This window comes from Schistocerca cancellata, chromosome 6, assembly GCF_023864275.1.
Source record: "Schistocerca cancellata isolate TAMUIC-IGC-003103 chromosome 6, iqSchCanc2.1, whole genome shotgun sequence".
In the NCBI taxonomy this organism is placed as follows: Eukaryota; Metazoa; Arthropoda; class Insecta; order Orthoptera; family Acrididae; genus Schistocerca; species Schistocerca cancellata.
The window spans coordinates 141,854,864-142,114,776 of NC_064631.1; the positions used below are offsets into that span (position 1 = coordinate 141,854,864).

At 42.3% G+C, this 259,913-nt stretch overlaps 1 protein-coding gene and 1 non-coding gene across 2 annotated transcripts; both read left to right on the forward strand.

Moving 5' to 3' along the window:
- The first annotated feature begins 3,213 nt into the window (after nucleotides 1–3,213).
- Nucleotides 3,214–142,831, forward strand: LOC126190973 (sodium- and chloride-dependent glycine transporter 1-like). The gene is made up of 15 exons (XM_049931642.1): nucleotides 3,214–3,313; nucleotides 24,106–24,156; nucleotides 51,332–51,458; nucleotides 72,533–72,664; nucleotides 84,715–84,869; nucleotides 88,197–88,282; nucleotides 92,821–93,088; nucleotides 94,588–94,691; nucleotides 98,033–98,157; nucleotides 126,395–126,507; nucleotides 126,611–126,739; nucleotides 126,835–126,934; nucleotides 133,102–133,202; nucleotides 133,283–133,453; nucleotides 142,522–142,831. The coding sequence occupies exons 1-15, from the start codon at nucleotides 3,287–3,289 to the stop codon at nucleotides 142,621–142,623; spliced, it is 1,791 nt and encodes a 596-aa protein (XP_049787599.1). The 5' UTR covers nucleotides 3,214–3,286; the 3' UTR covers nucleotides 142,624–142,831.
- On the forward strand, nucleotides 121,794–121,866 carry Trnar-ccu (transfer RNA arginine (anticodon CCU)). Its single transcript has one exon. It is a non-coding gene; the product is annotated as a tRNA-Arg (tRNA).
- Nucleotides 142,832–259,913: the final 117,082 nt, after the last annotated feature.

The window sequence follows — 259,913 nt, forward strand, 5'->3', positions numbered from 1 at the left end:
ATTGTCAATTCGTTTGGTTGTAATTATGGCGTTTCATATACGAACAACCGAGTAACAAAAATAGAGATCAAATACACTGTAATTATAATGTTTGAAACCTATAACAACTGCCTTCTGTCAGCTTGAAATGCTATTTACTAACATAACAACACCTAATTATCTCGTATATATTGTAATTCATAACACGAAATCAGATTAACAATGTAAACGAAGTGTTTACATGGGATCCTGTATTATGTACGGAAATTCTGCTCACACTAAAAATTTATGTACTCATATCCGATCTGATCATGTAACTGCAGAAAAGTTGTGGAATGTTTACAAAGCGATAGTATCGACAGCAATTGAGAGATATATACCACATAAATTAATAAGTGATGATACTGATCCCCCATGGTACACAAAGCGGATCAGATCGTTGTTGCAGAAGCAACGAAAAAAGCATGCCAAATTTAAAAGAACGCAAAATCCCCAAGATTGGCAAAGTTTTTCTGTAGTTCGAAATATAGCGCGTACTTCAATGCGAGATGCTTTTAATAATTTCCACAATGAAATTCTGTCTTGAAATCTGGCAGAAAGCCCAAAGAGATTCTGGTCATACATAAAGCACACCAGTGGCAAGACGCAATCAATATCTTCACTGCGCGATAACAACGGTGAAGTCACTGATGACAGTGCCACTAAAGCAGAGTTATTGGTTTTCCGAAACTCCTTCACCAAAGAAGACGAAGTAAATATTCCTGAATTCCAATCCAGAACAACTGCCAAGATGAGAAGCATAGAAGTAGATATCCTCGGTGGAACAGAGCAGCTTAAATCAGTTAATAAAGGCAAAGCCTAAGTCCAGGTTGTATATCAGTTACGTTCCTCTCAGAGTATGCTGATAAAATAGCTCCATATTTAGCAATTATATACAACCACTCGCTTACAGAAAGATCCCTACCTAAAGACTGGAAAATTGCTCAAGTCACACCAATATCCAAAAAGGGAAGTAGGAGTAATCCGCTTAATTACAGGCCTATATCACTAACGTCGATTTGCAGTAGGGTTTTGGAACACAAACTGTATTCGAACATTATGAAGTACCTCGAAGAAAACGATTTATTGACACGTAGTCAGCACGGATTCAGAAAATATCGTTCTTGTGAAACACAACAAGGTCTTTATGCTCATGAAGTAATAAGTGCTATCGACAGGGGATGTCAAATTGATTCCATATTTTTAGATTTCCAGAAGGCTTTCGACAACGTTCCTCACAAGCGTCTTCTAACCAAACTGCGTGCCTACGGAGTATCGCCTCAGTTGTGCGACTGTATTCGTGATTTCCTGTCAGAAAGGTCACAGTTCGTAGTAATAGACGGAAAGTCATCGAGTAAAACAGAAGTAATATCCGGCGTTCACCAAGGAAGTGTTATAGGCCCTCTGTTGTTCCTGATACATATTAACGACATAGGAGACAATCTGAATAGCCGTCATAGATTGTTTGCAGATAATGCTGTCATTTACTGTCTTGTAAAGTCATCGGACGACCTAAACTAATTGCCAAATGATTTAGATAAGATATCTGTATGGTGCTAAAAGTGGCAATTGACCCTGAATAAAGAAAAGTGTGAAGTTATTCACATGAGTACTAAAAGAAATCAGCTAAATTTCGATTACGCGCTAAGTCACACAAAGCTGAAGGCTATAAATTCATCTAATTACTTAGGGCTTACAATTACAAGTAACCTAAATTGGAACGATCATATAGATAATATTGTGGGTAGAGCAAACCAAAGACTGCGATTCATTGGCAGAACGCTTAGAAGGTGCAACAGGTCTGCTAAAGAGACTGCTTACACCACGCTTGTCCGCCCTATTCTGGAGTATTGATGTGCGGTGTGGGATCCGCATCAGGTGGGACTGACGGATGACATCGAAAAAGTACAAAGAAGGGCAGGTCGTTTTGTATTATCGCGAAATAGGGGAGATAGTGTCACAGACATGATACGTGAATTGGAGTGGCAATCATTAAAACAAAGGCGTTTTCCGTTGGGACGGGATCTTCTCATGAAATTTCAATCACCAGTTTTCTCCTCCGATTGTGAAAACAATCTGTTGCCACCCACCTACATAGGGAGAAATGATCATCATCATAAAATAAGACAAATCAGGGCTCGCACAGAAAAATTTAAGTGCTCGTTTTTCCCGCGTGCCGTTCGAGAGTGGAACGGTAGAGCGACAGCTTGAAGGTGGTTCATTGAACCCTCTGCCAGCCACTTTATTGTGAATAGCAATCACGTAGATGTAGATATAGATGTATTTGAAACAGGAAACATGGTAGGAATATTTAGGATAATGTAGTTTCAGTCTAATTATCTGTATCATTTCTGTTTTTTTCTATGAAAGCAAGATAACTGTAACTGTCTTTGTATCTTACGCCGAACATTTCGATTGTAAGCACTAACATTTGTTGTAAGTATCAACTTCTATCCTCATCGAACTTCTGTAATTGTAATTAGCAGTGTGGAAAGGCCAGTACGACGAAGATCTTGTGCAGCACTGTGTGACGTAATTAACTGTACACCTGAAACACTAACTTTTTACGTCTTTGGAGAACCGTGGTGTTCTCTGGCCCGTTTTCACTTAAGAAACCTACAGGGGAGTCATCTGCAGTGAAGGACTGAAACGAAGATGAGTTCTGGACAACGTTTATTACTTTGAACAAACTGAGTTACAACCACCCAAGTTTACGAACATTCCTTTCAACTACTGTTGATAAAATGTTTCGTAAAGAGGTTTACTTTGAATTATTTTCTGTCGACATCATTTATCCCCAGCAAGGTGGTTACACCGCAAGATACGTGCGAAAATTTTGTTGTATCTAACACTGAAGCTTGTACGCAGTTTCTCCCTGTTACTACAGACGAGTATGGTAATGCTGCCTCTCGAAAAGTGCCTTCATTGCCTGCCGAGTCCACCTATCTTCATCCGAGTTTCAGAAAATTAAGCGCTACCCCGACCTGCAAGTCACCGTACGAGAGCAGCAGACTATCGCCATTACAATGGTAGCGATTTCTTAACGATTCACCAGGCATCAGGGACGTTAGCTGGTAATGGCCACAGAAACAGCTACTGGAGTCCTGCGATTTCTGCCCATCCTGACAGCGACGACATGTGGGCGCCGGCTGACCTCGGACAAGCAGCCAACAGTCGGCCAGCAGGGGGCCGCGTGTGGGGGGCTGGGGACGGCTAGTGGCCCGCACTCCCATCAGTGCATACTGCGACGCCCACGAGCCCGCACCAGATGGACCGCACCGAGCGCCTGCCCGAGGTACGTCCACTTGCATGCAATGACGACGGTCTCACGCCTTCGCACCGTCACTTTTCCAGCACTCACTCGCGCACCTGTTGGCGGCGCACTGCCAAACGTACTTACATAACTTTACACAGTACGTGTCAAGCCGGAATAAGCAACTCCTCACACTGTAACTTGCGAGCACCGGTTTCAAGGTTCATTTTACATCCACTGAAATCTAGAATTATTTGTTTCTGATTGGAAGTAGTTGTTCTCAACAATAACAACAATGAATCTGTCTGGCAAATTGAAAATGTGTTCCTGATCGGGACTCGAACCCAGCACCTTGCCCTTGGCGGGCAATGTCCTGGCTACTGGCAGAAATAGGGCTGTGACGGCACACCGTGCCTCGTGCATGGATATCTCACCTTGCTCGCAAAAGGCAAGCTTCCGAGATACAGTTTTAATCTAAAAATGGTTCAAATGGCTCTGAGCACTATGGGACTCAACTGCTGTGGTCATAAGTCCCCTAGAACTTAGAACTACTTAAACCTAACTAACCTAAGGACAGCACACAACACCCAGCCATCACGAGGCAGAGAAAATCCCTGACCCCGCCGGGAATCGAACCCGGGAACCCGGGCGTGGGAAGCGAGAACGCTACCGCACGACCACGAGATGCGGGCAGTTTTAATCTACCAGGAGGTTTCGTAACAGTGCATACTCCGTTGCAGAATGGAAGGTTCATTGTGGATGTAACAAAATACCTCCTGTTTCGTCTTTAGACCTCTGAATGCCAGCGTTCTTTACTAAAAGCAAACTGAAAAATGAGACTTTTTTAACGACAACACTTTTACTATTGAATATATCTAAACCCCACTACTGCGTTTTCAAGTGGTCAGCTGCAAGTACAGGACGGTAAAAGTACACTTGTCCAAGCTAGAGCAAAATCCGTGCAACGGAGAACTGCAGTAATATCACAGTTCATAAACTGACTGCTCATGTTCCTTTATCCTTTTTATACAGGCACTTTCCGTAAGTAATGTCGACAAGAGCTACCTAACGTCATATGTCCATTGGTTTTAGTCGCGTCTTACGACAGCAAACCTGACAGTTTTATTAAGGCTCTTTATCTGTGAGAAATGATCTGAAGATCGGTGGAATTGTCCAAAACGGCTCATGAAATAAGAAAAAATACAACGATTGACAGACAAAAAATAAGTCTATTTTGTATAAATAAACATCGCGGATAACACCCTCTAACAAGTATATCAAGTTTCGATTAACTGAAAACTTTGTCCATTACAAGTTATTTATAGTAAAATGTCATACGAAAACATGCAAAATAAATTGTACGCTATGTCGATGTCCTAAATGTGCTGATCTATATTCCATTTTTCAAGTATTCTTTACATTTTCAACAATAGCAACAGTTAGCTGCAAGTTTCAAACTGTAAATCTGTTATTGCTTCGGAGTTTATCACATTGCATCTGCAATTCCTAATTTACCAGAATAAAATACTGTTTGTATTGAGTATGCCTTTTTATTTGCAAGTGCGTCGAGAAGACAAGGTATTTCAAAGCATATGAATTTGTGACAATGATATAACTTTATTGTTCATCCTCCTATCAGAGTAGCACTGCTAGTAGCAAGGACTTTATGAATAAATTAGAGATTTATTTTTGATTCGCTTAGCGTGTACGCATGCATCAGACTAAAGTTCATATACATTTGGCACATGAGAATAACTGTCGCAACACAGCTATACAGAGTGTCACAGGAGGAATGGTCAGTCCTCAAAGATGACATAGAAGCGATCGTTCGAAGCAAAAAAATCTAGTAAATATGGGCTCTAAAATTCTATGAGCAGTTGTTCATCTGTGCTACTGAAAAATTCATTTCTTCTACTGAACAAGTGCTCATAGCTCTTAAGGTATGTATTTTAGAAATCGTGTTTACTAGATGTTTTTGCTTCAAATGACCGTTCCTGTCATATCACTTAATACTAACCATTTCTCCTAGACACACTGTGTACTGAGTGATGAATTTTAATGCTAATTACACGCGTGTAGCTGTTAAATCATCACAGTTATGTAAGTAAGATGCACCTCGCTTCCTGTAAGCAGATTTGGAGTAAAATCAAGAATAAAGAACTCAGCACAAACACAGCACAGGCCAGCTTATTGCTTATATCACTGAGAAACAGTCTTTTACAAGGTGATTCAGCTGCCCCTACCGACTCATTTCATGCAACCCAAACTATGTATCAGGAACGGAATGCAGACAGGCAACAGCTACGTAATCGATATATGTTCCCTCTCAGAGCTTTGGGCGAACGTTAGTTAACGAAATCATAATGGATTGGACGCGGAGGAGATGTGTCGTGGCCGACTCGTTCGCCAGCCTTGACGCCTCTGAATTTTTTCTTGTGGGGATTCGTAAAAAAACTTTGTTTATTAAGACGTTCCAACTACACCTGAAGATATGCGAGAGAGAATTGTCAGAGCATGTGCTTCGATAAGTGCCATGTGATAAGGAATACTACTCAGCCCTTGATAAGAAGATTGCAGCACTGCATTGATACCAATTTGTAAATGGACGTTCATGCCGCCTTTGTGATCTTCGTTGACCTTCAAAGACCTTACTGTTACACATCACTGGATTCGTCTCGATAGCCGCTGTCAGAAAATAAGTACCAAACTGTAGCATCCCATTTAAGAAAACAGATTTGACCTTCATATCTCCGACGTGACCCCACCTAGCAACAAAAAACCAACATCATATTATGGCCCCCGTTGTACCATGCAACATTTGTCCCACAAACTTTTCAGCTACTATCATACTTTATTCTATGGTGACAATAGTTAGTGACTCACCCTGTATAGCGGGAAGTTGTTACATCCACGTTTCCTGTTCTGATATCTCCTGTTAATTTCGTTGTTTCCAGTAGTGTAACGCAGTGTATAAGGCATCGTTTCCGAACCATTTACGAAAGATTAAGTACAATAAACGTAATAAACTTACAAAGACATCCAAAACGTGTGTGACTACACCCCTAATTACAGAAAGAAAGACTTGAGACACTTGGATAAGAATGGATGAAGTACGGTGTAACTTGATCCAAAAAACCATGTAACTTATGGCCAATCCATACTTGTATTTTTTACAGAATGATTCCGTTTGCTAACAATGCCCCAAAGTTCTGAGAGGGAATTTATATCGATCACGTGGCTGTCGCCCGTCTGGATACCGTTCCTGATACAGACGTAGTGCGGGTTGCGTAAAACTAATCGGTAGGGGCAGCCGGATCATCCTGGATGTGAATTTGGCAAATCAGCATTACTCCGTTGCAACATAGCAAGGGAAGTTAACAGACTATGAAAAGAGGGTGGTATTGTAGAAAATGAAAGATTAAAGGAGTTTACGTTACGTTCAGATACGCATTTAGTTAAAGACTTCGAAGCTTTTGCTTGGAGAAAGTAGAGTTTTTTGTTTTACTTTCGCCTGTGCGTTAAGCTCCTGCTCGCGACGTGACAGAAATCAGATACTGGGCAACAGTTTCGAGAGGACCTCAACTGAAGCCGGGGCCTCCACGCAACAGTCAGTAACCGTGACGCACAACAGCAGATTGTTATCATAGGAATAAAAACACCTACTACCTGGCCATACAGCACTGTTGCGAAGTGGTAACAACGACTACTCCTTCGCTGTGCCTGTGGTTTCTGATAGAAATTAAAGAATAATGTCTTCAGCACCAGTACTTTTGGCGGTGTGTTCACGTTGCGGTGGGTGGCAGCTTAGCGAAATCGGGACACTTGTCTGGCCTCCAGTGACGGTAAATTTACTGGAGCCCAGATAGTTGCGTGTGTTCGTGAGTAGTCATATTTCCACACTGCCAAAAGATGCTGATAAAATAATTCTTTATTTACAACCGGCTCCGATCATCGAATCATCTTCAGATATCATAAAACCATTTACAGTAACCTATATGGCAACACTGTTACTGCGGCGTGAAACTTAATTAAAGCCATCCTGCGTCGCTGCTGGCAATAGCATAATACGCTATCTGACCAAAATAATCCGGACACCCCTTATTGCGTAAATGACTATTAGACGACACGAGAGGCGGGTGTAATGGTGAGTATAGTTGCCTTCCAAGCAGTTGATCCAGGTTCGATTCCCGGCCACCGCAGCCGGCCGTTATCTTTGCGTACGAATATGTCTGCCGCGCGCTGTTCAATTAATGTTTCTTTCCCCTCCTGCTCCCCGCAGACCAGCCTGTAGTGTGTCCCTACGTCTCGACTTGTCTCGACTATAAAAGGAGGCGGCGAGTAGTGTGTCATCAGTAAAGGAGTCGTAACAGTCGGTGTGGAGAACTCTTTATTTCGAACATACGCTAATCTTTGTACATCATCTGAATAACAAATCCATCAGGAACATGTCAACCCTTCTAAGTCTGTCCACGTCGACTGGTGGTAATGTGATTGTGAAAAGGAAACGTGAAGGAACAACCGCATCTAAACGAAGACCGTGTAGACATTATGTACTAACGGACAGGGACTGTCGAGTATTGCAAAGGGTGGCTGTAAAAAATCACATCAAATCAGCGGAAGGAATCCTAGCAGCAATCCAACTACACTCATGCTCGTAAATTAAGGATAATTGCAAAATGTGGTGCCACACAACGTGGCTCTGCACAAAACTGAAGCTAATAGCATAGGCACATAGGGAACACACACAAACCCACAGTATTGGTGATAAGGTGAGAAAACGGTCCCGAAACATATGTGCTACAAAATGCCACTGTTTCCTGCGCATGTGCCACATCAGTATGGGATATGATCACCATGCACACGCACACAGGCCGCACAACGGGTTGGCATACTCTGGATCAGGTGGTCGAGCAGCTGCTGGGGTATAGCCTCCCATTCTTGCACCAGTGCCTGTCGGAGCTCCTGAAGTGTCCTAGGGGTTTGAAGGAGTGCAGCGATACGTCGACGGAGAGTATCTCAGATGTGCTCGATGGGGCATAGGTCTGGAGAACAGGCAGGCCACTCCATTCGCCTGATATCTTTTGTTTCAAGGTACTCCTCCACGATGGCAGCTCGGTGGGGCCTTGCCTTATCATCCATCAGGAGGGTGGTGGGACCCACTGCACTCCTGAAAAGGCGGGTATACTGGTGCAAAATGAAGTCCCGATACACCTGACCTGTTACAGGTCCTCTGTCAAAGACGTGTACCAATCATAATACCACCCCACACCATCAAACCACGACCTCCATACAGGTCCCTTTCAAGGACATTAAGGGGTTGGTATCTGGTTCCTGGTTCACGCCACATGAAAACCCGGCGAGAATCACTGTTCGCACTATACCTGGACTCATCCGTGAACATAACCTGGGACCACTGTTCCAATGACTATGTACTGTGTTCTTGACACCGGGCTTTACGGGCTCTCCTGTGACCAAGTGTCAGTGGAATGCACCTTGCAGGTCTCCTAGTTAATAAACCATGTCTGTTCAGCCGTCTGTAGACTGTATGTCTGGAGACAACTGTTCCAGTGGCGGCGGTAAGGTCCCGAGCAAGGCTAAACGCAGTACTCCACGGCCGTCTGCGGGCACTGATGGTGAGATATTGGTCTCCTTGTGGTGTTGTACACTGTGGACGTCCCGTACTGTAGCGCCTGGAGGCGTTTCCTGTCTGCTGGAATCGTTGCCATAATCTTGAGATCACACTTTGTGGCACACGGAGGGCCCGTGCTACTACCTGCTGTGTTTGACCAGCCTCCAGTTGCTCTAGTATTCTACCCCTCGTAACGTCATCAGTATGTGTTCTTTGAGCCATTTTGAACACACAGTCACCATTATCACGTCTGAAAACGTCTGCACACTTACTCGCTGCACCGTACTCTGACATGCACCAACACACCTCTGCGTATGTGGACTGCTGCAAGCGCCACCGTGCGACGGCCGCAGATCAAATGCACCGCATCGTCATACCCTGAGGTGATTTAAACCCGCAAACCGCCCACCAGAGCGTTGTTTCACCATTTATCAGCATTATCCTTAATTTACGAGCATGAGTGTAGAACAATGACTGCGCGTAGTGAATTAAAAAGAGTGTGGTACAACGATCGATCGTCTCCTCGTAAGCCACAAACTTTGTAGTCAGTGCTAAGTGATGTTTGAGGTACTGTAAGGAGCGACACCTCTATACGGTGGATGACTGAATTTTGGAGTGGTGAATCACGCTATACCTCGTGGCAATCCGACGGAAGAGCTTGAATCTGGCGAGTGCCTGGAGAACTTTACCTGACATCATGTCTAGTGCCATCAGTGAAGTGCGGAGGAGGTGGTGTTACGGTATGGGGGAGTAGTCCTCTTATTGCGTTTAAGAAAACGCTGAATACAGAAGGATATGAACACATTTTATAGCATTGTGTATTGTGTACAATAGAGGAACAGTTCGGAGACATCAGCGTGACAGTGCAGCCTCTCATAAAGCAGCATCTGCGAGGCAGTGGTTTGTGGAAAACAACATTCCTGAAATTGAGTAGACTGCCCAGAGGCCTGACCTGAACCCTATGAAACGCCTTTGGGATGAGCTGGAACGTCAACTTCGCTCCAGACCTCAGCGTCCAACTTTCTCTGGTTTTGGCTCTTGAAGAAGAATTGACTGCCATTCCCCCACGGACGTTAAGACACTTCACTGAAAGTCTCCCCAGCAGAGATCAGGTCGTCATAAGGGTGCAGGGTGGACACACCCCGTATTAATGTCCACTGATAGGTATCCGGTTCAAAAAATGGTTCAAATGGCTCTGAGCACTACGGGACTTAACTTCTGAGGTCATCAGTCCCCTAGAACTTAGAACTACTTAAACCTAACTAACCTAAGGACATCACACAGCATGCCCGAGGCAGGATTCGAACCTGCGACCGTAGCGGTGGCGCGAGATATCCGGATACTTTTTCCCAAACAGCGCATATTATACAGCCAACAGTAAAATGTACCGACATAGTTGAGCAACGATCGGATGCTGACGAAATCAGGTTCTACCTTTTACTGTCGACTGCGCTCAGCATAAAATATATTGAAGCGAGTATATTTTTCACTGTCTGCTATCAGCATAATAAAACCACCAAGGTAAGTGTCCCTACAACGACAGTGTCCAAATCGATGGTGCGTCCACGGAAGATGAGCAAAATGGACGGAAATCAGTCTTCACTAAGAGGAGTAAGGGTTACAATCTAGAATTCATTTGGAAAAGAACATACGCTCCCGATGGACAAGGTTGTGGGAGGAAACAGTCGGCACCAGTGTTTAAGAAAATGTCACGACTTCTCTCTTTCTTGTTTAGAGAAGCCGCAGGAAAACGATAAGTAAAGTGTAAACAAGCCTTGACAGCATTGCGGTTTTGATATTATTTTATTTGTTAAAATGCTCAAATGTGTGTGAATTCCTAAGAGACCAAACTGCTGAGGTCATCGTCTCTAGACTTACACACTGCTTAAACCAACTTAAACTAACTTATGCTAAGAACAACACACACACCCTTACCCGAAGGAGGATTCAAACCGCCGGCGGGAAAGTTCTATTTGTTATGTGGATACTTGCGTTTCGTGTTCTGAGAGACTTTTCCCGGCTGCGCAAAACCTCGCAGTACAAGTATAGCGATAGCGTTCAGCATTTACGTTTTCCATTAATACAAGAATCTATGTTTAAAAGCTTTAAAAATCCATTTCACACAGTACTAGTAAGTTATTTGTAGCTGTTAAGGTAACACCACGAAGTTCCTTTCGTTACAGTGTTTACGTTTCACGTAGCTACGATCGTGCTCTGCAGACGGCGTTCACGGTAAACAAATGCCCTTCAAGTAGTCAGCAGATAACACTTTCAGAAGCAGGACACCACTTAAACAGAAGGCTACTGTGCTACTGATCAAAATAAATTTTTGCAGTAGTTGTAACAGATTATCTTATGTGAAATCAGAGCCGGAATTCAGTTATTTTTTGCGTTTACTGCAGTACTTGATTTGTAAAACAGCACCTTCCAGGTGCTGTTTTCGAAATTCAGACGTTTTAAAACGTTATTTTAAAATTTTTGTGGGCATTTTAAAGGTGTCAATACGAATTTCTTTTAAGTTACTTCAACGGCATCATAAGTATCACTTCTTAAAGTCTGCAGTTCTAATTTTTTTTCGTCTTAGGTACCGTCAAAAATCAAGCACTGATTTATTGCAATACCTCATCTGTACAAAAGCAACAGATTTATGGTTAACTGTATGTTTTCGCTGCTTGTATCAATGTATGTTCGTTGTGTGACCGTCTGCATTTGAGCATTTGGTGACAGAACACTGTGTGTCAGTTTACAGCTTTGTATGTGAAGAGTCCGATTATATTTTAGATACTTGTTACAATGAAATGAAAAAACACATAGGTCAACATATGATAGTCATTATTATATTACATACTACAGAATGACTTAGAGAAAAAAGGATTTAGACGAAAGTAGGGCACAAATCGTTGTCAACCTTAAAAATTCTGTTATAGGGAACGAACAAAAAACTAGCCGCAAAAGAGAAAAAAATATACACAGTTCGCATAATGTAAAAAATGCAGAATAAATTGACAGGCCTTGATGGTTAAGAAAATGAAAGCAGGTCTTGCGTCACAATATGATTTCAGTTCGTACGGCAACGAAAGAAACATATGCAACAAAACCGAAAACCCTTCCGTAGAAGGCATGCTGATCGTTATCAATATTTCTTGAAATAGAGAAAACATGCTCACTAATTCACCCTACAATGTTGCCAGTGTTTCGTATGTGAATTTTGTGGTGTACAGATATTTTATACACTCATTTCTCTGTGGTCCTAGACATGAGCTACTGTATTAAATTAATGAACTGGGAACAAGTATCCAGAAGCTTAAAGTTGCGAAGGAGCTAAAAACATACAGTACAGATGTTTTTGTTTTAGAGTTATCCACGATTCCTGGGTTTTTTAATTTTATGCTTAAGTTATCACTGTGAATGTTCACACACTTCAACAGACACTTTGCTTCCAGTGTCCTTTACCGACATAAAACTCCAAACCGTATCGCTGTGATTCACGCAGTACGTTCCAAACCTGTACTGTCAACATTGTACAGAAGATCGTAAAGTGAGTATTTTGAAATAAGGCACTAAAGTTCGGAAATGAATATTTAGTCTTACATTGACATAAGCATCTAACACTACATAGCAATAGCTTAAATTCATGTCAACAGTTCAAACAGATGAGGACCAGTCGCAGTGTTTGCTTTACTACACGATCCATTGACAGAACTGAACTCTGAGGTCAAAAACATTTAACCCCATTGCTTCTATACGGTTTGTATGGCACGGCTACAACTTCTCCTCCTACAATGAATTCGAACTGTGCATTTTACAGGCAACTTGGTGTATGCTAATTGATGGCTCTTTTCCCGCACGATTCAACATCATCTCCTCAGATTGTATTGTGTAAAATTCTGTGGAGAGCCTATCTGTGGTTTGAACGAACGAGTCTAGTCATTGTCAAGTAGTAAATGACTTCTCTAAGGTCGCTGTAATTAAACTGTCGCTAGTTGAGAGAGCCCCCATGAAAAACGAGTGACCGTGGGACAACGAAACTTTGTGGAATCATTTGTAAGGACATTCGGAAGAGAAATAATAAGTAAACCATTGAAAGAAACATTTTAATTTCCATATAAGAGGGTAACATGTGTTAACCGCGCGCTGTGTTTACTTTCCAGATTACAAACGCTGCTCATTGTGACGACCATCTGCATCCACGTCAGCCTGGAACCGCACCGGATACACCATTTCACAATTTGTTCGCAGTTATTTTCGAGCGGTGCACTACGGAATGTTGAGTAGTCGTGACACAGCTCGTTCACCGCTTGAAGGTGGCACGTTGCGTCCGACAGTCTCAGCCATGGCAATAATAACTACTTCCACAATTCATGGTACAATTGGCTGTCAGCTTCTCCCAGGAGTATTTCCCAAATATCCAGTTAATTCGAACTTCAGAAACATGTATTTCAACGCCGGTGCAGAAAGAGGACCTTTCCATATTCCTTTAATGCTTCATTGTGCAACAAATAAAGAATCTCGATTTTGCGGAATTATGACAGCTTTGAAACTCTTTATTTCTTTCTGGATAAGACTGATCGAAGGTACAATCAAGGGCATCCAAAGCGATTATCACATCCTGATGAAAGATTTGTTACGTCCTCCCAAACAAATCTTCCATCTGCATGACGTTTGAAAGAGTTGCTTCGAGTACACACACAGCACACTTCAACTTGTACATGCTCATCCACAGCTCGACCATTACGGTTATGCGACCATTAAGATTGCTGTTCAAACGTACAATGTATCCTTCTTTGTAAGAAAAATTTTGAACATAGTATGGTAATAATAATTTCGGTGGCTCAACAGTCTGGTGAAAGTCTGTCCATTGGGGACGCTACTTCGGCGACTTGCGTGTCCCTAACCTATCCCAGTTACATATCTGGGGAATGGTTAAAGGAGTTTTTCAGGAAGTTAATTGGCTGATAATTCCGATTTAGACAGTTTCAGTATAGTCAGTATCCTCGTAGCGATCATTCAGGGCCTTTCGTCGACTTAAAATTTGACTCAGATCAACAATTACACAGACGAGACCCACCCAGTAACTTCTCCTCCATGTTCACCAATGCGAAAATTAATCTTAGGGATGCCATCGAGAAATTTGTTTCGCAAACTGTGGAAAGGAAAGCTACGTTTCGAAATCGTATGTAAATTTTTTAGAGTCTAAAGAGAAACAAAACAAATGCCTTCTTTTTCAAAGAAATTATGATTTTCTTTTTTCATTAAGATGCGATGCAGAGCGTTTTTAAAATGTAATAATAATAAGAGGATTATCAATTGGCGATTTTTATAGCGGTCTGGAGTGTTTCTGAACTTATGTTCGTAAGTGGTCTCACAAAAAATGAGAATAAATGTCTTCCCAGCTATGTGCTGTGTTGTTTAAAAATTAAAGGAGGAAGTTGTTTCCAGGCAGATTTGTGACCGGATTCGGGATAGAACTCAATGATGGACATCCGCAAAAATTTATCGAAAAAGGGAAAAATTCCAAAAGTTCTGGTTTTTATACAGTTGATTACTTGAGTTTGAGAATGTGTCGTGCCCTATGAAATAAATCTGACAGGAAACACAAAGGTTATTGCATCTTAAAGTTTTGAGCTATGCAGTGAACACTGTTTGAAGGTAGATTCTTGCTATACTTTAAAAGTAAGCGTATTTCATTAGTATATCCAAAGTACATCTTTTCACATTATCAATATGAATACGGATGTAAGAACCTTTCACAAACAACAATCAAATTCATCAGTAGGGCCAACTCTTAACATCCTCAGATTCAACAATAGTAATGGACTTCATCTCCCTGGTCCGGCACGTTCTTGTGTACCCCTAAAAATGGCAACTGGTCTACGTAACTCGCAACTACGGCTGGATTTCGCGCAGAGTTGTACCCCATATAGCTTGTGTGTTTATTTTTGTATCATTATTTTGTAAAGAAACTATTTATTTTTATAATACTTTCCTTAAATTGTTGTTTGTTTGTTTATGTTTACTTTTAGTACTAACTAAAACTTTTCTGTTCAATTCTCGTACTTCCAGTACCACTACGGTGCGTTATTTCACTATTATTTTCCTAGTCTCACAGAGCTCTGATTCAGACAGTTAATTTACCGTCTTACTTCCATTTTTATCTATCTCTTATCATATTACTGTTGTTACTCATCATTAGAACCATTGCATGTGCGCTGATGATCTCTAGTGGTATCTAAGTGCAAAACCAATAAACCTGAAGACAGCTATCGAGAACCTAGGTACCGAGCTGTGTGCACCATCAAAATGGGCGCAGGATATACGGTTAAAGGTCAACCCATCCAAAACCCAAGCGATACTGCTTAGTCATTCTAGGGTCACTGGCCCGAAATATCGGGAATCCATACCATCTTTAACCCTAAATGGAACAAATATCAACTTCTCTCCTTCAGCAAAGAGTATGGGAGTAAGATGAAACTCTGAACTGGGCTGATCACATAACTCCAATGTGCAAGAAGGCATTAGCATCTCTCCACACCCTACAAAAATATGAAAACCTCTTCCCTCTTGACCTGAAAAAGAAACATATACAAACACTTACACTCACAATTATTGATTATGGCGATGTAATTTTGCAAGGCCTTTCTCATGAAAGCTGACGGCACCTGGAACTGGTTATGAATGCCTGTGTTCGTTGTACCTGTAATGTTCGACTCTTTGATCATATTTCACCATCATACACCCCTGGAAATTGAAATAAGAACACCGTAAATTCATTGTCCCAGGAAGGGGAAACTTTATTGACACATTCCTGGGATCAGATACATCACATGATCACACTGACAGAACCACAGGCACATAGACACAGGCAACAGAGCATGCACAATGTCGGCACTAGTACAGTGTATATCCACCTTTCGCAGCAATGCAGGCTGCTATTCTCCCATGGAGACGATCGTAGAGATGCTGGATGTAGTCCTGTGGAACGGCTTGCCATGCCATTTCCACCTGGCGCCTCAGTTGGACCAGCGTTCGTGCTGGACGTGCAGACCGCGTGAGACGACGCTTCATCCAGTCCCAAACATGCTCAATGGGGGACAGATCCGGAGATCTTGCTGGCCAGGGTAGTTGACTTACACCTTCTAGAGTACGTTGGGTGGCACGGGATACATGCGGACGTGCATTGTCCTGTTGGAACAGCAAGTTCCCTTGCCGGTCTAGGAATGGTAGAACGATGGGTTCGATGACGGTTTGGATGTACCGTGCACTATTCAGTGTCCCCTCGACGATCACCAGTGTGTGTACGGCCAGTGTAGGAGATCGCTCCCCACACCATGATGCCGGGTGTTGGCCCTGTGTGCCTCGGTCGTATGCAGTCCTGATTGTGGCGCTCACCTGCACGGCGCCAAACACGCATACGACCATCATTGGCACCAAGGCAAAAGCGACTCTCATCGCTGAAGACGACACGTCCCTCCATTCACGCCTGTCGCGACACCACTGGAGGCGGGCTGCACGATGTTGGGGCGTGAGCGGAAGACGGCCTAACGGTGTGCGGGACCGTAGCCCAGCTTCATGGAGACGGTTGCGAATGGTCCTCGCCGATACCCCAGGAGCAACAGTGTCCCTAATTTGCTGGGAAGTGGCGGTGCGGTCCCCTACGGCACTGCGTAGGATCCTACGGTCTTGGCGTGCATCCGTGCGTCGCTGCGGTCCGGTCCCAGGTCGACGGGCACGTGCACCTTCCGCCGACCACTGGCGACAACATCGATGTACTGTGGAGACCTCACGCCCCACGTGTTGAGCAATTCGGCGGTACGTCCACCCGGCCTCCCGCATGCCCACTATACGCCCTCGCTCAAAGTCCGTCAACTGCACATACGGTTCACGTCCACGCTGTCGCGGCATGCTACCAGTGTTAAAGACTGCGATGGAGCTCCGTATGCCACGGCAAACTGGCTGACACTGACGGCGGCGGTGCACAAATGCTGCGCAGCTAGCGCCATTCGACGGCCAACACCGCGGTTCCTGGTGTGTCCGCTGTGCCGTGCGTGTGATCATTGCTTGTACAGCCCTCTCGCAGTGTCCGGAGCAAGTATGGTGGGTCTGACACACCGGTGTCAATGTGTTCTTTTTTCCATTTCCAGGAGTGTATGCACTGCTACCCTGGATGCGCGCAGACAAGTGCAGAGACTTCCATGCCCTCTGCCTTCTATACCATCTTATCAACGAACACTGCCCCTCATATCTCTCCTCGACTTTAACGGTCTTGTCTGAACAACATGGCAGAAACACCCACTCCCATCAGAGCTAAATCCTGTGTGTCTCATTCCATGGTTAAGCCGCTTTCTTGAAGTTCTCATCAGCAGCAATCCGACTCTGGAATAGCCTCTCACGTCGTATTAGAGAACAGAATAACATCTCCAGCTTCAGAATGCAGTTAATGAAATATCTACTAAAGCAACAATTACCATTGTTCCTGTATGCACTCGTTATCCTGTACATCCCTCCTTCCAACCTACTCTTCCTCATTTCCCAGTATTCGTAGCCGATGCAGCCTCATTAAATTTCGTTTCCCCTGAACTCGCTATATCAGAAAACATCTATTTCCTACGCCTATAAAGTCTTCTTACACCTGCCACTAAAACTATTGTTATTACCATCATCATCATCTATCATTATTATTGTTATTACTATTATCGCTATTGGCAGCAGCTGCAGCAGTAAATGTACCGCCAGTACTAACTTCATTAGTTCATTGTCAATATAATTTACTCACACTGACACATCGGTCAATTATTTTAATACTATCTGTCATATTAAAATTGTTATATCTTAGGGAACTATGAGATTAAAAAAGACACTGTATTTGTGAAACACTGGTCTGATGTAAAAGAGGTGAAACGTCCCCTTAGAACAATTATACATGACTGTGCTTAAACTGACACACAATATTTTTAGCGCATCGCAATCTGACTTTCAATAATCCCTACAGAAGAATGGCCCTGACTAACATTAACCTATACGTTTCACAAATCACTTACCTCACAAAAATCTTGGTTACTCGAACTACTGCAATACAGCGAGCGCCACTACTGCCAGCTAAATAAAAGATTCAAACTACGGAAGGCACTAACTACTGATAGGCATAGTTAGCAAATGAAAGATTTTAATAGAGAACAAACAATGTATTTACCTTAATAGTCATCAAAAGTCATAATATATATAGCAGTTCATGACATTCAGTCTTACAAATTTCAAAACTCCGCCATTTCTCTCCCCACATCCACCACTGCTGGCGGCTCACCTCCAACTGCGCAACGCTACGCGCTGTTAACATCCAGCTGCCCAACACTACAATGGCAGACAACAATGAAAACTAGCCACAGACTGCACACAGCGCAGCCAGTGACTTTCATACAGAGCGCTACGTGGCGTTACCAATAAGAAAACATAAACAGTCTACTTACAGAGGGCCTGGTGACCCTAATCAGATCGGGTTAAAAAAATACATAAATAAAAATCATATAGTTTAAGAAGGTCCGTACACCTTTTGGACCATCATATTTCATTATATTTTTCCTTTCATAGGTTTATTTTTTCTGCATTTGGGTCCGTAAATGAAGTATAGGACGACCGTGCTCTTCATACTCTACCGTGTAAAGCTACATGAAGTCTCAGGAAGCGTTGACTGGTCAAATACAGACTCACTGTTTAGATTAAGTTGTGCGCGGAATGGGCTGTTCTTGTGGAAATTGGACACTGTATCCGCTAAGCACAATCCAGCCAAGTTGACGCTGTGCTAGGTGTCTGAACTACACCGTTCAGTAATTCATTAAGGACTGAACAAACTCAAGTTTGCAAAATAACGCGGAAGCTCCCACCGTGATAAGAAAATGGTGAAATTTCCAGTGAACAGTCTGACAACCAAACAACATAGTATTTATTAAAACCACTGCATTGCCCCTTGCCTGTGTAGAATTAGACACTATCATTTCTAGAGAATTTTGAACCTAGCACAGATTCCAGAAGGGCGCAAGTGTCTCTCTTGCCCCTGCCCCTCCTTCCCTCTTGAGGATGCCAAACCTAACGAAATCTACAGATGTAAAGGTAATTTCTGGAGTGCCACAAAAGAGTGTTATAGAGCCTCTTTGTTTTACAATGTGTGTAAATGATATAGTGGATAATATCAGAAGCTCCGTGAGGCTTTTGACACACGATGCCATTGTTTACACGACCATTGCAACGCAATGCAGGAAAGTGCAGGAAGACCTGCGCACGGTCGTTGTCTGTTACAGGAACGGCAGCTGATCCTGAACACATGTTCACTGATTATCCAGAGCCTTATGACCACCCGCCTAATAGCCGGTATGTTCACGTTTGGCACGGATAACGGCGGCGACGCATCGTGGCATGGAAGCAATGAGGCCTTCGTATGTCGCTGGAGCGAATTGGCACCACATCTGCACACACACACACACACTTCAATTCCTGTAAATGCCGAGGAGTGGGGCGATGAGCTTTGACGCCATGTACAATCACATCCAAGATGTGCTCGATGGGGTTCAGATCTTGCGAGTTGGGGGGCCAGTACATCAACTGAAACGCGTCACTGTATTCCCCGAACCACTCCATCACACTCCTGGGCTTCGACATGACGCTTTATCTTATCTGGCGTCGGGAAACATAATCGTCATAAAGCGATGTACGTGGTCTGCAACCAGTATGCGATATTCATTGGCCATCATGGTGCCTTGCACGATCTCCACTGGACACATGGATGCTCACGAGAATGTTTCCCAGACCATAATGGAGCCGCCGCTGCCAGCTTGTAAAAATTAGACATCTGTGGTAAGGTCTTATGGGACCAAAGAATTTAGGTCATCGGTCCCTAAAGCCTACACGCTACTTAATCTAACTTAAACTAACTTACGCTATGGACAACACAGACACCCATTCCCGGGGGAAGAACTCGAACCTCCGCCGGGGGAGCCGCACGGGCCTGACAAGGCGCCTTAGACAGCGCGGCTACCCCGTGCGACCGCCAGCTTGTCTCCGTCCCGCCGTACAAGTGTCAAGGATGTGTTCCCCCGAAAGACGACGGATTCGCGCCCTCCCATCGGCACGATGAAGAAAGTATCGAGCTTCATCAGACTATGTAACGCTCTGCCACTGTGTTAACGTCCAGTGCCGATGGTCACATGCCCATTTCAGTCGTAGTCGTCAGTGATGTAATGTTCACATGGGCACATGCATGTGTCGTCAGCTGCGTCACAATTGTACTCTGCCCAGTATTTAAGTCTGATGTTAGTGTTATGTATGAGGCGGAACTATGGGCCTCATGGAAAAAGGGTGACCCGGCTGCGTCACGCAATTTGACTCTTAGTCTGATCACGAGGTGTGGCTATTAATTGCACCCGTTGATGACGTAGGCTGACGTGAGGATCAATGAACTATACTTGACGGGATGTATCCGGAATATCTTAGGTGATTAGAAAGTTAGTAGACAGGAATACAATTAAATACAGTACTTAGCTTTAATTCAGCATCAGCTCTGAACGTCGATCTTGACTTTGTACAATAATATTTACAAGTGCAGTTATAGACTGAACTGTGAATACTTCTTTACAATTCTGATTGCTTCACACGTATAGATCAATTGGCGATGCATAAACTGTATGTGGCGCCTGGCTAGGTAGTAGCTACTGACTTAGCTGAAAGCTATGCTAACTAGCGTCTGTGCAAATGAGATCTCTGGATCTATAACAAGTGAACCATTCCTATTAAAGTCGGCTGTAGAACTGGCCAGTGCGCTAGCTTGTCTCGTATGACCAGCCGAGTGGCGGCGCTCGGTCTGCTAGCGTCGACAGTGGCGACACCCGGGTCCGATGCGTACCGACGGACCGCGGCCGATTTGAAGCCTACAACCTAGCCAGTGTGGTGCCTTGCGGTGACACCACAGTTAGTTCCGCCACAGTTCACCGTCTGTCCTGTTTTACCAGTCTGCCCGGCCTACGACGTCCGTCATCTGTAATTGAGGGGTGGCCACCCAACGCCAAGACGCCTGGACGTCGTTTCACCTTGGTTTCGTCACGTGTTGAAGACAGTCACCACAGCAATCTTCGAACACCCGACAAGTCGTGCAGTTTCCGAAATGCTCGTGCTGAGGCTTCGGGCCAACACAGTCTGCACTCAGTCGAACTCAGATAGATTGCGCGCCTTCCCCATTATACACACGAACAGCAAGCTCACTGATACTCTGATACCACGTGCACTGAACGTGTATCTGACTAGCAGTCATTCCTTGCCTAGTGACGCTGCTCTCGCCTGGATGGGGCGATCGATAAAAGGTCGGTGGTCATAACGTTCTGGATCATCAGCGTAAATACACTCCTGGAAATGGAAAAAAGAACACATTGACACCGGTGTGTCAGACCCACCACACTTGCTCCGGACACTGCGAGAGGGCTGTACAAGCAATGATCACACGCACGGCACAGCGGACACACCAGGAACCGCGGTGTTGGCCGTCGAATGGCGCTAGCTGCGCAGCATTTGTGCACCGCCGCCGTCAGTGTCAGCCAGTTTGCCGTGGCATACGGAGCTCCATCGCAGTCTTTAACACTGGTAGCATGCCGCGACAGCGTGGACGTGAACCGTATGTGCAGTTGACGGACTTTGAGCGAGGGCGTATAGTGGGCATGCGGGAGGCCGGGTGGACGTACCGCCGAATTGCTCAACACGTGGGGCGTGAGGTCTCCACAGTACATCGATGTTGTCGCCAGTGGTCGGCGGAAGGTGCACGTGCCCGTCGACCTGGGACCGGACCGCAGCGACGCACGGATGCACGCCAAGACCGTAGGATCCTACGCAGTGCCGTAGGGGACCGCACCGCCACTTCCCAGCAAATTAGGGACACTGTTGCTCCTGGGGTATCGGCGAGGACCATTCGCAACCGTCTCCATGAAGCTGGGCTACGGTCCCGCACACCGTTAGGCCGTCTTCCGCTCACGCCCCAACATCGTGCAGCCCGCCTCCAGTGGTGTCGCGACAGGCGTGAATGGAGGGACGAATGGAGACGTGTCGTCTTCAGCGATGAGAGTCGTTCTGCCTTGGTGCCAATGATGGTCGTATGCGTGTTTGGCGCCGTGCAGGTGAGCGCCACAATCAGGACTGCATACGACCGAGGCACACAGGGCCAACACCCGGCATCATGGTGTGGGTAGCGATCTCCTACACTGGCCGTACACCACTGGTGATCGTCGAGGGGACACTGAATAGTGCACGGTACATCCAAACCGTCATCGAACCCATCGTTCTACCATTCCTAGACCGGCAAGGGAACTTGCTGTTCCAACAGGACAATGCACGTCCGCATGTATCCCGTGCCACCCAACGTGCTCTAGAAGGTGTAAGTCAACTACTCTGGCCAGCAAGATCTCCGGATCTGTCCCCCATTGAGCATGTTTGGGACTGGATGAAGCGTCGTCTCACGCGGTCTGCACGTCCAGCACGAACGCTGGTCCAACTGAGGCGCCAGGTGGAAATGGCATGGCAAGCCGTTCCACAGGACTACATCCAGCATCTCTACGATCGTCTCCATGGGAGAATAGCAGCCTGCATTGCTGCGAAAGGTGGATATACACTGTACTAGTGCCGACATTGTGCATGCTCTGTTGCCTGTGTCTATGTGCCTGTGGTTCTGTCAGTGTGATCATGTGATGTATCTGACCCCAGGAATGTGTCAATAAAGTTTCCCCTTCCTGGGACAATGAATTCACGGTGTTCTTATTTCAATTTCCAGGAGTGTATAACGTGTCGTGCGTAAGTAATCGGGCATATCAACTACTGTTCAGCTCAATTTTGCAATGTCTGCATTTTTAGAGTGCCTACATAGTACCGTGCAATGTCCTTCAGACATGCACCCGTGCTTGAAGATGCAGACGCTGCTGACGATCTACATCCAATGAAACAGGAGCGATGTATTTGCAACTGGCAAATACAATTACACATCAGCTCTACAATTTGTTAGTGACCCATGGAAATTAGTGCCGGATCCGCAGACCGGCCCGGGAACCCAGATTTCTCGCTTCAAACGAGCGAACAGCGAACCAACAGACGTGGCTTCGGTAAAAAAAAAAAAATCACCACTCAACTTTCATGTCCTGGGTCGGTGAGCCACGAACCTCGTAGCCCTCAGAACAGCCCCCACACGATCCAACACTGCATAGAGACCGCCAGCGGGCCTGGCCGGCTGCGCCGTGCGGAGACTTGCTCGCTACTCCGCTCCAACCGACCGACTGGCTGCACACCGACAAGCCGTAACTATAAGCACCAGACCAAAGATGGCATATGGTGCAAATATCTATACACACCGCTGCTGCCACACGTAGAAAGAGGAGGAACCGCAGTATCCACGGGAAACCAAACGCAGAGTAACAGGCAAGTTTTAAAGCAACACATAAGCCGGGGTCAGCACGGCTCGGCCGCCTTATGTGTGCGTTCGCGTTCCCACCTCTTGCTATACGGGGGAACGTCCAGCGTTCTCGAATACGATCGTTTTGCTGGCCCACGTGTTATAGCGTGGGGAGGCATAATGCTGCATGGGCGTACTGACCTTCAAATCGTTGAACACGATATACTCACCTGTCAACGTTATTATGACACTGTACTCTTTTTCCGTTAGCATATTTTCAGGGCTGCATTGGGCTCTGACTTCAGCCAGCTGAAATTTGAACCAAGACAGAGAGGTACGCAATCGAAAAGTTCACATTTCAGCTACAGTTAATCTAACCAAGACATATCAAATGGCTCCTGCCGCTGGAGGTTCGAGTCCTCCCTCGGGCTTGGCTGTGTGTGTTGTTCTTAGTATAAGTTAGATTAAGTTAGTTTAAGTAGTGTGTAGGTCTAGGGACCGACGACCTCAGCAGTTGGGTCCCTTAGGAAATCGCAAACGCGCACACATTTCAAATACTTTTCACCTAGCCAAGAAACAATTTCATACTGAAGTCAGCGGCGGTTCGTAAGCACGCATTCGAAATCAACTGACAATCGGCTAATTTTCGGATCCATGTGTAGTGGAACATGTTTCCTTTTATTACTACACTTTTTCATTCACGCAAGTTTTTGCTATTAGTCGTGATAAAGCCTGTATATCTCTGTAATTTCATACGTCATACAACACCAGTTAATTTGTTTCGTTTTGTTGCAGGAGCTTCCCCTCAGTGGTAAAATTACCGCAGTTGATGCAGACAAGACGAAGGTAAGTACTCGGAACAGAAACTCATGTTACGAACATCTATGAACAAACCTTTTTACAAATACTTAGGAAACGTTGTTGGGTGCGTCAGTTACTGCTTAATCGTCAGCAAAAAAATCGGTAAATCTGCAGTGAATAACTCTTAACCTAGTGTATTTTGCGCGGGTGGAGTGACGATATTACACGAACATGAAAGCTGCTCTAATGGACTCCATTGATTAGTACGTACTAAGTGGTGCAGTAGTTAGCACACTGGCCTCGCATTCGGGAGGAACGAGGTTCAAAACACCGTCCGACCAGCCTGGTTTAAATTTCTAGCTGCCCGCCTTAATCGACTAGTGCAAATTCCAGGAGGCTCCCTTCGAAAGGGACACTGCCTGCCAACTGCCTTCCCCGCCCCCACACTACCCGAGCCTGTGCTCCGTTTCTAATGATCTCGTCGTTGACGGAACGTTAAATTTTACTCTTCCTTCTTTTCTTCTGTCTGAACTATGTCCGGTCCTCGCAATGGAATCCAACTGTTTCGCTATCCTGTCTACTCTCGTATTCTCATTATCGTCGTCCGGTTAGTTTATTTCGCTAACAATATAAACTTCAGGGGCTATGTCCCAACTAGAGTTAAGATTATTAATAACAAATGAATTTTGCGAATCACGTATTTATAAAATATAACCTTGGAAAAGTAAGAGCGAAAAAGCAGTCAAGACAAAATGAAAGACAATCAGAGAATCAAACATGGAAGTAAAGAGAGAATAAAGTAACGAGCATGACAAAAAAATATTATGTATAGGAAGTGTTCGGATACTTCATACAATATGTTATATACTATACATACACAAATAATAATAATAAGGATATCAGTCAGTATTGCTTCCCCAAAACTCCTTGCAGTTCATTGAGTTTATATCCCTAATTCGGCAACAGATTTCTTTAAAACTAAAAACATTTAAATGGCTATTCGACGTAAAAAAGTACGCAAGTTGTTCAATAGTGATTTCGATCCAATTACCAGTTATTGTAGCAAACTGATGAATAATACGGTGACACTTCACGACTTGCCACTCTGACGTCTTAACCTTTCATGCAGTCGATAAGGTGAATTTAGATGTCGTAACGAATTTAGTGAGGTCATTATGTTCCCGTGTTAGGAAGGTTGAACAAAACCGGAGACAATCAACGAGATGATATACACTTATTGGTAGGTTGTAGCATCTCATAAGATACTCACAAGGTGGAACGTCTACTTCAGATGTGACCAGAATTTCGTGCAAAAAGATCACACTCTAAGGCAACTACTGTTGTGCAATGTTTGGTATACCGTTTCACAATTAAATATAGCCGTTTAGAGGACTGTTAAATGGTAGTTGGACAACTAGATCGATACGTCAATATCTATTGCTCAGAGATCGCAAACAATGTCACAAAGCAAAAGACGTATTATTAAAAGTGGCCATGTACAGCAGTGAAGGATTGTATCTCACAGCATACGTGGTGGCGTTAAAGAATCCTTCATTACATTGTTCTTTCTGATAAATGATATAGCTCACTGCAAAGTTGATGAAACGCCACAATAATTTAAACAGAAATGACGGCTACAAATCGCGAACAGCCTGGTTACAGTACTCAAGGAAGCTCGATGCGCCACGATTACTTGTAAGGCCATAGTATTAACAAAATGTAAACTTTATCAGGCATATTCTTGACGAAGGCCGTGTACAGTACGGCTAAGCGTTGTATGTTCATGTAGTGGACCTTGGTGTATTTCGGGGCGATTTGAAGTGTATTATGCCCAGCTTTTGACAATGTTGACTGGAATACTCTCTTTCAAATTCTGAAGGTGGCAGGGGTAAAATACAGGGAGCGAAAGGCTATTTACAATTTGTACAGAAACCAGATGGCAGTTATAAGAGTCGAGGGACATGAAAGGGAAGCAGTGGTTGGGAAGGGAGTAAGACAGGGTTGTAGCCTCTCCCCGATGTTATTCAATCTGTATATTGAGCAAGCAGTAAAGGAAACAAAAGAAAAATTCGGAGTAGGTATTAAAATCCATGGAGAAGAAATAAAAACGTTGAGGTTCGCCGATGACATTGTAATTCTGTCAGAGACAGCAAAGGACTTGGAAGAGCAGTTGAACGGAATGGATGGTGTCTTGAAGGGAGGATATAAGATGAACATCAACAAAAGCAAAACGAGGATAATGGAATGTACTCGAATTAAGTCGGGTGATGTTGAGGGTATTAGATTAGGAAATGAGACACTTAAAGTAGTAAAGGAGTTTTGCTATCTGGGGAGCAAAATAACTGATGATGGTCGAAGTAGAGAGGATATCAAATGTAGACTGGCAATGGCAAGGAAATCGTTTCTGAAGAAGAGAAATTTGTTAACATCGAGTATAGATTTAAGCGTCAGGAAGTCATTTCTGAAAGTATTTGTATGGAGTGTAGCCATGTATGGAAGTAAAACATGGACGGTAAATAGTTTGGACAAGAAGAGAATAGAAGCTTTCGAAATGTGGTGCTACAGAAGAATGCTGAAGATTAGATGGGTAGATCACATAACTAATGAGGAAGTATTGAATCGGATTGGGGAGAAGAGAAGTTGGTGGCACAACTTGACCAGAAGAAGGGATCGGTTGGTAGGACATGTTCTGAGGCATCAAGGGATCACCAATTTAGTATTGGAGGGCAGCGTGGAGGGTAAAAATCGTAGGGGGAGACCAAGAGATGAATACACTAAGCAGATTCAGAAGGATGTAGGTTGCAGTAGGTACTGGGAGATGAAGAAGCTTGCACAGGATAGAGTAGCATGGAGAGCTGCATCAAACCAGTCTCAGGACTGAAGACCACAACAACAACAACAACATGCCCAGGGTGTATTCCTTCTACAGGGAAGAGAATCATGTGGACTGTGAAAGGAGATTATTACTGTTCCATTATTTTATTTTCCCAGAGTATTTTAACAACTTCGCATGTCTGCCTTCGAGGTAATAGACAGTGGGACAGCGCTGTCCTCCTCGTCAGTCCAATACTTATCCATTCTAACCGGAGCTTTCTCCGCCACATCTACCTACTCGCACCTAAGAACAGACAGATCACATGCAATCTACAGCTCCATCTACATTTATACTCCGCTAGCCACCAAGCGGTGTGTGGCGGAGGGCACAATTCGCACCTAAGTCAAATTCCGCAGCCCCCCCCCCCCCCCCGCCCTGTTCGACTCGCGGTCCGCGCGGGGGAAAAACGACTGTCTGAACGCCTCAGTACGAGCTCTAATTTCCCTTATCTTTGAATGGTGATCATTCGGCGATTTGAAAGTTGGTGGTAATAATACATGCTCTACATCCTCGGTGAAGATCGGATTTCGGAATTTAGTGAGCAGCCCCTTCCGTTTAGCGCGTCGCCTGTCTGCAAGTGTGTCCCACTTCAATATTTCTATGAGATTTGTAACGCTCTCGCGATGGCTAAATGTACCAGTCACTAATCTTTCCGCTCTTCTTTGGACCTTCTCAATTTCTTGAATCAGACCCAACTGGTAAGGGTCCCATACAGACGAACAATACTCTTAAGACTGGACGAACTAACGTATTGTAAGCCATTTCCTTTGTTGAAGGACTGCATCGCTTCAGGATTCTACCAATAAACCGCAATCTAGAGTTCGCCTTGCACGCTACTTGTGTAATCTGATCATTCCATCTGAGATCATTTCGAATAGTCACACCCAGATAGTTGACGGATGTTACCACTTCCAAAGACTGGGCATTTATTTTGTACTCGTACATTAATGGGGATTTTCGCCTTGTTATACGCAGTAGGTTACACTTACTAATATTGAGAGATAACTGCCAGTCATTACACCACGCATTTATTTTCTGCGAATCCTCATTGATTTGTTCACATCTTTCGTGTGATACTACTTTCCTGTAGACTACAGCATCATCAGCAAATAATCTAATGCCGCTGTCAATACCATCAACCAGATCGTTTATGTAAATCGTAAAAAGCAGCGGACCTATTACGCTGCCCTGGGGTACACCTGAAGTAACGCTTGTTTCTGTTGAAGTAATTCCATTCAGCACGCTATACTGCTCTCTGTCTGTTAGAAAACTTTCTATCCAACCGCATATGTCATCGGATAGACCGTAAGCGCGCACTTTTTGGAGCAAGCGACAGTGCGGAACTAAGTCGAACGCCTTTCGAAAGTCGAGAAATATGGCAGTCAAATAAAACAGGGGGAGCAGATTACACTCCTGTGGAAATTAAGTAATGGTGAAGCGTAGGTCGAAGTTTAAGAGAACCATGAGAAAGAATCATTGTGAAACGAAGTGGAATATTAAACTATTGAGGCATAAAGATGTGTACTTAAAGTTCTCTTAGGTTGTAGATACTACAACGGTAAATACTATCTGAGTACAAATAAACCGCCCAGGAGCAACCACAGCAGTGAGATAGACCAATGTAGGTATAAGAAAGGAAATGCGACGAAATTTTTGGCAACATATAAAATCAATAGAAAGCACACAGAAGCTAAAGCGAAATGACTGCTGGATTCGGAAGAAATCGAAAAGGGAATTGCGATCGGAGGAACAGATTCAGCATACAGAAAAAACTACTTTCGGGTAAATTAAATATAAAATGTCTCGATCGGGAAGACAAAGGAGAGAGTCAGATTTTGAAAGACTTTCGGACGACTAGCAGTCAAACAAAACAGGGGGGAGCAGATAACACTCCTGTGGAATTTCTAAAACCATTGGAGAAAGTACCAACAAAAACGATTATTGAAGTTAACTTGCAGAGACGGGGAATATCATCAGACTTTCTGAAAAATATCATCAACACAATTCCGAAAATAAGAATAGTGTGAATTGCCGTGTAATAAACTTAAAAACTCATGCATCCAAGTTGCAGACAAAAGTAATAATAAACAAAAGAATGGAAAAGAAAATTGAGGATCTGTTAGACTACGATTAGTTTGGCTTTAGATGCGGTAAAGGCACCAGAGAGCCAATTTCATATGCTCTGTCGACCTATGAAAAGCGTTCAACAATATATACAGTATATGGAAGATACTTAATGTACAAAACGCACAAGGACCCAAAGGGGGAATAAGAATGCAAGATCAAGAGAGATGTGCTACGATTGAAAAGAGCGCAAAGCACGGACGCAACCTTTCTACTCTGCTATTCAAGATGTGCATTGAAAATCCAACGGAAGAAATAAAAGAACGTTTCAGAAGTGAGATTAAAATCCATGGTGGAAAAATGTCAACGACAAACTTCGATCATTACAAGGCAATCCTCTGTGAACGTGAGGAAGAATTACGCGACTTGATGAATGGAATGAACAGCCTACTGAACACAGTACATAGATTGAGAGTAACTAAAAGAAACACAAAAAGTGTTAAGGAACAACGAAAATGAGATTAGCGACAAACTTAGCATTAAAATTAGGGCCCAGTTGTTAGACAAACTGAAGGAATTCTGCTACCTTAGAAGCAAAATAATGCGTGACGGACGAACCAAATAGGACATAAGAAGCAGATATAACACAGGCAACGAAAAGAATTCTACTTGTGTCAAAAGAAAGAGAACAGATTGGAATATATCGAAATAAAAATCAGTTAAGCGATGGGTGCTACTTTGAGATCAAGCGATTGACAATGAAAACAAAAACAGAACCAAGAGGGTGAACGAAAAAAACAAATTGTTAACCATCCTCAATAGAAAAAATAGCACCTCGGCATTCTTCCCTTATTATGGCTCGCTCATTAAATCGCCACAACGCCAACTTTCTGCAATACTGGATTACAAATTTCCTCTTAGTATCGAATATTGCGTTAGTCTTTTTTGTGTCTTCCGTAAATACATGTAGCTTGAAAGACATGCGTTCTTTTGCAGTGCTCAGCACTTTAGCTGACTCTCTGAGTTTGCATATCTCTTCACACATCTTGTATCATGTCCACAGTTTATTATCCACGAGTAATGACTAACGGCATAAATGAATAATACAAAAAGTATCAACCGTGTCCATGAAAAATAGAACAAGAAACAAACCAATAACACATTTCCTGACAAAAATGCGAAGCACACAGAAGGGTAGAGGGAAATGAAATGAAACTTCGAATTGGGAGGACACGTGGTATTACAGAAATTACAGAATCGAGTTGAATTTACAAAGGACTAGCAGTATTACCCCATTCAGTACGACATTGCACCTCCCCTGGTCTAGACGCAAGCACTGCTTCGGTTGGGAAGCGCCTCATAAACCCTTTGTTTTTTCTCCTGAGGCATGCTAACCCACAACTGTAGTAATTGGTCCTTGATATCCTGGATATTGGCAGAGGGACGGAGTTGATGTCCGAGCTGGTCCCGCACATGTTCTGTCGGGAGCAGACCTGGGATTCTTGCTGGACACAGGAATACCTCACCATCAAACAGTTGGAAACTTCTTTATTTAAATGAGTGTGTCTGTACTTAAATTGCAGAATGACTAAGAAGATGAAACTCTTACATTATTTGATTCGAAAACAGCTGAGTAAAACTGAACGCACTGAGCCTACTTTCTCTTTTCTTTTTCATATCATGTCAACACTGACCCACAATATTGTAGCGCAACATAGTCTGACTGCTCAAATAATTACAACCTGACTTCAAATAATTAATTCAAAAGAATGGCCCTGACTATAAAGAAATCTTAACAATAACCTATACATTTCATTAAGCACTTACCTTACAAAAATCATCATCACGCGAACTACTGCAATACAGCGAGCGTAAATACCGCCAGCCAAATAAAAGATGCTAACTACTAAAGCCACTAACTACTAATAGGAACGTGGTTAGCAAAGGAAAGATTTTGTTGCAACCCAAATAATGTATTTTTTACGTTAATAATGTGACATCCAGTTCAAACACGATTATAAATCGTCATTGACATCTAGTACAAAGCTATGTAACCATGAGTAGTATTCAGTCTCCAAGTCGAACATGTACAGATCGTTGCCTACGCTAACACTTCAGACCTCTACCCCCAGCAATGCTAACTTCTCACATCTAACATCCATCACTGCTGGCGGCTAACTTCCAGCTGCCCAACACTACTGGCAACGAGCCCAACCAGCCACAGAGTCACTTACAAAGAAAGAGTAGTCAGAGATCCAATGTAAAGCGTTACACAGCGCTGCCAACACAGAAGCAGGCCCCTCACATAGCCCCCCTGCTCCCCACAAAAAAATTTTACTATTTATTTTGGGCAGTGGCCAGGATAAATTTGTTAAAAAATTTTATATTAACAATATCAAATAGATCAAATGCACACAATTATTAATGCATTGTTGGTCAAGAGCAAATGTTGTCCTCACAGTCCCTAAAGACAGTCCTAATCATATACCAGAGAAGTAGTCTATGACAGTTTCATGCACGAAGTCTGAGAAGTAAAAGTAAATGCACACGCAAGTAGTGGACCTCCATGCAGTCTTGAAGAAGTGTTGTCCTCCCAAGTGAAACACAGTGCTGACTCTTGACATGAATATTGGTAATGGGCCACAACAGAGCAAACCCACAGCAGAGTCAGTCGAAGTCTTGAAGAATATTGGTAGAATTAGTAGGTCACTACAGAGCAGACCCACAGTATTTCTTGTAGAGCTTATGGTAGAAGTGGGCCACCAAGGGTGCAGACCCACTGTAGTCCTTGTAGAGATGGCCAGCAGCCGTCCATTGCGACTGTGCGTGTGCACAATCACAGTTGAAGAATCTTGCGGATAAGAAAACAAGTCCATAAACCACCACTTGTGCACTCACCAATTTTTTTTTTGCATTGTCCTTAGAACCAGAAATGTTGTTAACCAGTCCCTTACGGAATGGTCAACACACGTCCAAACACTAACACAGTCATTTAGCCTAAGATTTTACACATACAATACGACCGACAGAAATATGTGCAGTAAAATGAATCCCTACTATTTACTTAATTTTAAGAACTGGTGCCTATACAATTTACAATTTTACAGCATAAGAATACAATTACAAAGGTACAAAAAACATCATTAAAAACATGATAATATAGATAACATTTATAGTAATACAGGCTTTACAAAGGAACAGAAATAAGCATATACATGAGTATTCCAGGAATTGTGAGATAAGTAAATAAATGATAAATGAGAAAGTCCATTGAAATATTTACTTGACTCATTAGCATTAAAAGAAGACAGAACAGAATAAATAATGTCTAAACATTTTTCTAAAGTAAAGAATATTTTATATTTGAGGATAACTGTATTCCCCATCATAGTAAATGCAGCTTAGTACTAGAAGAGAAAAATTTAGTTAATCTTATCAGGTAAATACACAGAGACAGGAAAAACACAGATACACAGGGGTACACATAAACACATAGCGGAACAACACAAAAGGAAAGGAGAGGGTTTGTTTTCAGTGTAACATTTGGTACTGCAGTGCTTGTGATACTTCATTTCCAATCAAAACTTCGTTTTCCCACAGATCTTTTCTTCTTATTTCAACAATTGTTCCTACAGAGAAAAATCCTATCTAAGCATGTTTTCTGTATTTACTTTCATATTTCTTACCTCATCATTTATTTTCATTATCTTACCTCATCATTTGTTTCCAAGAAGATCCTACCTAAACCTGTTGTCCCCAAACCCTACTTATCATTTCATTTCCTCCTTCAAAATAACTATTCCTCAAAATACAATACTGTTTGGCCAAACCTTTTTTTTAGGCTCTCAGTACATTTCTTCCCAACTCATCAAACTCATTCTCTTATATAGCCTACCGCTCTTAAGCTAACTTAAATCTACTGAGCTCACATACATAAACTAGAGAACGAGGCAATGCAGCAGCACAAAACAAGTAACACAGACAGCAATGACAAAAATTGCAAATTGGCTAAGCAAGCAGCAGTAATCTAAATCAGCAAAGCAAATGCAACATTACAACTAATGTAAGGCAATATGCAGCAAGCAAGAAAAATAAATCAGTGGCAAAACTGGCTTATAAGAGTAGGACAATGTCAGGCAAATGGCAGCAGCAAATGCTGCAAATACCTAAAGATCACAAACCACAAGCAGGAAAAATATTACAGCAAAGATAGCAATGCAGATAAGGGAATGTCTATTTACATCTTAATGCCTACGTCACATCTTAACACTAAAGTGATGCACCACAACAAGCTATGCTACCAAAAAATTACCAATTCCTTGAAAAGGAAATTATGTATACAATTCCTGTTATCAATCACTTCTCCTTCTTATGCTTCTTTCGTTTCGTAGTGCTCCCTTTTTTAAGAATGTAGATCATAAAATTATTATTTAATAGATCTGTAGATAGAAAGTGTGTACATTAGTATATGTATTAAATTTTATTTTACAAACCAATGCTACAGCGCAACTAGAAACTAGAAATAAAGTAAAATAAACAAATATGTAGAAGGCAAAGCATAAAAACACCATTCAATAGCCATATAGCATTTCATAAGCCAGTAAAAGTTCTCTCAACTCTCGTAGAAAGACACTTGTCATAATCAGGTATGTAGAAGTCAAAATATTCCTCATCACTGCATAAGCATTTCAGTAAATAGCGCAAAGTGCGAGCTGCACAGTGTAATCATATGTTTCCAAGCAATAGCGTGTCATGCTTGTGATGCATTCTGCAAAGAAATGTCAATAACGAGATCAACAGCCACTCTTTTCTACAACGATGCGAGCGCTTGCAGAAGTGTGGGTAGCTTCAAAGCGGCTAAAGCAGCACAAGGAAAGTTAAAAGTCCACACAACAATAAATATATTTCAAAGCACGCAGCGCACAGCCTAGCGCAGTGTTACGTCGAGGTCACACACACACTTTAGCGAAATATTTACGACAGCAGTCTCTACTGCAATGACAGCTTGATACCAGTAAAAAATTTCACAGGTTGAAAATTTACATTAGAAGTGTATAGAAACGAAATCTCATGACTAATAGTCTCCAAAAATGTCCGTCGGCATTGTGATACTCGCATTCACATACACTCCTGGAAATTGAAATAAGAACACCGTGAATTCATTGTTCCAGGAAGGGGAAACTTTATTGACACATTCCTGGGGTCAGATACATCACATGATCACACTGACAGAACCACAGGCACATAGACACAGGCAACAGAGCATGCACAATGTCGGCACTAGTACAGTGTATATCCACCTTTCGCAGCAATGCAGGCTGCTATTCTCCCATGGAGACGATCGTAGAGATGCTGGATGTTGTCCTGTGGAACGGCTTGCCATGCCATTTCCACCTGGCGCCTCAGTTGGACCAGCGTTCGTGCTGGACGTGCAGACCGCGTGAGACGACGTTTCATCCAGTCCCAAACATGCTCAATGGGGGACAGATCCGGAGATCTTGCTGGCCAGGGTAGTTGACTTACACCTTCTAGAGCACGTTGGGTGGCACGGGATACATGCGGACGTCCATTGTCCTGTTGGAACAGCAAGTTCCCTTGCCGGTCTAGGAATGGTAGAACGATGGGTTCGATGACGGTTTGGATGTACCGTGCACTATTCAGTGTCCCCTCGACGATCACCAGTGGTGTACGGCCAGTGTAGGAGATCGCTCCCCACACCATGATGCCGGGTGTTGGCCCTGTGTGCCTCGGTCGTATGCAGTCCTGATTGTGGCGCTCACCTGCACGGCGCCAAACACGCATACGACCATCATTGGCACCAAGGCAGAAGCGACTCTCATCGCTGAAGACGACACGTCTCCATTCGTCCCTCCATTCACGCCTGTCGCGACACCACTGGAGGCGGGCTGCACGATGTTGGGGCGTGAGCGGAAGACGGCCTAACGGTGTGCGGGACCGTAGCCCAGCTTCATGGAGACGGTTGCGAATGGTCCTCGCCGATACCCCAGGAGCAACAGTGTCCCTAATTTGCTGGGAAGTGGCGGTGCGGTCCCCTACGGCACTGCGTAGGATCCTACGGTCTTGGCGTGCATCCGTGCGTCGCTGCGGTCCGGTCCCAGGTCGACGGACACGTGCACCTTCCGCCGACCACTGGCGACAGCATCGATGTACTGTGGAGACCTCACGCCCCACGTGTTGAGCAATTCGGCGGTACGTCCACTCGGCCTCCCGCATGCCCACTATACGCCCTCGCTCAAAGTCCGTCAACTGCACATACGGTTCACGTCCACGCTGTCGTGGCATGCTACCAGTGTTAAAGACTGCGATGGAGCTCCGTATGCCACGGCAAACTGGCTGACACTGACGGCGGCGGTGCACAAATGCTGCGCAGCTAGCGCCATTCGACGGCCAACACCGCGGTTCCTGGTGTGTCCGCTGTGCCGTGCGTGTGATCATTGCTTGTACAGCCCTCTCGCAGTGTCCGGAGCAAGTATGGTGGGTCTGACACACCGGTGTCAATGTGTTCTTTTTTCCATTTCCAGGAGTGTATATTCACATCTCATAACTTTTCACGTACGATTCTATAATAACATCTCATAACAGATCAGTCACATCTCTAAATCGTCGTAGCTTCCTTAAATGATCTCAAAACCTCTAAAAACAGATCTCTGCTCGCTTCAATAGAGTCATCTACCTCAAACGTACTTCAAAAATCATCATCCCACACAAAATGCGTCACTCAAATCTCTTGTAGTATCACAGTCGCTCCTAAAGTAAATGCAAAAAGTTCCCAAAATGCAGACAAAGTACAATTTTCGAAATGTGAAGTAATCTAACTGTGTAATTACATAAATATGAGTCACTGATGTAGTAAAAAAAAGTTTATCTCTCTCAGTTAAATGATCAGATAGCTGTGTAATTGTGTGTTAGAGAAATATGGTGCCGATTTATGAAGTTGTATAAGCAAATATCATATTAGCTAAGGCTCCTTGCGTCTGCCACACGCACGGTACACAACATAAGCATGTACCCCCCTGAGGGTTAATGTCATTATACCCTCTGATGTTACAGATAACGACAACAGAATGAAATGTATCGCCAAAAATATTCTCTGTATCATAGTAGTTCTAAAATATTTCTAAAAATATTCCAAGTACGGAAGATAATCACTCAAATACTTGTCATGTAGCGCTAAACTATGCATCTTGCTGTAAGATAATTACTGTCATTGGCTAACAGTAAAAATGTGCCAAGTGTCGTAGTTATCGTCGTTCACAAGCATTATCATGACCAAGAAAGTATTGTACTGTAACGTGTTGTTGTGTTAGATGCAATTTCTTTATTCAAATGAGTGTGTCTGTACTTAAATTGCAGAATGACTGCTAAGATGAAACTTCTACGTTATTTGATTCTGAAACAGCTGAGTAAAACTGAATGTACTAAGCCTACTTTCTCTTTACTCTTTTTTACCATGTCATCACTGACCCACAATATTCTAGCGCAGCACAATCTGACCTCAGCTGGAGGTGAACAGCCAGCAGTGATGGATGTTAAATGTGAGAAGTTAGCATTGATGGAGGGTAGAGGTCTGAAGTGTTAGCGTAGGCTAACGATTTGTACATGTTCGACTTGGAGATTGAATATTATCCGCGATTATATACCTTTGTACTAGATGTCAATGACGATTTATATTCGTGTTTGAATTGTATGTCACATTATTAACGTAAAAAATACATTATTTGAGTTGCAACAAAATCTTTCCTTTGCTAACCACGTGCCTATTAGTAGTTAGTGGCTTTAGTAGTTAGCATCTTTTATTTGGCTGGCGGTATTTACGCTCGCTGTATTGCAGTAGTTCGCGTGATGAAGATTTTTGTGAGGTAAGCGCTTAATGAAATGTATAGGTTATTGTTAAGATTTCTTTTTAGTAAGGACCATTCTTTTGAATTAATTATTTGAAGTTTTTTTTTTTTAGCAGTCAGATTGTGTTGCGCTAGAATATTGTGGGTCAGTGTTGACATGGTACGAAAAAGTAAAGAGAAAGAGTTAAGTTTTACTCAGCTGTTTCAGAGTCAAATAACGTAGAAGTTTCATCTTCTCAGTCATTCTGCAACTTAGGTACCGACACACTCATTTAAATAAAGAAGTTTCAAGTTCTTAGAGACAAGTGCCATGTATGGACAAGCACTGTCCTGTTGAATGGCACCACGGTATTACCACATAAGACATGACACATGAGTGCGCAGGATGTTTGTGAGGCGCCGCTGTACCATTAGAGTTTCCTCAATCCTTACCTGCCGTGTCCTGAAGTCATTCTCAATGGCTCTCGGCACCATGATGCCAAGAGTAACGGCTCTGTGCCTCTACAAACATTGGAAGAATGGGACCACTCCTCAGGTCATTGACATGCTCCCAACAGCGGTTATTCGAGGTAGTGCAGAACTGCGATACCTCGCGGAACGCAGTCCAGCGCTATTCATCAGCAGTCCACGCTGCTCGATCACGGCACCAATCCTCATGTGCTGTTAACGGCAGCTTACCCATGGGCCGGTAATCCCCTAGTCCCGCTGGTGCTCGCCTTCGACCAATGGTGAGTAGTGACATGGCAAAATGTCCCAGCGAGTCCACTACTTGTTCTCGGGTGGCACAGATATGAAGGGGTTACAACGTACTTTGTGCAAAATGTGGCGATTCTCCATTATGGTGGTCAGACGTGGTCGACCAGAACTTTGAAGATGAGTATGCCTCCTCTCACGTTCGCATGCAGTCCAACATTGCGTCAGTAGAACCTTCGAAAACCCCACAAATCTTAATATTGGAAGATTCGACAAGCCCGTCCAATGGAATCCACAATCTGGCCGCTTTCAAAATCTGTCATTTGCTGATCACGCTGGCTCACAAGAGTTCGCAGCATCTCCGTGTCCTTCACAGAGATCACTCAACCTCTGATGCTATTCACGATCCTTACATACATTAATACGCCGGGTAACAACACTAAACACGCATGTTTTTGCTTGATTAACTCTTTCTTTCACATTTGGCATAGTATCAATCAGTTTCTCAACAGTTGTATACGACTTTTTCAGATCCATAGAAAACTAAGAGGGGAATGGAACACGCCTGAACCACGCTTGTTTTGCTGATGACCATGTATTTTTTTCCTCTATTCTATATAACCTTTTACGACTAAGGGAAGAACCTAAACGAGCGAGTTTATAACAGGTCTCAAAATTAATTACAGTAACAGTAAAACAACGTATAAGTAACGTAAGAGAGCAGACTTGCGCGTCAGGAATTCATTTCAATAAAATCCTCCTGACTGCAAACATAATAAACTACCAAAGTTATTGCTGATCCTGTAGGCAACAGTCACCCTGAAGAAGAGAGCCTGCAGTAACAGCTGAAACTCTGGTTGTTTTATCACGTATGAAGTGGTCACATAGCCAGAAGGGTTTTATTGAAATATAAGCAACACCTCAAAACGAAAACTGTACACATTAACAATGCAGTCGTTGAACTAGTACAGTATTTTTTTTTAATTTAGGGTAGCGGAAGAAAATGACTGGATGAATTGCAAAAGATATAAACAGAAGAATTTTTCTGTAGAGAAATGGAGATGTTTATATTGGGAACTACAACGATAGGTGGGCAGTCAAACAAAAGGATCAGGGGACAAACTGGAGTGAAGTACGTTATGATGCCTGTAATGGTAGTGCAATGATGGGTCTGACATGTAGCCATACGAATGGACAGAGGAACATCTCCACTGGATTCTAAGTGATAAGAAAAGAAAGAACAACGGTCTAATGGAAAGTGTGTACTTGCCACTGGTAAACACACAGGTGTAACACGAACGTTTATAGCAGATCTTCATGCAGATGATGATGTGAAAATGTTGAAGAAGCCTTTATCCAACAGAGTATGTAAATGGCTGACGATGAAAACCAAGTACAGGCTGCGTAAGTTAAGAGCATGTGTATCAAGATATCCAAATGGGAATGATCCACTCGCAACATCTCCACGACAGTGTCTGTGAAACAGAAATGGAATCAAAACACAGTTCGATTTCGTCATCGGCTTCATGAATATTCTTGCTTTGCGGAGGAACGAAGTTAAAGGAACGCCATAAGGTAAGCACAGAGTAGCACTGAAAACTGGAAAAATTTGATACAATTAGAAAAAAGAAAGTAACGATACAAAATGTTATCTAATGTTCAAAATATGTTGCGCAGGCTACATAAACATCATTTACTGATATACTTTTTAACTGATCAATTGTAAAATTGAAAGGAGAAGAAATGTTTCTGTCTTGATGCATTGCTGCATCGGAAATACTAGCCGTACAAGTTGTAGTTTGCGAAAGGTTGCGTGTACAGGGGGTATGTGGGCCTAACCCCAAAGGAGAGTCAAAGCAGTTTTCACCTGGTTCCTCCCTAGAACGTCAGGAGAAGTATTGCTTACCTCGTCTCTTCTATCGCTGTCTCGTTTTCCCCATTTGATTTCTTCTCCATTGGTCGTGACTCCTAAGGTGCAATCAGTAGGTTGTGAATTTCCGAACAGTGTTTGGGAATACTAGTAGATTCTACAATACAGTCCCCACATATGGTTTTCACGTCATTTTTTAATTCAAACTAAAACGAGGAAAATACATATTCACAATGAACCCTAACTGAGAGCCAGTTTGAAAGCATTCACTTCAGTAACGATCTGGGGATCTGATTATAACTTTTCGACCACAATGATATTCACAAATTAATATACAATATCTGTTTCTAGGTGTCGTCAGCGGTAATTGTTGCACTAGTCAGCATAAAATTTCAAATTACTTTCTTAAATGAGAATTAACACTCACGATTCATACATGTTCACAATCTCGATAGCAGTACTAGACTGCAGATAAACGTTTCTCCGGGCAAAGTTAAACATTAACTCACATTTAATTTTTGAAAATTGAAATTCTCCCAGTGAGAGTAAACAGGGAGAGGAGGGGGGGGGGGGGAGGAGAGCTGGGTGATACTTAACCTTGGAGCTGATTTGCTTGGACACAATGCTCCCAGAGTCGAAAGCCACTTACATCAGTACTCGAGCAATACAGGAAAAGACATACAGTATTGGAATATTTCTTTCGGTAAAACAATACCTCAGGATAGTTAATTCCAGAACAGTACAATTAAAACTCGTCCGTTAGGAAAAACATTTAATTTAAATGGTTTGTATTAAATTTCCCAACTCCAACAAGTTCGAGCCAATTACTCTTTTTCAAAGAACTGAAGTCCTCTAATTCCGAAGATCTGACTCAACTTTAACGCCATGTAACCTTGCAAATTATTTTGTTATAATTCTGTATCCCAAAAGGTCATTTACGGCCAGTTGAAGAGTAATTAATCATTGATAGAAAACCTCATGATATTAAGTAAGCAGCCGTGACTCTCCAATTAAACAGTCAAATTAAAAATTTAAAGCAAATAACACAGCCTTAAGCAAGCGGCCGTTACTAATTACCAGCTAATAAGCAAAAATTCTTTAACCAACGGTGGCTGTAACCGATCAGTAAAAGAAACAATCAGATCACGTATTTAATAGCAAAATAACAAAACATTACACAAATGACCCGTACTGCTCAGTAGCTAACTTATTTTCAATACAAGGCGAAGTCTCCTGAGAGAACGCCCAAGAACAGCTAGTAGTATGTCCATTAATAAGCAAATATTTCTTGAACACAGACTATCGTAGCTGGCCAGTGCAAGAAACAATTAAATCCAACATTCCCAAGAAATATAACATAGCATTAACCAAGAGGTATTCATACACGGCACGCCATACTTTCAAACAGCTTACACACAGTGAAACGGGCAGCTCTACGTCATATTTTTCAATTGCCCCACACTGTACAAGATAACTTCAGAAGCTGAGCAAATCACAGAAAACACTATAACAGACAGAAAAACGATGCAGTTAGATTCAGCATAATTCACATTGCCGGTCTGCCACACATTCGCCTTCGCGCTTCCCTCCCCTTCGCAGTCCACAGTAGAATTAAGTCTTATACCCAGAGCAAGAGAGCAAGGTTACGCTGAGCTGAGCGAAAGTCAAGGAACCTTTTATAAAGTTCGGGAATGCTCACCGTAGCTGCACAGGCAAGGCGTGCCCAGAGCCACATCACAGCCTTTTTCACAACCTCGGCACCAAACCCGGAGCCACAGCCACAAGCCCTGCGCTAACAGAGCTCCTCGACGTGCCACAAGGGCTTCCGTTGACAGCGGCCACCCGTGTCGCCCCGCGCTGTCCTAGCTGCGGGCGTGTACACAACACCGATCCCCAAAGCTCGTACGTTCGCAGCTTGCCCTCGATCCACTCCAGCATCCCGTCACCGTCCATGAAATCTCACTTCCAACGTTAGACTGGCTTCCGCGGCTCGTGTCCTCTAGCCTGGAGCCATGTGCCAATATTTTTGCCTGTCTCAGTGTCTGTGTCAATAGGAGAGGCGTTGCGGGGCTTGTCAGGCTGTTAGCAAAGGGACTCGAGTCGATTTCTGCTGCCATAGTCCATTAACGCCAAATATCGCCGCACTGTCTAACATACACGTTCCTCGTACGTCCCACATTTGTTTTTGCAGTTATTTCACGCGGTGTTCCTTGTCCGTTAGCACTGGCAACTCGACGCAAACGCCGCGCTGCTCTCGGTCGTTAAGCGAAGGCTATCGGCCGCTGCTTTGTCCGGGGTGAGAAGTAATGCCTGAAATTTGGTATTGTCGACACGCTCTCGACACTGTGAATCTCGGAATATAGAGTCTCCTAACGATTTCCGAAGTGGAACGTCCCATGCGTCTAGCTCCAACTACCAATCCCCGTTCAAAGTCTCTTAATTCCTGTCGTGCCGCCGTAATCACATCTGAAACCGTTTGGCACGAACCGCCTGAGTGCAAACGACAGCTCCGCCGAAGCACCGCTCTTTTATATCTTGCGTATGTGCGTATCGCTGTTCCCTGATTTTTCGCCACCTCAGTGTATAAAAGGATGTGTTATGGAACGTTCGTAAACAGACTGGTAAGCTAGTTGGGAGCTATATGGTGGGACGAATGTGAAAAATACACGGTTTTTAAAGAAGTGTCACATATTCCTACAAGAGATAACGCTGGCCAAAATTGGAAGAAGAGTTCGTACAGGGTGTTTCAAAAATGATCGGTATATTTGAAACGGCAATAAAAACTAAACGAGCAGCGATAGAAATACACCATTTGTTGCAACATGCTTGGGACAACAGTACATTTTCAGGCGGACAAACTTTCGAAATTACAGTAGTTACATTTTTCAACAACAGATGGCGCTGCAAGTGATGTGAAAGATATAGAAGACAACGCAGTCTGTGGGTGCGCCATTCTGTACGTCGTCTTTCTGCTGTAAGCGTGTGCTGTTCACAACGTGCAAGTGTGCTGTAGACAACATGGTTTATTCCTTAGAACAGAGGATTTTTCTGGTGTTGGAATTCCACCGCCTAGAACACAGTGTTGTTGCAACAAGACGAAGTTTTCAACGGAGGTTTAATGTAACCAAAGGACCGAAAAGCGATACAATAAAGGATCTGTTTGAAAAATTTCAACGGACTGGGAACGTGACGGATGAACGTGCTGGAAAGGTAGGGCGACCGCGTACGGCAACCACAGAGGGCAACGCGCAGCTAGTGCAGCAGGTGATCCAACAGCGGCCTCGGGTTTCCGTTCGCCGTGTTGCAGCTGCAGTCCAAATGACGCCAACGTCCACGTATCGTCTCATGCGCCAGAGTTTACACCTCTATCCATACAAAATTCAAATGCGGCAACCCCTCAGCGCTGCACGAGAGACATTCGCTAACGATATAGTGCACAGGATTGATGACGGCGATATGTATGTGGGCAGCATTTGGTTTACTGACGAAGCTTATTTTTACCTAGACGGCTTCGTCAATAAACAGAACTGGCGCATATGGGGAACCGAAAAGCCCCACGTTGCAGTCCCATCGTCCCTGCATCCTCAAAAAGTACTGGTCTGGGCCGCCATTTCTTCCAAAGGAATCATTGGCCCATTTTTCAGATCCGAAACGATTACTGCATCACGCTATCTGGACATTCTTCGTGAATTTGTGGCGGTACAAACTGCCTTAGGCGACACTGCGAACACCTCGTGGTTTATGCAAAATGGTGCCCGGCCACATCGCACGGCCGACGTCTTTAATTTCCTGAATGAATATTTTGATGATCGTGTGATTGCTTTGGGCTATCCGAAACATACAGGAGGCGGCGTGGATTGGCCTCCCTATTCGCCAGACATGAACCCCTGTGACTTCTTTCTGTGGGGACACTTGAAAGACCAGGTGTACCGCCAGAATCCAGAAACAATTGAACAGCTGAAGCAGTACATCTCATCTGCATGTGAAGCCATTCCGCCAGACACGTTGTCAAAGGTTTCGGGTAATTTCATTCAGAGACTACGCCATATTATTGCTACGCATGGTGGATATGTGGAAAATATCGTACTATAGAGTTTCCCAGACCGCAGCGCCATCTGTTGTTGAAAATTGTAACTACTGTAATTTCGAAAGTTTGTCTGCCTGAAAATGTACTGTTGTCCCAAGCATATTGCAACAAACGGTGTATTTCTATCGCTGCTCGTTTAGTTTTTATTGCCGTTTCAAATATACCGGTCATTTTTGAAACACCCTGTATAATGATATGTTCAATAGCTCACCCCCAACTCTTGAGATATGGGCCATACTGTCCTATCATTCCCATCTCTCTGTTACGTAGAAGCAGGCATTAAAGGCAGTGCTACATCTGGTTACCACGCATCCTGACACAATCTTAAGTTCTTCTTCACTGTGAATCACGCTCTCTTTCAAATACATCCGCCTCCATTCTAATTACGTCACATGAATTTTTTTCAAATACAATTTATTAGTGGTAAAACTATAATATTTCAACATAATACAGACGTATTTATATCAAGTAGCACACAAAGATGTCTTTTGTTTTCGGCACATTGTGTCAGGTTTTTTAATCAGAGTAATTAGCATTTTTTTTTCTTTTGTAAGCAAGAGCTACAGCATCACTACCAGCAATTTGAGTATCACCTTTACTATCATATTATTACGAGGGTCGTCCACAAAGTAAGTTCAGTTTCTATTTCTATCCGCGGCAGCGCTACGATCGCAGTTCCGAGCATGCGCGGCAATTACTCTGACTCAAGCAGAAGACATGTACGCCATTTGCAGATCGCTGCTGCTGACGTGTGCTTTGTAGCGCTTCGTTATAACGTCAGCCGTAATCGTGCCGCAGCGTGTAAAATCAGATCTGTGATTCGTTTCCTAAATGCAAAGAAAGTTAAACCAAAGGAAATTCATCGGCAAATCTGCGAGGTTTACGAACAAAATGTTATGAGTGATTCAATGGTTAGAAGATGGGTCAGACTTTTCAATGAAGGACTTGATCAAGTGCATGATGAAGAACGAAGTGGACGCCCGTCTGTGGTTACTGACGGGACGCGCTTGGTCATCCTCCGTACAGTCCGGACCTCGCTCCTTGCGACTTTCATCTCTTCTTACTCCTAAAATCTGTCCTTGGTGGTCAACACTTCAACGATGATGACGAGCTAAATGAACATGTTACCACGTGGTTGAATACACAGGTGGTAACCTTCTATGAAGAAGGCGTACAAAAACTTGTGCCACGCCATGACAAGTGCCTACAAAATTTCGGAAGCTATGTAGAAAAGTAGTTTAACAGATGTAGATTTTTGTACAATAAATATTTTTGGTGTATCTGTACACGTTTGTTTTATTTAACCAAACGGAACTTACTCTGTGGACATACCTCGTATTATTAGCACTAGCAGTAGTAGTATTACCCTGGGCGCCTCACACCCGCCTGCTGTGTTCGTGTCCTCGATTAAGTACGTTAAATTCAAAAGGTTACATAAGAATTTTTCGCCCTTTGGTGCCTGCAAATTAAACACGATGTTTTGTTGCTCAAGGAAAATAAATCTTCTTCAATCATAGAAGGTTAAAATATTACATATCTAAAGAAATACACTCTAAGTGTTAAAAAAAATCGACACACCACGGAGGAATTATCTGAACGGGACGGAAATCGGTAGATGTGATGTACATGTAGAGACAAACAAATGATTACAATTTCAGAAAAAACTTGATGATTTACTCGACAGATAGAGCTTTACAAATTGAGCAAGTCAGCAGCGTATCGGTCCACCTCCGGTCATTACGCAAGCAGTCATTCGGTTTAGCACTGATTGAGAGATGTTGGATGCCCTCCCGAGGGATATCGTGTCAAATTCTGTCCAATTGTCGCTTTAGATCGTCAAAATCCCGAACTGGTTGGAGGCCCTGCCCATAACCTTCTCAATTATGGAGAGATGCTGCGACCTTGCTGGCCAAGGTAATAAGGTTCGGCGGGCACGATGATAAGCAGTACAATATAATCGACGTATAGCTGTACTGTAAGCGGGTGAGAAGCAAACGATTCCTGCTACGAAATGCAACGACACCCAGACCATCAATCATGGTAGCATGGGCGCCACATAAATAGACTCCTTGTCAAAAACAGTGAAGCGCCCAAAAGATACACTCCTGGAAATTGAAATAAGAACACCGTGAATTCATTGTCCCAGGAAGGGGAATCTTTATTGACACATTCCTGGGGTCAGATACATCACATGATCACACTGACAGAACCACAGGCACATAGACACAGGCAACAGAGCACGCACAATGTCGGCACTAGTACAGTGTATATCCACCTTTCGCAGCAATGCAGGCTGCTATTCTCCCATGGAGACGATCGTAGAGATGCTGGATGTAGTCCTGTGGAACGGCTTGCCATGCCATTTCCACCTGGCGCCTCAGTTGGACCAGCGTTCGTGCTGGACGTGCAGACCGCGTGAGACGACGCTTCATCCAGGCCCAAACATGCTCAATGGGGGACAGATCCGGAGATCTTGCTGGCCAGGGTAGTTGACTTACACCTTCTAGAGCACGTTGGGTGGCACGGGATACATGCGGACGTGCATTGTCCTGTTGGAACAGCAAGTTCCCTTGCCGGTCTAGGAATGGTAGAACGATGGGTTCGATGACGGTTTGGAGGTACCGTGCACTATTCAGTGTCCCCTCGACGATCACCAGTGGTGTACGGCCAGTGTAGGAGATCGCTCCCCACACCATGATGCCGGGTGTTGGCCCTGTGTGCCTCGGTCGTATGCAGTCCTGATTGTGGCGCTCACCTGCACGGCGCCAAACACGCATACGACCATCATTGGCACCAAGGCAGAAGCGACTCTCATCGCTGAAGACGACACGTCTCCATTCGTCCCTCCATTCACGCCTGTCGCGACACCACTGGACGCGGGCTGCACGATGTTGGGGCGTGAGCGGAAGACGGCCTAACGGTGTGCGGGACCGTAGCCCAGCTTCATGGAGACGGTTGCGAATGGTCCTCGCCGATACCCCAGGAGCAACAGTGTCCCTAATTTGCTGGGAAGTGGCGGTGCGGTCCCCTACGGCACTGCGTAGGATCCTACGGTCTTGGCGTGCATCCGTGCGTCGCTGCGGTCCGGTCCCAGGTCGACGGGCACGTGCACCTTCCGCCGACCACTGGCGACAACATCGATGTACTGTGGAGACCTCACGCCCCACGTGTTGAGCAATTCGGCGGTACGTCCACCCGGCCTCCCGCATGCCCACTATACGCCCTCGCTCAAAGTCCGTCAACTGCACATACGGTTCACGTCCACGCTGTCGCGGCATGCTACCAGTGTTAAAGACTGCGATGGAGCTCCGTATGCCACGGCAAACTGGCTGACACTGACGGCGGCGGTGCACAAATGCAGCGCAGCTAGCGCCAATCGACGGCCAACACCGCGGTTCCTGGTGTGTCCGCTGTGCCGTGCGTGTGATCATTGCTTGTACAGCCCTCTCGCAGTGTCCGGAGCAAGTATGGTGGGTCTGACACACCGGTGTCAATGTGTTCTTTTTTCCATTTCCAGGAGTGTATATTTGGATGTCTGTGTAATTTTGTTCACACATATGCCATCGGCGGGTATGTAAATGGCAGGCAGAATGACCACCAAAGCACATTACTGTTGTTCGTGTTCAGTGTTTCTACCATGCCTGGTAGGGTGCGTGAACAGAGTCAGGTGTTGAGTGATCACTGCTAGGACACAGGGATGACACATATTCCGTTGAAGCAGCAACAGAGATTTAAAGGCGCTTCAGTGTTGACTCCATTTAGCCTGTTATCGAAGCGTGCAATAACCATATCTGTGAGACATTCGGATGTGTCAGTGGTCCGATTTTCGACAGCATGGGAAAGTAAGGGCAGACATACTCGTAGTCAAGGTTCCGATCGAACACATCTCACCAGCACAAGGGAGGATCTCCGGGTTGAGCACCAATGACATCGGAACCCATTCATACCTGCGCTTGCCATCCGAGAACAGGTAACAGACCCTGCAACACTCTGTGTCATTCCGCACTATCGGAAATGGAAACGCTGTGTGACTAGGGCGTCCCGGCGGGTAGACCGTTCGTCTGGTGCAAGTCTTTCGAGTTGACGCCACTTCGGCGACTTGCTTGTCGATGGGGATGGAATGATGATTAGGAACACCCAGTCTCTGAGCGGAGAAAATCTCCGACCCAGCAGGGAATCGAGGAATCGAACCCGGGCCGTTAGGTACGATATTCCGTCGCGCTGACCACTCAGCTACCAGGGGTGGACATTCCGCACTATTGATCGCAGACTAGCAGCAGTCAGTCAAGTGAATTGCTGTCCCATGCGTAGTCGCCAGTAACACAACACCAGCGGCTGCGCTTGGAGTGTTGCCGCGATTGGGAAGCGTGGACTGTTGACCAATGGCGACGCTTTAAGTTCAGCTATGAATTTCTGTGTTGCACTACCTCGGATCACCATCGTCGGTTAGAATGACGGCGACCTGGAGAGACGCCCCATTCTTCCAATGTTCCGGAGAAGCACACCAGCGTTACTCATTGCATAGTGGTGTCGGCAGCTGTCGGGTATGACCTCAGGTCACGTCTGGCAGAGCTTGACGGCACAACAGTACGTCACGTACGTCCTACGTACTCATGTGTTACCTCTGGTACGACAATATGGCGGTGCCATTTTTCAGCAGAACATTGCTCGTCCACACATGGCACGTTTGTCTATAAGCTGTCTGCCTGTTGTTGAAGTACTCCTGTGGCCAGCAAGCCCCCTAGATCTGGCCCAATAGAACATGTGTGGGACCAGTTCGAATGTCAGCTCCGTCCCAGTACCAGTGTCCAGTATATCAAGGACGAGTTACAACAGTAGTGGGTCAGCATACCACGGAGAAGATTCAACGTCTTTATGACGTCCTTCCAAACCGAATCGGTGCGTGCATCCAGGCCAGAGAGGATGCAATGTCATACTAATAAGATGACTCATACTGCAAAGTTCTCTGTAAATCTGACTCGCTTTTGTAATCGCTTAAACGACATCACATAACTTCTTGACCCTTTTAGTTTCATTTCGTATCCTTATCCCCTTTTGGTCGTTTGACTTTTTAGTCGGGCAGTACAAATCGCCTCCTTCCTCCAAGTCGGACCCCATATCTCGCGAATAGCAGGATATTAGATTACGCACCTGTTTTGAATCATTCTAATTGCCTTGTATGTTACGAAGATTAATGAGATCAATAAACTGTCGTGGTTCATTATCTGGTGGGCATCTTTCTCATTGACACCACTTGGGCATCTTACACGTACACTACTGGCCATTAAAATTGCTACACCACGAAGATGACGTGCTACAGACGCAAAATTTAACCGACAGGAAGAACATGCTGTGATATGCAAATGATCAGCTTTTCAGATCATTCACACAAGGTTGGCGCCGCAGGCGACACCTACAACGTGCTGACATGACGAAAGTTTCCAACCGATTTCTCATACGCAAACAACAGTTGACCGGCGTTGCCTGGTGAAACGTTGTTGTGATGCCTCGTGTAAGGAGGAGAAAAATGGCTCTGAGTACTATGGGACTTAACATCTGACGTCATCAGTCCCCTAGAACGTAGAACTACTTAAACCTAACTAACCTAAGGACATCACACACATCCATGCCCGAGGCAGGATTCGAACCTGCGACCGTTGCAGCAGCGCGGTTCCAGACTGAAGCGCCTAGAACCGCTCGGCCACCACAGCCGGCTATGTAGGAGAAATGCGTACCATCACGTTTCCGACTTTGATAAAGGTCCAATTGTAGCCTATCGCGATTGCGGTTTATCGTATCGCGACATTGCTGCTTGCGTTGGTCTAGATCCAATGACTGTTAGCAGAATATGGAATCGGTGGGTTCAGGAGGGTAATACGGAACGCCGTGCTGGATCCCAAAGGCCTCGTGTCACTAGCAGTCGGGATGACAGGCATCTTATCCGTATGGCTGTAACGGATCGTGCACCCACGTCTCGATCCCTGAGTCAACAGATGGGGACGTTTGCAAGACAACAACCATCTGCACGAACAGTTCCACGACGTTTGCAGCAGCACGGACTATCAGCTCGGAGACCATGGGTACGGTTACCCTTGACGCTGCATCACAGACAGGAGCGCCTGCGATAGTGTACTCACGACGAACCTGGGTACACGAATGGCAAAACGTCATTTTTTCGGATGAATCCAGGTTCTGTTTACAGCATCATGATGGTCGCATCTGTGTTTGGCGACATCGCGGTGAACGCACATTGGAAGCGTGTATTCGTCATCGCCATACTGGCGTATCACCCGGCGTGATGGTATGGGGTGCCGTTGGTTACACGTCTCGGTCACCTCTTGACGGCACTTTGAGCAGTGGACGCTACATTTCAGACGTGTTACGACCCGTGGCTCTACCCTTCATTCGATCCGTGCGAAACCCTACATTTCATCAGGATAATGCACGACCGCATGTTGCAGGTCCTGTACGGGCCTATCTGGATACAGAAAATGTTCGACTGCTGCCCTGGCCAGTAGATTCTCCAGATCTCTCACCAATTGAAAACGTCTCGTCAATGGAGGCCGAGCAACTGGCTCGTCACAATACGCCAGTCACTATTCTTGATGAACTGTGGTATCGTATTGAATCTGTATGGGCAGCTGTATCTGTACGCGCCATCCAAGCTCTGTATGTCTCAATCCCCAGTCGTATGAAGGCCGTTATTACGGCCAGAGGTGGTTTCTCTGGGTACTGATTTCTCAGCATCTATGCACCCGAAATGCGTGAAAATGTAATCACATGTCAGTTCTAGTATAATATATTTGCCCAATGAATGCCCGTTTATCATCTGCATTTCTTGTTGGTGTAGCAGTTTTAATGGCCAGTAGTCCCCGGTAGCTGAGTGGCGCCGGCACGGTAGCTCAGCGTGTTCGGTCAGAGAGCTGGTTGGTCTCTGTAATAAAAAACTGAAAAAACTGAGTGGAAGGAACAAGAAACGAACTTGGCCGGATGTCATGTGACGTCCGGAACGACCAAACAAAAAAAAAAAAAAAAGGTCAGCACGACAGACTGTCAACAGGTCAGCACGACAGACTGTCAACTGTCAATCCTAAGGGCCCAGGTTCGATTCCCAGCTGGGTCGGAGATTTTCTCCGCTCAGAGAGTGGGTGTTGTGTTGTCCTTATCATCATCATTTCATCCCCATCGACGCGCAAGTCGCCGAAGTAGCGTCAAATCGAAAGACTTGCACCAGGCGAACGGTCTACCCGACGGGAGGCCGTCGTCACACGACATTTATTATTTTAATGGCCAGTAGTGTATATGTTTAACTATCAACAGTGTCACATGTCCTCACTCCACGATAAACTGAATGCAGGTTTGAAGTTAAACCCAGGACCTTGACATTTTTTCTGCCTCGGTAAAGGAGGAGGTGTACAAATGTCGTGTAGCTTCTATCTTGCTTCATCCCTTCCGATTTGACTACACTTCGGTGGCTCACGTGTCATTTTGCCGTACAAGGATGAGTGGATCCTATTGCGGATGTTTTCCCCACAAAAACATCTCTGATGATCAATGGAAATCAAAGAGAAATCTCAACGTTAGCAGCTATCAATACTAAAAATTTGTGCACGTAAGTGACCTTTGACTAGTGGCGTATTTCTCATATTCTGGCGACGAATGCATTGTACATTTCACATCATGTGTATGATTAACATTAGTGTGTAATTGCAGGCGGACTGAAAAACCCTCTTTAGTGACGTTGATACAGCATTTATTCCCTGTTTCAGGCTAATGGCGAAGAGGACCGTGGTAACTGGGCTAGCAAGACAGAGTTCCTCCTCTCCTGCTTGGGATACGCCATTGGCATCGGCAACGTCTGGCGATTCCCCTACCTGTGCTACCGCAGCGGCGGAGGTAAGCAATGCCCGACAGATCTATCTTTTACGAACACTTGTTGATCACAAGTCCCATATATTATGTACAGTGCATGACCTAGTGACTTAAAACGAGAAAATTTACATACAATTTACAACTGATTCTGACACGTTTGTATCAACTGCCCCTTCACAACAAAATATCGACCAGTTTGAAAACGTACTTTTTTAATAACAACAGTTAGTGTGTCATTCTCTTGGATTACAACTTCATCTATAAAATAGAATGGCTTATCAAGAAGAAGTATTTTGAGGCTACTTCAAAGTTAATTTTGATGTTTATCAAATACTATCTGAAAAACACACGCTTCTCTTGGTCTTTATTTTCCGAAGCATTCCAGATCACTAGATAAAATTCTAGAACTTCGTAAAAATGAACATTCAAGAAAGTAATAACAATGTGCTCATTGAAGTTATTTTACTTTCGTCTTTACAAATACAACACTAGTCATGATTTTGTCACAAAATGTGTTGCGTTTCATTGAAATCAAACATCATGAGTGGTGGCATTTTACGCCAACTCATATCAGCATGCGCTGTCTGCTTCCACCTTTTCTTGTTATTCCTTCGTTTGGCAATATTGATTCTGATCTAAAGCCATACTACTTTGCCTAAGTACTCGTTTCTTGATGTGAAACACACCACAATATAGCACCACTGATGTTTGTATCTTTCTGGCTGTATATGCCTCGTGTCGTGTTTCAGCGATACGTTGTCACCCTACTCCTCTACGTTTAGTGATTACGACTTTTGTAATCGCTGTCCACAATTACAGCGCCAATTTCATTGACTTGTGCACGGAATAGACGTTCGTGTTCTCCAACTGGTTTTTTGTCGGATAAAATCAAAACTTTATGCTCATTGGATACCGTTTGATCTAGTGCTGTTTTGGACACGTGAACCAATAGATAGTTGTTATATATAATCCTCTGCAGTTCTTCAATGATTTCCCGTCTCATTTCATTTATATTTGCGTTGATCAATTTCCATTCGTTCGCCAGCAGTGAAATACAACTGCAAAAATTTATAAGATTCGTTTGGCTGTGGTAACAATGTTCCTACTCTATGACAGACTTACCCATTAATTGGAAACATAGGACTGAATTGATGATCTCCATTGCACATGGCAGTATCACCAAATGATGCCATTTGAAAGCCAACAATATGCTCTCCCATAATGCGTAGAATATTTTTTTTTCGGTTATGTAATGAAACGAATCTCGAGGAGATATTTCCAAAGCTGATAATCAAATTTTTCCATCCATGAAACAAATTCCTGGTGTTTCTCTTTTGAATTTCTTGGCACCGCAGAACAGGTGCACTTGATCCACTCTGCCTGTGACAACGTATTTGTTGTACTCTTCAGTGGAATCATAATGGAAAGCTACAGCTCTTTTCCTTCTGATTCAGAGTTCTCGTACACTAATGTACTGCTCACGCGTTCGCGATAGTTGTCTCCCACGGACTTCGTTCAACGAAATTCTACTTAGTTGATGTTGTAATCTTGTTTCTCCACAACTTTCTCTATGTCTGCTTGCTGAGTGTCTCTCTTGATATTCTTCTCTAATTCCATTTCATTGTTCATACGTTTCCTCTCAAGTAATTCATTCTCTTCCGTTATGAAGGTAAACGTGATCTCGCCCCTCATCTGTTTTATATCTTAGCTGTTCTTTATAGTTCCCTCTTTTCAATTGACGGATGGCAAGTCCCCTCCTCTTTTACGTTTCGTCGTCCCGTTAAACACGAACCATGAACCATGAACCTTGCCGTTGGTGGGGACGCTTGCGTGCGTGAGCGATACAGATAGTCCTACCGTAGGTGCAACCATAACGATGGGGTATCTGTTAACAGGCCAGACAAACGTGGGGTTCCTGAAGACGGGCAGCAGCCTTTTTAGTAGTTGCAGGGGCAACAGTCTGGATGATTGACTGATTTAGCCTTGTAACATCAACCAAAACAGCGTTGCTGTGCTGGTACTGCGAACGGCTGAAAGCAAGGGGAAACTACAGCCGTAATTTTTCCCGATGGCGTGCCGCTTTACTGTATAGTTAAATGATGATGGTGCCCTCTTGGGTAAAATATTCCGGAGGTAAAATAGTCCCCCATTTGGATCTCCGGGCGGAGACAGGAGGACGTCGTTATCAGGAGAAAGAAAACTGGTGTTCCACGGATCGGAGCGCGAAATGTCAGATCCCTTAATCGGGCAGATAGCTTAGAAAATTTAAAACGGGAAATGGATAGGTAAAAAATTAGATATAGTGGGAATTAGTGAAGTTCGGTGGCAAGAGGAACAAGGCTTCTGGTCAGGAGACTGCAGGGTTGTAGATACAAAATCAAATAGGGGTAATGCAAGAGTTGGTTTAATAATGAATAAAAAATAGGAACGCGGATAAGCTACTATGAACAGCCCAGTGAACGTATTATTCTACCAAAGATAGACACGAAGTCCACGGCTACCACAGTAGTACGAGTTTATATGCCAACTAGCTCCGCAGATGATGAAGAGACTGAAGAAATTTGTGATGCGTTAAAAGAAATGTTTCAGATAGTTAAGGGAGACGAAAATTTAATAGTCATGGGGGACTGGAATTCGACAGTACGAAGAGAAAGTAAAGTAGTAGGTGAATATGTACTGGGGGTAAGAAATGAAAGAGGAAGCTGCCTGGTAAAATTTTGCGCAGAGCATAACCTAATCATAGCTAACACTTGGTTTAAGAACCGTGAAAGAAGGCTGTATATGTGGAAGAGGCCAGGAGACACTGGAAGGTTTCAGATAGATTATATAATGGTAAGACAGAGGTTTAGGAACCAGATTTTAAATTGTAAGACATTTCCAGGGGCAGATGTGGACTCTGACCACAATTTATTGATTATGGTTCAAATGGCTCTGAGCACTATGGGACTTAACATCTGTGGTCATCAGTCCCCTAGAACTTAGAACTACTTAAACCTAACTAACCTAAGGACATCATACACATCCATGCCCGAGGCAGGATTCGAACCTGCGACCGTAGCGGTCACGCGGTTCCAGACTGACGCGCCTAGAACCGCACGGCCACATCGGCCGGCATTGATTATGAACTGTAGATTAAAACTGAATAAACTGCAAAAAGGTAGGAATTTAAGGAGATGGGACATGTATAAACAGAAAGAACCAGAGGTTGTAAAGAGTTTCAGAGAGAGCATTAGGGAACGATTGACAAGAACAGGGGAACGAAATACAGTAGAAGAAGAGTGGGTAGCTTTGAGAGATGTAATAGTGCAGGCAGCAGAGGATCAAGTAGGTAAAAATGCGAGGGCTAGAAGAAATCCTTGGGTAACAGAAGAAATACTGAATTTAATAGATGAAAGGAGTAATGCAGTAAATGAAGCAGGTGAAAAGGAATACAAATGTCTCAAAAATGAGATCAACAGGAAGTGCAAAATGGCTAAGCAGGCATGGCTAGAGGACAAATGCGAGGATGTAGCTACCTACAGGAAAATTAAAGAGAGCTTTGGAGAAAAGAGAACCATCTACATGAATATCAAGAGCTCAGAGGGAAAACCAGTCCTAAGCAAAGAAGAAAAGCAGAAAGGTGGAAGGAGTATATGGACGGTCTATACAAGGGCGATGTACTTGAGCACAAATTATGAAAATTGAAAGATGAAGATGAAATGGGAGATATGTTACTGCGAGAAGAATCTGACAGAGCACTGAAAGAACTAAGTCGAAACAAAGCCTCGGGAGTAGACAACATTCCTTTAGAACTACTGATGGCCTCGGGAGAGCCAGTGTAATATGGGTAGTTTTCGCCTCACAAACTTTAGTATACGCTCAATAGTAAACGCCTGATGCCCTGAAGTTATCAAACAATTGTAATGTAAGAGAAATGAACCGCCGCATAGCTGCGACAGAATCTATTATTTTTTTTCTTTGCCACTCCTGCGCGGCGGCTGTAAATCTCTATGTACACGTATCGATTAATGACATAAAAAGGATTCTGTTGTTTCAAGACAAATGAGGCCTTGAGCGCTTCAACTTTTACTGTTTCTATTCCAAGAAAGGCGGACGCGGTGTTTCTGCGTTGCGTAATCTGTGTTTTATAATTTGTGGAAAATATTCTGTAAATGTGCTAATTGTCTTCTCAATCAGGGAACATATATGTTGATGTAATTAGTTACGAGCAGGCACCATCAAGAGGGCATTAATCTCAAGTACTGCCTGTTATGTGCTAAGCTTTTGTTAATACGCACCAGCTATTGTAATTGTAATATAAGAAGGTACGTAGCATTAAAAAACGTGTGTTATATATGAAGTGTGCTTATTTAGACAAATTATCCGTAAGTATCTCCATCTTCTCATTACTTGAATGTTAATCATTTTGTGTCAGTTTATCTCCAGAAAATACGATCACGCTGATGGACCGAATGCAACATTGAGGCAGGAGTAACATTATCGTTTTCCTATCATTTCTGAATCAATCTTTTTAATTGTGTGGTGTTGATTTTCTTTTAAAGCCAGTAAATCTTTTGGTCCCTTAGTGTCGATCCGGGTATGACTGCACAACGGTCATGAAAACGCGCAGAAATGATAATGTTGCTTCCTGTTGTTGTTGTTGTCGTTGTTGTTGTTGTTGTCTTCAGTCCTGAGACTGGTTTGATGCAGCTCTCCATGCTACTCTATCCTGTGCAAGCTTCTTCATCTCCAAGTACTTACGGCAGCCTACATCCTTCTGAATCTGCTTAGTGTATTCATCTCTTGGTCTCCCTCTTCGATTTTTACCCTCCACGCTGCCCTCCAATACTAAATTGGTGATCTCTCGATGTCTCACAACATGTCCTACCAACCGATCCCTTCTTCTAGTCAAGTTGTGCCACAAGCTCCTCTTCTCCCCAATTCTATTCAATACCTCCTCTTTAGTTATGTGATCTACTCATCTAATCTTCAGCATTCTTCTGTAGCACCACATTTCGAAAGCTTCTATTCTCTTCTTGTCCAAACTATTTATCGTCCATGTTTCACTTCCATACATGGCTACACTCCATACAAATACTTTCAGAAACGACTTCCTAACACTTAAATCTATACTCGATGTTGACAAATTTCTCTTCCTCAGAAACACTTTCCTTTCCATTGCCAGTCTACATTTTATATCCTACTTCGACCATCATCAGTTATTTCGCTCCCCAAATAGCAAAACTCCTTTACTACTTTAAGTGTCTCATTTCCTAATCTAATTCCCTCAGCATCACCCGACTTAATTCGACTACATTCCATTATCCTCGTTTTGCTTTTGTTGATGTTCATCTTATTGCTTCCTACCAATCTCAAATAAATTAATCTACCGCTCTATGTTCAAAGAATGTCAGGTATTTCAAAAATATTTATCAGGTGAAATAATCATTACAGTGACTTGTTACGATAATACAATACAATTAATCTCTGATTCTGTTGCCAAGTTACAACACAAAATTTCATTATATCTTCAACACTCTATTTTTTCTAACACTACACCAGCCGTGACAAAACTCTGCCATCTGTTGAGCAAAATGTATGAGAAAGGTGAAATACCCAGAGACTTCCTGATTAATATAATAATTCCTATCTCAAAGAAAGCAGGTGTTGACAGGTGTGAAAATTATCGAACTATTACTTTAATAAGTCACGACTGCAAAATACTAACACGAATTCTGTACAGACGAATGGAAAAACTGGTAGAAGCCGACCTCGGTGAAGATCAGTTTGGATTCCGTACAGATGCTGGAACACGCGAGGCACTACTGACCCTACGGCTTATCTTAGAAGATGGATTAAAGAAAGGCAAACCTACGTTTCTAGCATTTGTAGACTTAGAGAAAGCTTTTGACAATGCTGACTTTCAAATTCTGAAGGTGGCAGGGGTAAATTACAGGGAGCGAAAGGCTATTTACAGTTTGTCAAACCAGATGGCATTTATAAGAGTCGAGGGGCACGAAAGGAAAGCGGTGGTTGAGAAGGGTGTGAGAGAGTGTTGTAGCCTATCCCCGATGTTATTCAATCTGTATATTGAGCAAGCAGTAAAGGAAACAAAAGAAAAAATGGAGTAGTAATCAAATTCCATGCAGAAGAAATAAAAAGTTTGAGGTTTGTCGATGACATTGTAATTCTGTCAGGGACAGCAAAGGACTTGGAACAGCAGTTGAACGGAATGGACAGGGTCTTGAAAGTAGGGTATAAGATGAACGTCAACAAGAGTAAATCGAGAATAATGGAATGCAGTGGAATAAAATCAGGTGATGCTGAGGGAATTAGATTAAGAAATGAAACACTTAAAGTAGTAGATGAGTTTTACTATTTGGGGAGCAAAATAACTGATGACCGTCAAAGTAGAGAGGATGTAAAATGTAGACTGGCTATAGCAACTAAAGCGTTTCTGAAGAAGAGAAATTTGTTAACATCGAGTATAGATTTAAGTGTCAGGAAGTCGTTTCTGAAACTATTTGTATGGAGTGTGGCCATGTATGGAACTGAAACATGGATGATGAAGAAAATAGAAGCTTTGGAAATGTGGTGTTACAGAAGAAAGCTGAAGATTAGATGGGTAGATCACTTGACTAATGAGGACGTACTAAATAGAATTGGGGAGAGGAGAAATTCGTGGCACAACTTGACTAGAAGAAGGGATTGGTTGGTAGGACATGTTCTGAGGCGTCAAGGGATCACCAATTTAGTACTGAAGGAAAGCATGGAGGGTAAAAACCGTAAAAGTAGACCAAGAGATGAGTGCACTAAGCAGATTCAGAAGGATGTAGGTTGCAGTAGTTACTCGGAGATGAAGAAGCTTGCACAGGATAGAGTAGAATGGAGAGCTGCAGCCAACCAGTCTCTGGAATGAAGACCACAATAACAACAACAACAACATCCTGTTAAATGTTAAAATTATGTAAGAGACTAAAATTCCCTAAAATACTCTGTTCACTACCTAAAGTAATTTACTTTCACTTAAATTTATTTCTTTTTCTAAAACTTTCACTTTCCCTTGATGCGCTCTGACATGTTTCCAAATGTATACTGAAGCATGCGTCTCGCTATTGCCTAACAGTCAAGAACATTCCCGAACATCCTGGAACATTCTAGAAAATTCTGAAAGATTCTAAAATCTTATCGAACTTTCTGGAAAATTCTATGACATTCTGGAACATTCTGAAACAGATTCAATCCTTCTGGAAAAATCTATAACATTCTGGAACCCTCTAAAAAATTTTGCAATATTCTCAAACATTCCAGAAGGTATCTATGGCCAGTCTCAGTGACTTCAGTACTCGATTCCCAGCTGTTTCACTGACTTCCCATAAGAAGCCCACCGGTGCGAGGCCCTTTTTTGACACCCATATATCCCAAGCCAAGCTCTGCAGTTCCAAACGGAAACCTTCTTCATGAAGCAAACTATACCATGTAAGAATCCCACACGGTTGTGGGGTGGGTTACGGATTTATAATGGTACGCACGAACAAAATATTTATATTTTGCTTCTAGGTAACTAGTCAGGTGGTCGAATATTTTTTGTAGTCACAGTAGAGTTAATTGGAAGATTATGAAGATTTTTGCAAAAAAAAATGGAGTGGGGAAAGTGTTACGCATTAAGGAAAAGACTGGTGATTAAGCGAGTTTCCGTCCCATTAACCTATGATTGCGTGAAAAACATATTTAAAACATTCACTATATATTTCACAGAAACATTTCACTACAAACTATAACAAACGTCGTTACTACGTTGTGATTTTTAACATCTCCCGAAAGATCCTTTAAAGAATGTAGAGGTGGCTCCCGACATTCAGTGCACGGAGTATGCGATTTTCAGATTATCATAGTTCGGCGATTTAACAAAATGAAAATTGAAGCCTTTAGCATTCAGTTATAATTACAACGAATATTTCCGTTTATAAAACACCGTCACGCATTTCATTCTGGGACCGCCGACTTGCTGGGCGGTCGCAGAGCACTGATTGTCCAAAAATCACGAAATGGACCACCAACGTACCAGAGTCTTGGCACATACATCCAAATACTGGGACAGCGTCGTTAGAGAGGCTATCGAAATTCGTACCAGGGACGGTCTTATCAACAGAAATTTCGGCTAAAGCTTCAACAAGGCATGGGAACCAGCACTGTGTCTAATTAAAAAGACGCTCAGCAAAGAAAACGAACGGGCGACCAGGGCGGATAAGGCAATTACACCGACGCCACCACAGACGCCGACGCCTGCGTTTCAGCGACCGCGGAAAGAACGCCTCGCAGGGGAGGGGATTTAAGACGGCGCCCGCCCTCAGGAGCTCAGTTCGTCAGCGCAACTTGACGATGGCGACATGTCTGATCGCCGAAATATTGAGCTCGTTAGACACGATGGACCTGCAGTACACCCGTGGACTGTTCGAGCAAGAAATACTCCGGGAGAAACTGAAGAACCACAAGTTATTTTTATTTTCATTTTAGAAATAAAGTGATCAATCGATCTTCACGTGTTATGTACAGATCATTTTGCATTCCTGGCACCAGCCACTGCAACTTCTCTTCTTCCTTGTTTGTGTCAGTGCTGATTCCTACAGTAGCCGACACAACACCTCACGTGTTAGCTCTCATAGGACAGTATCGTCGTATTTCATTCAACAGACAATGCCCATCGATACATGACAGGTGTCTCTATGAACTGTTTGCATGATGTTGAGGTATTCCATGGTACAGCAAAATCTCTAGATGTGTCCCAAATGGAACATGTTTGGGATCTTCTCAAACGTCATCTCCGTACCAGTGTCAATATCCAGAACATCAAGGACCAGTGGCAACATTCGTGGACCAGCTTGCCTCAGAAGAGGATACAACGGCTTTATGACATCGTTTACAACCAAATGAGTGCATACATCTCGGTCAAAGAGGGTGCAACGTCATACTGGCAAGTGGGCTTGTGCAACCAAGTTCTTTGTAGCTTTGACTAGATTTTGTAACCTCTGAAATAACTTCACATACGCTCTCACCACGTGATGTTCCTTTTCGTATCCTCCTCGCCCTCTAAGTGTTTTTTTTTTTTTTTTTTTTTTTCAGGTAGAGCGTAATCGGCTGAAGAATCATAAATATTTGGCTGCAAGAAGTATGTTTAGAATTGGCCACGGAAGTCTCAGTGGGAAATTGACCTTTGTGTTCCGTTGCTCCATAAGTAAATGAGGTTTACAGTTTAGGTGACTTGGCATGTGCATACCTTAAATCGGTACATATAAGGCCTTAAACTTATTGAATTATTTCTGCAACATGATGATAGATGAGGACCGTGTATTATTGATACTGCTCTTTTTTGCGCTATGAATACTTCCATTTTGAACGATAATATACCACTGCGCAACGCTGACTTGCTCGGAATATATGCAATGAACATCAGAATCGATTTTCTCAAAAACCAAGGCCCGTCGCTAAAAAACCGGATAGCCAGGTACTCAGGGTAAGTGCCTCTACAACATATTTGAAGCGCATCAAAATCCGTGATTTACAGATTTACAGAATGGAGGGTGCCCTTGTGCCCTTGTCAAGGGGCGTAATGTCTGGAGAGGGGAGTAATGTCCGGATCGGTGGATTGGAAGGAACGGTCCAACACCCTGGCCCCTGGCCACCCCGCCTTCCAGACATTACGCCCCTTGACTTTTTTTTCTGGGGCTATATCAAGGACAGAGTCTTCGTCACACCAGCTGCTGACGTCGACGAACTGAAGGCTAGGATACAAGCTGCTGTAGGTACTGTGACAGAACACATGTTACGAAACACCTGGCGGGAACTGGAATACCGCCTCGACATTCTCCGAGCTACCAAGGGAGCACACGTTGAGGTTTACTAACGTAAGTGGTCTTAAAAAAAACTAGTAACACTGGCCTATGTAACGGCATTAAATGCAAATTGTTATGTCAAACGACTATTCTGTAATAAAGTGTTATAATCAGGGCAAGACTTTGTGCCCACCCTGTATTTTACGCCATTATTGACAATCTCGTGAAACAGGGATCACTTTAGATGGGTTTCACGGAAATACACGAAGACGACTGACAATCAGGTAGCTGGGGCATGCAAGTTATTTATCACTGAATCCCTTAATGATGTCACAACAGATGTAGAAGCAGAAATTAAATATTTGGAAACAATTCACACCTCAAACTTTGAGTATATTACTTTGGAACCATTAAAACTCTTGAATAAGACGCACGAGCTTATGAATTTAAGCTTGTTTCCAAGTGTATGTATAGCTATCTTTCACACTCTTTCAGTGACTGTAGATGATGCAGAAAAGTCATTCAGCACTCTGGCTTGTGTTAAACAGATGTCTCAGACCATCTGTGAATCAACGATGTATCACAGATTTGGGAGCCTTGGCAACTGAATATAATCAGGCAAGACAGCTAGACTTGATGTTGTGTTTCAAATATTTTCTGAACGAAAGACTCCCAAAGCGCCATCGACATTGTTATAGACATGCTACCCCTTGCGCCACTCATGGTGGTTTACATGCGAGCGCGCTGATGTCTATTTACTGAAGTGTATGGACACACCAGGGAATGAGTAGGGACAGAACCCCATAACGGCGCGTTACTGGCACGAGACATTTCGTCACTGTGTAATTTAGTATAATATTTAGCCTTTTGTTCTAATGTGAAGTGAAAGTAAATTAAATGGAACATAGACGCATTTTGCAATAATTCATTACTGAATAGCATCTGAAGCCGAACTGGTAAGTCTGTCATTCATATCAGTTTTCTCCCTTGCATGTAGGTCATGGTTGAGCTATAATCCAGTTCCCTAGCTGTGATGGTCTTAGGCTCCTTATAACAGTCTTCGTCACTACTTTACAAATCAATTTATTACTATTCTTCAGTCTCCTACTCCATAAAGCATCGTAGCGCTAGTAATCCTTCTCGATATATTTAACCTTTGCATCTGACTGGTGAATTAGTTCTTTCAAAGCCGCAGTCGGAAATTGAAGACATGGTTTACGACAATTTTTTGTTTTCTGCATTCCAAATACTTCTGATCGTAATAGAACATTATGCAAGGTGTATCATAATAGTTACTACTAGTTTCCTGAAATAATAGAGACATAAAGCAATGTCCAGTAACGCGTCGTTTCGAACTTGTTCTGGGATGAAGGAAGCTGTGTATTGCAGTAAAAGTGCCGGAACGACTTCATTGCACAACGAGTGTGAAATTAAGAGCATTATTTTAGGAAGGTCACATCACGCAGGTGTGCTACTAACTGTTTTCTTTCCGTGAAATTATTATAATTAAATACAATGAAAATTAGAAATATGTTTATGTTATCTAAATTTGTAGCTACCGAAACCTGCTTTAATCCTGATTGAAAATTTGTGTGTGGAGATCAGAAATGTGAATGCAGAAAACGTGCTTCGAAAAAAATTACGTACTGGAGGCAGCAAACGTAGCTTTCAGTGTCAGTTCTGTAATTAGGAAACCCCTCTTTCTCCATTTTCGTAGAAGAACAATGTTACGTAGAATAATATACTTAACTAAGTAAACAAATATCATAGAAGATATTCTGTGGCCATTAATAACAAACTAACTTCCGTAGTTTATTGTTTCCGTGGTAAGGATAAGAGCTGAAGCAAAAACATCTAAACGTGGTGTGATGAGCACTGGCTTTTGGATAGAAAATGAAGCATTTGCAGACACAGTACTATCTACAAGTAATGTTTACATTCTTGTTAACGCCATCAGAAAATTAGGAACAGTTATAGGCCTAGATGAACTTCTGCGCTCCGTCAGACCACTTCGCGCTATTTTTTCGGGGTATCCACTTCCTAAACACAATGAAGTGACAGTGTAACAGTCTGTATAATTTCCTCGAATGTTGACATGTATTGTAATATAGGATAACGCTGTATCCAACATGCAACTGAAGTTTGTACTACTGTATTAATATTGGCTCGACTGCACACGTGCGTATACCACCGCACCATGAACAACCGTTAATTCGCTCGAATTCCGCCGCCAGTACCTCATGTAACGTATGATACTGTAGTATAAACCAGCGGAAAAATGCTCCTGTCTTTAGAAGACTCTGACAGAAAAATGGGGAACCAATTGCCTCAAACCTCATTCCGCCTTACACACCAAAAATTATGATGTGCGAACATATTCGCGCTCTTTTAACACAAAACATTCTAAATCCTTTTACCCAATCTCTCCTTTAGGCAGCCTTCATACTCAGCATCTATCTGTCACTGTATATGTCTTTCTCCCACTACCCAATTTTTCTCCCATTTATTTCCATTATATCCCACAGCTACTGTCTCCTCTCTCCCTTACACTGTCTCCTTTTGTCTTGCTTTGTACTGCCACTGTCTCCACCATACCTCAGAGTTCAAAAATTCTGGGAGAAAGGGCCCCACTTGTTTTCTCCCCTACACCCACGTGCTTAAAATTCTGGTCCAAAATGTGCCCACCCCTATACCTAAATGTTAATGTTCGCCAGAGTCCACACCCCTCCAAGCCTATGTATGGTCATCAATCATCTTATTTTTCATTTCAAGGTAGCACGTTCGCCTTTATGTACTCCGACAAGAGCATTTTTCCGCTGGTGCCCTTCTTTTCTCTGCTACAGCAGCGTATGCAGCTCGTAATGATCGAACCCTTTGGAACAGTGAAGTTTCGATACATTCATACAGTTTGACACATATAAACAACAAATAATTACTCATAATATAAGATTAACACAAAATAGTTTCCTTTATGTCTTGTCTCGCTTCCCACTCATCGCGATTCATCTAAAATTCCCGGATTATCACAAAAGAGCAAAAATGTTGTGAGGAAATATTTTAATGAATTTCCAGTCTTTCCAGTTTTACACAATTTTTGGAAGTCATTTTCAGTTCTTTTCACACATGTTGGAAATTAAGGCCCTTTTTAGCCAATATTTTGTTACTGCAGCACCATTTGGGACATATTCGTATAGGCGTTAAGGACTCATTACACAGAGACAGTAAGTCATTAAAATTTATTGATGTAAAATGCTGCCTAAAAGGATAGTTTGGTGACCTCAGAATCATTGGGGTGACTATAGAACCCTCGCCATGTGTTCACTACGTCAGTTAAATCTACATTTACGCCTCAGGCCGGATATTACGTGCATATTTTACGAGCATAAGTACTGTAACTTTGAACCTCTGGATCTCGGTAAAAGATAATGATATCAAAAAAGTCTCGAAGTTCTCTGAGAATATCATCTTAAGAGCATGTGGTAAAACTTCTGACTATCTGCCATCAACAGAAATTATAGAAGTAGCCATTTCCACAACTGGTACTTTTGGTACCCAAATATCACGGTTTTTCGGGTGTATCTTGATAACAGATGCAGATTTTCGAAAACGGGATATTTTCATCTCTAGAATAATCCCTAAAGAATGTACAGTACAAATTTGAGCCATTTGTTGTGGTTAGTTATTTAGATATTAGAGACTCACGGTGCAAAACCTGCTTAAAACCGGTTTTTGCGGTTTTCTGTGTAAGTACAGTAAATTTGAACCTCTGGATATCGGTAACAGATAATAATACCGATAAAAGTTTCAAAACTCTCCGAGAATATCGTCTTAAGACCATATGGTAAAATTTTCGGCGATCTGTCATGAAAATAAATTAAAGAAGTGGTCCTATAAGGTCCACCGTAATCTACACCTAACGCAGAAAAACCAGCCTATTTGCTCAATTTTCCTGGGCTGGAGATAGTGTGTAATGATTAAATTTTCACCCTGCACTGCAGAATAGGTACGGTATTCCAGTTCTTCCGATCGGTATAGAACTGGTCGCTAGACCAAGGACTATCCAAAATAGTTGATCCCTTATCTCTGTGATCAATAGAACCCGATATATAACAAACTTAAAAATCGTAATCTCGAGCGGGGCTCTCATCATCATCATCATCATCATTTAAGACTGATTATGCCTTTCAGCGTTCAGTCTGGAGCATAGCCCCCCTTATACAGTTCCTCCATGATCCCCTATTCTGTGCTAACATTGGTGCCTCTTCTGATGTTAAACCTATTACTTCAAAATCATTCTTAACCGAATCCAGGTACCTTCTCCTCGGTCTGCCCCGACTCCTCCTACCCTCTACTGCTGAATCCATGAGTCTCTTGGGTAACCTTGCTTCTCCCATGCGTGTAACATGACCCCACCATCTAAGCCTGTTCGCCCTGACTGCTACATCTATAGAGTTCATTCCCAGTTTTTCTTTGATTTCCTCATTGTGGACACCCTCCTGCCATTGTTCCCATCTACTAGTACCTGCAATCATCCTAGCTACTATCATATCCGTAACCTCAACCTTGTTGATAAGGTAACCTGAAGCCACCCAGCTTTCGCTCCCATACAACAAAGTTGGTCGAAATATGGAACGGTGCACAGATAACTCAGTCTTGGTACTGACTTCCTTCTTGCAGAAGAGAGTAGATCGTAGCTGAGCGCTCACTGCATTAGCTTTGCTACACCTCGCTTCCAGTTCTTTCACTATGTTGCCATCCTGTGAGAATATGCATCCTAAGTACTTGAAACCGTCCACCTGTTCTAACTTTGTTCCTCCTATTTGGCACTCAATCCGTTTATATTTCTTTCCCACTGACATTACTTTCGTTTTGGAGATGCTAATCTTCATACCATAGTCCTTACATTTCTGATCTAGCTCTGAAATATTACTTTGCAAACTTTCAATCGAATCTGCCATCACAACTAAGTCATCCGCATATGCAAGACTGCTTATTTTGTGTTCACTTATCTTAATCTCACCCAGCCAGTCTATTGTTTTCAACATATGATCCATAAATAATATGAACAACAGTGGAGACAGGTTGCAGCCTTCTCTTACCCCTGAAACTACTCCGAACCATGAACTCAATTTACCGTCAACTCTAACTGCTGCCTGACTATCCATGTAAAGACCTTTAATTGCTTGCAAAAGTTTGCCTCCTATTCCATAATCTTGTAGAACAGACAATAACTTCCTCCTAGGAACCCGGTCATATGCCTTTTCTAGATCTATAAAGCATAGATACAATTCCCTGTTCCACTCATAACACTTCTCCATTATTTGCCGTAAGCTAAAGATCTGGTCCTGACAACCTCTACGAGGCCTAAACCCACACTGATTTTCATCCAATTGGTCCTCAACTAATACTCGCACTTTCGTTTCAGCGGGGCTTTTTAGAACAATATTGGTACCGTGCAATATCCTGCACGGACTGATTGCATTTCTGAAGATATGTTTAGTATTTATCAAGAAATTATATTTCTCCTACATTTCATGCCAATGAGTACTTTTTGTGCGCCTCCAATACTCCCCGAATTACTTTATGTTCCTTAGAACAATTATACACGACTGTGCTTAAACTGACACAGAATATTTATTTTTAGCGCAACGCAATCTGACTTTCAAAAATCCCTACAAAAGAATGGCCCTGACTAACATTAATCTATACCTTGCACAAATCACTTACCTCACCAAAAATCTCCGTTACTCGAACTACTGCAATACAGCGAGCGCCACTACTGCCAGCTAAATAACAGATTCAAACTACGGAAGGCACTAACTACTAGTAGGCATAGTTAGCAAATGAAAGATTTTAATAGAGAACAAACAATATATTTACCTTAATAGTCATAATATATATAGTAGTTCATGACATCCAGTCTTACAAATTTCAAAACTCCGCCATCTCTCTCCCCACATCCACCACTGCTGGCGGCTCACCTCCAACTGCGCAACGCTACGCGCTGTTCACATCCAGCTGCCGCTGCCCAACACTACAATGGCTGACAACAATGCAAACTAGCCACAGACTGCACACAGCACAACCAGAGCGCTACGTAACATTGCCAATGAGAAAACATAAACAGCCTACAAACAGTTTAAATCATCTCAAAGCTCCTTTAAAACAACAGTCAAACAGCCTACTAACAGTTTAAATCATCTCAAAGCTCCTTTAAAACAACAGTTAAGTTTGCATTGTTGTCTGCCATTGTAGTGTTGGGCAGCTGGATGTTAACAGCGCGTAGCGTTGCGCAGTTGGAGGTGAGTCGCCAGCAGCGGTGGATGTGGGGAAATGAGATGGCGGATTTTTGAGTACAGAATGGATGTCATGAACTGCTGTATAGGGAGATGAGACCCGATCATACAACTCGGCCCGGCCACATTCCTGGCTCTCAGAGGCCCTCGCCCACTCTCAGGTGCCTCTCACTGTATCACCTTCGACGCTCCTGCCAGGATACTCTGTCTTCCAGTAAAATTGTTGCTCGATAAATACACCGTGCAAGGCACATATGTTGCGGAGGCCGTTGATCACCTTTAACTGTTGTAGATGACACCGTGAACGCTATGGTTTGACAGTATTGTTACTAACTACTTGCACCCCGTCGTGCCCGTTGTTCTCTCCATTGGACATCGCATAACTACCGCAAGGCAGACTGATGCTACAGTGGTGTCAGAAATATCATGATGAATTCATCTCGATGTCCTAATCTCCAAAGTCGACTAATATCAAGCGTATCAAGATATCTGGGCTAACATCTACGGTCGCCTTATACCATAGCTCGCCAATGACTTTGTAAAGTACAAGATATGCGTTATCCGTACGCCGATACCTACATCTACGTCTACATGATTACTCTGCAATTCACTTTTAATTTCCCGACAGAGGTTTCAACGTCAACTTACTTCTCTACCGTTCCACTCTCGGACGGTGGGCGGGAAAAGCGAGCACTTAAATCTTTCTGTGCGAGCTCTGATTCTTCTTCTTGTATTATGATGATCGTTTCTGACTATATAGGCAGGCGCCAACAAAATATTTTCGCAACAGCAGGAGAAAATTGCTGATTGAAATTTCACGAGAAAATCCTGCCGCAACGAGAAATGCCTTTATTATAATTACTGCCACCCCAATTCATGTATTACGTCCGTGACATTCTCTCCCCTGTTTCTGGATAACACAAAACTGGCTGTCCTACTTGGAAGTTTTTCGATGTCCTCCGTCAGTCCCATCCGATGCGGATCCCACACCGTTCTGCAATACTCCAGAAGAGGGCGGACAAGCTTGGTGTAAGCAGTCTCTTTAGAAGACCTGTTGTTCTTATTGAGTGTTCTGCCAATAATTCGTAGTCGCTGATTAGTTTTCCCCACAACATTATCCATGTGACAGTTCAATTTAAGTTATTCGTGATTGTAAATCCTAGGTACTTAGTTGAATTTACAGCCTTTATATTCGAGTGATTTATCTTCCAACCGAAATTTAGAGGATTTCTTTTAGTACTCACGTGGATTACTTCACACTTTTCATTATTTAGATTAACTGCCACTTTTCATACCATAGAAATATCTTGTCTAAACCATTTGCAATTGGTTTTGGTCATCTGATGACTTCACAAGATGTAAAATGGCAGCATCATCTGCAAACAATCTAAGAGGACTGCTCAGATTGTTTCCTGTCATTTATGTATATCAAGGAAAGGGCTTATAACACTTCCTTGGGAAACGCCAGATATTACTTTCGTTTTACTCGATGACTTTCCGTCAATTACTACGAACTGAGACCTTTCTGACAGGAACTGATGAGGTCCCAGACACAAGTGGGGATTTTCACAGTTTCAGACCCTCCATGGCGGCTCCAGTTCCACTCAGCATGCTATCAAATGTGTACCGGGAATCTTTCCCATCGGTAAAAAACGGCAGGGGCAATGAGGCTGCTACCCTTTCCCTCCTACGGTAATGAGAGGCTATACAGTCAGGCCAATAGCGCGGCCTCGGGCTGTGCACCACGGACTTTACTTTACCTGTAAGCAGAGTTAATTGCCACACACATAGTCCGACAGGCCCGTCATTTACACCCGAACTGTCAGCCGGAAGACCAGCGGTCACATCTGCTGAATGTCCCACGTAGTTTCAGTTGAACGTGGGCCAGAAGGATCGACTGTCATCATGTCCCCGAGCTATGCTGATGTGCTCGCATTTCGTGCCTTAATTATGTTATTAAAGATTAAGAAAAAACGGAAGAAAACACGTAAGGCATGGTATAAAGAGTGGTTACTGATGAGACAAACATATTCACACGCCACTTTGTTCTTGTAACTGAAGCTGGCTCGAAAAGACTGGCACGATTACCGTACAATGGATGAAAGTACGTACTTACAACTGTTGTCATTGTTGGCACCAATGACAGGAAAAATACGGTGATGTGAAATGCGATCACTCCTCATGAACAACTCAGCAGTTGTGTGGTCCCTGGATACGGCGAGTCATTTGGAAGACCTGAAGACTTCTGCCATCTATCGCCATTGGCACGTGGGACAACTATACCTGAAACATGTGAAGCAGTCTACAAAGTCCTACACAGGGATTGTAATGTATGAGGCGGAAGTATCGGCCTCATGGAAAAAGGGTAACCCTGGTGATTCACGCAATTTGGTCTGATCGCGAGGCGTGGCCATTCAAAAATGGTTCAAATGGCTCTGAGCACTATGGGACTTAACTGCTGAGGTCATCAGTCCCCTAGAACTTATAAGTACTTAAACCTAACTAACCTAAGGACATCACACACATCCATGCACGAGGCAGGATTCGAACCTGCGCCGTAGCGGTCGCGCGGTTCCAGACTGTAGTGCGTAGAACCGCTCGGCCACCCCGGTCGGCGATGTGGCCATTAATTGCACGCGTTGATCATGTAGGCTGACGTGAGGATCAATGAACTATACTTGACGGGATGTATCTGGAACATCTTAGGTGATTAGAAAGTTAGTAGACAGGAATACAATTAAATACTTAGCTTTAATTCAGCATCAGCTCTGAACGTCGATCTTGACTTTGTACAATAATATTTACAAGTGCAGTTTTAGAATGAACTGCGAATACTCCTTTACAATTCTGATTGCTTCACACGTATAGATCAATGGTCAATGCATAAACTGTATGTGGCGCCTGGCTAGGTCGTAGCTACTGACTTAGCTGAAGGCTATGCTAACTAGCGTCTCTGCAAATGAGATCTCTGAAGCTATAACGAGTGAACCATTCCTATTAAAGTCGGCTGTAGAACTGGCCAGTGCGCTAGCTTGTCCCGTATGACCAGCCGAGTGGCGGCGCTCGGTCTGCTAGCGTCGACAGTGGCGACTCGCGGGTCCGATGTGTACTGACGGACCGCGGCCGATTTGAAACCTACGACCTAGCAAGTGTGGTGCCTTGCTGTGACACCACAGGGATCACTTGGAAGCTAAATGGTCAAATTGCATTACTTTTTAACACAATTACAAAAAAATAGGGAAAATCATTGTAAGCAGGCATAATCGGGGAAAGCACATTACTGTTTCTTTGCTATCGTTCGTTAATACTGCATTCCTGTTCTCGGTTATGGTGAGAAGTTTTTGGCCGGCCGGAGTGGCCGAGCGGTTCTAGGCGCTACAGTCCTCAACCGCGGCACCGCAACGGTCGCAGGTTCGAATCCTGCCTCGGGCATGGATGTGTGTGGTGCCCTTAGGTTAGTTAGGTTTAGGTAGTTCTAAGTTCTAGGGGACTGATGACCTCAGCAGTTAAGTCCCATAGTGCTCAGAGCCATTTGAACCATTTTTTGAGAAGTTTTTGAATATACTGAGTTTCTCAGGTGTCACACTATGAACCGCTCGAGCTCGGAGAACGATAACAGTTGTTACTGTAAAGCTGTTACAGAACTGGAGAAATTTTGTATAATGTTTTGTAGTGAGGAGGAAAGCGACGAACAAATCCTTAGTTTCCATCTAAAACGACACAGTCAGCTTCAAACAACACATCTTTGGATGAATTTCTCCGCAAACTGCTGTTGATTGGCATCTGAATCGCGAGTTCCATGCAGATCGGCCTGTCGTCTCAGCCCACAGCACACTACTGTGTGCCTGCACGCTCCTCAGCTGGACCAAATGGATGAATGACTTTCCGTTCGTTCTTGGGCCGTTGGATCAGTCGAACTTCACAGTCCGGCCAGACCTATCGCAGGTTCCGTCCGCCGGTCTTCCAGCGGACAGTATAACCGTAATTGCACGGTCTGCCAGTGCCTTTATTATTGCGCAACGGCTGCGCAGTGTCTTAGCACTTACGTCTATGTTTCAATGGTTAACAATTTAGAACTGATTTGAAGTGCAAAATAAACTACTGTTGTAAGTTGTAATCTTTGTGTTTGCCTACGTTACTTGCCCACCTGTAGCTGTTTTATGTACATTGTACTATATACCCTGGAAAGACACCCCATGAATTGTCGTACTCTAAACGGGGAATCATGCTAATCCGTGGATATGATTCTCGCAACTGCGTTGTCTTTGGTGTCGTTAGGATGAATGTAAACAGTCCCAAAAGCGTAAATTTAGTCGAACAGAACTAATACAGTTTCACAGAACCTTCTAAAAGGAACTTGAATGTGCAAGAAGTTAATTTCTCATGTCCTTGTATTCTGATAAACCAATCATCCACAGCGAGGGGTGATTCAAAAGAATGTTACCACTAAAATGGGATGAATATGTAACTATTAACCACGCATCAAATGCGAACGATATTCAGCTTTAACATAGCATGGTTTCTATGAACTACACATGATGCCAAACAAGTTGAGACCATTACGTAAATTACGTACCACGACTACTTTCATTTAATTTCAATTAAATACACATTTCACAAGTAGAAACATGTCTACTATTCGCGTGTTAACATAATTTTGAATCACCTTGTATAAAAGCAGTTTTTAGAACCTAGAGTAGAGGATGGCAAAAATAATCAACTGTACAACGTTAAGTAATCACCTATTAAAAAAATAAAAATAGAAAAAGTGGCGGGATTGATATAACTGATAAGCTTCACACTTGCGTACATCTGTTACTGAATCGTGTCCAGTTCTTTGCAAGCAGACCTCATCCCACTAGTTCGTGTAAAACATGCAGAACAGATCAGTTTTTGTTTACGTCGCCGGAAAAGTCCCTTAACAAGTGTCATTCATCTGAGCACACTCACTACAACAACATAATGCCACCTCATATTGCTCTTGTTTCAGGCGCTTTCCTAGTTCCGTACCTGCTTATGCTGCTGCTGTGTGGAATACCATTGTTCTTCATGGAAACGTCGATTGGGCAGTTCGCCAGCACTGGCTGTATTACCATGTTCAGGATATGCCCTCTCTTCAAAGGTAAATTTTTAGTAGCTCGTTTTGTTCCTAACAATTAATACATGTACACAGAATATTTTGCAGTGTTCTAATAATACTTCTGGTAGTACACGCGCTAATCATAAGCTGAAGGTATATTAGTACATTTGATACTATTTAACACAACGTTAATGTACTTAATGCCTACTGTAATACAGGTATATGCTACTCACAGTAATCTTACGTCATGGTAAAATAAGCTAAACTAAATTTTAGTTCTGTAGTCTTTATAAGAACTGATCTCTCGATTGCATCGCATAAATGTTTGTTAGATTCATGTCCGGCGATCTGGGTGGCCAAATCATTCGCTCCAACTGTCAAGAATGTTCTTCAAAACAATCACCAACAATTGTGGCCCAATGACATGGCGCACTGTCACCCATAAAAACTCCATCATTGTTCGGGAACATGAAGTCCCTGAATGGCATTATATGGTCTCCAAGTAGCCAAACATAACCATTCCTAATATGAAACTTCCTGGCAGATTAAAACTGTGTGCCAGGTCGAGACTCGAGGAAGTTTCATATCAGCGCACACTCCGCTGCAGAGTGAAAATCTCATTCTGGAAACATCCCCCAGGCTGTGGCTAAGCCATGTCTCTGAAGTATCCTTTCTTTCAGGAGTGCTAGTTCTGCAAGGTTCGCAGAAGAGCTCCTGTTAAGTTTGGGAGGTAGGAGACAAGGTACTGGCAGAAGTAAAGATGTGAGGACGGGGCGTGAGTCGTGCTTGGGTAGCTCAGTTGGTAGAGCACTTTCCCGCGAAAGGCACAGGTCCCGAGTTCGAGTCTCGGCCCGGCACACAGTTTTATTCTGCCAGGAAGTTTCATATCAGTGCACACTCCGCTGCATAGTGAAAATCTCATTCTGGAAACATCCCCCAGGCTGTGGCTAAGCCACGTCTCTGCAATATCCTATCTTTCAGGAGTGCTAGTTCTGCAAGGTTCTCAGAAGAGCTCCTGTTAAGTTTGGAAGGTAGGAGACGAGGTACTGGCAGAAGTAAAGCTGTGAGGACGGGGCGTGAGTCGTGCTTGAGTAGCTCAGTTGGTAGAGCACTTGCCCGCGAAAGGCAAAGGTCCCGAGTTCGAGTCTCGGCCCGGCACACAGTTTTAATCTGCCAGGAAGTTACATATCAGCGCACACTCCGCTGCAGAGTGAAAATCTCATTCTGATAACCATTCCTAGTCAATGATCGGTTCAGTCTGACCAGAGCCAGTACATGTCATGCAAACACAGCCCACACCACTACGGAGTCACCACTAGCTTGCAAAGCGTCTTGTTGGCAACTTGGGTCCAAGCTTCGTGGGGTATACGCCACGCTCGAACCATATCATCGGCTATTACCAACTGAAATCGGTACTCATCTGACCAGGCCACTGCTTTCCAGTCGTCTAGGGGCCAACCGATATGGTAACGAGCCTAGGAGAGGCGCTGCAGGCGATGTCACGCTGTTAGCAAAGCTACTCGCTACTGCCATAGCTCATTAACGCTGCATTTCGCCGCATTGTCCTAACGGATACGTTCGTCGTACGTCCCACATTGATGACTGCGGGTGTTTCAGACATTGTTGCCTGACATCGCTACGCAATTGCCGCAACCCTCGGTCATTAAGCGAAGGCCGTCGGCCACTGCGTTGTCCGTGGTGTGACATAATGCCTGAAATGTGGTATTCTCGGTAGAGATGGGCAAAACTGTTCTTTTCAGAGATTGGATCAGAACTGTTCACTCCCTGAAATGAATTAGCTCTTTTTCATGACTCACCACTCATTTACAATAGAAAATAAATGGAAGGCACATTGCCCTTTAAACTTGGTTTATTCCAGTACTATACCTGTATTTTGATCTTATTTGATCCTATTTTGAAGAAACACAGATAATGAGTAAGAATTTTGTATTGTTTATTGAAATTTCCACGATATGACAAAGTTTTGGATTATTGATTTATTTTGCACTATCGTGGTTTTTTGGGTGATCGGAATATGTTGTAACTTGAGATTTACATTAACAATATATTTGGCTATAATGTATTAAAATTTAATTGACCTCATACAAATACAACGCAAGCCATATATTTTTAAAGTGAACGTTTCCTTCCGAAGACGCCTAAAATCGCAAAATCCGTACCAGAATAAGAAAAAAAAATATAAATTTGACTGTAAAACGAAAGTGCTGCATATAGCCTTACGCAGAATAAAACAAGGAAAATACTGGTGTATCACATTTTGCGATACGTTTATCGGTTCGCTCGTAATTAAAGCGTAAATTAGAGTGTCCATAATAAAAATCCTATAGTAAGAGGAGTCGTCAGGAACCTAATCTAATCAGTTTAAACAAAGAAAAAGAAAATAAAAACAATTGATGTATACATAACATAATAATGTAATATACATAGCGGTATTACTACGAAGAACAATATCCAGTAGAGACAAACTCCGATGCAGAGGCGCTGAGTCGAGCAGGTCGAGCTGCGAGCTGTATTACTGCGTGAGCTGAGACTGCAGAGACCAGAGTGACACCTGAGTCGCTTTTCTCAACGCTCTGGCTAGAGTCGAGACAGTGGGGCGAGCGTTGAGCGGGCGAGTTCCGAGGGTGGGGGGGGAGCGGTGAACTCACCCGCTCCGAGACAAATCGTCCGTTCCCTTGCGAGGAGGTTGTTGCAAGTAGTTCCTATGTTATCCGCTAGGTGGCTCTCTGTCCTGTTGCTCGCATCAACTGCCCAGAGGGCAGGACGTGCGACTGAAACGATCGCCGACAGAGTGCAATGCGAAGTTACGCTGCGCCAGACACTGCAGGCGGCAGACGACGCACAGAGACGGCACGGCATATGTGAAACACAAAATCCAATGGGGCACTGCACAATGCAGGCAGCCAAGGTAGAAGCAGGGCAGAGGCCGGCGCTGGCTGTGTTGTGTGGCGTGCACAGTGCTCTGACCAGCAGAGGCGCTGCTGATATGCTCCGTCTCTCTCTCTCTCTCTCTCTCTCTCTCTCTGCCGTGGGAAACGTTTGGAGCTACCGTTCTTTTTTTTTTAATCACTGATTGTTCACTCCTTTGAAAGATTCAACTCTATGCATTAGTTCAAGAGCGGATCCCCCATCTCTAATTCTCGGCACACTTGATACCGTGGACCTTGGAGTATTGAATCCCCTAACGATTTCTGAAATGGAACGTCCCACGCGTCTAACTCCAACTACTATTCAAAATCTGCCAATTCTCGTCTTGCAGTCACATTCACGTCGGAAACCTTTCCACGTGATTCCAACCTTGTGTACGCGATCCTATCGCCATCTGTGTTGTGGCGTAGCAAGAGCCACGCCACTCGGAGGTAGCCGAAAGGCACGCGATGTAATGCAGACGGGCGTGAATTCTGGAACAGGATAACTATTGAATGGTAGCAAGAAAAGTACGTAGCTTATAATATATACTTAACTTTAATTCTCTGATGAATACAGCAATCTTCATGATACAAGTGAGACTCATTAAGATACATGCAATGTTACAAATGGCGCCTTGCTAAGTCGTAGCCATTAACTTAGCTGAAGGCTATTCTAACTGTCTCTCGGCAAATGAGAGGAAGGCTGCGTACGTCTAGTCGCTAGCAATGTCGTCCGTACAACTGGGGCGAGTGCTAGTCCGTCTTCCTAGACCTGCCATGTGGTGGCGCTAGGTCTGCTAGTACTGACAGTGGCGACACGCGGGTCCGACATGTACTAATGGACCGCGGCCGATTTAAGCTACCACCTAGCAAGTGTGGTGTCTGGCGGTGACACCACAATCTGTATATGGCGTATCAGTATCCCATGACTTTCATCACCTCAGTGTATATCTCTGACCATATATTAAACTACATTATTATATTTTAGTGAAGGCTATGATTCCTACCGTCACATCCCTTTATCTTGTTCGCACAATACCTACACGAGGTATTGGTCAGAGGCCATAAAATGTTTGCACGGTTTCTCTCGAATATAGGTTATCTTAATTCAGACAACAGGGTTTCACGAGAATACGTTCGCATTCCTATCAAAGGTTCAAATTTAAGCTCCTTGAACATCTCTTCTACAGTACACCGATCATGAACCGTCTTTCCAGGCGCTCCTCTGGATTTCTACAAATTCAATCACGCCATTCCAGAAACAGTGCGTTCCACATTCCAAAAATTTTCTCAGTTAATTTAAATCTTCCGTTCGGCTCCCTTTCTACTGAACTTTCGTCAACAACTACATGTCTGTCAGTAAAACAGTGTCTATCAAACATATGCACAGCACAGGAAATCGAACAGCAGAAGTAATTGCCATTTACGATATCACACAATTACAGAGCTTTTGCACATAAAAACGAAGTTCTCAAATCGTTCTCCCAGTGAATCAAGTGCTGTATGGGGAAACCAGTAGTAAGATGTTAGAAACAATAAAATTCGCAGAATTTTTTTTTAATGCGAGTTATTGTCAAAACTAGTTTGAGGGTAATAGACAAAGTCTTTTATCAAGGGGGCCCACAAATCCCATATTCCCAATAATCAAATTACAATGTTTCTCATCAAGCCACATTTCCACATATCTGCGCCATCAGGGCAGATTCACTTCTGTTTTGTAAAGGTAGTGTTGTTGTTCAGCGTATTCTCTCATGACGCAATTCTGTGTAGAAGGGTTCCATTCTTATAAATGCTCCCGTCTATGGGTGACGACATTATTGTATTTACTTTGTATCTTGCTCTTTGGAAAACACTGTGTATTACCATTTTTCCCAGTCAGAATTCCTTTCAATCTCCCATGTAGTACTTGGTGTACTACTATCAAGAACATGGTTATTAGGATGTCCATCTGAAAAGTCACGATTGCTATAGAAAAAGAAATAGTAATATCTATGTTAGAGCATCGATAATTTATCAAAATTATTCTTATTTGCATCTTTGCATGCCAGAAATATAAAGGTTTCTAACATTAGAGGAGATAACATCACAAAATAAAAAATTTGTGCACGCCTTTCACGTCGTGTTTTCTGTTTACTGGGTGCACGGATATTCAATATTGACCGCCATGGGCGCTCATACTCGGACATATTGATAAATCAGCTGTAGCGGATCATGTGTTTCAGGAAGGTGATCATGAAATAAAGTTTAGTGAGACGACCGTCATAGCAAAGACATCGCATTATTATGCGCGAATGTACAGAGAGGCTATTGAGATTGCCAAACACTGCAATAATTTTAATAGAAAAGATAAAGGCATTAAGGTGCATAAGATATGGATGTCAACATTGCAGCAACAGCGTGACAATCGATTAATTTCAATTGACAAAGTTGGCAATATCAGAGATTATAGCACAGCCGACGTCACGTGATTGACAGCGGCGCCCTCTGGATGGCTTATATATACGGCGCTCACTCGCGCTCTCGTTGCAGTTCGCCGCTTGTCCTCAGAGGATGTCTTCCGCAGTCCAAGGCGAAACGACAGGGGAGAGTTTTATGTATGGACCAAGGCATCTCAGCCCGGAGGTGTTAAGCGATAACCCTAGGGTTAAATGAATGGGGCTTCTTTTGTAGAAAATTTAATGCAGTTTAAATTTGTATCGTGAAATACATCCGCTAGAAACTCCAGTTTTCGAGACATTCAAGAAAAACGTAAAAAGGTGACCTTTAACCCCACCCATGCTCACACCTCACCAGACAGTATTTTTAGTATGTTATTCATTAAACTACCCCTCCACCAATCACAAAAACTTGCAACAAGACGAACTTTTCTCCTAATTTTCGTTCTCACTATGTCTGCATTATCCGCTGTGGACATCAGTCATCTCCTAAAATTTGCACCATTAACGTTCTGCTATGTGGAGAGATCAGTTTCCTCCTGTAAAATTCTTTTCTGATCGGTGACATTCTTTGACTGCAGAGAATTTGGAAAAGTTCCTGGTTGTTTGTTGCACCTCAAAATGTAAGGGAAGATAGGAAATCTTAATAATATCAGACGTGACCGAAAATAACTTATTTTTTTAATGCAATATAAACTTTCAAAGTAAGAAGTACAAAACAGCTTTGAACATTTGATTACTTTACAAATGAGTCAGAGCCTTTAATCGTGTAAGGAGAAAAAGTTTAGGAAAGATTTGAAATTATGCTTAACGTTTGTTAGAAAGCGCAAAGTGCTGTCATTATGTAACACTGGATGTATATAAACAGGATAATTTGCGCTCCATTTTAAGCAAAAGCAAGTTTTTCACTCAACTCAGTATTTATGATCTTGTATCTCCTGAACTACGTGGCGTACAATGATATAAGTTTGCAAGTGCGTTCAGTGATATATGTGTACACTCTCTGCAAATGCTGTAGCGAATAGAGCTAGTAGTAAGGAAGTAATAAATCAAAACGTAATACCTGATGCTGAAAATTGACAGCATGAACAGTGAACAAACTTTTTTCCTTTCATCATTATGCTGGGTGCTGTAAGTGAGAAAAAGTTTTGTAACAGTTTGAAATTATATGTAAGTTTTTTGGAAGTCGCCAAGTGATCTCATTCTCAAATTCAGGATGAATGAAGTCCGAGTATTTGCGCACCGTCAGTTACACTGTCTTAATGCAAACACACAGTTTCTAACAGCTGCAATACTTGTCTCATTGTGTTAAACTTTTAATATAATATTATTTATATCTCTTAATGAGTATCTTACGAGAGCATTTTAAATTTTTAAATTTGGTTAATAATTTCGCGAAATATTGAAAGTCGAAGTTTTGCTGCTATAACTGGGACTGGTTTCTGGGCTTCAGATAGCGTTTAGTAATACAGATCTTTAAAAAAGTTTTTGATATTAGAGTACCACTGGGGGAGGATGCCACACTTTTTGGTTGTATGTGAAATTTAGAAGGTAACATTCACAACAAGATTAAACCTGCAAGTTTAACAATATATTTTCAACTGAAACTACATGTACATACAAAAGCACTATATTTCTGTTCTATAGCATAATTTATTTAAATGTTGGTGTACTATGGATCTCACCCCAAAGATTGGGGCAACATGGCAAAAAAAATTGACAAAGATATATGCATTTTCCAATAATCATATATGATCTATTGTAAAATAATACAATGTAAACAGTTTTATTGTGATTTCCACATCTGCTGAGGCTGATATCTCTCTTTTTCAGCACAGTTGTTACACATACCTGCTTCTTTAATATATGCTTCATGAAGCCACTTTTGACAATGGATGCAACAGATTCAATCCGCTTGGGGTCCATTGGGATCGTAGTAGTTTATTTTGATCTGAACACAGTCATTATCATCAGCTGTCGATTTTCCTTCCCTGCATTTTTGGCTGACTGATGGAGCTTTCTTTTCATGCTATTGCTTGCCTCTTGCGTGGACTTCATGATGTTCAGGTTTTCCTTGCTTGTCAACACCTATGCTGATTTCTTCCTTTTTTTTCAGGTGGTTCAGGTCAGTATCTTGAAACGATGCCCCTGCTTTAGTTGTAACATGTAGATTAGACACACGTCCTCAATCGTTGCTAACTCCCAATTTAGTTGGTTCATTTGCTACATTGTTTCACCTGAAGGGTCCCACATTTATAGAAAGAACAGCTTCAGGAGCATTTTCTTCACTTGGAGTTTCTTGTCTAACAGCAACGTTGTTGGTTTCATTAGGCTTAATCTTCGCCAACACATCGTCAGATATAGCAAATGCTTCCTCTGGTATTTTCTGAGCATTCACTTGAAAGACACTACAGGTTTCAAATGTACTACTGGCGTCTGATGGCGTTGCACTTTTTTGCCGCACCTCCTTCAGCATTGGTCCAAACTGGGCTCGTAACACTTTCCTGCCCAAGACGTCGTCCAGGTATGCATTACCTTGTAGAAGAAGTGCTTCAGCAAGTTGAGGAGGCATCGATATAGTTGCTATAGGAAAAGTGCTGAATGAGGAGGCAAGCGTATCAAGATAACATCATATCTGTCTGCAAGTAGGTTTCCCCACCATGTTATAGTTCTGGGTGGAGATTTTAATTTGCCAGATATAGACTGGGAGACTCAAACGTTCATAACGGGTGGCAGGGACAAATAATCCAGTGAAATTTTTTTAAGTGCTTTATCTGAAAACTACCTTGATCAGTTAAACAGAGAAAAACAGACCCGAACTATTTGAAACAGTTAACGCAAAACAGGGAATCAGCGATCATAAAGTGGTTACGGCATCTATGATTTCAGCCGTAAATAGAAATATTAAAAAAGGTAGGAAGATTTTTCTGTTTAGCAAAAGTGACAAAAAGCAGATTTCAGGGTACCTGACTGCTCAACACAAAAGTTTTGTCTCAAGTAAAGATAGTGTTGAGGATCAGCGGACAAAGTTCAAAACCATCGTATAATATGCGTTAGATGAGTATGTGCCAAGCAAGATCGTAAGAGATGGAAAAGAGCCACCGTGGTACAACAACCGAGTTAGAAAACTGCTGCGGAAGCAAAGGGAACTTCACAGCAAACATAAACATAGCCAAAGCATTGCAGACAAACAAAAATTACGCGAAGCGAAATGTAGTGTGAGGAGGGCTATGCGAGAGGCGTTCAATGAATTCGAAAGTAAAGTTCTATGTACTGACTTGGCAGAAAATCCTAAGAAATTTTGGTCTTATGTCAAAGCGGTAGGTGGATCAAAACAAAATGTCCAGACACTCTGTGACCAAAATGGTACTGAAACAGAGGATGACAGACTAAAGGCCGAAATACTAAATGTCTTTTTCCAAAGCTGTTTCACAGAGGAAGACTGCACTGTAGTTCCTTCTCTAGATTGTCGCACAGATGACAAAATGGTAGATATCGAAATAGACGACAGAGGGATAGAGAAACAATTAAAATCGCTCAAAAGAGGAAAGGCCGCTGGACCTGATAGGATACCAGTTCGATTTTACACAGAGTACGCCAAGGAATTTGTCCCCCTTCTTGCAGCGGTGTACCGTAGGTCTATAGAAGAGCGTAGCGTTCCAAAGGATTGGAAAAGGGCACAGGTCATCCCCGTTTTCAAGAAGGGACGTCGAACAGATGTACAGAACTATAGACCTATATCTCTAACGTCGATCAGTTGTAGAATTTTGGAACACGTATTATGTTCGAGTATAATGACTTTTCTGGAGACTAGAAATCTACTCTGTAGAAATCAGCATGGGTTTCGAAAAAGACGGTCGTGTGAAACCCAGCTCGCGCTATTCGTCCACGAGACTCAGAGGGCCATAGACACGGGTTCACAGGTAGATGACGTGTTTCTTGACTTCCGCAAGGCGTTCGATACAGTTCCCCACAGTCGTTTAATGAACAAAGTAAGAGCATATGGACTATCAGACCAATTGTGTGATTGGATTGAGGAGTTCCTAGATAACAGAACGCAGCATGTCATTCTCAATGGAGAGAAGTCTTCCGAAGTAAGAGTGATTTCAGGTGTGCCGCAGGGGAGTGTCATAGGACCGTTGCTATTCACAATATACATAAATAACCTGGTGGATGACATCGGAAGTTCACTGACGCTTTTTGCAGATGATGCTGTGGTGTATCGAGAGGTTGTAACAATGGAAAATTGTACTGAAATGCAGGAGGATCTGCAGTGAATTGACACATGGTGCAGGGAATGGCAATTGAATCTCAATGTAGACAAGTGTAATGTCTGCGAATACATAGAAAGATAGATCCCTTATCATTTAGCTACAATATAGCAGCTCAGCAACTGGAAGCAGTTAATTTCATAAATTATCTGGGAGTACGCATTAGGATTGATTTAAAATGGAATGATCATATAAAGTTGATCATCGGTAAAGCAGATGCCAGACTGAGATTCATTGGAAGAATCCTAAGGAAATGCAATCCGAAAACAAAGGAAGTAGGTTACAGTACGCTTGTTCGCCCACTGCTTGAATACTGCTCAGCAGTGTGGGATCCGTACCAGATAGGGTTGATAGAAGAGATAGAGAAGATCCAACGGAGAGCAGCGCGCTTCGTTACAGGATCATTTAGTAATCGCGAAAGCGTTACGGAGATGATAGATAAGACTCTGCAGGAGAGACGCTCAGTAGCTCGCTACGGGCTTTTGTTAAAGTTTTGAGAACATACCTTCACCGAAGAGTCAAGCAGTATATTGCTTCCTCCTACGTATATCTCGCGAAGAGACCATGAGGATAAAATCAGTGAGATTAGAGCCCACACAGAAGCATACCGACGATCCTTCTTTCCATGAACAATACGAGACTGGAATAGAAGGGAGAAACGATAGAGGTACTCAGGGTACCCTCCGCCACACACCGTCAGGTGGCTTGCGGAGTATGGATGTAGATGTAGATGTAGATGTAGATGTAGATGTAGAAGTTCCAACATCTCAGTATCAGACCTGTGAGGCATATGACCACCAAGGGCTAACAAAACCTTTCCTTCTGGTTTCCTTGGGATAAAATGTTCCTTTAACTTCAACATGAATGTCACTGAATCGATATACGCTGAGGTTTCATTCATGAAAATTCTCGAACCATTTGGAACAGAACCCCTCATTCACATTTGTTGTTTTCCCCCTTTAAAATACAAGCTGGAGGCAAAAAATGCCATTCAGCATTACAATATGCTATTATGGTGATTTTCCCCCTTTTCTCCACAGGTCATTTGATTGATCATTGGGGAACCTTTTTTTGCAATAACTGATGCATCTCTGGGGTTCATCTGAAAACTGTAGTTGTCCATATTAAATCTATGGCCTGATTTGTCATTTAAAATATTCTGTAAGAGAACATTCTCTAGCAATCTGAAATAATTTTCAATGTCTTCTCTGTTGAGTGCCATTGCGCTGTCGATAGAAAATCCCTGAGGTTTCCTCTTCACAAGACTAGGAAAATATCTCAAGAATGAGTGTAACAAATCCCACCCTGCCATGCCGCCATCCTTGTTGAGACGATGAGCAATACCATCGTTTTCAGCAAACTGAAATGCCAGTTTTCGCACTCCTTCTCCAGTAGCTGGAAATCTGGAAGCCTGCAGCCTCTTAATGTAGAACACAAGTTGTTCCTCGTTTTCTGTACCAAGACAACCTAAAAATACAATGAAGTATTCTTAATTAAAATTTGTATTATCATTTACATCAATATTCAATGCTGTTAATTACAATGAATTATTACAATAGCTATTTTAACATGAACCTTTAATTTGTTATTGTTCCGATAGATTAATAATTAATTAAATTTTGTGCTGGTTGCATGACAAAAGAAAAAGAAATGGGTTTTCTAAGTTACTCACTTTCATGTCGCATTCCTATTTTCTTTTTTTTAATCATTCTTCCCTAATAGTCTTTTTAAAGTCTGATATGGAGGTACTTATGCCTCAGAAGCTCTAAAGCAGCTCATGCCACCAGTTTTCACATGTTACATAGCTAACTGGAATCTTTCTTCTCTTTACTGTTCTCTATTTGTCGCTAATCCGTAACATCTAGGCATTATCTTTAAATAAATTAATACATATAGAAGTTAATGTGAAGACCCCAAAGAAAATATAGCGTCTTCCACAGCGTTCATGGTGAGATGCCACTTGAAATATCCTTTCCAATATGGCAACAGGGTGCGTGTAACTACATGCAAAACATATGTTAAGATACATACTAAATGGTAAACACACAGTTATAACTAAGGCAGGTGGATACAGAGCACTATTATTGTTTTGAAACCCGCTTACAATTATTTTACAGTGTAAATCGGAGCACTTACCACAGATTTCAAGCTCACAAATGTGAAAAACACCCGTTAAGACTGCATCCACCGCTTCCCACTCAAGACAATGACGCAAGGAACCTGCAGACTGACGAGTGCTGCTGTCTCTTGGCAGAGTGAAGCACTCTGAGTAAACATGCATCTCACCTCTGATTGCCATCATACCCCAATCCACTCTACATAAATTTTTACCCATTTTCATTACACAAATATGTACGTATTTCATGCGTTGATATTATATAAAATTCTGAGCTCTATTCATCACAGCTCAGAGCACACTTTTGTAGCGCTCACGGTCTATCTCTTTCTGTTAACAGGCGCCGGTTTGGCCATCGTGGTGGTCAACGTGCTATGCACGACGTACTATAACGTCATCATCGCCTACCCGCTGTACTTTCTGGCCATGTCTCTGCGAGAACGCCTTCCCTGGCAAGACTGTGGACATTCATGGAACACAGAGGCCTGCCTACCGGTAAATCACACATTCCTTCCTGCAGGAGTCGTAAGCAACTAAATACGTTAAAACACATTTTTCTTTGTCATACGTATCTAATTATAGACCTCTTTAATACCTTGTGACTGATCATATATAAGTCTCCTCATTTCATATTTTTAATATTACTGTCTTTATTATGATCTTGTGAGTCTTCTACAGTTTGTGCTTTCTTCCACAATGTACAACGGTATGACAAGTATTATCCGCAATTTGGTTATATTTTTGTTTATTTTGATAGTACTGTCGTTTTACGTTGATGACGCTTGCTTTGTTTATTTGTTGTTATATCTTACCAATTTTCAAGCTGCAAGGTTAGTTTCGTTATCGCTGCCATGTTGTTAATCATGGCTGCTCCGCTGTCTATTTGCACCAAAGAAGAGCAACCTTCAGTGATCCGTTTTCTGTGGTCAGAAGGCGTATCAGGGGCCGAAATTCATCGAAGACTTTCGGTACAGTACGGGAGCAGTGTTTTGCCACAACTGAGTGTCTACGAATGGATTGAAAAATTCCGAAATCGTCGCACAAGTGTTACGCACGATGAAGGAGCCAGACGACCGTTTACCGCCACAAATGAAGAAACCATTGAGCGTTCACGTGAAGTGGTTCTCTTAGACAGACGATTAACTACTGCCGAAGTGGCACATCGTCTGCAAGTTAATCACGGTTCTGCCTACGAAATCATCCACAAAGACTTGGGTTCCATAAAGTTTGTGCAAGATGGGTCCCAAAACAACTCACACAGTTGCATAAACAAAAAACATTTGGATCGCTATAGAAACGAAGGGGACAACTTCTTAGACAGGATCGGTACTGGTGACGAAACATGACTCCATTCATTACGAGCCGGAGAGTAAACGGCAGAGTATGGAATGGTAACATCCAAATTCGCCGTGCAAGAAAAAGTTCCGCAGAAAAACTGATGCTTACGGTTTTTTGGGACGCACAAGGTCCAGTACTGGAACATTATGGGGAAAGGGGCACAACAAACAGTGCACGTTACAGTGAAATGCTTACTGCCAGGCTAAAGCCTAAAATTCGAAGCAAACGCCGAGGATAGCTGTCAAAAGGTGTTGTGTTGTTGCACGACAATGCCCGTCCGCATACTGCTGCCCACACTGCTGAAACGCTGCAGAAACTCAAATTTGAAGTACTGGACCATCCTCCATATAGTCCCAATCTTGCCCCTTCTGACTATCACTTGTTTGGTCCACTCAAACAGGCGTTAAGAGGCCGTCGATTTGCCTCGGACGAAGCAGTGAAAGAAGCGGTGCATTCCTGGCTCGCAACTCAGCCAAAAACCTTCTTTTATGAGGGCTTCAGGAAGCTTGTACAACGATGGACCACGTGCGTTGAAACGCAAAGAGACTATGTCGAAAAATGATGTTCTTGTAAGTTTCCTATTTAATTACAATAAAATTTTGTAACTACTTTGCGGATAATAATTGACTTATCCTCGTACATCTACTCCAGTCTTTGCAGCCACTGCTTCGACATCTCTGACTGCCACATTTCCTATTCGGTCTCCTACCTCTCTTCATAGTATCTGACATTTCCTTTCGTCTGTGGTGTCTCCCGTTTTAATCTCTCGGACCAGTTCTATAACTCCATTAGCCGTTGGTGTACACATCACTACAAAAAATTAGTTTCAAAGACAACCAAAATATGTCGCATTGCCGTTAATTTCCGGGCAACAGTAGGGAACAGATTACCCGCAGCTCGTATGACGGCGGTACGACGTACATTCCCTCCCACAACCTCCATTCCTAAGACCCGTAAGGTTCGTGTTCTGCTTCACTAACAGAGCTAGTAAGTCCAGTAACAAATTTATGAAATTACGCTATGCTCAGGTATGCATTTCGAGCTACAAAATCCACCTTCAGGAAGTATGTGTCTAACTAGAGATAGTAATTCATGAGACGATTTACGAGTCATATTACTGCCCCTAACATACCGAAACTGTAGCATCGGTATTTACAACAGTACCAAGTTTAGGAAATGCAGAAGACTACATTTTTGGCAAATCATGATGGATTTATGTAAAATTCATTCCGTAAAAGCTGAGGATTCGCTATTTCTCTATATTCGATAAAAGTTTTACTATGAGCAACATAAATCTTACGGCAGCATATATTTTACGAGGGTTGTCCCAGAAAGTAATGCACCGCATTTTTTTTCTCAACCGAAAACAATGCTGCGAATGCGAAACGTTACGTATGTATTATTTGAAGTTTCCTGGGTGAACTCGCCAAGTTTCCGTCACTTCCGACAGATAGCGTAGCCGGACAGTTTCAAGAAGGCGTCTGTAGGTGATGTACGTTGCAAGCAACGTTCCGTCATTGAATTTCTCACTGCAGAGAAAGAAACTGTGGGGAATATTCACAAACTCTTGTGCAGAGTTTATGGGGCACCAGCTGTTGACAGGAATACAGTTAGTCGCTGGGCACGCAGGGTGAGGTCATCAGAAGGCGGTTCGACCAAGCTCCACGATTTGCAGCGGACGGGGAGACCATCCACGGCTGTCACACCTGACAGACCTGACCAAGCCCCCTCGTACTTCCACTTCTTTGGGCCATTAAAGGATGCCGTTCGTGGTATACATTTCGAGGACGATGCGGAGGTGATTCACACAGTGAAGCACTGGCTCCGCCACCAGGACAAGGATTGGTACCGACAGGGCGTACACGCCCTTGTTTCGGGCTGGAGGAAGGCCATAGAACGGGATGGAGATTACGTGGAAAAATAGGGTGTGTAGACAAAACACCATTCTTTCGTGTGTGTAATTCTCATTATCTTCAATAAAGAATTGTCGAAGAAAAAAATACGGTGAATTACTTTCTGAGCAACCCTCGTTATTACCAGGTACGTTCATATGAGGGGCTGTAAGATGAAAAATGACAACTCGGCCACAAACTCGTATTTTTTGCCTTTGTAAAAGGTTATGCTGTCCTAGAGGTCGATAATGTTACCTAGAAGAGGCATAATTTTACTTTATACTCCTCAAATTGAACAAGAATCATGATTCCAGTTTCCACAGTTTCTACGATCACCATGTACAGAGTGTTCCTAACAACAAACATAGCACGTCTCGCACGGAACTGGCAACGACTACTATCCTGTCACTCATAGTCTAATATTCTATGTAAAGTACCTGAAAACAACAGCCTCGCAATATTGAATAATAGACGCATTTAAATTTTTGTTGTTCAAACTTGGAGTGACGTCAAATAACAGCAACAGAATAAATACCAAATCTGGAAAAGGTCTTGTTATGTTTGTTATTCGCTGCTGTTTTGCCCTTTGCAGCTCGCCACGGGCGCAAACGCTACGAGAAACCTGCAGGTGCTCAACTCCAGCACGCGAAGGAAAACGCCAGCAGACGAATTCTTCCAGTAAGTATTTGCACCACGAAATTTTCAACTTCTCGCACACTACTACCGTAGCGCCCCCTGTTCGTTTTCTTCATTGCTCGCAGTACCTCATATGATTCCCCAAAGAGATCGAACCAAGGGTGCATCCACACTGAAGATGTCACGAAATGCCGTCAAGACGTACATATTACTATTATGTGCGTGGCGTGTAGTCTTTCGGACACCGCACATAAAATAGGAAGAAAAAGTACCGCAAGTTCACAAAAACTGCAAGAAAGAAAGGCTAAATATGTTATCATTTGCATTACGTAAAACTTTGATGTTACAGCATAATTTCACTGACAGTAATATAATACACTCCTGGAAATGGAAAAAAAGAACACATTGACACCGGTGTGTCAGACCCACCATACTTGCTCCGGACACTGCGAGAGGGCTGTACAAGCAATGATCACACGCACGGCACAGCGGACACACCAGGAACCGCGGTGTTGGCCGTCGAATGGCGCTAGCTGCGCAGCATTTGTGCACCGCCGCCGTCAGTGTCAGCCAGTTTGCCGTGGCATACGGAGCTCCATCGCAGTCTTTAACACTGGTAGCATGCCGCGACAGCGTGGACGTGAACCGTATGTGCAGTTGACGGACTTTGAGCGAGGGCGTATAGTGGGCATGCGGGAGGCCGGGTGGACGTACCGCCGAATTGCTCAACACGTGGGGCGTGAGGTCTCCACAGTACATCGATGTTGCCGCCAGTGGTCGGCGGAAGGTGCACGTGCCCGTCGACCTGGGACCGGACCGCAGCGACGCACGGATGCACGCCAAGACCGTAGGATCCTACGCAGTGCCGTAGGGGACCGCACCGCCACTTCCCAGCAAATTAGGGACACTGTTGCTCCTGGGGTATCGGCGAGGACCATTCGCAACCGTCTCCATGAAGCTGGGCTACGGTCCCGCACACCGTTAGGCCGTCTTCCGCTCACGCCCCAACATCGTGCAGCCCGCCTCCAGTGGTGTCGCGACAGGCGTGAATGGAGGGACGAATGGAGACGTGTCGTCTTCAGCGATGAGAGTCGCTTCTGCCTTGGTGCCAATGATGGTCGTATGCGTGTTTGGCGCCGTGCAGGTGAGCGCCACAATCAGGACTGCATACGACCGAGGCACACAGGGCCAACACCCGGCATCATGGTGTGGGGAGCGATCTCCTACACTGGCCGTACACCACTGGTGATCGTCGAGGGGACACTGAATAGTGCACGGTACATCCAAACCGTCATCGAACCCATCGTTCTACCATTCCTAGACCGGCAAGGGAACTTGCTGTTCCAACAGGACAATGCACGTCCGCATGTATCCCGTGCCACCCAACGTGCTCTAGAAGGTGTAAGTCAACTACCCTGGCCAGCAAGATCTCCGGATCTGTCCCCCATTGAGCATGTTTGGGACTGGATGAAGCGTCGTCTCACGCGGTCTGCACGTCCAGCACGAACGCTGGTCCAACTGAGGAGCCAGGTGGAAATGGCATGGCAAGCCGTTCCACAGGACTACATCCAGCATCTCTACGATCGTCTCCATGGGAGAATAGCAGCCTGCATTGCTGCGAAAGGTGGATATACACTGTAGTAGTGCCGACATTGTGCATGCTCTGTTGCCTGTGTCTATGTGCCTGTGGTTCTGTCAGTGTGACCATGTGATGTATCTGACACCAGGAATGTGTCAATAAAGTTTCCCCTTCCTGGGACAATGGATTCGCGGTGTTCTTATTTCAGTTTCCAGGAGTGTATTAGCGACAATCCTCTCCTAGTACAAGCCCCGAGCATTCCCCAATAATAACTGCTTCCCGCGAAATGGCAACTGTCTGTGTTACGCAAAGAGATTTTTGTTTGGCCAACTGTAGCACGAACAAGGTGCAGATTTCTTCACACACTGATGAACAGTTAAATCGAAGTTGGCAGCCATCTTCGAAGTGAACGTCACTGTCAACTCAAGAGCATGAGATTAGTGTTTAACGTCCCGTCGACAACGAGGCCATTAGAGACGGAACACAAGATCGGATTACGGAAGTAGAGGGAAGGAAACCAGCCGTGCCCTGTCAAAGGAACCACCCCGTTATTTGCCTGAAACGATTTAGCGAACTCACGACAAACGTAAACCAGGATGGCCAGACGCGGGTTTGAACCGTCGTCCTCTCGAATGCGAGTCCAGTGCGCTAACCACTGCGCCACCTCGCTCGGTGTTTTCCAACTCAATGACTCAGTGACTGGAGTAGTTCGGTGTGGAATATCACGTTTTATCGTGACAAAAATGCAACGGTTCTTGCTGCTCCTACCAAGTGAACCAAACACTAGCACGCAAGGAAGAAGCGTTAACTGAATATGGATTCAGCGGCAGAGATTACAAATCTCGTGATTTCTCGTCGCTATTTAAAGAACCATGCCATTACTTTCTTTGAAGTTGCGTATGATATATATTTATGTTGACACTACAGAAAGCTTACTTTAGTATTCGATATGCAACAGTGTCTCCAGTTAGTCTATAAATTGGCTGTTGAATGTTCACTACAGCATTTAGGCCATAGCAATTCTTACAAATTACTAATATAGCTCAGGGTCACAGTTAAATGCAGGAAGATATTCAATAAAAATTATTGTCTATTTTCTTTTGATAGTGACTCCAGTATTGAAATAAATCTAAGTTAAATTGGAACGTTATGCCAATCGTCATATTTCTGATGACGAACATGCAACGTAATCGAAATAATTGTAACTCGTTCCGCACGGGCAAACATTTACCTCATGCGAGCGAAACTCGAATATCTCTGGTTTTTAACAACAACCAACCTTCTCCGTTTGTCGGATTTAATTTTAATTGCATACGAAAAAAATAATACTTATTCCCTCTACTCTAGAGCTACTGACTTACGTAATCTTTAATGCAATTGAGCCAAATGGAACGGGAAAAAGTCCTAGTAACCGGTACAATGACAAATACCCTCCGCTGTGCATTTCACAGTGGTTTACAGAGTATGGATGTAGTATGCAGATGTAGAATATTTTTACCTTTCTGAATCGTGCGGAAATGACGTTATCAGACAGCTCATTTTCTGAGACCCATCCACAGCCACTGGACGGAACAGCGTCAAAGTGGTTGTACAAATATTCACCTGCTTTGGATGAATGTTCGTTAGCGATAAACCGTCCAAACCAAAGAATATTGTAATGGCACTGCAAACGAGATTACCCACCTCCAGTACTTCGTTATGAATTCCTGCCCAAATTAAATTGACAACAGTGAAAAACATGGCCAGTGGATGTTATTGTGAACTGTGATTTCTGTGAATTGTTGTCTCCTAATAAACCATGTACTTTTAATAAATGTTTAATAAATGTGGTACAACCTTCAGCACAAGTATTTTCAGGGAGTAATCTCCTGTAACGGACTGCAGCCAGTTTAATTCACCATTGTTGTCGATGAAATCCACACACTATAGTTTCTGTCGTAATTTTATGGTGGCTTAGAATTTAATTGTTTTTAGACATCAAGTATAAGAAACGCCATACCTGGACGAAACATACACAACAGTAAACAAATAAACATATAAACAAATAAGCCACAGGCCAAACAGATTCGTGTGTACCACAACGGTTCAGTGAGTGTATGAAGCTCCAAAGCAGGCAGCTCCCGAATATGAAAATGCATCTACAGAAAATTGTTATATATTTAATACATTTCCAAAAAACTAACACTTCAGTAGTAATGTACTTTCCAGGGCTTTCTGGAAACACTGGACTCTTGCTGGCATTGAATTAATCATACTTCCAGAAAACTCGATTTTGCGCTGCCCAATACGAGCTCTCTTCTCTGTCGGCTCCGCCGTCTAGATCTGCTCAATAGGGTCGGCTGGGTTCGTTAGCTACCACAGTCTTTCGAAACGCAGATCATTCAGACATTATTATGCAACCCTTGATCAGTGGCAACTGAAATCGTGATATGGAAAAATAAATTGTTCTATACTTTCACTAATGGTGTGTTCGTTACTTCCTTTTCGCTGATTTTACAGTACATACAAAATATCAAGTTGAAACTCCAAGGAAAGGAGAAAGACCTTTTTACACTTCATTAACGTTTTGTAGCCACGAAATGTCACAAGGGAATATCAGTAGGCCATCTAGAGGCATAATTGTAAGTTATTAGAACAGATGCTCTTTTCAAATTATTTAGAAATTGGTAAACGTTAAACAGATTGTCAAAAACATTTTCCAGTGGTGATTATTTCACTGCATACCCATTTTTAAAACCGGTAACAAAATTCTATTCATAAAAATACTATTACAAATCACTTTTTAAGTGGTTTTGAGTAATGCAATGTTCTAAAACTGTCAACATTCAAGCAAAACTTTGAGTAAAAGTGAAGTGAAACAAGAAAATATCGCGTTTCAACTTAGTGGGGATAATTTTCTGGACCGTAAGGTGTTTATCTTGAAGTACGAAATGGTTTTCCTATTATTCCTCTTTGTTGCGAAACGCAAGCTTACCATTCCTAATGACATGTGTCTTGACAGCAACGGCATCCTCCACATTTCTGAGGGCATCGACAAGCCTGGCAATGTGGTGTGGCAACTGCTGGTGTGCGACATCATCTCCTGGGTAGCGGTCTACCTGTGCATCATGAACGGTGTTCGTTCCGTGGGTAAGGTAGTCTACTTCACGGCAACCTTCCCCTTTGTCATACTATTCGTACTCTTTGTGCGAGGCGTGACACTGCCTGGAGCCATTGATGGTATCATCTTCTACATATACCCTCAGTGGGAGCAGCTCACCAATCTCAAGGTAAGACAAAAGCCTATCCTCTTCTTCACATCTGAGAATATTCATATGCTGTAGGCGACGGTACTCTAAAATATATCGTATAAAAGTCTCTTACATGAAGTCTAGTACACAGTAACACTACCCTCTTAAAGGATTTTTTAACAAATGTAAGCTGTCCATTTGCTCTCCCTACGACTGTTGTCATATGCTGATCCCACCTCCTACCACAAGCGTTGCACCAAAATATTTAACTGATATAACTGAGCCCAGGAGTGCAATGTAATGCCACTAATGCTGTACTCAAAAGCTGTCGAATTTTTCTCATACTCATACTTACGACCATGCACTTATCATTATTTAAAATAAGTTGTTCTTCTTTATACCAAGTTATACAAGTCGTCGGATGGGACTTGTTTCTCTTAAAGTGTGTCCATCAGTACAGAGGAACATCAGATTACAAAATACTTAGCGTCTTATTTCTCTGTAGCTCACGATAGCCAGTGAATTGCTGTAGCGATTTGTTACTGTTAGAGTATGTTGTTATTTACTGGGTAATTTTCAAATATTCCTGGAAAAAATTGAGACTTTACTGTACTATCAGACGACAAGAAGCAAGTTACAATTTGTCTAGATTTTAAATTCATTTTTTTGAATGACCCAAATATAAGATGTAATTTGGAACTGTAACAGAAAACTAACACTTCAAAAGTCGTACATTTTCGCATCAGAATCGTGTAAAACATTAATGTGTTTGTAAGTATGATATCTGACTGCGAAGGCATAGGACCTAATCAGTTATGTAAATATTTACCCTGTAATAAATTACCTCTCTAACCATGGTTCAGACGTATCCATGATAAATGACTTCCTAAATCATAATGAGACAGACGATGTAAAATAATTCAGTGACAGATGACGACACAATAGAATTCTGCATACTGGAAAGAGTTGAAAGAAACTTGCGTTATTTATTTTCACCTAGAATCTAGGTGAAGGTGTGGTATAGACCCTCTAAGAAATAATTTAATTTACTATTGGCATACGAATGTCATAGTTAAGACACTGGCCGCACCCTAAAAAGAAAAGGAAGCTTCTTAGTGTGGGAGAATATTTTGTGAAGCACAGAAGACGGCATGGCCAATGACTACGAAAAAAATCAGTGGGCCGAAAGTACTGCGATCTGCATATGCCGCCAGTGATACAAGGAAGAGTTGTTAGTAACTAAACTGATAGCGTAACCATCCCATCCAGAGTTGACGAATGTAAGCTTTGTGCTACCATGCCAACAGATATGTGTATGAACGTCATACAGGGCAAGCGTAGAATACCTATCAAACAGGAGACGATATAGAATACCTTTTCGCAATAACATGTATATTCCGTAGTTATTACACAGTAAATACACTGTTCGTGGAATTTTTATATCATTAAAATAAACCACAGTCCGTGCATTACCGTTTGTTTACACCTACGACAACCATTTGAGCATTCTAACTATGCTGGTTGCTAATTTGTTTTAGGTTTGGGCTGATGCAGCAATCCAGATATTCTTCTCCCTTGGACCTGGATGGGGAGGAATTGTCAACATGGCCAGTTACAACCAGTTCAGAAATAATGTCAAATGGTAATGTAATCTTTTATGTGTTTGTAATCATTTAGAGTTGGTAACTATTCGCAAGCCTTTTCTTTATCCCTGGACTCCTTAGTTCTAAGACGATGGATGGAAGTCAGAAGACTTTGGGGCGCTTGTGTTTCTTTCTGTTCACAGTCACCTTTAACGATCAATATTAGTACTGAGGAAACAGGTTATTACTCTGCAACAAAAAGTAACAACAACGTGTGTACCATTGCGGTAGTCATTAAGTTTTGTGCTGTACTGTCAGGTTTCATTCATAACAAGTGATGAAATAGTTCCTGGTCCATCGCAAGCGCCACTTTGTTCTGTAGTGGCAGACACTATCGTCATCAACATATTCATCATCTTTAACGTAATAACTTATAGTCTTTACGTCAAGAGAAAATCCTTGACAGTTAAAATGAGCTTGGTGTGGCAGCTTCCCACGTCTGTCACAACCAATCACGTAACGTACTTTTGTTTACGCTTCCATGGCAACGACTTGGTATCGCTGAGGTGTTTGGCAGCTATGTTTTTCAGTCAGTATTGCGGCAACCGTTTGCACTTCGCGTTTGAAAGCTGGCAACAGCGTTGTTATCTGTCAGAGATATTTTTCCAACGTACGAAGTATAGGCTGAGATATCCCTGGCAGTAGATGAGTCACCTAACTGGATAAAATTGTTCTTACAATTTTCAGAAAGCCTCTACGTAGTGAAGTACGGTCGTGTTACAACCACTGGATGAAAACGTTGGAGCCCCCCCCCCCCTCCCATAAACAATGAGATGTGTGGAAAACTATGTTTTATACATAGGAGATCGATTCTAGAAAGAATGGGGGTAGGTTTGTACTAACCGCTGTGCAGGTCTGGAGCTTGTGATCTGCTGGAAGACAACTCACCCTGCCCTGATCATCGATATGATGTAGTGACACCTAATCGCGATTTACCTGTATCCACTGCAGTCAGATTATCGTATTAAGATCAAACGTGTGGACCGTCAGCTGTTGAGCCACATTTGCAACAATTTGTGAAGAACTACATACACTAAAATTCCTATTTTCCTCAAGATTTTTCTCTTCAGTCATATACACCACAGAATGCCTCTTTTTCTAAGTTACAGAGCAGATAAAACTCTGGCGGAACATTCTTTAGTAATGATAGAATGAACGTCCAACGTCTTGGAGTTTAATAGCAACATTTCCCAGCCTTTAGCCAATAGTGTGTCAATATTCGACTATTCATCTTGTGGTACCCCTTCGCCGAATGTTTTCTTTTTATGACCGGTACTTGTCATAGGGCTTTCATTCTTCATCATGTGACCTTGGCGCACTCGTTCTCATGCTACAAGTTTGGCAACATGTTTCAATCGACCAATGTGTATCTGTATGAAAGGTGTGTGTGTATGTGTGTGTGTGTGTGTGTGTGTGTGTGTGTGTGTACACTGGCGGCGGTAATCGTAACATCCACAAAAAAGCATTTGCTATCAAAGAGATCAGGTCAATTAATAGAGAAATTTGAATGGTTATTGTCGACTCTACAACACGTTAAGGACCGGTTCAACAGTAAGGCAGGCTTCACTTCTAGGGCGCCATATGCGTTTCGTATGTGATCAAAGGAGGTCCAGTATTCTTCATGCAACCGTATCCCTAATGCGTGCTGTGAGTCTGAGTCACAGGCAGACAACGGAACAGAAACTGCACTAGTAGATTCCAGCGCGTTCCAGGTAGGTGACAAGTCTGGAACCTAGTAGACTAAGGAACGGTGGCCGCGCCTCATACTGTCCCTCAAGTTTTGGAAACTATATGTGCACTCATATATTATCATAATGTAGAGACATAATTCCTCAAAATGCTCGCTTGTTTTCTCCGAGTTAGGAAGAAAACGACAACTGATTAGGAATCGATTGTGGCAGACTTGATGCGTGCCATATTTCTGACATTCACGCATCATTGCTGAAATGTTGCAACTATTTCCTAAACTGCTAAATTCTACTGTGACCGCCATGATCATCTGTACCACGATTCACGCAAAATCCGTCAGTGTACACAACGTGTTAGCATTCTATAACATTTCATGCAATAGTCATGATGTGTTCCACCAATCTGAAATACAGATTTCAGAGCACTCCATGCGTTGAGGGTACACCCTTCAAAGGAAGCCGAACTGATATTCTACACACCTGGAAATGCGCCACATTCTCCACAGTCTAATCATCGCCGTCGATGGGATACCACTACCCCCTGCTGCTTGTTGGCAAGTGTAATGATTTTCCCTGTTTATATATTGTCCAGTTTAGCTACGGTGGCGGTGGGGGGGGGGGGGTTCAGGATGGGTATGGGTCGGGAGGGTGTGAGAGTGGGCGACGTGGACATATTGGTACACAAAACATTGGTTATAGAATATGTCATGTAGTAGGAATATTTTATCGTAAATGTGATGAATAGTGAGAGCAGGCGAGATGCCGCACCGACCTTTCGCAAATATGAAAACAACAAATAAGTAGGTATGAATTACTCGTATGTAACAACACAGGTACTCAGAAGTCAAAACTTCCAAAACGGAACGCAGGTGTCGTAACATGTGGCACTCGTGTGTTCGCTGTTGCAAACGGACGTTACACCAGAACACAGACACAAATCTGAAAACAGCAAACAGTAATGTGAGCTCTCTCGGTTATTACTGTAGTCATTCAACGACTTACGTACTATAAACAGTTCAACAGCTCCTACGCTGAATAGTGGCAGCTACAACATAAAAATTATTTGAGCCTTGATTCTTCTTTTACAATGTTTTGTACATGTTCCAGTTGTCTCTAACAACACTGCAACGGCAAAGCGTGATACATGCCGACATAAAACATTCAATTCCACAGCGAAAACTATTCCACGTCACACACCATCTGTATTACATTCGATTAGAATCGGCGTGTTACTGCGAATGATTTTCGCATTCTTTGAAATATGCTTTACTTTTTCTGCTTCCCCCTTCTTCCAAAACGTTTGACGTGTTCTGGTAAATAACTGCACATTACTTAACTGTGGCTGTTTAACTGGAACTTGATCAAATGAAATATTGTTTTTATGAGGACTGGGCCAGCTACAATGGCCAGCCGTATAAGTTCGGGTTCTCCAGAATCACTCCAAGAAAATTCCGAGCTGGAACCTAAAAGTAAGACATAACTTCCAGCTCACCAATTATAAGTAATCTGATGGTAACATATTATGCAGTCACTTTGTTATTGTTGTTATTTTAGTTGATCAGTATACTTAACTGTTATTCATTTACTAGAGTGAAACGCTCCCTGACTACATGGAACTAAAACATAAATATTTGATTGTCACTTGCGTACAGGGATTCTGTCCTGGTACCGGTGATGAACTGTGGCACCAGTATCTTCGCGGGATTCGTTGTGTTTTCTGTTCTGGGCTTCATGTCCCATCAAACAGGAGTGCCAGTGTCCACTGTCGCCACAGGAGGTAAGTACAAATCTGAAAAAAAAAAACAGATTTAATATTTTTAAATTTACAATACTTTCTGCACTATATAGACGAGCATGGAAGAGAGCGATCAAAATGCCAATTTAATCATTATTACAACCTATCGGTGTCACTAAAACGCTGCAACAAGGTTGCAGTATGTCACCATTCTTGTTCAGTTCATACATTGAAGTGGCTCTCTGAAGATGGAAGAACAGCTGTATAGGAATGGGAATCATTGTCAATGATGTACAGGTGTTTTCTTTAAAGTTTTAGTGATGAACTACTCATTCTAGCACAAGATGAATATGGTCGTGTGTACATGTATATCAGGAATATGACAAATAAGGACTAGAGATGAGTCTAACAAAACCCTAATATCTGGTAGTGAATCGTGGCAATACGTTTGAAATACACGTCAGTGACGGAGCAGTTATAAGACAGGTAGAAAAAATTAAATATCTATGGGCATATACTGACAAAAGTGGATTTATTCATGACACTGGGGGTTGAGTAAAAGATATGTAGACTAAATTACTTGAAGAAATACAGCAACCAGCCACTCTTATATAACTTTATTTCTACCATGATGCATTTCGGGTTTTCTCCCGTCCTCAGTTGCGATAAAATGGTTAAAATGCCTTGTACCCTATATTATTTTAATTATTTTTACGTCGGAAAGTTGGCGAATGCTGCACTGCAGCAGTATATCAGTAAATTTATAAATGTGTGTGTTACATATAAAACTCCAAAACAAGGAGTTACAGGAAGCAAAATAAGAGAACTGCTGCAGTCAGAATGTAGCAAACATAAACTTAATAATGCTGAAGATCAATGGCAGACTAAGCCTGTTGGAGGCCCAGGTCAACTACATGAGGTCTCTGGTCTGTTTGCAAATTGATGTAATTGTATTTACAGTGCGTATATCATGAATAACATAGATGTAATGCCTGACAAAAAACATCAACTACAGTATGTATTTAAGAAGTGTGTTTTGTACACTGTAGTAATTGAAATATACACTGCCAGAAAAAATATTCAGGACCCTCAAGGAATGTGTTCAGTTGCACAAGAATATGTATGTCCATACTGGAGGGTTGTAGTGTTAGTGATTCATTGTCACACTCATCGGCGATCAGATGGAGCTCAGGTGGCCTGTCTGGACACCCTGTGTTTTGACTCCACAGGGTAGTAACTATGCTGAGTTTAGAAGTAAACAGCGTTTGCAACATTTATTCTAGGGTAGAACCGGGTCCACCAACGAGTTAATTTGAATCATTTCATCTTGACCGCATTACAGGCCTCCAGGACTGACATAGCGATGAATTACTGCACATGCTGGGAACAATGTATCGGTGCTGTGATGCTGCTTTCAGCAGTGGTCAGTGGATCATTCCCACAACTACAAACTAGGTTCTGGACATCCGTGTAGAACAGACGCACATCAAGATCGACGCATTGTACTAGTAGTTATGGCAACTGAACTCACCCAGAACAAAATCTGGGCATATACTGCACCCTTTGTGTAATCGGGGACCATTGGGAACCATCTGCTTGCAACAAGATTTAATCACATTTGCCTCTGGTCAGGCTACTACTAACACCATGACACCGCCAACTGTGGCTACTCTGGAGTCGTAAAATGGCTAAGTGGAGGTTGGTTTAACATCAAAATGGAATAAACAACAACAAAAACTAGAGACTCTTTTAAAACCAAATAAAGTTTTTGCACATAAAAATAGAAAGCAAGCAAACCACACATTCCACAAACGTCTGGTTAACCTTATTGACATACAACTAACTAACCAAGAAATAAATTTTCTAGAAAAAGGCCAAAAGTACAATATCAACACAAACATCACACACAAGACAGTGGAAATCTTATCACAGAAAGTGAGTTCATCATAAAACAACTAGAAAGAAACGATAACCCAAACTTCAATGCAGGTCTGACAAGAGAATTAGTCGCGGAAGGAATAACACGCATAATAAAGGAAAACAAAAACAAAGTATTGACAGGAACAAAAACTGAAGAAGAAAAAACCTCCAGAAAAACTAAGGACAAACTTAAAAACAATGAAGCACTCATTATGAAATCAGACAAGGGCAGCATAATGATAATAATAAAACAGGATGAATACAGCTAAAAAAACCTTAACATTTCTGGAAGACACTAACATAACAAAGCTAACCAGTGACCCAACACAAAAATACCAAAAAAACAGCCTAACACTCCTAAAATATACCTCACACATATTGATAAATCAGAAAGCAAAATGGCTGAATAAAAGAATCCGCAAGCAACGACACTGAACAGCCTACTAAAGCTCCACAAGGACGGCATTCCGATATGCCCCCTTGTCAATTTCAGAAGTGCATCCACATTCCACTTAGCCAGAGAAATGCACACATACTTAAAGAAACATTACATATACCCAAATAACAGAAGCATACACAACATTGAAGAGTTGATACAACAAATCAAAGACATCAACATACCCACAACAGTCACACTGCCATCATTTGGCATCGCATCCATGTACACTAATATCCCCACCACAGAAACCATCATCATCATCATCATCATCAAACAACAATTAGAAGAACAAGCCAAAATTCCCAAACCTCACATAAGAGGAATAGAAAGCGTTCTACTAGTAACACTGTTCTACAAAAAAAACCTTTTTTTCTATTTCTGATGAAAAATATTGTGATCCTAGTTGTATTTTGAGTGCTGAATTGAAAACTGTTTTTGGTTTTTTTTGTGTCAGGGATAGTTTATGAGTAATCGCAATTTTATTTCTCTTTTCAGTTTCTGATATAGTGCAGCAAATGTGAGGTGAAATTCGACAAACAAATGCACATCTTTATGATGTTATAAGTTCATCACATTAATGGAGGGTTGCATCTAACATATAACACAGTAACCTTTGTGTATACACTTTGAAGCAATAATTTGACATGAAAAATTACAGAAAATTGACAAACAATGAGCATCTGCCTTGTAATGCACATCACTTTTTTCTCTTGTATTGTGAATCTTTCTTCTCTCGAATGATATTCCTGCAATAATCTGCTAACATAGAAGATACCCACTTCCCTTCATAGCGCCTTTCTGTGGTAGAAATGTCTTTATGGAATCTTTCCCCATGTTCATCCGATACGTCACTACAACTCTCTGTGAAGTAGTCCAGATGAGAGTCCATCATATGCACCTTCAAAGACATATTGCACCCCAAATCCTGATATGCTTTGACCATATCCTTCACCATTGCTTTGTAGTTAGTATCTCTTCTTCTTCCGAGGAAGTTTTCCGACACCGTCTTGAAACAGTCCCATGCGGTTTTTTCTTTATCAGTTAAACATGCTTCAAAATTTGCATCTTTCTGCAGCTCCCTGATTTGTGGGCCCACAAATGCACCTTCCTTTATTTTTGCAGCTGAAAGACGAGGGAATTTGGTAGCTAGATATGCAAACCCACAGCCTGTTGGATCCATGGCCTTCACAAATTGTTTCATCAGGCCAAGTTTGATGCGAAGCAGTGGAAGTAGTATATATTCAGGAGCTACCAGACTTTCACGATGTACATTCTTTTCGCCAACTTTCCATCTTCGCCTAGGCCATTTCTTTTTCACGTAGTGAGAATTTCGGTCTCGACTATCCCACTCGCAAAGAAAACAGGCTTACTTTGTGTAGCCTTGTTGCATTCCCAGTACCATAGCAATTAGCTTGAAATCTGCAAATATTTTCCATTTGTGTTCTTTGTATTTTAATGAATTTAGCATCCTTTGTACGAATTCGTAATTCTCTTTTGTCAAACTAGCGTAAGCTACTGGAATAGAGGGTATTTTATTTCCGTTATGGAGCAAAACACCCTTAAGACTTGTTTGCGATGCATCTATGAAATGTCTCCACTCCTGTGAAATATAAGTGAAGTTCAGCACTTTCATCAGGCCAGCAACGTCATTGCAAAATGCCAGTGCTTCGTCAGTTGGAAAATAAGAAATAAAGGCATGTTCTCTGTGCCTGAACACACTGATTTTAGTACTTTGGTGCAGTAGATTATACTCTTGTAATCTTGAACCAAGCAGCTGCGCCTTTTGTTTACTTAGTCCTAGATTACGTACTAAATCATTTAAATCTGCCTGTGTTAACAAATGTGGCGATGACTCACTTGTGCAGTGATATAAAGAATCATCATCTGTGATTTCTTCAGTACTACTTATTTCACTGTCACTCGGAATTTGACCTCGAGCTCTTGAAGGTACTGGAAGGTTGTCGGAATGCTGCACTGGCATTCTCGCTGAAGGCAGATCTGGGTAAATAATGTGCCTCTTCGACTTTTTGTTTGTAAAACGTTGAATTTTTGTTAGACAGAAATAACAATCAGTAACATGGTCCTTAGGCTCCCTCCACACCATGGGAACAGCAAATAACGCCACATTCTCTTTACCTTTCCACCGCTGAGTTAGTTTGCAGTAACATGTAGCACAACAGAAATGTGGTGCCCATTCTTTATCTTGGTCTCCTACCTCTACTCCAAAGTAATGTTTGTATGCTTTCTTTATGACTGAAGAAATTTTCTTCCTATTTCTGGCAAAAGTGAACTTCCCACAGATGTAGCAGAAGTTGTCCGGCTTATATCGACATCCACGACGACGTGGCATTTCTGCAAATTTAAAAATACCACATTGGTAATACACCTGTATTAAATTAATAGTAGGGAACTAGAGGAACGCTGATGTGTAAAAACAAGCAGTCGTTTTACCTTCAGCACCAGCCTCAATCAGTTTACACACAGGAACTAAAAAATTCAACCGTGCTCGGAAATATGACAGACAGTTACTTGTCAGCCAAAACACACACTCGTTAAGACTGACACAAATTGCGGCTAACACCACTGTAAACTCGATGCACCTGCCCCTAGGAGGCGTGAAGCTTTACTGCCGAGGCAGCGACCGGCTGTCGCCGTTCGAGTTAATGAGATGTTTCAGGTGGTCTTATGACATAGGTGTGGCGGGGGATAACCTAATGATGTCTGATTCTTCCCACCTGCTGTTGCACAAGAAATTATCACGTTCTATCACAACTGGATGCGGCAACATACCCGTATTTCTCTATAACGTCTTTGTGTTTGCCATGAATTGTGAATATACATATATATACATATTACATAAAAAGTATCCCTGACAACTATATTTTGTTTACATATTTGAATTTCCCACGGTAAAATGGTCTAGAAACACATACTTTAATATCATAAATAGAACCCATGTCGAACAGTATAATCACAGAGCAAAACTATTTCTCATTTGACAATTAGTTCTACTCACAAGAAGAATGGCTTCCAATGGGGTCACCAGCCAGTGGACTCCTAGCCAATATTTTGCTCAATCACATTGAAAATAAAATATTTGAAACAATAGTAAGATCCAAACAATACCGGATAATATATTGTTACCATTATATAGATGACATCATATGCGTTCTAGATGAAACACCAAGTCACATCCAACAATTTCACAGTGATATAAACAAAGTACACTAAACTAAACTCCTCCCAAACAGGCCATGAAGGCCCAACGGTACTAACTGGGCACCGTGTCATCCTCAACTCATAGGCATCATTGGATGCAGATATGGAGGGGCATGTAATCAGCACACCGGTCTCTTGGCCATATGTCAGTTTCCGAGACCGGAGCCACTACTTCTCAATCAAATAGCTCCTCAGTTTGCCTCACAAGGGCTGAGTGCACCCTGCTTGCCAATAGCTCTCGACAGACCGGATGGTCACCCATCCAAGTGCTAGCCCAGCCCAACAGCGCTTAACTTTGGTGATCTGATGGGAACCACCACCACTGCGGCAAGGCCATAGGTGATATAAACAAAGTAAACCAAAAATAAAATTAACCATAGAAACAGAACATGGCAAAAGGTAAAACTTCCTTGACCTCACAATATACAGACACAACAACCAGCCCCACTTCTCTATATTCAGGAAAGTGACCACCACCATCACAGCCATTCACAAAGATCCTAATCGTTCAATTACACACAAACTAGTCAGCTTCCAATATATGCTACACAGACTGAACAAAACCCCACTTACTGAAAACAACTACAAAATGAATTACAGACAGTCAGACAAATAGCAGTAGAGAATGGATATGACACAAACACTATAGATAAACTGAACCACAAAATTAAAAAGGACATCCAACACACTAAAACAAACGCCTCATCATCAACTTGCAAACACATGGAACACACATATGAGTACACATGAACAAGAAACACCCACAATGACAAACAAGTGATTCACTCTCACCGACAACAACGAAGCAGTCAACAGAATAGGCAACATACTCAAAAAAACAAGGGGTAAAAACAGCCCACAGGACAGAAACACAGAAAAAACTAAGGAAAACCAACACAAGCACAGACAAACACAACGCATCTGGTATTTAACAACTAACATGTCAGGACTACAAATCAGTTTACATGGGGCAGACAAGCAGAAAATTTTAATACCAGATACATAGCACAGAGGAGCATTAAAAAGTAATAGCTGTCATTCCACTTTGCTGCACACCTTATGGACAAGAAACATAGCCCAACAAACATCAATACTGATATGAAAATTCTCAAATGCAGCAACAGCCCCCCACAAAAACTAATAATTGGAGAAAATTATCAGATACAAAAAGCCATAGTGGAAGGAAAACAAGTGATAAATGAATACACAGTTCTCTGCAATGGAACTCTTTCTCTACCCTCAAAGAATTATTAGACGAGACCAACTTATAGAGCATCAGAAAAACTACACCATGTGGTAAGAAGGTATGAATTCATAATTTTATGTGTTTTTTCAAATATCTGTAATTACGATTTTAAAACTATTAGTTACATGTATACAAACAGTAAAGAACATTCTTTATTATTAACAGCCATAAAATAAAAGCCCACAGAAGATGCTGCAACTGCAGTAAACATGTATGGATTAAAAAATAAAATTGTGTTTTGCTAAAAGCGGACCCTAACCAAAAACATGTGTATTGTTAAAGCAAACATGGAAAAAAGAGCTTCAGCCCGAAGATGATTATTTAAGCAGATTGTAAATCGTAGTCTGGAGAGTTAGGGCCCAGTAAGTGGATAAAGGATGAAAAAGACCCACCATGATTTAACAACAAAACTCGGAGGATGCTCAGGAAGCAGAGGCTTTTGCACCCTCGGATAAAAAGGGAACACCCAAATAACAAGCGGAGGTTAGTAGAGATTTGTGTGTCTGTGAAAAGATGTATTGGGGAAGCATACAACAGCTACCACCGTCACACTTTAACAAAAGATCTGTCAGTGTTCCCGAGAAAATTCTGATCTTACGTGAAATCGCTAAGCGGGTCTCAACTACCACTGTCACACCTTAACAAAAGATCTGGCAGGTATCCCGAGAAAATTCTGATCTTACGGAAAATCGCTAAGCGGGTCTAAGGCTTACATTCTGTCCCTTGTTAACCAGTTTGGTATGGCAGTTCAACACAGCAAAACGATAGCAAAAGTTTTAAATTTCACGTTCAAGAAATCGTTCACACAGAAGAATCGTACAAACATACTGTCATTTGACAATCGGACAGACTCCCTATGGACGACGTAGTAATAAGCATTCCAGCTGTAGAAAAACAACTGAAAGATATGAAAGCAAATAAATCACCAGGTCAGGATGGAATCCCAGTTCGAATTTACAAAGATTATTCAACGGCATTGTCCCCTTACCTAGCTTGCATTTATCGTGAATCTCTTGCCCAGCACAAAGCCCAAGCGACTGGAAGAAAGCGCAGGTGACTCCAGTATATAAGAAGGGTAAAAGAATGGACCCGCAAAATTACTGAGCTATATATCCGTAACTTCTGTTTGTTGCAGAACTCTTGAACATATTCTCAGTTCGAATATAATAAACTTTCTTGAGAGAAGCTTATGTCCACGAATCAGCATGGTTTTACGAAGCATCGCTCGTGAGAAACTCAGCTTGCACTTTTCTCACGTGATATACTGAGAACTATGGATGTAGGCCAACAAGCAGATTCCATATTTTTAGATTTCCGGAAAGCATGTGACACAGTGCCCCATTGCAGGCTGCTAACGAAGGTACGAACATGGGGAGTAAGTTCACAGATACGTGAGTGGCTCGAAGACTTCTTAAATACACTCCTGGAAATTGAAATAAGAACACCGTGAATTCATTGTCCCAGGAAGGGGAAACTTTATTGACACATTCCTGGGGTCAGATACATCACATGATCACACTGACAGAACCACAGGCACATAGACACAGGCAACAGAGCATGCACAATGTCGGCACTAGTACAGTGTATATCCACCTTTCGCAGCAATGCACGCTGCTATTCTCCCATGGAGACGATCGTAGAGATGCTGGATGTAGTCCTGTGGAACGGCTTGCCATGCCATTTCCACTTGGCGCCTCAGTTGGACCAGCGTTCGTGCTGGACGTGCAGACCGCGTGAGACGACGCTTCATCCAGTCCCAAACATGCTCAATGGGAGACAGATCCGGAGATCTTGCTGGCCAGGGTAGTTGACTTACACCTTCTAGAGCACGTTGGGTGGCACGGGATACATGCGGACGTGCATTGTCCTGTTGGAACAGCAAGTTCCCTTGCCGGTCTAGGAATGGTAGAACGATGGGTTCGATGACGGTTTGGATGTACCGTGCACTATTCAGTGTCCCCTCGACGATCACCAGTGGTGTACGGCCAGTGTAGGAGATCGCTCCCCACACCATGATGTCGGGTGTTGGCCCTGTGTGCCTCGGTCGTATGCAGTCCTGAGTGTGGCGCTCACCTGCACGGCGCCAAACACGCATACGACCATCATTGGCACCAAGGCAGAAGCGACTCTCATCGCTGAAGACGAAACGTCTCCATTCGTCCCTCCATTCACGCCTGTCGCGACACCACTGGAGGCGGGCTGCACGATGTTGGGGCGTGAGCGGAAGACGGCCTAACGGTGTGCGGGACCGTAGCCCAGCTTCATGGAGACGGTTGCGAATGGTCCTCGCCGATACCCCAGGAGCAACAGTGTCCCTAATTTGCTGGGAAGTGGCGGTGCGGTCCCCTACGGCACTGCGTAGGATCCTACGGTCTTGGCGTGCATCCGTGCGTCGCTGCGGTCCGGTCCCAGGTCGACGGGCACGTGCACCTTCCGCCGACCACTGGCGACAACATCGATGTACTGTGGAGACCTCACGCCCCACGTGTTGAGCAATTCGGCGGTACGTCCACCCGGCCTCCCGCATGCCCACTATACGCCCTCGCTCAAAGTCCGTCAACTGCACATACGGTTCACGTCCACGCTGTCGCGGCATGCTACCAGTGTTAAAGACTGCGATGGAGCTCCGTATGCCACGGCAAACTGGCTGACACTGACGGCGGCGGTGCACAAATGCTGCGCAGCTAGCGCCATTCGACGGCCAACACCGCGGTTCCTGGTGTGTCCGCTGTGCCGTGCGTGTGATCATTGCTTGTACAGCCCTCTCGCAGTGTCCGGAGCAAGTATGGTGGGTCTGACACACCGGTGTCAATGTGTTCTTTTTTCCATTTCCAGGAGTGTAATAGAACCCAGTATGTTGTCCTCGATGGCGGGTGTTCATAAGAGACAAGGGTATCGTCAAGAATTCCCCAGGGAGGTGTGATTGGACAGCTGTTGTTCTCTGTATACATAAATGATTTGGCGAACAGGGTGGGCAGCAATCTGCAGTTGTTTGCTGATGATGCCGTGGTGTATGCTAAGGTGTCGAAGTTGTGTGATTGTAAGGATATACCAGACGACTTGGACAAAATTTTCAGTTGGTATGATGAAACGCAGCTAGACCCAACTGTGGAAAAATGTAAGTTAATGCGGCTGAGTAGGAAGATCAAACCTATAATGTTCGGATACTAGTGTCCTGCTCGACACAGTCAAGTCGTTTAAATATCTGGGTGTAACGCTGCAAAGCGGTATGAGATTGAACTAGCATGTGAGAACTGTGGTAGCGAAGGCGAATGGTTGACTTTGGTTTATTGGGAGAATTTTAGGAAAGAGTGGTTCAGCTGTAAAGGAGAGGCTGGAGCAACCTGTTCTTGAGTACAGCTCGAGCGTTTGGGGTCCGTACCAGCTCGGATTAAATGAAGACGTCGAAACAATTCAGAGGCAGGCTACTAGACATGTTACTCATAGGTTTAATAACATGTAAATGTTATGGAGATGCTTTGGAAACTAAAATGGGAATCCCTGGAGGAAAGGCGACGTTCTTTTCGAGAAACACTATTGAGAAAATTTAGAAAACTGGCATTTGAAGCTAAGTGTCAAACGATTCTACTGCCACCAACATACATTGTACATAGGGACCAGGAAGATAAGATACGAGAAATTAGGGCTGATGCAGGGGCATATAGATAGTCGTTTTTCCCTTGCTCTAATTGCGAATGGAACAGAAAATTAAAAACTATTAGTACCTTCCACCACGCACCATATGGTGGCTTGCTGAGTTTCTATGTAGATGTACATGTACGTGCAGAAGATACAGTCATCAGGTGCTAAACCTGTATGGAAAAATCAGTTTAGTAGCCCAAACATGGGCGCAATTTGCGACGTGCACAGTACTCAGTGGTGTTAGACATGTCTGAATAGACCACAAATGCCACATTCCATCATTTTTGTAGGCATACACCGAGCAGTGGTCAAATACAAGGACAACATTGAACATGCTCTGGTTGTGGCAAGGACCACATCCTTAATGTTTGCGGGTAATGTCACATTACACAACTATGACATGATGTCACAAACAGTGACTAAACCACAACTGCCTTTCCACTTACCTACCTGGCGGCACTGCACACCAAGCCCTCACAAAACACAGTTCATAATACCTTCCCAGGATTGACACAACCAGACGTGTCACGGTACCTTGCCACTGGTAGTGCCACCTGCATACCTGATTTTCAACCAGACACACCCTTCTTAGAGTTCACAGGAATACCTGTGAGAGTCTCTCCATAGAGAGTGATGACCGAAATTACACCGGCCACGGCTTTTGTATCAGAATGACACAAATCTCTTCCTTCCTCAGGCACTGAAACACACTGCCGAAAGCAAAAGTCACCCTAACGCTATAAGAAATGCCACAAGACACCAGAATCGGCCAATGAGCCACCTTCACAGGCCATTGTGACACACAAATATGAGTGCATACACAAATGAATCATTTGCCGCAGCCAAAGTGAGACATTCTGCACCAGACTGTGAGTTATCCACCAGAAATTGAGAGCAAGAATCACGTCCAGAGGCCATGGATATTAGCACGCCCGACATCGCCGAAGCAGTTGAGACAACTCTGCTAGCACTGCTACCTCTCACAAATGTTGAAACTGGTGGAAAGTTTTCATGGGCAGATGATGGGGATTTGACACCTCCACCCATCGCAGAAATGAGGTCTGTTCCCCCACCAGACCAACACTAAATTGGAGGGTCTTCCCACAACGACCCCTGCAAGTGCTATGGCCATCCACAATCCTCCACGGCAACCTTCGGCAGCTATAAGCGTACTGGCACCATTGATCCCCCACCAGGCATACCGAACAATTACTATCAACACCGATAATATCGGCCCCCACATTAAACTTCAGTTATGCCACGACACGCTACAAGAAGCAGACATTGACATCATCCTGCTACAAGAACTGAGAACAGTGACTTGGACTGGGTCTTATAGATATGGGACATATGCCACGCCAACGGATATGTAACAGAACAGTGTGGCAATCCTCCTCCAAGAAGAGATTGCAATTCCAAATGTTGCAAGGATAAACAGAGTGGTAGGTCACAGTCTACGCTGAATATATTTTGCATACATGAAACTTCATTTCCTGGTCCACTGCCTTCATCTCATCAACACTTGGAGTGTGGTACAGGGTGACCACCCAGGGCATATACACATCATGAGACACTCCACCAGCCAACTCGATAGAATATAGTCACTGATGCTCTGACACCCTATCTTCTAGACATGGAAAATTCGGCAGTTGGCTTTTTGAATCATGAAAGCTACACCTGTACCATCAACCTTCGCAGACACTCAATATGGCGCAGCACAGGATCCTGGAAACTCAGCACCACACTATTATGAGACCTCAAATGTCGACAACAAGTCACAGAAACATGGCGCACTTGTGTTAAACGTATCATGCAGTATGGGACCAGACTGCTGAGGTGGATACTGTGCTCCAAACTGGCCATCCACCACACCTTGACACAATATGGTAAAGCCAAAGACAGGTGGAACAACCACTGTAACAGATTTTAACTACAGCGCTGTACACAGTCTCCTGGATCCTTCCCCATCCCCGGATCATCCAAAGCTAATATTTTAACCTTGCCCAAGTTCCATCTGGAGGGAGCTGTTATACGAGCATACAACCAACACAGGATTAGCAGCAAAGAACTTTCTATGCATCATACCGTTCAAAATTTTTGACGATGTCAACAGATCTTAAAGTCAGCCTTAGTCCTACCTGACTGACAACAGTTGACTTTGCAAGCTCCCACCACTGATGCCTTCACAGCACTTGACACTTGGTGCAGAAGTTATTGCCTAGGTTTTCCAGGAGACTCCTGATACACTAGATCCCATAGTAGCAACTATCCTCACTGCAGAAGTGATCACTGATGATGTCCTTACAACTGTGGCCAAGGGATCACTGCATTAGCCGCCCATCCCTAATGGTTTTAGTGCTAGAGTTTTATAGAATCTTCCAAGACCTGATGTTATTGCGATGGAGAGACGTGTACTGAGATCTTTTGTCTGGTGTGGTGCTCCTGCCACCAGTGTTCATGGAAGGCTTTCTTGTGCCAGTCCTGAAAGCCACAGAAGGAACACAGATTGACAGTTATCAGCCGATCAAGTTATAAAATTCCAATTTCGAGATTTTCACGTGCCTTCTAGCTGTGTGACTTAAACATATGTTACAGCTAATTGTCCCCCATGTACAAATGCCTCCTTAAGCGCCGATTATAACATCCAGCCTGGCCTCTGTGAATACGAGATGTGATCACCACAGCAATACACTCCTGACTGCCAGGCTTTTTAATCTCCATCAATTGTTTGACTGCATCAATCATGAATTACTCAATGCAGTCATAGACTGGATGGCGAACTCTCTTATGTTTACACAAGCGATCATGTACATCTTCGAAGGGTAACGTCCAGGCTTCTATTAACAGAAGACTCAATATGTATCACACACTCAGTACAACAGAGTTGTCCACTGTTGACTATGCTTTACGCCATCACAATGGAACCACTGATTTGTGGATTATCATGATGCTTGACAGGTATTCCACTCCGGGACCACGTTTTCTGCTGCTACGTGAAGGACTCGCCCCTTGTCGTATGTTCCGTGGACGAGACATAAGCCACAATGCAGTGGATTACCCGTTACAGTGTGGGGCAGGAAGCACTGTAAACGTCACAAAATCATGCGCTATGGAGATCAGCTGGGGCCTTCCCACCCACTTTCCAGTGATAGAACGGACATTGTTCTGATGATGAGACACCATGGACCATGGCACTACAATTCTTCCTAGTTTTCTTAACTTTCTCCTTCCTTTTTTCTCTTGATCTTCTAAACATTTTCTCTTGCATATGATTTATTCATGGACGGCTTTGCATCTGCAACCTTATTTGTTTTTCTTTTTCATGTACACTGCTACTGCAGTCATTTGCTAATGATGTAAGAAAAACTTTATTATCCCCTCCTATATAAGTTAAAGTCATTTGAAAAATAGTTGGTAGAGCACTTGCCTGTAAAATACATAGGTCCCAAGTTCGAGTCTAGGTCTGGCACACAGTTTTAATCTACCAAGAAGTTTCTTGTTCACAACTGTTTCATGTTTTCTTTTATGACTTTAATTGAATTGTAATGAGTACTCCAACGAGTATCAGGCATTGTTTCAGACTATTTCCTTTTTTTCTAGAATTGTTGTCTATGTGTAGAAGACTACAAAGAGTAACTGTAACTTCTATGCAGTTCCAAAACAGAAGACGCTTAAGGGAACACATGAAAATGTATGAACTCCACAAAGATTTAAGGAATAATTAGCACAGGATTGAATGGAGCTTTTACACTGATTTCTTGAATTTTTCGTTGTACTCCTCCATGCACACTTGACACTGACACAACACTGTCGCCGGCCGCGGTGGCCGTGCGGTTCTAGGCGCTGCAGTCCGGAACCGCGCGACTGCTACGATCGCAGGTTCGAATCCTGCCTCGGGCATGGATGTGTGTGATGTCATTAGGTTAGTTAGGTTTAAGTAGTTCTAAGTTCTAGGGGACTGATTACCTAAGATGTTAAGTCCCATAGTGCTCAGAGCCATTTGAACCATTTTTTGAACAACACTGTCGTAACTTTGAGCCCAATACAACAAAATATACAGCCCATCTTTTTCTCACTACTCTTGAATATTTTTAATGTGTCCTCTGCAGTCTTTCCCGACATTTATTTTGCACATATTTTGCATATGTATGGGGGTCTCAAACTCCAAACTGTCTCTTATTTACTGAGCATATTTTGGCATTGTTAGGGATCTAATTAAAAACTGTCGGATCCTGAGGAGCCCGAGGTGGGCCGCCCACTTAGTCCATAACTGCAGAACATATGAGGGCAACACACGAAGTAAAGAATGTTTCTTTATTCAGAAATTGTTATTTGATATAATTAAACTAAACTGTATTTTATATACGATTTGATACCCAAGTAGTCACCGTTCAAATTTAGGCACTTGTACGATTTTGCCAGTTTTTCTATGCCTTCTGCATACTCATTTGCCAACAAGTTGTTGAACCATTGATTAACGAATTCTTTACGTTCGTTATCACTTCCGAAGACTGCAAGAGCTGACAAATGCGAGAATTATCGCACAATCAGCTTAACAGCTCATGCATCCAAGTTGCTGACAAGAGTAATATATAGAAGAATGGAAAAGAAAATTAAGGATGTGCTACATGACGATCAGTTTGGCTTTAGAAAAAGGAGGCACTGGAGATGCAGTTCTGACGTTGCGGTTGGTAATGGAGACAAGACTAAAAAAAAATCAAGACACTTTCATAGGATTTGTCGACCTGGTAAAAGCGTTCGACAATGTAAAATGGTGCAAGATGATCCAAATTCTGAGGGAGAGAGCCATGACGGCATAATAAGAGTGGACGACCAAGAATGAGGTGCTCAGATTAAAAAGGATGTAAGACAGGGATGTAGTCTTCCCCCCTTCTGTTCAATCCGTACATCGAAGAAGCAATGATAGAAATAAACGAAAGGTTCAGGAGTGCAATTAAAATTCGAGGTGAAAGGATATCAGTGATACGATTCGCTGATGACTGACTGAAAGTGAAGAAGAATTACATATGCTGAATGGACTTAACAATGTAATGAATACAGAATATGGACTGAGAGTAAATCAAAGACAGATGTAAGTTATGAGAAGTAGCAGAAATGAGAACAGTGAGAAACTTTAACATTTGGATTGATGGACACAAAATAGATGAAGTTAAGGAATTCTGCTTCCTTGGCAGCAAAATAACCAATGACGGATGGAGCAAGGGGAACATCAAAAGCAGACTATCACTGGCAAAAAGGGCGCTCCTGTCCAAGAGAACTCTACTAGTATCAAACATAGCCCTTAATTTGAGGAAGAAATTTCCGAGAATGTACATAATATACGTCTGGATCACAGCACTGTGTGGTAATGAAATATGGACTGTGGGAAAACCAGAAAAGAAGAGAATCAAAGCATTTGAGGTGTGGTGCTACAGGGGAATGTTGAAAATTAGGTGGACTGATAAGGTGAATGAGGAGGTTGTGCACAGAATGGGAAAGGAATATTTGAAAAACACTGACAAGGGGGAGGGACAGGATGACAGAGCATCTGTTAAGACAGCAGGGAATGACTTCCATAGTACTAGATGGAGCTGTAGGCGGCAAAAACTGTAGAGGAAGACAGAGCTTGGAATACATCCAGCAAATAATTGAGGACATAGGTTTTAAGTGTGAGGTGATGAGGTTGCACAAGAGAGGAATGCATGGTTGGTCACATCAAACCAGTCAGAGGACGGATGACAAAAATAAAAGTATCACGTCTGTAGTGTTGTCAATTTCCCACTAAAACCGCTGAAGCAAGTCCTGTGTCACTCCTGCTGCATGATGATTGATATGTTTATTCATCCATATAATAATACCAATTGTATGGATGTTGTCAATTGTCTTATGAACTAAAACATGCATGGATTCTTACAATGTTTACAATTCAATTCTTACAATTTTTACGCATCAATTCTTACAATTTATATAATTATGCCAAATGCTGTCACTTTATATAGGCCTATGTGGTATTTGTGTCTACTAAATAGCTATCTACAATTATTCTAAATACTATTTACCTTGTAACAACTTTTGCTTAATTGTTTTCAGCTTTTGGCTAGAGATATGAAGTTCATTTACAACTTTTATTTCCTGTGGCAATCTGTTGTACAGTTTTAGGCCATTATATAGCACACTGTTCTGTGTTTTGGACTTGTTTTTCCTGTTTAAATACAAGTAGTGGCTGGATGCAGTTTCATGGTCATGTATTCAGCTATTTGTATCATACAGATGAATATTTTTCCTTACATGCATTACAGTCTGGATAATGTATCCACATGGGACAGTCAGAATTTCTAGTTTTTTGAATAAATCAGTTCAATGGGCCCAATTGCTGCTATTTGTTGTTATTCATACAGTTATTTTATGTACCTTGAAGACAGACTGAATATTCCCATCACTTATTCCCCAAAACATGATTCCATAAATGAGGATTGAGTGTTTGTATCCAAAATATGTCATTTTGGCGCATGAAATATCACACAAGGGTGCAAGTATTCATAGGGAACAACATGCTGTGGATAATCTCTTTGTTAAAGCTTTTACATGTTCTGTCCATTTTAACTGACAATCTATCTTCAACTCCAAAAATCTGGTAGCCATTACATATTCTATTACATTCTTTATCCTCATCATCCTGAATTGCATACAATTAGTTTTCTTTACATTTGAAGTTACTTTATTTTTCAGTGGCCACTTGTTAACATCTCTGAGGACTGCATTAGCCTTTTCTGTCAAGTGTTGGCTGTGATCAGTATGTTGCTGTCAACAGCAAAAAGTATTTCGCCCCCCCCCCCCCAATCTGATACTCTATGTAAAATCGTTAATATAAATAAGAAAAAGGATTGGACCTAATATACTACTCTGTGGGATGCATATATTAATATTGTTTGGAGGTGATAAGTGTTTTACTAGAAATCTTTCTGAAGTATATGAAATCTCAATGCCCTGCAGCCACTTTCCTAGGTAGGACTTAAACCACACCTCTTATTCCTTGTAACTCTAATTTATGTAATAAAATTAGGTGGTCCACTGTATCAAATGCCTTTGATAAGTCTAATAAAATTCCATTCACATGGGTCACCTTCGACCAGTGCCTCAAGAATGACTTTTGTATGCTGTGCAATAGCCGATTCTGTACCTCTGAATTGAATTGAATGAAATTTTATTGTCGTTTAGCTATTACAGCAATTGACAAAGTCAAGTTACATAAATACAAGTTATACAACATATATACATGGGTTGAAGATCAATATGTCACTATTGGTTTTCCATATAATACAATATTTAAAATCAAATAATATGAAAAGCATTGCATCATAAATTACTCAGTTAAAGAAATTATATTGAACTCTCCAAACTGGTACCACTATGATATTTTACAGTCATAAAATTCCTTAAGTGAGTAGCAAGGATTTGCAGCTACCCAACTGAATAAATTGTCTTTAAATGAATGAAATGAAGCTTCTACCCATTCTAGTGGCAGTTTGTTAAACATCTTCATACCCACCACTTCGTAGCTGTTCAGTGACTTGGATAATCTGTAGTAAGGTGTGTCAAGATGGCTTCTATTTCTGGTTCCATGAGAGTGTACATCTCTTCTACGCTGGTATTCTGATAAGATGCTCTTTATATGCAGTAGGCGAGTGTAAATATGCATCTTTATAACAGTTAATATTTTTAAGTGGATAAACAGTGGTTTGCAGTGGGCCAGTTTATCACTGTTTGTTATAATTAGAATTACTTTCTTCTGAAGTACCAAAATGTCCTGAAGGTGTGAGCTATTGCCCCATATTAAAAGCCTGTAAGATATGATGCTTTAAAAAAAAAGCAAAGTAGGCCGATCTTATATAGGCCGCAGGTACATGTTTTTTTAAATTCCTTAACAAATACACTACTCTAGACAGCCTTGCACTAATGTATTTACTATGTGGTTCCCAAGTCAATTTACTATCTATAACAATACCTAAGAACTTAACACTATCCATGAAGTCAGCTACTGGCAGATCTCTTAAACTAAATACAATCTTTTGAGTTTTACTCTCATTAAGCAGGAACCCATTAGCTCGAAACCAGACTGATGCTTGTGATATTGCGTCCTTTGCCACAGTTTGGAGCATATTCAAGTCTGGGCTGACATTGAAAAAAGTGGTATCACCTGCATAGAGAATGGAGTGAGTATTTATGTAAGATGGTAGATCGTTTGCCATTAGGATAAATAGCAGAGGTCCTAATACTGAGCCTTGTGGCACACTGCACTTAACTTCAGCTAGCTGTGATCTCTCTTTACCAATACAAACAATTTGTTTACAGTTGCTGAGGAAAGATTCGAAAATGTTGTCAACTTCACTGTTTGTGATTCCATAATAAACTAGTTTTTGAGGAGTGAAATATGCTCCACACAGTCAGAGACTTTGCTAAGATCACAAAAGGTAGCCTGAGCAAAATTTTTTCCTTTATAAGCATTAAGCACTTTTTTAATCAGGGAGTCAATAGCATGGACTGTGGCTTTGCCCTTCCTAAAGCCAAATTGTACTGCAGTAATAATGTTATTACATGTCAGGTAATCACACAACTGGGAGTTGATGATGGAAAAATAGGTGTCAGAGATATTGGGCAATAGCTAGATGGGCAGTTTTTGCCTCCTTTCTTGTAAATGGGCACTATCCTGGATAATTTTAATACATCTGGGAATACTCCTTCAATTAGACATCTGTTTATACATTTAGTAAGAGGATATACTTTGTGCCCAATTATCTTTTTTAAAATATTGCAAGAAATACCATATATATCTTCACTATCAGAGGGCCTAAAATTATTTACAATAGTTAAAACAACATCTGGTGTGACCTCTGTTAGAAGGAATTTATCTTTCAGGGTGTAGTCTACATTATGATATTGAATGAGATCAGCTACAGTTTCTTGCGGACTCCCAATGCTTTCCCTAATTTGGTTAACAGATTTTGTACAATAGTTATTAAATTCATCTGTTTGCTTTTGGCCACTGAATTTATTATAGTCCATGCTTTTTTGCATTTATTTTTGATGACTCAATGCTGACTAGGTAATGTTGTTTTTGCCTCATTTAAAGCATACTTATATTCCTTTTGTGCTCTTGAGTACATTTGTTTAGCTATATCAGTTTTCTGAAGTCTGTAAGAATCTCTATACAACAACCACCTCATTTTCATATTGGCTAGTTGAGCAGTATACCATGGATTCTTATCCCTGCGTCTATTACTGTTACTTTTAAGGTTAACTTTACATTTGTATTGAGGGCAGTTGGTCTTGAATATATTTAAGAAAGAATGAACAATGACTTGGCAGACCCCTGGGCATTATTTTTAAACATATGTGACCAGTCATAATTACTGAGTGAGACCAGGAAATTATACAATTTTTCTTGCATTATTGGTCTTGTGATGACTATTTTAGGCTCTTGAAACGCTTTATAGTCCATAGCAGGCAAAAAGGAATACAAACGTCTCAAAAATGAGATCGACAGGAAGTGCAAAATGGCTAAGTAGGGATGGCTAGAGGACAAATGTAAGGATGTAGAGGCTTATCTCACTAGGGGTAAGATAGATACTGCCTACAGGAAAATTAAAGAGACCTTTGCAGAAAAGAGAACCACTTGTATGAATATCAAGAGCTCAAATGGAAACCCAGTTCTAAGCAAAGAAAGGAAAGCAGAAAGGTGGAGGGAGTATATAGAGGGTCTATACAAGGGCAATGTACTTGAGGACAATATTATGGAAATGGAAGAGGATGTAGATGAAGATGAAATGGGAGATATGATACTGCGTGAAGAGTTTGACAGAGCACTGAAAGACCTGAGTCGAAACAAGGCCCCGGGAGTAGACAACATTCCATTAGAACTACTGACAGCCTTGGGAGAGCCAGTCCTGAGAAAACTCTACCATCCGGAGAGCAAGATGTATGAGACAGGCGAAATACCCTCAGACTTCAAGAATAATTTAATAATTCCAATCCCAAAGACAGCAGGTGTTGACAGATGTGAAAATTACCAAACTATCCGTTTAATAAGTCACAGCTAAAAAATACTAACGCGAATTCTTTACAGACGAATGGAAAAACTGGTAGAAGCCGACCTCGGGGAAGATCAGTTTGGATTCCATAGAAATGTTGGAACACGTGAGACAATTCTGACCTTACGACCTATGTTAGAAGGAAGATTAAGTAAAGACAAACCTACGTTTCTAGCATTTGTAGACTTAGAGAAAGCTTTTGACAATGTTGACTAGAATACTCCCTTTCAAATTCCAAAGGTGGCAGAGGTAAAACACAGGGAGCGAAAGGCTATTTACAATTTGTACAGAAACCAGATGACAGTTATAAGAATTGAAGGGCATGAAAGGAAAGCAGTAGTTGGGAAGGGAGTGAGACAGGGTTGTAGCCTCTCCCCGATGTTATTCAATCTGTATATTGAGCAAGCAGTAAAGGAAACAAAAGAAAAATTCGGAGTAGGTATTAAAATCCATGGAGAAGAAATAAAAACTTTGAGGTTCGCCGATGACATTGTAAGTCTGTCAGAGATAGCAAAGGACTTGGAAGAGCAGTTGAACGGAATGAACAGTGTCCTGAAAGGAGGATATAAGATGAACATCAACAAAAGCAAAACGAGGATTATGGAATGTAGTCGAATTAAGTCGGGTGATGCTGAGGGAATTAGATTAGGAAATTAGACACTTAAAGTAGTAAAGGAGTTTTGCTATTTTGGGAGCCAAATAACTGAAGATGGTCGAAGTAGGGAGGATATAAAATTTAGACTGGCAGTTCATAAAAAAACCCTTTTCAGCAACATTTTGACCCTCTGGCACATTAATGATTTGCTCCACTTATTTGGGTGCATTCCATGTCTTGTAAAATGCTTCCTTTCCAGGTCATTTAGAGTGAGAAAAACAGTATTTCAAGTGGATTGACAAATATTTTTGTAAGCCCTGTATGCTTTCTGGATTTCTTTGTTCACACAAGACGATTCAATAAGGTCATGCCTATATGGTACTGGTATGCATAGCACAATTACTTTCTGATCCTCGAATGTACAAACTTTCTCTCTTAACTCTTGTTGCTACTTTCTGTTCATTTGTATATACCTCATTTCGCCGCCTACTATCACGAGACACTAATTTTGCGACACACAATTACTGTTTTTATGGTCCTTCAGTATTTCCTGCAATCCCGCTCCAGGTTTCACCACACTTGTCATATTGAGATCTTGCTGGTAACGAAAAATTTCTGCTATTCCTCTACCGTGGCTGTCAGAAAGCAACACTATACTAACACTTTATGGTAACACTTTGTTAACGTTGTTGCACTGCTTGATTACCTTCATTTCGTGACAGCTGGTTTCTGAAACTGTATTCGCATTGTGCGTTTCTTTACTGCCACTAGAGATCAAAATGATTTATCTGAATTGCCAACTTCTTTCGTTTCAAGTTCACTGTCTTGGGTAGGCACTGAAAACGGTTTCTTAAGGGTAACAGGAATCTGTCTGAATTAAGTTTGGGTTTTGCACATTCCTTTGGTTCGTTATAGGTTTGGGAATTTCCAAGTTCTGTTTTTGATGGTGTAGATAGGTATTTCACTGTATTTTCCACCAGCTTAGCGTGTTCTTTTGCGTCTTTCAGGTCCTTCTGCAATGCTTCTAGCACTTTTAGTCCTCGGTTAGAACGGCACATTTCAATTGCATTCGTACGGCCGTTAAACATTGTTCCACACGCATACGATATGCTTTCTTGATTCACTTTCGAGAAACAATGTGTATGGTACTAATCATGCATCAGTAAGCATATTCTAACACCACTTAGTACGATTTTACTGCATAATATGCAATTTACGGACGCTAAATACTCGCGATTTACGGAACAATTTTCTATTACGTCTACACACGTCGCTATCTTGCTGAAGATGTGTAAGTGCATTATGGTGAAGGACGACGACTTGACGGTTATCAATCCGGAGTCACAGAAGCGTCTGACAGTGGGAGTGGCATTTATGGTCTTACCTCTAGGCATGTAGTCGATGCACAGGACAGCACTATAGCCATAATCTTCCTGGTGATAAAAATTTCTTTTGCTTTTATTCAGTTTCGTTGGAGATTGAGAATGAAGGCATTCTATTCATTTGCTTTTTGTTTCTGGTTGGGAATGAGATATCCAACCTGCCATTCGTTTGGTTTTACACACACACACCAATTGTGGGCAAGAATTTGGGGACTACATCCCACGGAGAGTGATAGATACTATTCTTTTACTTTTGTATCTTCACACAGATAACGATTAAGAAAATGTTATGTTCCTGAGCGGTGGCAATGAAATGCAGAAGTTTGTAAAAACACGAGACAAATAATGACGTGGATGATGTTATATAAAAAGTGGCTGGCTGCTTAATTTCTTCAAGTAAAGAAGGAATCTGCGCAATAGGAATGTGTAGGAATATTTTTTTAACGACTGGATGAAATACGACTTGCTCTCGAATAACTCCGCCTTACTAGCAGCATTCTGCTCATGCAGAAAGCTACAGACTATAGCAATATGACGGATTTGTTAAAACGTTATTTATATTAATTTGTTGCACAAATTACCTTAAGGAGCTGAAACGTATTTCTGTGATACAAGTCTGGAGCGAATAATTTTCTGAACCAGTACACAATTATCAAGCTAACAGATTACCGGTTCTGCAAAGTAATGAAAGATTGTCTTTCAGCTTTTAATGGAAGCAATCAAAAGATGCAAATAGTTAATTTGTTCTGATGCAAAAATGAGATATCACGGTGTTCAGACTTTCTGAGCGCATAAGTCGAAAATATATTACTAGAGTTTTTATTTATGCCTCTGCATTAACAAGTCTACAAATTAAACAAGAAATAAAAAGTACCGTAGTAATCATGTTTAAAAAAATATTATTTTTGTACTCCGTGTACAGATTAGCAATAGTACTAAAAATATGTATGCATACGTTCCTTAGTACTATAAAGAGCAAACGGAATCAAACTGTGTAGACGCTCATCACAGGCGAAGGGCGTTGGTAAAACCTACAATTTGTTGAAAACATGAACTATCGTCTATTTTCACTAATCTTAAATGCTAAATGTACGTAACGAGTATCACAAACTACTCTACTACCAATAAGAGCACCAGTTAACGTGTAGCCCCTGTGGCCTAATGGATAAGGCATCGGTCTCCTAAACCGGGGATTGTGGGTTCGAGTCCCACCAGGGGTATACCAAAATTTTTTTTTCTTTTAATATGTTTAAAATTATCCCCATTTCCTTAAGAATATAAAATTTTTCAACTGTGATAGTTTAACGTCGAATACCACAAAGTAACAGAGGTCAGATGTTCTCCTTAATTGACACGTTTCAACATCAAAATTCGCTCTGCATTTCATTGCCACCACCTAGAACTATAGCATTTACTTAATCGTTATCTGGGTGAGGAAAAACCATCCAAAGTCGCTTGATCTCTCTTTTCCACTCACCATTGGATGTAGATCACACATTTTGAGATTAATTTCAGGTTTGCAGCAGTATTCAGATTTCAGTTTGTTTGTGATGTACATTAGCTGAATTGACAGAAATTTTATGTGGCTTGTTTTCAAGAAGACAGAACAAAAACTACCACAAACTACCAGCAGCTTAATTGCAGATGATGGTACTGAAGGGAAAATATTAGATATTTCATTGAATTCATTACCACTTATTGAAACAGTGGACAGACACTAAAAAGGAAGTAAGGAAAAAGAAAAGGGAAAAACTGATTTACATTCTTTCTTGGGTCAGCAATTTTCTGGAAAAGCCATAATATTAGTGTGATACTATAACTAAAAGGTCAAACTGATTCGTTTGCCTGTAAACAATTGTTATTTTCTATTAACACCTCTTCAGTGAATAATTGTACAAATGATTCGCATATACATTATTACATAGACATTACTTATCTCATACTCATCTCATAGTTACTTTTATTGTACAAGTTACAGAGACTACAAATTATGTTGTATGCTGTAAATTACAAAATGATTTGTTAACAGTCACATTTATAATAAGAGTCCGACCTTTATTTTCATTATCTACATAGTCAATTGTGTTACAGAACTTTTTTTTTTTTTTTCAAACGATGACTCCATCACTATTTTAAATTTATTTTTGTGCAATATTCTTGTGTTGTTGAAAAACATCTGGCCAAGATGTAAAAAATTATTTTTGTTTTAATTGGGTTCAAGGAATGTCCAGTAAGTATCTGTTTTCACATCAGTGTACTTCATACATGTAGACATTCTGTCTGAAAACCACAAGTACTCGGAATAAGTATAAACTAGGGATTGTAAGAACTTTGTTCCAAGAATGAGTAACATTGTACAGAATGGAAACTACAGGTCGGAATGTCAACAACGTAAGAAAAGATAGATTGCTACTTACTGTAAAGATGACATGTAAAGTTGCAGGAAATCACAGTTTAAAGATAATTATGCATAGGCTTTTGGCCACAGCCATCGTCAGAAAAAGAAACACACACAATTTACCCACACAAGAAAGCACACCTCACGCACACATGACCACCAACTCTCACATCTCGGACCAGAATGCATTTAGCATTCTGGTCCAAGCTGCTAGAGTTCACATTCATGTGGTCATGTGTACATAAGGTGTGCTTACTTGTGTGAATGAACACTTCTTTTTCTGATGAAGGCTGTGGCTGAAGGCTTATGTGTAAGTGTCTTTTAATTGTGCATATTTGCAACTTAACATGTTATCATTACAGTAATTAGCAATCTATCTTTTCCCATGTTGTTAACATGTCACAGATATAGAATAAAAGAGAAAATGTATTTCAGTACAGAAGCTACAGGTGGCCTACTGTACTTACCAGTAATCCTTCTGAAGGAATCCCATCCTTGAGCTGAGCTAGTGAAGCTTTTAAATGAGTTCAAGTATTCTTGACATGATCTCTTGTTATTCTCCTTAATAATACAGAAACATTTGGTCCTCAAATGGAAAGGATGCATGGTTCTCTGCAGTTGATCAGCATCTGAGCAGGCACAGTTTGATTCTCACTATAGTCAACATTCTTCACTTTACACAGGCACATCCCGTCTTTGTAGATGGTCTGAAGACAATGGGATGAATGTATCAGTGACTCACTAGACCACTGTCATAACGTGATCCACACACATCTAGACAATGCCTCGATGTTCAAACAGTCAGTGACTATCATGCATCCACTAACTCTTTTTGAATTTGCTGGCGTCTGGACACTGCTTGTTCTGTCAGATGTATCTGGAAAGGGAAGTGGTCACTGCAGTGCAAATCACAAACCACTCCCCTTCAAGCAATATTGGTGTGGGCGGGACACCAAATCAAGACACTGTTGGCAGAGAATGACTCCTGTAGCAGTATTGAAATATGTGCTCTTTCTCAAGCTCAGAACACTTATGAATACATGAGGTTCCCAGTAGCTCAACCCTGGGGGCAGGTTGCATGCATTAACAAAGGGGGAACAGTCATGGGAGCCGTCCAGAAAGGTTCCTGAGAGCTTCTGAGAGAGTCTTTGCTGTGGAGATGACTTCTTAGTACAGGTGTGCCACACACTGTAAAATACGCCTCTTTAAACACAGTCACAGAGATCTGTGTCGTGTCAAGTGTCTCAGTTGCTCCATATGAATCCTGAATCCATTCAGGTTCCACTGCAGTTTGGGAGATATTTAATCAGTGAGGTTTTTTTTTTTAATCTTGTTGTTGAGGTAGCAGCCATATGGCAGTTGAAGGATAAGATGGAATCATTGGCTCCCTTCAACGGACTTCATAATGAATTACCTCCATGGATCAAGGACCTCTTGTGACTCATCTATCAAAATGATTCTGGGATGGTCCAATGGCTTTTGACTTGCCATTTCAATTTTTTTTTATTCGCTTTGTTTTTTGTCTTTCATGGCATTGTTGGTGATGATAGGCATCTTGACAGGCTGCTTCTCGTATTTGGTGATGTTCCTCTCTTTGGTGAAGTTTGCTATTTAGTAGATTTGTACACCATTGATCTACTCATTATCAAAGTGCAAACAGTGGCTACTTTGCAAATATATTTGCAGAAGCATGTTTTTATGCTTACATTGCTGATTTGTGTCTGAGTGGACTTATTTGCTTTGGCAATAAGTGTGCCAACCACTGAAACAAAGGATGCTATGAATGGGGACAGTTATATCAACATGTATAATTTTCCCCTCAGGCACTCTTGCACCTTCTTTTCTTCCTGGAATAATTTGCAGCTTCAGTTCCCTCCTGTGTTAGTCTTTTCAAGCTCGCCATTGACGCTGCTCCAAAATATTTCAAATGCCTATTACTCCTTTGTAAGACCATTCTTTCAGAAATTTTCTGGTGTTAATATTAGTAAAATGTTGGCAGGAATCACTTTTGCTTGAGTTAAGCAAATTTTCCAATTGCCTGGAGCAATTTACAGAAATCACAGAAAACCTAAATTTGGATCACTGAATGCAGATTTTAACCATCATCCTCCAGAATTCAAGTCCAGTCTGCTAATCACTGTGCCATCTTACTTGGTAAACCTGGCAGGGGGTTTGCGATAGGTGATAAGATGTTTGCTATTGGAAGATATGTGCTTGTCACAAAAGCCTGGTCTGTAGTGAAGGGAGTGTTTGATGCAGAGTTGGTGTGACTGTTCAATCAACACACAACAACGCTTTCACACTGACAGCTATTCACTGCACAGCTTTTTGCATAAAAATGACCGCCCTGAATTTTGGAGCTGGCTGTGCGACATTTTCACATCCCATTTCCTTATTTACAAAACTTTTTACTCTATTTCCTCTTCTTTATTCTTTACTTTTTCATTCATGATTTTCAATTAGCTTTCTTCATCTTGTTTTATTTTTTTAGCCTCATTTTTCCTTCTCACTCACACACACACACACACACTCATTGGTACTTTTTTATCCCTTCTTCTGCTTTTCTCTTAGTTCCTAATTGAACTACTCATTTCTATAATTCATGTTTACTTCTCGCTCCGTCCTGTTTATGGACTGAAGGTGGTACAGTGCTTGTCAATGTTCAATCTTTGCGATCCTGCTTTCTCTGTTTTCCTTTCATCTTTGTTTCCCTTTGCCCTCACAACAGGTCAGTCCCTCTTAACCTGGGGTCTGAGTGACCTTTCTCCTTCCTTCCCAATCTTCCAAGATTATTAACTATTCTGAGAGCTAGGAATAGAATTTTTCTTTTTAAATGTATCTGCTCATAGTGCTGAAATTTTGTCTACCAGAGGTTTTCTCACACTGTTTTATTATTTGGATCCTGAATTTGTCTGCCATCAAAAGCAGAGCTTTTTCTCACTTTGGTCTCTCTCATATAATTTCCATGCACTGCAGTGTGACCTAAAAATAATTTGCCATTTGTTAGACTAAGATTTTTTCATAATCTCAACCAATTATTATAGCACTATTGCATATCTTAAAAAATTAAGGGAGCTCTTTTCACACTGCTCAGTATGTTTCTTCAGTAAGGCCACAGTAATGATATACTAGTACTATATCTAGTATATTACATAATGATATACTAGTACTATATCTAATATATTACAGATTATTATGACAAATGTTCAAATCATTTGGTTTCGCTTCTTATGTTCCATAATTTGTGGCATTATAACTTTATTTATTGTTCCATTTCGATGTACTTATTGTTACTGAACCATTTTAATACTGTAGTTTACTTCCATGACATGTCAAAATTTTCAGTTTAGGTCCAGGCTTGGCGTTTGTAACTTACCCAGAGGCAATTTCTATGCTGCCACTGCCTCATTTATGGGCAATTCTCTTCTTTGTGATGTTGTACCTTTTGGGAATGGACAGTTGTGTAAGTTTCACTTGCCAATTTAATTACTACTGTATTATTTTGTTTGTATTAACATTCTTGCATCAATTTACAGATCAACATTAATTGTAATTTCTTTAACTAGTTTGTGCAGATAGAAGCAATAATGTCCAGTGTGACAGATGAGTACCCTGTATTGAGAAAACATAAAAGAATTGTAACACTGGCTTCCTGTTTCGTTATGTTTCTTGGATCTCTGTCCTGTATTACAAATGTGAGTACTGAAGCACTCAACAAATGAACAAGTACCTAACAAAATCTCATTTGCACTTTCTGTTATACTAAATGTAAGAATTTTCCATTTATTAGGGTGGAATGTATGTCCTGCAGCTTTTGGACTGGTATTCAGCTTCAATATCAGTAATTCTCATCTGCAGTGTTGAAGTGATCTCTATAGCATGGATATATGGTAAATATGACTAGTACTACACTGCTTCTCAGATGTGCATAATAATACATCATGAAACAGAAAAGTAAACATGGCGTCTTTTAATACAAATAATGGGGGCTTGTGTCTCTGTTGTCTGTAGTCTTATTATTTCATTCTTAATAAACAAAAGATATTAAACTGTGTAACTGCAAAAGGTGACTATTAAGAACTGGGAGAAACCTCTAATTATATCAAAAAGTCATTTAACAAAGTACCACACCTATGCTTATTTTCAAAAGAATAATCATTTGGGGTATCAGACGAAATATGTGACAGGGTTGAGGATTTCTTGGGATGGAGGATGCAGCATGTTATCTCCAATGGAGAATCATGACAGACATAGAAGTTCAAACTTTTTGCAGATGATGCAGTTATCTACAGTGAAATACAATCTGAATGAAGTTGTACAAATATTCTGTCAGACCTTAACAAGATTTCAATGTCTTGGAATGACTTACACTTGCTTTAAATATTCAAAGCTGTAAACTTGTGCACTTCACAAAAGACAAAAACAGTATCCTATGAATACAATATTAGTGCGTCACAGCTGGAATCTGTAAACTTGTACAAATACTTGGGTGTAACAGTAGGGATATTAAATGGAATGATCACATAAGCTCACTCGTGGGTAAAGCAAGCAGCAGACTTCGATTTATTGGTAGAATACTAGCGAAATGAAATCAGTCTACAAAGGAGATTGCTTACAAATCACTAGCACGGCCCTTCTAGAATACTGCTCAAGTGTGTGGGGCCCATAAAAACAGGACTGGCAGACGATATTGAACTTATACAGAGAAGGGCAGCACAAATGATTACAGGTCTGTCTCACACATGGTAGAGAGTCACTGAGATGTTGACAGAACTGAACTGGCAGACTTTTGAAGATAGACGGAAACCATCCCAAGAAAGTCAACTAACAAAGTTTAGAGAACCAGCTTTAAATGATGAGTCTCTGCTACCCTTTGGATTATAGGTACACAAAACCTGACTTACTGCCCAGTGACTGGCTAGAAACTTCTTCACTTGATGAACATGTAGTCATGCTGTGTTGATTCCACACTGAGATTCAGAATCACTCAACTCTGAGCTGAGATTGCTGTGAACATAACTCTGCTGTAGTTTAGCATCATATATGTGTTACCCAATTCTAAGGGTTTACCTGTACCTTGGGTACAGTGGTTGGGGTACTATTAAAATGTTTTTAGTTCTGCTGATGTCAGTATTCCTTATCATGTGGGACACTATCAGAAGCAGAGTTCTGAGGAAACTCTTGCAACTGCAGGCTACACCCAACTACTTCTGCACCCGTATCTTGCTACATGAAGTTTGGATTTTGCCTAAAATGATAATAAAATGGACCATAAAACACAACTGTTTCTATCACTTTTAAGCTAGGGACAATAAATTGCACACCTCTGGAATCCAAAGATAGATTAATAAAGCACAAAGAGAAATTCAATAATACCAAATGGAGTGTTGTAGGGTTATGGGCAGTGTAGTGGGAAAATGAAGACCAAACAGAATTAAGATCAGGACAAACATATTATTACAAAGCAACTGAGCAAGGAGGGAGTTCAGATGCAAACTTTATAATCAATTAGAAAATTAAAAACAATATTACAGAAATTTAATGAATCCAAGACTGTTCAGCAAGGCTTACAAACATTTACAGAAGCTGATAAATGATGGCAAATCCATCTATAAGTTGATAATGATAAACTGTAGTGAGAAAGTAGGGTAAAACCTAAATGACAGTTCTTCAGTTAGGAATGGAACGTGTGTGTGGCTAGGGCTTCCCATTGGGTAAACTGGTCACCTGGTGCAAGCTTTTTAGTTGACACCACTTCAATGACTTGCTTGATGATGAGAATGAAATACAACACTCAGAACCTGAGCGGAGGAAGTCTCCAACCTGGCTGGGAATCAAACCTCGGCCCCTCACATGGCTTTCTGCCGCAGTGATCACTCAACTATGCAGGCGAACTGTTTTTTTCTTTTTGGGGAACTTCAGATACAATAGCAATAATGACAGAGGACTTAACCAGATTTTGCCAACAAGAACAAAATAGTTAACCTTAATAATTATGTAAGAAACATAATTATGCAAACGGTAAAACATGCTGCCACTATGAAAAGAGCACAAGGAAAGAAATTTTCCAACCAACTAGGGCAGCTATTAAAGGAAAGGTAAAAGTTTTGGGAAAATGATAATGAGCTAATAACAGAATATGTTGGATGAAATAAAACTATTAAGAAATACAGGGTGTACATAAAACCTGGGAACACTTTCAATTATTTATTGCACAAGAACTAAACATTGTACAGATGTCGTACGTATTGAATTTTGAAGAGAGACTCTGAAAGTCTTTTTTACAAACATTCGATGTGCAAACCATGAGTGACCCGGCAGATGTCAACACGGTAATCGAATTCTTGCCATATCCGTCCCAGCATGGCATCGTCAACTGTGGCAGTCACTTCCCTTATTCTCTCCCGGAGCTCTGCTACATCACGTGGTAGAGGCGGTACATACACCAGATCTTTAATGTGTCCCCACATAAATAAGCCTCACGGAATGAGATCTGGTGATCGGGGAGGCCATTTCATGAAACAGCTGTCCCCTTCTGTAGCATGGCTGATCAGTCAACGCGGCAGCTCCATGTTTGTGACTAGCGCAGCGCTGACTGTAAGCAAATTACCAAACTATGCCCTGGCGGTATACATGAAAAAAGAAAAATGAACTTTCAGGGTTTCTCTTCAAAATGACATATGAATGATATCTGTACAATGTTTGGTTCTTGTGCAATAAATAATTGAAAGTGCTCCCAGACTTTATGTACACCCTGTATGTTTGGAAGGATGTGATTAGATACAATGAAAACTTTATAAGAGAAATAACTGAAAACAATATGAGCATGAACAAACAAAACAGAAACTTGCATTGGGTATGCACCATATTTTATTAGTTACAGATTGCAAACAGCATCTGTATTACTAAGCGACAATCCCGGAACCCAGAACCAGATGCAGGTTGCCCATCTAACAGCTACCAGGGGCAACAAAAACTTGATTTTCAATTATTTCGCATAATTATTGAATGAACTTAAAAATTTAAAGTGCTGTCATAACCTACTCATTAAGAGGTATAACCTTATGTTTAAAGTTTAACACAGTATGACAAGTATTACAGTTAGAAACTGTGTGTTCGTCTTGAAGCAGCATAACTGACAGTGCACAAATACCAGGAATTCATTCGTCCAGTATTTGAAAATGACAGCCCTTAGTGACTTCCAACAAACTTTACATTTCCCGGGTTCAATTCCCGGCGGGGTCAGCAATTTTCTCTGCCTCGTGATGACTGGGTGTTGTATGATGCCCTTAGGTTAGTTAGGTTTAAGTAGTTCTAAGTTCTAGGGGACTGATGACCATAGATGTTAAGTCCCATAGTATTCAGAGCCATTTGAACCATTTTTGAACCAAACTTTACATGTAATTCCAATACTTTATGAAACTTTTTCTCACTGATGCCCCTCACAAAATGACGAAAGGAAAAAAGTTATCACATACTAACTTTTCTGTATTCACGCAGTAAAACTTCGGCATCAGATATTTACTACCACCTCTACCACAAAACAGTTTGAAGAACATTATCCACATACATCTGTGAATGTAACTGCAAAATTATCTTATCGTACAACAGAAGATATGGCACCATAGACATTTAGATGTGTGAAAAACAAGCTTTTGCTTAAAATTGGGTGAAGATTACCCAGACTATATTCATTTAGTGTTTCATAATGACAGCACTTACAACTTGCAACAAACTTTACAAGTAATTTCAAATCTTTTCTAGACATTTTCATGCTTATAGACTTAATGCTAAATATTTAACACATGAACTCATTGTAAACTAATCATATGTTTGAAGTCATTTTATACCGCACATGGGAGTTCGATACTTTACAGAATAAGGGTTTACTGATAGTATCTGACAGAAAATTCTGAGCTAACATTTACGTCTTCTTTAAATGTTTCTATAGTGCAAAAGATGAATCAGTAACAAAGGCAGGTAATAATGAAAATAAAGGCATACAGGAAATTAATCCTAGCTGAGGTCTTTTAAACCATATGAGGCACATAAAAAGAAAAGGCATCTGTAGCTGCCAGGGTTTCAATAGAAATGGTTAAAATTTGAGCAATTAATACAACTCGAAAATCATCTACGAAATGCCTGTGAAGGACTACACTTACCCAATACTGGAAATATGCTGTAATTACAATATTTCACAACAAAAGAGACAAACAAGGCTTTAAAAACTGTAGACTTTTCCCTAATAGAATTAGATTTTAATGAAGCCAACGGGCAAGCTTCCTTCTGAAGGGGATACTGCACAATATACCATTATCTTTTAGTGTTTTGAACTGCAATAATTAATGGAAGAATTTATTAAAGGAAGTCTGACACTACATCTAAAAATTTATTATAATAAGAATAAAATAATGTAAAGCAAACACAATGAAAAGAAAACACTACAAATTAACGATGACGGCACTGACTCAGTTGATGAGTTTTTGTATTTAGAGATGCTTAAGATATGACATGGAAAAAATTAAACAGAAAACTGAAAAGGGTTTGGAGTTTTTTGGTAAACTAAATTGGGTTTTCAAAACTAAGCTTCCAATGCTTCTGAAGTGGAAAGTTTACAAAAGTCAGCATTTATTTTCATTTTTTAGTTTATGTCAGTAAAACTGATTGTTTTAATGGACCACTTTAGTCTTTTTTGTACATAATTATAAATTCATAAAATGTGGACTTTTAACATGAAAACTATTAAAAAGGTTGGTCAGCAAGCTAGCATGTTGAGAACTACAAGGAGAGACAGAAAAGGAAAAAAAAGATCAGGAAACAGATTTGAATAGAAAATGTAGTTATGACTATAATGAAAATGAAACAAAGATTTGGGGAGAATTTAGCTATATTAATGGAGAGTGGGTGGTTCTTTTGTGGATTCACTATCTATAATCTTTTTCTGTGCCATAGTACTGGAGACTCTTCTCAGAATTGGAAACTTAGTGTAGACATCTTTCTGCCATAGAGTGATAACATTCTCGAAAAGGTAGAAAAAATTTTAACCCAAGTGGACTGCAATGTAAAAGTATTGATATCTGTCTTTGAAGAGATTGAAGGAAAAGAGATCCTAGAAAGATATAGGATATGGCACTGAGGACATATGTGGAAGAATAATTCTACACTGGGAAGTTGATAGCTCTTTTGTGGTTACACTTTTTGTTTCAATATTTAACTCTTGAATAAAATGAGAATGACTTTTGAAATCCACCAAGAAAGGGGAAGGAGCAACCTTCAGAGCAATAAAACAAATTTTATAAGCACAAAAAATTACCTTAATGGGAGAACAACACTCGTCTGACCAAAATGAGATGACGTCCAAATCAGTTTGGCACAAAGCACAAAACTTGTTGTATGTGCAGTGGTGCTGTACATGTATATCACCAGACTCTTTCTTTTCAGCCTTCAGGATTACTACAATCAAACACTAGCATGTGTCTTTTGACATTTTCAATCTGTATGAAAAATTAAATGGTACAGTACCACCATCACTCAAAACAATGCCAACCAATTGGAAACTAGCTAAAAATTTGGTCTAACCACAACAGAACCTGAAGGCAATCAGTACAACATACTTCAAAGAAGCAACAACTAATTTTTGTTTCCCCAGCAGCATTTGGGCACTAGACTCCTCAACAAATTCCTAGCGATACTGAAAACAGTTGATTTTTCATAAACGATTAACTTTAGAATTTTAGAATTTTAAGTGGTATCTGGCTAACAATATGACATTTTTTAATTGCAATTCATTAGTTAATCTCCAAACTTATGTTGGTAGGGTCATTTCTTGTTTACAACTATTTAACTGATGAGAATACCAAACTTCATACACCAAAGATGTGAGCTAGTGGGCAAATTCAAACAGCAACTAGTGCCAATTTAGTTGCCATACTCTGTACACCATATTGCATTATAATAAACAGGCTAAACAAGTTCACATTCAACAGTTTTTAAGTTTTCACTGCCCCTTATATTATCTTACTGATTTTCTCTTAACATATGTCAACCATATTTACAGGTTGTGAAAATTTTTGTCAAGACATAGAATTTATGATGAATGAAAAGGTTCAGATATGGTGGAAAATCTGTTGGAAGTACATCACTCCCTGCATTCTAACGGTAATAATGAATAATTATCTGAATTATAATACATTTGTAACAACAACAGTTAGGCTAACAATGTGGGTTCCCTGTTCTAGTTCATCTTCATCACAACAATAGTTTTCAACACACGAATTTCCTACAACAATATTGAATATCCAGACTGGGCCATTGCAACAGGATGGATGTCTGCTGTCTCTTCAATGATCTTTATCCCAGGATATGCAATTTATAAAATCTTCCTCACTGGGAAAGGAAGTATACATCAGGTAAGTAGAAACAACTTCCATGACACACATTTAAACATCCAAAATTGTATCATCTTAATAATTACATGATTAACTGATTTCCCTAACAAAAAGCTTTCAGTAAAAAGGGGGATGAAAACTGTTGGGAGGCGGGTGGGAGAGATGAGTTAGGGTATTCATATTCCCACAGACAAAAATCATTTTATGACAACTGTTTCTTTCAGTGAAGAAATTCTGGGGCAAAGAAAATAAAACAAACACCCTGTAACTCATATTCAATAAAAGAAATAACATACAATTCTTACATACAGTTACAATTTCAATGGGTTGTACTCCCAATTGAGATGCTCAAGATTTCTACAGAATTCTGAAAGAAAGCTTAACTTTTTGTGCTTCTGAGAAATCAGAAACAACTGTGCACTGAAGCATCTTGCAGCAGAATCAATGGAGCCCAATAAAAACAGTTTTAAAGAGTTTGCTTCACACATAGAAATTCTTCCAAGAACTTTAAAAGAAAATATCCACAAAAGTCAGCTGATATTACTTAATATTGTAACATACTGCATGCTAACTTCACAGTGTGTCCAATACCAAGTATCTCATATTTTTACCAAGTCAGTCTACATTTGACCTATGCTGGACTATTTGCATCTGCTGAACAACATGGGATCTGTTGATCTATGTTGATACACACACTTAGTCCTCACTATTATTATAAAATATCATAAATGTGAAAGTAACTGTCTGTTACACTTTCATGACAAAACCAATGAACCGATTTTGATCAAATTTGTTATGCCCATAGCTTGAACACAGGAAGAATGTAAGTTATTTTAGAAAGGGTGTAGAAGAAGATATTTATTGATTTGAAGCATATAACACAAAACATGGAACAATAATACCTTTTTGAAAAAGCTATTTATCCTTTGACCTTTGAGCTTTATCATATTTGTGAAAGGGCTTTTATTTTTTGATATGCTCTACATAATATGATTGAACATAACAAATACAATGTTTACATAATCCTCAATATGTTTAATCTTAACGTCAGTCACAAGCCCATCATATTTTATTTTCTGAGCGTCACACATCTCTTACAACCTCTGAGACACTTAAAAACTCACAACAACAGCGTCATTAAAATGTTCTATAAAAAACAGAAGGATGTTGTGCCATTACACGTAGAATGTGGGAAGCCCTTATTGCAGCAGCATCTTATTATTATATGTTGGTGTAGCTGTGGGTAACAGGCAGACATGCGAGGGCAGCTGACGATATTGCATGTACAAATATTATAAAATTTGCATTGCACAAAACTACAAACTTTTTATTTATTTCTTTGTCAGTTTATTTAATAATTTTATTTTAATACCATCACCACTCACCATCACCACCACCACTACCATCACCATCACCACTACCACCACCACTCATGTCACCATCACCACCACCACCACTCATGTCACCATCACCACCACCACCACCACCACCACCACCACCACCACCACCATCACCACTCACCATCATCACCACTCATCATAACAAAACTACTTATATGTGCCCACAGCTCACGGTCTTTTGGTTAGCTTTGTGACCCTCATCACTAGGTCTCGGGTTTGATTCCTGGCCCAGCCGGTATTTCTCTACTCAGGACTGGGTGTCTGTGCTGTCCTAATCATTGACAAGCAAGCTGCCGAACTAACGTCCAATAAAAAGACTTGCACCAATCGGCCAAACATGCCATACAGGATCTCCTGGCCAATAAAGAAATATCCCCATATTATTGGCATGTGATCACAGGCAGAATACAATGCTCACACAACTGTCATCATGTTTAATCCATTTTTCCATACTAACACTGTGAAATGTCATAGCATGTTAGGGCAGTTGGTAAGGGAGGGAGGGAGGGTGGCGAAAGGAGAGGGGGTGCTTCACAAGCTGTGCTTACCCAAACAAGTAACCAGGTAAACACTTTAGGGCAAACAAAACTACTGATACTCAAGTGCAGCCACAGGTGGCAGGTAGCAGGTAGCAGACCGTAAAACTAACATCAAACACAAACTGAAAGCATATCTCCTTGATAACTCCTTTTACTCCATAGAGGAATTTCTGAATGTGCAGTAGTGTGAGTGTGTGTGTGTGTGTGTGTGTGTGTGTGTGTGTGTGTGTGTGTGTGTGTGGGCGCGTGCGCGCACATGCACTTGCGATAGTTAAGTGTGTATCAAAAGAAAAATATAAGAGAGAAATTGGACATAGTTAAAAAAATCACACACACACACACACACACACACACACACACACACACACACACAGAGAGAGAGAGAGAGAGAGAGAGAGAGAGAGAGAGAGAGTTCATCTAGCCTGGAAATCAAGAATCAAGAATTGCTTGTTTTCGGTATAGATACTGGCAAGTTATCAGTCCCAGGAGTTCCAAGACTGTGTATAAAATACTCTACAGTAGTTCCTCAGGCTAGCCTGGATGTACAAAAAGAAATGAGCATGGTACTTCAGTTTATATATGTAGATATAGAAGATTCAATAAAATATTTTCTTATTTCCTTACTAAAAATGACTACAACTTACATTTTATATTTGCTCGAAGTAATGTTCCTCTATTATGCTTTTGACAGTTGGTGAATGCAATGTATGTTCAAATGACAAAAAAAGATGTTTTTTTTATGTGATATCATCATCATTTCCTTTGGGACTTTGTCCCAGTCCAGGGCAGGGTCGGGCTTGTTACTATGGATGTGGCGATGTTGGTGTCAGAGGGTGGCCAGATGCGCTTCCCATTGCCACCCCTTACCCCCCCCCCCCCCCCCCCGGGACGGAATTAGTGTACTCCAGCTGTCTGCATCTAGTGTAAACCATGAAAGAGTGCAAACATTTTCAAATGTCTGTGAGTCGTGTAACTGAGATGGGATGTGGGGACCAGCCCAGTATTCACCTAGTGGAATGTGGAAAACCACCAAAAAACCACATCCTGGCCCTCATCATTAATCCACCAGGCGGATTCAACCCAGGGCCGGCGGGCTTACCCGAGTCCAGGAAGCAGCGCATTAGCACTCTCGTCTAACTGTAACAAGTTTCAGATTTACTTGTACTGTGAAACCTTGCTTTTAGCCAAATTTCATGATTCTAGGCCAATGAAAAACATCCTACTGGTTTTGATAAGTGAGTTTCTGAGTATCCATATATGTGACATAAATGGCCGTATCTTTTGACTGAACTGACATAGACACTTAAAATTTTACACTGCCAAGGGACCACAGACCTTAATGCATGACAAAAATTTGAACGTCCTATGTCTACCCATTCCTGAGAAAAAGGGTTCTTAACAAATGGACGGACAGAGAATCAAAGTGATCCAATAATTTTCAGGTTTGCAGCCTGATCCCATCAACATTCTGCTATGATATTTCAGCCCAGAGACGTCTGGCCATCTTCCGGTGAGTAGACAAAGTACTGAAGAGACCTGATGCAGCCATGGTATTTACAGTGAATTCCGTGCACATGTATCTTACTGGCCGTTTACAGCGCATGCATTAGGAGGTGACATGCGTGAGGCTGCCAAGTTGCGTGTGCTGACCTCAGTGGTGAAGTAAGAACAAGCTAATCACTGAGCATTGATTGAGCATTTCGATTCCATTGTGACTACATCATTTCAACAATAGGATTCCAATTTTTATCAAGCTGACAGCCATTATCACAATTCATTAAATTAACAGCAAGACATATTTCCACGGATTTTTTTAATTACAGAGTTCCAGAAGCTGGAAACGGGTGCTAAAATTTTGGTATTATTGTATTCCATTGAATATCCCATGGAAATGCAATGTTCTGCCACAGCTGTTTTTAAAGGTTGCCACAGACGGGTGTGTCTTTCATGTTTTACACAGCATTCCTGGACTGTTCATGTTGTCTGACCTATATATGCAGAGCCACACTCACAGGGAATTTTATAAACATCCACCTTCTTCAATTGTAAATCGTCTTTAATAGATTTAATCCAATAATTTGCTGGTGGATGGAAGATGACATTAATATTATTCTTCCTAAGCAATCTGCCTATTTTAGAAGACAAGTTCCCAGCATATGGAAGGAACACAGTTGATTTACAGTTCTCATTAGTCTCCTCAGAGTGTTGCTTCTTGCTACTATAATTGTGCATGGCCTTCCATATTTGATGCGAAGAATAGTCATTCTCTTTATAAACCTTCTCCAGAAGCATTAATTCTTCATGAAAGCTATCAGCATCTGAAATTACATGGGCCCAATCAATTAAAGTACTGAGTCTGCAGTCTTAAAGCCTACGGTTTTCTGGCGGTATGTACATGACACTTTTGTTATATGGCCTCATGGCAGACAAGAACTGGAAAAATTCCTTCATTATTTGAACTCTTTACATGAGAGCATCAAGTTTACTATGCAGATTGAGGAAGATGGGACTTTACCCTTTCTAGAAGCGTTAGTACATTGTAAGAATTATGGGCCTTTGGGTCATTCTGTGTACAGAAAACCCACACTTACAGAGCTACATCTTCAGCTGTCTAGCTGCCATCAGCCCGCACAAACCACTGGTGTTCTCAGTACTTTAATTCATTGGACCCAGGTAATTTCTGATGCTGATAGCCTTCATGAAGAATTAATGGATTTGGAGAAGGTTTTTAAAGGGTTTTTAAAGAGAATGGCTTGTAGCTTAATCAGTCCATATTTTTAGGTTCTGTGCCTTAGCCTGTAAAAGCAGAACTCTTAATGGATCACATATGGTCAAATATGGAAAGACATGCACAATTATAATAACAAGAAGCAACACTCTGAGGAGACTAATGAGAACTGTAAATCAACTGTGTTCCTTCCATATGCTGGGAATTTGTCTTCTAAAATAGGCAGATTGCTTAGGAATAATAATATTAATGTCACCTTCCATCCACCACAGCAAAGAGCAGGTCCTTAATTGGATCCGTTAAAGATGATTTACAACTGAAGTAGGCAGGTGTTTATAAAATTCCCTGTGAGTGTGGCTCTTCATAGATAGGTCAGACGACACAAACAGTCTAGGAACACTGTGTAGAACATGGAAGACACACCCCTCTGTGGCAACCTTTAAAATCAGCAGTGGCAGAATATTGCATTTCCATGGGACATTCAATGGAATACAATAATACCAAAATATTAACACTGGTTTCCAGCTTCTGGGACTCTAATTAAAAAATACATGGAAATACGTCTTGCTGATAATTCAAGGAATCGTGACAATGACTTTCAGCTTGATAAAAATTAGAATCCTATTATGAAAATGATGCGATCACAACAGAATCGACATGCTCAGTCGATACTCAGCAATTAGTTCGTTCTTATTTCACCACTGAGGGCAGCACACACAACTTGGCTGCCTCAAGCATATCACCTCCTAATGCATGCACCATAAACTGCCAGTACGATTTGCATGCTCAGAATTCACTATAAATACCATGACTGCATCAGGTCTCTTCAGTACTTCATCTACTCACCTGAGGATGCTCAGAATTCACTATAAATACCATGACTGCATCAGGTCTCTTCAGTACTTCATCTACTCACCTGAGGATAGTCAGACGTCTCTGGGCCGAAATATCATGGCAGAATGTTGATGGGTTACAGCTGCAAACCCAAAAATTACTGGAAGAAGAAATACATTGGGAAAATTTCAGAAGTCACAACAAAGTGATCCGTTAAGAGTTCTGCTTTTACAGGCTAAGGCACAGAACCTAAAAATATTCAGCATGTTACCATATTTATCCTTTAGAAAGTTTACTGTAATTGTACAATGACTAAATTGAAATCACACTGAAAGGTCACAATTTAAATTCATGGAACATGCTACTGAAGGAAGGAAGGAAGACTGAGTTTATCACCCCGTCAGCATCAAAATCATGAGAGATGGAGCAAAAGCTCAGAGTGTGTAAGGAAGGGGAAAAAAATCAGCTGTGCCCTTTCAAAGGCACCCATCCTGGCATCTGCCTGAAGAAGTTTGGGGTAATCATGGGAAACCTAAATCTGGATGGCCGGATATACGTTTGAACCGTCACCCTCCTGAATGCAAGTCTAGTGAATATGCAACTGACTGATTTGTTGTCCCTAAACTAGTTTCAACAATAATTTCACTATCATCTATGGGCTTGTACTTCAAAAAAACACAAAATTAAGTTCATTTTACAGTTGCACACCGAAGTTTTTCAATAAGATATCTTTCTCTCACAATTTCCCCAATATTGTTAACATTTGTTTCCTCTATCAGCAAATTACATGCTGTGTGAGGAAACATACCACTGTTTCACTACATAACTGTAAAAGAATCGTGAATGGATAAGGCACATGTTGCACACCAGCCAATACTGAATTACTACTGGAAAAATAAACATCAAACCAACATTGACAACCTGGGAAACAAAAACTTTGTGGTTCTGAAGCACATGTACATGTCAAGCTATTGGATGAGGAACTATATGTGTTGTGTACTTGAAACTCAAGTTTTCAAGTAAACCATCCAGAAATCGATAGCTTCAAATATGTAACTGAACAGGAGACTTTACATTCATGCAAGGCTCTCTATAAAATCAAGATAGATAAGTTATTCTGGGAGGTAGTAGCAGTGCTTTGTCTTCGTTAGAAAACTTCTCTAATATATTTATTTCAGATTTCAAGACTCTTAATTAATTTAACGATGTTCACTTGTATCCACTATTGTGTACAATATGAGCAAAATTAAACTCAGTGCTTTATACGTGTCCTCAACGTGAAATGCACATCCATGCTTTTTGATAGGATAAATTAACACTCTGTGGACTGATTAAGCTACAAGCTAACATTTGAAGAATGTCCCATGCCCCACACGGATGGAGACAGGAAGAGTGCTATGTAGAAGTTAGGACTGCTGAAGTGTGCATTAATCATACATTTTCACACATTCATATTTAAAGTTCAGAAATTATATGAAAGTCATTATTATGTCTGGGCAATATCTTGGCACTTCCTGTGAGATGTGCTGAGGCTGTATTTATGCAATCAGTGCACCTCAAAAAGTCTCTCTCATAGGAAGGAAGCATGTAAAACAAACATAGGGGAATGTGCGTAAAACAGAGACTCTAAGGGAAATTGAATTTTCGCAAAACCACGGTTATTGAGCAAAGCTTGCTGCCTGCATATTTTGAATCTACATGTTATAAAGTATCACAAGTAAAAAAAAAAAACATAATGAATATAATCTATATGTGGTTTTCTTAAGCCATATAAAGTGCCATCATTTCCCAATCTAACAGGGTTAAGTGACCAGTGCAGACACACATACTCCAAAAGTAGACAGCAACCCTCTCTCAACTGAAGCAAATCCAACAGCTTGGAATCTTCCTTTAAGTGCAAACACTTTGCTGTTCTTGGACTCAATTGTCAAGGATTTCATTCACATTATAAATATTGTGAGTAGGGTGAAACTGTTTTCTTGCACTGTTTTAAGAATATTAAAAAAGCTTCCCTATGTTGACCTTGTTAAAAACTTGTTCTCTTACAACTGAGGTAAGCTTCCTATGCCAAATACTAGGGTTCTCTCTTTGAGTGCCACCTCCGGCTGTCTGTTGAAAAAAAGTGGTATTTTCTTCCACTCTGTTCCACTTGTAATGTTATACAGATATTAAAAAAGTTGTCCACATCGACCTTGTTAAAAGCTTGTCCTCTAGCCACAGAGATGGAGTTCCTATGACTAATATCATGGTGCTGTCTTGGCCTGCTGTCTCCCATAGTGTGTTGAAATGATGCAATATTAGATTAGCATTCCAATTGGAATGATGATCTCCATAGATCATTACTGTAAATCCATAAATCACAACAAAAGATTTCTTGTTCTTTATTGAGCTTACTCCATAAGCTTCTCATAGTCTTTTTACAACCTACTGCATCTCTATCTTTTCCTGTAACTCTTTAGTGTATTACATGGAACATGAAATTGCTTTACAGCTGCAGAAGAAGGTGTCTTATCATTCTTTATTACCTCAGTTACATTTTCCATTGCAATAGTATCCAACATTTAGATATATTTTCTAAGGTCTTGATGTCATAGTACCTGAGAGAATCTGGCTACAGTGGACAGTTTTCAATCACATTTTTGTATTTCGGCAAATATAACAAAAAAATTATTTTAAATAAGAATAGATAATTAATTCTGAACTATCACAAAAGGGTAGAATGACAGGTTATGACTTTTTATGTAAAAGGGTCACTCTGCAGTATTATGCCTGAAATATGAAACTAACTAACTGGGATAAACAGATTAAAAATGATTGGATGCCATGTCGACACTAATGGTTCACAAATAAAACTATCAAAAGAAATAGGAATTACATTTGTAGGCCAAAAGATGTTGCTTAAGCACTGATATTGTAAAATAAAGTATTACTCTACTTTTAAGTGAGATAGCAAAAATTACTTAACCTTACATCAGATGACAGAAACATCAGAAAATTTTCTTTAAAAAATAATGGAACAGGTGTCCACTGTGAAACTCCCTGACAACAATGATGGTGTGTGTATTAGAACTAGTTTTTACCACTTCTCGGCAGGCAGCAGCACCATTCTGGGCCACGTTATCCCACCTTCTCCTACTTGTACTGGTGTTATACATTTCTGCAACAGCAGAAGTGACATACGAAGATAAAATGATTTAAATATTCTGTAGAATCAAAATTGACTTCACCTTGCTACAAATTACAAAACACTGCTATACCAAACAGTATTGTTTGCTAAGTAACAATGGCAGTAACTGGATCAAGCTCATACAGGTCAACTTAAATACCAATTCCTCCATTCTCAGCACATCCACAGGAAGTACTGAGTTATTGTGTACACATGATAAATCTGAAAAGAAACCTTTCTTAATTTGTGAATTAAACCACAAATAAATTCAGAGATGATTGTGACACTGTTAGAGCCTCATTGTCTGAAAGCTAACAAAAAAATGGAATACTGAAAAAATTATGAAACATCATAACCATAAAATGATGATACATCATGAGCACAATGTTCTTCCCCATCTAAATTTTTATTTTCTTTTACAGAGACTTGTGAAACATCTGAAAGCAAGCAGTGAATGGGGTCCTGCTCTACCAGAGAACCGAGCTGCATGGAAAGAGCATATTTTATCCAATACCAACAGATGAAGTAGTATTTTTAATTCTTTCATGTTCCTTTGCCTTGTTTACAAAATCATACACATAAAAGCAGATCATGAATACAGTTACTTTCTCGGCCATCTATGACATAATGGCATCTGCCTGTTTCAGAATCACTTTAACTGGTACAATGGTGGCAGTACACATGTAATGCCATTATTATGCACTGTCATTTATACGACTATGAAAAGTTTTTTATGTGATCAATAAATATTTTTTATAGTACGTCTACATGTTTTCTATTTGTCCCTGTTTCACTCATTTTACTCACTGTGTGTGTGTGTGTGTGTGTGTGTGTGTGTGTGTGTGTGTGCAGTCTCCCCACAACATTGTCCTATCCACAACACTCAAATAAGTTCAAAACAGAAATGCTTAACATAAGCATAGCAATATTTTTTATGTTTTTTTCAGCTACAAGTACTTTCTTGGCCAGATTTAGTTGCCCTTTCTGCTAAGCAATGATATTAAAAAAGTGCTTCCTGGTGATATTTACAAAAGGCACTCACACAGAATCATACACTTTCTAATGAAAATTATTTAATCTCAGTAAATCATTTGATATTTAATGTAATACAAATCAAAGAACACTTAAGGTAGAATTTGCTAGGTGCAGTAAGGAAAATCACAGTTGTCACAACTTTCAATGACTAATCTGGAACAACGGTAAAGAGGTGAACCAATTATCTGGAAGAATTATACATTCTACTTTTGGCACTTTTATTTATATTCTACATTGCTTCCTTCAATCACTTGGTATTTTATATTTCCACTTCTCTAAATTTTTCTCAAAATTTCAGCAACAGTAGGCTATGTGCACATATTCAGATGTTTTAACTTTGCCAGTGTACAGATAGCTAATTATGTTCTTTTTATATTAATTGCATTGTGTGAAGTAGTGGATAAGTCCACCACGATAACCAAGGGCGCTAATGTGCTGCTTCCTGGACTGGGGTAGGCGGGGCAACCTCAGATCGAATCTGTCCGGTAGATTAACATCAAGGGCCAGTATGCCAGCTAGCCTGGCTGTGGCTTTTAGCCAGTTTTCCACATCCTGCAAGGTGAATACCAGGCTGGTGCCCACATTACACCTCAGTTACACGACTCACTGACATTTGAAAACATTCGCACTCTTTCATGGCTTACACTAGACACACACAGCTGGGGTACACAAATTCTGTGCCAGGGAGGAGGGGGGGGGGGGGTTGGGGTGGCACAGGAAGGGCATCCAGCAGCCACCCTCTGCAACTAATACTGCCAAATCCATAGTAACAAGGCCGACCCCGTGTTGAAACGGCCCAAAGAAACTGAAGAAACTGACTGAAGTAGTGCGTATAAACAGCAGCTGTGTGGTGTATGAAAAAGAATAAGAACTTTTTAAAATAATTTAGATAAATATTTTAGATCTAGCTCCCGTAATTGTCCATGTGATTAGATTAGCACCTGGCAAAATTTGTTGTTAATATACATAGGTTGGAACTTAAACAGTGGCAACACTGCTGTGGAGACACTATGCAATGGAATCTACTATTGTCGCTGATAGTACACGTTATTGACATATCTACCGTACCTCCGAGCAAATGGCCTCACCAGTCCCATGTCACTGGCGTGCGCACAATCGAGGGAAACACAGTCACTTGTGAGGGTGCGGTCTAACGTAATGGTGTCACTATGTTTTCGAAACGGGACCAACGGAGTTGGATCAAGATTGAATGTGCCAGAGGTCATACAGCACGACAGAGTCATCAAGGTCTTCAAGAGGCATGCAGGGAATCGGCATTGCCGTACAGAACAGTGGGTAAAAGCCTTCAACGAAGGTCGGCAAACTGTGGCAGACATGCATCTGGCAGGTCGTCCTAGCATCTCTGAACAAGAAGTGCATACTGTTGCTGTGTTAGTGGACAGTGATCAACGCCATATGATTCATGAGCTCGCCCATGAAACCGGATTAGCGCATACGACTGTGCTTCACATCCTGAAGGAACACCTGGACATGCAAAAAATTGCATCACAATGGGTTCTGCATAACTTGATCGAAATGCAGAAATGGATGCATTGCGAAGCTGTTTAGACGCACTTGGAGTGCTATGAGCACGAAGGAAAGGTTTTTGTATGCCATATTGTAACACTGGATCAGACATGGGCCACAACGTACGAGCCAAAACTGAAACGCCAATCCAACGAATGGCGCCATTATGGGTCACCGTGAAAGTCGAAAAGTGTATCAGAGCCCCAATATGGTGATAGTTATGGTGATTCTCACGTACGACTGTGATGGTGTTATCCTAACCCATTATGTTTTTCCACGGCAGACCGTCAATGCACAGTATTACTGTTCGTTTTTGGAGCATCAACTGTGACCAGCTTTGCGAAAGAAGTGGCGACACTTTCTGTGCAACCTACCCACCATTTTGCATGACAATGTGCAGGCGCATACAGCACAAGATGTGGCTGCTCTGTTCAGTCAATGCGACTGGAAAGTACTGTACTATCCACCATACTCCCCAGACTTAAACCTTGTGACTTTGATTTGATTCTGAAGATGAAGGAACCACTTCGTAGCATTCGCTTCGGAATTGTTCAGGCTCTGCTAACAGTGTACTATGCCTTCATCATCATTAGCAACGGGTTCTACACAAACTACTTTGAAGGATGGTAACAGGTGCAAACATGTAACTCTTTTGTATCGGTTGTGAATAAATAGTTGCCACTATTTAAGTTCCAACACTCGCACTTTACAGAAGCAGCTTGCACGAACTGCTTCTGTCAATTAACATACAACTTTACTCCTCTTGTACTCTCAACATGTCTGTCCCTCTCATCCTGCAGTCAGAGTGATTTGCCGTTCCTTTTTAAGCTTCCACAGTCTATCCTTCTCTCTTCCCCAAAGAAGAAACTTGTAATTTCAGAGTTAAGAGAATGTGTGTACTCTTACAGGTATATGTGTCCCTCAGCAGTACTGACATTTCCTCTGAAGGTGTCTAAGAATTTTATAGTTTTCTCGAGAGAATTTTTCTTTTGACAGAGTGAAACATAAAAAACAACAGGTAGTTACATTTACTCATAAGCCAAAGGAGATTTATAAGATTGAATATAGGGATAAGATTATGAAGTGGATATGGAGAGCTGCATCAAACCAGTCTCAGGACTGAAGACAACAACAACAACAATGAAGTGGATGATGTAAGACAATTATACTCATTCTCATTTCATTCTTCTCTTGACTCTTATCATCTTCTTCAACTCAAATCTTTAATTTTTCATTTAGTTCAATCGTCAGCATTGGTGTGATACTTGTTATAACACAAAATTGAGAACACCTGTATAATACAATCATTTTAATACATAAACCACAACTTTGTCCAATACAGAGTCCATGTGCATAGCTAGGTTGGTGCCAAGTAAACAATCCAAGAGCAAACTGTAGTTCTCAGTCGCAAGGAACATTGCAAAATCAGGAAGAGTGCACTTTGCTCCTCAGTTAAATAACCAAATTAATCTTGTCTCTGCATGGTGGCACTGGGTAGTGGCTGTGTGAGCCACTTCAGAGGTGCGGCTGTCCATAGTGTCAAAGTGCTGCCTTCTGGAGACAGAATTTCACCGCTGCGTGCTGGCATGGGCAGGTCAAATAACAGGTTACTTGTGGACACCTCATGTCCTGATGACTTCTGACGGATGGTGAGGTGACAGCACAACTGGTATGGTAATTGTGGGTTACCGCAGTTACCACAGTCCTCTCCCCTTGTTGAGGCACCTGTATGCTGCTGTCACTGCACCATCCTTCCCCAATTATGTGAGACAGCACTGGGAGTTCAGGAAAGTGACACCCATTTCTTTGTAGGTGTTCCTGGTCAGTGGGCATTGTACCGTGAACAGCTCCCTGTCTGGCTGCACAGAAGGATAGTGGCCAAGAGGACCAACTGGCCCTGACAATGACCACCATGGGCTGGATGCTGACGGCCGGGGGCACTGATGCTGGAACGAACTCCCTGAAGTGACTTGGGGCCCGGCATGGGGGTGGAGCACTGGCTCTGGTGGTGGCAGCACCAAGTTGATCTTGTGGCTGCTGCATGGGCTTTTCCGGGTCCAGGTCTTGCTGAACCAGTGGTGGTTGAACAAGAGAATGGTGAATGGTGAATAAGGAGCAGTGGGTGGGCTTTTGGAGGCAGAGGAGAGGAAGGAATTGTGATAAGTGGAAAAGTGGATGAACTCTGGAGGCCAAGAGGAGGGGGAGGAGGGGGAGTACCGTATTTACTCGAATCTAAGTCGCACTCGAATCTAAGCCGCACCTGAAAAATGAGACTTGAAATCAAGGAAAAAAAATTTTCCCGAATCTACGCCGCACCTGAAATTTGAGACTCGAAATTCAAGGGGAGAGAAAAGTTTTATGCCGCACCTCCAAATCGAAACAAAGTTGGTCCATTGTAATATGAGACACAATTTAGGTCGAATGAATGACGATACAGCTACAGTAGTTTGGTTCGAGTCGTAAGCTTAGCAGTTAAGCTTTACCAGGTAGCTATTGCTATGTGTCAGGTGCTCCGTCCTCATTTATACAGGTACCCTTCCTTTTTCACGCGCTTCGTCTGGTTTGAATTGATTGCTTATTTTTCTTTGATCTGATAAGTGCCGTTCTCTTTGTTACAGGTGTTTACGTCACTCTAAGCTGAAAATGCATTACTGTACTGTGTCCTGCATTGTTTATCGCATACTGATAATGAGTGTTTACGGCCTATCGCCGCTCGCGGCATGGCTTGCTTTTGTGTGCGCGCTACCGCCGCAAGAGAGAGAGAAGAATAGTCACATTAGCGAAACAATAGCAAGAGACTATTTGTTGTTAGTTACACTGCTGCTTTCTTTGATAATGATCAATAAGAACCAAATAATAGACTGCGTATGACAGATGATGTTCTGAACGAGAGTTTAGCGAAAATTTTTCTCCGTTTGAAAATCTTTGCAGACGCCTCTTTAGTACATTACATTCTGCACAGAAATTAGAGCCATCTTAGATTTAAAAATCTAGTCAAGTGCCGTGCTTCATTTCTGACTGTATCATTATTAGGCATAAGAATAATACGAATATAAACATGACATGGTATGTATATTCTTCCGCGTTTGCTGTTGTCTCACACTAGTTTCGTAGTTTATTAGGCAGACAGGATTGAAATGACATAGCAGCAAACACGAAAGAATACATGGCAAAAGGTTTATATTCGTATTAATATTATGGTGAAGAGAATACTGCATGTGATTCACAATTCATAAAAGTTCCTATTAACAACCGTCTCTTCTCACAGGTAGGAAAAAATTCAGAACGTAGAGTTGGCCATATTGACAAACATCCCAGTCTTGCCAGTCGGATTTTCGTAGCCCATTGAAATGCTGTTACATTCGAAGAAGAACAATACGGAATTTGTATTTACTTCGTTGGATAATGTATGAAAATGCAGTGGTCGAAACTCGGAGCAGAGAAAAAAGCTCGTCTTCCACCTTTTTTAAATTTATTTACTGACGCAGAGGTTTTGGCGCCAGTATTTATCTTTGTGCTTGCAAAGCATGCCTATGTAGCGCTACATATATTCGACGGCAGAAGTTGGTTGTGGCGGCACCTACCAACATTTTTCAGAACTTCCGCTTACTTTGCACTCCATTCTAAGCCGCAGGCGGTTTTTTGGATTACAAAAACCGGAAAAAAAGTGCGGCTTAGATTCGAGTAAATACGGTAGTTCCCACATGGGTGCAAAGTTGGCTGTGGTGACGCATCTCCATTGTGTCTTCCATCTGCAGCGTGTAGAAGCATCAACCATGCTGGCTGCAGATTACTGCTAGAATCCATTACTTTTGCCAACTAAAGCTGCGTGCTCACACCAGTTCCCAGGCATGTATCATGCCACTGGAGGGGCACTGGGAGGCCTCAGTGTGGGGGACAGAAGTGCAGCACTGTTCATAGCTGGCAGCCACGCAGGAGCTCTGCCAGGCTCTTCTTGCCGATCAGCGTACACCTTGAGGAACTTGAAGAAACAGATAAGGGCTTCATCCACTGTAGCATTGCCAATATATTTCTTCATCCATGTCTCAGACATGTGGGCGAAGCATTCCACCTCTATGTTTGACTGAGGGTGGAATGAAAGTTCATGCACATGCTGTATACCATGGTAAGCACAGAAATCATGAAAAGCCTAAGATGAATAAAAGACTGTTGGCCATTACCATGTGTGGGCTGTCCTTCCATGGGAATGTCCTCATGAGATCCCACATCGTTGCCTCAGCTGTATTGAGGCGAAGTTGACAATGTACACAAACCTAGAATAGGCACTGAAGACCAACCAACAGGTGTCCCAGAAGGGGCTAGCAAAGTTGATATGAATGCACTCCCACTGCTGTGGGAGCTCCGGCCATGGAAAATAACTTTTCTGGAGTGCAGCCTGATGACCTGCACATTTATAGCATGCTGCAATGAAAAGTTTGATCTCCCAGACTATGCCGAGGTAATACACATGATGGCAAGCCAGCATCTTTGGATGTGAGAATCCCCAATGGTCCTGGTGCAGAAGATGAAGAATGCTGCTTCGGAGAGCCACAGAAACCACCTCTCATAGGACAATGTTTTCTGTAGACAACAAAAGAACACCATCAATGAAGGTAAGTCTGTCACAACAAAAAATAATTGCAGATGGAATCTGAGGCCGATGCTGGAGGTCACACAGGCTACACCTGCTGAATATATCTGAGCACTTGACAAATAATGGGGTTGTCAGTGATGGCTTGAGCAACACAAGCACTGTTAATCAGAACCGTATGGTGAGCTTCCTCATTGAGGTAAAAACAAAGCACTTTATCTAGGCTTGGGCCCCATTGTCAGTCAAGAAGGTGCATCAATATTTGAATGTTATGCCATGGGTCGAAACTGTATCTACTCATGAACAGAGCTCACTGTTGCAGTCCATGTGCTATCTTGTGTGGCAAGTGCACTGCAGGACAAAAAAGAGACACTAATGGCTTGTTATCAGTTATCAAATGAAACTTAACATCATTTACAAACACACAAAATTTCTTAATGGCATTAATAACTGTGAAGATTTTGTTATAACTTCAAGTTGAACAAATATATTTCAAGGAAGACGCAATACGTGAAAGTCACACATCAAGTAAACAGAGTAAGACATGTGTACACTTTAACAGTCAAATCATAACTGAGTCAGAGTCTAGCGGCCACTGGCTGGCTGGCTACTTAGGTGGCGCTGCTGCTGCATGGCTGGCAGACAGCGCCGCATGTAGAGGACGCACGTAACTGCGCGGCGGCACTTTGAAAGATCAGCGAGTCACAACACTTTTCCCCTCTTTGAAGTTTTTGAACAGATCTTGATGAAGGTGGCCTATAGATTGCTAACGTCCATAGGTGTTGTTTGACTGGCCGTAAAGTCTCGAGGAGGAGGCTTCCCGTATGGACGGAAGTGTCCCCGATGATAACGGGTCGAATCTGCTGGGGCCCCGTGCACCAATCGGCCCATTGCGGCAAGTCCGGTTGTTATAACAGGAGACATGGGTGATGTGTCCGCATCCGTAGGAGAAGGAGGCGAGTAGAGTTGCTCCGACAGATGATGATCATCTAGTTCCTGCATGGGCACGTCTCCTGGTGGTGTCAGTTCTTGTGCTGTCACCGATATGATGGTGAGAGGACTGTGTTGTGAGTAATGAGAGATTCCAGTATCCCGAGTGTCAGGTAGAAACAAAGGTGGTGTAGCAGCATCTGGAACAGGAGATGCCGGCACACGAGGCCTAAGCTCGTCCGAATGACGCACTGCAACACCCGTGTGTGTCTGGATTTCATACAGGCGTTGCCCACGGTGTCGTATGATGCGGCCAGGACTCCATTTTGGCTGCCTGCCATATCCCCGTACCCATACAAGGTCGATGGCGGTGAACCGGCCAAGCGAAGGCACCCGCGGCCGTGAAGTGGAAGGCCACAGAAGATGAAGTAGCATGCGGGGCTGTTGGCCATGTAAGAGCTCAGCCGGGCTGTGGTCGCCCATGGGGGTGAAATGGTAAGAAGCCAGAAATTGGAGAAGCGCATCATCAGCAGCAGAAGAAGTCAGGATTTTTCTCATCTGAGCCTTAAATGTGTGGACCAGCCATTCAGCCTCACCGTTTGATTGTGGATGGAACGGAGGGGCCGTGACATGCATGATGGCATGACGGGCACAAAAATCCGCAAAATCAGAAGAGGCAAATTGCGGACCATTATCAGTAACAAGAGTAGAGGGACGGCCTTCCAAAGAGAAAATGCAAGCTAGAGCATTGGTGGTTGCCACGGTGGTAGGCGATGTGCAACGGACAATGAAAGGAAAGTTAGAGTAGGCGTCAATAACGAGAAACCAATAAGTACCTAAAAAAGGTCCCGTGAAGTCAGCAAGAATATTCTCCCAGGGCTTCTCAGGCGAAGGCCATGGTGACAAAGATGACTTCGGGGTGGCGACCTGTGATGCACAAGGGCCGCAGGCAGCGACCATGCGTACAATTTCGGAGTCGATACCGGGCCAGTACACATGACAGCGTGCCAGAGATTTTGTGCAAGAGACACCCCAGTGCCCTTGGTGAAGGAGGCGCAAGACCAAAGCACGCAAAGACGCAGGTACCACAACACGCAGCGAAGCATTTTCGGTGGAAAGGAGGATAACACCATCCCTAGCCGTGAGGCGGTAACACAAAGCGTAGTAGTTCCGCAACGGATCAGAAGTCTTAGCGGACAGACGATCTGGCCAACCCTTCTGAATACAGCATAAAACCCGGGAGAGCGTAGGGTCAGAACCCGTAGCAGCCGCCAGCCGGTCCCCGGTGATGGGTAACCCATCCACAACCAGGGTGTCTACGTGGACAAGGAAAAAAATTCCCGGATTTTTCCCGGATTTCCCGGTTAAAAACACACTTTCTCCCGGATGACAGTATATTTTCCCCTATCACTCCTTTGAATGGTTATGGTTTTGTACACGAGCATACAATTTCCCGGCACTTTAGAAAACGAAACTCAGAGAAAAAGACACGTTTTGGAAATATCTTTGATGTGCAGCAACATGTACGCTGCGTATTTTCGTATTACGAAAACATACATTGGAAATCCACCAAACACCACATGTTACTTTCCGAACCATTGAAACCGAGATTTCGATGCACTTTTGTAAGCCGTTCGTAACTCATGTTACGTGATCTCGCCAGCCGATGACAGAGGATATTCAGAGCATAGAACACGTGATGTAGTCTGCCAATAGCATCAGTGTTAAGTAGCGCGCCAAACAGGGAAAGTTAATAGTTTAAATTAATATACATAGTGTTGTTACAGGAAAAGCAAAGCTTTCACATAAAATATTGGTCTCAAGCTGCAAGAGAAGCTAAGCTTTCGCATATACTGTTTATCTTTTTTGCGCGTGTTACACTTTAAGAGATATCATACAAATGTGCCTGTAAAATTTTTAATAATGACATAAATGTCTGATCTTCAGGTTTCGAGGGTTTGAAATGCTTCTAAATGGCTCGTCATCAGACACCTGATTTTTAAATGAATAAATTCACGGTCCATTCTTGTACGTAGTTCAACTTACGTAAAAGGATATTTACTTTGAAAGTAACGCTTTTCATACCACCAATCGTAATATTTTCCCGCGACCTGTTACAAATAGGTTCGTTTCAGCAGTTGCCACAGAGCTCAGGTAACAGGCGACACCGCGCTTGGGTAGCTATCATGACGTACGAAGCCCGTATATACGTACGTGTAAAAGATCATCAATGAAAGATGATACTGCAAGAGCATCGGAATTTCGTGAACCATATTAAAATGTGCACATTTAAAGTGCATACTTAAAGGCACACTCGTATGTCCAGATTCCCAATGAAGTACCGTAGACCCCGACCTGATATTAAGCTTTTAAGTGTGGTTTTCAGGATGTAAATTTTCTTGGAGCACCAGTACTGTATTATATCATGTCTGGTTCTTTATTATGGCATAATGCCATACGTGCTAGAAAATGAAAAAGTGCACTTGAAATGCAGCGAACAGTTGAAACTACCCAGTACTGTGGAATTAAACATTTCGTTTCAAATACATTGACTGCCTCTGCGGAAAAGATTAACAAAAGTCAAATTTCTTTAGCAAACAGACAAAAATAACTTCATTGTTCCGCAAGGCGATTTATGCTTGACTGTCAGAAAGGTGGAAATAAAATAAAATCTGAAACTAATGACATATTTCAGCCTTTAGTAATTATGTGAATGTGTTTTAATTCACTTGATAGCTCCCGGCCACGGATATCCGTTTTGTTTTCATTTGACGTGAGAGTAAACGAAGGGGAAACAGCAAAATCACTGAACGTAAACACGGGTCACGTGAAGACTACCCACTATAGCTCAGATTGCTCTGCGCATCAGCCCCGGATCTACGACATTTGCGAACCGGGTCAATACTAAAAAAAAATCGAATTTTCAAAATATGTTCATCTTGTAGCGCACATAATCTTTCTCATCTGTTATTCCTGTCAGTCGTTTATTTCCATTCTGATAGTATGAATCTATGGATTTCGCTAGTAATTATAACAACGCTGATCATTCGCACACCCAATCAGCCACATAATCAGACAGCGATTGCCATTAATCCATTCGGCTTTACTCCACTCAGCTCGTATAGCCCCGTCCCCTTTTGTCTGTGGAAAGTTTATTTCTAGATGCGACGAGGATTCTCCTGACAGACACATCACGTACACTATGCATGCATTCAAAAGTCAGCTTATGATTCATTCAGAAATCAACTTAAAATGTGTTCAAAAACCAACAGAGAAGCGTTTCAAAACCATATGACTAATTGATAGGCAAACGTGCGCTGGAGGCTAGGTGCTTTGTGAAACAAGTTTTTTTTTCCCTCAAGAATATGAATTAGGCGCCCCCATTTCCCGGAAGTATCTAGCTGCTTGCTGCGACTGCTTGCACAGCCAACAGCCACATTCCTGTTGACAGAAGCGGGAGAATCTACTACTCAAACGTGACTCTACTGCGCATGCGCATGAGCCCGCGCGTTAACTGCTAAAACAAATCGAATGTAAACAGTTGCGACTTCACGCTCATTGGCGGCAATTTGTTGTTATGAAGCACTGCATAGTCTTCCTAAAGCCTTTGACACATTTTCAATCGGCAGACGCTTGCATGAGCACTTGTGTCGTCGTTGTATATGGCGCATTTCCTTTGCAATTTATATTATTTTCGTTTTTTTTCTCTCGTTTATGTTTTATTGTTGAAGTATTATTCTGCAGTAGCGGGATACAGTAATATCCTTTGTTAGTGTGTCAGTTCTTACTAGTCAAAATTACAAAAATTTAACTGAAAACTAAAATAATGAAAAATTCCCGGAATTCTAAAAATATCCCGGGTTTTTCCCGGTTTTCTCCCGGATGAAAAAAATCCCGGGTTTTTCCCGGATCTCCCGGTTGTCCCGGGTCGTAGACACCCTGACAACCCACTGCTCGGCAACATCCAGGTGGAAACACAGAAGTTCGTCCCTATCGAATGCCAGATCAGGACCCATGGGAAGGCAAGACAGTGCATCAGCATTCGCATGTTGAGCCATCGATCAGAAATGAATCTCATAATTGAAATGAGACAAGTAAAGATCCCATCACTGGAGACGGTGTGCAGCCTTGTCGGGAAGTGACGTTGATGGATGAAACAAGGAAACAAGTGGTTTGTGATCCGTAACAAGATGAAATTTGGATCCAGAGAGAAAAACACCAAACTTATGAAGAGCATAAATAATGGCCAAAGCTTCTTTTTCAATTTGAGAATGCTTTCGTTGGGCATCCGTGAGCGTTTTGGAGGCATAAGCAATGGGTTGTTCAGAACTGTCAGAAAAACGGTGCGCAAGGACTTCACTGACCCCGTATTGAGAGGCATCCGTGGCAAGAACAAGATGTTGGCCAGGTCGATAAGTAGCCAGGCACGGGGCCTGTTTCCGCATAGTCTCCAATTTCTGGAAAGCCGCATCGCATGACGCAGACCAGTATAAAGGCACGTTTTTATGCAACAGGCGATGCAACGGCTGAGCCACCAAAGCAGCAGACGGAAAACACTTGTGATAGTATGCTATTTTTCCCAAGAAGGCCTGCAGTTCCTTAACAGACCTAGGGTGAGGAAGGGCTTCGATCGCAGCGACAGTTTGCTGAAGCGGATGAATAACATCCCGAGAGAGTTGAAACCCCAAGTACGTGATAGATGCCTGAAAAAATTTTGATTTCTGAAGATTATACTTAAGACCAGCAGTCTGTAAGAAATGAAAAATTGTGCAGAGATTTTGAAGATGTTTGTCAGTGCTGGAGCCAGTGACAACAATGTCGTCCTGGTAATTTATACATCCAGGGACAGTGAGCAATAACTGTTCCAAGAATCGCTGACAGAGCAGGAGCGCTGGCAACCCCGAATGGCAATCGTTGGTATTGATAGAGGCCGAAAGGCGTGTTAAGGACCAGAAACTGCCGGGAAGCAGCGTCGAGAGGCAGTTGATGATAAGCTTCTGACAGCTCAAGTTTAGAAAAATACTGGCCTCCAGCAAGTTTAGTGAACAATTCTTCAGGTCGAGGCATGGGGTAAGTGTCGATAAGGCATTGAGCATTTACAGTGGCTTTGAAATCGCCACAGAGACGAATATCACAATTTGGCTTAGCAACAACAACGACAGGAGAGGACCACACACTGGAAATGACAGGAAGCAGTGAGACGATCCAGCTCCCGTTTGACCTGATCATGAAGAATGGGCTGAGCCTGAAAAAACTTAGGCCAAGCAGTGGGTTTGAGCATGATATGAGCTCCAAAGTCGTTTGCACAGCCTAACCCAGGAGAAAAAAGGGACGAAAATGTCATCAACAAGGAATCCAATTGAGCATAAGGAATAGCACAGAGACAATATTCGCAGAGTCATCTATGGAGAACCCAAAAACGCGAAAGGCATCGAAACCAAAAAGATTCTCCGCATTACTATGGTCGACCACAAATATGGGAACAGTGCGAACAACAGATTTGTAAGATACCTCAGCATCAAATTTCCCAAGAGAGAAATCTTCTGTTTATTGTAAGTCCGTAATTGCCTAGTGACAGGTGACAGGTTCGGAGAACCCAACTGAAGGTACATCTGAGAATTGATGATAGTGGCAGTAGAACCGGTATCCACCTGCATGCAAACATCTCGACCAAGTATTTGGACAGTGAGGAATAACTTCCCTGAAAGGGAAGAAGTACAGTTGACAGACAACACAGAATCAGAATCAGCGTCATGTTCATGAACATCATGTATGCGGTCGGATTTGCAAGCGGACGACACATGATCATTTTTTTTTCATTTGTGACACATGGCCCAACATTGTGGACAATCTTCTCGTGAATGTTTCGTAAAACACCGCGGACATGCAGGAAGTTGCCGTGGGTTTTGCTGCAGTTTCTTAGAGGTTTGTTTACGGTTAGGCCGAGGCTACACTTGGGAGCGTACTGCGGCCACATCGGCCAGCAGGGACATGCCACACGCTTCGTCAACATCGCACAGAGGTTGTATTTCCCCGACGTCGCCCCATGCCTCTATTTGTGCTCCAGCGGCGCGAGAAATTTCAAAAGACTGAGCGATGGATAGGACTTCATCTAGAGTCGGATTTGCCAACTGAAGGGCACATTGCCTAACTTCTCTGTTGGGGGCCGATCGGATAATAGCATCCCGTACCATGGAATCGGCGTAGGATTCTTTGTGAACTTCAGTAACAAATTGACACTTTCTACTGAGGCCGTGAAGTTCAGCAGCCCAAGCGCGATAGGATTGATTTGGTTGTTTTTGACAACAATAAAAGGCAACACGAGAGGCTACCACATGCGTTTGCTTTTGAAAATAGGTGGACAGCAGGGAGCACATTTCAGCAAAGGACAAAGACGCAGGATCTTTCAAAGAAGCCAATTGCGACAATAACCAATACATTTGAGGTGAAATCCATGAAAGGAACAGAGACTTACATAATGAGATTTTCACTCTGCAGCACAGTGTGCGCTGATATGAAACTTCCTGGCAGATTAAAACTGTGTGCCCGACCGAGACTCGAACTCGGGACCTTTGCCTTTCGCGGGCAAGTGCTCTACCATCTGAGCTACCGAAGCACGACTCACGCCCGGTACTCACAGCTTGACTTCTGCCAGTATCTTGTCTCCTACCTTCCAACCTTTACAGAAGCTCTCCTGCGAACCTTGCAGAACTAGCACTCCTGAAAGAAAGGATATTGCGGAGACATGGCTTAGCCACAGCCTGGGGGATGTTTCCAGAATGAGATTTTCACTCTGCAGTGGAGTGTGCACTGATATGAAACTTCCTGGCAGATTAAAACTGTGTGCCCGACCGAGACTCGAACTCGGGACCTTTGCCTTTCGCGGGCAAGTGCTCTACCATCTGAGCTACCGAAGCACGACTCACGCCCGGTACTCACTGCTTTACTTCTGCCAGTATCTCGTCTCCTACCTTCCAAACTTTACAGAAGCTCTCCTGCGAACCTTGCAGAACTAGCACTCCTGAAAGAAAGGATATTGCGGAGACGTGGCTTAGCCACAGCCTGGGGGATGTTTCCAGAATGAGATTTTCACTCTGCAGTGGAGTGTGCGCTGATATGAAACTTCCTGGCAGATTAAAACTGTGTGCCCGACCGAACCTCGAACTCGGGACCTTTGCCTTTCGCGGGCAAGCGCTCTACCATCTGAGCTACTGAAGCACGACTCACGCCCGGTATTCACAGCTATTTCTGCAAGGTTCGTGGGAGAGCTTCTGTAAAGTTTGGAAGGTAGGAGACGAGATACTGCCAGAAGTAAAGCTGTGAATACCGGGCGTGAGTCATGCTTCAGTAGCTCAGATGGTAGAGCACTTGCCTGCGAAAGGCATAGGTCCTGAGTTCGAGTCTCGGTCGGGCACACAGTTTTAATCTGCCAGGAAGTTTCAGAGACTTACATGTTTGTTCGTCCGCGACATGAAATGCGAAGAAGTGCTGTCGAAGACGTTTTTCGTAATCAGACTAGTCTTCTGCCGTCTCGTCGTAAGGAGGAAAAGGAGGTAGAGACAACGACGAGAGACACCCCTCATTTGATGCCGCAACGAAATCACAAATCGCATTTGTGAGAAGCGTTTGCTGTTCTATGAGACCTTGCAATAGTTGCTCTAAAGTAGCCATGGAAACATGTGGGTCAACGATGGAAAAGAAAAAACACTACCACATCACCAATTGTAATAACTTCAAGTTGAACAAATATATTTCAAGGAAGACGCAATACATGAAAGTCACAGATCAAGTAAACAGAGTAGGACATGTGTACACTTTAACAGTCAAATCATAATTGAGTCCGAGTCTAGCGGCCGCTGGCTGGCTGGCCACTGAGGTGGCGCTGCTGCTGCATGGCTGGCAGACAGCGCCGCATGTAGAAGACGCGCGTAACTGCGCGACGGCACTTTGAAAGATCGGCGAGTCACAACAGATTTCCTTCTTGATTTGAGAATAATTCTTCTGTGCTTCATTAAGCATCTTTGATGAGAAAGTGATAGTCTGTTCTCAACCTTCAGGTTGACATTGAGACAACATTGCCCCCATGATATACTTCAATGCATCAATCACAACCACAAGTTGTAGTGCCAGTTAATATGTCACCACACACGAGGTGGAACATCAACCATCTTTCAAATTCTTTAACATGTGGTCACAGATGGTAGTCCATACAAATGCTGCAACTTTTTTAAGCTGCTGATTTTGTGGACAAGAAATCAAAGCCACCTGCAGAAGAAACTTGTGATAGTACACGTGTCTGCCTAAGAATGCTTGTAGTTCCTTTACATTAGGCAGCCGCAAAAAGGTCACAATAGCCGCTATGTGGCTGTCACTTGCCCGATCCTGCGAGGAGAGATAATGTGACCCAAGTATTCTATAGAAGGCTGGAAGAACTGTGACTTCCCTAAGTTTCACTAAGCCACATATCCCGCAAGGTATGAAACAAAAGCCAAATGTTGAGCAGATGATCCTCAGTAGTGACACTGGTAATGACATTGTCATTGAGGTAATTTATACCACACGGAATTTGTTGATTAAGCTGTTTCAAGTAACATTAAAAAACAGCAGATGTACCTCCAATGCCAAAAACCAACCGGTTATATCAACAGAGGCCATACTGTGTGTTCACGACAAGAAGCTAATGTGAGTCATCATTATGTGCTATAGCTCAAGACACGCTTCCATCAAGTAGAGTTTTGAAAAATGCTGTCCACCTACCAGCCGTGCTGAATGTCCACCGAAGGTGAGAAATGGAGTACCTATCAATTCACTGTCACCTTGAAGTTACCAGAAAGATAGAGTTTGCCCATTGGTTTCTTGATAATCACCAGAGGCGTAGTCCACTGACTGTTCCATCATGCCGAGATTTATCAATCTGGCTAATTCTTCCTTGACTTGAGCAAGAAGTTCAAGTGGAATTTCCCTAGCAAGTGATATATTTGTGGGGAGATCCGTTACAGAAAGGAGCTTTTTGGAAAGGCCTTACCTCCCATATTCAATCATACTGGGCTTGTTAAAAATCATACTGGGCTTGTTAAAAACCTTTCCTTCTCCTGGACCCTACAGTGTTAACACTTTTTTGCCACCAACCATACCAATCAGTCTCAACCTAAGACCACTGTTGAATCCTGCCTGACTCTGTTCACTCCTCCTTCCAACCATGATTCAACCCCACTGCCACCAAATCACCCCTGTTAACTTCCCAGAATTTCTTAACCCCGAAACTCACCACCATTCCCCAAATCCCTCAACATGCAAGCTAACCTTACATCTGCAGCAAGATCTGCAATCTATCAACTAAAATCTGATCCCAACCTTATTATTCTACCTGCTGACATAGGCTCTACCAAGGTTGTTTTGAACTGCAACGGCTGCCAGTTGTCAAATTTGTCCACCTACAATCCCTGCCAGATTCAGAAATCCATCAGGATCTCCAGTCTCTCCTTGTATCCTTAAGCCCATCCCAGAACCTCTCCCCAGAGTCTACTTCTCTTCTCACCCCTACAATTCCTGCACTCCTACCTGTTACAAGCTTCCTAAAGTCCATAAATCCTGATACCCAGGATTTCCCATTGTGTCCAGTTACTGTGCCCACACTAAGAGAATCTCTGCCCTCGTAGAGAACACCTTCAGCCTGTTACCCACAACCTACCCTACTATATAGAAGATACCACCCATTTCCTCCACTGACTTTCCTCAATTCATGTTCCTTTAACACTGGGTGCCCGGTTTGTCACTACTGAACTCCTTGCCTCAGGGCTCATATCCCTGTAATATACCTAGATGCAACACCTGTTTCACACATCCTCCCACCACCACCTACTCCAGTCCAGTCATAAGCATCACCTACCCCATCAAAGGCAGGGCTACCTGTGGAACCAATCATGTGATCTACATGCTAAGATGTGACCACTGTGCTTCATTCTACATGAGCATGACAACCAACAAACTTCTTGTCTGCATAAATGGCGACCAACAAACTGTGGCCAAGAAACAGCTGGACCAACCAGTTGCTGACCCCCACAAAATTCTTAATTTTAGTAATTGCTTCACAGCCTGTGCCATCTGGATCCTTCCCATCAACACCAGATTTTCTGAATTAAGCACGTGGGAATTTTCTCTGCAATACATCCTACATTCCTCTAACCCTCCTGGCCTCAACCTTCCCTAGTCATTGTCCTTCACCCACCCATCCAATCATTGTCCTTCACCCACACATCCCCTTCCCTGTTCCCACTCCAGCACTACACTGCCTTCTATTCCATAAGCACACCCACAGTCATTTTACTTCTCTTCTTTTCCACTCCCCCACCCCCCTCCCCACAGCCCTCTGTCTCACCTCCAACTGCACCTACCTGACCTACCCTCTCTCAGCCTTATACCTGTATGCTCCCACAAGCAACATTTTACCACCCCCACACTTAATCTGCTATCAGTCCCCTTCCCAGCCTCATATTTACCCCCACCACCCAGATTGCTTCTCCCATCATGCACAGTTGCTCGCAGTCTGGACTTGGCAGTCAGGTACTGGTTGATTGGTTTGTGGGGGTTTAGGGGAGCAGACTGCAAAGGACATCGGTCCCAGAGTCAGGTACTTTGGTCATGTGTGTGTGTGAGCTGATTTTTGTGTGAATGTGTGTTTGTATGTTGTCTGTTTCTGAAGAAGGACTTCTGGCCCATAGCTTACACATTTAATTTTTGTTTCATTACCACTGTATGCTTGTACCATGGGAAGCGAGGAGAGGATGTTGTTTGGTGGCTAGTATCCCCTTTCTACAACATGGTGGCTAGTATCCCCTTTCTACAACACAAACTGCACACATGTATTAACAGGGTTCCTTACTAACCAGAACAGAAAGCTACTTATCTTTAAGCTAGTTCATGTATTGTGGTACAAGCTCTTTTGTAATAGTCCACGTTAGCCTCACTGCTGAAGAAGTACAAGTCCCACTATGTACACACACTGGTCACTAGGTACTGACTGACTCTGAGCAAGAGACTGTGACTCTGACTCTCTGCGACTGTGACTCTAACTGTAGCTTACTAGGTGACTGTCGGTGATTGACTGGGCCCTCCAGTCCACAGCGGCGATCTAAATAGTGGCAGTCAACGTTAGCGGCGTGTTGTTTGCAAGACTGTCTGTGGCCTCTCTCCTGACAGGCACGCTTAATTCAGTGCCTGTTATTGATCTTCTTGCAAGCTCTTTGTCGACCAGTTTACTGGAGACAGTTTACACCAGTACATTCCTCCCCCTGCCCCTTCCAAAATGCCGCTCAGCTGTCATGTAGTGAGGCTGCAAATGTCACCAGGGAGAGAGGCAGGACGCTGGATGTCGAGATGAGCCAGGGAGCGGTAGCTGTGGAGGATGGCGTACTCCCAACCATACCCCACCATCTGGCTTGCGAGGCAACAGGAACATCCTCCTGAAAAGTGCTGCCAGGGCACACATCCAGGCCTGAGGGCCTGGAGCGTGGACAGTGATGGCAGGTCCAGGTTCATGGGGACAGTGAGCAGGGATGGCAGGGACAATGATGCATCGTTCATTCACTCCTCCTGCGGTGCCCTGGTAACACCACCGACGGCTGCACGGGCCACGCAGTCCAGTGAGGCCATGGATTTGGAGGTAGAAAAGCAGCAGAATCACGGGACAAATGACATGCACAAAGTTGATTCTGGTGTCGGTGCTACAAACCATCAGGACCTGCAATCAAACACATATAAGAGCCAATACATTCCTGGATGACAGATCTTTCCATTGCCCACGGTTGCCATAAACCCTGAAAAGAACAAGATCGTGCAGTGCAAAGCGATACTTGCAGACCACTGGCAGTGCCAGATGCTGCGGTGAGTGTAGCAGCATCCAATGGCAATTGCCACGCAGAAGTTCTGCCGGTGATGGTCGGTCTCGAGGGTGGAAGCAATAGGAGGCGAGAAAGAGTTGCAGCACCTGTTCCCATGTGTGGGTGGTGCGAAGCTTGGCCATCTGTTGCTTAAAAGTTCGTATGAAGTGTTCTGCTTCTCCATTGGACTGCATGTGAAACGGAGCACTTCTGAGATAACGAATGTCATTCTGTTCATAAAACTGTTCAAAATTACATGAAGTGAACTGTGGTCCGTTGTACGACACAAGTACTTCTGGCAATCCTTCGATGCAAAATATGGAGGACAACACTTCAATGGGGCTATGTGATGTGGTAGAAGCCATAGGCACCGCAAATGGAAACTTGCTAAAAGAGTCTACCACTATGAGACAACAAGTGTTCCAAAAAGGTCCTGCAAAGTCAATGCGCACTTGTTGCCATGGCTATTGAGTCTTAGGCCAACCTGAGAATGCCTGTGGTGGAGCAGATTGGTTTTTCATGCATGCACGACATTGTGACATCATCTGTTCAATGTGGGCCTCTATGCCCTGCCAAGCACAGTACTGGCACACTAACTGTTTAGCGCAAACAACTCCCCAACGTCCTTGATGGAGCAATCGCAACACATCCTTTTGCATCACTTTGGGAATAATCACACATGATTGTCCACTGTCATTCTGAACTAGAATCACACCCTGTTGATCTGAAAGGTTATACCAACGTACAAAATATTGGCACACAACTGAGTTCTGGAGACTGTTCAATGAACAAGGCCAAGATGTGAGAGTGTAATGCAACAAAAGCTTGAGATCTGGGTCTGCTTCCATGGCCTGTGCAATTTTTCTGTAGTGCAAGGGAAAAGACTCCAGCAATTCAGAGTCCTGCGCATCGATTTGGCAAAAAGATGTGGCAGATGCATCAAAATCAGTCTGGGCTAATCAGAAGGCGAGATTAGGGTGTCTGCATTGCTATGCTTTGCCATAGGCCTGTACACAATTTCATACTGATATGTCTGCCTGCTTAGCTGAAGGGTAAGTGCTTGCCTCCCATGGAGCGGGTTGGAGATTTTCTCTGCTCGTGGACTGGGTGTTATGTTGTCCTCATTATCATTTCATCCTCATCACCAGCACACAATTTGCCCAATGTGGTGTCAACTGAATTAAGACTTGCACTCGGTGGCCGAATTTCCCCGGATGGAGCCTCCCGGCCAACAATGACATACGCTCATTTCCCCCCCCCCCCCTACTAATACTGTAAAAGCAACAAAGCCCATCACTGCAATTTTTGAGCAGTATGTGTAGGAACTGGCTTTGATGGATGAAACAAGGACTGTAAAGGCTTGTGATCTGTCACTAAATAGAATTTGTGACCATACAAATAGCAATGGAATTTCATCACTCCATACACAACAGCGAGAGCCATTTTTTCTATTTAAGTATATTTGCACTGAGTATGAGTGAACAATTTTGAGGCAAAAGCAGTAGGTCTGTCTTGTGCATCAATTCTGTGCGAAATATCAGCGCCAATTCTGTAGGAAGAAGTGTCGACCTGTGAGACTACCGGCTTGGCAGGGTCCAAATGCACTAAACATCTGTCACTGAGCAAGGCATTTTTGAGTTTCTGAAAGGTGTCTTGACGGTCTTTGGTTCACACAAAAGGTATATTTTAGCGACGCAAGCAATGCATTGGAACCACAATCTGAGCAGCATTCAGTATGAACCAAATGTAGTATGTCATGTTGCCTAGTACTGACTGCAGTTCAGACACATTGTAAGGAACAGGCAGAGCAAGGATTGCAAGCAAATGAGATTGGAAGGGATGCACACCCTGGCTGATTAGCACTTGATCTTTGTACTGTAGTTCAGTGTGAAACAAGTCACACTTTTTGAGACGACACTTGAATCCTGCATCTGACAACACTTGAAAAAGAGTATGCAAATTGGCAATGTGTTGCTCCGGTGTATGACCTGAGACGACAATATCGTCAAGGTTGTTTGAACATAATGGCACTTTTGCAGTCAGCTGTTCCAAGTAACACTGAAAAAAGTTGGGTGTGGAAGCATTGCTGAAGGGCAAATGCAAATACCTGAATAGTCATAAGTGTGTTTTTACAACAAACACCTTCTGTGATTCTTCATCCAATGGAATGTGCAAGTAGGCACCACAAAAAACTATCTCAGGAAAGTAACTTCCTGCACCAAGCCCGCCCACAAGTTCCTCAGGGCGATGTAACAGATAAGTGTCAATTACTGCCTGTGGGTTGACTGTAGACTTGAAGTCAACACACATGTGAATGCGACTAGAAGGCTTAGTGATAAAACGAGAGGACTTGCCCACTGACTAGCTTGAATCGGAGCAATTACACCAGTATCTTGCAATTCTTTCAATTCACTGACTACTTTGTCTCTTAAAGCAATTGGAACAGGGCAGGCCAGGAAAAACTTTGGCTGTGCATTGCCTTTCAATGTAACATGTGCTACAAAGTTAGTAGCTTCTTCCATTCCATCTGAAAATAGTTCAGGAAATTCTTTAAGCAAGCTAGCAACACTGTCTTTCAGTGCAAAAGCCGATATGTAAACTACATTCTTGAAAGGCCAAACAAATAAGAGGCACCTAAATCAAAAATGTTCTCATGTCTCTTGATTTCAACACGGTAAATCTCAATAACCTACTGTGAGATTTGTAAGTGGCAGGCAAATTACACAATCCAGTCACCGGAATCACCTGTCCATTACAAGCAGTGAGGTGCTTGGTAGATTTAGAAAGGTGTGGTGAGCCTAACTGCCCGTATGTGGCACAATTAAAAAAAGTTACTGAGGCACCTGTGTCTGTCTGAAAGTTCACCTGACAACCAGCAATGCGTAATGAGACAAATAGTTTGTTAGAATGGCGCTGCACAGCAATAGGGTGAGAATAAGGAACAACCTTAATCTTACTTTTGTCAGAACCTATTGTAGGTTTCGAAAACACAGCATTCACTGCATGTACAAGAGCCTGTTTTTTCTGGGAGCGGGCAAAATTCTTTTTTGTGCCATTGCAAACAAACTGCTTGGACATGGCTTCTTTTTCCACACATACACTACTGGCCATTAAAATTACTACACCAAGAAGAAATGCAGATGATAAACGGGTATTCATTGGACAAATATATTATACTAGAACTGACATGTGATTACATTTTCATGCAGTTTGGGTGCATACATCCTGAGAAATCAGTACCCAGAACAATCACCTCTGGCCGTAATAACGGCCTTGATACGCATGGACATTGAGTCAAAAACAGCTTGGATGGGGGGTACAGGTACAGGTGCCAGTGCCCACGCAGCTTCAACACGATATCACAGTTCATCAAGAGTAGTGACTGGCGTATTGTGACAAGCCAGTTGCTCGGCTGCCACTGACCAGACGTTTTCTATTGGTGAGAGATCTGGAGAATGTGCTGGCCAGGGCATCTGTCGAACATTTTCTGTATCCAGAAAGGCCCATACAGGACCTGCAACATGCGGTCATGCATTATCCTGCTGAAATATAGGGTTTCACAGGGATCGAATTAAGGGTAGAGCCACGGGTTGTAACACATCTGAAATGTAATGTCCACTGTTCAAAGTGCCATCAACGCGAACAAGAGGTGACCGAGACATGTAACCAATGGCACCCCATACCATCACGCCGGGTGATAGGCCAGTATGGCGATGACGAATACACGCTTCCAATGCGACCATCATGATGCTGTAAACAGAACCTGGATTCATCCGAAAAAATGACGTTTTGCCATTCGTACACCCAGGTTCGTCGTTGAGCACACCTTTGCAGGCGCTCCTGTCTGCGATGCAGCGTCAAGGGTAACCGCAGCCATAGGCTCTGAGCTGATAGTCCATGCTGCTGCAAATGTCGTCGAACTGTTCGTGCAAATGGTTGTTGTCTTGCAAACGACCCCATCTGTTGACTCAAGGATCGAGACGTGGCTGCACAATCCGTTACAGCCATGCAGATAAGATGTCTGTCATCTCGACTGCTAGTTATACGAGGCTGTTGGGATCCAGCACTGCATTCCGTATTACCCTCCTGAACCCACCAATTCCATATTCTGCTATCAGTCATTGGATCTCGACCAACGGAGCAGCAATGTCGCAATATGATAAACCACAATCGTGATAGGCTACAATCCGACCTTTATCAAAGTCGGAAATGTGATGGTACGCATTTCTCCTCCTTACACAAGGCATCACAACATTTCACCAGGCAACACCGGTCAACTGCTGTTTGTGTATGAGAAATCGGTTGGAAACTTTCCTCATGTCAGCACGTTGTAGGTGTCGCCACCGGCGCCAAACTTGTGTGAATGCTCTGAAAAGCTGATCATTTGCATAACACAGCATCTTCTTCCTTTTGGTTAAATTTCGCATCTGTAGCACGTCATCTTCATGGTGCAGTAATTTTAATGGCCAGTAGTGTATAACACTTTGCGTTACATGATGGTCATTCCTGACTTTTATGGCAAGCAAAACATATAGGGAAAGTCTTCACTAAGTTCACAGGTCTGTTTACCTGTCTACGTGGCTGTCCACATGGCCGTGTACGCACTTGCTGTTGTGGTTGCTTGGGGCAGTTGCAAGCGAGGGGCGACTCGACCCGACAAGTCTGGGCCTGGTCAAACTCATCAGCTGCTATGGCACCTGAATCATATTGTTCTGAATGTTATTGCATCCCTAATCATTGAGTCACTGAAAAAGTTGCCACAAACTACATTTAAATTTACAGTTCCTAGTCATGCCTGTTAATTCTGTCTACCACTGATGGAACACCTGTTCCAGCTTTTTCTGCAAACGAAAGAGTTGATATCTGGCTGCAACTATTTGAACTTGTTGGTCATAATACTGAGTTAATGCAGTGATAACTTGGTCATAACTGAGTTCGTCGGAAGACACAGCTGGGAATAGTTTTTGTATTAGCCTGAAACATGCGGCCCCATAATCAAAAGAAAGTGTTGTAGCTTTACAGTACCTTTAACTCAATGAACTTCACAATGTGCTTGGAACTGTGTCAGGTATTCGAGCCACTCCTCTTCTGTGTCATTAAATTGCCAGAACAGTGGTATGCTGTTCAGCAGCAAGTGTTGGCTGATTGGTCGGTCAGTGGTTATTGAGCGGCCGACCCAGCTTGTGCAGCCAGAAGTTGTACAGTTGTTAGCAAGGTAGTAATTTGTTGGTTCTGAAACTGAAAAATTTGTGTTAAATCCATGACATTGGCTATCTGTGGCTGAGGCACGGGGGCGGGGATGGAGGTAGCCATGGTTTACACAAATACGTTGTAGCAAAAAGCAAGCAAATCCTCTGAAAAGAGAAATTTCATTAGTTCTGTGGCTCCCTTCTTGGAAAAAAATGCAGGAACAAACAACAACAAATTAGCAAAATGATCGCCCCTGTAAGCTAAAACACAAGAGAAGCAAACAAAATCATCGGCCAAGTTGATTAACTTTGATCTGCATTGAATTATCCTCGTCACCACTTTTGTGTCGTGTCATTGCCACTGTAGGCTTGTACCATGGGAAACAAGGAGAGGATGTTGTTTGGTGGCCAGTATCCTCTTTCTACAACACAAACTGCATTCATATATTAACAGTGTTCTTTATTAACCAGAACAGAAAGCTACTTACCTTTACACTAAGCCATGTGTTGTGATACAAGCTCTTCCGTAATAGTCCACATTAGCCTCACTGGTGGAGAAGTATAAGTCCCGCTAGGTACTGACTGACTCTGAGCTAGAGATTTTGACTCTGACTCTCTGCGACTGCGACTCCGACTTACTGGGTGACTGACTGTGAGTGGCTAGGGCCTCCAAACCGCACCGGTGATCTAAATACTGGCGGTCAAGAGGGCACTGGCAGTGCGTTGCTTGCAAGACAGTCTCCTGATAGGCGCGCTTAATTCAGCACCTACTATCAATCTTCTTGCAACCTCTTTGCTGACCAGTGTGTTGGTGACAGCTTATGCCAGCACACTTTTTGTTGTGCCTGTCTGCAACTCAACATCTCTGCTATATGGTGAGTAGCAGTCTATCCTTTTCATAATCTTGTCATTATTCCATCCTGGATTTTCCATTGCTTGATTTTTAACATTATTAGAATACAAATAAAATGTTTGAAATAATGTTTTCTAGACACATTTCGCACCTCATTGGAGACCTTGTTTTTTCAATCATATGAGAGTATGATTTCAGATCATTGAATCAAAAAGATGGCATCCACATTCATATTAATAGTAAAAAAGATTTACTCTGCGTATACTATGGTACATAATTCACATACTTAAAATCAAAGGTATGTTTACCTTGACAGTGCTAAGTGGATCACTACACTGCTGCCCCGCAAAATACAACGCTTTGGAGGAAGCATTCACATCTGATGAAATTTGCAGCATGTGTTTGTGGCTGTGAGAGATGCATGATTAGCATTTCAGTGCAGGTGCACTTCGAGCACCAGCAGCGCCACCTGCAAGCGCTATATAAATGGCAAACAGACAGCTTTGTGGACATATTGGAACTGTTCTTTCTTGTTATTGTTTCATTTAAGGAGCATACCTCATAGAAGACAGCAAACATTTTTCGAGCATGTTTCGGAGTTAAACTGAGGAAGAATAACTGCCTAAAGGAATTGTGGATTATCCTTCACAGATATCGGTGATTGAATCAAGCAATGGTGATGTGGGTCTGGGTCTGTATCGCTGGATGCAGGAGGAAATGACAGACCAATGGGACTGATTGCTCCCACTTAGTTGCACCACTACATGTGATGACTGTTTGCATGGCAGTGATGGATCATTCTGCCACACAGTGAGCCATAACACAACAAATTCTGTCAGTTGTGCAACAAGAAGTGTCCATGCATACCATGCAACATCGTTTGCAGCAGAGTGGACTGTGAGCAAGGCATCCATTGCTGCAATTGCCATTGAGTGAACACCACAGGCATTTGTGCCAGCAATGGTGTCATGTATGACAGACATGGGCAACCAAATGGAACAATACTGTATTTACTGATGAGTCCCAATTCTGCATGCACCACCATGAATGTTAGTTTAGAGCATGGAGACACCCCGGTGAAAGACTGTTGAACTGTTACCTTATGCACTGCCATACTGGTCCTGCATCTGGTGTTATGGTTTGGGGTGGTACTGGATTCCATCCTGCACCCGCCCCCCTCCCAGTACACACTGCCAATACACTGATCAGTCAATGTTACATCTCTGAAGTGTTGGAGCCTGTTGTCCTCCCATACCTTTGGAACTTGCCAACAGGAGATAATGCGTGAGCAAGACTTCTTCATTGCCCATCAGATTGCATTGCTGCCTTGGCCTCCCTGTTCTCCTGATCTGGCACCTATTGAAAATGTCTCATCAATGAATGATGGATCTTATGGAGTATGTCAAATACCTTGGAATCTGGAACATAAAACTGAATAGCACTCTTACCTCTTTAACAGGATATATCACCTTAGTCTTATTCTCGACCATCGTTATGTCATAGCATTTCAGCAGCCAATAGTTCCATGGTTCCTTCTTCATGGTCGTCTTAGCCTTTTTCATATCAAAGGCTAACTTTTGGTAAATGGTTTCAACTAGGAAAATACATTTTTTAGCAGCACTGGCTCTTATTTGGGATAATTCATAGCACAACCGTTGTTGCATGTCAGCATGGCGTGATTCCTGTCCTGGCATTACACTCCCTTTCAACATGGTGAATCGAGAACAATGGGAAAGGATGACAGTAAAGCATCTGCGGAACTTCAGCTGGACACAGGAGAACTATTATGACAATATCTGTGACATGATAGTTGAATCCCACACAGCAATACACTGTCTTCGCAACCATTAAACAAAGGCCTGAACGTCACCCCAAACATTGGTGAGGGGGAAAAAAAGGGCGGGATTAGGTGTATTATATTCTTTACCAGCAGACAATTTGGCAAATTGTACAACACCTGGGCAATGTGTAAAATATCAATCTTTTCTTACTTTGGTGTTCAATTTTAGGCATTCTATTTATTACCTAGGCATTCTAAAGAACGCCAGAGTTCACACAATGCTGACAACGTATATATGGTTTGAGATACAATAAGTTCTGTTTACTTTCCGTCAAATTTTGATCTTGAGATACAACATGTATTGAAACCTACCAAATCAGTTGCATAAAAATGGCAATAACAGAATCTTGCTTCCTTTTGAATAAATTACTGAATACACCCATGATTGAAAAGAAAGCAATACTGCCAGAGTCAACTGCTAGCGCATCAATGTGTATATGACAGGAGTGACAGGCAATTATTGGAAATTGCAAAAGTGGACAACTATTTACTTAGGTAGCAGAGGTATTCTTGTCCGAGAGATGTTAACATTGGCTGAAATGGGGTAGCTGGTACATGTATCATGATCTCTCATTACATGTAACACAGTAACCTACTATCTGACAATTAGCATTTGTTTGTTTGTTTGCCTACAGCATTCCAAAGCTGAACTGTACTTTCAGCAAAGTCAGTACACCACCAATCACTCCTGATGTGTGTCAGAATGGTTTGATTGACAATGCCTAGAAATGAGGAAGCTTGTGTGCTCCTTAGGTTACCTGACGTCATGAAGAAACAAGTGTGCACCTTAATTACAGCTCCAACCATTCTCTGGGAGTTTGAGCTTCATTTGAGTTGACATGGATCAGGATGGCTTCCTTATAATTTATGTATCTCATAGAGTAGAGTTCATGCAAAATTAATTGGCCCATGCGCAGGACTGCATTGCCGTTCTCTGCACTGGGCGGATCCACCCTTCTTTTCCAAAGGGAGAGGGGGCTGACTCAGTTTGCTGTTGCCTAGTGAGCTATAGATTTGTCTGTTATGAATGAACAATTCTCTGCCCACCTCAGCTAAACTGTGGGAACAGAGGCATGTACGCACTGGCTGCACTGTAACCTTTCTCAAATTATTTTCAAGAAATTATTCTGAAATAATAATAATAATAATAATAATAATAATAATAATATTCTCAAGCATCTCGTAGCCTCATTCGTCAGCTTCATGATAAACTGACTATAATTTCATTAACGATCATGATTATTGTGACATTTTCTACACTGAGTAAGGTAGTGTGTGAAATTCAAATAGTTGTTTTCAATGAACAATGGTGGTCACTTTGAGTTTGCATTTGATACATTTTAGATCATATACTGCGGAGTACAAAATCAAGTCAACATACTGAACTTTTCTTTAAGCTTCAGATGCAGTCTCTATCTACTGCCAATCATGAGTGCGCAAATGAGAGAGTGGAAGTGAAATAATCATAACAACCCTCATATTTCATAAACGATTTTTGACACATAATACATGCAAAGAGTACAGAGTTTCAGGGAGAGCATAAGGGAACAATTGACAGGAATGAGGGAAAGAAATACAGTAGAAGAAGAATGGGTAGCTTTGAAAGATGAAGTAGTGAAGGCAGCAGAGGGCCTAGTAGGTAAAAAGACGAGGGCTAGTAGAAATCCTTGGGTAACAGAAGAAATACTGAATTTAATTGATAAAAGGAGAAAATATAAAAATGCAGTAAATGAAGCAGGCAAAAAGGAATACAAACGTCTCAAAAATGAGATCGACAGGAAGTGCAAAATGGCTAAGCAGGGATGGCTAGAGGACAAATGTAAGGAAGTAGAGGGTTATCTCACTAGGGGTAAGATAGATGCTGCCTACAGGAAAATTAAAGAGAACTTTGGAGAAAATAGAACCACTTGTATGAATATCAAGAGCTCAGATGGAAACCCAGTTCTAAGCAAAGAAGGGAAAGCAGAAAGGTGGAAGGAGTATATAGAGGGCCTATACAAGGGCAATGTACTTGAGGACAATATTATGGAAATGGAAGAGGATCTAGATGAAGATGAAATGGGAGACACGATACTGCGTGAAGAGTTTGACAGAGCACTGAAAGACCTAAGTCGAAACAAGGCCCCGGGAGTAGACAACATTCCATTAGAACTACTGACGGCCTTGGGAGAGCCAGTCCTGACAAAACTCTACCATCTGGTGAGCAAGATGTATGAGACAGGCGAAATACCCTCAGACTTCAAGAAGAATATAATAATTCCAATCCCAAAGAAAGCAGGTGTTAACAGATGTGAAAATTACCGAACTATCAGTTTAATAAGTCACAGATGCAAAATACTAACGCGAATTCTTTACAGACGAATGGAAAAACTGGTAGAAGCCGACCTCGGGGAAGATCAGTTTGGATTCCGTAGAAATGCTGGAACACGTGAGGCAATACTGACCCAACGACTTATCTTAGAAGCTAGATTAAGGAAAGACAAACCAACGTTTCTAGCATTTGTAGACTTAGAGAAAGCTTTTGACAATGTTGACTGGAATACTCTCTTTCAAATTCTGAAGGTGGCAGGGGTAAAATACAGGGAGCGAAAGGCTATTTACAATTTGTACAGAAACCAGATGGCAGTTATAAGAGTCGAGGGGCACAAAAGGGAAGGAGTGGTTGGGAAGGGAGTGAGACAGGGTTGTAGCCTATCCCCGATGTTATTCAATCTGTATATTGAGCAAGCAGTGAAGGAAACAAAAGAAAAATTTGGAGTAGGTATTAAAATCCATGGAGAAGAAATAAAAACTTTGAGATTCGCCGAGGACATTGTAATTCAGTCAGAGACAGCAAAGGACTTGGAAGAGCAATTGAACAGAATGGACAGTGTCATGAAAGGAGGGTATAAGATGAACATCAACAAAAGCAAAACGAGGATAATGGAATGTAGTCGAATTAAATCGGGTGATGCTGCGGGAATTAGATTAAGAAATGAGACATTTAAAGTAGTAAAGGAGTTTTGCTATTTGGGGAGCAAAATAACTGATGATGGTCAAAGTAGAGAGGATATCAAATGTAGACTGGCAATGGCAAGGAAAGCGTTTCTGAAGAAGAGAAATTTAACATCGAGTATTGATTTAAGTGTCAGGAAGTCTTTACTGAAAGTATTTGTATGGAGCGTAGCCATGTATGGAAGTGAAACATGGACGATAACTAGTTTGGACAAGAAGAGAATAGAAGCTTTTGAAATGTGGTGATACAGAAGAATGCTGAAGATTAGATGGGTAGATCATATAACTAACGAGGAGGTATGAATAGGATTGGGGAGAAGAGAAGTTTGTGGCACAACTTAACTAGAAGACGGGATCGGTTGGTAGGACATGTTCTGAGGCATCAAGGGATCACCAATTTAGTATTGGAGGGCAGCGTGGAGGGTAAAAATTGTAGAGGGAGACCAAGAAACGAATACACTAAACAGATTCAGAAGGATGTAGGTTGCAGTACGTACTGGGAGATGAAGAAGCTTGCACAGGATAGAGTAGCATGGAGAGCTGCATCAAACCAGTCTCAGGACTGAAGACCGCAACAACAACACAACATGAAAAGCAAAGAATATTTTGACATATGGCTAACCTGGAAAACTTTCTGCTGCAACATATGAATGACTACATATATTTTTAATGAAATAATGCAATTACTTTAAAAGGGACCAACAGCTGGTGAAATGCGTTGTATGTGTTTGCAATAACATAAGTGACTGAATCACACTTTTATTTTATACACAGAGTGTGAGCTTTTCATAAGCTACTGACCTCACATGCCCTCAATTGTTTAATTAATAGTATACTGTTTCAGGATTCTGTTGCAATTGCATTAGCATCTGATGAGATGAAACTGAGTACACACCACTGTGTTTTCGGAAAAGATCTAGTTTTAATATGACAGCAAGAGAAAGAAAAAAAGGTGAAAATAAATCACTGTCTGTGCTGAAATTTCAGTGTAATCCTGTACCCATTGTGTTTTTAATAAGAAATGGCCGACTTCTATTGGTCATTCTGGCATAATCTGTTAATGTGATCGTTCGCACACTTGCTAGCCATAGCTTACAAGTTCTACATGGCAGGTGTTTGTATGTAGGTCTCAGTTGTACAACTAGACTTCCCATACCATTCTGTCTCACCTACGAGAGAGCTCCCACCGTAACCTTTGTCCCCTCCACCACACAGTTACGGGTCAAGTAATACCATATGGCCACATCATGGCACAGCATGAGAAGAGCTGCTGCACAGTACTACTCTACGTTTAAGATTACTTGATGCCTGACGTCTGTCATTTTCCACTACGATGTTGCCACATCAGTCGCTTGCTACCGCTCTGTCTTGGGTAACATACAAATATGTCAAGTCACTTCACAAATGCTGTTACTGTGTAATGCGGAGCAATGTTGGAAGTGGGTGACGCAAAGTGTCGGAAATGTGAGAACTTTTGTTGACAGCTGATTTTAAAGTGACCAATGCATGAACTGCAGAAGGAGACATGTTTTGTAGCCCTGAAATTAAACTCATGTCCTAAGCTAACCACAACCTCATGATGCATAATATATCCGAGAAAGCAGTGGTCAACAGTCCGTGGCAGAATTAAAATTATGGTCACTTCGTTCACAGCCATTAAAGCTAACCTCTCTGAGCAAACTCATTCACAGCCATTAAAGCTAACGTCTATGAGCAATCTCAAGACAAAAAGTACACTGTCCTTCACCCACCATTCCCCTTCCCTGTTCCCACTATAGCACTAACCCTTCCCTGTTCCCCCTCCAGCACTACACAGCCTTCTGTTCCACCAGTGCGCCCACAGTCCTTTTACTTCTCTTTTTTTCTGCACCCCCACCCCCCTACAATCCATCTAACCCCCTGACTGCACCCTCTCCCCAACTTGTCCCTGTATGCTCCCATGAGGAGCATTTTATGGTCCCCAGCCCCTACCTTCCTACCCTTGCCTCTTCCTGCTCCAGCTACCTCTTTACCTCCAAACTCAAATTGTTTCTCCCAGCACGTGCTGTTGCTCACGGACTGGCCTTGGCAGCCACAGACAGTGGTCATGTATGTGTTAACTGCACTTGCATGAATGTATTTGCTTTTAAGTTGTCTGATTCAGAAGAAGGCCTTTTGGCCAAAAGCTTACTTGTCTAGCAGTCATTTTGTTGTGCCTGTCTGCAACTCAACATCTCCACTATATGGTGAGAAGCAATCTATCCTTTCCGCTATATTGTAAACAATATGGAAAGGACAGATTGCTGCTCCCACATGGAGGAGGCACTGAGTTTCAGGCAGGCACAATGAAAACACTGCTAAAATTGTTAAGCATTTGGGCAAAGTGCTTCTTCTAAAGTAGAAAACACGTTCACACAAGCACACCTCACACACACAAGGCAACTGTCAGCTGACACTGAGATCCATCTGCGACTGCATCCATTGTAAGCAGCAATCTGCTGGGGTAACTTGTGAGGGTAAGGTCAAGACATAGGACATAGGGCAGGGAGGGGGAGGTATAGTAGGGTAGGGGCAGGGGCAGGGGAAGATGCTATGCTGCCTGTGGGAGCATGCAGGGACTTAGTGGGAACAGGATAGGGCTGCTTGGTGCAGCATTGGGTGGTTGTGCTTGGGGAGACAGGGCCTGAGGGTTAGGGAGAAAGAGAGAGGAGAGGAGTAGAGAAGGGAAAAGGATTTGTAGGTGAACTGGTGCAATAGAAGGTGTGCTAAGTACTGGAGTGGGAACAGGGAAGGGGATAGATTGGTGGAGGCTAGTGACTAGCAAAGGATAATGCCCAGGGGGTTACAGGAATGACGGAGTTCTCATCTGCACAATTCAGAAAATCTGGTGTTGGTAGGAGGAATGCAGATGACACAGAGTTATCCACAAGCAGATATCCCATGCCTTGTCTCTCCAGTCACCTACCACCCTTCATATACTCATTGTCCGGCCACAAAGGAACACTCCTCTAATGACTAAGTACCACCCAAGAGTAGAGCAACTGAATTATATTCTCTGCAAGGGTTTCAACTACCTCTCATCATACCCTGAAATGTATTCTCTCCACCCCTCCCTACTAACATAGTGCTACCAGGTCTCTGCAATACTCTTGTCCGTCACTACTCCACCCAGCCTCCCAACCCCTTGCCTTGAGGCAAAAGTCTGCAACAGACCAGATGCAAGGCCTGTCCAACACATCCACCCACTACCATCTGCTCCAGTCCCATCACAGGCATCTTCTACCCCATCAAAGGGTACGGAAAGCACCCAGGTGATCTACCAGTCAAGCTGCAACCACTCTGCCACTTTCTGTGTAGCCACGACAACTAACAAGCTGCCTGTCTGCGCAAACAGCCACCACCAAACTATGTCCAGGAGACAGCTGTACCACCCATTTGTCCAACACGATGTTAACAACTGCTTCACAGCCTGTGCCATCTTGATTCTTCATAATAACACCAGCTTTTCTGAACTGCATGGGTTGGAATTCTCCCTAAAACATATCCTCATTCTCATAAACTCATCCTTGTCCAACTACCTTTCCCCTTCCCTCTTCCCACTCCAGCACTTCACACACCTTCCATCTCATCAATACACCTGGAAGTCCTTTCCCCCTTCTCTATTTCTTTCCTCTCATTTTTCCCCTCCCCTCTGCCATGCCCCCTCCAACACAGCCGATGGTGCACCTAGCAGCCCTATCCTGACACCACCACATTCCTGCACACTCCCACAGACAACACAACACCCTCCTCCACTCTTACCTTGCTGTTCCTCTCCCTCTCTACCCCATGCCTCATCCTTACCCTCAACACTCACCCCAGCAGATTGCTGCTCACATCACATGCAGTCGCAATTGGACATCAAGGCCCATTGACTGTTGCCATGTGTGTGTGTGTGTGTGTGTGTGTGTGTGTGTGTGTGTGTGTGTGTTTTATGCTTGTGTGAATGTGTGTTTGTTTTCTGCTTCGGAACAAGGCCTTTGTTCAAAAGCTTAACTATTTTAGCAGTCTTTTTCAGGACCATCATCAGTATACTGGAAAAAGAAAATTTGTCTACAGTAACAACCAATATCAGACAGAGATCTCATGTACCAAGTTTGTACAGTATGTACCTTAGGGCCCTACACAAACTTATGCAAAGTTTCAGGCTCACCTGTAACTTGGTTGAGGCGCTACTGCCACTTTTGTGAAGACCACTTTTACCGAGACCGGGAAGACATGAAGAATCCTCAAGTTTGTCATTCCACTGTTTCTAATGTAAAAGAGCAAGACTCTTGCTTCTCGGTATATTGGTACAACTTTCTGTGCCCTACACACAAATGATAGGAATAGAGGTCAGAAAGCAATGCATTTGGCATAATCTCAGTTCACAGTGGGTAACAAATCATGTCACGAGAAATTTGTCCCATACTTTAACAAGGCATAAGTAGGGGGGAAAGGGTGATATGGACTGGTCTTTTGCCAAACTACTGTCTGTCTGGGTGTTTAGTATATCACAAATTTGGGCCTGGCTTATGTGTTTAATTACTGTGCTACCATCCTGTAAATTTGCTAAAAACATGAATGTATCAAAATATACCCATGTTCAAAGTCATGTCTCAAAATGGACACCAGCCACATTACATTCATTGACACCATTTAACAGAGCACATTTCATTCTATTAGAAAAACTTACTTTCATTTTGGTGTCTCTTTTGGTAAGGTGCAAAAATTGCACCTTAAATTTGAAATTTTGTTGATGATGTCTGCAGTGTTTAAATATTCATTTTGCTGTTTATTTGGTGATTTTAAACCTGTTTGTGACAGCTTCATTGCTAAATTTAACCATTTAACTGTACTAGAGACTGCTACATAATTTTTGTGAAGCTGAATGCTTATTAATTTTATTTCTTTTCTTTATTTAAGACTCGACAATTTGATTTTAGTGCCTGAAGCATATCAAGCTGTTGCTGAAATGAAAAAGCAAGATCAAATTAATGTAAGCAGTTTTGGAAATACTGACTCACCATGCCATTTAACGACATACAGTGCCTTAGAAGGACTAAAAACTGTAAACAATCTTTCCTTAGAAGAACAAGAATTGAAACTTCCTGGCAGATTAAAACTGTGTGCCCGACCAAGACTCGAACTCGGGACCTTTGCCTTTCGCGGGCAAGGCAAGGCAAAGGTCCCGAGTTCGAGTCTCGGTCGGGCACACAGCTTTAATCTGCCAGGAAGTTTCATATCAGCGCACACTCCGCTGCAGAGTGAAAATCTCATTCTGGAGAACAAGAATTATTTACTAGATGGAGTGGTTTACACTCCACTGAAAATGCTCACCTATGCTTCCACCATGAAGCTTTATGCCCACAAAGATTTGAATTTTTGCAAAGATCATGCTGCAACCCATTTGGTAAGAAATACCATACTGCATGAAGAAGTTTGCACTCAATCAACACAGAAACAGCTGACCTACTAAAAAGGATAACCGTGTCTGATATTAAACCAGGCACAAAAAATGTGCCCTTACTGTAGAAAAGAATTTGATACACTGAAATATTCACAAATGGAAGTTACATCTCAGTCAGATGAAGATGATGAGACTAATGTTGCTCACAATGTGAATGTAAGTTAAACAGCTGTTGGAATATCACCATTAAAATTTCAATGAATTGGTGCAAGGGATACAAAAGGATATGCAAAGTGCAAAATACATCAAGTTGAAGGTGCAATTATTAAGAAAATTACAGAAATGGAAGAACTTGATCCCAGTGAACTGGAGGAACAATCCACAAGCAAGCAATGCTTGACTTGTTCAGATAACAGTCAGCTGATCCCAGAACTGAAAGACAAATTACATATATCAAATCATAATGAGAAAATTCCAATTCTGACCTTAGTTCCCCAAAGCTGATCTATCAAAAAGACTATGAAAGAATTTTGTGTTTCAGAAATAATGGTAAGGAAGGCCAGAAAGTTAAAAGCTGAACAGGGAATATTGGCACAGCCCAAAGGTAAATCTGGGATAAAGCTTTCTGAGGCTCTGAAGGCAAGAGTCGTAGAACATTTTTATGATGAAGAGTTTAGTCAGATTTGTCCAGGAATAAAGGACTGTATTACTGTTCGGATTGAGGTTCAAAAACAAAAATACTTGTACTGGTTACTGAGTAACTTAAAGGAAATTTTTGTTATGTACCGCAATAAAAATGGACGGGAAACTGGATTTTCCAAATTTTGTGAATTAAGACCAAAGTGGTGTGTGACTGTAGGTACAGCTGGTTCACATTCAGTCTGTGTCTGCACAATACATCAAAATGTGATACTGATGTTGGCACATAGCCCAATAAAAAAAGATTACAAAATATTACTAAGCAAAACTGTCTGTAATTTGGAAACAAAGGATTGCATGCTTCATCACTGTAGAGTATGCCCAGGAACAAAAGCTCCAAAGGAATATTTGGAAAGAGCTTTTGCAGATATTGATCCTGAGATACAATTCAGTTCAAACAGAGGACTCACACTGACAGAGATACACTTGAAACTAGAGAAATGACAGTTGAAGAATTCACTGAACTATTAGTTACAGAACTTTTGGCCCTTTCTACTCTCCATTACATTGCAAAGCATCGGAGCCAGCATTTGAAGTTCACTAAAGAGGGTCTCAAACCATGAGAATTGATATATTAATGGATTTTGCTGAAAATTACTCCTTTACGCAGTTCCAGGATTCCATTGGGAAAATAGTCAAACTTCAATCCATCCATTTGCCATTTACTACAAAGATAATGAAAGCCTCAAAAGCCTCAGCTACTGCATAATCAGTGACTGCCTCCGACATGACACAGTTGCAGTGCACGTGTTTTTAACGTCCTTGATCAACTCCCTGAAGTGCATTTTTAAAGAAATTAAGCATATTCATTATTTTAGTTATGGTTCTGCCGCACGGTACAAAAATTTTAAGAGCTTCCTAAATCTTTTCCATGTGACGGAATTGGGGGCACAGTTAAGCGTTTAGCAGCAACAGCTTGCCTTCAGCACCCAATTGACAACCAAATCTTGACACCAACTGATCTGTTTGAATATTGACAAAAAATGTGCATGACATTGAATTTATTTATATTAAAAAAGAAATGATTGAAGATGCAAAAATTGATCAAGAAAAATGTTTTGAGGATGGATGTACAGTGTCTGGTACACAATACCATCACCATTTTGTGCCAATTGATGAAAAGCGACTTCGGGCTCATAAAGTATTAAATGATAATTACTGAACTACAGCCTGGCCAGTATGTCACTTTCGTTTATGATGGAAAATGGCGGATAGGAAATATCTGTGAACTTTCATGTGAAGATAAAGATGCCTTGATTAATTTCATGCATCCTCATGGAGCTGCTTAATCACTGCACTGGCCAGCTAGAAGAGACAAATGCAGGACTCCAGCTGCTTCAATGATGAGGCGGCAATACAGTTTCCCCAAAGCAATGGTTTTGGACACCAGTAGCAAATTTAAAGCATTTAACAACTGAAGAATTCTGCATTATTGCTTGGGAACCACAAAGAGACCCAAACAAGGCTTGGGAACTTGTTAGATACTCACATTCCAGCTTGGGAATCTGCCTGACTCCCACATGCAGACTTGGGAACCTGCAGTAAAGAAACCCGCCCGTGGCTGACCTCTTGCATTGCTATCAGGCATGGCCACTTGGCAATGGGTCTACCAGTCACTGAGATTGGTAGTGGCATAGCCACCACGGACCAACACAAAGATTCTTCTCGAATTACAAAAAAAAAATTCAGTACTTTAGGCACAATTTTTGCACCTTACCCGAGGAGACAGCAAAATGAAAATACGTTTTTCTAATAGAATGAAATGTGCTCTGTTGAATGGTGTTAATGAATGTAATGTGGTTGGTGTCCATTTTGAGATACATGACTTTGAACACGAGTATATTTTGATATATTCATGTTTTTAGGAAATTTATAGGATGACAGCACAGTAATTAAACACACAAGCCGGACCCGAATTTGTGATATACTAAACACCTAGACAGATAGTAGTTTGGGGTCAACAGAAGCGTCCGATTCCACCCCTCTGTTTTGACCCGTGACGTAAGGCTGTTGTGGTGTGTGACGTCACGACAGTGCAGATTTTAGTTTGTGAGAGTGGCGTGTTTGTAGGTGTCATTTTCATGTAATCTGTGGTGCTCTCTGGTGGTGTGTTTATGAGTAGCGTGTTATGTGGCATATGGGGTTCATTTGCGTTGTAGCATGGCACATGTGTGGTATCGGTAGTGACTGTGCTTTCAGCGGAATATTTTTCAGTGCGTTAATGATTTTAGCTTTTTTATGTCGACACTATTGTAGTTTTTTTCTGTTCGTCGTGTGTGAATTTTGGTAAATTGCTTTGTTTATGTCTTTGGTAGGTACGGATATGACTGACAAGGGCAACAGTTCACGGTTGTCGGCGATGATGGGGGACAGTGCGTTGTCTCTAATAAAATTTCTTTAACTATTCGGATTTTGGATGAAGTCGCAAAGTGTTCAGTGTGTCATGAGGCTTACTAAAGCTTGGGCGTCTCGGACCAGGGACGGCTATATGTGGAGATGTCGTAAGGATAAATAGGTCAACGGAAGTGTTCGATTCCAATTTTGTTGAAGGATTTAAGTGTGGTGGTGAAAGTTTTGAGATTTATAGTGTGGTATCGATATTTTCTGTTGACCTATATAGGTCAAGGGAAGTGTTCGATTCCAATTTTGTTGGTGTGTTGTGTTTTTTGAGGTAGTGATGATTGTGGACGTGGTTGTAGTTTCTGGTTTCATGATTCGGTATCTGTAGTTTCTGTTGACCCGTAGTTTGGCAAAAGACGAGGTCCGTATTGCACTTTCTCGCCCACTTATGCCTTGTTAAAGTATGGGAGAAATTTCTCGCGACGTGATTTGTTGCCCATTGTGAATTGAGATTATGCCAAATGCATTGCTTTCTGAACTCTACTTCCATCATTTGTGTGTAGAGCATAAAAAGTTATACCACTATACCCAGAAGGAAGAGTCTAGCTCTTTTACATAAAGGAACAGTGGAATGCCAAACAAAGATTCTTCGCGACTTTTCACCCTGTATAACTGAGCAGTGCCCAGATTAACCGCGTCTTTCACGAGCGAAGCTGTGTGCACTTCTTACTGCACTCCTCTCAAATGAATTAACAAGAATTATTTTTTTCTAAATAGCGTTAACATGGATCATGACGTCCCTAAAACACGTTATTTCTAATTTGAAACAATTCACACATTTTACAAAGAAGTCACATTGTTATAATATTAATGATGGATGCACTAACAAACGATTTGTGTTCAATAGCCAAGTGTCTTTACAAATACTACTACCAGAATACACATATAATGCAGATACAGTCATTAATTTTGAAATGGGTACAATTACTCCAACATTCATCTTTCGACAAATAAAGTTACTAACAGAGGACAACTTGTGAAAGCCAAGAGGTGAAACAGATAAAGACAGAAATACGTACAAATTTCATGGTACCACTTCAACACTGTTTCCTTCAACCATAACATCTGGGCAAGAATACAAAATGCCGAAACAGAGCGCACAATTATCGCTGTCCAACGGCCAATTCGACTGCATTGATAAGAAAATTTTGTAACGACTTACATAAAAGGCTTTGCTGGAAATATACAGATACTGAACTAAATTTACTGGAACTATACTGCACTGATTCCACAAGGGGAACTGGTAAATTATATTATCAGCTACAAAATAACATCAGAAAGTATCTCATTGTTAACACTTCGGTAGTACTCGGCAACATTGACATGTGGTAACAATGACGCCAAGTGCAAAGGCATACATTATGAACCTAGACGATGTGTAGGTTCACATCTTACTATGAACGTAGGCCAGGGCTTAGGCCGGTATTACACTATCAAATTTCTTTGTCCAATATCTTTGTCAAAGATATTTGATAGTGTAATAGGAACTTTGTCAAATGTCGTCCAATATTTGATCAAATCTAGGGCCTCGCTGTATATTTGATCAAAGAAAGGCCGGTATTACACTATCAAACTTCTTTGTCCAATATCTTTGTCCAATATCTTTGTCAAAGATATTTGATAGTGTAATAGGGACTTTGTCAAATGTCGTCCAATATTTGATCAAATCTAGGGCCTCGCTGTATATTTGATCAAAGAAACTGCTTGTCTTCTGTTCACTGCAATGTGACATGTTACCACATGGAGCGCTAGCATCGCTGCAGCGTACTGTCGTCTGTAGTGTTTTTATAACCATTGCCGGTAAATACAATTGGTGTGTGCCGACAACTACAAAATTAATAGAGATGTCTGAAGCTGATGAGGCGCTTTACAACGTGAGGCACCCTGAATACAAAAACAGATTAAGAAGATTGGAGACCTCACCTGACCTAACCTAACCTAACATAACCCTCTCCTGTAGCAAGGAATCGGAGTGTGAACCTGTCTTCTGAAGATGTAGCAGTTCTTAAGTGAATATTGTGCTTTGCGATATGAAGATACACTTCATTGAGCACATACAGAAATGTATGCTCATCCATTCTTAAGTAATTGATGTACGACTTGACGTCTTCCACTGTAAGCTCACGTAACAAGTTTTGTTGAATGCTTTTATCGTGTCGTCGTAAAACCCACGGCTTCACCCAGATTAGATTACTTTTTCGTTCCATAGATCCGTGCTGAGGAGAGCCTCATGGATGTGGAACATGTCGATTTTTTTAAAACTGAAATAACAATAGTAATAGTATCTCAAGGAGAAATGTATATACAGTTTGAGTGAATTCTAAGATGGTGTTTAATATGTTATATCATTAAAATTATCATGTATGTTGTTTGGATTTGTATGTACATATAATGTGAAACATGTAATACCTTTGTATGATTATGGACTATTTCTGTTTAATCATTTGTTTCATTTATATATAATGAAATCAAGTTTGATGTTAATAGCCTATTGTATGACACACCCAATACTCTCAGCTGGATTTTCAGCTGGAGTCCATGGGCAAAGAATAAATAAATAAATAAATAAATACAATACATCATTTGTTTCTATTAAAAATTTCGCCAATGGAGTAGAAGGAGTTAGCCAGTAGTAAGTCTTTCAGGCTCCTTTTAAACTGATCTTTATTTCTAACTAAATTTTTTATGTTTCCTGGCAAATTATTGAAGATGAGTGTTCCTGAGTAGTGGACCCCTTTTTGAACTAAAGTAAGTGCTTTTAAGTCCTTGTGCAGATCATTTTTGTTCCTGGTATTGTATGTATGAACTGAGTTGTTTGTTGGAAAAAGAGATATATTATTTACGAGAAATTTCCTTAAGAAGTAAATATACTGAGAGGCAGTAGTTAGTATACCCAGTTCTTTGAAGAGGTTTCTGCAGTAGGTCCGTGAATTTACTCCACAAATAATACGTATTACACGCTTTTGGACCTTGAAAACTTGTTTGACTTCAAGATTTACCCCAAAATATTATCCCATATGACATTATGGAATGAAAGTATGCAAGCTTTTTCATTTTATGTTGCCTATGTCTGCTAACGCTCGAATTGCAAATACAGATTTGTTAAGGCCTTTCTGCAGTTCTGCGGTGTGCTTCTCCCAACTGAATTTATTATCAAGTTGTAATCCCAAGACTTTTAAGACTGTCAACCTCGTATGTATGGTTCCATTTTTTCCCCCACTTCTTTTCCGCATGTCCACACAATGCAATTGGAGTACGTAGAACTGCTGCGGTTAATAAAAAGTTGTTGTCAGCCATCTTGAACTTTGACGAAAAATTTGATGACAGTGTAATACCCCCTCTAGCGCTACGTCAAAGATCTTTGTCAAATATATTGGACGGAATATTGGATCACATCTTTGATCAAATCTTTGACAAAGAAATTTGATAGTGTAATACCGGCCTTAACAACTGGCCGGTTTTGAGCGCGAGTAGTTGCGTCTGCTGAGGCACGTGCTCGCGAGCAGGTGCAAGGTCGCGGAGGAGGGAGGGAGGGGAAATGTGCGCGCACATATGAATAGGACCGCAGCGTGCCTATTGAATTCGCGCCGATTGTGTAACGTCAAAAGTACTACGATCAGCTCTAACAGTCACTTCGCTGGTTAAGAATCATGTCAAGTCGCCGTTGTGTAAGCCCAACCATGCTTTCACAGTTCAACCCCCACTGGGAGGAATTGTATCTGTTTACAGAAAAAGATGGTGTTGCAAAATGTTTAGTATGTCACAAAACACTGAATTCTTTTAGGAAATCTAATTTGCAGTGACATTATATGTCGTACTACGCGAAAGACTACGGAAGTGGAAAATGTGATGGACCAGATCGTGCACAGGAAGTTATTAAACTTAAAAGGAAGCTATCCGAAGAAGATCTGAATGATGAAGAAAAATCAACTGAGGCAGCTCTCAGAGTGAGCTACAAAATTGCTTTGTTTTTAGCAAAATCCCTGCGCCCCTTCACTGATGGCGATTTAATAAAAGATGTTTGGTAGTTGCAGCGGAACATTTGTATCCATCTCAAGTTGAACAGTTTCGGATTGTGCCATTATCTGACATGACCATTATGCGTCGCATACAGGACATGGCAGACGACATTCAGAGCCAGCTTGCAAATATCTATAAAGATTTTATGGCGTATTCTCTAGCTCTGGACGAAAGTGTTGACATCACTGGAACAGCGCAGCTTTCCATATTTATTAGAGGTGTAAATAGAGATCTTCAGGTGAGGAAGGAGCTCCTCGATGTAGTAGCCATGAAGAACACTACAACCGGAGGTGATATTTTAAGTAGTGTTGAAGAAAGTGTTGAAAATATAGGATTGTCGTGGAATTCTTTAGTTTCAGTGTCTACAGACGGTGCACCAGCGATGACAGGGAAAAAATTAGGTTTCGTTGCGCTCTTGAAGGAGAAAATGCAAAAACTGACTGTGCCGAATGATCCACCAGGAATACTTATGTGCAAAGAGTATCACTCTAAAAAATGTGATGAGTGTTGTTGTTCGTACAACCAATTATATAAGGAAGCATGGGCTACAACACAGACAATTTAAAAGCTTTCTTGAGGATGTAGAAAGCCAGTATGGTAGCCTGCCTTATTACAGCGAGGTCCGCTGGCTTAGTCGTGGCGAATTACTAAATCGAATTTTTGCCTATTAGATGAGATAAATATGTTCATGGAAATAAATAACATGTGTGTTCCTGAATTGAAAGAGCCTTCATGGAAATGTGAACTCGCGTTCTTAGCAGATTTAAATGGCTCTGAGCACTATGGGACTTAACATCTGTGGTCATCAGTCCCCTAGAACTTAGAACTACTTAAACCTAACTAACCTAAGGACATCACACACATCAATGCCCGAGGCAGGATTCGAACCTGCGACCGTAGCAGTCGCGCGGTTCCGGACTGAGCGCCTTAACCGCGTGACCACCACGGCCGGCTTAGAAGATTTAACTAGCCATCTGAATGCTTTGAACATTTCACTACAAGGAAAAGATCTGCTAATTACTCATTTCATAGATCGAATCGACACTTCCCTCAGGATAGATTTCCTCATTTGCACAAACTGGCGGCTACAATAATATCAGTGTTCGGTTCCATGTATGTTTGTGAATAACGGTTCTCTGCAATGAAATGTAACAAGACGCACCTGAGAAACGCATTGTCTGATCGAAATTTAAACTGCACGCTGCGCCTACGATGCACAAGAACAATTACTCCGAACATAGACGCAATTGTATAGGGCAAAAAGTACAAGATAACAGAGAATCCCACACTTCAGTGACACCTTTTATTGTGTAACAGTTCACAAATTAATACGAATGTAGAAGCATACACTAAGCTAATAAAATTATGTAGCACGTGTACATTCTCCTTTATTTGTTTCATTTGTCACAGTAATAATTCGTGAGTGATATCCCTGCAAGTGGCCGCGTATTTACATTGACTGGCGGCAGCTGTTGTGTGCCCCACGTGACTCTCCCCACTCTCCGCTCTGGTCCGGTAGTAGCGTGCTCGCGCTGCTCCGTGCTAGCGTCTTGCTGCTCACAGCTTGCTCTGCGAGCACGTATGTTGTGAAGCCCTGACGTAGGCAATAATGTGCAATTACCTACATTAATAAACCCAGCCTCTGCAAGCAATCAACAGAATATGTGAGATTATAACCGGTGTCTTAGTTAATTTTTGACCATGAAAGCCCGGGACAAAACATAACGGATACTCGTCAATCGATCTTGCAACAAATACATACCGGTATTTCAAAACTCAAAACGTTTCAAAACCTTCAACAGATTACTCTCAGTATTTCAGGCAATTTCGCACGACCGATGACTTTCGAACTCACCCTGGGCTAAAGGGTGAAAGACCGTGCTGATCTGAAATACAGCACCGCAGTTTCTCTGCAACTACTTTCAGCAATAATCCCTGGTAGATGTAAACATTTTTTTTTTAGGATAATAAGCATCAATATTTCATGTATGCAGTGCCCGTACTCTCAAATTTATTTTTACTGTTGCTGAATTAACATCATATTCTATCGCCTTCGTGTTCCCTCCTAGTGTGTAAGCAGTTGATTCCATGCATCCTTACAGCAATACTATTTACCTGAATGGTCCTACAAATATGGGAGATCATTAGAGTATTCCCATAACGCCACAACCACGTCGTCCTATGCAATTACCTCATTTTTAAGTGATCACTGACTATGCTTACGCTCGAAAGCTCACAACACAACTGCCGAGCCGTCCGATATGACAGGCCTGGACTGCTAGACTCGGTCAGCGGTCGAGCATTCGGATACCGCGGCGTTCCCTAGGGTGACAAAGACTACATATCACCTGTCATTGAATCCGACCCGACCAAATACTCTCGACCGCCTGACCAAATTGAATCGTCTATAGTGCTTCTAAGACATGTTAATCGCCGCTCAGTAAATAGCACAAACTTAACGTGTCATCAATGCAAAGAAAGTGCCCATAATAACAATATAGACATACTTCATTTAAACTGTTAGGTTGATGCATAAGTTCTTGGCGTTTTTCCGTAAGTTTAATAAAAACAACGGATACACATAGCAGAGACTTTAGTCGTCAATGATATATTCTCCTCCAGTATTTACAACAGTCTGCCACGGCTAGGGTACTGGTACTAATTTATGGAGTCCACTACTGTAGAAATTACGTGGTTTTGGGGCGAAGAACTCGTCAAGCCACGTTCGGAGCGCATTTTCATCTTTGAAGCTTGTTCGTTAGAGAGTGGAAAAAGCTAAAAATCTGAGGGCAAAAGACCAGGTGAATAATGAGGGTGGCAGAATGACTTCCCAACCGAACTTCTGTATAGTGTTTTTTGCTAGTCTAGCAGAATGTGGCCAGGTGTTATGTTGGAGTAGCTTCACTTCAAGCTGTCTTCCTGTTCGTTGTCCTTCGATTAAGTCTGAAAGATGTCTCAGTTGTTGATAATAAATGTCAGCAGTGATTGTAACCTCGGGGAAGCAATTTGTAGTACCCCAAATAGGCAGTGTTCCGCCATATGTATGACATTGTCTTTTGTGGATGCATACAGGTCTTTACGTGGGCGAGTTGCTGCTTTGTTTGGGGTCAGCTAATCCTTTCTTTACCTTATGTTAGCACAAAGAGACCATTTCTCGTCACCAGTAACAATACAGGATCGGAATGTTTGGTGTTGTTCACCAGCCAATTCATGACGGGTAAGCAGAGATGCATATATGGCCACCCGCTGACTTTTGTGGTTCTGGCTTTTGTGGTACCTATACACCCGATTTTTTAACCTTTCCCACTGCATGCAATTGGTGCATGATGGTGAAATGTTCACAGTTCATCACATTTGCCAGTTCTTGAGTACACTGATGTAGATCATTGTGACTTGCTGCGTTTAAACGATGTTCATCAAACCCCAAAGGTCTTCCTGAGCCTGAAGAACCACCAATGTCAAAACGATCCGCCTTAAAATGAGAAAATATTTTTTTTTTGCCGTGCTTTGTCCAATGGCATTATCCCCATACATGGCGCAAATATTTCTTATTGCTCCTGCTGGAGTGATCCCTCACCCAACTCAGAGAGAGGAATATGTCGAAACTGTTCCGTTTTCTCCAAGTGGCACCCCATTTTCCAGCGTCCCCAGCTTCACTCTATCACCAGATGACAAAATAACAATATGTAAACGCTAATAACAACAGTGAATTACAAAGAAAAGATGACAATCAATAAATAAATCCAAGATGCAAAACGTAAACGCTACGAATTTATGCACCAGCTTAAAAATTAACGCGAAACATAAACACTACCAACTTATGCACCAGCTTAAAAATTAATTTAGTGAGAGTCACTTCAGTTGTAATAATTATTTATTCAGACCATGACCGGTTTCACGGTTTTAAAATCCCATCTTCAGGTGTACGAATTTATTGTATTTGGTAGTGTATAACATGCAGTAAGGCAAGTTAGTGCAAGAGCTCAGAATCACTGCATCTTGGAGGAAACTGCCCGCCATTAGGCATCTGCACAGTATGAACGCCAACCATTTCAGTCGTGGTTGGCGTTCATAATCTGCGGCTGCCCGACAGTGGACAGTTCCCAACAAGATGCAGTGATTTGGAAGTCTTGCACTGACTTGCCCTACTGCATGTTACGCATTACCAAATACAATAATTTCATACACCTGAAGATGGGATTTTGAAATCTCCAAACCAGTCATGGTCTCAATAAATAATTAGTACAACTGAAGTCGATCTCTCTAAATTATCATGCCCCTCAGTTGTGGATGTCCTACATACCAACCGAACACTTACCAGTAGGATCTGTAAGTTAGACTAACAGAACAGATTAAAGATGCTGAAACTGTTTGCTAACTACTTGTAGTATTTTCCTTGTAGTTCATAGTCTCATGTAAGTCTTTCAACAGGATGTCTTTTTGGCAGTTTTCACTCATCAGCCTCCAGGTGTAAAATTATTTGGGATAAATCATTTAAGATGAAATATCAAAGTAAAGGTTTTTGAAATTACCGCTGCCAGTCACAAACTTTGTTCACTATTATATTACTTATTTATTTAGCGACATGTTTCGAGGGAATACCTCATCTTCAGGCTAAATGACATTACAAAAACAATTTTACAATAAGGTCATACCGATGTTACATAGTCTTTTCATAAATGCTGTGGTTATCTTTGTTCTTCTGGCGCGGCAGACTCGTTGTTATGTGCTGAGGTGTTTCCATCTCCGTGGCTCTCTTGGCTTTCTTGGTCATTGCTCACAAATTTTCACAAACGTAACAGTAACTTGGAAACACGACGAGCTCCACATTGTCTGCCCCCGGTAGCTGAGAGGTTAGCGCAACTGAATGTCAATCCTAAGGGCCCGGGTTTGATTCCTGGCTGGGTCGGATATTTTCTCCGCTCAGGGATTGGATGTTGTGTTGTCCTAATCATCATCAATTCATCTCCATCGACGCACAAATCGCCGAAGTGGAGACAAATCGGATGACCTGCTCCCAGTGTACAGTCTACCTGATGGGAGGCCCTAATCACACGACATTTACATTTTTACCTCCACATTTGGAGAGCGTCTTCTCGGTTTTCTGTATGTCTGTGTATATGCATGTGTTGTGGAAGTCTCCCAGAACTCAGTCCCCACACTGGTGGACCAAACTTAAATTATAGAATATGTATTCGGACATAACGCGTGGTTGGTCCACCTGCGAACCCTATCCCAGATGTGATGTGTGTTGGATCTGCCTCCGAACATTGCTCCGGATATATAGTCTGCGGCAGATCCACACTCGAATGCTAACTCAGATCTGGTATATTGTGGATCTGCATCCCAACATCACTTTATACATAGTGTGTGGAAGATCCACCTTCAAACTATCCCGTGCGTGGCATATTGTGGATCCACATCCCAACATTACTCCGGATACAACGCATGGCAGATCTACGCTCTGATGCTAACTCAGGCCTACTGTGGATCCTGGGAGCCTTCTGCAACACATGCATGTGCACAGGCAAACAGAAAACAGAGCAACCGCTCTCCAAATGTGGAGGTGACTGGATACAATCGAGTACAGTGCTATACTACACCTCCCGATCATTGCATTTGGGCTAGGTGTTGACAGCTGTGCTACATTTACAAGCAGTTTTAGAACACAGAACGAGAGGTTGTCTCACGATCGCATGGATAGAACTGACATTAAAAAATCGATAGAATTGCGAAAAATGACAGAGAATAGGTATAAATTGACCGAATATCCACCGAAACGTGGGGAAGCTGAGGAAGTACTTGCATATCTTCTGGTTCGCGCAGAACAATTTGTACATGCAAACAAGTATGCGGCAGCAGGAGGAATCCGAGAAAACGTCGACATGGAAGCGAACTAAAGCAGGGAAGCAGTCAATTTTTCTTGTCTCGAGGTGGCATTCAACTACACGTTTATTGATTTAACAGTGATACACGCGAGTTCGACTACTGTATTTGACGCTTTTTTGGAAGACAGAGAACCATCTCCCTCTAAACTTCCTTGCATCTGCATTAAAGGATAACAGAGAGTGGAGGGGGAGATCGATTGAGATGGAGCTGTAATGAGGTACGATTTAATGGTAGACTGATGATGCATTGTAGAGAGGGAAAAGTTGTTGCAGGTCAATTTTTCCACTGTTCTGTCAGGATGCGTCAGTCACGTAACATAGCCTGTGTTCGAATCATGTATAGCCACGTGTTCTGTATGTGATTTAAAAAGCACAGTCTACTTGCGATCGTTAATGGTAAACCTGACCGTCATCTGGGGACTTCCCTCTCAATTGTGATTAAATGTGACACATTCCTCTAAACGAACTTTGATTTATGCGATGCACTCTACCCCTCTGTCGCATCTTGCGTGTAAAATCGAGACTTCAACTTCATAACTAAGTTAGCGGTAGGTGCTTGTGAGGCACTGCAATCCTTATGTATAATTTTGCCTGACAGATGTGGTGTTTACAGAATTAGTGGCGGAATGACTTGTAATTTTCACATGTCTGACATTGCTGCTATGCGTTTCTCTGTTTCCTTATAAGAGGTATCCCCCATTACTAACGATCATTTTATATAGCGCTGATGCAGGCATAGTATAATTTCTGAACCGTGATCAGATGTGAACAGTGGACGCTATACATCTCCAGAATGCTATATTGTGCTCGTATCATGCAGAGCAAATGTTTTATGGAAGTAGTTTTTTCGTTTTACAGTTCGATAACATAGTTTATGGTAGAGAAACTGGGAAGAAGGAAGTATGTCATGCACTTGAAATATATTTCTTACATTGGAATATTAATAGCGCTACGTTCCATACGACTGATAGGTTGGAAATGCAAGTGGTCTAACGTTATAGCCCGTTTTAAGTGCAGAACGTTGTAGACTTAGGAGTGCATGTGTTTGTGTTCACTCTTACCAATGCCATCCAGGTACTGATCCTAGACTCTGGAATAATACTATAAAATTGATAGCTTAGTTGATTTACGTAAAAATGCTTCAAACCCCATCTGTCTGGAGATCCATCACACATAAAAATCATTCATTCCTTGTTTTTCTTAACCGTCTGCTATTACATCATGGCACTTCCAAATCTGTTACTATACATTGATAAGGAGTTCTAACCTCCTCGACATTGGCGCGTCTCGAGAAATCTTGTGCACTTGGATGGATGAGGACTCGGCAAGCTCCATTTATTCACGAGACGTGGAAAGTAGTGGTCTATGTCTGGTCGGTTGTAAATTAAATCGGTAATGGTGGTGCAGGGCGGGTTGGTCAATGACAGTGTGAGGGGGTCTTTCACTCTCTAAGTTTACCCTAGCACAGCGAGAACGCTCTGTGACTCCCATACGCAGAGAGATGGATCATAAATTAAGCACTATGCTCGAGGTGTTAGAAATTTGTAGAGCTCTGTCTGATATACTTTTATGGTGTATGTGTTCGAGAATTAACGATGAATGGATGTACTGCATGTCATCTATCCACATTCACAAATATACTCGCAAAGTGGAGAAGGGGTGGTTTAGCTATGATACTGAAACTGGGAAACACATTGTCACATCATTGGTCCGTGTTGAAATTACTCTAAAATTGGTAAAATTGTTCACGCTATCAACTGTGATGCTGATTATTAGAGTACATCAATGATGTCTTTTCCATCCCATTCGTCCACTGGCACACTGTTGGTTAGCAGATAATGATTGACTGACATCGCTTGTTTGAGTTGGAGAAAGAGTTTTGGTAGAGGGATAACAGCTTCTGTGGTGGATAACACCGAAACAATGATCATGTACATGACTGCAGTATGATGAATCCGTCGAAATGGAACATAGAGTGATCAGATATTCCGTCACTACGACAGATTGAGCTTAAATGTAGAGCTCTTGGGTCACCTGCAGAATGTAGTTTGGAAACTCTCCACAACGTGACCAAGCTCTCCTCGTTTCCTTATGTTATAACTGTTTTTTATTTAATTATCCACTGTGTGTGGCGTGTTATGGTAACTGCAGTAGCAATATGATTTTCACTGTGTGTCATCTAGTTTTCTGTGAGAGGCCGTGGATCAGAGTGTCTTAATGTCAGTTTAGAACCTGACACAAGCCTTGAAGTCGTGGCAAAAAAACAAAGTGTACAGCAGTGTACAAAGCATGCTACAGCAGAAAAAAATGTTTCAAACAACGAGACAGGGTCACAGGGAGCGTCTGTTGCGATTTGCAGTATAGTCTATGGGATACGACATCCTACTACAGCACAGGTGATGAAACTTTGAACTTGGCCTCTGTAGTGGATCAAAACCTGTATATTTAATAGGAGCAGCAGTTTGACTGGTGAATTCAGTGACATACGGGCTGTCCCTTTAGAATTGATAGGAGGAATGCACCCTGTGCTATTCTGGGAAGCATTGCGACATCTCTCTCTCCACACTAGACCTCCACTGCAACTATGCATCATTACGCCAGCATCGGTGCCTAGGGGAGTTCTATATTGGATGAAGTTAGTGAAGCTTTTATAGTTCGTAATTTTTCTCTGTTGGGTGGTACAGAATAACGATGATAGCATGTTGGGCTGATAGATGTGAATGGATGCAGATCTGCTTTGTACTGTAGTATCTGTATCTGATTTGTAGACGCTCCACAATGAGCGCATTTCCACCGAATGGTCAGAATACAGTCCTGTTGCACTAAGTCAGGTCGTTCTGTTTCTACATGGGTTGCTGAAGGTGGTGGGTTGGCTTTCTCTGACTTCTGCTCAGTTCTGTCTTAAATTGGGACGATCACATGTGCAAAGCTGTAGAAATGGGAGCAGTTGCAAGATTGTGGTATATTGATAATTTTTACTTAGGGACCGTCTGACACAACTGAATAAAACACAATTTTAATTGTGTTTTATTCAGTTGCTGTCAGACGGTCCATAAGTAAGAATTATCAATATACCGTAATATTACACGCAACTGAAGAAGACAGGACGACAAAAGTTGAAGATGTCAGTTGCAAGATGCTTAGGGGCTGACTAAATCCACATTGCAATTTTGCTCTAGCAGATGGGTTCGAGAGAGGTGACTCGTTTCGGGATATGAGAGTGCCGGAGATATGATTGTGTAGTGCTTGTAATCATTAAAGGACTTGTCAATAGGATCCAATCCATGTATGTGCTTGAATGGAAAGACCTGATTGCAAATCATAGACATCATTTCTAGTGGATAGCGTAACACTAGAGATCTGAAAAGCTATTGTACATTTTCTTAGGACCTCAATCAGCACACCCTCTACTACTACTGTTTGTGATCCCTCTCAATCAGTCATCGATTATAACTCAGTGGATATAATGCAGAACCTCTGAGATGGAGTCGAGACAGAATATATTACAAATACTGGAGAAATATCTAGCTGGGGCGGCATGAGGGGGTTGCAAATAGCGGTTTCATAACACTTTCCCTGGTCGAATCACTTTCAAAATTGAGCGGTTTTATGACTAGGTTCCATTGTGGGTTACATGTAATCAGACTGCCAGTCTGATAACATACACTCTTACGATCACCGTCTCGGTATTCGTCTGGTAAAACCACGTGATTCGTACGTAAAGTCGTACCTTGATTTATAAAGGAAGTATAACTTTTAACATGGAAAGTAGTGTGCACCTGAAGAACCAAGATCACCTGTGACAGGAACATACAGTAGTTGTTGAGATCGTTTTTTTTTTTTTTAACATCTGGCGGTTTGTAAGACGATTACGCCTGTCTTTCTCAGACACTGTGGTATCACTCACAAGAAAAACTTATTAGACATGTCCATCCATCGTTTATTTTCTCTCAGTATTATTTTCTATCGCAGGCAATCAGTTATTGACGAAAGCATCAGGCTTATAAAGTATGTGTTTGTGTTCCAACATGCGCAAAGGAAATGACTATGCCCAGTCGTAAGGAAGGTGTGGAATTGATGTGGAGTACTGTGATAGCAAAGGAAAGAGTATGTCAAGTCGTAAGAATGGCACCGAAATTTTTATTTCCAGAGCCACAGCCTTCAGTTGGATGTATTTCCGATACTTCGCTCATTGTCAAATGTCATTCAACTGAAACCGCCATCATAACATTTAATTGTAAGTATAGCGATCAAATATATACGTGACCGATTTCGTAGGATGATTCCGTCTACGCGCGGTCTGTGGTGGGCCTGATTCAATTTTCCAGCTAATGACAGGAGCTGTCCAAATGCAAAGGTCTGTTGGAATGCAGGAATGTAGCTGAATTAACTGTGTTGTGCTCTAGATGGCAGAACAGCGAACTAATACTTAGTATGTGTTGGGCAGCTTTCGTGATAGTGTGGAAGTTTGAGAAGGTTGAATAGGGACGTGTGTTTGCGCCGGACCGTTATTCCCTCCCATGTAGATTGTTCAGTTGACTGCTTCTGCACATTTCGCGCCTTTATTTAGTTGGGGGAACATCGATTGTGGTGTCTGCAACTAGCATGTGAAAGACACGTTTGCCAGTTCTCTAGACATGAGAAACACTTTAGTTGGCTTTGTAAATTAAAAGGATGATTTGGAATCTGTTACATCACCAACATCAGTATTCGTGAGTGGAAATATCACTTTCCTCTACTTGTTTCGAGTTTTCACGTAATGGTCTTCACAGACGGGACAAGTTTCTAGTTACTCAGTGGTCTAGAGCACACTCCACCTCGCTAAAATTTCGGGTTTGTAGAGAAATAATTTCCAGTCTATATCTTCAGAGTTACGTTGCGCGATCGATCGATAGGATGCTGCCATCTGCTGGATATCGAGAAGTACCACTAAAATGGTAATACATTATGGCAAACTATGTGACAATACATGTGTTCTTGTAATCCCCGAGTCTGGAGGTGGGTGTAGAAAAGCGAGCAAGCAAGCAGGTTTGTACCAGAAACAGTAACGCGTTTGTGCCTAGGGAAAATGAGCTCGAATTTGTAGAACGGTTCTGAGAGTGACTTCGGTCTCCTGAGGTCACTCTCGTTACCCATATGGCGTGGAAGACCGCCGACCTCGCATGGAAATATCTAGTGCTGCGAGGAGTGTATACGGTGCTGTCTGCCTTCGCAGTATATGTACGAATGATGTAAAAGGGCTGATTTTGTATGGCACAGGATAGGAAATGTATGTTTACTATATTGATACTGTACAGTGACATTTTGCTGGGTTGGAGATCGGCTTCACCCTCTAATATTCAAGCTCCTGTCTGTGGAATCCAAACTGGTCTTTCCCAAGGTATGTTTTTACCAGTTTTCCTAGTCTTCTGTACAGATTCTTACAGAAGTTGGGGGGGGGGGGGTTGGAGGTTTCCTGTAGGGAGAGGGAGGAATGAGGGAACAATAGGTTAAGGACATGTCAAACTAAGGGGAGTATTATCCCCAGTGGGTTATAATACACTTAGCAGAACAATTAGGTAGGGATCTGTCTATCAAATGAGAACAATAGATTTTCCCCTGAATGTATACTTGGTCCTGATACAGGTAACCTGCAATGTGGGCTGATGGCGCTGTTGCCCTACTACTTACTTACTTTGCTTAAAATAAAATTATTTTTTGTGTTTATTAATTTTTGTTTTCCTTCGACATCTTACCCACCTACTTACATCATCTTACCTAGAAACGAGGGTAGGGTGAAGAATTTGACATCATTTTAAAAGAGTTAAAAAATCGACATAAAGTGTAGATTTACAAAAAGTATAAAATCAGTAGTTGAACAAAAAACTGTAAACGTTGCTTTAAATTATTAATGTAGGCAATTGGTTCAAAAACTTGAGGGTAAAAGAATTCGAAATCTTACTCTCATCATCTTACCCTCTTTTATTCTAAGTATGTTTTTATAACGTTAGGACATGTGCTCCGATCCGTCCTTGCTGAAGGAACCATCCTGGAGTTGCCTAAATTGATTTAGGAAAACCATGGGAAACTTAAGTCAGGATGCATGGATGGAGAAAAGTCGACCATCCCGAATATAAAATCTATTTCTTAACAACTATACTCCCTCATTCAGTGGGTCCCTATTGTTTAGTGTCATTTTGAGTATACATAATTTATCCACCACAACTGCCTTCAGGAGTTATTAATAGAGCACAGATCCAGTTTGTTGTGAATTCAAACTGGTGTCTAATATTACCATTGGTAATATATGTATAAAATCCTAATTCTCATGCCGTCTGCATCATCTGCCATACCCATAGATCAGACTACCTTCTCTCTCTGCGTGACTGAACAAGACACTTTCAGGCCTGAACTGTTCAAATAGCCCCCTCTTACACTTATCAATCTAATTGACTTTTTAATTAAACTGGTCAATTAATTAACCCCCCTCTGGTAAACCCCCTCAACCCTACCCTCCCCTCTCCCCTTCCCCAACGTGGAAATCGGCGGCTCTGTAGTGGAGAGGAAGGATCTCATGACAGAAAATTCAATTACATAGCTGAGGGTATATTGTCTGTTTATAAAAAAATTCAGTTTTAAAGGGTTGGATTTCTCTTTCTCATTATTCTCTGCTGTTTGGGAAGATGCAGGTCTTTAAGAAGTACTTAAATCAATCGCTTCTTTTTATTCTGATCGCACAAGGAATACCGTCATGAAACAGTCGTCACACGTAATTACGCTGTTAAAAATCATTCGATCGCGAAGCATGCACCGTTCACTGGACAGCACAGAAAATCACCGCGCAGCCCTCTCAGAGTCAGGGTGTACTGGCGAGAGCCCGAGAAGCAGCCGCCACATGCAGGTGTCTGCCCAGCCCCCACATCTAACAGACTGGATGTCACACTAATCCTCGAACAAAAGCAACCGAGAAATTCTGTCCAAACACGTGCTCTTTCTCTGTTTCTCCCCATGCCCTGCTGGGCTTGCACGCACCGCCTTGTCGCGGTCGGGCCGAAGGGCAAACAAAACAGCATTTACCGGTAAACGCTTGCAGAATACTGACGAATGTGAGAACTACTTCCAAGGTGAATCGATCCTGAAATACTACTGAAGTTAATAAATAATTAATTTCTGGTCACATGATCGTGATGTATTGGATATAAGGCGGACGCGGTTGCTGTCAAACACACACACACACAAATTGACGATGTCACAAAAATAGTAGCTGGCTGACTTGAAATAAACTTTTTAGAAAAGGCCATTGCATACAGAGAGAGAGAGAGAGAGAGAGAGAAAGCTGCAGTTTGCTTTGCAGATGACATAGGAACTACCATGAGGCATTTCATTCCACCATGGTCTCTAAACTGCCCCACTTCCTTCTGGTGCACTTTTCTTGAGGTACACTTCACGATCTGCTTCAGGAGTTATTAAATCTGGAGCGAAATCTTGAAGATGTCACAAATGGTGCTGCAGAAGAAATGGGAAATCTTAATGAAATCGTTAATATGGTGTTTAACAATTAGCTTCACACAGTTAAAACTACTCGAAATTTAAAAAAAACGCTGTACAGTAGTTTGCATGCGTAAACAAGAATATTATGTTTTTGACGCGAAATTTTATTAAATAATCCAAACCTATTATTATCTGATGTCGCAATTGGAATTGGTGTGTATGCAATGATAGTTGGAATTTCAAATTTCGAAGTGAATTTACACCGTCATGGTTATAGAGTTCCTTAAAATCTGATAAGTGTATTTTCTTTTTTAAAGCACTATAGAATTCCTAACTTGACTGGTTCTCTCAGCTACACCAGGACGAAGAAGAAGGGAGGAAAAGGGTCCACCGCGTTATACAATAGTAACAACAACAAATACCGTCAAGATGTATTGAGTAACACGATCTGTTCACGGCTAGAGACTGAGATTGTTGAAAACACTTTTATATCCCACTTATTCACTTTCTGGACGCCCACTTGCACCACGCCCCAGTACAGCACCAATGGGGGAAACTGCCGCTGTAAACGAGGCCCATGGCCGCAGCCGCAGAAGCGCATGTCAGCCAGAGAAAGGCCCGCCGGCCGTGGACGAGCTGAGTGCTAGCATTTCGAATGCTATCAATACACCCAGCGCAGACACTCGTCGTATTGAATTTTCTCAAATTTCCACAGAGCATACACCCAACATACACGAAGCCGAAGGTGGCTCAACGCAAACTGGGTATTATTTCACTATTCATCCGTCCAGTGGAAGCCACTAATCAAATCCTGTGCGGTTCTAGGTGCTTCAGTCTGGAACCGAACGACCGCTACGGTCGCAGGTTCGAATCCTGCCCCGGGCATGGATGTGTGTGATGTCCTTAGGTTAGTTAGGTTTCAGTAGTTCTAAGTTCTAGGGGACTGATGACCTCAGATGTTAAGTCCCATAGTGCTCAGAGCCATTTGAACCACTAATCAAATCGTCGTAAGCCGAAAGCTCTCTCAGACTCTCTGGATTCGTGCACAAGGATAGGCAAGCCCCAGCCTAGAACAAAGGTGTCTGTTGAGATGCTGTTTCCGACCCATACCCGAATGCTTGTTTCTATGCGTTCTACAGCCATCTCCAGACTCACAAGAATATTGAGAACCAGGCACATATCTATCAGTGGAACTACAATTAAAGATTACTATTGCTGCTGCAGTCTGACACCGATCAACGTACTGGAAATGTCTCCTCTTGATGGCTGTGGTTCTGGAATGAATTTTAGTATCTCTGGGGCACGTAATTTTCTGCGTAAAAATCTATCTCGTACCCTTAAGCTACCGATGCGCTAAATATATACCTCCCTCACGATAGGACACCCAGTCATTTTCTCTGGACATGGTACAACATAAGCCACAGTAACTTAACACTGGAATATATAGACATTTCACATAAGCAGTGCAGTTATTGTTTACATATGTAAAGCACCAGAAAAAATCGTGGTATGCCTACTCTTCTCAGTTCTAGGAAATTATTTGACGTTTAAATGTTCCGACCAGCACTTCCAGATGGAGCTGGATCCTGCCAAGACTGTCCATACAAGCGTCATAAAGCACAGGCATCTGGCACTGAGTGATAATCATTAGCACACCCATGGACGAAAGGGTTGGAAAGACAACACCAATACGGACTGGTGTACCGTAATCAGCATCACTATCGATAGTGCAACAAGAAAAACACGACGATACACTTAGGGATGTCGATGACGGGACGTTTTGTTGCAGCCGTATTGCCTGTCCTGTTTGTACACTATAGCATGTCCAGTTGAAACCTTGCATTCCTATATTGTGCAGCTGTTTACTAAATGAATCTGTCATCACTTACATTCGGATATACTCTTCAAAACATTGAAATCACAATTCACCATGTCAAATCTGTCCTCCCATTACGACTAGACGAACGTATTTTTTTTATTTTTTTTTTATACTGTGCTGGCATAAGCTGTCGCCAACACACGGATCGGCAAAGATGTAGGAAGAAGATCGACACTCGGTGCTGTATCAAGCGTGCCTACCAGGAGAGAGGCCATAGACAGACGCACTGGCAACACGCCACGCCACCAATGCCCTATTGACTGCAAGTACACTCCTGGAAATGGAAAAAAGAACACATTGACACCGGTGTGTCAGACCCACCATACTTGCTCCGGACACTGCGAGAGGGCTGTACAAGCAATGATCACACGCACGGCACAGCGGACACACCAGGAACCGCGGTGTTGGCCGTCGAATGGCGCTAGCTGCGCAGCATTTGTGCACCGCCGCCGTCAGTGTCAGCCAGTTTGCCGTGGCATACGGAGCTCCATCGCAGTCTTTAACACTGGTAGCATGCCGCGACAGCGTGGACGTGAACCGTATGTGCAGTTGACGGACTTTGAGCGAGGGTGTATAGTGGGCATGCGGGAGGCCGGGTGGACGTACCGCCGAATTGCTCAACACGTGGGGCGTGAGGTCTCCACAGTACATCGATGTTGTCGCCAGTGGTCGGCGGAAGGTGCACGTGCCCGTCGACCTGGGACCGGACCGCAGCGACGCACGGATGCACGCCAAGACCGTAGGATCCTACGCAGTGCCGTAGGGGACCGCACCGCCACTTCCCAGCAAATTAGGGACACTGTTGCTCCTGGGGTATCGGTGAGGACCATTCGCAACCGTCTCCATGAAGCTGGGCTACGGTCCCGCACACCGTTAGGCCGTCTTCCGCTCACGCCCCAACATCGTGCAGCCCGCCTCCAGTGGTGTCGCGACAGGCGTGAATGGAGGGACGAATGGAGACATGTCGTCTTCAGCGATGAGAGTCGCTTCTGCCTTGGTGCCAATGATGGTCGTATGCGTGTTTGGCGCCGTGCAGGTGAGCGCCACAATCAGGACTGCATACGACCGAGGCACACAGGGCCAACACCCGGCATCATGGTGTGGGGAGCGATCTCCTACACTGGCCGTACACCACTGGTGATCGTCGAGGGGACACTGAATAGTGCACGGTACATCCAAACCGCCATCGAACCCATCGTTCTACCATTCCTAGACCGGCAAGGGAACTTGCTGTTCCAACAGGACAATGCACGTCCGCATGTATCCCGTGCCACCCAACGTGCTCTAGAAGGTGTAAGTCAACTACCCTGGCCAGCAAGATCTCCGGATCTGTCCCCCATTGAGCATGTTTGGGACTGGATGAAGCGTCGTCTCACGCGGTCTGCACGTCCAGCACGAACGCTGGTCCAACTGAGGCGCCAGGTGGAAATGGCATGGCAAGCCGTTCCACAGGACTACACCCAGCATCTCTACGATCGTCTCCATGGGAGAATAGCAGCCTGCATTGCTGCGAAAGGTGGATATACACTGTACTAGTGCCGACATTGTGCATGCTCTGTTACCTGTGTCTATGTGCCTGTGGTTCTGTCAGTGTGATCATGTGATGTATCTGACCCCAGGAATGTGTCAATAAAGTTTCCCCTTCCTGGGACAATGAATTCACGGTGTTCTTATTTCAATTTCCAGGAGTGTATTTAGATCGCTGCTGACCAGAGGGCTCAGTCTGTCAGTTTGCCTCAGTCGCAGTCACTAGTGCAGTCTCGGTCACTAGCTCAGTCACTGGTGCACTAACTCGCATCCTAGTTTGGCGTCTGTCATTCATTTCATACCGAGACTTGTGCTTCACCAACAGTGAGGATAAAGTGGACTATTGCAGAAGAGATTGTACCATTACACTTAGACTTAGCAGCTATCTGCTTAAGTAATAAACAACCCTGTTAGTACATGTGCACAGTTGTGTTGTAGAAAGAGGATACTGGCCACCAAACAACATCTTCTCCCTTGCTCTCATGGCACAAGACACTACAGTGGCGACAAAGAATACAACATTTACGTGAATAGTAGTTTGATCACTTCCCACAAACGTCTGGTGATATGTCGGAACATAAGCCACGGTACCTTTACATTCAAGTAGCAGCATAACATTTCTGACTATTAATTATTATACATCCACACTCGCATCAGCCAGGTGTCGTTTTCACACTGGAAAAAGCCTCAAATATTTGGCGATGAATAAAGGATATAATCAGAATTTTAAAAAGCCCTGGAGTCTTTTCAGTTTATTTATTTTAACATTTCCACGAAAACTTCCCGTATTTTCGATACTTGTAAATCCACCCAGCACACAGTGGCATCTTTTATATACTCAGACCACCAAGTCGGGGTTTGTGTCAGTACCTTCCATGCATAGCTACCACCACCAGATCACACTAATTCCCCCGACTAAGAAATCATTTCGAGTGCAATATATACTGGAGTACGTCCATTCGGAGTTAATTTTCAGGGGTCGAGCATATGGGTGGAGAAACCGCAAAACTGTTGTAGTCTAAACAAATTTTTAAGTTCATGTGGCCAAGCATTGTATCTATTTAACACTTTGGAGCAGGAAGAGAATCACCGCGAGACGGATCTGTTGTTGCAGCTGGAAAAATTGAGTCTGCTACGAAAAAACAAAAGAACCTGGTAGAGAATCATACAAAGATTTTGTTTGTTACATGTGCGAGAAACGGCGACTTAATGATACAGAACTGTTTAGATCCTATAATTTGTGTGCAGAAGCTGAATTTTCAAAAAGAAATACCTTCTTATATAGAAACCTCCAATAGACTTGAATGCAAAGAACCCTATTCATTTCGGCACATCCTCATACACAGCCGATAATTCTTCCGGTATTGTTCCACAGAACAAAAAGGTTATCGGCCTTAGAATGTGGCCAGTGGATTGCCGATTGTGGAGTTTATAGGTCTGCAGTCAAAAATGTATGCATATCACATATTCGACAGTGCCACCCAGAGGTGGGCTAAGTGTGTGCATCATATGACATCGAGAGCCCTCTCTATAGAAGACTACTTGTGGTGCCTGTACAGCAGCGTTCGCCGTGCTGCACCGCAGCCGCTGCGTATGGTATTGCAGACCAGTATTCGATCGAGAGGACACAACATGTACACTGTGCTGCACTCTAAAATCGTCCTGTCGCCTCATGACGCTTAAAGGACCATTTGTGATGATGGGATTGAAACTCTCCTATACTCGCACTATTCACTTGTAGCGAGAGAAGGACCGTGGGACTGATTGAGTGAAAGTAAGAGAATGAGGCACACACACACACACACACACACACTCACATACACACACAGAGTGAGAGAGAGAGAGAGAGAGAGAGAGAGAAAGAGAGAGAGAGAAATAGGGTGAGAGAGAGAGAGAGAGAATGTCTGCAGAGTAGTAGATCGCCGTTTTATCATGGCGTAAGTAATTTTTGTATGTGCGTGTGTGTCATATAAATATTTATTTGTACTATAGACATGTGTATATACACACACGCATAGACCATGTGTATAAAAGGAAGATAAAAAGAAAAATGTATATATATGCATACCATATGTTTGAAAGAAATGAAGTTTAAAAAAGCATAAACATTAAAATATTAAAAGAGCATAAACAGAGAAAGATATTTGTATATTTATTTATTCATACATCACGTATGTGCAACCTGTAAATACACTCCTGGAAATTGAAATAAGAACACCGTGAATTCATTGTCCCAGGAAGGGGAAACTTTATTGACACATTCCTGGGGTCAGATACATCACATGATCACACTGACAGAACCACAGGCACATAGACACAGGCAACAGAGCATGCACAATGTCGGCACTAGTACAGTGTATATCCACCTTTCGCAGCAATGCAGGCTGCTATTCTCCCATGGAGACGGTCGTAGAGATGCTGGGTGTAGTCCTGTGGAACGGCTTGCCATGCCATTTCCACCTGGCGCCTCAGTTGGACCAGCGTTCGTGCTGGACGTGCAGACCACGTGAGACGACACTTCATCCAGTCCCAAACATGCTCAATGGGGGACAGATCCGGGGATCTTGCTGGCCAGGGTAGTTGACTTACACCTTCTAGAGCACGTTGGGTGGCACGGGATACATGCGGACGTGCATTGTCCTGTTGGAACAGCAAGTTCCCTTGCCGGTCTAGGAATGGTAGAACGATGGGTTCGATGACGGTTTGGATGTACCGTGCACTATTCAGTGTCCCCTCGACGATCACCAGTGGTGTACGGCCAGTGTAGGAGATCGCTCCCCACACCATGATGCCGGGTGTTGGCCCTGTGTGCCTCAGTCGTATGCAGTCCTGATTGTGGCGCTCACCTGCACGGCGCCAAACACGCATACGACCATCATTGGCACCAAGGCAGAAGCGACTCTCATCGCTGAAGACGACACGTCTCCATTCGTCCCTCCATTCACGCCTGTCGCGACACCACTGGAGGCGGGCTGCACGATGTTGGGGCGTGAGCGGAAGACGGCCTAACGGTGTGCGGGACCGTAGCCCAGCTTCATGGAGACGGTTGCGAATGGTCCTCGCCGATACCCCAGGAGCAACAGTGTCCCTAATTTGCTGGGAAGTGGCGGTGCGGTCCCCTACGGCACTGCGTAGGATCCTACGGTCTTGGCGTGCATCCGTGCGTCGCTGCGGTCCGGTCCCAGGTCGACGGGCACGTGCACCTTCCGCCGACCACTGGCGACAACATCGATGTACTGTGGAGACCTCACGCCCCACGTGTTGAGCAATTCGGCGGTACGTCCACCCGGCCTCCTGCATGCCCACTATACGCCCTCGCTCAAAGTCCGTCAACAGCACATACAGTTCACGTCCACGCTGTCGCGGCATGCTACCAATGTTAAAGACTGCGATGGAGCTCCGTATGCCACGGCAAACTGGCTGACACTGACGGCGGCGGTGCACAAATGCTGCGCAGCTAGCGCCATTCGACGGCCAACACCGCGGTTCCTGGTGTGTCCACTGTGCCGTGCGTGTGATCATTGCTTGTACAGCCCTCTCGCAGTGTCCGGAGCAAGTATGGTGGGTCTGACACACCGGTGTCAATGTGTTCTTTTTTCCATTTCCAGGTGTGTATGTATATCTATGCACTAGGTGCGTATAGTAAATAGAATAGTTTTTAGGTTTTTCACCTGCCCTAGCCATCCAAGTCAGAATAGTTTTTAAGTGTTCATATATCTATATAGCTCACAGTCCATCAGAATTATTGTAATTATTGTAAAAACCTTCATACTGAGGCTGCTGAAATTAGACTCTAACAATAACTGTGAACAGTCCATCGGAATTGTTGTAAAAGATATGCTACTGGTACTGTGGAATTTAGTTGTAGTAAAAGTATCTCTGCATTAGTTTTTAGCGCAGATTTACAGAAACTTGTAAACATTCTCATCCAGTGCTACTGAAAAAAACTGTAAAAAATATTCTCGACTGGTGTTACAGTTGTAGCTTGTAAGTTAAAAGAAACTCTGATTGGAATATCAGAGTCAAATTGTACCTCAAGAATTCTATACTGTACGTCTAGAACTACATTGTAAATCAAAAATTATACTGTACCTTAAGAACTACACTCCTGGAAATTGAAATAAGAACACCATGAATTCATTGTCCCAGGAAGGGGAAACTTTATTGACACATTCCTGGGGTCAGATACATCACATGATCACACTGACAGAACCACAGGCACATAGACACAGGCAACAGAGCATGCACAATGTCGGCACTAGTTCAGTGTATATCCACCTTTCGCAGCAATGCAGGCTGCTATTCTCCCATGGAGACGATCGTAGAGATGCTGGATGTAGTCCTGTGGAACGGCTTGCCATGCCATTTCCACCTGGCGCCTCAGTTGGACCAACGTTCGTGCTGGACGTGCAGACCGCGTGAGACGACGCTTCATCCAGTCCCAAACATGCTCAATGGGGGACAGATCCGGAGATCTTGCTGGCCAGGGTAGTTGACTTACACCTTCTAGAGCACGTTGGGTGGCATGGGATACATGCGGACGTGCATTGTCCTGTTGGAACAGCAAGTTCCCTTGCCGGTCTAGGAATGGTAGAACGATGGGTTCGATGACGGTTTGGATGTACCGTGCACTATTCAGTGTCCCCTCGACGATCACCAGTGGTGTACAGCCAGTGTAGGAGATCGCTCCCCACACCATGATGCCGGGTGTTGGCCCTGTGTGCCTCGGTCGTATGCAGTCCTGATTGTGGCGCTCACCTGCACGGCGCCAAACACGCATATGACCATCATTGGCACCAAGGCAGAAGCGACTCTCATCGCTGAAGACGACACGTCTCCATTCGTCCCTCCATTCACGCCTGTCGCGACACCACTGGAGGCGGGGTGCACGATGTTGGGGCGTGAGCGGAAGATGGCCTAACGGTGTGCGGGACCGTAGCCCAGCTTCATGGAGACGGTTGCGAATGGTCCTCGCCGATACCCCAGGAGCAACAGTGTCCCTAATTTGCTGGGAAGTGGCGGTGCGGTCCCCTACGGCACTGCGTAGGATCCTACGGTCTTGGCGTGCATCCGTGCGTCGCTGCGGTCCGGTCCCAGGTCGACGGGCACGTGCACCTTCCGCCGACCACTGGCGACAACATCGATGTACTGTGGAGACCTCACGCCCCACGTGTTGAGCAATTCGGCGGTACGTCCACCCGGCCTCCCGCATGCCCACTATACGCCCTCGCTCAAAGTCCGTCAACTGCACATACGGTTCACGTCCACGCTGTCGCGGCATGCTACCAGTGTTAAAGACTGCGATGGAGCTCCATATGCCACGGCAAACTGGCTGACACTGACGGCGGCGGTGCACAAATGCTGCGCAGCTAGCGCCATTCGACGGCCAACACCGCGGTTCCTGGTGTGTCTGCTGTGCCGTGCGTGTGATCATTGCTTGTACAGCCCTCTCGCAGTGTCTGGAGCAAGTATGGTGGGTCTGACACACCGGTGTCAATGTGTTCTTTTTTCCATTTCTAGGAGTGTATATTGTATTTGTGTGAACAGAATAAACGAAAAAATTCGTCACCATACATCTTTGTTGTTATTTACAAAAAAACCTTTCTCCTATTGCATTTTATATATATAAAGGCTGTGCAGATCACAAATGATTTTACTTTTCTCTGAAGATGAGTGCTATTAAGGAGGTGAAGTTTAAGACTGAGAATAACAAAACATATAGAATGGTCGCATTGAATGACACGTATCGTGCAGTACGAATTGGGTTATGGGAGCAGGAGGCATGTGACTGTGTCTGTTTCCAAAGACATATAGCAAACATCTCTAAAATTATATCTAGGAAAACCACAGACATAGTATCTGGTTAAAACTGTACACTGTCAAATCTGGAACTGTGTGAAGAAAAATCATATACATATTATGAGGTAAAAATTCATTTATTTCTCATACAACTTAAAATTAATTTTACATTTTCATAAGAATACACAGCAACACTGTTTACATACATCTTCTTCTTCTTGAACTTGGAGAGCAGGACACCCATAGAATTCCAGGTCTTGAATAGCAGCAAACTTGAAGATTCGACACATCTGTGAGATCTTGTTCTTCATCTTCGTGTAGATGATAATCGAAGCGACGTCACCATATCTTTATAAGGTATGCCAGGAGTATCCCAATGAAGTCCATGGTAGAAACGTGATAACCACTTTCCATTTTTCCATGTTTCAGCGAACTTCACATCCTTAAAAGACCTCGGCGATGCACTGCTGGGTGGAAATGTCTCTATTATTCAGGCATCTTCTGTGTATGCCATATCTTTAAATATGATTTATCGATGCTCATCATCATAGAAACCATGAAGTAGAAAATAGGTCATTAAAAAGTAACAGCATCTTACTTAGCTACTGAACAGACATAATTGTTATTGATCTTTTCAGCTATACACCCAATACAATACATCTTAATTAATGGGGATCTATCATTGTGGCATCGTGCATTCAAGTTGTTGTGCTTAAGGTGGGGAACACACGTTGAAATACATCAAGTGGCAAATAAAATATACATCACATAGTAATGGTACAAGTTGTGTAAGGAACATGTAGTTATCAAAGCGTTCATATGACAACGACTCTTTATCAGATTCATATAAATATCCACTCATACATGCTGTAAGCAGTAACATACTCTTTTCCCTGCGAATTCATAGTCCTCAAAGTTAATTGTAATATACTGAGGAAGTAATATACTGAGGAAGTAATATACTGAGGAAGTAAGAGTTCTGAAATACCTTTTTTCTAACGTGTGGCTAGAGCTCTGTTCTTGAACAAGCACAGTTGTGCAGTCACTGTCCCCCTTTAATAGCGATAACTAAAGCACAATACACTCATTACCACTGCTCATATGTCCCCTTTAATAGCGATAACTAAAGCACAATACACTCACTACCACTGCTCATATGTCTCCCTTTAATAGCGATAACTAAAGCACAATACACTCACTACCACTGCTCATATGTCCCCCTTTAATAGCGATAACTAAAGCACAATACACTCACTACCACTGCTCATATGTCCCCCTTTAATAGCGATAACTAAAGCACAATACACTCACTACCACTGCTCATATGTCCCCCTTTAATAGCGATAACTAAAGCACAATACACTCACTACCACTGCTCATATGTCCCCCTTTAATAGCGATAACTAAAGCACAATACACTCACTACCACTGCTCATATGTCCCCCTTTAATAGCGATAACTAAAGCACAATACACTCACTACCACTGCTCATATGTCCCCCTTTAATAGCGATAACTAAAGCACAATACACTCACTACCACTGCTCATATGTCCCCCTTTAATAGCGATAACTAAAGCACAATACACTCACTACCACTGCTCATATGTCCCCCTTTAATAGCGATAACTAAAGCACAATACACTCACTACCACTGCTCATATGTCCCCCTTTAATAGCGATAACTAAAGCACAATACACTCACTACCACTGTTCATATGTCCCCCTTTAATAGCGATAACTAAAGCACAATACACTCACTACCACTGCTCATATGTCCCCCTTTAATAGCGATAACTAAAGCACAATACACTCACTACCACTGTTCATATGTCCCCCTTTAATAGCGATAACTAAAGCACAATACACTCACTATCACTGCTCATATGTCCCCCTTCAATAGCGATAACTAAAGCACAATACACTCACTACCACTGCTCATATACACTATCAGAAGTCTATTGTATGCTTGGAATAAAGCATTCTTCGCATTCAAGCCTACAGAAGGTTATATTTTTTGAAAATTCAGCTTCCGCACACACGTTATAGGATATAAACAGGCCTGTATCATTAAGTCGCCGTTTCTCGCACATGTAACAAACAAAATCTTTGTATGACTCTCTAACAGGCTGTTTTGTTTTTTCGTAACAAACTCAATTTTTCCAGCTGCAACAACAGATCCGTCTCGCGGTGATCGTCTTCCTGCTCCAAAGTGTTAAATCATTACAATTCTTGACCACATGAACTTAAAAATTTGTTTAGACTACAACAGTTTTGCGGTTTCTCCACCCACCTGCTCGACCCCTGAAAATTAACTCTGAATGGACATACTCTAGTATATACTGTACTCGCAATGATTTCTTAGACAGGGGGAATTAGTGTGATCTGGTGGTTCTTTTTTCCATTTCCAGGAGTGTATTTTGGAGTGTAAATTGTTTTTGATCATTGTATTGTAAGTTACACTAGGGATTCTTTTCTCATGTAGGAACGCTTTTGAAAGGTTGTCGTGTGTTCATGTTTATCATGATTAATTTCATTTAGTTTGTAGATTCATTGTCAGTATCTTCCTAATTATAGAGGATTTTCCAATGTCACCAACTACACACTTGAACTTAATCTGTATGGTGATTCTGTAATAAAAGATTTAGTACAGGTAGCAGTTGCTTGTGTGTTGTTGACTAGCGGCTACTCCTTCCTAAGTCAAATATTTTAGGGCATGTATGACAGCTGTTACTCTGGCGTCTAATCGTGACTGCATCCTTACCTTGCAGGGCCTGGGTTCACAGATACTTTAGTTCTGTCAGATATCTCCATGCATGGCAAATGGTAAGGACGGGTCACAATGACTGGGAGAGTACTTTAGATAAAGGCGACCCTGCCAGGATGCGTTTTTGTTTGGGAGATTAGACTGCCAGGATATGTTTGTGGTTGACAGATTAGACTGCCAGTTGAAAAATCAGACCATCTGGATAGTTTTGGACACTGTGGAAAATTGACAGAATACTTTTGTGGTTGCTGGAATACATTTTCGGGTGAAATTTTGGACTGTCCAGATATGTTTGAGCAGAGTGGAATTGAAAGAATCACATTAATTTAGTATTGGACACTGTTAGAATACATGTGTGGCAAGGACACGAGGCTGTTAGGGGTCAATTTGAGGACTGAAGGTGATATACTTAATGATTTGTGTATAGGGTGTGTTATCTTGTTGAAGTTTAGACTTGTAAAAGTTTGTTAGCACATTTCAGTGTTACTGACAGTAAGTTTATGTTAACAAGTGTCAGAGTGTAAGTAATGCAGTAGCACTTAGTAGGTGTGGCATTATCTTGTTGGAAGATAGAGGTTCAGTAACTCCAAATGTTTTTAGATCTGGAAGTGTAATTTAGCTTTAAATGTGTAACTTCTTTTGTAATTAGGTTAAATTTGAACAAAAAAAGTTTTGAATTCAATTAAAGTCAGTAGTTAGGTATAGTTAATAATTTTATTAACTGGCATCAAGGAATTGATGATTAAAACTGTGCAAAGGCACATCAAGGCAGAGATGTAATTTCAAATGATGCCAGGCTGGACTATCTAGAAACGATATTAGTCATATGAGACCAACTGTCACGTGATAGGAGAGAAAGAATGAGTGTCAGCACACCTGCACACAGGAATGTGAAAAGCTGAATCAAGTGGCTACCGGTAAAGATCAAAATGTATCTAACAGTATTTTCGAAATGCTGCAATATCTGATTCAACAAAGTAAACAAACAAATGCGTGCAAGCGGAATCTAAGTGCAGAAATGGGTTCGAATATGCATAACCTAATTGCAGAAACTCGTTCGAACATGCAGAACCTAGGTGAACAGACAAACAAAGGCATACGAAAGTTAGAACAATATCAGATTCGAAAGGAGGCACAAGCATCACGAGAACTGATTGAAACTCTCATGGTAGGTCACAGACGGACGCGCACAAGTATTGACGAGGTACAGAAAGATATGACAGAGTTAAATGACGAAACTCACCAGAGTGTCAAAGAAGTCAAGCAACTGGTCGATCTCTTTACGACAAATACTTCTCGAAAAGCACAGCAGGTCACCAGAGAGACAACAGTTCAAAGAAGGGTCACCAGAGCAGCGTGAAAGAGATTCGATAATCGTATTTTGAAAATCGAATCGAAAACCAAGGAGCAGTTCCAACGTCTGAGAAACGAATTATTGCAAAGTATCTAAGGTCGTGGTGACGACAGCGTGTGTTCAGATACAATTACGACGTCAGAGTCCACGGTAAATACGAATAGAGACACTATGAAGGTTGCAGGAAGGTCATCCGAAGCAGCTAACGAGACGCAAAAAGGTCGCGACAACGTAGAAAGACGCGCGTGTAGCGGCATATCTGAATGCACAAATTAGCAATGTAAGAAAAAGGGCGAATAAACGTACATTTAGATGCACACAGTGGGTACAAATAAGTTCCAAATGAACGTACCAAGTGAACAGAAACAGAGTGTCATCGTAACTGCCGTCTGCTTCACGTCTGCTGTGCAGCGAGCTACCTTAATTTGAGTATTAACTGTATTTTTCTTACTTATCACTTCTTCTTCCGTGTGTTTTTGCTTTCAGGAAGCTTTAATTGTCGAGTGCTAGTAATGGTGTTCCATAGATTTCGTGTTTGTTTTGAATAGTCAGAGAGAGTCCCTTTAGTCAACCATAGTGCCAGTAGTGCTAGTGTTTGTTTTCAATACAGTCCAGAGACAGGTAGTGCTATTTTCATTGTTTTCTACAAGAAGTGGCTAGCAACCACAGTTTAGTCAACAATCAGCCGCCTTTAGTGAATTAGCAGTCTAGTTAAAAGTTGGTTAACTCTCTACAGTAAATTGATTTGTTAGGATGGATAGGATGTGTGACTGCTGTGTACGGACGCAGGAGGAGCTGGCCACTGTTCGCGAACAGCTGATCTTCGCGGGTACCGAGCGCGGTTGGGCCACCCTCTCCCCAAGGGGAGTGGCGGGTTCAGCGGCGTTCGCGGCGCACGAGGCGAATGGGTCAATGTGGAGGCTAGCCGTGTGGCATCGCCCGCTCTACCTGTGAGTGGACATGTGGCCGCCCCTTCAGCAGGGTCCGAGCAGGCACACGGGGGGAGGGTTTTATTAGTTATTGGGAGCTTCTACGTTAGGCAGGTGATGGAGCCCCTTAGGGAAATAGCGGAAAGGTCGGAGAAGAAGGCCAGTGTTCACTCTGTCTGCTTGCCGGGGTGGCCTCATCCGAGATGTGGAGGAGTACCTGCCGGCGGTGATAGAGAGCACTGGGTGCACTCTACTGCAAATTGTTGCTCATGTCGGCACCAATGATTCCTGCCGTCTGGGTTCAGAGGTCATCCTCAGTTCGTACAGGCGGTTGGCGGAATTGGTGAAGGCGGAAAGCCTCGCTCGTGGGGTGGAATCAGAGCTAACTATTTGTAGTATCATTCCCAGAACCGATCGCGGTCCTCTGGTTTGGAACCGAGTGGAAGGCTTAAACCAGACTCTCAGACGATTCTGCGGAGAACTGGGGTGCAAATTTCTCGACCTCCGCTATCAGGTGGAGAAATGTAGGGTCCCCCTGAATAGGTCAGGCGTGCACTACACGCCGGAAGCGGCTACAAGTGTAGCGGAGTACGTGTGGAGTGCACATGGGGGTTTTTTAGGTTAGAGAATTCCCTCCCTAGGCCCGACAAGACGCCTCCTGAGACGCGGCAAGGTAGGAGTAGGCAAAATGCAACAGGGAATAACAATATTAATGTGCTAATAGTAAACTGCAGGAGCGTCTATAGAAAGGTCCCAGAACTGCTCTCATTAATAAACGGTCACAACGCCCGTATAGTACTAGGGACAGGAAGTTGGCTGAAACCAGACGTAAACAGTAATGAAATCCTAAACTCAGATTGGAATGTATACCGCAGAGACAGGCTGGACAGTGAAGGGGGAGGCGTGTTTATAGCGATAAGAAGTGCAATAGAATCAAAGGAAATTGACGGAGATCCGAAATGTGAAATGATTTGGGTGAAGGTCACGGTTAAAGCAGGCTCATACATGGTAATTGGATGTCTCTATAGGCCCCCTGGCACAGCAGCTGTTGTGGCTGAGCACCTGAAGGATAATTTGGAAAATATTTCGAGTAGATTTCCCCACCATGTTATAGTTCTGGGTGGAGATTTTAATTTGCCGGATATAGACTGGGAGACTCAAACGTTCATAACGGGTGGCAGGGACAAAGAATCCAGTGAAATTTTTTAAAGTGCTTTATCTGAAAACTACCTTGAGCAGTTAAACAGAGAACCGACTCGTGGCGATAACATATTAGACCTTCTGGTGACAAACAGACCCGAACTATTTGAAACAGTTAACGCAGAACAGGGAATCAGCGATCATAAAGCGGTTACTGCATCGATGATTTCAGCCGTAAATAGAAATACTAAAACAGGTAGGAAGATTTTTCTGTTTAGCAAACGTGACAAAAAGCAGATTAAAGAGTACCTGACGGCTCAACACAAAAGTTTTGTCTCAAGTACAGATAGTGTTGACGATCAGTGGACAAAGTTCAAAACCGTCGTATAATATGCGTTAGATGAGTATGTGCCAAGCAAGATCGTAAGAGATGGAAAAGAGCCACCGTGGTACAACAGCCGAATTAGAAAACTGCTGCGGAAGCAAAGGGGACTTCACAGCAAACATGAACATAGCCAAAGCCTTGCAGACAAACAAAAATTACGCGAAGCGAAATGTAGTGTGAGGAGGGCTATGCGAGAGGCGTTCAATGAATTCGAAAGTAAAGTTCTATGTACTGACTTGGCAGAAAGTCCTAAGAAATTTTGGTCTATGTCAAAGCGGTAGGTGGATCAAAACAAAATGTCCAGACACTCTGTGACCAAAATGGTACTGAAACAGAGGAAGACAGACTAAAGGCCGAAATACTAAATGTCTTTTTCCAAAGCTGTTTCACAGAGGAAGACTGCACTGTAGTTCCTTCTCTAGATTGTCGCACAGATGACAGAATGGTAAATATCGAAACAGATGACAGAGGGATAGAGAAACAATTAAAATCGCTCAAAAGAGGAAAGGCCGCTGGACCTGATGGGATACCAGTTCGATTTTACACAGAGTACGCGAAGGAACTTGCCCCCCTTCTTGCAGCGGTGTACCGCAGGTCTCTAGAAGAGCGTAGCGTTCCAAAGGATTGGAAAAGGGCACAGGTCATCCCCGTTTTCAAGAAGGGACGTCGAACAGATGTGCAGAACTATAGACCTATATCTCTAACGTCGATCAGTTGTAGAATTTTGGAACACGTATTATGTTCGAGTATAATGACTTTTCTGGAGACTAGAAATCTACTCTGTAGGAATCAGCATGGGTTTCGAAAAAGACGGTCGTGTGAAACCCAGCTCGCGCTATTCGTCCACGAGACTCAGAGGGCGATAGACACGGGTTCACAGGTAGATGCCGTGTTTCTTGACTTCCGCAAGGCGTTCGATGCAGTTCCCCACAGTCGTTTAATGAACAAAGTAAGGGCATATGGACTATCAGACCAATTGTGTGATTGGATTGAAGAGTTCATAGATAATAGAACGCAGCATGTCATTCTCAATGGAGAGAAGTCTTCCGAAGTAAGAGTGATTTCAGGTGTGCCGCAGGGGAGTGCCATAGGACCGTTGCTATTCACAATATACATAAATGACCTTGTGGATGACATCGGAAGTTCACTGAGGCTTTTTGCAGATGATGCTGTGGTGTATCGAGAGGTTGTAACAATAGAAAATTGTACTGAAATGCAGGAGGATCTGCAGTGAATTGACGCATGGTACAGGGAATGGCAATTCAATCTCAATGTAGACAAGTGTAAAGTGCTGCGAATACATAGAAAGATAGATCCCTTATCATTTAGCTACATTATAGCAGCTCAGCAACTGGAAGCAGTTAATTCCATAAATTATCTGGGAGTACGCATTAGGAGTGATTTAAAATGGAATGATAATATAAAGTTGATCGTCGGTAAAGCAGATGCCAGACTGAGATTCATTGAAAGAATCTTAAGGAAATGCAATCCGAAAACAAAGGAAGTAGGTTACAGTACTCTTGTTCGCCCACTGCTTGAATACTGCTCAGCAGTGTGGGATCCGTACCAGATAGGGTTGATAGAAGAGATAGAGAAGATCCGACGGAGAGCAGCGCGCTTCGTTACAGGATCATTTAATAATCGCGAATGCGTTACGGAGATGATAGATAAACTCCAGTGGAAGACTCTGCAGGAGAGACGCTCAGTAGCTCGGTACGGGCTTTTGTTAAAGTTTCGAGAACATACCTTCACCGAAGAGTCAAGCAGCATATTGCTCCCTCCTACGTATATCTCGCGAAGAGACCATGAGGATAAATTCAGAGAGATTAGAGCCCGCACAGAAGCATATCGACAATCCTTCTTTCCACGAACAATACGAGACTGGAATAGAAGGGAGAACCGATAGAGGTACTCAGGGTACCCTCCGCCACACACCGTCAGGTGGCTTGCGGAGTATGGATGTAGATGTAGATACCTAATGTAGAGAGGAATTACGTACAGCACATCAAAATCGAATGTCAGGTGCCGAGTGTGATGTACACTGATCAACATTTAAGAGAACACTATACTGTACCACAGCATGTCACTCAAGTACGAGCAGCTTCTTATGCAGAACAGTACAGGCCGTACGAAAATCCGACGCAAATGACACAAATGGACACAGATCATGTAATCTAAAGTATGTGCACAAGTAGAATACCAGTTACAATGACGGAGAATGTAGGTCATATGGCTCAACTTGAGACAAATAATTGCGTACCATTACGAAGATTTGATGCTCATTTACATGATGGCGTAAGTGTGCAGTACCCATTGGCGGCACAGAGCACAAACGAATGTGACAGAGGTATGATTGGAGGGAGGAGTGGCACAGAACAAACACCGTATGGTGCATATACGAAATTTGACAATGACCACTTCTTCACAGTATGGACGTTTCTACACTACAAAGAAGATCACAATTCCTTACATCCAAGAACAATTATTAATCAATTTGTGATCGGTTTACCTTAACATTGGCCACTCTCTCACAGACTAGACTTTATTTGTTCGCATATGGACGGAGTAATTGCAGCAACCATGTAGAGAATACCTCAAGCGCGTAAGTCGTATGAGGAGATCAGTTTATCATTTCTGTTGAGATATTGGTCGCCTGAAGCACAAAGCAGAATTAAATATGAGTTGCTTCAGAAGACAACGTGCGAAAATTCGAAAGAGAAAGGTCCAGTTAAGTTCTTTGAGAACATAGTCAAGAAGAACCAATGCTTAGACAATCCGCACAGTGATGGATAATTAATATGATTGTGCATGATGAAACTCCCATTAAGGTATCAACAGTCATTACTGTGTAGAGCAGGAGATAATGTGCAAGCCTTCGAAGGAATTCTTCGTGAATTAGACTTTCTATTCAGCGAAGATGACGCACGTAAACGTCGAAATCAGCAGGATAACAACAGCGATAGGCAGAGGTCAGTAAACGGAAACAATGGCAATAGGTATAGACAGAACTCAGACGTAATAATAGACGTAATCAAGGACGCGGGAATTCAGATCGGAATAATAATGGCAACAACGATGCTTTTTCCGAAATAATAATAAGAACAGGAATGGGAACTGGCGAAATGGTGAAAAATAGACAAAATCGGTTTCACCAAGAAAATCAGCATTACTCGAGTTCGAATAACCCTCAATAACCAGTTAAGGATATGTAGAATCAGAGTACATCTGATGATCAGACGAAAAACGAACAACCTGAGGTGTAGATTAGGCCACCTAATCCATGGAAATGTAAAGATTGGCTAGTTGTAGAAGTGGGGGACCAGGAGCATAACACTCGACCCACAGACAATTGAATAATTAACAACAAATAGGCTAATAGACTTGTATGTGATTCAGGGGAAGAGAAATCAGTGAGCGAGATCGAACAAATAGGGTCGGAAACACAAGTTACAGGTTGGGACCTGATTGACTAGGACTCAACTGACTATGAGGCAGACGTCCCACCAATCGAAGTAACACCTACAGAGGATGATGAAGCCTTACAGTGCTTATATCAAATGTTTGAGACAGAGAGTAGAATGGAGACAGTTAAGGAGGATAACGTGTCATTGAGCGAAACCCCAGTTGGGCTACCGCTGGATACCAAAGTTAGTGTTTATAGTTCGGATAACTATGACACCATTGTGCAAGCATATGGAGAAGACTTTGGCGAAATTAGACCAGTAAAACTGGGAAAGCCATCCATAAAATAGGGAATGAAGTGATTAACGTACCTCCACCACGAAGTTTGATGTCTGAGAGTATGCAGATCAATAGGCTCGAATTTGATTCGATTGAGGATGCACTCATGAAAGAGAGCGATCGAAGTGTGCCACTCGAGATACAATCAATAATTAGGGCTCAAGTGGGAGATACAATTATCAATGCAGTCATTGACAGTGGAAGTGAAATGACAGCCATTTTCAAAACAGCTCTTTAACCAATGCAACAGTGAAAATGAAACGCCAGTACTCAAAAAACAAAAAATGAGAGTCAAAGGACCCATTATGGGTCATTCCACCAGGATAGCATTTACGTATCAAGGACGCACAATAGAAACTAATTTTGTAGTTGTGTCAAAATTGTCAATAGAGATGATGCTTGGGGCCGATTTCTTGAATCAACAACGAGCAATTTTGGACATGGGAAAAGGGAACGTAACATTAGGTGATGTTACTCTTTTCCCGGCGAGTACATGCAATTGATGATGATGGTGAGGTCCCATACTTCTTGACAGAGCGTAGGGGACGATGTGGGAGACCTGCATCGCTGTACTAGGCAAGGTCCTAGAGGAGGTGGTTTGCCATTGCCTTCCTCCGATGGTAATGGGGATGAAGATGATGAAGACGACACAACAACACCCAGTCATCTCGAGGCAGGTGAAAATCCTGACCCTGCCGGAAATCGAACCCGGGACACCGTGCTCGGGAAGGGAGAACGCTCCCGAGAGATCATGAGCTGTGGGCCATGTGATTAAGTATGCAAATTGAGGGAGAAGTGTGAGACAATAAACATCCATGGTGCGAGTGGACAGATGAATCGAAGATTATAGATCCAGGGTTACTATATGACATTCATCAGGAAATAGATACGATATCATAGGAAGTAACTAATATCTCTCAATGTGATAAGAAAAAGTTAGAGAGAATACTGCATAGCAATGCAGAGATATTTTTACCAAAGACAGGTGCAATTAAGCAGTTTCAATACCAATTTGAGGTAAAAGAACACAAATCATTTAGGGTTCCATCTTACACCATACCGTTATATTATAGGCAATAAAGTGTTTCTTGAAACACACAAAATGATGGAAGATGGGATAATTGAACCCACATCATCAACCTACAATAGTCCTATAAGGATTGTAGATAAGAAAGATGGTAGTATTTGTCTTGTGCTAGATTTGAGACAGATCAATAGAATAATAGATACTGAAGATTCCTCTAACAAAAGCACCCATGTTAGCCCATGCCAATCTAACCTCGAATTTTTACATGGTCACAGACAGTGCGGAAACTGGATTGGGAATGGCACTATTTCAGGAATGCTAACAAGGTGGACAATTTATTAATACAACTATTGCTTTGGAGACTAGACTGTTGACTAATGTCAATGTAATTACTCAATTACAGAAATGGAAGTGTTAGCAATTGTGTGGGGATTCCAAAGGTTTTAATACTTTCTATTTGGAAGAAAAACAAAAGTTTTTACTGACCATAAGGCGTTGGAGTTTTTGTTAACAGCAAAGCTGACTCATGGCAGACTTGTAAGCTAGACAGCAAAACTACAAGAGTATGATTTCTCAATTACTTATGTACTAGGACCAATTAACTTTTTAGCAGACACACTATCAAGATCTCCTTGACGTGTTGGTAATGGCACAGGTAGTAATAATGAGGAAAATCATTTCCGAATTTATTATACGAAAAATGTACCATTTGAAAACTATGTAACTAATGCATTCAAACAAATTGCCACAGAAAAAAACTAAGACCCTGAGATTTTGGAAGTCAAACATAAGTGGAAAGATAAGAACACTGTTGGCATTTGCCTCCATTATCTTGTGAAGGACGACATCTTGTTTTATAGAAGGACTGTATGTACAAGTTCATGGGTAGCGTGTATTCCAGAAGAGTGAATTAAAAATACATTTGTATAGACATCTTAGCAATGGGAATTACGGTCCACGAAAAGTTACTTGAAACTAAAACTGTCATGTCATTTTTCCAATACGGAAAAAAGAATTAGATAGGTATTAGCCAAATGTAAAGATTATCAGAAGGCTAAGTACATAACATTTCGAACCAGACCATCTATGTATCAAATAAAACCTGAAAAATTAAAACACTTCGCAGCAACCTATTTAATGGGACTGTTACTATGGACAAATAAGGGAAATACATTTATTTTTGTTGTGGTAGAACTAACATCTAACTATGTTACCCTTACCCCCTTGAAAAAGGTAACTGGGTGAACTATTAGAAAAGCACTCAATCAAAGTTGACAAAACATTGTGTGACAATGGACCACAATACATGTCAAAACAGTGGCATACTACACTCAAGAAGCATCGAATCAAGCCCATATACATTTCAAAATAAAAACCAAGTGCAAATCCAGCTGGGTGGACAATGAAAGAATTAGGAACATTGTGTTGCTTGTATTGCAGTAAGATGCATAATACCTGGGATACGAATTTGAACAATTTCAGGCAGTGCTCAATTAAATGCCCCATAGCACCACTTTACTTCCACCAATTACTGTCTTAACAAACAAACCAGTCCCAGACAGAATTAGGGAGGTAATAAAATTTCCATCAATCTCAAGAACACAACACCGGTATCTTGTGGCTATGGCACTTAACAACATCCTTGTGCAGCCCTGGAGAGGAAGTCCAGGGTGAACAAAACTACCACCAATCGAGTGTTTCTGATAGGATGAAACGTTTTAGTAAAAACACATTATTTATCAAACGAACAAAAACAGCAACACTACAAATTCTTCTCTTCATATAGGGGTCCAGTAGAAATTCGTAGAATTATACATACAAATGCTGTGGAATTAGTCAACCTGAAAACAGGAAAGTATCTAGGGATGCACCACATAAGTCATCTAAAGGTATATGAGGGACAGAATTTTAAGAATCAAAGTTCACATGTTTGACCAAGATCAGGTATCTTGATAATTTGCTATTTGATATGAGATTGACATTCTTTTTATCGGCAGGACAACTAAAAAACTAAACTATGGTTGTACTGATACAAAGAGCTGATGATGGTGAGCAAAGAAGTATAAAATTGAAAATACAGGAGGGTCAATAAATGCAGGTATTAAAGGTACAAGAAGTGTGTAGATATTAAAATAATCTGATAGATACACTCCTGGAAATTGAAATAAGAACACTGTGAATTCATTGTCCCAGGAAGGGGAAACTTTATTGACACATTCCTGGGGTCAGATACATCACATGATCACACTGACAGAACCACAGGCACATAGACACAGGCAACAGAGCATGCACAATGTCGGCACTAGTACAGTGTATATCCACCTTTCGCAGCAATGCAGACTGCTATTCTCCCATGGAGACGATCGTAGAGATGCTGGATGTAGTCCTGTGGAACGGCTTGCCATGCCATTTCCACCTGGCGCCTCAGTTGGACCAGCGTTCGTGCTGGACGTGCAGACCGCGTGAGACGACGCTTCATCCAGTCCCAAACATGCTCAATGGGGGGCAGATCCGGAGATCTTGCTGGCCAGGGTAGTTGACTTACACCTTCTAGAGCACGTTGGGTGGCACGGGATACATGCGGACGTGCATTGTCCTGTTGGAACAGTAAGTTCCCTTGCCGGTCTAGGAATGGTAGAACGATGGGTTCGATGACGGTTTGGATGTACCGTGCACTATTCAGTGTTCCCTCGACGATCACCAGTGGTGTACGGCCAGTGTAGGAGATCGCTCCCCACACCATGATGCCGGGTGTTGGCCCTGTGTGCCTCGGTCGTATGCAGTCCTGGTTGTGGCGCTCACCTACACGGCGCCAAACACGCATACGACCATCATTGGCACCAAGACAGAAGCGACTCTCATCGCTGAAGACGACACGTCTCCATTCGTCCCTCCATTCACGCCTGTCGCGACACCACTGGAGGCGGGGTGCACGATGTTGGGGCGTGAGCGGAAGACGGCCTAACGGTGTGCGGGACCGTAGCCCAGCTTCATGGAGACGGTTGCGAATGGTCCTCGCCGATACCCCAGGAGCAACAGTGTCCCTAACTTGCTGGGAAGTGGCGGTGCGGTCCCCTACGGCACTGCGTAGGATCCTACGGTCTTGGCGTGCATCCGTGCGTCGCTGCGGTCCGGTCCCAGGTCGACGGGCACGTGCACATTCCGCCGACCACTGGCGACAACATCGATGTACTGTGGAGACCTCACGCCCCACGCGTTGAGCAATTCGGCGGTACGTCCACCCGGCCTCCTGCATGCCCACTATACGCCGTCGCTCAAAGTCCGTCAACTGCACATACGGTTCACGTCCACGCTGTCGCGGCATGCTACCAATGTTAAAGACTGCGATGGAGCTCCGTATGCCACGGCAAACTGGCTGACACTGACGGCGGCGGTGCACAAATGCTGCGCAGCTAGCGCCATTCGACGGCCAACACCGCGGTTCCTGGTGTGTCCGCTGTGCCGTGCGTGTGATCATTGCTTGTACAGCCCTCTCGCAGTGTCCGGAGCAAGTATGGTGGGTCTGACACACCGGTGTCAATGTGTTCTTTTTTCCATTTCCAGGAGTGTATGATTGAAATACTTGAGATTTACATATATGTAAGTTAATCAAATTAGAGCATTGTGAGGTCGAGAATTTATGTTGCAGGAGTCGATTGTGAAGAAGAGTGCGAATGGAAAACACGGAAGAGAAAACAGGACAAGGAAATTTTTCATTTTCTTAGCATGAGATTAACATGGATTAGGATTAAAAACATACTAACTGTACATGCATACTAATGATACGCAGAGTACATCGCCATTTTCTTGTACTCTACCTATTTCTCTCAAAAGATGAGGAAACTTAGGTAGAATTAAGAAACAATTATATATTAGAATTTAAATTTGCAATATAGCAGCAAGAAGAGAAGGCAGTCAGAGTGAGAGGAGAGGCCTTAGGTAATAGAGTTCCTACTGCTTAGACACCAGATAGCAGTAAAGAACACTCCAGAACAGCTTACCTGGAATGTTCATCAACGAAAATGGAATGAGACAACAGGCAGATGCTGGTGTGGCAAATGCAATGGAAAAGAGCATATCAGCACAATACCTGTTCAATGAGGCAGCCTAAAGCTACAGAGGTTACTAAGAAATACATTGGCACAATAAGAGGCATAGTTTACGATTGGAGTGCTACTGCAAAATTAGCATCTCCAGTAACACCAAGGTAGTTCAAGCCTATACACATATCTGATGCATAAGTAAAAAGGACTGCTGGGAGCTATATAGAAGAGTCATCTTAGAAGACATGGAAGAAAGAAGATGGGCTAGAACATGGAAGAATATACTTTCCCACATTCCATCCTTAGATAATCATTAATATCAAAACAGGTAACATATCACCTATAAATGATTATCTGAAGTCAAATCTACTTTATTTGCCTACAGTCCCACCTAGGGAGATGAATACAGTGGCATCCAAAGATCCATAATACCACTACATGGAGCAGCCAAGGATACTTTGGGTCGACTGTACCACACATCAATAGGTCATGCACCATGTACATGACTATTCAACGAGGTTATCTAGTTTTTGGACTTAACAGTCAGGAGACTCAAACGCCATGCTCTCTCATATCACTCACTTTGTGCTGACTCCCAATTTCTTCATCTACATGGCACCACACCTCAGCTGAGGAAGACTGCAATATCAACATCAAAAAAATGGGCAGTTATATTCAAACTTAGTACAAAACATATTTCATGCCGTGTTAACAAAAAACTCCAAGGGATATTCTCAGTAAATTATTTTTAAATGAATGATATGACGAAAACTAGTGAGTTTATAAGGGTATAAGATTAAAGGTGTGTGTCCCTCTTGTGAACAGACTGAATATATTGAATTTATGTATATGTGCGTAGATTATGTTGTTCTACTTATATGTGTGTGTATTAATATTTTACGTTTTTGTTACTGCCATAATCCTACAGGTGTATATGTGTGACTAATGTTTTACATTGTTAGAGAGATATGAATACTGTTTTAAAGCTATTTTTCTAAAGGTTAAGTGGAATAGTGCATGTTTGTGTGTTTCTATTCAAGATAAAGCATTCATATTCAGTATATTAATTGATGATAATTTTTAAGAGACAAGAATTTTGAGATGCTATCAGATAGCATTCTAATGATAACGTTAAACTATTAGAGAATTGATGATAATTTAAATTATATAGACTGGTTGAGAAATTTTAGTTCAAGTAATTATTTGAAGGAACTTCCCTCATCTTTAACCATTTTCATCATCACACTCAGGGTGAAGTATAAGATGGAATAATAGAATATGTGCACTCTATAAAAAAATTAGAACTAAAGCATTTACAGCATATGTATCCATGTATATATATATATATATATATATATATATATATATATATATATATATATATATATATATATCCATTAATAGTGACATCCTTATTCATAAGAATAGTTTGAAAAGCTGGACAATACAGTTGATATCCCTTGAGCAGATAACATAAACAAAATTTTGCATACTTTTGTGCAGTGTTAGTCAGTGGCTCAACTATTGATTCACCCCGCACAAAATTAACTCGCAAGGGGAAGGATATGTTAGGTGTCGGTATAATTTTGCACCTTAACATACTATTTTAAATATAGATACATAATCTACTCATCAAGCTGACGAGTTTGATACCACGTATGCCCTACTTCAAGTAAAATGATACCAATTTGCATCATACAGAGAGTAATCATTCATATGTAGCCAACATGAAGTTGATACCAACAAGCATTCCCTAATTTTCATGTTAATAGTCATGTGCACACAGCGAGTTCCCAGCCATTGAGAGAAGTTTAACAATAGGCCATTAAGTGAGGTTATCTGACTCACACCTGCATGGAATGGAAAGAAACGTATCCCATCAGGGGCCACTGTGGCCACTCTTAGAGGACCACTATACGGAATTCGCATTTACGAAAAATGTTAAGTGCCACAAAATAAACTTAACAGTGGATCAGAGATGAATGGAGAGAACACACATAAAAAGATCACACGTGATGCCAAGGAAAGCTTCTAGGAAAGGAATGCTTTCAGAATCACAATGTGAGGTCTTTGAAAAGCACCGCTATTTTTAACAAATATTCGTATATCACGTGATGAAGGCATGGAGAACACGAGGTTGCATGTGGACAGCTCGTGTATGGGCGAACTCAGAGAGGGTAGGAGTAGTGGGATAACAAGGACATCGCTCCACATTGTGGGTTGCCTGCATCAGGGGCAGGTATACACTAAGGGCAAACCTATTGTTCTCCTTTGATTGACAGGTCATTAACCTATTGTTCTTCTAAGAGGATCCTTCCTTTTGATTGACAGGTCATTACCATATTGTTCTGCTAAAAGTATTCTTCCTTTTGATTGACAGGTCCTTAATCTATTGTCCCCCATCCTCCCCCCACCACTCAGGAAACCTCCAACCCTTCCCCCTCCCCTACACTACCACAGGCACACTTTCAGGTCTGAGTGATTGGAATAGCCCCCCCCCCCCCTCACTCTTACCAATTTGATTGACTATTTAATTAAAATGATCAATTAATTAATCTGTCCCCCTCTGGTAACCCCCTCCCCTCCTACCCACCCGCTGGAAATTGTTTGAAAAAAGACCCAGATGATCGGTCATTTGGAGGGAATTCGATTGCAGTGTATGGAATATTGTTTAAACAATTTAGACAATGTATAGGATATTGTTTAATTATTTATAGCGGTGTATGGAATACAGTTTATTTATTTAGTTAAAGAATTTGTCTGGAAATCGATTGCAGTGCATGGAATAGTGTTTAAACAATTTAGACAATGTATGGAATATTGTTTATATAAACAATTTATGGGATTCATGGCAGAGTATAGAATATGGTTTCTTTATTTATTTAAAGAATTTTTCAGGAAATCGATCCCCCCCTCCCTGCCAACCATTCCCACCCCTCCTCTCCCCTTTTCCTCTCTCCCTCCCCTCCTCCACCTGGAAACTGACGGCTCTGTGGTGGAGAGGAAGGACTCATGAAGGAAAATTCAAGGGTATATTGTTTATTTGTAAAAAAGTAATCAATCTGTGGGGGTTGGATTTCTCTCGTTCGTCATTATCTGCTATTTGGAAAGATACAGGTCTTGTAAGAAGTAATTAAATCGATCTCCTTTTTTTTATTCCAGTTGTGCAAGGAATACCGTAATGAAACACACACCACATGTAATAACACAGTTAAAAATCTTTCAATTGTGAAGCACGCGCCGCCCACCACCCCCTGTCCACTGGACTGCACGGAATGCCATCACACACGCTGCCAGGAGTCTGGATGCACCGGCAGCCCTCACGAAGTAACGATGCAGCCGTCAGCTGCCACACCACGCCCAGTGTCAGTTCGGGTCCCACAAGGATTAGGTGATGTCATCCCTTTCATTCTTGACACCTGAGAAATACCTGTTTAAACACGTGTACACCTAGGCACCGTTGCTTGGGCGATGATGCATAGCTTTGTACCTGTGGTCTAGCGAGATGTTTGCATAGCGGATCACCCTCGCAGATGCAGCTAAAAGATTCTCAATGTTATACTGATGTCATATGTCTATGTAAATAACAGCCAAGTCTCTCTCTCTCTGAACGCGCTACGGAAGTCTGTTGCAATGCTCCCCAGAATAGCACAGGGTACATTGTTCCTAGCTGCCATTTCTGCAGTTTTCCGCATGTGATCGTTCCAATTTAAGTCAGAACTGAGCAGAAGTTGGGAAGAGATGTATCTACCACTTCCCCTGCAACCCGTGTAGAAACATAGTGACCTGAGTTAGTGCAACAGAACCATGCTTTGGCCATTCAGTGGAAACAGGAACAACTTGTCATAGCTCCGCCAACACAGTTACGATGTGTAAGGTCAGCGCCAAACAAAGCCTGCTCCTGCAACACAAGGTAGTAGAAAAGACAGTACAGGAACTGGGAGAAAGACGGTTTTGCTACTGCATTGTGGTGCGTTCCCAACTACATACAGGTACTGCTGTCTGAAGCAGATCCGTGTCCCTCAGAGCCCATTCATGTCTATCACCCCAACATGCTATCATCATTATTCTGTACCATCCAACAGAGAAAAATTACGAACCATAAAAGCTCCACTAACTTCATCCGATAGAGGACTCGATAAGATTTTTACTGCATCTCTCTCCTCCCAAATATCGAAATCAAATACCATATGCTTGCCGGCATGGAGCACATGTGACGATTCTATTCAGTATACAGGTATGATCCATTGCACTGACCAGACCAGTGTAAAGTTGCATGGTCTGTACTGTAGGAGGATGACTGTGTCACACAGACTGAACTGTAAGTCACAAGAAACGCTCCCTGTGGCCCTGTGTCGTTGTATGAAACACGCTTTGTACGCTACCATACTTTTGTTTTTCCTCTATGACTTCGAGGTCTGTGTCAGGTTCTAAACTGACATTAACATATTTTGATCCATTGCCTCCTACAGAAAACTAGATGTCGCACGGTGTAAGTCATGTTACTTTTGCTACCATAACACACCACACACACTGGATGATTTTAAATAAAAGACAGTTACAACATAGGGAAACTGGAAAAGTTTGGCAGTGTTGTGGAGCGTTTCCAAACTGCTGTCCGAAGGTGATTGACGACATCCACATTTAAACTCATCTGTCACTGTGACAGAACAGGTGATGGCTCTGCATTCCATTTAGACTGATTCCTCATATCGCAGTCATGTACATGCTCACTGTTTCAGTGCTAGGCATACCCATAAGGCATTGCCCATCCAGAAAAACCCTTTCTCCATCTCAAACAAGCGATGTCAGTCAATCTTTATGTGGTGACCAACAGCATAACAGTGTACAGATGGGATGGAAAAGACACCGTCAATGTACTGTAATAATAAGCATCACAGCTGATAGTGCGAACAATTTCAGCAATTTTACAGTAATTTCAACACCGACCAACGATGCAACAGCTTGTTTCCCAGTTTCCGTATCTTCGCTAAACAGTCCCTTCTCTACTTTGTGAGTATCATTGCGAATGTAGATAGATGACTGTGCAATCCGTCCACTCATAGTTAATTCTCGAACATATACATCATCAAAGTATACCAGACAGCGATCTGCATATTTCTAGCACCTCGAGCATAGTGCATAATTTACGATCTATCTCTATGCGAATGGAAGTCACGGAGCGTTCTTGCAGTCTTTGGATAAAATTAGAGACTGAAACCCCCCTCTCCCTGTCTTTGACCAACCCATCCTGCAGCACCACTACCGATTTAATCTGCAGCTGACCAGAAGTCTCGTGAATGAAAGGAGCTTTCCGAGTTCTCGCCCATCCAAGAGCATAAGATTTCTCCAGATGAGCCCATGTCGAGGAGGTTAGCACCCATACATAGTAGTAGATTCGAAAGAGTTGTGACGTAATAGCAGACGGTTAAGAAGAACAAGAAACGGGTGGTTTTTGTTGTGTTGGCAGAAGAGCCAACACCGTGTTACTAGGGGAGGCCGAAATGCACGCGTTTTAGCTCACGCAGGCTGGCGTGAGGAGGTAAGGACTATACTGACGTGAGGTCTGGAACATGACAAGGAATTAGAATTCAGAAAGTGGACGTAAATAGTTTGATACTTAACTTTAATCCATTAATGATGAACGTTGCTCTTGACGGTACATGATTCACAATATTATCTGTTCAGAATACATTCTTGAAGAATATGGCGCCTTGCTAGGTCGTAGCAAATGACGTAGCTGAAGGCTATGCTAAACTGTCGTCTCGGCAAATGAGAGCGTATGTAGACAGTGAACCATCGCTAGCAAAGTCGGCTGTACAACTGGGGCGAGTGCTAGGGAGTCTCTCTAGACTAGACCTGCCGTGTGGCGTCGCTCGGTTTGCAATCACTGATAGTGGCAACACGCGGGTCCGACGTATACTAATGGACCGCGGCCAATTTAAAGGCTACCACCTAGCAAGTGTTGTATCTGGCGGTGACACCACAGTTTTTATGTATGATGGAGCTCCAGACGGTTGGAGTTCGAAGCATTTTATGTAAATCAATTTTAAAGTATTGTTCTAGTGTCTGGGATCAGTACCAGGAGGGTGTTGGTAAGAGAGGACATAAACACACGCACTCCTGAGGTTACATGGTTCTGCACCTAAAGCAGGCTATAATCTAAGATCACTTCAGTTTCCGATCTATCAGTTATGTGGAATGCAGAGCTGTTAATATTCCAAGACAAAGGTACTGAGTTTGAGTCTCGATCGGGCACATAGTTTTAATCTGCCAGCAAGTTTCATATCAGCGCACACTCCGCTGCAGAGTGAAAATTTCATTCTGAAAAAACTACTTCCTTAAAATTTCGATTCTGTGTGATACGTGCACAATGTATGTAGTTTTCCAGAGATGCAGAGCGTTCACTGTTCACATCCGATCACAGTTCAGAAATTATACTATTGCCGCATTAATCCTATATAAAATATACAGTAGTTAGTAACGGAAAATACCTCTTATAAGGAAACAGGTAAACGCGTAGCAGCGGCATCCGAGATGCGAAATTACACGTCATGCCGCCACTAACTCTGTAAAAAGCACACCTGTCAAGCAGATGTATACATGGGGATTGCAGTGTCTCACAAACACCATCGCTAACTTAAAGAATCGTCTTAGTTATGAAACTGAAGTCTCGATTTTATACCCAGATGCGACAAGGGAAAGGAGTACATCGCATAAATCTTCGTTCGTTTAGAGGAATGTGTCGAAACAGGATGGTCACGTTTCATCATACGTGAGATGGAAGTCCTTTGATGACTGAGAGGTTTGCTGGTAACGATCGCAAGTAGACGGTGCCCTAAGTCACATATAGGACATGTGGTTGTATACAAGTCGAACGTAGGTTATGTCACGCGACTGATGCATCCTGACACACCAGCGGAAAAATGGTTAAATGACCTGCAGCAACATCTGCTTCCCTCTCTAGAATGCATCATCAGTGTGCCATTAAATCGTACCTCGTTATAGCTCCATCTCAATCGATCACTCCGCCCACTCTCCGCTAACCTTTAAAGCAAATGCATGTAAGTTTAGAGGCAGATGATTCTCTGATATCCTGTAAAGCGTCAAATACAGTAGTCAACTTATTTGTATCACTGTTACCTCAATAGACATACAGTAGAATGCTGCCTCGACGGAAAAAAAGTGACTGCTTTCCTGGTTCCCTTGGCTTCCATGCCGACGTTTTCTTGGATTCCTCTTGCTGTCGCATACTTGTCCCCATGTATAAGTTGTTCTGCGCCAATCACAAGACATGCAAGTACTTCCTCAATTTCCCCCTCATTTCGGTGTATATTTCCCCAATTCATACGTATTTTCCGTCATTTTTTGCAATTCTATCGATTTTATTTCAGTTCTACCCATGCGGTTCTGACATAACCTCTCGTTCTGTGTTCTAAAATTGCTTGTAAATGTAGTACAGCTGCCAACACCTTGCGCAAATGCGTTAGTTTTCTGATCGGGAGGCGTAGTATAGCACTGTACTCGATTGCAGCCAGTCGCCTCCATCCAACATATTCCATATTTGCAGTGCTTTTGCACTCTTTTCTGTATGTCTGTGTATGTGCATGTATCGCAGATGGCTCCCAGGACCCGGTCCTCCCGCTGGTGCACCCAACTTCGAACATAGAATATGTCTTCGGACGTAATGCGTGTTTGATCAACCTGCGAGCCTCATCCCAGGTGTGACGCGTCGTGTATCCGCTGCTGAACATCGGTCTGGATATACAGGGTGGTCCATTGATCGTGACCGGGCCAAATATCTCACGAAATAAGCGTCAAACGAAAAAATTATAAGGAACGAAACTTGTCTAGCTTGAAGGGGGAAACTACATGGCGCTATGGTTGGCCCGTTAGATGGCGCTATCATAGGTCAAACGGATATCAACGGCGTTTTTTAAAATAGGAGTAAGGGGATACCCTATGTACCAGGACACACTGCATTGTTGCCAAATTTATTCAAGATGGCGGCGATGACGTCATCCAAGATGGCGGCATGTAGACTTGGGAACAGTGCATGACGTCATCCAAGATGGCGGCTTTTGGCGGGAAAATAGGCCGATTGTACTACATCCACAAACCTAACCTCAAGAAGAAATGGCGGGAAGTTTGAATTTTGGCGAGAAAATAGCCCAATTGTGCTACGTCCACTAACCTAAGCCTCCAGAAGAAAAAAAATGGCGGGAAGTTTGAATTCCAACCGGATAATGCATGTAAAGACCGTACTTGTCTTTATTATTATTATTGATTATCATTCATTAACATTCATTATCATTTATTATTATTCATTATTATTTATTATTATTTATTATTATTGACCTACCTCCACTAGAAAATCCCCTCCAAATTCAAATTCCAACATGATAATGGCTTCAAAACCTTACTTCTGTTTATTGTTCATTATCATTCATCATCATTTATTAACATTCATTGTCATTCATTATAATTCATTGTCATTCATTATCTTTTATTATCATTCATTGTCATTTATTAACATTCATTATCATTCATTATCATTTATTATTACAGGCCTACCTCCACTAGAAAATTGCGCCAAATTCAAATTCCAACACGATATTCTCTCGAAAACTGTACTTCTATGTATTATTATCATTTATTATTTATTCAAGATGTCCGATTTTCTCAGTGAGAAAGCCATTCTCCTTACATCCATAACAAAAATCTATCACAAGTTCAAATCCCCAACACCATAATTGATCACATGTACGAGCTTTCTCCGTCACTTGCCTTTTTTCACTGGCAGCCTATCATAATCGCGTCAAATAATAAACTGCACTTATAGTAATGTAATTCTCGTACTTTGATTTTGCAGGGGGGAAGGGATTGAAGACTTTATTTCAAGCAGTACGGTCATCACTTGTTCTCCAACACAGTCAGCACACACATCTTTGATATCGCAGTGCAGTCACCACGACGTCCGCGCTCCAACTGAATTAGTTCAAATCCTTGCCACCCCCTGGCCAGCACGCGGAGACACTACCTACGCCTGTCACGTGAGGCGGCCGGCCACTAGCGCGGGGGGCGAGCCCAGCGATCGCTCCCACGTCGTAAACATGTTTTCGCTGGACACGTTGGAACTTGTCGAGTTTGACGTCACAACGGCCCCTTGTCCGCTCACCACGTGCATTCGTCGCCTCCACACGTTTCCCACCAAAATTGACTCACTCGGAGCTGAATCACACAACGGTCGACCGTTTCCCTACAACACTTCCGGCACCACATTCAAACCTGTCGATGCCGACCTCACACAGCAGTTCGCCACGTGTCCCTGTGCGAGGGAGAATGCAGTACTACACTTTTGGCGGCAAAGTTTGTTCGACAGTGGAATCCACCATGATTATATAAGAGCACGTTTGGACCGCACTAGAACTCCTGCTAATTGACTCGCCCTCGCGCGTGCGTAATAACTGTACAATCACTGCGCCACCGCCCCACTTACGTCACACACCCTCCATACACGCGACGGACATAGCCTTCTGTAAATACCTGGCAAATGACTCTTTATTTCAGACATTACGGTCATGCAGGTGTATTCCAACCAGTTAGATGTGTCTTGCAGGTATGTCCACATGCTCACACAGCGAAACTCCAGAGCGCGGCCAGCTGAGCACGCTCCCTGGCGACGTCACTTCCTTAGTTCGTTCGGGTGAAACGAAGCTCTCCCGCTCGTCCAGCCCCCACGGCCAGCGCGCCAGGTAGACAGCGGCGCCACAAACGGTCGGTCGCACCCGCAAGCACTTAACACCGGATGCGATGTTTCCTGTCGACCACGTGCCGTACAAAGGATACGTTTGGCGCCAGAGTTTGACCGACAGTGGAATCCACCATGACCATATAACAGCGCGTTTGCTCGTCGCGAGAATGCTCGCTAATTCACTCTCACCACCCCGCTATATTAAATAATTCCATTTACAATTTCATATACATATTCAAACGTGTTCAACTCCCTAATATCAACTACTTTTCGAGGACCAGAACGCCACCTCCGCCTCCTCCTAGGAACCAGCGCAAAGTTTGAAATCTGCCAGTGAAGAAAGCTCACTTGCGCTTCCGCCACCAACCTAAGAAAATTGCTCCAAACTAAGCCACTTCCTACACGTTTCTATCCAGGATCTTGGCGAAAACACACGTCCGTACACATGAGCCATCGCGCGCACCTAGCTTAGTACCTCCGCAAGTGAATGTAACAAAGTCCACATGACTATTTAATTAATCTAATCAATTAATTAACCTCTCTGATGCGGAAAACAGCCACGTCCACCTAGACTTGGAATCAATTTTCGCCACTGCCACACCCACCTGGACTTGAAATGAAATAGTTTAAGTCCCTACCGACCACCACGTCCTTTTACCGACCCACGTTCGTTGGCTAACATGTACTAATGCTTGCTTCCGTTTACTAACGTGCACTAACGTGTACTAACCCACATTAACTTATATCACATTCTGTCTATACAAATAAGCCAAGCTTCAATTCTGATGGTCAGTTCGTGTTTCGCTACCAAACACAAGAAAATTGTGGCAAACGAAGCCACTAACCTAAGTCACCTGTGATGACTCAAAATCGTCTGCTTTGCCTCTCTCACACGCCCCGAGCGCGAGACCGCCCACATCACAGTCTGGACCTTTATACTAGCGTCGGACACACTCATGTATAAATATTCTAGCTAAACTATGACCCTAATACTGTTGTTCAATCCACACGGTCTAGCACATGGCCAGAGCACACCCCCAGTACCTAAGCTGAGAATATTGCTCGCCCCATCTTTAGTTAACCGTTGAGAGACGGAGATATACTGCAATCACATCCCTCGCGCTCTCGTAGCTACTCACCTCGGCAATTCGATCTAACAAACCCTCCAAGTAGTAAAAATAACAACCAACTTGAACTCTCTCATATTCTATATCGTCCCAGAAATACTTAACGTACATTTTATTTACGCATCGAGTATACCTATCAGTCTCATACAAAAAACACTCGTCCTGATATACCTGGTGTCATGTTGCACAGTCGGTAGACACGCAAACAGCTCCTAATTTCAGTGCACGATATCAAACTGCTCATAAATAATGTAGTACACATAACTGTAAACACCATCAGCACTCGTAATCTGTCCAAATAACGCACAGCAAAGTAACTCAACAGACGCACGCAATCAACCTATCCCACATTAAGTCACACGTCCGACAGCTCTCAATTCGCTCAAAGGCCTCTGTTCGACCCTTCAAACATGACTTGATGACAGCCGTATTCACACCGAACACCTGAGAAATTCATATCACCTACACGCCGAACATGAGTATCCAAGCCAGGCCACGCGAGTCGTCTGTCACCGTGCTAACTCAGTGCGGTCCAACACACATGTTAAGGCCGCATTCCATTGCTCGCCGGCCTATATGCGACACATCTCCACCTTCACGTCTGTTGTCAGAATAGCCGAGAGCGAGTTCACACACACACCGTCCGCACACATCCCAGCGCTTCTCTCCCCTCTCAACGTAAACGATCATTTGAAAATTAAAAAAAAAAAAAACAAAAACAAATAAGAGCCCAGTCAACCTCTCCGAAATTGTATAGTGCCCCCCAAAAATAGTTAACGCTCGCTTTCGTGTTTTCTAAGCTTATTTGTAAATTCAAATTCTTACCCTAACAGAACTTGTTCTCCAAAATAATACTGAATGCGCTCCCCACCTCCTACCTTTCCAGCTCTCAACATACGCAAATGTTCTCAACTCTCCTATATCCCAGCACAACCGATTAATCATTCTTATTCTTTCTTATCCAATTTACTGGTCAAATTTCCTAAGGACCCGTTATCCAAGTACTATCCTGCTTTTCTTTCTGATGCTTCCTGTGCTTACTTTTACAGAGATTGCTAAATTACCTCACACCTCAATCCACACACACACACACACACACACACACACACATACGGTCATCCTCTCTACTCACCCCATAACATAAGCATTAGTAACTTTACAATCCATTATATACAAACCCTACACAATATAAATCACATTAACTTTACAATACCCACTACATGCCCTAATTCTCTCAATTCCTAAGGAAGCACTGTGAACCTGCTCCTTCTTTCTACACACGCCACACTCAGCGGTAATCAGCCCTTCTGCATCAACGGACGGAAGTCCCTCTCAGAACTGTTCCACAAATTCGGCGATCGTTTCCCCTCAACACAAATGCGTTCCTCTCTCTTCTTCTTCCTTGCCTGCTCGCTTTTTTTCTACAAACTTACCTAGACTCATAGACTACAAGAACACACCATTTTTTTCCTAAGTACAGCATCCTTTAAACCACTCAATAACTAGAAACAAACAGACCAAAAAATTATATTCGCTCTCTCGAATACCGAAGTCGTTGATCTCATTATACTTATACAGTTAAATCTTACTATCGCGGTCTCATTTGATTGGCATTCCACAATGAGCTAAGTATTGGAAATAACAGTCTCTTGTTCGCTGTTACTCTGGAAATATCTCTACCGTCCTTACGACTTCCTCTCTACTCGTCACATAACATAATCAATATTAACTCTACAGTGCAGTATATACAAACGCTACACAATGTAAACCACATTAACTTCACAATACAGTATATACACGTTTGACACAAAACAGTGCACTTATCCAGTATATCTCTACAGCATGTGAAAAAAATATCCTATCCCTACAGCGTCTATATACAGCAATGCTCCCCAATCCTAGGAAAGCACCGTCAACCTGTTCTCTCTACAGACCCGACACTCAGAGCTAATCTTCCCTCTTACATCAGAGGACCTAAGTCACCCTCAGAACTCTTTACACAAATTCAGTATCATCCCCTCCTCAGCACAAACGCCTTACTGTCTCTCCTTCCTTATCTGTTCGCTTTTCTTCAAACATCCCCAGATTCATAGACTGCAAGAACACATATACTTTCTCCATAATATTACACCATTTTAGCTGTACTTCTCAATATCATGCACTAGGCTACACCCTACCGATCACTAGTTCATCATAATTCCCAAGATATAGATTTCAAATTAATTCTCTACAAACGCTGAACTTTATCTATGTGCAGCATGCTGTAAACCACTGACTACCTAGAAACAAACATACGCAAAATGATATTTCCACTCTCGAATACCGGTCTCAGTCATGTAACATTTTCGAGATCTCGGCTATAATTTACACGTCAACTAAGGTCTGTCCCAGGTCTAGAGAACAGACAAGCATGTATCCAACACACCACAATCGATCTTCACTCAGCTAAATAAAGGAAGCAAATGTGCAGAAATAGTCAAGGGAACAATGTACATCCCATCTAATAACACTCCAACCCAAATCAATCATCTTCTCAAATTCTGACTTGATCACCAAAGCCGCCCAACACATAATATTACTTCGCTATTCGGTTGCCTAGAGGACATCAAAGTTCGCTCTTACAGATCCATACACCCCAACAGGTCTCTGCATTCGGACAGCTGCTCCAGTTATTTATTATCATTTATGATCATTTATTATTATTTATTATGATTTATTATTATTTATATCATGTTACCTAACAAAAATGGCTCCAAGTTCAACTGTGTTTAGCTCCTATGACAACCACCAGAGCGCTCTGTCATCACGTCAGTTGATTACGCAATTACCATTATTCAAGACGGCTGCACCCAGTGCGAAACGTGTCACCTTTCCCGAACCTGCATGCTACATTAAAATTCCAACTTGGCTTCAGTCACACCCTACACATTGTTCAGCTGATCCCATTTCCAGATCTTTGCGCATCTAATATATGCAATTTAAGTCGGAGAAAGACATATCAGTTACCTTCTGCAGCCTGTCTACAAGCAGAATGACCTCAGTTACTGCAACAGGACCTTGTCTTGACCATTCGCCTGAAATTCAAGCGCCGGCGGCGGCATGTCAAAGCCACATATCTGTCCATCTAAAGAGCTGTCCACTAAGCCCCATGACCAGCATGTCGTAGTGGGCTCTCTCTCTATACCTGCTCTCCAGCTATTGTCTAACCATATACACTGCACAGATGGATTCCTGAATAGCGCAGATCTCTATCGTCCCCTGCATCTCCAACTCAACATGTAAACAGTGTCTCCCCCAGCCAGCGAACCCGTCGTCATTCACGTTGCGCCGACAATTCTGTCAAAACTCACTTTCTAAGCAAAGATGAGTATTCATTTAAAACAAATAGACAAACATAACTCCAAGCAGAAGTCATACATATGATTAAAAAGAAAAAAAATGACCACAATTTAGATTATCCGACATTTAATTTACATGTCCTAATGATACAGTCATAGATGAGTCGTGTCATCCACTCGCTCACTCCTTCTACACACGCTTTCACAGAACTTGTTCTACTTATATGCCACCCACCCATTTATAATAATTTTGAACAAGCATTTAGGCCCCCACATACAACCCACCTCAATAGAACATAATAATTCCTTTTTCCACAGACAGCCATATTCGGTGAACACTTAAATGTACTAAATTACGCATACATGCAATCAAATAAGCAAATACTTTTACCGACATACACACACCTCTCACTGAGGATAGGGCATTTAATATTATATACTTAAACACAAACCAATGACAACCATATTCCGACTCGCACCTTATCCTCGTAATAAAGCGCACTGGCCAATCATGTGACAGCATGTTTTCCTAATTTCAATGTCATAGCTAAACCATACCTCCTCTACTTTGCAGGTATCATTGCGAGCATTGATAGATAACTGCTCAGTACGTCCATTCACACTTAATTCTCGAAGACATAAAAACGACCAAAGTATACCAGTTATAGGCTACAAATAATGACATTAACACCAGATTTAATTAAAACAAACATATAAACATATGATGCATGAATAGGAAAAGTAATTCTTTACTGCTGAGGCAAGAGAGGTGTCCAAATGTCCTTAGTTAGACGACAGGAAGACTCCAGAGTCCAGGTCATGTTTTTGAGTCTAGTGAATATCAAGTAAGACACAAGGTAGGGCCTCAGACCGTGAACTGCTGTGGCACGTAAGAGCCACTTTAGCGGTATGGAGCCAATGTTTGACCAGTCCATTGCTCTGCGTGTGGTACACAATCGTATGGAACCTGTCAACACACACAGAATGCGTACTTTAACAAACAATAGTGACTCAAACTGGCGTTCCTGGTCTGTGCTGATGGGCATGGGGCATCTGAAATGCGAAATCCAAGCGAAATATTGCCCGACAGAATCAGCCATGGTGTCTGAAAGAGGTGGGACCTCGACCCATCTGGTTACCGTATCAATTCCGAAAGGATATATCTGAATCCCTCAGAAGGAATTACGGGCCCATGAAGTCAGTGTGCACATGACGGAAGGGTCCATTCGTATGTTGAAGTGGCACAGCTGAGGTTGAGTATGGCTTCCGAAATTATTCCGTCGTCATGGTATGCATGTGCATGTCCAAGAGCGGCAGTCATTCTTGATGCCAGACCAAACAAAACACTCCGTGACAAGGCGTGTTGTAGCCTTAATGTCTGGCTGCGCGAGATCATGGACAACCGAGAAAACTATCCATCACACAGGAGCTGGAACGAGGGGGCTGATGTTACCAAATTACAGTCCTGTTGCAGATTTTAAATTTTAGGATCGTTCACTTGTAGGCGAGTTCATTCATGCAAGGAGGTAGACTACCATGTTTTCTGCCCCCCCCCCTCCCCAAGGCTGTGCCCAATATCAGTGGAATAGTGGATAATAAGGTCTATGTGTCAGAACCTCCACGTGCTTACGAACAGCCTCTGTGAGATGCCTATGTTCAGTAAAAACCGTGATCTTACATCCTTAATGTCCACTCTGAAGTATCTCACGGCTATGTAAACTGCAAAAAGTTCATGGTCGAATGCTGACGATTAGCATTGAGGAGCAATGAGTTTCCTTGTGTTGTCGATGTGTTTCTGTAGATTTACTCCGACTGATGTGTCACTCGCGTCAGCTGTGATGGATATAAGTGCATCAGGCAGCAAGTGCACAAGTTCTGATGGCATTCGAAAGCACATTCTTTACTGGGTTAAATGCTTGGATCATTTTGTCGACTGCAGTATCTTACGTGTCCCAGACTTGTTCTTTCCTGCCAAAGCATCTGACAAAGGGGCCTGGAGAGAGGCGGCATGTGACAAATATCTTCAAAAAAATTCACCATTGCCAGAAAACTTGTGGAGGCCAACCAAGCCCCACCCTGGGATGTAGTGCCAATGGAAAAAGAAGAAGATTCCCAGAAAACTGCGCAGTTCGCGGTAGGTCGTGGGTAATGGGAGGTCATGGATAAGCACCACACAATCAGACGTTGGATGGATACCCTCACCAGTGACACTGTGACTGAGGAAGGTAACACTCTTGCTGCCCAATAGTGATTTATCATGGTTGTCTTCCACGCCGTTATTGCTAAGAGAAGACAGATCTTGAGTTAGGTATTTTTCATGCTTCTCAGCAGAGGGGAAGTAGATTAGGATATTATCGAGATAGGCGTAGCAATAAGGTTTGGTGAAACAGAAAGGAGTCCATGAACCTTTGCGAAGTTGAAGCCACTTTCTTGAGACCATAAGACATAAAGCAGTACTCGAATAAGCCGGGCTTCGTAATTATTGCTGTTTTAGGAATGTCATCTTTGCACATATGCCTTACGACAGCTAATAGCACCGAAACTCACACCCTATTAAACAGTTAGGCAGAGTTCTGAAAGTGAGCGATGGGATAATTGTCCATTATGGTACTTGTGTTGAGTTTCTAATACTCACCACACAACCAGAACAAACTATCCTTCTTAGGACGATGTCTCAAGTGTGTAGAACGCCCATATTTAAAAGGTAGTTAAAAATTAAATAATAATTTGGTTACTAAAGTTAATAAATCAATCTAGAAAGTTAGAAGAGTATGCTAGAAATCGCAGATAGACAGTTTTTAGCATCACATTCAGACAATGTATGGACACCATTTATTTCCCGTTCGATGGCTGTAGAGGATTTACGGGCAAAGTTTAAATGGATTGTAAATCGTACTCTGAAGCAATATGTGCCGAGTAAGTGGATTACGGTTGGAAAAGACCGGCCATGCTTTAACAATGAAATTCAAAAAATGCTGAGGAGGCAAAGGTTGTTGGACTATTAGTTAAAAACAAAATGCACAAATGACGAAAACCAAAAATTAATAGAAATTCATGCGTCTCCAAAAGGATTGATGCACAAAGCTTACAGCATAGTAGGGCAAAGAGAATTCTGGTACACTTTTGATATCAAATTGATACGATAATTAATTAAATTGATCAATTAAACCACCTCCTCCTCTTAACCTACTGCTCTGCTAAGTAGCTTATGACCCCTCTAGGTTGATTTAGGACCCCTGAGGATAACCAGTCGTTCTGAGAAACCCTCCAACCACCCACCACCCTCTCCTCTCCCTTCTCTCTGGGGGTTCTGAATCACGTTTACCCCTCCTGAGCGCTCTTCTCCCCTCCCCACTTCCCTCCTCCCTGCCCCAAACCTTGTAATTGGTGGGAAAAAGACCCAGTCCGTGTTGGATAGAAAGGATCTCATAACAAGAAATTCAAATCAATATCAATTCTTTATTTAATCAGTTTGCTGGAGACAAAGCTCCTCCCTGGTGGGAAATAACTCAATTGCAGTACCTCCACTCTTATGACATCACCTCAAATCCTACTGGTGCAGATAGGTCAAAATCCTTACTGCATCAGTCTGACCACCCATCCATTTCCAGGAAATATTGATGCACTTTTGACTGACTATTTGCATATTTGGCAGGAAATATCTCATTAAACTGAGTGATTGAGTGGGATATTTCAATTTGTGGGAAAAACACTGATCTTATAACTGAGGTCTTGTATGCACGAATGCATGATTACAAAAGCACCTTCCTCCACCACCACAATCCATATCCAGTGAAGAAACTTTCTGATCACATCTTCACACCAAGAACAGAGTGTTTATTCTGGCCGCCTCATATATTCTGCCGCACACAGGTCGGGAGAGAGGCCCACATACAGGGCTGGGTCATGTCACACAAACTGCAAGTCACACTAATTCCCTGAACTAAGTGTCAGGTGACAGCAACTCTTTGTGTGGTTGTGCTGACAGGTAAGAGGTGGTAGGTAGAACCAGCTTCCTGGTGCCACAAACACCAGACGTGATGTCCTGCTCTGATTACAGTGCTAAGGACTGATGGTGGGAATAACATATCACAATATTCAGCAAAGATCATGAAAAAACCCAACGTAACATGCATACCACAAACAGACTCTATAGAACACGCACCCACTGAGCAGATGCATAGCGCTAGAAAAATAACTCCATTACTGCTCTTTGCTGGGACCGTCGTGACAGCATGTCTGCGTCTGCTTCCCACGGTATCCAGAAGCCTTGTGCTGAAGCCCACAGAAAACTAGCAAATGATAGAGCCCCAAGTGACATTTGCGGGAACTACTGACTGGTGATCACATCACAAAGAGCGTTGTGGTCCATCCCCATAGGTATAGACAGACGAAAGGAAATCAAGTAATTAAATTTCGAAAACGCTCGCCATATGTCGAGCTTCTTGTATGCAGAGATGTTGGAGAGCACAAGTACCCTTCTCCTTACGTTGAACCTAATCTATGTGATTGATATTTGGTACCTGGAAAATCACTTCCGCTCTCTCTCAAGTGGCCGATTCTTTGTTTGTGCGTGAACCGACGTGTCCAAACACGGAGACAGAGGTTTTCATCCCTCCTTAGGATACCCCATGCCTACTGGCTAATGTTGAATCAGTGGACTTATATTAAGCCAACCCTCTCCACCCTCGTTCTCATTCTGGTATCGTCCATGGTTGTGTTACTTTCGTCGCAAGTTTGCCGGGATCCGTATAAGTTTCCTTGCAAGATGAAGCACCTTTCAAGCAGCACCAGCAGTAGCACCAGTGGCAGTGCCAAACGTCCGAGGCAAGGAGAATTACCAGATAAGCACATATTTTATCTCGTAGCATGAGATCGGATTTCGCAGTGCATGTTTTCGTAAAAAAAGTTTCATAGTATCAAATCACACTGCGTTCAGATTTTGATGTATATTTTGATAAAAAAAAGTTTCGTAGTATGAGATCACCGTGTGTTCAGATTTCGAAGAATATTTTCGTAAAAAAGTTTTGTAGTATCAAATCATTGGGTATTCAGATTTTGAAGTATATTCTCGTAAAAGAGTTTCAAAGTATCAAATCGCTGTGTGTTCATATTTCCAAGTTAAGAAAGTGTCGTAGTGTTTGCTCATATTTCATAGCATTTGTTCAGATCTCGTGCTAATTTTTTTCTCTTGTTGTTTCCGCATACATCCAGCCAATTTTGGATCAGCTGGAAGTTTAGAGGGAACAGCAGTGGCAGCATCAACATCATAAGTATGTATGTTTTCTTCTTCACAGTACTGTGTACATATAACATGTTGCTGCTAGTCATATTATTTTCGTAATTTTTTTTCATTGTATACATAATATGATGTTCTCTGAGGCATATTCTTCGTTAAACTTCCTGGCAGATTAAAACTGTGTGCCGGACCGAGACTCGAACTCGGGACCCTTGCCTTCGCGGGCAAGTGCTCTACCAACTTTTTTTTTCTTGTTTTGTATTTTTGTCCGTTGTTGATCGTTGGGTTTGGTCGTTGCGGACGTCACATGACATCCGTTAAAGTTCGTTTGTTGATCCTTCCACTCATTTTTTTTTATTACGGAGGCCAACCAACTTCCTGACCGACCACGCTGAGGTACCGTGCCGGCACCAACTGAGCTACCCAAGCACGACTCACGCCCCGTCCTCACAGCTTTACTTCCGCCAGTACCTCGTCTCCTACTTTCCGTCTTGGTCCGGCACACAGTTTTAATGTGCCAGGAAGTTTCACATCAGCGCACACTCTGCTGCAGAGTGAAAATCTCATATTCTTCGTTGTTGTTGTAGCTGATTTCGTGGAGTAGGAGCAGGGAGAGGCGGCGATTCCATCGATGTTATTGTGTAACATTGTATACTCAACAAAAAAATTCTTAGTTTTGTGTTTGTATACTTTTTTTATTAAATCAGTATGTTGCTGTCGTAGGCGACGTAGAGGAGCTGTATTGATGGAACCATGGTGGTTTATGTGAGGAAATGCCTGGGTGAGTGGAGGAGGTGGAGAGTGAGCTGCATCGCCATGAGGAGATGCCAGATGACCTGAGGGGTTTTGCATGGAGCCAGAGCGAGATATGTAACACGTACTCAGTCTGCTTACAAATAACCAGCGTTCTTTCTCTCACTGCAGCAGCAGACGATGTCTGGTATGATATTTTTTTCTCGCTACTCTTGTCTTACAGCACCACCATCCATGCAGTATGCAGTGCGGTGAAGAAACAGCTATGTAGATAAGGTCCTGTGCAGCACACTCCACCATGTAAGACACTACTCGTCACTGCATGGAAGCCACAGCAACTACTGCCCCCGCCCCTCACCACCTCCACTCTGGCGTCCATGTGCCTGCTTCCCTGTGGCAACTGGCTCACAGTTGTGGGAACAGCAACCATCTCTGCAGCCACAGCCACAGCCACAGCCACAGTCCGGCTGCTCACACCGGACAACGCACCATCTCCTTCTCCCCCATGTTCTCCACGGAACCACCAGTTCAAGATACTTGCAATTCCCTGCTCCACCATGCAGCAGTCTTCAGCAGCAGCATCGTCGTCAACTAGCTGTAATTATAGTAATAGTAGTAATAATCCTGTGGCTACTGGCTACTGGCTACCTAGGGAGGGATGAAAACATCTGTCTCCGTGTTTGGACACGTCGGTTCACGCACGCACAAAGAATCGGCCACTTGAGAGAGAGCAGAAGTAATTTCCCAGGGGCCAAATATCAATCACATAGATTAGGGTCAACGCAAGGAGAAGGGTACTTATGCTCTCCAACATCTCTGCATAAAGGAAGCTCGATAATGGCGAGCGTTTTTGAAATTTAATTACTTGATTTGCTTTTGTCTGTCTATGGTATACATGTGGGGATGGACCACAACGCTCTTTGTGATCTGATCACCAGTCAGTAGTTCCCACAAATGTCGCTTGGGGCTCTAGGATCATTTGCTAGTTTTCTGTGGGCCTCAGCACAAGGCTTCTGGATACTGTGGGAAGCGGATATGCTGTCATGACGGTCCCGGCAAAATGCAGTAATTGAGTTATTTTTCTAGCGCTATGCATCTGCTCAGAGCTGTTAGTGGGTGGTTGTTCTATAGAGTTTGTTTGTGGTACACGTGTTACGTAGGGTTTTTTCATGATCTTTGTTGAATATTGTGATATCTCATTCCAACCATCAGTCCTTAGCACTGTAATCAGAGCAGGACATCACGTCTGATGTTTGTGGCAGCAGGAAGCTGGTTCTACCTACCACCTCTTACCTGTCAGCACAACCACGCAAAGGGTTGCTGTCACCTGACACTTATTTCAGGGAATTAGTGTGACTTGCAGTTTGTGTGACATGACCCAGCCCTGTATGTGGGCCTCTCTCTTGATCTGTGTGCGGTAGAATATATGAGGTGGCCAGCATAAATTCTCTGTTCTTGATGTGAAGATGCGATCAGAAGGTTTCTCCACTGGATATGGATTGTGGTGGTGGAGGAAGGTGCTTTTGTAATCATGCATCGGTGCATACAAGTTTCTGGACTGGTGCTTGCATAAAACGGAGTGAGTCAAGGAAACAGCGCAATTCTTAGCGTCATTTGTTTGTAGAATGAAGTGTACTTCTCAGAACTCCCAGGCAGGACACTAACCTGATTTTCCTACCAGCCAAAATTAGCTGAATGCTCAACAAGAAAGTGAGTGTCACCCGCTTAAATTATGAAAGACAATGGGTATGTATCGCGGTAGTTGATACTTCAGGTTGCATGTATTGTGAGTTGCACAATGGGACATACCCATAAGATGACAAGGAGTTTCCGCTTTTCTGCCTAGTGTCAGCCCACAGATATGTAGTCAATCGCGTCATTGTACAAATCTTGATTATCCTTCGATTTGGTCATGGGTACGTTGTCACTGTAAAGCTTATCTACCTCCCACGAGAGTTTTTCAAGCTCAGTGAGAAGCCAAATCGCAGGATTATCTCTGACATAAGATTTGTGTCAGTTAAGACTTGAATCATAAAATGTTGCAACTTGATATGCTGCCGCATATGGTATATTTCTTTCTGCAAGGGCAGTATGTGCGGCTGTAGGGGCATCTTCTTAGTGGGTCACAGGGGTGAGAAGGTATTCCTCCCAATCCTTTTAGTGAAGGACATCAGATTGGTAACACCATACCACAATTAGAATACGTGGTGACTCCAGACGCCTTTGAGGAGCGAATCTCGTTCACTAGGATCGAGTATCCGGTAGGAGGGTACCACGACCCTGTAGGGTTTCTGAAAGTATGCCTTCCTGTTCCGGAAATGGAGTTCCTCGAAGTTGTTAATGATCCAAAGTATCCCACCATTAAATGCAGCGCTGTGCTGTGTATCGAACTGTTGCACCCCCCAAATAGGCACTGAGGAGAGGAGCCTGCACTATCTTTTGGAGGAAACTAGCGTGGTAACGCAGAGCACATCAATCGCCGAGTAGTTTCATGAGACCAACTTGAGTGCTGTTCTGGACTGATTTTCCGAAATGGAAGTTAGACGTTTACCTGAAGCACTTGGCTGAATACTACACCCCGACATCCATACGCATGCCTATGATACAGTAAGTGGAGGGTCCACCTATATGAAGTTTCCTATAAAAAGGGGTGTATTAGTGTCAAAAATAATACCGACCAGGCTTGTTTTGCACGGTCAGTCCTGACATGCGTACTAAATTCACAAAATAACCGCGGTGAACATTTTGATATTGGCGATTGTAAGTGTTATAACTTTGATGTTACGAGTTCCACGTCAAAATCCAGGACATACCTACATCTGAGGTGCTGAACACTGGAATATTGGTTCAAGTTTATGGCTCGGAGAGACGCAAGTCTGATGATCAGAACAAGCAGGATAAAGATATAGTCGTCAGACCTCTTCATTCCTCAAAATTTGCCAGTGAGCGCAACATGCATGTGAACATGCAACTATTGTTCAATGAGGAGAATAAAAAGAAAGACAATTATCATTACTGCTGGATCAGGGATACATCCCGACTCCTTTCATAGCAAACTGAGTACATACAATGGTAAACAGCATATATGTTTAATGTGTGTCAATGCCTTCTCCTCAGGCAAAGGCAAAGCATATAGAAGATTGAGCTTCCAGGGGCTCAGTACACGTTATTATGTTTACCGATGAGAAAAAATTCCTAAAGTTTAAAATGCTCACCATCAGGAGCGATGTTTGTGTTGTATGCTGTCTTTGAATGCCTTCTCACTCCTGTGACCCACTATGAAGGTGACCCCACAGCCGCACATACTACCCTTACAGAAAGAATTATACCATATGCGGCAACATATCAAGTTGCAACATATTATGATTCAAGTCTTAACTGACACAAATCTTATGTCGGGGATAATCCTGCAATTTGGCTTCTCGCTGAGCTTGAAAAACTCTCATGGGAGGTAGATAAGCTTGACAGTGACAAAATCGAAGGATAATCAAAATTTGTACAATGACGCGATTGACTACATATCTGTGGGCTGACACTAGGCAGAAAAGCGGAAACTCCTTTCCATCTTATGGGGATGTCCCATTGTGCAACTCACAATACATGCAACCTGAAGTATCAATTATCGCGACACATACCCACTGTCTTTCATAATTTAAGCGGATGACACTCACTTTCTTGTTGAGCATTCGGCTAATTTTGACTGGTAGAAAAATCAGGTTAGTGTCCTGCCTGAGAGTTCTGAGAAATACACTTCATTCTACAAACAAATGACGCTAAGAATTGCGCTGTTTCCTTGACTCGCTCGGTTTTATGCAGGCAGCAGTCCAGAAACTTGTTGAAACTCTGCCTCTGAGAGACATACACATCACTCGACCTGCCTTCCCCGACGACCAAAAGTTTCAACTCATGACTAGGAAGGGCGTTTTCCCATATGAGTGTCTGGATAGCACAGCAAAACTCAAAGAAACCAGGCCACCCAACACAACTACATTCTCCACCAACCTTACAGGCGATGCCATAACAGATGCAAAATATGAACATACTGTGAATGTCTGACGAGAATTCAACATCTCCACTTTAAGAGAGCACACACAGCTTCACACGGTCACAAACCTGTGCTCGCTGGGGACGTTTTCGAGAAATTACCGAGTCTATACGTGACCACATATTCCCTAGAACCCGCGTTTTATTACACAGCACCTTGATTGTCGTGGGATGCTATGCTCAACGAAACGAAGTGCAGCATGGAACTATTGACCAATGCTGAACATGCTTCTTTTCTTTGAGTGAGGGATCCATGTGGCACTTTGTCAGTGTGTCCATAGGCACATCAACGCAAGTAACACATGTATGGGTGAGAGGCACAACACTTTCCTTGATTCGAGTACAATCACGTATTTGGATGTCCATAGTCTATATAGGCACCCTATGTAACAATCGCTGCCAATTGGCGAGTTTCGATGGATGTCCAAAGAAGAATGCAAAGGATTAGGTGAAAAAATCGAGGGTATGGCGACTAATTCTGATGTTGGATATGTGGCGGAGGCAGAACTCACATATCCTATTAGTTTGCATGATGAGTATGCCGATTTTCCACTGTGTTCAGAGCAAATAGTTCCGCAAGGAAGTTCCACCTCAAAACTAATGATAACGCTGGGGGATAAGCAGAGGTACATTATTCACTGTCATAATCTCCAACAGTGTCTCAGATTGGAGATGAGGCTGATTAGAATCACGTGGGCTACCTCCTTCGAGCAATTACCATGGTTGAAGAAGTGTACTGATTTGAATACGAAATGAGGGCTTCTGCGACATGTGACTTTGAGAAAGATTTTTTTAATTAATGGATATCTCAGTTTTTGGTAAAGTTATGGACAATTTGAGGGTACATCGCGAAATTGTGATTATAACTGTGTGGTATGGGGGTTAGGAGTAAGAAAATGTATCGCCTGGCCAAATTTTAAAAAAGTCACAATCTTCAATGAGAACTTTACTGTTGTGGACACAGTGAAAGTTGTTGTCAAGTCCACAAAACGTATCTATGTGAGAATGAGTGTACTTAACCTATCGCTGGCCGTGGTGGCCGAGCGGTTCTAGGCGCTACAGTCTGGAACCGCGCAATCGCTATGGTCGCAGGTTCGAATCCTGCCTCAGGCATGGATGTGTGTGATGTCCTTAGGTTAGTTAGGTTGAAGTAGTTCTAAGTTCTAGGAGACTAATGACCTCAGCAGTTAAGTCCCATAGTGCTAAGAGCCATTTGAACCATTGAACTTAACCTATCAGGAAAATAAAATTGTAGATTCAAATTCAATTTCTTTTAAAGTATGCTCACTTTCTTATAAGATCTAAACACACTTTTAAAAAAATTAGCCCAAAACTACAATTTTATCCTACTATCCCAACTTGCATTTCTGGCTCACTTTCTTTCACATCAAAATCATAAAAATAAAAATTTTATTATAAAGAATGTATAGCTTGGGTCCGTATCTGTATCTGCCATGCTTGCACGTCGAAATTTGGCACTAATAGTGCGCAATATCAATTCACTGCCTGGAGCCAGCTATTAGTACAAGGGTGGTTTGATAAGTCTGGTAAATTTCCATGAAAATTTTCATTGTGCCTTCATGGTTGGTAAGCTCGATTAGTCTAAGGATTGAAAAAGAATTTCAACAATGTACAGTGTACAGTGCATAGTTGGCAGCCCTATGAATTGGTCAGTGTGTCGATTGCGGTTGGAAATGGAGAAAACTACCTTTTGCGCTGTTATAGAGCGTTTTCAAATGGCTCTGAGCACTATGGGACTCAACTGCTGTGGTCATAAGTCCCCTAGAACTTAGAACTACTTAAACCTAACTAATCTAAGGACATCACACACATCCATGCCCTAGGCAGGATTCGAACCTGCGACCGTAGCGGTCGTGCGGTTAGAGCGTTTTCATTTGAAGGTTTGATCTGATGAAGTTCATGTAGACACTGCACCATCACTGAAGAACATTTAGGTTTGGATTAATGAATTTAAACGTGGTTGGATAAGCACCAAAGGCGAAGCGCGCTCTGGCTGCCCAACTGAGGTCACCACGAAGGAAAAATTGACAAGATCTATCAAATGGTAATGCAAGACCGCCGAATAAAAATTTGCGGGGTTGCTGAGACTATAAACATCTCAACTAAGCGAGTATATAATATCCTGCTTGGAGAATTGGCTATGAAGAGGCTGTGTGTGAGGTGGGTGCCACAATTGCTCACAGTCGACCGAAAGCTCATCCAGCAAAACATTTCAGAACAATTTAATCGCAATAAATGACTTTTTGCGCCGATTTCTGACTTCCCATGAAACCTGAATCCATTTTTACACACCAGAGTCAAGACGTCAGTCAAAGCAATGGATGAAGGCTGGTGAAAGTGCACTGAAAAAGCCAAGGACCATTTTGTCAGCTGGTAAGGTGATGATCATTTTCTGGGGGATTTCTAAGGAATATCATCAAGGATTACAAGGAAAAGCGCAGAACTCTAACTTCTCCAGTGTTGGATAGTTTGGAACCTGCATTGAGTGAAAAAAGAACAATGGTAACATGCATAAGAATGCTCTTTCACCAGGATAATGCTCCACCCCACATATTAGCGTTAACAGTGGGGAAAGTGCATGAACTGGGCTTTGAATTTGTTCCTCATCAACCCTATTCACCAGGTTTAGTCCCAAGTGACTTCTCCCTATTCCCTAACTTCAAACTGGCTTTCTGGGAAGAAATTTTCTTCAAATGATGAAGTGACAGTTGTGGTCAACAAGAAAAACTCTGAAAGAGTTTGACAGAACCTATTTTTCCGATGAAATGAAAAAGTTGGAGGATCACTAGCCAAAGCATATATTCCCTAAATGAGACTATTTCAAGAAGTAATGTGAAATGTTTATGAAACATTTTTTTTCTTGCTGTTTCACCACACTTATCAAACTACTCTTGAATGATGCGCAATATTACTGATAGTCTACTGGCTGCTTAACACTATACGTTAATGGCAGTTATACCACTTCCACTTAGCGCCAGAGGCTATTGCACCATACTCATACTATCCTTGACTCGATGTCGTAGAGTCAAAGTTCATTTTCGTATATTTAGCTGTTGTGTGTTATAGCTTTCAGTATGCAGTTTCAGGGCAACAGTACACTGCAAACTTATTCACAAACACGTCACTGGTATCATTAAATGTCTGTGATTAATGCGTCAGCGATATATATAGCCATCATGACACGCCACATCACTACACCATCATGTGAGGGTGTATTCACATATCAATCCACTTAGCCCTGCACATTTAATGAAAACTGCTTCATCAATTTTTGTTCTTAATTACACAGGGTGCTCATTTATACTAAAGACATTGAAATATGTCGAAAACTACACATCCAATCAAAAAAAGCTATAATTCCGATTAGTATGTCTCATAGGCGTACATCCAACGATACCACACTCGAACCCCATCTCAAACTGTGCATGGGTGACAGGGGGGGGGGGAGAGGGCAGCTTTGAAGTCTTTGATGTGAACTCAGTTTTTTATTGCAGATAACGATTCCATGGCAAAATCTGTATACATTTTGTCTGAATAATTTTCTCTGTTTCACCACAGATGGCGCTGTAGTCAAAGGAATAGAAATGGATAAACAGTCGTAATTTATGACATGCTGCTCAATGGCCTTTGAATATCCAATGTCATGTAGAATCCCACCTCATGGTGCAAGGATAGGACAGGCCAGGATTTCATAACTTCTAATAGGAAACCCCATTATCAGCGTTGTATCCCTGTGACATATCAAACAGGGGACTACCCAATGCGCCATTGTTGCCATGGCTCGAGGCTAATGCTGCTTTTCAAATTACAGTAAGTGTTCAAACGCATTACTACTAACTTCAATACACTTAGTGATCTGATTTTCAAATTATCGTACACGGGACAGAAGCAGATATGTGTAAATGTCGACACAGGCGTTTCTGATGTGCTCGACCATGTCTTCATGGCCTGTTGGCACTTGCTGGTACACCTTTTTTAAATATACCCACAGAAAGAAATCCGGCAACGTCAAATCCGGCGACGTTAAATCCCGCGACCTAGCAGGCCAATTAATAGGGTCACCTCTTCCGATCAACCAGCAAGTGTAAACGCAGTCTAATACCTCTGTGCTTCAATTGCTTAATGCAATGGGCAACCATCATGCTGTATATAAGTTGTCGAACGTCCAGGTCAACATCCTACAGTAGTACCGGTAGTTCCTGTTCCAAAAGCGTTCTATATTTGCGTCCATTCAACGTGCTGTCGATAAGGCATGGACCAATTAGTTTGTTCCCCATGATGCCACAGTATACGTTAACCAACCAAGGACGTTGATGGTCAACTTGCCATAATCAGTGGGGACTGCCTACACTCCAGTAATGCATGTTATGCCGGTTGACACTACTAGGGTTTGTGAATGTAGATTGATCAGAAAATAGTGCCTTGGCAGAGAATGTGGGGGTCGTTTGCCATTTTTTTATGTGTCCATGCACAAAACACTAGCTGGTTATGGAAAACGGCGTCATGAAGTTCTTGATGCAGTGACACGTGGTATGGATGATACTTATGACGATGCAGTATTGTAACAATATCATGGACATACCAGAATCGCGATGTCATTGCCGGGAGCTTGTACGTGGGTGGTGGTGCACCGCTGCTAATACATCATTTCATTAGCTTCTCCTGAAACATGTTTACTACATTTCCTTTTGCCAGTCTGTACGCTGCCATCAGTCCTAAAGGTGTTCAAGCATACTAAAAGAACGAACGACAGCGAGCTTTCACTGGAAAACGCCCGCCATACAAGGCATCATCAACCTCAAAATTTCGACTACATTCTCTGTAAATCACGACCACTTCATTTTTTGTTCTTCTGTGATTGCAACATTTCATCGTCCACTTACGTGTTTGCTCTCTAAATGATAGATACTTGTGCACGCAATAAACACTGTGCAAGTATTGTTACCTATCAAGCCTCTATCTGCTCTCTGTATGATACATGAACTCCAGTCACAGTGTACTGCCTGTTATGATTTGTCGTCGTTCACTACACGGCCACACTGGTGCGTCGAGCAGTCCCCTATTCGATATGTGAGATAAATACAAGGCTACGAATGGGTTTTCCGATTATTAGTTATGAGATACTGGCCTGTCCTACCCTCGCAGCATGGAGATGGGTTCTCACATGCCATTTGATATTCAAGGGCCATTGAGTAGCATGTCGTAAATTACGATTGTGTACCCATTTCTGTTCCTCTGATGACAGCGCCATCTGTGACGAAATGAAGAAACCGCATCAGATAAAACGTATGTAGATTTTTGTGTAGAATCGTAATCTGCAATACAAAATGGGGCTTCCCACTGAAGATTTCAAAGTTGCCTCAGGCCACCCATGCACGGGTTGGGGTGGTGGGTCGAGTGTGGTATCGTTTGATGTTCCCCTCCAAGATAAAGATTTGGAATATAGTTCTTTTTTATCCGATGTATAGTTTTCGAGGTATTTCAATGTCTTCAGTTAAAGTGCGCACCCTGTATGCACCCTGTATACATCTTTGTTCTGTTATTGTGAAAGCTAAATTATTTTTCGCTTTCAGATGTCTAAACTCGTTTATGGAAGAACACTGAATGGAAAAAATATCCAAATTGTCATGAAACATTTGCAGTTTGCTGTGAAAACAAAGCAGAATAATAAAATAAAGATTAAAAGACACAAAAGCACAAAATTAACTACTATAGCACGCAGTGTAGCGAAAATAGGTTAACTTCTGAAGTTAGTAGACCACGTCCCCTAGTCACTTTCTTTGGGAGAAACCTTGACGTGACGCGGCATGGCGCTGCATGAGGTGAAGGTCCGTTGATGGCCTGTGTGAATGTCACCACTTGAAATGCATTATGGAATGTTTTGATGTGATGTGGCGAGATAGCCAGTATGAACTAGTCATAAATACTAAGGCGAGTTCCTACTGAGTGTGGTTATGAGATACCATGTGTGATACAAAAATATGGAGTATAGTATCAGAGATGAGAGATTAAGAAAGTCAAAGTTTATTAATGGGCAAAGCAAATCACATAACGTATGCTCTTGATCAGTTTTGTGTGGCGAAGTGCTTTAAAGAGAAATAACATTTCAAAACATCGACATTTATATGCTCGGGAGAATGCACATTGTGTATCATAATTAAGGGCGTAAACACACACAACTGAAAGCACATGATACTAGAAGCAAAAAAGTGTCACTAAACATATATCTGCAAACGAGTATTACTACTATCAGACTAAGACTGACCACTATCATGGGTAGCGCTAATACAAATGATCTGAGATTTTTTAGTGCTATTACCACCTCCAAAAATTCCTTGATAGATTTTTGTGACATTGTGCAGTACCACACCTAAAATAACAAAATAGTAATAATTGTAAGTAATTAGCAACTAGGACCCATGGATTGATGTACACATAAAAAGGGAACGAAAATATAGATACTGAAATTTGGAAGAACGTTAACATCAGACAGACCAAGCAAACTTGCACAATTCATACCAAATCGATTGCATCTGATGATTTATTAGATGAAATCTCACATGGTAAATAAAATATTTTCAGCTGTAATGTGTACTACCATATTTGTTCAATGATGAACTGGCATGTAAAGTGCTGTGATTTTTTGTGTTCATTTGACATCCAACTGTTGGTTATTAAATCAATTTGACTAAATTAAACAGTCTTTGGACTGTTACATGAAACATTTGTGATCGAACTCAAACTGGTACGAAATGCAAAGAACTCAAATCTCGTTTTCTGTGTACAAATGCTTTCTGCAGTGGTTGTATAGCAGGCAAGAATGAACCGCAAGCGCGTTATATTAAAACTTCTTGCCAGAAGCAACTGTATATTTTTACTTGCAGGTTTTTCGCCACAAGTTTTATGGTAAACATTGACTTGCATGAGAGTGCTCTACTTTTCCTTACATAAGATAATGAAAGGCATTACTGTTCTTCCACATTATGATAGATAAAATCATCTCAGTATTTACTGTACAGAGGACTACTCATCTCTTTGCATATTATTATTTGCGGAAAACCTTGTTTCGGTATCTTGAACTGTTTATGTCTAGTGACATGTCACGCTACACTCTGCATGGCGTGCAGAAACTTATCATGTGCGACATATCACCAACACAGACAAACTATTTAATCGTCACTGGAAAGATGCAGCTTTCCTACCACAGTAAAAAATTGCTTCAGTACATCAGCTTAAGTTGGTACTCTGCAGTACATGACCTAAAGTGCACAAAATGTGAAATAGCTAGTGAGGTCATTCTTCACTGCAAATTCTTTAAATTAAGGTCAGTGAGTTTTGGTACTTCATTTATAAACATCGTAAAAACTATGACTAATAACGAACAGGTAGCCACTTCATCGCCAAGCACGAATGTTCGACTGTAATATATCGAATTTTTTATGAAATCACATGAGAAATGTTGCTTAGCGAAAAGAAAAACCCCACGTCAATTCAAAAAACAGTATTTTCTTAATTTTTTGTATAAACAGTAAAACGTTTTCCAAACAACTAAAGAAGGCTGTAGCTTTGCCTCATTTATAGAAAACAATGATCCATAGGACTGAAAATTTCGCTCCCGCTTCGGTTCTTTTGTGTTGCAGGTCGAGAAACAGTTTTCCACAAACAGTCCGCAACAATAATACTGCGTCTATGAGCCAGGGATAACGAATTGCGATAATGAATCTCAATGATAAATCAGTGCGTACTAGACTTCAGGATAAAATTATCTATAATGCATTAGTAAACTGATGACTATTTTTAGCATGAAACGCGCTATCTAAGCAATAACTGCCATAACTGATTGAGTGCACTGTTTAATTACTATCGCATGGTTGACTATGCGAAATGTGGCCCATAAACAAAGCAGCGTGGGTCAAATCATGAATGCATTTTGTATTCATATGAGACATAAATGTGGGATATTTGTACCTAGTCAAAGTAATTAAAACTTTCGTACTGAAATGTTAATTTAGTGGATGTCATGAACTATGAACTTCGTAACAACTTGTTATATAGTAATATTTCGAAACATACATCTCACTTTTCTGATTCTGAAATGGCTGTGGACTTTCTCTTGCTGTGGAATAAAAAGGCGATCTGAGCACACTCTCATGATCCCTAATTTCAGGGCAAGCTGCAATGGATTATGGAGGGATTTTCCTGCAATACTCCATGTAGCTCAAACACATGTGTCCGAATACTACTTTTTCGCAACTTACAAGAATTATTCCAACTTAGTTCTCGATACGATGTTATGTGCACATAGTTTGCGCATTTCTGTACGAGTTTAACTGATATTGTTACATAGTTATTATCGACACTTTTGTTGTTGAAACTCTGCTTGCTTTGTTGTAGTGGAAGGGAATGCTTATTCAACGACCGCTGTTAATTATTTCTGGAAAATTTCTTCGCTTTTTCCTGCTTGAATCCTTGGGGCCGACCTGTTTGCCACTGATACGGATAGTCAAGAGAGTTCTGAGTATTCCAATGTGGATACAGGCACTGTTTTGTCGGTTTTGCATTGAGATTTGGTGCCTCCTTTAACTCAAAAGCATTTCCAGTGTATCGGAAGTAACTGACATCTTTTTGGATGCAACATAGCGCCCACCTCCCCTTTCCCATAAAAGTCTCCCTGAGAAGTGTGGGAACATAATTACATTTACGTTCTTGAATGAACTACAAAGAACAAGCAGTATTGAGCTAGGAGGTTTATGACAAATAAATGACGTAAAATAATTACAATCTTTTCACCACAAATGTTCACTCATATCATCTCAAAACTGCACATCAAATGTGTGTGTCTTTATCTCTTATAGAAAACTGGAGAATAATTACTGGCTGCACTGTACACGTTTCAGGTTCGATACCAGAGCAACAATGCATAGCGATGTAGCTATGGCGTGAAGGCACGATGGTTTTGAAGGGACGGAAGAGGGGAGGAGTGTTAGAATACAATCTCTCCTCACATTTAGGATATCACGTTGGTTTTATTTTCTGAAATGTTTGATTGTTCGTTGAGTTCGGCGGACATCGTCGTAAGGCGAGCCAGGGCAGGCTGTTTGGGCATTGTTGGCCGGTATTTGTCATTTTCGATAGGACCGACGTGGCTTGAGCCTACATGAGCGCGAAACTAAACTGGCCAAAAAAAGTTTAACTCCGTCTGCAGATCTGCGAATGTATGTGGACTTAAATTCAAGGTAACCGAACAGTAATTAATGAGGGTGGTGGCAATACTTGTTTGGAACAGTATAATATTATTACGCAGGTGCTAAGGATAACTGTTAACAACGTAAAGGAGCAGCAAGACCAATTTTTTACAGTCGGTGTCTCTGCCTTACGTCTGGTGCTCCTCCACAAATTCGTCTCCCCGGCCACTCTGCAGTTCGCGTTTACGACATAGCCGGCCCTGAGGGCCCGATCAGTCTCAACTAATGTTCGAAAGTACTATGCAGAATTTGTTACGTATGCATACAGAGGCTGTCCCTCATCATGAGTCGCAGACTGAAAAAATAGGACGAAGGGAGAAGACAGAATGTAGTACACGTTACAAGATGCTCCAGTCAGAAGCAAATATCGCTGCCAACAAAAACATTGATCCCCTATTTCTAGAGTGCAGCATAGTTTATTCGCTGGCTCTGCCTATAGATTTAATAAGACTCGAAGTAAATCTGAGGGGGGGGGGGAGCAGAAACAGTATCTCGTCCCCCCACTCCACCCCCTCCCCAACATAAAGCTCTGGGGGACTGGGCAACTGCCCCTCCTAAGCTCCCAGCTGGTATGTTGTTGCTGTATTTTCTTGAAGAATATTCAGGCGTTGGAACTAGAGCACCTACTATTGCCTGTACACCACAGATCACTAATACTACTCCTCAAAATGAGTTAATGACAATTTCGCAACATATGAAACCATAAGTAACATTACTCTGCACTCCATTCAATTTCCTCAAAAATTGTCCAAATGGCTGTGAGCACTATGGGACTTAACATCTGAGGTCATGAGTCCTCTAGAACTTAGAACTACTTAAACCTAACTAACCTAAGGAAGTCACACACACATCCATGCCAGAGGCAGGATTCAAACCTACGACCGCAGCGGTTGCGCGGTTCTGTACTGAAGCGCCGAGAACCGCTCGGCTACCGCGGCTGGCATTCGATTTGTTGCGATGCAGTTTATGAAGTAGTATCACAATAATATTTCAGTTCTAATATGCAACTGTAGTAATAAGAATGGAATGGCCTCCAAGATCCTCTGGTCTGAGCCACATAGATTTTTGTGTTGTAGGTCACCTTAACGGTGTAGTGTATACCACTCAGGTTAACTTGGTTGAAGAACTGGACCAGAGACATGTCACCCATTAATGTACCACTATTTCACATTTCTAATGGCTTATCTCGTACTTACATTAACTTCCAGTGTTCATCAGTTAAAAATGTTACCTCGACAAAAGTATTGCCAGAATCTCGTTACTCTACATTAATTACTTTTTAGTGTTGCTTTTTTTCTGTCAGCGCATACAAGACAAGTCTGTGATATTTTGACATCCTCTGCCTTCTAAGTCATTCCAATGAAGACAGGTCATTTGAACACAGTTTGAAATATGTCTTGTAGTTAACAGTAATTATTACTAGACTTTTGCAGATCTGTTCACTGATCTACAAGACAAAAAGCATACAAGTAGCAACTGTAGGAAATAATCGCAGTTATTAACAAAGAGGTTTGCCCAGTACCTGTTTTAGATGCTATCAATAGAAATAATTTCGTGAAATTGAGGTGGAACTGGCATATGGATAACTTAGCCAACATTTTCAGCTCTGACTGCTTTGCACTTAGAAGTCTCTCTCATTATGTTCACCTGCAAAAGGAATTGTTAGCATACTTTCACTCAGTACTGTCCTATGCCATGATCTTATGTGACAATGAAGCATAAAGTGTAGGCCCTATTTATTCCAAACAAAGTTGCAATCATAACATTGTGTTAAGAAGATAATGGAGGATCTTTCAGCAGCGCCTTCTGGGACATAGGGATTTTTACGCTTGTTTTACTGCCTAAAATAATATGTGATTCCTAACACGAGAGAATTAGAGGTGAACTGTAGAATTCACTATCACACTATTAAAAGGCAAACTTTCGAGGTAGACTATGAATTCCTGTTTAAAGTTCAGAATGGAGTTTTATATTTCAGTGCAAAAGCCTGTAACAGGTTCTCAGTAGACTTCCAGCAGCGAAATGAAAATCCTGATGAAGAAATAAACTAAGCTATAGCTTATTGACCACACCTATAATTTCTAAGAATGTTATCTGTAACTTGTCGGGATTGATATATTACAGAACTGAGGTTCTTTCTGTGCCTTCATAAAATTTTCCTCCGGGAAATCCTAAGTAGCTTCACATGTGTTGAGTGCGATTTCACTAAATGCTTGTTTCGAAATTGCAGTGGAGAATTCTAGTTCCTTGTAGCTTCCTCCTCTTGCCAGGAATCTGGAATAACTGCTCTTATCATCAAGTATTTTTCCATATTATATGAAGAAATCTGAGTGTCAAAAGATAATTGTATGTTTCCAAATCTGTCAGCAAAAAATTACGGCAGTTATCAGGTTCGCCTTGTAAATTGCAAAATATAGAGTGTCTCAGAAATGTTGCGACAAACTTTGAAGGCTTGTGGGAGGTGTCTTGAGGAACAAATCGAGAATAGGAACATCTGCCTGAAACCACTATACAACGACGCTACATGACGTCGAAGTTATAGGCCCCGACGCCTGCTGCTAGAAAAAAATGGCTCTGAGCACTATGGGACTTAACATCTTAGGTCATCAGTCCCCTAGAACTTAGAACTACTTAAACCTAACTAACCGAAGGACATCACATACATCCATGCCCGAGGCAAGATTCGAACCTGCGACCGTAGCAGTCCCGCGGTTCTGGACTGCAGCGCCTAGAACCGCATGGCCACCGTGGCCGGCCCTGCTGCTAGACCATCCCTTTGGAACTAAATGTGACTTGTCCGCTGACGGACCTAAACGGAACGTCTTGCAATGCTGTTTGTTTTCAGTGGTTGTGAGTGATTGCCATGATTGTCAGATGAGTGGATAAGGGCTTTGGACACAGGTTTCCATTTGCAGTTCATTTTTCTCCTGTGTACCGGAAAACATTGCAGATTTTGGATGGTTCCAGGAGAAAAATAAACTG

Coding starts and splice junctions, on each gene's coding strand:
- LOC126190973 (XM_049931642.1), top strand. CDS start 3,287: ATGGACCGCACCGAGCGCCTGCCCGAG. Junction 93,089..94,587: donor AGCAGCTCACCAATCTCAAG/GTAAGACAAAAG, acceptor AATTTGTTTTAG/GTTTGGGCTGATGCAGCAAT. Junction 94,692..98,032: donor TTCAGAAATAATGTCAAATG/GTAATGTAATCT, acceptor ACTTGCGTACAG/GGATTCTGTCCTGGTACCGG.